The 288,358-nt window shown below is 40.9% G+C and overlaps 2 protein-coding genes and 2 pseudogenes across 3 annotated transcripts; 1 reads left to right on the top strand and 3 right to left on the bottom strand.

Moving 5' to 3' along the window:
* Positions 1 to 57,226: 57,226 nt before the first annotated feature.
* Positions 57,227 to 169,693, bottom strand: LOC148037580 (pentatricopeptide repeat-containing protein At5g27110-like). Its single transcript, XM_087677121.1, has 7 exons — positions 169,219 to 169,693; positions 168,940 to 169,106; positions 160,460 to 160,621; positions 159,814 to 160,236; positions 97,779 to 98,081; positions 57,506 to 58,186; positions 57,227 to 57,304 (listed from the first exon to the last, which is right to left on the bottom strand). The coding sequence occupies exons 1-7, from the start codon at positions 169,691 to 169,693 to the stop codon at positions 57,227 to 57,229; spliced, it is 2,289 nt and encodes a 762-aa protein (XP_087533247.1).
* Positions 169,694 to 188,667: 18,974 nt separating this feature from the next.
* LOC148037579 (uncharacterized) lies at positions 188,668 to 189,459 on the bottom strand. Of its 2 annotated transcripts, none has more exons than XM_087676533.1 (3): positions 189,216 to 189,459; positions 188,959 to 189,116; positions 188,668 to 188,821 (listed from the first exon to the last, which is right to left on the bottom strand). In XM_087676533.1, exons 1-2 carry the CDS (start codon positions 189,403 to 189,405, stop codon positions 188,980 to 188,982), a joined length of 327 nt encoding a protein of 108 aa, XP_087532659.1. In that variant the 5' UTR covers positions 189,406 to 189,459; the 3' UTR covers positions 188,668 to 188,821; positions 188,959 to 188,979. The 2 variants fall into 2 exon arrangements, with proteins under 2 accessions (XP_087532659.1, XP_087532658.1); XM_087676532.1 differs by having other exon boundaries at positions 188,668 to 188,851; positions 189,216 to 189,457.
* A 69,049-nt stretch (positions 189,460 to 258,508) lies between these two features.
* On the top strand, positions 258,509 to 259,577 carry LOC148037578 (putative methyltransferase PMT26; annotated as a pseudogene).
* Positions 259,578 to 286,187: 26,610 nt separating this feature from the next.
* LOC148037577 (putative methyltransferase PMT24) overlaps positions 286,188 to 288,358 on the bottom strand; it is a 9,308-nt pseudogene continuing 7,137 nt past the window's right edge.

The raw sequence follows: 288,358 nt of genomic DNA, 5'->3' as shown, positions 1-288,358 counted from the left end.
AGAAGATTTAGCCATGGTGTTTGCTGTGAAGAAATTTTGGCATTGTCTATTGGCTATGCCTTTTACTTTCTTTGTTGACCATCAAGCCTTGATCTATCTTGTTAATAAACCTTGTGCTATAGGATGCATTGCTCGATGGTTACTTTTGCTATTAGAATTTGACTTCTCTGTGATTGTGCACAATGAAAAAAAACATTACACAGCTAGCCACATGTCTTGCATACCCATAGGAGAAGCCGTTGGACAGGGTATCACCTACGGTTCTTCCTATTTTAGCCCCAAGCATGTACATAGAGCAATCAAGATGCTCTCTTGATACCCCTTCCACAATGCTTATGCAATGTCAACTTGTATCAAGCATATCAATGTCAAGTAAGACCAATGATTGGTCATGAATCTTCAAGAAGAGAAAGATAAGTGATGTTGCTCTCAATTCTTTGTTTGGGCTGCCTATTTCAGCCCACTTTCATCACATAATCAAGTCAAGAAGGCTTCTTGATACTCCTCTCTTCAAGCTTTTACAATGATAGCCTGAAGTTAGCTTCCAAGTTCAAGATTGAGCCCTTGATGTGTTAATGTAAGAAGATGAGCTTCAACCCTTCAGATTTCAGGTTTTGACAATCAATAGCAACCATCATTCAACTCTTGAGGTACTCAAGAGAGTACATTTGATGCCTCTCTTGACATGGGAGATCAGGCTTAGCATATAAAAGAATACACAGGTCAAGGATAAACCTTATTCAAGAATCCTAAGAGAGCTCTAGTAAGTATGGATTGCTGCCCTTAAATACATAGTTTAGCCCTACTTTACACAGCCAAGAGTGGCCTTCCATTTTCGTAAGTGCATAGGAAGAGTAGCACTTATATGTCAAGTGGAGTCTTCTGTAGTTGATTGTGGTTGCATGGCTTGAGCTTCCCCTTTGTGTGGTGACTTGGACACCTCTCATCCCTTTTCCAACCATGGCGCCCTGTCTAGCCCGCAAAATGCGAAGAGAAAAATGGACTGCTCCTCTTCCACAGTCTTTAATGCTCAAAAGGTTCCAAGTGTCATAAGTCATGGTAAGTCATTTACACAATGTCTTGTGTGTCCTAGGTTGATCAAATCCACTCTGGAGACTTAGAAGAAGCTTAAGAGAGTGATTTTTCCATTCGGCTTAGTGACAAAGAAGCTTATTGGGTAGAGTCAAAGGGTTAGAGATCCAACAACCCAATCTTCCATCATGTATTAGGCTTGGTGATTTACATGACTTATTACAACTTGTGGTGGTCAAAGAAGCAAAGTTGAATGGGTTGTAACTTCAAGGTTGTCTTGACATTGTCTTTATTCAAGGCGGGAACTTTTGACTTAAGGCAGAAAACCAAAGGATGGATTGTAAGAGTGATTGAAGTAGGAAGATCAATTTATTTTGTAAATTCTTTAGAAAGTTCTAGAGTGGTTAAGAAACAACAAAAAGTGTTATTTTTTATCCATGGGCAAACATTCTCATGACATTCACCCCCTCCTAACCTGCACATCCTTCGGCATGTGCCACTTCTTTGGATTTGCAGCGTTAAGAGAGATACTCATTCATCATGTCTTCATATTCATCTTCTAATCCTTCTTCTTCTTCTACGTCTTCATGCTCTTGGATTATATCCAAGTCTTCTAACTCATATGTTGAAATTTCTCTTCGTTTGAAGAGCTTAATTCTTTTTCCAGCTATGGGTATCTTCATGCTTGTCCCATCCAATTCAGCCAATGAATATGTGGCATTGTCATGAACAATCTTAACCACACAGGGACCAAACCAACACTTTACCATCTTCCTAGAAGCAATGTATTGATTGTCTAGGCTGTTGTCATAGACAAGCACCCGGTCATTTTCTTGAATAGCTCATCAAATCTTCTTTTGTTCTTTAGTCTTGCTATTTTTTAGCTTCTCAATAGCTACATTTCAGGCCTTCTTTCTAGCTGCCATACATTAGGGGAGTTTTCAGGTCTCAAAAATGCCTTTTAGGATGTGGAGAGAGAGTGCTCTAGACCAATAAGAGCAAAGCCTCTGTAATGGAACTTCTATTTAAAAAAAATTAAAAAATCATTTTACAAAAATATATAAATATGATAATATTACGAATTTGTATTTTTATTATGTATTTTTAGTTTCTTATATTCGTGATTATGACATCTTTTGCATTAATGGCATAGAGTCTCGGCTACTTTTATTTAATGATGTTTCTAGATTAATGATAATGACTAATGTAATCAAAATTCAAATTGGTGAAAAGCATGGCGCTCAGTTTTTTCCCTCCTTTCTTTTATTCCTCTATTGTTTTTCCCTCCATTATGGTAGCCTAGTCCTCTCTCTCTCTCTCTCTCTCTCTCTCTCTCTCTCTCTCTCTATGTGCATGTATCTCTCTCTTCTACCATGGATACAGAAATTCGACCTTCAACAAGGCGTCCAAGCTCCCAAATCACATCCATATCAGTGTTTAACTCATTCCAAACTGATGGAAGATGGATTCCTACTATCATTAGCAAAGGTACTTGGATCACCATGCAACAAGCAAAATGTGGAAAAAGGCAAAGACATGAGAGCTCGTTTATCTCTGCTTGGAAGGGCAGAATCTGAGATTTTAAGCATCAAAGAGGTACTAGTGCAACATGTCTTCATGCATAGAGAGCTGTGTTTGAAACCTGGATCTTCAAAGCTTCCAATGCATAGACCAAATTGTAAGAATTTGATTCTTAAAGTTTTTCCTTTCTTAAACATGGTTTAGGTTTTTCCATTATAATATTTGTTTGTCTTGTAGATGTCTATCCCTTTAATCTTGAGGAATGACAACCAGTGGAATCTATTATTGATGTTATACATGGTTCAATTGGAGAAGAAATGTATAGAGGCAGAAAGAAGACAGAGCTTGCAGAGAATGGAATATTCTTTTATGACCATTCTTATGTTATTCCTATGCGGCGTTGCCAATGGGGATTAATAAAACTCCTTCCTTTGCTAGATTTTTCAAGCTTTGAGTGGCCTTTGCCAAGTCCAGCTACTAGTGAGAGCTATAGATGTAAGATATTTTCTGAGATCCAGAAAGCACTAAAATCTAATATCTCAAGTAGGCTAAGCAAAGTTACTTTATTTATGCCTATTAATATATTTATTGATTTCTTCTCTAATATGGAGATAAGAATAACAAAAACCATGCTTTCAGTGAAGAGACTAACATATGATCATATCATATAATTTGTTGATAAAGGATGGGATACAAGGACAGAAGGAAAAATTATATGTAAGATAGATCAAGACTCTATAGCTTGTAAATATATGATTGCTATTCAAAATTTTATCCTTAGCTTTTACTATAGTCGATGGCATTTTGTTGGTAGTAGTCTAGTTGCTTTAGACCAGAATCTTAATGATTTAAGTAAGGATCCTATAGTGGATCTTGATATTTGGTTCAACGAGGATATTATTGCAATCTTAAAGATCAGAAAATCATGTACGCTACATCAAGTGAGGATGGATTTACAAAATGAAGACATTGAACTACCATGCTCCTTTGTATTCCAACTTGACAAGAAAAGAATTGAAATATCAAGGAGCCCTTGGATAATATAACTTACAATTTAGCATTTCCATGGCTTCCTTTCATAGAGTTGATTAAAAAGCATTGCGTATCCACAAGGTCTATTGCAATCAAGCTCCAATGAGAACTAAAAGCGATCATATCTCAACAAATTAGTAGGATAAAATCTCAAAAACTCTAATAGAATATTAAATCACTTACTTTTCATTATATGGAATTATAAGGAACTCCAAAGTATCGAAGTTAATCAAATTGAGCCAATGCTCAATAAAACTTGTATCAAGCTCATTCCTCATAAAGAATGAGATAGATGGATCAAGAACCTCAATTTTTTGTTGGATATCCAAAGGAAACTCATGTATTATACACCTAGAAAAGGCATAGAAATAGTGAGTATAAACAAGAAAAATCTTATTGTTAAAAAAAAATCAAAAAGTATAATTATGGATGGACATACCTTAGGCCAACAAGAATAATACTGTCATTTACTTCTCTTCTTTTATCCTTAAGAATCTGAACACATGCAGCATCAAAGGGGATAACCTCAGTTCTTTTGCCTAAGTCACCAGGTAAGAAACAAAACACATTGAATCCTTTTGGATTAGCTGCTTCAAGAAGGGTGGCTAGCTCATTTTCAAAGGACTCTAGTTGCTCTGTTTCCCTTTCTTCAACCCTTTGCCTCCTATACTCTCTCCATTTATCTACTTGTTCCTCTTTAGCTTTCTCCTCTTTTTCATGTTGCCTTGTATCCTTCTCATGGCTGACATCCTCAACCCTGAGACCAAAATCATCTTTCTTTCTCCTAGCTGGGGGCACATTAAGGATATTAAATGTCTTGATATCAGTGAGGGGAATTGGCTCAAGGACCTTTGAAAATCTATATCTTAGCCTCCTAAGAATTACCATGTCCTTGTCCATGAGTGTGAGCCTATGAGCATGAGTAGCACAAATGTAGGCATCTTGAAAAAACTCAACTAAAAAATCCTCTGTGGCTTCTTGTATACAATTAAGAGCTGTTCTTGTCCATCTGAAACTATCCAAACTATATCTGTCACAAATTTCCCTGACAAGCCTATGAAAAGACAACTTTGGAATTGCATTGTCAAGAGCATTTACTGCCTTCCTAATCTCCCTTAGGCACCTGACATTTTGAGAAAACTTTCTCCTTGGCTTTGACTTTCTAGAGAGCTTCTGAGGCTTTGAAGACTGATGAATCTTTGATGCTAAATCCCTAGGATCAATCTTCTCTTTTCTTGCTGTTGCCTTAGTCCTAGCCATCTGCCAAAAAAAGACATGTTACTTCTTCTCCAGCATGTCCAGCGAAACCCGAGTCCCAGACAAAAGGTATCCATGCTGCATGGCGTTTTCGCGTTTCAGCTGAATTTTTCTCGAGGTGTCTAGTGAAACGCGAGTGTCAAGCAAGGCGCCTCCTTGCAGCTGCTTCTTTTCGCGTTTCACCGGACTTGTTGTCCATTGTGTCCAGTGAAACGTGAATTTAAGCCAGGAGACCTGCTTGAAGCACCTTATTTTCGCGTTTCACCGGACAACTCATGAATAGCATAAACATCGACAAAACCAAGAAAAAAGAGCTTTGATCTAAGGAAAGCTTTTAAGATTACATAAAATATCCACAGAATTAGGGAAGAAGTTTGAATATTTTCTTAAATCTCCACAACATTAAGGAATGCTCCCACTGTGGAAAAAATTCTTTTGTAGTAGTCATAAGCTCATAATAACATAAAGGATTAAGGAAAAGTATCAAAAGAATGCATTGAATGGAGCCTGTTATTGAAAAGCAAGATGCAAAAACCATACCTTCTTTTTAGCTTGTTCTTCACAATCTCAGCCTAAAGATGACAATATTCTCGAAGGTTTCCTTTGTTGGGGAAGCAGGGAAATGCTTGGAGATTGGAAGGAACACCAAAGGTAAAGGTGGAGTAGCGATGAAATGCGATGAAAGGCGAAGGCGGTGAATTTGCATGGACTCAACGTTCTTGGCAAAGTGTTAATAACACACGTGTGACGTACTCTCGCTTACCGGATTTTTTTTTAAAACTTGGAAAAGGGTTATGTAACACACATGTGATGTATTTTTGGAAAAAGAGAGTGCGCACGTCTTCTGAGGAGTTTGATACGGTGTGTTAAGTGAGACACGTGTACACGTATTTTTCCATTATTACACAAACTTTTTCATTGGAACTATCACCACATGCTTAACGGTCAATATAAAAGCATTTCAAAGCCATTTCTCCGATATTCTCTTCTTTTCTGCCGAAATTTCGTCTCGACTTCCCTTTAAGGTCCTTGCTTCCTGTGTGGAGAGCAGTTCAACAATCTTTGATAGGTAACAATTTTTTTTTATTACAAGTATTTTAACAAAATAAATTTGATTAATATAGAAAGAATTTTTTATAACACTTGAATAATTACAGATGTTATGTGCTTTGTATCTTTTAAAAGCAGCATAGCTTTTCCAAAAATGATTTTATCATCAATTTCTGTGTTTCCATAGAATTAATTTATAGTTCATGTTTCTCTCCTTGATTTGCATCTTTTGACTAGTGAAACGCGAAACAATGTCCCTGTTAGTGATATTTTGCTAAGTATCGCGTTTCACCGGCAAGATATTGGAATAATTTTTGTCTTCAAGGTAGTGTCCGGTGAAACACGATTTCTTCACAGGCATTTGCCTTGGACACTTGAATTTTCACGTTTCACCGATCAACTTAAAAAATTTCTCATTTTTTGATTTTTTTGTCTTGGAAAATCAATTTTGGGGCCTCTTTCCATGGTTCCATCTTGTTTTATTGGATATTGGTTCTATTCTGCTTTTTTTTCAGGGATAAATATTTTCCTGGTCAAGATGACAAAGAGGAAGCTATCTCTGGAAGGAATGGATGAGGAGGAGATAATTGAGACATCTGATGATAGGCTCTTTGATTTCTTACACACCACTGGAAATTCTTCCAAGTTTGGCTATATCAGGGAAATTTTCAATGTTCCTTTTGATTTGAAGGAGTTATTGGAGGATCTTGAAGATAAACTTAAGGAGTACAGATGTTTTTATGATAGACATGTGCAAGGTTTGGAAGTCAATGGATTTGTTCATTATAGTGATGTCATGGGAGCCACCAATACATCCAGGTCAACTTTGCTAGGCAGTTTCAACCTCATTGAAGAGGAATTCAGAAAGAAAGAAACATGTTGCCCTTTCCACAGGTACCAACACCAATGCCTTCTGATCCACAAGGACATTGGATTTATTGTGTATCTTCAGTACATGGAAAATTCTTCTCCAGATATAAACCAACAGAGAAAGCTAGAGGATATTGCAAGTATGGATAAGGAGGTCGAAGAGAAGGAGGAGATGTTCCAAGAAGATGTTGAGAATCAACTTGTCCAAGGTTTTGATGTAGGTTTATTCAAGAGTGACAATATCACAATGGTGGAAGAAAAGGAGATCGAGCCAAGTGCACAGGTTGATGAAGAAGGTCCTCTTGCCTGTGTTCCAACATTTCCCACTTATCTTATCAACAAGAAGAGATATGTGTTGCTAAATGATATTCAACATCTTTTTGATCTTAGAGAAGATTATTGCTTAGCAATCCTTGCAGGTTGGGGCAAAAATGATATGAATTTTATAGGTTATGAACAAGAACTACTAGCAAGTCTTGATGTTGAGGGAGAAAATTTCCAAGATAGCTCTATAGCCTTACATACATGTATTAATCAGATCATAGAATACGAAAAGGGGAGGCTACCTACAGAAGAAGAGTTCTTGCAGGTCCAGAAGAAACTTCATATTGATGATGTAGGGTATGAAGAGAGATTGAAGTCTCCATCAGATGAGAAGCCCAAGAGTTCAATAAATCTTTATCATGATAGTCTTCTTGAATAAGACGAACACCCTAAGGCATGAAATATAATTCGAAGTTACCCATTGAGTTTATGTTAGACTTTATTATGCATTATAGATAAATATCTTATATCTTGTACTGTTGTGGTTTGTTCTATAGATTGAGATTGAAGATCTGGACAACTTTCTTGGAAGGGCCAAGGGCTCTAGGCCAATGAAGCTTGGAAAAAATCAAAGCCTTGGCCATTGTATTGGAAACTCAAACAATCAAACAAGTGTAATATATCATAGTAGATTGTCAAGCTCTCCAAGTCTACCAATGATGGCTTTGAGAGCTATCTCAAAGGTAATTGGATCTCAAGTTTTCAACAGAGGTTTGGACAAGATCATTTTGGTGGAGAAGGAAGAAGCCATAAGAGTTTTTGGCTTCATGCCTGGATACAGTGGATCTAAAGCTGGATATTTTGGAGTTCTTGGCTCCTATTTGCTCTCTTATGTAGGAGATAGTAAGAATTTGAAGCTTCTTCCAGGCTATCGGAAATAAGAGTTTTTGAAATACAGAGGTCTTATTGAGTGGGATGAAACAAAAGATTCCTCTAGAGGCCCTATCGAGCTACCTGAAACCAAGGACTTCTCTGAAGGCCTTGTTGAGGTGCCTGAAACTAAGGACTCTTCTGCAACACAATCAGACTAGAAGATGCCAAAGATTAAGGGTTTCTTGAAACCCATCTTTTCCCAACTCTTTGTTTGGTTTGTAACCATTCTGTAAATCTTTGCTTTGCGCAAGAATTTAAATATCTATCTTTTCTTCTTTGGGTAACAATTTGTATAGTCCTTGCTAAAGATGATGTATTGTTTGATGTGTTTGTATCTTTAAGCTTGAATTTATGCCAAATTTGTCGATAGAACCATTGAAAGACCTCTAATAAACTGTTGGCTTTGTGTCTTCCACCTCCATGTATTGTGTGTCTGAAATATTTTGTTCTTGCTTGATAATGTGATTTTTCCTACCTTGGGTTGACGAGATAGATAGAGATCCATATTGTTTAATAAAGTATGGAGCATGGTTGTATAGAATATGTTGCATAGTCAACAAATAAAGAAAGTTATTAAAAAACATTATATGAGTTCGACAATGAAGAAACAAACATATACAAACTTCTTACCATATAGTGAGTAAAGTGTTGATCACCCCAATCTTCTGTCATCGCCTTTTTGAAAAGGTTTAATTGGTTTTTAAAGTCTTTGAGATCATCATCATTCCATTCAGTCTTATCACAATAAAAAAACACTTTGTCTAGTGTTTCCCAAACTTTAGCTTTTCTATTTCGAGCTTGTCCATTATCAGTGTGATCCTTAACTGCATTATGTAGGGATTTCCATTGATTAAATTTAATAGTTGAGCCATCATTTCTCGAGTTTATCTTGCCAAGTCTCCCATGAAAGCCTAGAAACATTCTAGCCTTCACTCCACCAATAGATGGTTTTTTTGGGACACAATTACCATCCTTAGACTTTTGAAGATCTAGTTCAATAACAACATTGCCACCATGCAAACCAATTGCAGAGATAAATTTTTCAACCTTTGTTATAGCATCTGTTCTAGTTGATAATGGCTTCAACTTCCATGCAAATCCTATATAGAGATGAACAAGCTTTTCAATTATCCTGCAAAGTGCATGAAGTGTACAAATATGGGCATTCGCTAAAGGAATGTCCAAGACTGGTTTAAACTGTGGATCCTTATTGTGCCTAGAGGCTATTCCAATTGTTTGAGTTTAACTTTGCAGCTGGTGACATGCAGTATAAGCAAGTAGATCTCGAGTTAGCTCCCTTTAATACATTATACATACATTTGAGTGTCTTTAGGTCACCAGCTATGTGCCACTCAATCCTGTAGTTCCCAAATCCTTCAACAAATAGCTCTTCTCCTGCTTGTTGCCTTTGAATAACATTAGGTATTGATGTTTGATGAAAAACCCAATATAGTATATCAAAATTCTCAGTATCTACCTCAAATGCTCCTAGCTACTAGATGTTATATTCAGATTGAACACTAAATGATGTTGAGTGATTTCAATGACCTGACGAAAGTGCTCTATTCATCAAGGTGATAGAGATTCTCTCCAATTTTTTACATTTCAGAATCTCACTTTCATCAAGTTTAATCACAAATCTAGCCACTCCCTGTGCCTCTGCTACTACTGACAAGTCATAAAATTTGATCATTAAGCATTGTAGGGTGGGCAAGTCAAGGAAAATATTGTTAAATTCATTGAATGTAACCTCCTTTTTCTTGCCCTTGAAGCTAGCCTTGATATGAAAAGGCTCACCTAGAATCTCCATCACTTTGTTATTAACTCTCTGTCTGATAGTCCTAACCACAAATGGTTTTGGAAGTATGCAATTGTGTATCTGTCCTTGCTTCATATTTGATTGTAAAAGCTGGAAAAGTTGCATATAAGCATCTCGACTGATACCAATACTATCTAGTGTCTTCTGTACTAACTCAGAATCCAAAGAATGATCTATTACAAATGACTCCAAGCATTGTTTCTTTGCCTTTTTAAATTTCTTCTTCTCCAAAATATCCTTTGAAACTACTGAAGGAAGAAGATGATAATAAAACTGAGCTGCTTTTAAAGAATCTCTTTCACTTGCATTTGGTTGTAGAAGAGATCTAAGCAAAATTAACATCACAAATCAATGGAAGTAGTTTAAATAAAGCCATATTTAAGATTTTTCAAGTGAAAAAAAATATACATTGCTGCTTGGATTCTTTTACCACAACCTCCTCCTCCTCGTTTGAGATTCTCAATATTTTTAAGAGCTCTTTGTCGATTTTGAAGGCCTAATAAAGTTTGCTTTTGTTGATAAGCTTTGATACGCTTTTCCAATGAATGAATTTTTTGTTGACAATCCTCTAGCTTCTGCAACAACTCCATATTGTGTTTCATCAAAAGATGATTCTCTAGTCCAAGGATATCCTTTTCTGCAACAAGATTAAGTGTATAACCTAAAAATCCATTGTAGCCATCACCAATAAACCTCATTAATGACGAGCTATTATAGAAAGGAGGAGTGCTATTTCTGCTAGGATCTTTGGGATATAGCTTTCCATCTAACCAAAGATCAATATTCTTCTTTCCTTCAAACCTCAGTATATGTTTCATAGACTTTGTAACCGTGATAGATTTTGTTCTCTTTCTTATTGGTTCATACTCACTGTCCAACTCAATATGAAGATGATAGAGAGGTCTTTTATGAGAGCTACAGAGATCACTGTCCAACTCAATATGAAGATGATAGAGAGGTCTTTTATGAGAGCTACAGAGATCATTAGATGATTGATCCATAGCTGAGTTACAGAGATCATTGGGTGATTGATCCATAGCTGAGTTACAGAGATCATTGGGTGATTGATCCATAGCTAAGGATATGATTAGAAGCAAGAACGAAAACAAAGAAGAGACTAATAAGGAGGATAAAAAAAGAAGAGAGAAACGATGGAGAAACGATGGAGGGAGGCAATTGAATATCCACCAAAATTCAAATTGAATATTACTTTTCACTTTAATGAGGAGAGGTAAGATCTTTATTATGACAACCTTGCCAACTTTATGGCGACCTAGATTTCTAGGTTTGATGTGACCACGAGAATATCACGACAATGACTTATTAATGAATTTTGATATTTTAACTTACCAAAATATAAACCTTTTAAAAATTCTATAAAATGATTTTATTTCATAAATTGTTTTCTCTCTCTAGGATCTCTTACAGGGCATTTTCGAGACCTCAAAACTCCCCTAATGTGCGCAAAGTCAGAAACTCTTCTCTACTGATGCCTTCCTAGAAGACTCTATGTGAGAATAGATTCTTCAATTGGCATAATTGGTTGTTGTCCATGCATAAGTTCAGCTAGCATATAGCCAGTTACGGTACTGTGAGTAGCTTTGAGAGTAGGTTGATGCCCTCTCTCACTTTTTCCATTGCCTTTAGGATTGTAGGATGATGTCAAAGCCAACATTATTCCCAATTGAGCAAAGAAGTTGCATGCCTCATCGGTATCCAACTCTCCTCTATCTACAGTTATTTTGTCGACACAGCCATATCTGCAAAATACATCTTCAAACAAAAAGCGACAAATAGCTTGAGTGGTCTTGGTTGTTAAAGCTTTACCTTCAACTTGATTGGTTGGATCCTCTCTTGCAAGCACTAAATACCACATATTCCATATCCCTGTAGGTATGGTTACAAGATCAATAACCCATCTATAATGTATAGATAAGGGATAAATCGGTTGTAACCCATCTCGATGCTTAACCATAGAGTACATTTGACACTCATAACAAGTTTCAACAAAATGCTCTCTCTCAATACATATTCTGCCACCAGTATTTTTCTTTGACTTTATTAAAGGTTCCCTATGTGCCTCTATGACTGACCCACAAACTTTTATGAAATTCCTTCATTATTTCTTGTTGTAATCTTTGTTACCTAAAACTCGGACATGCACTCCTTTTTTCTTCTTTGCGTGCTTCCATAGATGCCCATCCTTAAGAAAGAAGCCATAAGATTTCCTCTTAATATGCTTGAACTCCTCATCAGTCCAAGCCTCCTTATTCTTCATTGTGCTCAAATATTGGCCGATCTTCAGCCAATCTTCAGCCAATCTTCTTCAAGGAAATGAACTAGAACTTGAGCAATGCATTGAGCATGCTAGCTTCTAATTGATCACCCTTTTTCCTTAGGAAAATCTTTGAACTTTGTTGCTGTTTGCTGATTTGCAGCAGTAGCTTTTCCTATTCTTGTTGTACTTAATGCTGTATCATTAAAAAGATCAGCTACACTTGCTGTTTTCAGCTTTGGTTTTGTGCAGCAAACAACTGAAAGGGTATTTTTAGCAGTCATGGAATGAAATTCAGCAAGTATAGAATCTTCAACTTCGTCTTCTTCCATCAGCTCCTCTTCATTGTTATATCTTGCACATGACAACATGCCAACAACTGGATTCTCCTTTCCTGCAATATGCTTTAATTTGGGGTTGAGAGATTTAATATATGCAATCTATCTTAGCATAACAATGTTGGGTGTAGAGTAGTTGGAAATCATGCCTAAGAGTGGAAGAAAATCAGTTTCTACCACTACGGAAGTACCTATAAAGTATTCACGATAACACTTTAATGCTGTTACAACTCCCCACAATTCCCTTTTTACTTGTGCATACCTTCTTTGACGTTCATTGAGAACCTTTACTCCAAAATGAATTGCATACATGTTACCTTCAAGATCTTCTTGGCCAACATCCCATCCTATCCCAATGGGACTTGTATCTGAAAGGGAGTGACGGATCGAAGGTTGGACTCGAGAGCTATGGCGGGAGAGCAAGAGCAAGAAAGGGAGAGACTAGAAATAGAAACTCCAATAGTCACAATGTGTGACCGGGCCTTCCTTTATTCAAATTGTCACTAAAAGAATAAAGAATAAAGTGACGGTGGCGAGCGCCCGCTACCTGCAGTGTGCGTGGCGGTGACTGTCAGTGTAGTAATACACAGGCGGCTAGGCAGAGGCGCCTTTATCCCCAACAACCTCCCACTTGAGGAGTGAAAATAAAAAGAAAAAAAGATAGTACAACATGTACACATGTACAACAAGTTGAGGAAAGACGTCATCTCATCCCACGCCCATCTCATCCCATGCCCATCAACCTCTTGAGGAAGGCAAAGTGCTCTGTAGATAGGCTTTTCGTGAGTAGATCTGCAGGATTTTGGTCAGTTGAGATCTTGACAAGATCAACAGACTTGTCCTCAATGACCCCACGTATGAAGTGATATCTCACCTCAATGTGTTTCATCTTCGCATGGAAGACCGAATTCTTGGCTAACTGAATAGCACTCATAGAATTCGAATGCAATGTAGGGATAGCATCAATACCAAGGTCAGCAACTAAACGATCCAACCAAATGGCCTCCTTGCAAGCCTTAGTGGCTGCAACATACTCAGCCTCTGTAGTAGAAAGGGTTGTGGATTTCTACACCCTGGACATCCAAGAAACATCACCTCCAGCATAGGTGAATACATAGCCAGAACTGGACTTCCTACTATTTGCATGTCCTACATAATCAGAGTAAGTGTATCCCATGACTCTTGTATCCTGGCTGCCATAGCATATGCACATATCTGCAGTGCCCTTCAGGTATCTGATGATACCCTTCACGGCATCCCGATGCTTCTTGCCAGGTGTAGCCATATAGCGTGCCACAATACCAATTGCAAAGGCAATATCTGGACGAGTGGCTATCATGGCATACATAAGACTGCCCACTACGGATGCATAGGGAATCTTGGCCATCTCGGCCCTCTGCTCATCTGTCTGTAGATAATCAGCCTGTGATACCTTCACATAAGAAGGCAATGGATAGCCAATAGGCTTTACATCCTGCATGCGGAAGCGCTCAAGGACTTTATGAATGTACTCCCTCTGTGACAAGCAGAGGAGTCCTTGATGCCTGTCGCGTCTAATGCACATACCAAGTATATGAGCGGCCTGTCCCAAATCTTTCATCTCAAAGCTCTTCTTGAGCTGAGCCTTAAGAGCGTCTAGCTCATCATAACCTTTCCCTGAATTAGCATATCATCCACATAGAGTACCAAAATCAATAAAGAACCATCACGGGCTTTCTTCGTGTAAAGACACGAATCCATAGCACTTAGGCTGTAGCCCTGTGACTACATAAAGGCATCAAACTTATGATACAACTCCATAGGTGCCTCTTTCAAGCCATAAAGACTTTTCTTCAATTTTCACACTAGATGCTGACTGCCAGGTTCTGCAAAGCCCTTAGGTTGCTCCATATAAATCTCATCATTCAAGTCCCCATATAAGAAAGCCGTCTTGACATCCATCTAGTATAAGTCCAAGTCAAGCTAAGCAACCAAAGCCAAGACTAAGTGCAGGGTGGTCATCTTAACCATTGGAGAAAAGACCTCGTCAAATTCCACACCATGCTCTTGCTTAAAACCCTTTGCTACCAATCTAGCCTTGTATGCCGACTTGGGGTGTCCATGGGTACTTTTTAGCTTGTACACCCACTTGCATGGCAAAGCCTTCTTGCCAAATCCCAAGTGTCATTCTTATGCAGGGAGTCTATCTCAGACTGCATAGCCCTCTCCCAGGAGTGACTGTCACGCCTGCGCATAGCCTCATCATAGGTGAAAGGTTCTCCTGCGTCTGTAACCAAGACATAATGCATGGAGGGCTGAAATCTATCAGGTGGACGTCTGTCTCTAGTAGACTGCTCTGTTGCCTGCCCAACTACCTGTCCAACAACCTGACCATGAGTATCTGTTGCAGCTGTAGGCTGTCCAACTGGCTGCGCGGAGCTCTTGACTTATCCTGAAATATGACCCTGCGGATCTCAACAACTCTCTCAAGCTGCCTATGCATTTTGTCTTCATGGAAGACTACATCATGACTGTGGATGACGTTTCGCGCTTGCGGATCCCAGAGATGGTAACCCATCTCGTCTGCATTCCCATAACCAAGGAAAATGCATTTGACACTCTTGGGATCCAGCTTACTTCTCTTGTCCCTGGGCACATGGCAAAATGCGTCACATCCAAAGACACGGAGATGCGCATAAGAGGAAGGTTTTCCAGTCCATACCTCCTCTGCAACCTGAAAATCCAAACCACTAGAGGGTGATCTGTTTATGACATGTACAACTGTACTAACCGCCTCAGCCCAAAAGCTCTGTGGTAGGCCTGCATGGCTAAGCATACTGTGTACACACTCCTGGATGGTTCTATTCATCCGCTCAGCCAAACCATTCTGGGGGGGGTGTAGGGGCGGTCAACTGATGCTTAATACCCCTCTTATCACATAACTACTCAAAAGCACGTGAGACATACTCACCCCCATTATCTGTCCTTAGGCATTTTAGCCTATACCCAGACTGGTTCTCAACCAATGCAAGCCATCTCTGAAACACAACCAAGACATCGGATTTCAGCTTAATGGGATAAGCCCAAACTTTCCGTGAAAAATCATCTATGAACATAACAAAATACTTTGCACCACCCATAGACTGACAAGGCATGGGTCCATAGACATCCGAATGTACCAATGCCAAGGGCTCACTCATGCGTGGCCTACCAAACTTCTTATGCATAGACCTAGTCTGCCTGCCATAAAGACAATGCTCACATGAATCAAAACATGCATAATCAAGGGGCAGTAAGTACTGCAAACCAGAAAGTATTTTCATTCTCTTCAAAGACATTTGGCCCAAACGGGCATGCCAAAGAGATACATGTGGGATAGAACCCATAGAAAAAACATGATCAAGGGAAGAAGCTGATACAATCAAGGGGTAGAGATTGCCAGCCTTGGCACCTCTCGCAATCACAAGTCTACCACGAGTGATCTTCCATGCAGAGTCTCCAAAACATACATGATATCTTGCATCATCAAGCTGTAGACAGTGTGTCAAAGCAAGTACATGACGTACATCCTGCATAACAAAACCGTTGCCAGAAGGAAACTGCACAATATCAAGAGAGCTATCATCACCCAAGCGCACAAAACCCGAAACAGTACGGTATGAATGAAACCACTCTCGGCAAGGTGTCACATGAAAGGACGCACCTGAGTCCAAGAGCCAACACTGTGCATACATAGAGTGTATCTTTTTCATCTGCGAAGAACTAGAAGAAGCTGCAAGGATATAATCATCATCATCAACATCCTTAGGCTGCATAACATTGATCTCTTCAATTTTAACACTGGACTTTGTAGGCACTATGCTGCGATCAGAAGACTTATCCTGCACTTTGTCTTTCCCCTTATCTTTGCGCCTTTCATTGCGCAGTTCATGGCATTGTGGCCTAATATGGCCCTTTTTCCCACAATAGTGACAAGTAACATCTGCATTCCTGCCACGGGATTTGCTACGTGACTTACCACGAGACTTGGACTGAGATTTCTGAGAATCCCGTCCACGACTACTGCCACTGCCATGCTTTCCATATCCATCATTTCTGCATCTAACTGTCATAGCATGCGACACATGAGAGGCATCCAAATTCTTATAGTTAACCTCTTCCTGCAGAAGAGCACTCTCAACATCAGATAATTTCAAGGTAGCAGTAGAGGCACATAATGCAGTGCGGAATACATCCCATGACTCATTAAGAGTACCAAGAAAGAAAAGAGAAGTGACATCCTTTGCAAAAGTGATGTCCTGCGAAGTCAACTTCTTGAGTATAGCATGAAACTGGCCCAAGTGAGCACACATAGTCACATTCTCCTTCATGCACAGATCCATAAGAAGCTACTTCAGCCAATACATCTGACTCACTGGACTTTTCTTGTCATAGAGATTCTTGATTTTATCCCACAACTTCCATGCACTTTGTTCTTCCTCAAATACATTGTAGTGAACCTATTCCGTGAGAGATAATACAATAGTGGACTTGCATAACTCATCAAGCTCAAGCTATTTCTCATCTGGCATAGTTGCAGGCGGATGCCCGCTCAACCTCAATTGTTTGATCTGTGATTTCTGCACCAACACCTGCCAAATCTGGCTCTTCCAATAAGAGTAATTCGTACCATCAAGCTTAGTGATGTTGAAAATAGCATGATTAGTGTACGAACTTGCCATAATCCAAGCTAGAAGACTGTAGATAGTTCAAAACTGCTTGCTGTTTACTGCAGAAAATGACAAAAAAATCACCAAAATTGAGAGAAAATGGCAAGAAAAGTGGAACCAAAGCTGCTGCCCACCAAGTACTAGTGAAAGTACATCATTTCAGAATGTTTTAGCATGAAAAATCCATGTCAATCCATACATATATGCTTGCTGTAATAAATTTTAGATTTCAGTAAAAGAGAGCTAACAATGCCAAAATCGGATCCCAAGGCAATCAGATACTACCAAGACCAAAGCCGGCATCATGCGGGCATAGCATAAGCATATGACGGTCGATTAGCATGAATCCAACACCCAAGTATATCATACAAACATCTGCCAGTGAATAGGCACACCCCCCAGGCAATGGGGCAAAGTGTTCCTGTCACTACTAAAACTTGACACAAGTAAGTGTTCCTACTACTACTAAAACTTGACACAAGTTTTAGTAGTGTTCCTGCCACTGCTGAAACTTGACACAAGTAGGTGTCAGTTCACAAATATACGTATCCAAAATTAAGACTTAGCTCATAAGCATACAGTGAACCAAGACATATGATGTATCATCCCAAAAGGTAAGAAGTCCCAAAGTCTCAAGTGTTTGTAACTGCTCAATAGCATGTAACGGCTCAATGCATAAAAGTACCACCTGCTCAATGTCTGATAAGCATTCAAGAATGCTCCCACTGGCACAAAAACTGTATGTACAAGCTCAAGAGCTCAAGCCAAGGCAAGACACAGTGCCAATGACATAAGCCCAAGACAATACATCAATAGTACATCCCGAACATGTAGGCGGTAGAGCATCCGTATGTAGCATCCATAAGCATATAAGACATCAAGCACATTCCAAGATACAACTATGGCAAGCCAATAAATAGCTCAAGTAAGCTTCGAGAATCCAAGGTCAAGCCAAGACCAAGCTCCAGTAGCAATAGGCTCCAAACAATGTAACTAGCATGTAGTAATTACATAGGCTAAGCATATCAAGACCGGTCAGACATAAGCAACATACATGCCATAAGTACATCCAAGACGGAGCATCTAAATGCTTTGCAAAGTGAGATCAAGCTCAACCAACGATCCCGAATCAAAACCAAGCTCTATGTCGAGCCCCAAGTGTCAATACATCACCATATATGTTTGAAACATAGCCCAAAAATCATAGGCATAAGTATACATGAGTAAAATGACTTTAGCCCAACTGTGTACAGCAGTGATTTACTGTTCAAAAATGAGAATTTCAGCACCAAAATCATCTCCAAATAGTTTGCAAACAATAGGCATACATTCCCCTAACATCCGGGCATTAAACGGGACCAACCGAGCATCAAATGGCAATGCCAAACAAGCTGTAGCATCAAATGTCAGTGTAACACTGTCATAAATTGCATGTGGACTGTTATGACAGTCCCAAAACAATGTTAAATCAGTCCAAATGCTATGCCAACACATCAACCATCAAAACCAAGCATCAAAGCATGTTCATATGCCCAAAATGGAGCCTTTCCAAGTGCCAATGGAGGGGGAGAGCTGCTGTTGTGACTGTCAATGCTGAAGACACATATGGGAGGGCTGTGTGATTCTGCCAACTGTAAATGCTGGTCCTAGGGCTGCAAAAAATGGTGGCAAAGATTAGGAGGGGTCCGGTTAAAGCCAAGGAAGGTCTCAAACAAGCTCTAGCAAGTCTTGTTCAAAGGCAAGTCAGATATGAAGCAAGGGAGCTTCAATGGTAGCTGCCCCAATCTTGTTTACAGCCTGTGAGACCTGAGAACTGAAGTAAAACCTAAAGAAAATGATCAAATACCTCTGATCTAATGCCCTAAAGGTGCCCAACAATGTCGGGAAGGTGCTCGGGAAGCCAGGGAGTGATAGGAGCTCGAAGGAGTCGGATATGGTTGCCGGGAAGGAGACCCAATGCAAGTAGGGAGTCGATGGGATACTGAGAATGCCACGAACCAAGCTCAAGAGTTGAAAAGCAAAGTTTTGATACCAATTGAAAGGGAGCGATGGATCGAAGGTTGGACTTGAGAGCTATGGCGGGAGAGCAAGAGCAAGAAAGGGAGAGACTAGAAATGGGAACTCCAACAGTCATAATGTGTGACTGGGCCTTCCTTTATTCAAACTATCATTAAAAGAATAAAGAATAAAGTGATGGTGACGGGTGCCCACCACTTGTAGTGTGCAGGGTGGTGACTGTCAGTGTAGTAATATACGGGCGGCTAGGCAAAGGCGCCTTTACCCCCAACAGTATCTACAGTAAAGATAATGGGTTGTCCATTTGAATAGTCAGCCCTTTTGAGAGTGGGGTCCGAAGTTAATAGCTTCTTTAATTTGCATATAGTGAGAGTATGTTCTTTACCCCAAATGAATCTTTGTCCTTTTCTTAATAATTGATAAAGATTTTCGGCTATATGAGCAAAATGTGGTATCCATATGAGATAGAATACACATACGCCAATAAATCTTCTCACCTCTGAAATATTTGTGCATGTTTCTTGCATTCTGTTGATGGCATCTATCTTGATTGGTGAAGGTTTATGTCTGTAGGGGCCACATAGATGTCCGACCACTAGAAATTCTTCAACTCTAAAAATTGACTTAGCTCTAGAAAGGGTAAGATAAACCTCTTCTAACCTTGTCAAAATCCTATCACAATAATGAATATGGTTAACTACAAATGTCCTGCAGCCATGTTCGTCAAGCTCCTCATTCTTTTCATAGACTTCACATCCCTTGATAGGTACATCATTAAGAAAAGGAAGAGTAAGCTATGGAATAAAGTCCCTTAAGACTTTGTGCATGGCGTTGTCGAAGGGTTTTCGAAAGCCAAGTCGCGACCACTGAGGACTTTGAATAATTCCAGGATAGAAGATTCAACATGTGAATAATCTTAATGATCAATTTTTCACACAGCAACAAGTTCCAGACGGTTTTGTTTTATGGTTGTGAGTGTATTCCTTCAGATTTTATGACAGCATAACAATATGAATGAATTATGGCATCTACACATGGCACTTGTAAGCTTCGTAAAGCTGATTAATGCTAGACATCGCATACTCCAACATACATGTGAATGCAGGAAATAATCAGCCTTCCACAAAGGATCATATTTGCATTCCAACAACTCCTCAAAAGATTTACGTAGTTTTGAGAATTTCAAACCCAATCTTCATGTCCAGAAGAACATTTATATTCAGTCCTTCAAATGTAATAAACATGACATCTCCTTATCCTTCTCTGCAGTCTCCTATTGAAGGTTGTTTGAAGGCTGAAGCCCAGGATGGTAAACACAGCCAAAAGGTTGTTTGTATTGAAAACCAAGTCTTCATCACCACTTCTTCGGACCTCAAATCATCAGCGTCAATTCGGGTTGCAACGAACGTAGTAGTGGATACCATTCTTCAGGACTCCGTAGTCAACACCCACAGGATCTTCAGGAAGCAGGTCTTGAGGGTGGATCTGGAGTAATTTAAGGGATTTGAATCCCTGAGCTGGCTGGGGAGGCAAAAGTTCCATGTTTCTGGCCGTTTATGATTTCAAGCTTCAATTTGCCACCTGTTGCTTTACTCCCAAGAGGACAACCTGAGAAAGCATGTCAGCCTAGTCCACTGAAGCTTAAGTGCTGTCAGAGAGCACTGCAATCAAGGCCCTGAAGGAACAAGCGGAGTGCTGCAATTGAAGCAAAAACCCTGGAATGTCCTCTGGATTGTCCGTCTCCCTTTCAACGTTTTTGCCTTACAAAAGCAATCTGCGTATCTTGTTTTTCTATGGTAATTATTATCGGATATGTTTGGTATCTCAGATACCTTACAGTTGTTCATCACAGTATCCGTAATATCTATGACGCTTATTATCAGGTATTCTTTTGGTATCCTGAGTCCATGGCAGTAGAGCATTTACAAGACAGCAGCTGTGTTCCTTCGTCGTCTTTCCTTCGTATATCCAAAATTCAGCGCTGTTTACTGACTACTCTGTGGTGGAAGACGAAGAGGAAACTTCCCACATCACGGCAAAGCCCAGGCTCTATATCTCCTTAATTCCACTTTTCAATCCACGTTTTATTCCCTCCCCCACTGCTCCAATGCGAGCGTAGATTTTCTTATACAAGGGAGTAAAATTCCCATAATAGGGGTCTGTCTGCCTCATGTTACGCACAGCAAAGCCGTTCCAGTCTTCATAAGCGCCTTCACCATCCTCATCATTTTCTTCAGCGTCTCTCCCTCAGCAATGCCGTCTTCCCGTTTTTTTAAGTAGCAATGGCATTCCCAAAAAAAAAACGTCTCCCTAGTTTTTAAATTTCACTCAGACATTGGAGCTTTCCCTTTCTCCCTGTTCCTTCGTTTTCTGTTCCATCCTCCCAAAACGGCACATCCCTGCGCTTTTACTGCGTCTTCTTCCCTTCCTCAAAATAGCTCCTTTTTTTTCCTAAAGCAAGGCTCCCCTTCACCCTTTCCTCCATCGTCCATCCTCCTTTCTCCCAAATTGGCTCCTTATTTCCCCAAATTCTGCGCCATCATCCCGAATACTCTGTTTTGTTTTCCTCCTTCACCTCCTTTTTCTGTTCCCACCACTCTGTTCTTCCCTCTTTAGTTTTTGAAAAATCCTTTATTAGTCTCCTCCTTTCAAATATGCTTTTTCCCCCCCCTACTCGTACAAACTGGAGAAGTAAGCTGCTGCAGCTTAGCAAGATCTGTTTTCACAGCAAGCACACGGGCACCAATAGACATAGAACCAATATTTAACATCAACATTTCTCCTTTAGCTAGCTTTGAAACCGAAAACCGTGTGATAAGCGCCCATGAAAACATCTCCAAGAATCCATAGAGGCCTTGAAGAAACATCCAAACCCATAAATCCACTAACACATTACATTTAATTACACTCCACAAAATGTTTTTGTGAGCATGGAAGAAGCTTGATCACACTCCACATCACTCTCTCCATTCAGATTCAGAAGACATTCGCACATCTTTCTAGGGTACGCTTTGATAAGCTCTCTAGACTCATCATGATCAATTGGTTTTATGCCCATACTACTGCCATTCATACATAGAACATCCAGTTGTAGATGTTAGAAACATCCTCACGAAACCCATAATCGACATATCTTGAAATAAGTGTAGCCCATGAGATTGCATCTCAAGTTTCCAATCCATCAAAAACCTTCGGCATAGAATGAAAGAGCAAGCATAACAACTAAGTATGTACAAAGTACCAAATCCCATGCACAACTTTTGGGTGGTTTACACACCTCGAATGCGCAGCAATACGACATCCACCCCCTCTAATCCTGCGCATCCTCCGGATGAGCCAACTACCCATGATCATTATCATCAAGATCCACAAACAAATCAATCTCTTCATTATGCATTTCCGGTAGATCAACAAGATTTTCAGCCATATCATCTGTCTCTTCCATTGGAGTTTCTTGTCGTTGCTCTTCTCTCGAAAATTCTTCCACTGCATAATCCTCATCATCTCTTTTCTTGAAAATCTTGATTCTTTTTCCAGCAATAGGCACTCTAAGCACTGTCCCATCCAATTCCGTCAATTCATATGTTGCATTATCAAAGACATGTCTGACTATGTATGGCCCAAACCATCTTTTCACCATCTTCCGAAGTGCAGTATGCTGATTTTCAAGGCTGCTATCAAAGACCAATACCCAATCTCCCTCTTCTATTGCTCTAGGCCGCAAGCGATGCCGGCTATCAAACCTGTCCTTGTTCCTTAGTCTAGCAACTTTCAACCTGTCAATAGCTAGCTGAATATCCTCAGGTCTCCTCTCCAACTGTCGAATCCGAAGAGCTAAGAGCTCCTCTCTCATCAAATTCTCCTGCCAAGGTAAAACTGACCAAGTCAAAGCACAAGTCTCAATCGGCATAACAGGTTTCTGACCATACATCAACTCTGCAGGCATATATCCTGTAGTAACACTATGAGTCGTACGATCAGCCCATAAAGCAAATGGTAGAAGTCTCGGCCATTCTCCAATCCGTCCTCTGCATGCTTTGGCTAATGCTTTCACTATTGGCGGATGCCCTCTTTCACTCTTCCCATTTCCCTCTGGATTGTATGCTGTGGTTAGAGCCAATTTGATTCCTAGCTGAGAGAAAAACTCCCTAGCTTCATCTGCATCCAATTCACCACGATCCGCAGTGATCTTACCCACACAACCATACCTGCAGAAAATTTCCTCCAATAAGAACTTACACACTGCACTAGTGGTCTTCGTTCTCAAAGATCTGCCCTCAACATGATTGGTAAGATCCTCTCTAGCCAAAACAATGTACCTCATCTGCCATAGACCCATAGGCATGGTAACCAAATCAACTACCCACTTATAATGAATGCATAGTGGATAGGTCGGATGAAGCTCATCTCTATGGTGCACTACTGAATGCATCTGGCAGTCTCTGCAAGTCTCAACAAAGTGAGAAACATCTCTATACATGCCTTTCCACCAATATTTCTCCCTGATCTTCTCATAAGTAGCCCATACTCCTCTATGACCAGCCCAAGGACTCTCATGAAACTCCCTCATCACCTGTAACTGTGACTCTCTATCACAGACAACCCGCAAAGGTAATCCGCCTCTTTTCTTCGGATGCTTCCAAAGAAATCCGTCCTTGAGAAAATAACCATAGGCTGTCCTTCTGATCTTCTTGAACTCTTCATCTGTCCATTCATCTCTTTTGCTTAGTGTACTAAGGTACCTGCCAATCTGCAACCAATCTCCAACATAAAGCTCTTCTGTGAAAGCCACAATATCATAAACATGACAAACATGATCAACCATAGTGGCTGAAATTTCTGCATCATCCTCTTCTGCAAGTAGAGTCTCCTCATCATCATACCTGGCTCTAGACAACATATCTGCCACTGGATTATCCTTCCCTGCTATGTGTTTGAATTCCGGATTTAATGACTTGATGTATGCAATCCATCTCAACATGGCTATATCCGGAGTAGAGCAACTCATGATCATACCAATCAATGGCAAGCAATCTGTCTCTACCACAACTGAAGCTCCAATAAAGTACTCCTTGTCACATTTGAGAGCCGTCACAATCCCCAATAACTCCCTCTTGATTTGCGGATATCTCCTCTGTCTCTCGTTTAGGACTTTCGCCCCAAACCGAATAGCATACCTGTTTCCATCTGCATCATCTTGACCCACAGCCCAACCTATGCCAATTGGACTAGTGTCAACTGTCAATACAATAGGCCTATCACAATTATAATCCGCTTTCCTGAGAGTAGGAGCATTCTGTAATAATTTCTTCAATTTCCGCATGGCTCTAGTGTGGCTCTCATCCCAATAAAATTTCTGCCCCTTTCGAAGCAGCTGATACAAACAATCTGCAATGTGTGCAAAATGAGGTATCCAAATCATATAAAACACACAAGCACCAATGAATCTCCGTACCTCAGAAGTGGTGGAACAATACTCAGCAATCTTGCCTATAGCATTCACCTTATCAGGTGAAGGTTTCCTGCCATAATATCCACACATATGCCCAACAATGACAACCTCACTCACTCCAAAAACAGATTTTTGCCCTGAAAGTGTCAAGTTCACTTCTTCTAACCTGGCCAAAATCTTCTCACATGCTGAAATATGATCAGCCACAAAGTACCTGCATCCCTGCTCATTTAGGCTCTCATTCTTCTCTTCTTCTGCACACCCCTTAATGGGCACATCATCCAAGAAAGGCATAGTAAGCTGAGGTATGTAATCACGAAGGACCTTATGCATGGCATTCATCATATGCGCAACAGAATTAGTAGCACCTTGAGGCAAGGTACACATCCTGACAAGCCCAATAGGAGTTCTCATGGTGGTTATATCCCTGCTTTCCAAAGCCAGCTGAAACTGATCATAACCTGAATACAAATCACCCAAAGAATAGATGGCACGTCCAGCAAATGCCTCTGCAAACTCATCCACAACTGGACCAATACCAACATTCCTGATAGTAACCCTGTTCACTGGCTGCATGTCCTGAATAAATCGAAGAGTACCATTCTTCTTTGGAACTGTAAACCACCTGTTTGAGTATGGTGCAGAAGAAGGCTCAAGGATTCCCATCCTGATCTTCTCATTCAATAAATCAATCAGCTTTGGCAAGTGTGCTTTAGGCACTGGAATAGGTCGGAGATTCCATGGAATATGAGGAATAGTAAAAATAACCATAGGAGCAACAATATCAGGATTCACACATCCAATCTCATGTGGGACAAAAGCAAATCCCCTTCCATGACGCTCAAGCATCTCCTGAAAGCATTGCTTCTCCATGGGTAACAAGAAATCACCATTTCCAATTTTCAATTCAGCAAGTGTCTCTGCTGAAAATTTATGACCAATATGCTCCGGATTCCTCAAAATTTGCTGTTTAGCAGCCCTCTCTATTTGCTGATCACTGTCAGGTGGAAGCGGTACAGCAACCGGCTTCACCTTCTTATCCACAGTTTTGTATTTCGTGTCAACCCTGGCTTCATTATGCTCTTCTGCATTACATAAACCTTGCTGTAAATCAGCAATTCTGCACTCCAATGGCTGAATATTCTCAGCCCTCTGCTCTATGGACTGCATAGAAACAGCCCCAAACTCTGAATGCTGAAATATTTCAGCAGTAAACTCTGTTGACTGAAAATTTTCAGCCCTCTGTCTCTCTGAAAGCTGATCATAACCAGCTGGAAACTCTGTTTGCTGAATTTCTTCAGCACTCAATACTCTTTGCTGAGTTACCTCAGCCTCTGACTCAATCTGTGACACAAAATCTGCAATTTCATGAAACATATCTAGGGATTGCACTAATACATTACCATGACAATTCAGCATATCAGTTTTCAGCATATCTCCCATCTCTGTCATCGTATCTGCACAAATCACACTGTCATACATACCATCTATGTGCTCATCATCCTCCAAAATTCCTGCATTTTTCAAATTTTTCTCCTTCCTGCATATATACTGCCTGGCAGCTCTAGACAATCTAGAAGTCCTCTGATAACTCATTGAACTGTTTGCTGAAATCCCAACATAACCGGAGGAGAAAACACCGCTGCCAGGAGGCGAGAACTCCAATCTCCTCTCCTCTGTACCACCGTCGTCTCGCGAAACGGCGGTACCTAATGAAAACCCGAATCCCTCACAGTGGGTAAGGGTGCATCTCTGAGAGTATCTCTGTTTCTAACATGGTTCACACATACAGTCATAAACTGAACTGCTCTCATACCATCTTTACTGCGAATTCGTGCATAAGCAGATCCATCATCCATGACCTTTGTCTCCATGCGCATCTCTGTAATGAATGGCTGACCAAGAATTATAGGATATGAGCATGAATCCTGCACAAAGAAATGAAAATCCTCCTCTACATCACCAATAGAAACCCTGACACTAGGGCAAGCAGCATATAAATCACCTGCAGTGTTATTGGCGGGTCTCATACGCCACCCATGCTCTACATCCATAGGCCATCTGTTACTCTCATAAACTCCACGAACAATGAGATTAATCTCTGAACCATGATCAACCAATGCAACATAAGGCACCTGTTTTTCTCCAACCTTTACCATCGTCTCTGTAGTTGCCCTAGCCCAATGGCTCCGCGAAAAGTGACTACGCGGTATCAAAACAGGCTCATCAATTTCAGCATAATGCATAGGCTGAACCCTCTTCTCTACCTGCGGCAAAACAGAAGCATTATCAACCATAACCTCATCATCATCCTCATCCAACTCTCCAATCAAAACTCCCTGTATATCAGTGGTAGACAATGCATGTCTTTTCCTCTTCAGGACCTCCTGAAACTGATCCTGAAACTCTCTTTTCGAGATGCCCAAAATCTCGGAAATAGTGAAAGTCACCTCACTGCCAAGTATCTTATCATTAAAGATTTTCTTCATGTCTGTAGATGTCTCAATATCGGACATCAATCTGAATCCTGGCTGCTTTCTCTCTCTAGGCTCTTGCCTCTTTTCTCTCTTTTGAGCATCCTCCATCTGTCGATCTGGCCCTGGTCTTGAAGACGGTCCTGCAGTAGGTGGAGTAACAAACTCACCCCCTCTAGTCTTCTTAGCTGCACTTGGATTTTCTTCATCCCTCTTACGCTTCTCCTCAACAAATACATCTGCACCATGAGATTTAGCCAAATAAGCATAAATAGAATACCTGTCAACAGGCGAGTCCCAACCTGTCTCTGATCTGATGCTAGAGCCAGCGCTAGTCAAAACTGTTTGCTGAATTTTCCCCTTGTTTGCAGTCTCCATAGCATAAGTCCATAGTGCGGACTGAGTCTCCGATCCCTTCTCAATCTGTACTCCATATGCAGGAGCATCACCTCTAGCCATCACATAAGAAGTACGCGCAGCCATGTCCTCCACTAACTTCTTCATTCCACCTTTACCAAAGTTGGTAGCAAGTGGAGCTCCTGTCTCAGTCAACCAAATCTTACCATCTTGTCCCCAATATACCAAATTCTGCCTCCTTGCATCCTGGAAAGAGTCACAATCCCTGCAATGCTGATGCTCCGTACTATCACACCAAATACATCTCCGATCTCTCCTAGGAGCACTAGGAGCACTCCTAGGTGCAATAGGAGCACTAGAAGAAGTAGCAGGCACAGTGGAAGCAAACTGCTCCTTCAACTTACCCACCAACTCCGCTTTGACTGACTCAAGTGTCAAATCTGTGATTCCTTTGATTATATCATCAATAGAGGTAGGCACTGATGGAACAGATGGGTTTGGAGCAGAAGGTGTAGGCATCGGTCGTGGAATAGGAGGAATAGGTGGAGTAGAAACAGTAGGCACTGGCATAGGCCAAGAAACTGGCTGAGGAGGAGAAGAAACAATAGGAATAGAAGTAGGCATAGGAGCTGAAGATGATGTAGGTGTCATGGAACCATTCTGTAGACGAGTCTTCCATATCCTCCTCTTGGTCAATGTCGAAACTGCATCCTGAGCATCCTGCCAATCAGTTTTAAGACCCATAGGCTTCGTACGATCTTCAAGAAGCTCACCCAATTCTTCTTGAAGAGCAGGATCTGCAGCTTGCAAGAAAAGTTCAACTTTTTCAACATCCAATGCTCTTTGTTCAATAGCATCAAGCTGACTATACCTTTCTTCGAATTCTCGAATCAACTCCGAAGCAGCAAGACCTTTGTTTGGCATGTAGACCCACTCTCGGAATGACCGTCGAGTAGCCATACCAAAGTCCTCAAGGAAATATTCTTCTTTAAGAGCCTTCTTAAAATCTTGCCAATGTGTATTTTGAATATATAAATCAGTCACCTTTGTCCTCAAAGCAGGTGTGACAAGTCGAAGGAAGTACTTACTCATAAGTCCAGCAGGAACTCCAAAGAACCCCATCTTGATCTCATATGTCTTCAAATATGCTGAAACATTACGCCCGTCAAATAGCTTCTTTTCACTCTCAACTGCTTCAATAGCCTTTGTCGCGCTGTTTGCATTCTCCTGTTCCGAGTAGAGTTGCCTTTGCTGAGACAACTGCTGTTGATGCAATTGTTGTTGCTGCTGCATATACATTTGTGTTTGCTGATTTTGGAGCTGCATATACATGGACATATTCTGCAAAATCTGTTTTAGATCCTCCGTTGACGTACTTGACTTAGCAGTCATAGATGGAGCTGAAGTAGAGGCAGCTGGAATTGTAGAAGAAGCTGAAATAGAGGCTGAAGTGTCTCCCATCCTGAAATTTCTGCGACGCTTTCACGTCGGGTTCACCAAAGATGTCGAAGGGTTTTCGAAAGCCAAGTCGCGACCACTGAGGACTTTGAATAATTCCAGGATAGAAGATTCAACATGTGAATAATCTTAATGATCAATTTTTCACACAGCAACAAGTTCCAGACGGTTTTGTTTTATGGTTGTGAGTGTATTCCTTCAGATTTTATGACAGCATAACAATATGAATGAATTATGGCATCTACACATGGCACTTGTAAGCTTCGTAAAGCTGATTAATGCTAGACATCGCATACTCCAACATACATGTGAATGCAGGAAATAATCAGCCTTCCACAAAGGATCATATTTGCATTCCAACAACTCCTCAAAAGATTTACGTAGTTTTGAGAATTTCAAACCCAATCTTCATGTCCAGAAGAACATTTATATTCAGTCCTTCAAATGTAATAAACATGACATCTCCTTATCCTTCTCTGCAGTCTCCTATTGAAGGTTGTTTGAAGGCTGAAGCCCAGGATGGTAAACACAGCCAAAAGGTTGTTTGTATTGAAAACCAAGTCTTCATCACCACTTCTTCGGACCTCAAATCATCAGCGTCAATTCGGGTTGCAACGAACGTAGTAGTGGATACCATTCTTCAGGACTCCGTAGTCAACACCCACAGGATCTTCAGGAAGCAGGTCTTGAGGGTGGATCTGGAGTAATTTAAGGGATTTGAATCCCTGAGCTGGCTGGGGAGGCAAAAGTTCCATGTTTCTGGCCGTTTATGATTTCAAGCTTCAATTTGCCACCTGTTGCTTTACTCCCAAGAGGACAACCTGAGAAAGCATGTCAGCCTAGTCCACTGAAGCTTAAGTGCTGTCAGAGAGCACTGCAATCAAGGCCCTGAAGGAACAAGCGGAGTGCTGCAATTGAAGCAAAAACCCTGGAATGTCCTCTGGATTGTCCGTCTCCCTTTCAACGTTTTTGCCTTACAAAAGCAATCTGCGTATCTTGTTTTTCTATGGTAATTATTATCGGATATGTTTGGTATCTCAGATACCTTACAGTTGTTCATCACAGTATCCGTAATATCTATGACGCTTATTATCAGGTATTCTTTTGGTATCCTGAGTCCATGGCAGTAGAGCATTTACAAGACAGCAGCTGTGTTCCTTCGTCGTCTTTCCTTCGTATATCCAAAATTCAGCGCTGTTTACTGACTACTCTGTGGTGGAAGACGAAGAGGAAACTTCCCACATCACGGCAAAGCCCAGGCTCTATATCTCCTTAATTCCACTTTTCAATCCACGTTTTATTCCCTCCCCCACTGCTCCAATGCGAGCGTAGATTTTCTTATACAAGGGAGTAAAATTCCCATAATAGGGGTCTGTCTGCCTCATGTTACGCACAGCAAAGCCGTTCCAGTCTTCATAAGCGCCTTCACCATCCTCATCATTTTCTTTAGCGTCTCTCCCTCAGCAATGTCGTCTTCCCGTTTTTTTAAGTAGCAATGGCATTCCCAAAAAAAAAACGTCTCCCTAGTTTTTAAATTTCACTCAGACATTGGAGCTTTCCCTTTCTCCCTGTTCCTTCGTTTTCTGTTCCATCCTCCCAAAACGGCACATCCCTGCGCTTTTACTGCGTCTTCTTCCCTTCCTCAAAATAGCTCCTTTTTTTTCCTAAAGCAAGGCTCCCCTTCACCCTTTCCTCCATCGTCCATCCTCCTTTCTCCCAAATTGGCTCCTTATTTCCCCAAATTCTGCGCCATCATCCCGAATACTCTGTTTTGTTTTCCTCCTTCACCTCCTTTTTCTGTTCCCACCACTCTGTTCTTCCCTCTTTAGTTTTTGAAAAATCCTTTATTAGTCTCCTCCTTTCAAATATGCTTTTTCCCCCCCCTACTCGTACAAACTGGAGAAGTAAGCTGCTGCAGCTTAGCAAGATCTGTTTTCACAGCAAGCACACGGGCACCAATAGACATAGAACCAATATTTAACATCAACATTTCTCCTTTAGCTAGCTTTGAAACCGAAAACCGTGTGATAAGCGCCCATGAAAACATCTCCAAGAATCCATAGAGGCCTTGAAGAAACATCCAAACCCATAAATCCACTAACACATTACATTTAATTACACTCCACAAAATGTTTTTGTGAGCATGGAAGAAGCTTGATCACACTCCACATCACTCTCTCCATTCAGATTCAGAAGACATTCGCACATCTTTCTAGGGTACGCTTTGATAAGCTCTCTAGACTCATCATGATCAATTGGTTTTATGCCCATACTACTGCCATTCATACATAGAACATCCAGTTGTAGATGTTAGAAACATCCTCACGAAACCCATAATCGACATATCTTGAAATAAGTGTAGCCCATGAGATTGCATCTCAAGTTTCCAATCCATCAAAAACCTTCGGCATAGAATGAAAGAGCAAGCATAACAACTAAGTATGTACAAAGTACCAAATCCCATGCACAACTTTTGGGTGGTTTACACACCTCGAATGCGCAGCAATACGACAGCGTTCATCATATGGGCTATGGAATTTGTTGCACCTTGTGGTAGAGTATACATGCAGACCAATCCAAGAGGTGTCTTCATTGTGGTAATGTCACGACTCTCTAATGAAAGCTGAAATTGGTCATATCCTGAATATAGGTCGCCCATTGAATAAATTGCTCTACTTGCAAAAGCTTCAACTAACTCGTCAACAATTGAACCCGAACCAACATTTTGGATTGTGATGCGATTAAGAGGATGTAGATCTTGAATGAATCTTAAAGATCCATTTTTCTTAGGCATAATAAACCATCGATTTGAGTAAGGTGCTGAAGAAGGTTCTAAAATCTTCATTATGATATTTTCAATCAAAAGTTTTAGTAATTTGGGCAAATGCGCCCTTGGAATATGAATAGGCTTGAAGTTCCAAGGCACATGTGGAACCGTAAAGATGACCATAGGAGCTACAATATTTGGATCCACACAACCTATTTCACTTGGCTGAAATGCAAAGGCTTTACCATGTTTCATTAACATTTGCATAAAAGAGTGTTTTTCAACCGATAAAAGGAAAGATTTATCGCCTATTTTGAGCTCTTATATACTTTCAGATTTACTACCCTATTAGCTAGCCCTTCACTTTCAAGAGGTAGTGGGACTGCCATATGCTTGACTTTCTTATCCACCATCTTATTTTTTGTCTCCACTTGCACTTTAGCTTTGTTGAGAGAACCAATGTCTTCCTGTTCAACAAACTCTTGAATTGTTTGATAAAAATCCAATGTACGTACTTCTATAGACTAATTTTCAGCCCGATTTTCTGCATGAACAACTGCATATATTTCAACAAATGTGTCAGTAGTAATTAGCCCAAAAAAGATGTCTGAAATATCTTCATTTTCAGCCATCATGTCCTAAGTTTTTAGCTCTCTTTTTATATGACATAAATATTTTCTTTCAGCTTTAGTCATGGCTGGAAGAGACTTATAATAGCCCATACTATTGGCTGTACAGACATGTAGATTTGCCAAAGATACTGTTTCTGTCGCATGAGGAGGCACAATATTTTTACATGAAGCACTGCCATAGCCTCCTTTTATAGCAGTGTAGCCCAAAAACCCTTGAATTCTTGGGCATTAGGAGACATAGGATAATCTCGCAATTGATCTCTGTTTCGATGATGGTTAACACACACAATAAGAAATTGGATAGCATGTCCATTATCCTTGCTTCGGATTTGAGCATAGGAAGAACCATCATCAAGAGCTTTTGTTTCCAAGCAGGCTTTAGAAATGTAAGGTTTCCCAAGAATGATAGGATAGCTACATAAGCCTTGAACAAAGAAGTGAAAATTATCTTTTATGTCTCCACTAGTTACCTGCACATTAGGACATGCAACATATAACTCTTTAGAAGAATTGTTTGCAAATCTCATTTGCCAGCCTTGATCAACATCTATAAGCCATCCACCGCTTTCATAGAGACTCCTAGCCATGGCGTTTATCTCAGAACCATGGTCTAAGAGTGCAATACATGGTGTTTCTTTTTCTCCAAATTTGACGATTGTCTCTGTTGTTGCTCTTGCCCAATGTGTATGGGAGTAGTGGTTGCTTGGAATAAATCGACGAGCTTCTTCCTCATCATGCATGTGTTATAGATGACCTTCTTTTTGAGAGGCAGGTTGCCCAACTGGTTTGGACCTGGTGCGCAGATCGGTCGCAGATAGCTCACGTAGTGAATCCCTGAAGGTCCCCAAGAACAATGAACTCTACCTTTTTGCACAAAAAACCATGTAAAAGCATGCACGACAAGAGGCAAGAGACAAATTGGGTTCAATCTCCCCCATGCCTTGTGTGAGCGCTTCACAAAGCATGTATTTTATGTATATTTCAATCTTCATGCTCAATAATAGCCCAATTATAAAAATATGACAAGCTTTTAGCTTTTGAGTTTGCTTTCTACAAAAATAGGAAAATAAAGCTAATGGACGGTGCCCATAGAGTCTGGCACGCCCAATCTCAATATCCAAATAGAAATAACATATCCGGGCGCATAGGCGCATACAAAATAATAATCAATAATCGATGTCTCAATAGACATAACAAAATATAGGCGTGGCGCCTATCAAAATATAGTCCAAATGTCGAATACTCGCTAAACTCCAATGCTTTCCTCCGCCACTGCTGCTATCTCTACACATCAACTGAAGCATTCACAATCGTTAGTAAAATAATACAATTAAACCGACAAAAGTGAATACCTAGCAGTCTTCAGCTACATAAATAAATCAACTGGTTAGAAATAAATCCTAACCTTAATTTATTACGAGTGCGCACTCTAAACTCATAAAAGTTTATTAATTTAATATGCATTTTGCGGAATCACCCGCTATGGAATCACCCATGTACACACTAAATTAATGAAACGTCCGAAAAGGACAGGCGTCCCCATCAACTTCTCGCACAAAGAATCCTCTTTGTGTATGAGCCCCGGTCATCTAAGTTTATGGAATCCACCATAAAACCTCACGGAATCCACCGTGGAATATGCCTCCTGGCATCATACCCCCGGGGTGGGATAGCAATTGACCTCAATTGCTATTAGCTCAATGTGGAGCTAACAGAGTGGGGATAGCATTTAAGTCTCTAGCGTGCATCCATTGTGCTTCCTCTACAGGATGGTTCTTAAATTTTACTAAATATCTAGAATACCTTCGGCCAGTTCTAGTGGTCATGTAGTCAGTATCTATGATGGCTTCTGGTTCAAGTATTTCGGTCTCTTCTTCTAATAAAGGTGGGTTTTTATAAACAGGGTGGATAGGTAATTGGCCTCTAAATGGTCTCAATAAACTAATGTGAAATGTATTATGAATTTTCCAATGAGATGGCAATTCTAACTTGAATGCATTATCATTAATCTTATGAATGATTCTAAATGGTCCATAGAATCTAGGAGCTAATTTGACAAGTGGATGTCTATCTGCACTTTGTAGTCTACGCTTTTCTATTCTAAGCCAAACATAATCATCAACTTTGAAATTCATAGCTTGTATTTTCTTGTTAGCTTGTTTGGTATATGATTGTTGGGCTTTAGCAATCATATCCTTAACCTCATAAAAAATACTGTTATGCATAGTAGCAATGTCATCAGCACTCTGAATTCTATTAGACAAAGATGCAACATGTGTAGATAATCTATATCTATAAATGACTTCAAAAGGTGCTTTCTTTGTAGATGTGTGCAGTGTATTGTTATATGCAAACTGTAATAAATGCAAATGAGTATCCCATGTCTGAGGTTTAGAGATAGTATATGCACGTAAAAGATCTAGAATGGTGCTATTTGTGGCTTCTGTTTGTCCATTTGTTTCTGGATGAAATGCAGATGAGAAATCAATCTTTGTGCCTAGATTTGCAAACAGTGTGATCCAAAAATTATTACAAAATCTAGAATCACGATCTGAAATAATCACTTTTGGCAATCCATGGTTAGTAAAAACAGTTTTCAAAAATAACTGTGCTGCTTGTGATGCTGTTAAAGTTTTCTTACATGCAATGAAATATGCTTGCTTACTAAATCTATCTACAATTGTCCAAATCATGTCATGGTTAGATTTAGTATTTGGTAAACCAGTAATGAAATCCATAGATATATATTCCCAAGGTTTAGATGGAATAGACAAAGGCATTAATAATCCATACTGTTTACCATGATGTCTTTTTATTCTTTGACAAATCAAACATTCAGAAACGAAATTAGATACATCTGCATCCATATGCGACCAATAAAAATCTTCAGTTAACATGCGTAATGTAGATATGATACCTCTATGACCTTGATATGGGGGACAATGAATTTCATTCAGAATAAAAGATCGGAATGGAATAGTAACACACAGTCTCTTTTCAAAGAACATGAATCCATCATTATATGACAATGAATCAACAGGAATGAAATTATTTTGAACTAATTTTTGCCAATCAGAATGAAAAGTAATATCCTGGTGATATGTGTCTTTCATAGCAATCAAAGAATCAAAAGATATGATAGAAATATTATGAATTGCAGGTCTTCTACTCAATGCATCAGCAACTACATTTTCTTTTCCAGGTTGGTATTGAATGATAGGATGAAAACTTTGAATGAAGGAAGCCCATTTGATATGACGGTCAGAAATTTGGGGTTGGCTAAGTAGATGTCTAATGCTTTGCTGGTCAGTCTTTATCATGAATTCTGAACCCATTAAATAATGCTTCCATTGTTTTAATGCTTGTACAACTGCTAATAGTTCCTTGTCATAAGTGGAATATTTGAGCTCAGAGGGTTTCAGCTTAGAACTAGAATATGCTATTGGATGGTTGTCTTGCATTAGTACGGCTCCTATTCCTGATCCGCTAGCATCGGTCACAACTAGAAAGAATGGTCTGTTAAAGTCAGGCAATTGTAGAACAGGGACATTGGTTAATGCACGTTTCAGTAAATCAAAGGATTTCTGCTGAGTTTCAGTCCATTGATAGACAATTCCTTTCTTAAGAAGTTTGGTTAGTGGTAAAGCAAGTAATGAAAAATTACGTACAAACTTCCTATAGAAACTAGCAAGACCAAGGAATGAGCGTAATTCATGTACATTTTTAGGAATAGGCCAATGCAATATTGCATCAATTTTCTTAGGATCAACTTTAATTCCTTCTTTTGATACAATATGACCTAGATATTCTATTTCTGTCTTAAAGAATTCACTCTTGTCAGGATTTGCAAACAATTGATTTTCTTTCAGTAATTGAAAAACTAATGATAAATGCTCATAATGCTCTGTTTCACTTTGACTAAACACCAAAATATCATCAAAGAAAAAAATCACACAATATTGATATTTCAGAAAGATACGGTTCATCATTCTACTGAAAGTAGCAGGTGCATTAGTTAATCCGAATGGCATGACTAAGAATTCATAATGGCCAAACTGTGTTCTGAATGCAGTCTTAAATATGTCGGATCTATCTAACCTCACCTGATGATATCCAGACTTAAGGTCAATTTTACTAAATATAGAAGATCCTTGCAGTTTGTCCATAAGGTCATCAACTCTAGGTATAGGATACCTATTCTTTACAGTGATCTTATTTAATGCTCGGTAGTCAATACACATACGATAGGTATTATTCTTTTTCTTGACTAAGAGTACAGGTGCACCGAATGGAGAACTGCTAGGTCGAATTAAGCCTCTATTTAGTAATTCTTCAACTTGACTCTGGATTTTTTTTTGCTCTATTTGATTGTGCCTATATGGTGCTTTGCAAGGTGGTAGTGTGCCAGGAATTAAATCAATCTTATGGTCTTCTGGACGTGAAGGAGGTAAACCTGGTGGTAGGTCTTCTGCAAAACAGTCCTTAAAATATGCAGGAAATTCCTTATGCCTAGGGTGCATATGATTTTCCTTTGCGTGCAATTCATTCACCCAAATAAGATATGATTTAGTATTCTTGTATAGTGCACGTTTTGCTTGAGTATGCGAAAGCAGTGGAAAAATATGAGATGCATGCATACCATATAATGTAATAGATTTTCCTTGAAAATTAATATTCATAGTGTGCGTGGAATAATCTATATTTGGATTATGCTGGTGTCTCCATGGCATTCCTAAAATAATGTCGCTTGACTATAATGGGACAACTAAGAAATTTCTTCTTTCAATATATGCACTAATTTGAATTTCTAAATCTTGTACTTCTTGTGTGCCATTGTACCTAGTGCCTAAAAATGCAGCTTTTATGCGATAATGCGTAGGTACAGTATGCAATTTTAATTCCTTTACCAATTTTGCTGAAATAAAGTCATGAGTACTACCGTCATCATGCAAGATAGTTCTTTCCTTTCCATGCACCATACATTTCATAGTCAACAATGAATGTGGAGTAGGCATACCTGGTAAAGTGTCGGAAGTAGTAGTAGGATCATCCTCATCTTCAGTGAAATCCGGCATATCCTCATGCTCGTCTTCATCCATGGCTCCAAGGTAGTTGATATGTGCTGGTGGCTTCTTTGAATGACAATTTGCTGCGAGATGCCCTGGCTGGTGACACTTGTAGCATACTATTGGCTTGGCTTTGGTTACATTATTTGCAATGGCTGGAAGTCTGGGTACATTTGGATTTGCTTGTGGAATAGGCTTTGGATTTGGATTGATAGTGGATGGTAATGCAGGTGGTTTAGGCCAATTCTTGCGGAAAGATGGTGATGAGAAACGACCTGGATTAAACCTTCTAAAATTGGAATTGAATTGTTTAGATCCATAATTACCGTTGGCTTGGAATTGCTGTGGTCGTCTGTCTCTTCCGCGTAACTTATCTTCAGTGTCGTGAGCTAAGGAGATGGCGTCTTCAAGGGTAGCAGGCTTGAACATGTTCACTTCAGCGTAGTAATGTCCAAGAAGTCCAGACATATACTTCCGCTTATGTGTCGTCTCTGGTACGTCTTCAAGCATGCGTAGCTGTAGGAGTGCATTCCAAAAACGCTCTGTATACTGTGGAATAGGCTCACGATCTCGCTGTTGAAGTAAATCCCATTGCTTGATAGCCTTCTCATGAAATTGTGGTGGAAGGAAATTCTGCATGAACTTCTTCTTGAAATCTTCCCAAGTAACAGGACATTCTATGCTCTTGCGGACTACAGTCCACCAAAGTGATGCTCTGTCTATCAGATGATTAGTAACACACTTGATTTTATCTTTTTCGGGATAAGTTTCCTCATGGAAATAGTCATCAAACTGGCTAATGAATGATAAAACAGTCTTTCCTTCTCGTATGCCATTGAAAGTGCGAAACTTGAAACTTCGTTTACTTATCTTGGATTCCTTGCGAATGGTTTGTGCTTCAAGAGTGGCGTCGATGGTACGGTGAATCAAATCTTCAGCTTGAGGTTCTTCTTTATCAGTGGACGCTCTTTGTAGTTTTGTCAATTGCGCTTGCAATGCTTGCCTAGCCCTTCGCTCTTCTTCCAATTGTAGCATGATTAGATCCAGCTTTTGTTCCATGGTAGACTCAGGTAAGTCGTCTTCAGTCATAGGATCATCCATATGTGGGGTAGTCATCCTGTAAAACTCAATAAACCTTTCTCACTCAAAATCAGGTTAGCGGGATGAGCGTAGCTCAAATTTGGGGTTACAAGGCTATGTATTTTTGGGTATTTCTTTCTCAATTTTCAGAAAATCTGCAATATTTCTGTATCCATTTGCTGAAAGTACTTCAACAAACTTGTAGATAGGTAGAATAGCTTGCTGCGAACAACTTTCCAGTTCAGAGTTTTTGCATAGGAACAAGTCTTCTAGGAGTTTTAAGCACTAGTCAGTTCTGATTTAGTCTGACTTGCAGAGTTACAGACTTAGCAGACTTGCAGAGTTGTTGACTTGCTGAACTTAGGCCGACTTGCAGAACTTACAGAACTTGATTCCAATTGACTTGCTGAACTTGACTTCAGAAGTGCGGAACCAGGAGTTACTGAACTTGTCTGTCCTGTGTGACTTGCAGAGCTTGGCTTAACTTAAGAAAGTTAAGCTTAATAGCTTAATGACAGCAGTCGTGAATTTCGTGAGGGGGGGGGTCCGTTTTTTTCGCCGCGCGAAAAATTCGGACCTCCTCTGAGGCCACGATGAAAAAAATAAGAAGCTTTTAAGCTTCTTAAGCTTCTTCTAAGCTTAGAGCTTTATCTTATGAGAATTAATGGATGAAACTTTTGTTTTCTCACTGTTTGTTGACGACTTGTTGAAGGAGATGGATGCGTGGTCCTCCGCTTGTAGAGCCTGGTCCTTCGCGATCTGACAGTAGAAACAGGGGTTCTTGATCGCCAGAAGTCTGCCTGTATCGACGGTTCGCGACGAGATTGACTGTAGAGCCCGTTTGTTCCTGGAGCTCCACCTTCGCCCGAGATTGGTAGCGATTGGAAGCTCTTGATCTCTGCTCCGCTCTGATACCACTGGTGCGCAGATCGGTCGCAGATAGCTCACGTAGTGAATCCCTGAAGGTCCCCAAGAACAATGAACTCTGCCTTTTTGCACAAAAAACCATGTAAAAGCATGCACGACAAGAGGCAAGAGACAAATTGGGTTCAATCTCCCCCATGCCTTGTGTGAGCGCTTCACAAAGCATGTATTTTATGTATATTTCAATCTTCATGCTCAATAATAGCCCAATTATAAAAATATGACAAGCTTTTAGCTTTTGAGTTTGCTTTCTACAAAAATAGGAAAATAAAGCTAATGGACGGTGCCCATAGAGTCTGGCACGCCCAATCTCAATGTCCAAATAGAAATAACATATCCGGGCGCATAGGCGCATACAAAATAATAATCAATAATCAATGTCTCAATAGACATAACAAAATATAGGCGTGGCGCCTATCAAAATATAGTCCAAATGTCGAATACTCGCTAAACTCCAATGCTTTCCTCCGCCACTGCTGCTATCTCTACACATCAACTGAAGCATTCACAATCGTTAGTAAAATAATACAATTAAACCGACAAAAGTGAATACCTAGCAGTCTTCAGCTACATAAATAAATCAACTGGTTAGAAATAAATCCTAACCTTAATTTATTACGAGTGCGCACTCTAAACTCATAAAAGTTTATTAATTTAATATGCATTTTGCGGAATCACCCGCTATGGAATCACCCATGTACACACTAAATTAATGAAACGCCCGAAAAGGACAGGCGTCCCCATCAACTTCTCGCACAAAGAATCCTCTTTGTGTATGAGCCCCGGTCATCTAAGTTTACGGAATCCACCGTAAAACCTCACGGAATCCACCGTGGAATATGCCTCCTGGCATCAGGACCAGTCGACTATTATATTTTCAACCTTTACTTCTTCAATTTTTGCATCCATGCTTTCTTTATCTTCAATTTCAATTGCTACAATTAATTCTTTAGTTGCTTCTTCAAGCTGAATTGCTTGTGCATTCAACTTCTCTTCATCCTACACAAATACTCGAAGAGCTTGCAAAAAAACATGCATTGTTTCTTCAGCATCATTACCAACATATTGTCTTTTTCTTTTGATTATATTAACAATTACATTATGAAATTCATGTTTGGCAATTCCAAGAATTTAGCCTAAGGTAAACTCAATTTTACTTTCCAAAATTTGTTCTTCTAGGACTCGTTTGAGATTGGTTGTAGTTTCTATGTCAAACTGCAATTTATAGCATGGATGCTTGCCTTTCTTTAATCCTTCAGTCTTCTTTGTTTGTGGTGCATCTTCCATCTCCTGATCTCGGGTTATATTTTTAACAAGCTTTGGTTGTTCAGGTGTTCTTCTAGTTACCCGTTTTGGAGGGCCAGAAGGGGAAGGGCCAGGTTCATATTCTCTTCTTCTCTTTTCTTCAACCAAGACTTCTTTATGATTGACTTCAGCCAAATGTGCAAAGGCGAAAAAAGAACCTACCAATTCTTTCCAACCAGTTATTCCTTGAATGGACTGACTTGCATTAGTCAAATCATCTTTGGCTGCTTTGCTACGCTCCATTTGAGCTAATGCTTGCATCCATACTTTAGCTTTACATGCTTTCAAATTAGATTTAGTTGGTTCAATTTGTAGCCCATAGGTAGCTGCATCAATTACTGCGTAGGCATTCTTTATAGCTAAATCTTCTAATCTTTTCTTCATTCCACTATTGCCAAAATTTGGTTCTAGTGGAAGACCAGTTTAAGCTATATGAAATTTTTCATCTTTCCAAAAGAGGAGTTTCTATGCTTCAGTCTCATGGAAGGTAGTACATTCCCTCTTGTCATGTTGTTGGCTGTCACACCAAATACAACGCCGCTTATAGCTTTCTCTCATGGGTCTTTGAGTTGATGATCGTCCTCGCTCTTCAACTTTGACATCCAGCTTCTCTACTTTGGAGCTAATTTTTGTAAGATTCAGATGAAGGTCTCACATGCTTTTAATGAGTTCCTCCATGCCATCATTTTTAGAAGGAACAGAAGAAGAAAGAGTTGGTTGATTAGTCCAAGGGATAGGGGTTTTTGAAGGTGGAACATGATGTATCAATGGAGTTGTTGAAGTTGAAGTAGAGTCCAATCTTATTCGCATCCGCTACCTTTGAGCAATCATGTTAACTGCATCAGTAATATCTGTCCATGCAATTTTGACTCTTGTTTCGGAGGTAGCATTCTCTAGGCGATCAAAAAGCTTATCTTGCAGAATGGGATCTGTAGCCTTAAGGAATAATTCAATCTTTTGACCTTCCATAATTTGCTGGTCTTCAGCATCAAGTTATCCAAATTTACTTTTAAATTCATGGTATAGAGCTGTTGTAGCCAAACCTTTGTTGGATTTCTCAACCCATTCAATGAAACTTTTCTTCGTCATAAGGCCAGAGTCTTCTAAGAAGAATTCTTTGCATAGGGCTTTCTTGAATGTAGCTAGATCGGCATCTCGCTGAAAAAGACCATGGATTCTCTCTTGAAGACCATGCTTGGCTAGTTTGGCAAAATAGCGACTCCATGCATGTTGTGGTACACCAAAGAAGAGCATTTTCTCAATATACAAGCGAATGAAAACATATACATTTTGACCATTAAATTGTTTTAATTCTTCTAGGGCATTAATAGCTGTGGAATCAATCTTCTCTTCATCTTGCCTTTGTTGTTGTTGTTGTAACATTTGGATTTGTTGTTGCTGAGTCTGCTGCAGTATGCGCACCAATTATTGTAAAGTATCTCCCAAAGAATCCCCCATCTTGGGGTTTTCTTACAATCGACCTTCACGTCAGGTTCACCAATGTCGCAACGTGTAGGATTGAAGGTCACCACAAGGGTTTGGCAAGAAAATTGGACAAGGTAGATGGAGATGTATCTTCATGAGATAAGCAGATTACAATGAATGCTTAAAGGTTCAAGAGGTACTTCACGGTCAATCACAGGGGTTTGAGAGAGAAGAATGTATGGGGTTTCAAGAGCTTAAACTCTGGAGATAGTAGAGATAAGAGGAGGGTTGAAAGTTTCAAGCCAAGTCCTTGAAGATGTTAATAGAGCTTCCAACTGCATGTTCTTAGCAAAGATCACAAGAGTATTACCTCATAAGATCTATCTTAAATCAAGCTTGTTTTCTTGACTGTAATCATAAGTTATGTATTCTAGTACAATATGCTGTCATGTATCATAAACAACTCAACATCCCATCATTCATACATGATGCCATAGCACGAATCAACTTTGCATGATTACATTCAATGTAGACTGCTAGGAACAAAGCTTATGAGTCAATTACAAGGCTTGTAGGGCAAAGGTGACTTGATTCAAGAAAGCTTCAAATAGAGTTCTTGATAAAGATAAGTTATTATAGCCAAGAAATAAAGAGAAAAATCTCCTCCTAATTTAACTCAAAGCATCTACGAGTGTTCTACAAACATTGCCCTGCTATAGGGACATATAATACTTGCATACTTTGTCAAGATGTATTACGTAGAGCAAGAAATGAATCAAAAGAACAATGCTGTAGCTAATTCTCTAAATATGGATAAAGATGTCAGCCCAAAATCAACCCAAATATCTTCCAGAATTCACCTTTGATGATAGCATAAACTTCCCCTATCACGGAGTGCATAGATCATCCAAATACAAGTGTCTATCATACCATATGAAGTAATAGAGAAGAATAAGGACTTGTTGTTCACAAAATCATTATGTGGGTTACCTATTTCAGCCCATATACATGGCATCAACCTTCCAAGAATATGCTTTGATGAAGTACAAAAGCAACCCCTATATTCAGGAGCATGTAACAATCAATAGGTAGCTTGCAATAAGCATGTAGAAGTAGGAAAGAAGAAGGAAATCTTGCTGCCCTTGTCTTCCTTGTTATTGGCTTCCTATTTTAGCCCCAAGCATGTACATAGAGCAATCAAGATGCTCTCTTGATACCCCTTCCACAATGCTTATGCAATGTCAACTTGCATCAAGCATATCAATGTCAAGTAAGACTAATGATTGGTCATGAATCTTCAAGAAGAGAAAGATAAGTGCTGTTGCTCTCAATTCTTTGTTTGGGATGCCTATTTCAGCCCACTTTCATCATATAATCAAGTCAAGAAGACTTCTTGATACTCTTCTCTTCAAGCTTTTATAATGGTAGCTTGAAGTTAGCTTCCAAGTTCAAGATTGAGCCCTTGATGTGTTAATGCAAGAAGATGAGCTTCAACCCTTCATATTTCAGGTTTTGACAATCAATAACAACCCTTATTCAACTCTTGAGGTACTCAAGAGAGTACATTTGCTGCCTCTCTTGACATGGGAGATCTGGCTTAGCATATAGAAGAATACACAAATAAAGGATAAACCTTATTCAAGAATCCTAAGAGAGCTCTAGTAAGTATAGGTTGCTGCCCTTAAATACATAGTTTAGCCCCGCTTTACACAGCCAAGAGTGGCCTTCCATTTTTGTTAGTGCATGGGAAGAGTAGCACTTACATGTCAAGTGGAGTCTTTTGTAGTTGATTGTGGTTGCATGGCTTGAGCTTCCCCTTTGTATGGTGACTTGGACACCTCTCATCCCTTCTCCAACTATGGCATCGTGTTCAGCCTGCTATCATGATGCTACGGTTATATCAGTACAAACCTAAAGGCAGAAATTTTTGCCAAGATTTTGGACTCTTTAATCAGCATCATTATGAGTTTATTTTCCATTGTGTCTTTCTTTTGTGTTTGCATTTGCATGACTCACGAGCACATGTAGTTAGGCTAGGCACAATTTCTTCAATGCATTCATAATTTTTTGTGTGGGAGCATCGCTCGATTGATTGCATAGCATGGATTCTAATTGCAAACTGCATGAGTGTTTGGGCACAAAGTTTCGTTACATAGCATAAACTTGCTAGGACAAATTGCATGAAAAATAGGTTCATACAAAGAGAATGCATGTTTTGAAGACTCCAAGGGTATGTACTTCATAATGGAGTTTATGAAAGAAGGAATATGGAGAATTATGAATAAGTGGGGATATACAAGGGATGGCTTAATCCAATGTGATGGGAATTCTTGTATGAGATATGGATGTTGTTTAAAGCACTCTCACTAAGATGAGAAGAGATATTCTACAATGCTCTACTTGGATTGCTATAAGTTGCAACGATGACACACATCGGGTGTGGTTGAATGATTCTTTCAATTCCATCTACGTGTCCTTGACGAAGCTAAAAGATTTTTGTCAAGGAAGAGAAAGAGGGAAAAACCTTGATGGGAGGAGGTTGAAAGACTTGATAGCTACCTTATCTCTTTGTGGACTGAGAAGACCACCACAAAAGAGGTGTCGGACGATGAAGATGAAGAAGAGAATGGATAACTATTGGATTAGAAAGAACACTTTCAGTTTATGGAGATGGCTTTGAGTTTCAACTTTAAGTTTGCCGGTTACCATTTCAATAGTTGCTTCAATAGGATGATTTGAATGGAATTTAAACAATTCACGTTTCTAGCATGGACCAAATGAAAGGCCTTTGTGTCTTTTCTTTTGAAAAAGCAAAGCATAAATTGTCAGCATTCATCTGATGCATTAACACAAAGAAAGAGAGAGAAATCAACATCTAAGGTTTTATTCATCATTTACTTGTGGATGAAGGGAGGCAAAACTATGGGGGTGCTGGTGGCATACGTAGTCAATGGTATTGTGCAGGCAAAATGGCATTTACATTAAAACAATTCCGTCAAGTAATGGCGTCTTGATGAAGATGAGTGCTGAATTGCAGTTCAATAATAAGTGATGATATAGGAAATCGCTAAAAAGGACACGAAACTTGACAGGAAGTTCCTTTACGATTGACAACGGAATGTGAAATAATGGCAATGATTGTGGGCAATGAGAGGTGGTATTTTGTTAATCACGAGGGCAGGTGGTGTAAATGGCACTTTCCTGGATCGTAGGTAGGATGACGCAGGCCTGTACTTTAAAGCACACCATCAATGATCAAAAGAAGCTTTTGTTGTTATGAAAAGAAGAGGGAAGACATCATTCATGAGGTGGCATTCTTGATGCAAGCATTGACAGCCAGGTTTGCCACATAGAAGAATAGAAAAAGCGTATTCTTAAGCTTTTTGAGGAAAAAGCTCCAGCCTGGCTCAACAAGAAATTACGTTCCTTCTCATGGGGAGCCGCAGAACTTTATCTATTAAAGCACAAGAGGCTTTGATCACAGAAGGGGGGGGGGGGAAAGAAGCAACAACAAGCCGAAGTTAACGAGACGGAAGATGAATCGGAAGAAGCATTTATTTTGTTGATGAAGACAAGTAGACAGCTTTGGCGAGCTCAGAAAAGATGCCAAGGAGGAGATAATTAGCAAGCTCCTGTGAGAACAAAGTGCCGGTGACGAGACCTGCAGAAGACCTCAAAGATAACGAAGAAGGTGGTAAGGAGACGAGAGCTAATAGAAGAAGGACCGGCAAAGAAAGCAACAAAGACAATGAAGGCCAAGTGTAAGGGCGAGAATGAAGACTACTAGGGACGTTTGAAGGAGGTGTATTCGATGTAGTCAAAGGGAGAAAGTTGACGAAGGAGGGAGCGATGACAAGAAGTCGAAGAAGACTAAGCGGAAGAAGACGAAGCTATTGGGGATGAAACGACTGCCCCTGTGAAAACATCTCCTTCGAAGCGGCCTCGACTCTTGGCATCAATCCCTGTTCCAACGGGAAAGCAAAACCTTGTCTTTTCCCATTCTCTTCACCAACTGGACGAACCTTCCGCATGGCGACAACTAATAAGTTCAGCAAGGTTATCAAAGACTTCCACAATAGCCGACAAGGAACTCAGAGCTGTGTTCTATGGTGCAAGCCATCTTCATCAGATAGTATAAGATGATCAAATATTAAATGTGCCAAACTTGTGGAGGATTGAATTCAGAGAGAGGTGTAGAAGAAGACGGTGAATTGCATGGCCATGGAGTATACCTTCAAGATGAAAGTTAAGCTTCCTCGCTTGTGATAAAGCTTAAATGTTTTTTCCTAAGACTCCTTATCCAACGTTAAGTCTTTGACTCCAAGTGCCCTCAAATGTAATCATTTACTTGGAAGTGCCCTATCTACACTAATAAAAATATTTTCATGATAAATTATGCTCTCAAACTTTGAAGTGAAATTTATGTTTCCACTTCTCCTTATCATGTCAACATATCAAATTGATGGAATGACAATCTTACCCATTCTTTTACTCCATGTATCTATCTTGATTTAAGTATTTATTATTCCCATCTCGCTTAGCATCCCTATGAGTGACATTCATGAACTCTCTGCACAAATTTCCGTGCGACACCTGGTATGTCTTCTCCTACCTCGACTTCTCCTAGTTATCCTGTTGCTCCTTCCACTTCTTCTCCTATTTCTCATCCCATGTCTATGCCTATGCCTATTCCTGTAGCGATTGTCAGGCCATTTTCCAAACCGACTGTTGAAGACATGGTGGAGGAAATCTCAAAGAACTTGAAAGATCTTCAAATTAAGATGACTAGAAGAGAACAACAACCACTTAACCCAGCTCCAACTTCTATGCCATCCTCTTCCACTCCTATGAATTTTTCTAGAAATGATCGTGTTCATCGTTGCATATGGTGGGATAGTCCAGACCATGAGTGGAAGGACTGTCAAGACTTTGAAGAGGCAAAAAGATTGAAGTTAGTGGTTTGGAAGGACGGGATGATATGTTTCGGAGATACAGAGCAACCGCTAAAAACAAAATTCGGCAAAGGAGGTATGAAGAAATTATTGGAGGAATCTCTCTTACGTTCTTATGTGAAGCAAGAGGCAGCAAGAGAAGATGCTGCCTATGGTCTTCAATTGGAGCACTTGCCAAAAGATAAGTCTCCTTTATGGTCCTATGCACTGCATGCAAAAAAGAAAGGTAAAGCTTCATCATCTGAACTTTCATTCATAGGAGATGCAATTAGAAAAGGGACTGGATGGAATGATTGTGTAGACATCTTCTCTATCTATGCTTATATTGCAAAATCTCAAGGCTTTGAAGCACTTATTGAAGAAAAGCGCAAAAAAGATAATGATCAACCTGAAGAATCGAAGATGGCAACTAGGAGGGGTGAACCGGTTCTTCAGCCTTCTTCTTTAGGATCGGAGCAGAGTACGACTAACGTATAGAAGCCAAAAGTACAAGCCCAAAAATAAAGGATTTGAAGCTGAAAAAACAACTTGGATTCAAATTGCAATCCGACATCGAGACATCCATAGACTTGAAAAAGGTACTTGAGGATCAAATTCTTAATTACAAAATTGAATTTACACTTGGAGAAGTCTTGGGGATTGCCAAAAGAGAGTTTCGTGATGTTACTATTGACATCATAAAAAGAAAGCGGCAAATTATTGATGTGCCAATGCAGGATATGATCCATTGAGAGGCTTTAGCTATTGCTGAAGCTATTCTCTATGGGTTGCAGATTGAGGAGATTGATTCTAAAAAGGAGACTATTGAGGAGTCTACAAATGGAGCTCTATATATGCAGTCCAAGAAGTCTCTTCATCCTTTATTTCAGCCCGTATAGTATGATGAGAGTGAAGATACGCCTAGATTGGTGCCTTGTAGCCATTTTTCTTGCAGTCACTGGGCTCGTGTGACTACAGAAGCTGTCGTCAAGATTGGTGAGACCGAGATTCCTTGTGTTGCTCTTTTGGATCATGGTTCCGAGATTAATGTAATTGTGCGAGGTTTATAAAATACTGGTAGATGGGCAGTTGATGTGGATCATGGTTGGTGCATGCATGTGGCCAACAACACTGCAGGAGATTTATATGCTGCTTGTCCAAATCTGAAGACTTCTATTGGAGATGTGAGTGAGTCTTATCATTTCTTTGTACAAAACTCTTGTTCTTATCCTATTATTTTGGGGTAGCCATTTATTGCTGAGTCTCGGAAGGAGACTAAGGATCTGGATGATGGGTCTACCTATGCACGGATTCGAAGCAAGGATGGGAAGAGAGCTGTCCAATTCATGACTGTTTGCATTAATCATCAGAGAAATAAGGATTCTTTAAGGGATTCCCCTTAGCAAGAGACCTGAATTTTTGCTAGGTACCACTATCTTGCGAGACGATGGTGGTATGAGTTAGGAAAAGCTCTTGCCCCCTTGCAGCGACAATTTTTTCTCATGTATTTATGGAGTATCCACTGAAAGTACTTTGTGTTTTCAACATATTTCTGATATGCCTAGGGTTGCTAGGCAGTATGTGAAAAGAAAAGAAAAAGAATTGATGATTGCAGGTGTTTTGCAGGAAGAAGACTGGATAGATGGCCTCTATGATGGCCTTTCACGTTCAGATACCATGGAAGAACTTTTGGTATTGCTAAATGCTAAAGATCAAGAGTTGTCACATGTCTTATAGGTCCATTCTCTAGCGATGTATTGTGAGATTGCTGATTTCATGCTTCAAAAGAAATTGGGTGCTGAGGATTCTCAGCAAAAAGTATTCCTTGCTGACATATTTTAGCAAAAAGATTTAGGTGATATTGTTTATACATAGAAAATTTGTGTTTACTAGGGTATTTTCATCAAGGAGTGAAATTTGGAAGTTGTAGCAATGAAGCCAGAGTTCAAAAAAAAAAAGGTAGTTGAGAAGAAGGTTAGACCAGTTGCAGGAAAGCTACCTTTGGACAGTAATGAGATGATTAGGAGAGCTGTTGTGCAACCTCCTTTGCAAGATCCTATAGGTATTGGACGTAAGTTTTTTGCTGAGACATTAAAAGAGATTAAGATTGGGACTGAAGATTTTCTGTTTCCCAAAGAGGAAAGATGTTTTGAAGAGATGTTATGCAGACATGAAAAAACTTTTGCTTTTTTTCCACATGAGATTGGATGCGTTGATCCTAAGATTGTGACACCTATGTTTATTTTTACCATTCCGCATGTCCCTTGGAATCTACGGCCTATTCCTATACCGAGGGCTCACTTGCCCAAATTGATAGAGCTTTTGAAATTGTAGATCAGGATGGGAATTCTAGAGCCATCTTTAGCTCCATATTCCAATAGATGGTTCACAGTTCCTAAGAAGAATGGGACACTTAGATTCATACAGGACCTATAGCCAGTAAACAAGGTCACTATTCGAAATGTTGGTGCTGGACCTATTGTGGATGAGTTTTCCAAAGCTTTTGTTGGACATGCTATCTATTCACTTGCCGATCTTTATTCCAGATATGATCAGTTCTAGCTTTCCCTTGAAAGTAGATATTTGACTATGATGAAGGCACCTCTAGGCCTTGTCCAAATGTGTACACTTTTGCAAGAAGCTACTAATTCGGTTGCTCATATGATGAATGGGATGAACAAGGTTTTACGAGATTTTATTCCTGAGCGTACTATACCTTTCATTGATGATTTACTTATCAAGGGTTGCTTGGAAGAAGGAAAAGATGATTCTTTAGATGACCATGGATGTAGATTATTTGTGGCTTCACATATTAGAGATGTTGAGAGGATTCTTTGTAGACTGGAGGAAATGAATTTGAGATTGTGAGGATTGAAGTCTATTTTTGGAGCTAGAGAAGTTTTGATTGTTGGACATATGTATGGATATTATGGCAGGATGCCTTCTCCTGCGAAGGTTGATGCCATAGAGAAGATTGTAGAGACTTGGTCTTCTACTTCGGAGGTTCGCAGGTTTCTTGGGGCTTGTGTGTTTTATTTTATTTGGATTCCTCATTTTGCTCATATTGCAGATGATCTCTACCAGCTCTTGAGAAAAGGACAACGATTTTCTTGGGAGATAAAATACACTAAAGCCATGTATAAATTGAAGAAATTATTGAGAGCTACTCTGACTCTTCAAAATGCAAATCATAAGTGTAGGAGACCTATTGTTCTTACTGTTGATACTAGACCTATTGGCATTGGATGGGATGTTGGCCAAGATGATGCAAATGGGAATAGGTATACTATTCAGTTTGGGGCGAAAGTCCGAAACGAGCGACAATGAAGGTATCCACAAGTTAAAGGAGAGCTCTTGGGAGTTGTCACGGCTCTCAAGAATCATAGAGAGTACTTCATTGGAGCTCTTGTGGTGGTCAAGAATTGTCTGCCTCTTAGATATGATCACGAGTTGTTCTACTCTAGTTATTGCCATGCTTAGGTGGATTGGGTACATAAAATCCATGAATCCTGAGTTCAGGGACATAGCAGGTAAAGACAACATAGTAGCTGATATGGTTTCACGAGCAAGGTATGAAGATATGGATTTTTCTTGTATTGATGATGCTGATGATGGGGCTAATCTTTCAACCATGCATGCTGATCATATTTGTCATGTGTTTGCTTTGGAAAGCTTTGATGAGGCTTTGTATACAAGAGAGTATTTGCATGTTGGTCGTTATTTGAGTACTATGTCTAGACAGAATGGATGGATTGATGCAGAATTCAAGAAGATTAAAAGAAAAGCTTATGGTTTCTTCTTGTGAAGTGGGCTACTTTGGAAGCATCCACGAAAGCGAGGAGGACATCCATTGAGAGTTGTTTGTGATAGAGCTTCGTAAGTGCATATCATGAAAGAATTTCATGAAAGTCTTCGGGCTGGGCATCGAGCTATTTGGGCAACCTATGAGAAGATCAAAGAGTGCTATTGGTGGAGAGGCATGTATAGAGATATCTCACAATTTGTTGAAACATGCCCTGATTGTCAGTTGTTCTCTTCACTGAGGCATAGAGATGAGATTCATCCTACCTACTTGCTATGTATTCATTACAAGTGGGTTCTTGGTTTGATTACTATGCCTGTTGGTTTATGGCAGATGTGCTACATTGTCTTGATGTGAGAAGATCTCACAAATCAAGTGGAAGGAAGAGCATTATGAACAAAGTCTACTTCAATGGTGTGTAAGTTTCTTTTGGAGGATGTTATTTGCAGGTATGGATGTATTGGGAAAATTAATGCAGATAGAAGTGAGTTGGATGTTGATGAGACTAGAGAGTTTTTCTCTCGCCTTGGCATTAAACTTGCTTTGACTTCAGCATATAATCTAGAAGGCAATGGAAAGAGCGAAAGAGGCTATCCATCGATTGTGAAAGCCTTGGCCAAAGCATGTGATGGATGGGTCTAGGAGTGCCCTAGGTTGTTGCCTTATGCCTTATGGGCTGATCGCACTACTCATAGTGTGACTACAGGATATATGGCAGCTGAGTTGATGTATGGGCAAAAGCCAGTCATACCTAAAGAGACTTGCACACTTACTTGGAGTGCTTTATCGTGGCAGTAAGAAGAGATATCCAGAGAAGATCTTTTGGCTCTTCGTATTCATCAGTTGAAAAAAAGACATGAAGAGCCAAAATTTGCAGCAAAGACCACTTTGATAGCAGACACAGATTGAGGCCTAAAGAGATTAAAAAAGGAGATTGGGTGTTGGTCTATGGCAGCAATCTAGAAAACCAATATAGTGCTATCCACAAGGTTTCCAGACGATGTTTTGGACCCTACTTAGTGAAGGATGTCCATGACAATGCTACATATTCCTTAGCAGAGCTTGATGGTACGGCCTTGTGCATTTCGATTGTAGGGAAGAGAATCAAACTCTTCAAGAGAAGAGATGATATAGCCTATGCAGTTGAGGAGTCGGATGATGCGATTTACGATGGACTTGAGCCCGAAGAGGATGAAGATGAAGATGTGGACATTGAAGATGATTTTAGAGAAGATGAAGAGATTGCATTGATTGTTGAGCTTGGCAGTAATGAGGATGGGTAGCTGTGGCCTATCTGAAGGATTTGCAAGTTTGGAGGGGGTAGATGTCATGACGCTGCATGTCTACCACTACAAACCTAAAGGCAGAATTTTTTGCTAAGATTTTGGACTCTTTAATCAGCATCATTATGAGTTTATTTTCCATTGTGTCTTTCTTTTGTGTTTGCATTTGCATGACTCACGAGCACATGTAGTTAGGATAGGCACAATTTCTTCAATGCATTCACAATTTTTTGTGTGGGAGCATCGCTCGATTGATTGCATAGCATGGATTCTAATTGCAAACTGCATGAGTGTTTGGGCACGAAGTTCTATTACATAGCATAATATTGCTAGGACAAATTGCATGAAAAACAGGTTCATACGAAGAGAATGTATGTTTTGAAGGCTCCAAGGGTATGTACTTCATAATGGAGTTTATGAAAGAAGGCGTATGGAGAATTATGAATAAGTGGGGATATACAAGGGATGGCTTAATCCAATGTGATGGCAATTCTTGTATGAGATATGGATATTGTTTAAAGCACTCTCACTGAGATGAGAAGAGATATTCTACAATACTCTACTTGGATTGCTATATATTGAAACAATGACACACATCGGGTGTGGTTGAATGATTCTTTCAATTGCATTTACGTGTCCTTGACAAAGCTAAAAGATTTCTGTCAAAGAAGAAGAAGAGGGAAAAAACCTTGATGAGAGGAGGTTGAAAGACTTGATAGCTACCTTATCTCTTTGTGGACTGAGAAGACTACCACAAAAGAGGTGTCAGACGATGAAGATGAAGAAGAGAATGGATAACTATTGGATCAAAAAGAACACTTTAAGCGTATGGAGATGGCTTTGAGTTTCGGCTTTAAGTTTACTGGTTATCATTTGAATAGTTGCTTTAGTAGGATGACCTCAATGGAATTAAAACAATTCATGATTCTAGCATGGACCAAATAGAAGGCCTTTGTGTCTTTTCTTTTGAACAAGCAAAGCATAATTTGTTAGCATTCATAGGATGCATTAACACAAAGAAAGAGATAGAAATCAACATCTAATGTTTTATTCATCATTTACCTGTGGATGAAGTGAGACAGAACTATGGGGGTGCTGGAGGCATACGTAGTCGACGGTATTGTGTAGGAAAAATGACATTTAAATAAAAACAATTCCGTCCACAAAATGGTGGCTTGATGAAGATGATATTGAATTGCAGTTCAATAAGTGATAATACAAGAAATCGCCAAAAAGGACACGAAACTTGACAGGAAATTCCTTTACAACAGACAGCGGAATGTGAAATAATGAAAATTATTGTGGACAATGATGGGTGGTATTTTGTTAATCACGAGGGAAGGTGGTGTAAATGGCACTTTTCTAGATCGTACACAGGATGATGCAGGCCTGTACTTTAAAGCACACTATTAGCGATCAAAAGAAGCTTTTGTTGTTATGAAAAGAAGAGGGAAGACATCATTCATGAGGTGGCATTCTTGACGCAAGCATTGACAGCCAGGTTTGCCACAGAGAAGAATAGCAAAAGCGTATTCTTAAGCTTTTGAGGAAAAAGCTCCAGCCTGGGCTCGATGAAAAATTACGTTCCTTCTCATGGGGAGCCATAAAATTTTATCTATAAACGCACAAGAGATTTTGATCATGGAAAGGGGGGGGGGGGGGGGAGAAGCAATAACGATTCGAAGTTGACGAGATGGAAGATGAAGCGGAAGAAGCAGTTATTGCTGATGAAGACAAGTAGACGGCTTCGACGAGCTCGAAAAAGATGACAAGGAGAAGATTAGCAAGCTCTTGCGACAGCAAAGTGCTGGTGACGAAACCTGCAGAATACCTCAATGATAACGAAGAAGGTGGTAAGGAGATGACATCTAACAGAATCGACAAAGAAAGCAAGGAAGACGATGAAGACCAAGTGTAAGGGCGAGGAAGGAAGATTGCCGAGGACTGTGAAGGAGAAGGTGTATACGACGTAGTCGAAGGGAGAAAGTTGACGAATGAGAAAGCGATGACAAGAAGCCAAAGAAGACTAAGTGGAAGAAGACAAAGCTGTTTGGGATGAAATGACTGCCCCTATGCAAATGTCTCCTTCGAAGCGGCCTTGACTCCCGGCATCAATCCCTGATCCGACGGGAAAGCAAAACCTTGTCTTTTCCCATCCTCTTCACCAACTGGACGAACCTTCAGCATGGCGATGGCTAATAAGTTCAGCAAGGTTATCAAAGACTTCCACAATAGCCTACAAGGAACTCAGAGCTGTGTTCTATGGTGCAGGCCATCTTCATCAGATAGTGTAAGATGATCAAATATTAAACGTGCCAAAATTGTGGAGGATTGAATTCAGAGAGAGGTGTAGAAGAAGGTGGTGAATTGCATGGCCATGGAGTATACCTTCAAGATGAAAGTTAAGCTTCCTCACTTGTGATAAAGCTTAAATGATTTTTCCTAAGCCTCCTTATCCAACGTTAAGTCTTTGACTCCGAGTGCACTCAAATGTAATGATTTACTTGGAAGTGCCCTATCTACACTAACAAAAACACTTTCATGATAAATTATGCTCTCAAACTTTGAAGTGAAATTTATGTTTCTACTTCTCCTTATCATGTCAACATATCAAATTGATGGAATGACAATCTTACCCATTCTTTTACTCCATGTATCTATCTTGATTTGAGTATTTATTATTCCCATCTCCCTTAGCATCCCTGCGATGAGCGACATTCATGAACTCTCCGCACGAATTTTCATGTGACACCTGACCCAGATGTGAGACGGCTCTAGGATTCTTGTCTCGTGAGTCAATTGCCAGAAGGCGTTGAGCCTCTGCTTACTCAAGATCACAAGCATGAAGGAAGCAAACACTCAAAGAACTCAAAATCATTTGATTCACAAAAGTTATTCACCCAAATTTGAATTCGTTCGGCTACTCAATGCTTGGAAAAAATTCTAAACACAATTCAAAGCTGTGCTTGCACTCCATGATGCTCGCTCCAACTCTTTGACTTCAGCGCACATATCATAGTAGTCCATTGCAATCACACGATTATAGTGCTTCAACTTGATTATAGTGCTTCAACTTGAAGCCTTTTTGATTGCAACAACTCTTGAAGCATTCAAATCTATTCTATTCCCCATAAGTGCCATGATAATGATTGGACTTCCATGTTTCTAAAGTTCCTTGTCCCAAAGATTGTAGGGAAAAAAAAAAACTACTGGCTAGTTGATGCCTATATGATCCAATGAAAGCATGATGTGGAGATCCTCGTTGGGTTTCCCATCTCTAAACGTTCAATTGATCCAATAGAATTTGGCTGCCACATTAGGCAGATGGATGAAAGAAAGTTTGCAGAGTTCTATTAAAAAAAAACATGATGAGAAAATTATCTATTCTGCATATGAGTAGCAGAATCCATAGATGATGCTGTTTTAGAACATGCTCATCAAAAACATAGTCCATAAATCTTGTTTATGGAGGATGTGGATGCATGAGCCTCTTGTTTATTCGAATGAACAGCACACACCTGGTAGAGTATAAGCAAAACTATTGCTACACCACATCTTGCATAGACCTTCTGTCTGCCCAACCAATTTAACTGGTCTGGCTGCCCACTTTTAGTCCCAAGAGATGCATATGTGTATTGGGTTCCAAATCATCATGTTCTTGCATTACAGTATACAATTTAAGGGCCTTTGTGCTCTTCCTGAAATGAACATATGCTGAAATGACCGCATGCCAAGTTCATATTGACTAACCCTTGTGCGTATAGTTTTAACACTCATGATTACTGTGGGCATGATAATATTTGCACTCTCATCCGATTTCTTTCTTGCTGTCTTGCAACCAGAAGGTAACACTCATAATAGATGTCATCAAGCGAGATCACGCTATGTAGCAGTAAACTCTAGACTCTTCATATTGAATGCAAAAATTGTTGATATAACATGCGTTTGATAGGTTTCCCAAAAGAAGAAGACCAATTCTAGATTGTGTAGTGCAGCTTATTCTCAATTGAAGCTTCAAACGATGAATCCTACTAAGAAGATGCTTAGGTGTGTCCAAAACCACGCGTGTACATAATGTCAAAGTGATGTAATGAACAAGCAGAATCCTGTTCAATAAGCCTGTTGTGTCCAAAACCACGCGTGCACATAATGTCAAAGTGATGTAATGAACAAGCAGAATCCTACTAAGAAGATGCTTAGGTGTGTCCAAAACCACGTGTGTACATAATGTCAAAGTGATGTAATGAACAAGCAGAATCCTATTCAATAAGCCTGTTGTTCACAGCCTGAAGAGCTGTTGGATCCAAGCACCACCTGTTCTAGTAATCAAAGGCTAGTTTCTGATCAGTAGTTATTTGACCTTGCACAAGTATGACATACACTATGGTACTGCTTTATTGCTGGGTTCCATGACTTTGCTGAAGGCTAGGTTTGCCTCCAGAAAGCTCTCTGGCACTGTAAAGACATGTAAAAGATGGGCTGCAACAGAGTCGAACCCATTTCTTATTGATAAAAAGTGTTTACGTCTGATAGATCTCACATCTGGAATTTTACCACACAACTCAGAACAGGGAAAAACAAGGATTCACATAGAAGCAAGCAGTGCTTGTCTATGACCAATATCCAAGTCTTGGAGAACATGGTTGCGCTGTTCAGTCGTGCATAAGCTCTGAATATGCGCACTGAAGCCACTTCTTCCAGAGTTCACGTGTCATTTCTGCAAGCACTATGGTAGACAATTCATTGTACTGTATAGACAATGATTTATACCTTCTTCCTCATAAATCTGATTTCCTGCTTGCTCGAATCATCACATGGATTAGATGCTTGAAACACACGTGCTTTAGTGGGATGGAGCTTCTTCGGAGATTTATGCCATCTGGCGACTATGTTGCCCCCCCCCGAAAGCCTTTTTTTTCCACAATCTGCACCCCCGCGGCCTACAACATGCAAGCTCCTCCTTATTGTGTTCTCGAGTCCTCATACGAATCCCATGTGGTATCGGTTCTTGGCTAGCTATTCCCGAAATAAATCTTGTGTCAAGACATGACGACAGATTTTGACCAGAAAGCTCCTTTGGTCCTGTTCGCTGATCCTACTGGCGATGGGTGGAAGGAGCACCCACGATCAATTTTCCCCCTCCTTTTTCATGCGTATCCTTTCCAAAAAGCAGAGTCACCCCTGAATAGCGCTGGCTCCCAGAATATCCATAATGTCAGAACTTCCCAAAAAGAGCCAATCCTTTCGAAGATCCTGACAAAAATAGATTCACAATTCAAGACAAAGAATTTAGGTTATCTCCATGATTACTGTCGGAATGTTCATCTCATTCAAGAGCTACCACATCACTGGCATTGTTGAGCTCCATTTCATGATTACAATCAGAATCTTTGTTTGGGCTATAAATTTGACCAAACCCCAGTTTCTACAAGCACCCAACATAGTGAGCCATACTCTAAGATCAACAAAAAAAGGCATGTCCTTGTTCACTACCAACACCTTGCTTAGATGTCCTGCGCGGGCAAAGAGATCCACCATGCAAGTATAGTGCTCTAAAGTTGCAGAAACACCATAGTTTAACCTCATACCCTCTAAGTACATTTGCCCTTTATCCAACAGACCTATATGAACACATGCATTGAGCACAATGGTAAATGTAATCATATCTGGCTTCAAACCATTTCGATTCATTTTGTCAAACACCTGGAAAACATATTCAACTTTTCCAAGTAGGGCATTCCATGTTACGACATCCTGCCTTGGCAACTCGTCAAACACACCTTGTGATTTTGCAAGCATTCCACACTTTGCATACATGTCTAATAATGCAGTGTCAACAATAACATTTGTTTCCAACAACTCTTTTCTAGCAATCTCAGCATGTATTTCTTTACCTCTTTTGACTGCTACTATGCTACCACACACTTGCAATACACAAACATAGGTGATTGCATTTGGAGAGAGATCCTCATGCTGCATGCTTTCAAAACTCTTTAGTGCTTTGTCACCATACCCATGTTGGACGTATCCTACCATTAGTGCAGTCCATGAAATGCCATTCCAAACTGGACATTCATCAAACACTTTTGCTGAGCTTTTGAAGTAGCCCACATTTGGAGTACATATATTCCAATGCTATGCCAACAACAATATCTTTAGTCAGTAAACCTTCTCTAATGATCTTATCATGTATTTCTTTGCCCTTATTTGGAGTTCCTAGGGTGCCACAAATTTTCAAGATGCAAGCAAAGGTTACAAAATCAGGAGAAGTCCCCTCTAATTGCAATTGCTGAGATAACAATTCAACACTACCTCCTCGAGCCCCTACCCTATATAATGCACAATCAATGCATTCCATATGGCCATATCTTGAAGTGAGGCTAGCAAGCCACACTTCAATAATTCGTCCTTTGTGTAAGTGAGGCTCTTTTTCCATTGCCCTTTTCACTATTTCAGGGTGTGTGAATTCACCTAATTGTGAAGCTCCCATTGTATTGCAAGCTTTCAAGATGAAAACATAGATAAGTGCATCCACAATGACATCTTTCAGCTGCATTTCTTTGAAAACCATGAGCACCTCATAATCAAGACCATGTTCAGTATATCATGTCTAATAATGAGCTTCCCACATAAAGCTTTCTATCAACTCCTGTGCTGGTTATTTTAGCATGTAAAAGATGGCCTATCTCTAAATCTTTTGTAACACCAACAGCTTTTAAGCACAAAAGAAAAGTGACAGAATTAGGAGACTTCAAAGTGACTTCGCAATGGTGAACATGCAACGTCGCGACACTGCAAAATGCGGCAAAAAAAACGGACTGCTCCTCCTCTTCCACAAGCTTTAATGCTCAAAAGGTTCCAAGTGTCATGAGTCATGGTAAGCCATTTACACAATGTCTTGTGTGTACTAGGTTGATAAAATCCACTTTGGAAACTTAGAAGAAGCTTAAGAGAGTAGTTTTTTCCATTCAACTTAGTGACAAAGAAGCTTACTGGGCAGAGTCAAAGGGCTAGAGATCCAACAGTCCAATCTTCCATCATGTATTAGGCTTGGTGATTTACATGACTTATTACAATTTATGGTCAAAGAAGCAAAGTTGAATGGGTTGTAACTTCAAGGCTGTCTTGACATTGTCTTTATTCAAGGTGGGAACTTTTGACTTAAGGCAAACCGACGGAATCGAGCCTTGAGCGCCGCGCACATCAAATCGAGCATAGAAGTAGGGTTTGTAGCCTGAACCGGTGCTCGAGATAGCTAGGAGATTTAGGAGGGTTTAATCCGTGAAACAAGTAAGTATTTGGGTTTGTTGGAAGCATTAGTTTAGGACTACCATTCTGCATATCTGTTTTGCATTTTGGCTGCACTAGATTAAGGTTAGATTAGGTTAAGAAAAGAGAAAACAGAGGTTTTGGCTGCTGCTGGAAACAGGGAAACAGGGGACTAGATTTAAGTTTCCGGGTGAAACAGGGAAAGGGAACTGGCTATAAGGTTTTGCAGTGCTAGGAAAGGACCTTAAGAGGCTTGGGAGGCCAGGACAAACCTCATTTCACTGGTTAGCTTTGTGAGAGAGAGAGAGAGAGAGACAAAGAGCTTCTGGTTGACAAGAAGAGGGAGTGCTATCACAATTTTGGGTGCCATCGATTTGTACTGCTCCAAGTGAGTGTGGTGTTTCTTAGTAGTGCTCTAATTAGATATGGAAAGTCTGTCATGATTATGTGCAGCAGACATCAAGAGGGATCCAAACGCATCGGAATCGCACCCGCCACAGACGCAATCGGACCAGTCGCAGTGGTCCGATTCCCAGAATCGAACCACCCGAGTCTTGGAGTCGGACCGTCCGATTCCCAGAATCGGACCGTCTGACTGAGGGAGTCGGACCAGCCCTGTCCGATTCCCAGAATCGGACAGTCCGATCGGACGTGCCACATGGCACTTAGACTGTCCACTAGAGTCGGATGGACCATCCAACATTCGGATCGGACCAAAAAATTTTAAGACTCGAACCACCCCGTCCGACTGCTAGACTCAGACCACCCCATCCGACTGCTAGACTCAGACCACCCCGTCCAACTGCTAGAGTCGGACCACCTCTGTCCGATTCCTAGAATCGAACATCCTTCCAAAAGGAAAAAATGAGGATCTTTAGTTGACCCTGCCACAGGCCTGACCCCCAGGACACAACCCTGAATACCCCCAAGACCCAGTTTAACCATTAGAACCTCAGAGACCAATCGAACTTAGAGCAGAATAGAAAACGCAGCACATACCTGCAGAAAGACCATAGAATAGCTGGGAACCGAGCTTAGAACTCAAATTAGGCTGGGAATGTGGAGGGAAACAAGGTGGAGTTCACATTAAACGCTTTCTACATCGGCACTTCACTCTTGTGTTCCACTAAGTCTGCAATGCAAGAAAAGAGAAAAGCTTGTTTTCGCACCAATCACCACGAAAGCACCAAGCATGACGTGTGAATAAGGATTGCAGCTGCTTTAAATAACAAGGAACACATCAGGATATCTAATAACGTTAAGAAATCCACTAGTAGGAGAAGACCCCAAGACTTAGACAGGTGCCTGAGCGCCCTACTAGTAGGACCTGGAGAAGACACGGAGACATGGGAAGCAACAATATAGAGGATTGGATGCTGCCGGAGCTGCTTGGATTTATTGACAACCTTGTAGAGCTAGAAGCAGAAACAATGTCGGGAGCAAGAGGCAAACGAGGAGAGGACCAATTAGACTTAGGAGAATTTCCAACCTCAGTCCAGGAACTGATCCACGACTATGATCTACTCACCAGGACCGTGATCCAAGGCAGACCTACAGAGGAAGTGGTAGCTAACCTGGAAGAAGAGAGAAGAGCTATCAAGAGAGCGCTAGAAGGCATAATTGCCTACAACCATGAGCAAAGGGCTAGAAGGCTGCAGTAAGACGTAGATATGTACCAGGCTAGACCTAGCCGGAGCGGCCAAATCCGGACTGAACGTGGAGAGGGAACGGGCAGCAGAGGCTGACATGACATTGAGTGAACTGGTAGCAAAGCGACTCTTGGACAACACGTCCGTTGAACAGAGTGCTACTGCCCTAGCCACTGCGCTACTATCGGGATTGGGAGTCATGCAAGGGGCTAAAGGGCAAGCTAGAATTCCCATCGTAGCAAAACAACTAGCTAGATACGAACCTAGCAGTGACCCGTACAGCTTCATGGAGCAGTTCGAGCAAGTATGTGAGGCAAATGGTCTTACTGACCCTGCACAGCGAGCTCAAGCTTTCGGCCTGTGCTTAGGCGATAAGGGGAGGACCTGGTATTCTAGTCTGGATGATGCAGAACGTACAAACTTTGCTCGCCTTAAGGGCTTGTTCATCAAGAGGTTTTTGGAGGCGGGGTATTCGGATAACCTCATTGTTAGGTTGATGAATATCAGTCAAAGGGAGAAGGAGGACGTTAGGGATTACGTCACTCAGGTGTGCAGCCTCTACAAGAATATCCTTGCCAACGAGTGACCTACCGAGAGGGCAGTGTCAACAGTGTTCATGAATGGGATTCGGAGTGAGGAGCTCTACAAGGCTTTGGCCAATAACTCCACCTTGCAAATGAGACGTACTAGCCAGAGTTTTTGAGGAGGCAATACGCGTAGATGATCAATTCAGGGAACGCAGCATGAGGACTACCAATCGAGAAATTGCAAGCTAGAGGGACCCTGAGAGATCAACTACTTCAGGGGAAAAAGCAACTGCTAGCGTGCAGGATAAGGAAAAAAGTGTAGACCACGACCAGCGGATGGTAGAAATGAGAATGGAGATTTCTCGGTTGCAAGAGCTCGTGATGAAGCCTGCGAGGTCGCATGTACAGTGTATATACTGCGGCGGCAATCACCTCCCAGTTGAGTGCCAAGATCCTAGATCTTGGCCTTGCTCAAATTGCGGTAGATTCGGGCATGATGCAGTGGATTGCACAATGCCGAGGAGATTCCCATATGTGCAGTAGTACAACCCTCCATACTCAGGTAATAGGCCACCTAATTTCTTTGGGAGGGGAGCCCAGTTAGCTCTTCCAGCACCGACTCACTCAAGACCTGCCGTGCCTAGGCTAGAGATGAACCCAACTGGTATACCCAGGCCACCAGGGCCTTTTGTAACCCACCCACCTAGCGATGCTCCTGTTCACTTTGTGGAGGAGCCTAATGAGGAAGAACTATATGTCAACCAGTACATATCCTATGACGAGGAGGGAAACCCAGTCCTGATGGACTATCGGCCAGTGCCGGTGATGGCTTTAGGAAGAGGAAGAGGTAGAGGCTTGGGAGGGCCCAGCCAGGATCCAATCACATGTTGGACTAATCATATGCTGGACTTGCGGCCACCCAGGCCACATTTCATCACACTGCCCAGAACGAGAACAAGCTAACAAGGACAAAGTGGATCTCCGATGCACAGAGTGTGGAATCACACATTTGCTCCCTGACTGTCCTAGGCGGAAGCCATCAACCAACTCTGCCAATATGCCATCGGTGCCTTTGGGGCTCTTTGGAGTGGAAACCTTTGGTAGTGAGGATATGCCCATCCCACTACATGCCATGACGCGAGCTCAAACAAAACAAGCAGGCATCTCCTTGCCAGGGCCAAGTAACCTTGACGCAACCTCAATAGGGAAGAAAAGCCGGAGGAGACGGAAAAAGAGAACTGATGCAAAGATAACCCTTAAAATTGAGGAAATGACTACGTTACTAATGGGAAAGAAGGTCACAGACGCAGAGGTAGAGACCTCGGCTCCTAAGATAGCTGAGCTAGGGAGTGCCAAGGTAGGGGAATATCCCCACCCCAAACGGCAACTTGAGGCTATAGCCAAGGTCAAGGAGTGGGTCAAGGATGCCCAAAAGCACCTCGAGGATGCTGAACCCATATTAGAAGATCCTATGGACGACTTCTCAAGTGTGAGTACACCAGTCTCACCTTCAAAACCACAAGCTATGAGCATATCTGCACCACTGGGAGCGGCTTAGCAGCAAGGCCAGGGGAAAAATTGCCAGGGGAGACAGAACGCATGGCCTAGAAATGCTAGCCTCAGGGAAAGACAAGAGCCCAGTAACCTCCTAACAACCTTGTTGTCTACTCGAGTAACTCTAAGCTTTGAAGATCTGCTTAGGAAAAATCATTCCTTGTGGCAGGAGTTAAAAGACTTGATCGAGGGACACACAGGGCTTGCGGGTGCTGATCCGCAAGATCATGATGCAGTTACCCAGATCCCAAGTCTAACTCTACACTCAAATCCTAAGTCTTTGCACATCAATGCTTTTTGGGAAGGCGCTGAAATGCACGCAGTTTTGCCTGTCCTAGCCTTAGGAGATATGATGCGAAAATGAATTGTAGACACAGGCGCAGGTGTTAGCGTACTAAACCATGCAGTCTTAGAGGCATGGGAAAACCCTCCTGTAGAGATTGCCAGGTTTAACGTCACGTTAGCAAATGGAATGAAGGTAAGACCATTCGGGGTCTTAAAGAATTGGCTAGTAAAGATTGCTGGTGTGTAATTTTCGGTAAACTTCATTGTCATGAAGGGAGTGGATTACGACATACTATTAGGCCGACCTTGGATGAGGAATGCACGTGTCATAGAGGACTGGGGCAATGGGTTGATTTTCTTAGGGAACAGAACTAGTGCAATAAGGATAGAGATGGACACTTGAAAGACAACCCCTATTGATCTAGCTGCCATCTCGGCTATGCTGAAAGGTGATACTCAAACGACCAAACCCTATGGATCACTCGCTAAATATATTCCTTGCCCTGAGGATGAGAGGGATTGGATGCACGTTTTGGCAACCATCGACCTACCATTCTCGGATGAGGAAGAACCATATCGGTAGGCTGCTAAAGCCACAACCATACCAACTGAGGAGCCAGTTGTGCCACTTTGCATGATGGCAGGGAGCTCACTCAACCCGGGAAAACCAGCCTCGTTCCACATCCCCAACAATAAACTAGAGCTTCAGGAAATCATAGAGTATCTGACAATAAATTGGAAGGCAATTTGGCTGCTAACTTAAAACCTCTATGTGATCTTTTAGCTAAGCCAGAATGGAAATGGACCAAGGCCCATGACCTGAATTTGTTATATAACTGGGCTTTAGTTACTGATGACACAGAGATTGGAGAGGAAAGCTTAGGGGATGATGAGAAGTCAGAAGGACAGGACTCGGGTGATGAGGACTATGAGGGCTATTGCTCTACGGGAGAAGAGAGTGAAGAAGAGATAGGCACAATAGAGTACGACACGGAAGGAAAAGCGATAGAACAAATTAGGGCAGACTCGAGGCCTAGGAAAGAAGGGATCAGTTAGAACGAAAAAGGAGTCATGAGGATGGAGTGTGACAGATCCTGGCTAGAACACATATGAGCCATGGACTAGGAGCAAGCCGGAGAGGCACGACCGTGGGTAATCCCAGTGCTGAAGACGGATGCACCCACTGAACTATAACCCCCTGGGGAAACACCTTCCTCAAGTGAGGGGTGTGAGTTCAACTCAGAGTTGAAAGTTAGCACTGAGAGTGATCCCAAGATACCGCAACCCTCTAAGGTCAAACGCACCAAGGGAGACTTGCCAGTCCACCTGAGGCGCAGGAGGCTAAAAGAGGAGGCCAGGAAGCAAGCAAGGGACTTAGAGGCAGAAAGGCAAAAGAAACCGTAGGATCTACCCAAACGGTTTACAAAATTTAAAAAGGGTGATAGAGTGGTGATTCTGCTAGGTGCAAAAAGACAAGACCAAACTAGTGAAATGATCAAGGGACCCGCCAAAGTCAAGGAGGTTAACTTGGCTGGGGAAGGTAAAAAGCCAAGACCAGTGTTCATTGCAGATGACTTGACGGAGGATGAGGAGACCAAACTCGTTGCGCTCTTGCAAGAGTACATTGACATATTTGCTTGGACATTGGACGAGCTTAAGGGAGTCGACCCTAGGGTTGTGACTCATAATATCCCAATGGTCCCTGATGCAGTACCAACGAAACAACGACCTTACCCCATGAATCCCAAATACACCCATGCAGTAAAAGAGGAGATTGATAAACTTATGAGGGCAAGATTCATATATGAGATCGAGCACACAGACTGGGTATCACCTATCGTGATTGTCATGAAGAAAAATGGAAAAATTCGAGTGTGCGTGAACTACAAGAAAGTGAATGCCGCTATGAAGAGGGATAACTATCCTTTACCCTACACCGAGCACATGCTTGAGAGGGTAGCAAGTAAAGAAGCCTACAATTTTCTGGATGGTTTCTCACGCTATAATCAAGTGCAAGTGCACCCCGACAACAGGCACAAGACTGCCTTTGCTACGGAATGGGGTTTCGCCTACATTGTCATGCCTTTTGGGCTAATGAATGCACTTGCAACTTTTCAACACCTAATGTGCACTATCTTTAAGGACATGCTTAGGTGCGAACTGGAAGTGTTTGTAGACGACTTATGCTTACACTCTAGTTGGACCGAACACTTGGAGAAATTGAGAGTTGTCTTTGAAAGGTGTAGGTTGTACCACCTCTCGTTGAACCCCTTAAAGTGCCAGTTCTGGGTGAAACACGGATGCATCTTAGGGCACGTAGTGTCAAGAAACGACATTGCCACTGACTTTTCCAAAGTTAGAGTCATTGTTGACTTACCGCCACTCGATAACTACAAGGGAGTTCAGTGCTTCTTAGGACACACTGGATATTATCGACGCTTTGTACTTAATTACACACTAATTGCTAGACCATTGTACAAGCTGCTGATAGTGTTCGAGTGGACGGAGGAATGCCAGCGCGCATATGAGGAGTTGAAAAAGGCTCTTACGACTGCACCAATCTTACGAGCCCCAGACTGGAACATAACGTTCCATGTACACATAGACACCTCTAAGTTCGTTATTGGGGCCGTGCTATGCCAGCCTGGTGAACATAACTTAGATTACTCGGTGAGTTTTGCCAGCAGGCAGCTCACAGAGACAGAGATGAACTAGTCCATGACAGAAAGGGAGGGGTTGGCCATGGTATTTGCGGTAAAGAAATTTAGGCATTACCTGTTGGCCACTCACTTTGTCTTCTTTGTTGATCATCAAGCCTTGCTGTATCTTGTGAACAAGCCTTGCGCTACGGGACGCATAGCTAGATGGTTAATCCTTCTATTGGAGTTTGACTTCTCTGTGGTTGTACGCAAGGGAAAGCAGCATTACATGGCTGACCACATGTCCCGCATATCCACAGGAGAAGCCGCTGGACAAGGCATTCCTGATGATTTGCCAGATGCTCATCTCTTTAACCTGTCTAGCGAGAGAGAATTATTTAAAGCTGATCTGACGCCGTATTGGGCCGATGACATAGTGCAAGTGCTAGAAAATGGACTACCTGAGCGACCCATTGAGAAGGCCAGGCTGAGAAGACTTATCTTGAAAATTCAGCCATACCACTGATAGCCGGCCAACTCTATAGGTTGGGACAAGACGGTTTATTATGCAGACGTGTGTGCGAGCACGAGATGCACAATGCATTGAACGAAGCACATTGCAGAATTGCTGGAGGACACTTTAGCAGGGACACAATAGCCCGAAAGGTGCTACAATCCCAACTATGGTGGCCCACCCTCTTCCGCGATGCAGCTGAATTCGTAAAACACTGCGATGAGTGCCAACGGACCAAAGTGCCTGTGCGGAAAGACAAGATGGAGTTGACCCCTGTCATAGCCCGACAACCCTTTGAAAAATGGGGCATCGATTTTATTGGACCGATCAGTCTTGCGGCACAATATTCCCAAGCTCGCTACATCATCGTGGCAACTGACTATCTAACGAAGTGGGCAGAGGCACGAGCCACGAGGAAGAATGATGCTAGGACCACCTCAAAGTTCTTGTGGGAGTAGGTCATTTCATGGTTTGGCTATCCAATCGAACTTGTAAGCGACCAAGGCACGCACTTTGTTAATGAGGTGATTGACCACCTGCTCTCTACCTTCCTAATAATACATCGGAAGTCCTCTCCCTATTACCCTCAGGCTAACGGCCAAGCCGAATCCACAAATAAAATCCTAGTCAACGTGCTTACAAAGGCCATGTCTACTTCAAGAAGTGACTGGGACAACAAGCTAATGGCGGCCTTGTGGGCCTATCGCACAGCTTATAAAACGGCGGTAGGACAGACGCCTTTTAGGCTGACGTACGGAATTGAAGCCATTTTGCCCTTAGAATTCTTCATCCCTAGCTTAAGGCTAGCAGTCCAGGAGCGTTGGGAGGGAAGAGAGGCTTGGACCAATCGCTTAGTGGAGCTAGAGCACCTAACGGAGACCCGACTCCTCGCCACTCACTCTCTAATTTGTGAGAAGGCTCGATGAAAGATGTGGTTTGACAAGCATGTCAAACAACGAGACTTTGAACAAGGGGACCTTGTTCTACTATACTCTGTAAAAGGACATAAATAGAAGATGAAGTTTCGGGGGCTAGGGCCTTTCAGAGTACGCATGATTGGTAGAATAGGGAATGTTGAGTTAGATACACTTGAAGGTGAAGGAATAGGCTTTTTTAATGGTAGCCGCATAAAGAAATACTATCCTCCTTCCCATCCATTACATGAGCCACCCATGCTAGAACCCCCAATGAACGTTTGCATGGCTACTATAACCGACCTTACAGATCAGGACGAAGAAGCAGTGGCACAGGCGTATCTATGAATCATAGTCATAGCAGGAGCGACGTATTCTTTCAATACCTTGATTGATGAAGGTGCCGACTACAACATCTTGACGCATGACCATTGGACATGCATTGGTCAATCGAAACTACAGTCCACTAATGCCAAAATCACCCCATTTGGGGGTAATGCTTATTCACTCCTAGGGAAGTGCAAGGTAGTCGTTTCTATCGAGTCTGAAAGTTTACCAGCTTTCTTCCATGTGTTGCTTAACACTAAAGGAGCTGGTAATATGTCACTATTAGGTCGTACTTTCAAGAAGCAAACGAACTGTAACGTGGATTACAACCTAAGCTACATTCATCTTGCTATAGGCAATGTGTGTATAGTGATGAATTTCAGCAAGGGCTATCTTGAATCCTCCACCATTACAAAGCCACCGGTGGAAACCCCTAAGACCACGCTTCAGCCCAAGTCTAAATAGAAGAAAACTACGGCCTCATGCCAGGCTCTCGTCCCCAGGCCCAAACCCACCAAGAGTGCTCACAAGGCCAAGGAGTCCAAGTTTATATGGGTGCCAAAATGGCAAAAACCACGTCCGGATAGACCACCCAAGCGTGATCCTAAATGCCAAAATCATCAACCATCATGGCCTAAGAGGCAGTCTAAATGCTATCGATGTAGATACACAACCACGCCGCGATGGATTCCCAAAGATCTCTTGCAAGCACAAGGATACTATGAGGGCAACCCTTGGATTTGGGTGCCTAAAAATGGCAAGCTAAAAAGCCCATCTACAAGCAATCTCACCCCAGTGAGGGAGACTTGCACACGTGGTGCCCAGAACATAGTCAGCACACCATTGCCAACTGTGGCTAGTAAGCCCCAGCTCATCTATCGACCAAAGCAAACACCACAAGCCTTAAAATTACCTAATCCAGAGAACTTAAAAATCCCTATGACTGCTCACCCAGAACCCAGCACAACTCTCATGCCCCCAGAGCTTCCTACAGCACCTCAAAGTGCTTTGGAGTGCAAAGCCCAACCTAGGACATCGATGATGGAGTCACCACTATCTAGTCCAGTCGCACCATCCCCACCAGCAGGTCTTAAACCTTCCTACACGGTATGACCTTTCCTTTCCTTGGCTAAAGACCTCGCCGCGACTTCTGGGGACGACTTAATAACCTGCATCAAGATGTTGGACAAAACTTTCACTACATTCGCTAGAAGTTATGAGAGGCTAGACCTAGGCCTTCTTGACAAAACACTTGCTTCGGAGGTTCGTGCATTATCATGCACTTGGGAAGAATACGAACTTATGACCACTAAATTCCCCCAAATTGCTACCGAACTGATAGCAAACGACGAAATCTCAAAGGAGCAAGCTGCCCTCAGAAGACTAATCACTTCATATCGTAAGCCTCCTCATTCTATTCCTAAACACAAGTTGCAAGAGCTCACGGAGATGGCAAGCTCACCTTCCACGTTCTTGCAGCAGTGGTTTGCTTTGAGAATCCAATGGGAGAAAAAAGGTTGCCGGATAATGACCAATGCTGAGCAACGTAGGGCAGTTAAAACCATCGCATATGACCCTACTTATGTGGCACCTATCTCGTTTAGGATTTTGGCCATCACCAGCAACCAGCATTTAGATGACCAGGTGCTCGCTCACCCCTACATTGACCAATTCCTCATAGAAGAGGAATTACATGTTGCTAGCCGCCTTAATACTGGAGATCTCTTTCACGATGTCTTGACCTACATCTCCCAAGTCTCCATCCAACCATCTACTCTTGATTGTCATGCCCAACTCAAATACAATCCAAGCTTCTATGATTGGTTATTGGCTAAGTAAGTCAACCCACGAGAAACGACATTTGCCTCATCCTTCCCATGCTAATCCTAGGAAGGATTCGTTGAAAGATCCAAGACGGGGGGGAGCAATGTGAGCAAGAGCAGAGCAAAATGAGAGTTATGCTATCTAGCTAGCAGAATGTTATGATTAATTAAGTTTCAATGGAAGAATACTGCAAGGGAAAACAATAGCAATTGCTGCTGTGGGCTTGTCTCTAAAATTCAAGCCTCTAAGCAAGTATACCAATTTTGGACACATACATTTTTCTCTCAAAATTGAGTTTTGATTAGAAATAAGCCGATTTTTAAGCATTAATGTTGGCATGGTGTGTTGATAGGTAACCACCATGGCAGGACAAGACAAAGGGGGCAAACTCCCATTTTTTGAAGAAGAGATGACCAAGTTTGGCATCAGCGTCGAGACACGAGGATTCAATCAATTCACCTTCAAGCACACGCTGAATCTGGATGAGGCCATCCTGGAGGAACCTGCGATCAAAGACTTGGTGGACAAATACCACCTTCACAAGTATGTGGAAAAGGTTGGGGTAGGCCGTGGATTACGGCATGTATGCGGACTTTCTGAGGAACTTCGACAAGGGAAGGAACTGTGGCACTGTCACAGTGAGGATAGGGAAGTAGAAAAGAAGAATTGAAGTGCCCCTCAATGCAGCTATCGTAGAGAAGGCCTTGGGGCTCATACCTAAGAAAGAGAGGCGGCTGAGAAGGGATGTTTACTCCATGCTGGGGGTAAAGAAAGAAGAGGTGCACACAGTGGATGGAATCAGCTTGGCTAACATCCCAGATCTAGCAGTGAAATTGCAAGCGAAGGTGATCCACACACTTTTCTTAGGCCAAAGGTACAATGCATTGATGAACAGGATCGGTGTCCCACTGTTAGAAAGCATCGCAGTAGGAGTCCCTGAGGAGGTAGACTGGAATGGGTTCATGCAGAAAACCATTCAAAGCTCAGCTGCCCTTCTCACTCCAGCAGAAGCACCAGCAGGAGGAGAATCCCCTGCCTCAACCGCACGCTCCATAAGGAAAAAACCTGTCTCAAAGGCAGCCACAATCAGATATGGTGGTATTTTGACAGCCATCATAGATGAAGCAATAAAGGATGCTGGCATCATGGAAGAGCAAGATGCACATCAAAGCCCACAGCATCAAAGCCCACCTCACCATGAAGGAGGAGAATCAAGGCGAAAGAACGATAAGTGACAAGGGAGAACAGGAGGTGCCGCCTACACGAGCAAGCAAACCCGAAGAACAAAAAAAGGGGGACAAGAGACAGAAGGAAAGGAAAGAGAAATTAAGCAAAGAAGAACAAACTGACATCAAGAGGGCTCAAAGAGAGTCTAGGAGGGCTGAGGAAGAAAGAAGGAGTAAAGAGGAGGAGGAGCTTGCAAGGATAAGAGAAGAGTCAAAGAAGGCAGAAGAGGACATGAAAAGAATGGCGGAAGAAGAAGCTACACGAAGATCTGTGGAAGAGACCCACGGGGGTGGAGAGCTCGAACCCGTGAGCCCCCGTCATAAAGCCGAAGCTAGTGCAAGTGTGGAAGTAGCTCCAGTGGCTATAGGCAAGGGAAAGTCCCTACTACATCCACTTTCTTCCTCATTTGTGCCTACAACGGCTGAAACCACCGCACAACCCACACCTCCCCTCGACATGGCACAGCTCATGAACATGGTGCAAATGCTAGTGAGCAAAGTGGCCGAAATCGTGCGAGAAACCAGATTGAAAAGGCCCACTGCCGCAGATGCAGAGTCACGGCAAGACCCTAAACGACAAAGGCTGGAGGCATCGACCACCACGCCCCATACTCCCATGCCTGCTGACACTGACTATGATGCATATGTGGCCGAGCTATTGACACAACTGGACAAGGCGAAAGAAGAGAAGAAAGTGGCCTTACTGGAGCTAGAGAAAGAAAAAGAAACGTCAGCTACCCTTAGGCTAGAAGTCTCAAGGCAGGGAGCCGACCGACGCGAAGAGAAATAAAGGCCCTATAGGACCAACTATCAGCAAAAACGAAGGAAGCCCAAGACAATGAAAGCCGCCTTAGACAAAGGCTGGAAGATGAGGAGCAAAACTTGGTGGCAGAACAAAGGAGTCTAAAGCTACTAATGCAGCAATACAATGATCTACAGCAAAGGGTCTCTCAAGTGGAAATGCTCAACTAGGAGGTTCAGGAAGGCGAAGCCAGTATACCACAAGAACATACCACGGAGCCCCGGTCGTGGCAAGAGCTAGAAGAATAAAACATGTTAATAAGCGAAATCGAGTTCCTGAAGAGTGAAGGGCCAGGAGTCTCAGCAGAGCTGAAGCAAAACGGCTACAAGATGAAGTGCAAAGATTACAAGATGCATTGGAGACCTCCCAGGAAGATGTAGAGGCCCTCATGGCCATGGCTTTCAATCAAAAAAGGCTATTCCTCGCACTGAAATCCAAAGCCAAGAGCAGCTGGTGCAAGAAAAATCAGAAGTACTGGCCGAGATGCACCAAAGGCTCAGCATTGTAGATCAAGACAAAGGGATTGCTGAAGAGCAGCTGGCTCAGAAGTTAAGAGAAAGGAACCAGTTATGGTTTTTAACAAATGAGCAGCAACAGGTAGTAACCACCCTGGTGAGCCAACTAGAGGAAGAAAGGAAAAGGATGGAGGAAAGAGCTATGGAATGGGAAATGAAAAATTTTGACAGGGTGAGGGACTTGACTGAACGCCTGGCAGTGGGCAGAATGCGAAAGAATGCTTGCAGAAGCTAGGGTTGAGGCTGTCGAAATAACTACTAAAACACGGTGCTCCACATCACACAAGCTGAGGGCGATGATCTAGTGGAAAAGGTGAAAAGAAAGTTGGAGCTAACACTCGAGCTCTAAGATATGGTCTCGAAGAGCGGGAGCTCCGAACGAGTATAGGGATCACTAAAGAGCAACAATTCCGCTACCTACACTATACGGGCCTTTCCACTGCTGAGCTCAAGGAGCTAGGTTTTCAGGAGCATGAACAGCCACCACCACCATTGCCAGTCATCCCATCTGTGGTTGAGCGACATGTCGAAGAGGGTCCGGATTTCAAGCAAGCTGATGAAGAAGAGCAATAAAGAATGCCGAGTCTGCCTCAACTCCATATCCCACAAGAAGAGCCTGCAGATGCCCATCTACCTGAGCACATAGTTGCAGCAAGGAGAAAAAGACAAGAATTAGCTGAGGAGGCCCAACGCCGAGCATGCACACTTCCAAGACAACTTCTTGAGGAGCCCATGCCACTAAGAAATGATACACATCCTCTAGACTGGCCCCAGGAGTTGGACATCTAGCGTCAGCAGAGCGGGAGTTCCATAAGAGGCCGTTTGAGCTTTCGTTTGCTTTCCCATGCTCTCTGGACCGGGTCCTACCTCTAGGAGTCATAGCCAAGATCAAGGATCTGGCTAATGAACTTGCAAACAGGTGGATAGAAGAGAGGAGCATGATGATGACTATGTGACGACAAGAGCCACAGGAGTACTGGGAAGATAATGTCAATCTAGTTCCCAAAACCGTCCAAGGCTAGAGGCACAGCGGAAATGGCGGAGGAGGATTTGGGACACCAATTTTGATGCATGGACCGCCTTTTGTAGTTCACTCCTCGAAGAGCGCAATGATCCTATCTACATGCCCTACCCCATAGGCATGGAGTGGACTATGATAGAGACTTGCATGGGGATTATGACTTCTCGAAAATATATAATGTAAATGCTAGGAGCCCTGAGGAATGCTTAGTGTTTAGGTTAGAGGATATACTTCCTTCTATCAACCGTTTTCTTGTAGACTTCTCTTCCTGCCCAGATCCAACGTTTTTGACCACTTGTAATTACCTCCGACTTATCAAATTCCTGCTACTCCAAAAACCCGCAGCAGAAGAAGCCCATCTCCCCCCACTCTTCTTTGATATCAACCTAGGAATAGATAGTAGAGCTATGACTAGTTTAATGATGCGGGCTACTCTCCTTCCTTCCTTCTGTCTAGAGCTATTAGAAAATATGAGTGACACCCGCTTTGCAAGGTGTAATCACCCTTTCTTGTCAACCACCCCTTTGAGAGCTAAAGCCGATATTAAAGAATACCTACAAAGTCGTGCATTCTTATCACAATGCCTGCGACTGCCCCGTTGATTAAATGGGTGTGATATACCTTGCCAATTGTACTCCCTCTCTCATTCTTATTAAAAAAAAAAAGAGAAAGAAAAAAAAAAGAAAATAAGAAAAGAAAAGAAAAGAAAAAAGAAACAAAGACAAGGTGATTGGAGAACACGACAAGAGCAAAAATAGCAAAGCTGAAAGATGAATCTACTACTAAGCAGGTTAACAAGGAGGACACTTCACATGTGCTTGCAGTCTCCCTTCACTGTTATTGTGCACCACACTCACTGCATCTAGGATTCTCTCTAGCCCCTCCCCCACTTTACACTTAGGGCACATCAAGGGCAGGACTTTCAGACCTGTCACCCTAAGTTTTGCACTGCACCTCCAACGACGCATGAACTGGGTCCTCAAGTGTGGGACATTACCAAGGGCTTGCCCAAGGTTAGACCCATCTCCCAGTTCCACTGGCACGGGCACCATGCACTACACAGTGAGACAGACACACCCCCTAGGAAGTGCACAACTTTTCTTGTAGGTTATGTTCGTGTTTCAAGAACTGGCTGCTTGGCTGAAGAAGATCATCCACTACATCCTCCAATGACAAGAAATTTTTCCATGAGTCAGACATGACTCCATTTCCGCAACTTTAGGAGCTTCGCTGCGAAGGTCTAAAGGGCTCAACAGACTTCATGTTGCCAAACATCTGTCTACTGATGGCTGCCATGACTGAACCAAATCAAGCAGAAGGAAAGCCCAGTGATGGATCTGCCATTGGCATAGATCTTGGAACCTCATTGTCCAATGATCCATGCCCAACGCCTCAAGATCTACGGATCGCTTATTGATTCCACAAGCCTGAAGACCTTCAACTCAAAATTGAAGACATTCTACTCAAAGACAAGGATCTTCAACCATAGCCATGGATTTTCAAGGCAAACAACGTTCGGGGGGTTTCTCCAGAATAAATCCCTCCAATACCATCCTCCTAAGGGATTGCTTATTGCTTTAAGCGTTTCAGATACTCAAAGGACAATGGCTACCTAAAGGGGTGCCACAACAGTGTGAAAGATGCAGAGTATCTTCATGGAGCCTAAAGCACGTCGGAACCTCTCCTGGTCATTGTCATCAAACTCCATCACTTATCATTCACAAGCATCAATATCATCTACCCACCAATTCCACCTCGCAATAGCATCATCTATCCCACTACCTCCCACCATAGTGCCATGGGACTGGCACTTGGCTAGGAGGGGGGTAATGTTTACCTCAGCATAGAGGAGCGGGAAATGGAAAAAAGGAAATAGCAAAAGGCGCGGAACAAAAAGAAGAAAAAGGCGCCTTAAGCGGTAACCAGACCCTAGAAAAAATTAAAAGCATAGGCACGACCCTCAAAAAGTCTTAGAGTTGCCCAAGGAGATTAAAAGAGTAAAAAGCGCACCATTAAGTGTGAAAATGCTCCCAAATCCTTGTAAGAGAGCGGCAGGCTCACTCCTATGCAAATTGTATGCATTAGTTTGGAATAGGATAGACTAGAACGGTGGGAAATGAGAAATGGGCCTAGGCTAATGGCCGGCCGTGTAAAAAAGGGGATGACCGCCCATGAAAAGTAGGGCATGTATATAAAGTTGAAAAGTGAATGAGAAGTGTAAAATATTACACGGCGCAGCGAACAGAATCTGAGAAAGAGATAGAGAGTACACAACAGATAAGAGGAGAATCAGTAAATTCTTTAACTCCAAACAACTGATACAAAGATGGCTCTGTCCACCCGTGCGCTTCCACTGTGTGAAGCTTAGATGGCGATCTAGACAGAAGATAGGTGAAGAGTTTAAGGCTAGCTGGAACAACAACTCTAACTGGGTGAAAGATGAGTGAGTGATGGCTGCGAAGGGGTTTAGCTTTTATAGCCCGCGAAGGTCGTTAGGTCGGCCTGCTGACCGACCTACCATATGAGCCTCCACTAGTCGGCCAGGGAATATTCCCTTTACCATCGGGCCGGGGGCGCTGCCCCCGGACCCCCGCCAGGGGGGCCGCTGGCCCCCCTGGGACCCCCCAGCCAGGGGCCGCTTCCGCGGCCCCCGGATCCCACAATAGGGGCCCCTTTTAACTCCCTTACCACGCAACTCAATGCAATGTGCCTCGAGTTGCTACCAGCTTAACCACTTCGTCTAACCCAAAGATTAGACCCACAACAGTCACCTTTTTGCCATCCGGTCACATAGACCTCATCTGATATACAAGTCAGGACTCAACCAATGTCCGGGCTCACATTTGGCTTCTCCTCATAATGGGGGCCTTACAACTTTGAGCACCATGGATCATTGGTAGCACCTAATGAGGGTGGGGCATTGATCATATCTAACACCCCCCCTCAATGTCCACCCATAGGTGAACTATCTCCTTGGCCCAATGCCGAGTCTCTGAAGATGAACTTGAAGCAGATTCTTCGTAAGTGGTTTGGTGAAGATATCTGCTCCATTCTCCTCTGTTGGATAGTAGACCAATTCCACTATCCCATCCTCCATCAAATCACGCACATAGTGATACTGGATCTCTATATGTTTGGTGCGTGCATGAAACACTGGATTTTTGGCAATGGCGATGCAACTCTGATTGTCACATCTCAGCACTGTTGGTTCTTCATCCTGCACTCCCATATGCCATAGAATCCTTCTCAACCATACGGCCTCACATGCAGCAAAACAAGCTGCCTTGTACTCTGCTTCGGTAGAAGACAATGCCACTGTTGGTTGCTTCTTACTAATCCAAGAGAAAATTCCTGAACCCAAAGAGAAACAATAACCAGAAACTGACTTCCTGGAATCAATGTCTCCCGCCCAATCTGAGTCACAGTTTCCCACAAGAGAAGTCCCGAAACTGTATGTGATACCATAGTCAAGAGTTTTCTTCAAGTATCTGAGCGCCCGCATCCCAGCCTTCCAATGACTCTCATGAGGTTTGTTTGAGAACCTGCTCAAAACACCAACAACAAAACTGATATCTGGTCTGGTGTTACACAAGTAGATCAGACTGCCGACCAACCTCCTATACCTCCCAATGTCTGCTAATACTGATGTATCCTCGACGGATAACTTTGCATTCACCTCCATAGGTGTAGCTATCTCCTTGCACTTGGTCATGCCAAATGCCTTCAAGATCTCCCATGCATACTTCTTCTGAGAGATGAAGATCTTTCCTGGCTCTTGCCAGACTTCAATCCCCAAACAATAGTGCAGCAAGCCCAAGTCTGTCATTTCAAACTCAGAACTCAAAGCCTTTCGAGTTTGGTTGATCATATCTTCATAGTCACCTGTAATAAGAAGGTCATCCACAAATAGGACAATCACTACAGACTTTTTACCATCCCTGTAAACATACAAGTTAGCATCTGAGACACATCTTTTGAAGTTTAGGTTTAAAAAGAACCTATCTATCCGCTGGTACCATGCTCTGGGGGCTTGTTTCAGCCCATACAATGCCTTCTTCAGTTTACACACTTTGTTCTCAGAATGGGGGGCCTCAAACCCTGGTGGCTGAGCCACGTACACCTCCTCCTTGAGGTCACCATTTAAGAACGCTGACTTAACATCCATTTGGTACACTGGCCACTTCTTGTGGGCAGCCACTGCAAGTACTGTGCGAATAGTAGTCATTCTGGCAGTTGGGGCAAATGACTCTTGAAAATCAAACCCTTCAACTTGTGAAAATCCTTGGGCAACCAGTCTAGCTTTGTACTTTTCTAAGTTACCATCAGCCTTATACTTTACCTTCCAGATCCACTTGGTGCCAATAACCTTCCGCTTTGCTGGTCGATCCACTAGCTCCCAAGTGTCATTCTTCATTATGCTGTCATACTCCGCCTGGATAGCATCCTTCCATGATGGATCTGCAAGTGCTTCTTCTAAGTCAGTTGGCTCCTTTACTTCTCTCATAATCTCAACCATCAAGGCCATATTGACTATGTGAGCAGAAGTCCTCCTTTGCTCCTCTATTCTCTGAGACCTCCTTGGTCCGTCTGCCTTCTCCTCAACAGATGCAGGCATAGGATTATTGTGGTCATAGAGCTGCTTCACCCAGTGCGGCAATGGCTTTTCCGGTGGGGTGATGTCAGGTTGGTGAACTTTTTCCTCATCGTCTGAAGATGATGCTTCCTCCTCCTTAAGGATAGGGATAGCTCTCGAGACAGGTTCATAATGGACTACTTCTTCGCTTGATGATAAAGTGGAAGAACTTGCCTTCTCCTCCTCCACTGTATGCGGCTCCTCCTTGAACACCACATCACGACTCGTGATGATCTTCTTTGCCTCTTGGTCATATAACTTGTAAGCCTTCTGATCATCACTATAACCCAAGAAGATACATTTTCTGCTTTTTGGTTGTAACTTGTTTCTCTTCTCATCTGGAACATGTGCATAACATTCACATCCAAAAATTCTGAAATGTGAAACAGATGGTTTCTTACCAGTGTAAGCCTCATGAGGTGTTTTTCCCTTGAGAGCCTTTGTATAGCTCCGATTTAGAATGTAGACTGCAGTATTAACAGCTTCAGCCCAAAAATGGTTAGGCAATCCCTTGCCCTTTAGCATGCATCTTGCCATCTCCACAATGGTGCGATTCCTGCGTTCCACAACACCGTTCTGCTGAGGTGTGTGAGGCGTCGTCAATTGACGCTTGATCCCTTTGCTCTTGCAAAAGCCTTCAAACTCCTTTGAGTTGAAGTCACCACCACCATCTATTCTAAATTTCTTCACACTTTTCCCTGTTTCATTCTCAACAAGTATTAGCCATTCTTTAAACTTACCAAAAGCTTGAGCCTTATCACGAAGGAAGTACACCCACATCTTCCTACTGTAGTCGTCGACAATCAACATAAAATAAGAAGATCCCCCCAAGGCCTGTGTAGGCATCTTACCACACAAGTCAGCATGCACCAACTCTAGAGAAGCCTGTGCTCTATTCTTGCTTTCTTGTGGAAATGCCTTTCTTTGTTGCTTGCCCATCATACAAGCTTCACATGGTTCCTTCAATTCAGTTATTGTAGGTAGGTGAGCAACCATACCTTGCTTTTGCATCTCCTTCAATACTGCAAATCCGATGTGTCCAAACCTTTCATGCCAAAGCTTACTTGTGCCCACTCCAGCGGTGGCTGTAAGAGCACTTAGCTCATACAAGTTGTTCCTTCTTTCTCCTTTGCCAACAATTGTGCCAGACTATCAATAATTTCTGCACCTGTCTTCTTGAACCTCACTTCATGACCAAGATCAATTATGGCAGCAACTGATAAGAGATTTCTCCTGATTTCGGGAACATACAACACATTTGAAAGCTTTTTGACTTCACCATTTGCAGCAACAAAAGAAATAGTACCTGTGCCCGCAGCAGGGCATTTAGCATCATTTCCAACCGTCACAGTGATGGATTCTTGTAGAGGCTGCATAGAATTGTATAGACCTTTCTTGTTGGTCATGTGACGGGAGGCCCCACTATCCAACACCCAAGAGTCAGTGGTAGATTCTTCTTGCGCCGAGGAGCACACTTCCTCAATGGTCGCCATGAATAATTCCAACTCTGCTTCAGCCATATTGGCTGTCTCTTTCCCTTTACTTTTAAGGGTACCATTCTTTTCATCTGCCTTCTTGACACGACAATCTGCAATTGCATGTCCTTTTTTCTTACAGTAGAAGCACTCTCCTTGAAACTTCTTCTTGCCGCCCTTCTTCTTTTTGTCACCATCATTTTTGGTGGAGGAAACACCTTTGCCTTTTGCATTGGCAGAGAATGCAGCATCTCCATTGTTGCTTCCTTCTCGGGCTTTCAGCCTCAACTCCTCCTCCATTAATAATGCACAAAACTCCTCAAAAGTCAAAGCTTGAGGTCTCACCTGAGTATTAAGGGCAGTTACTAGTCCATCAAACTTTTGTGGACAAATCCGAAGACACCTCCGAGCTAGCTCTTCTCTAGTCTTTTGTATCCCAGCGCCAGCCATCTAGTCGCGCAGATTCTTAATCCGAGTGATGAATGCTTCAACCGTCTCTCCTTCAGCAAACTTCTCCGCTGCTAGTTGATTCTCCAAGTTTTGAATCCTTGTTTGGTTTCGTGTTTCATACTGACTCCTTAGTACATTCCAAGCCTCTGACGCTTTGGTTGTATGCTGAATCAGAGTCAAAACACTGTCAGGACAGCTTGTAACTAAGGCACACAATGCATCTGCATTCCTTCGTTTCCAAGCTCGTAGAAGATCTGCATTCGGAGGAATCATCACACTAGGATTTGATGGGTCGGGGGTAGGCTGTGGTTCTGTGTCAGTCCCTAGCACAGTCTCCAGAAGCTCATAAGAATCAAGGATAGTTGTAATTTTGAACTTCCACAAGGTGTAGTTTGTACCATCTAACTTGCCTTCGCTGAAGGTTGGTGGACAAATCCTCAGTGTTTGAATAGCCGGTATAGCAGCACCACCTCCTGCACCGCTTCCTGATGCGCCAGAACTGCTTCCCGGAGTCGACATAGTTTCTCTTTGCTGTTGAAGCCTTTGCCTCTTGCACGCTCTCCGATCTCTAGAGCCCCCTGGGCTTTGATACCATGTAAAATATTACACGGTGCAGCGAACAGAATCTGAGAAAGAGATAGAGCGTACACAACAGATAAGAGGAGAATCAGTAAATTCTTTAACTCCAAACAACTGATACAAAGATGGCTCTGTCCACCCGTGCGCTTCCACTGTGTGAAGCTTAGATGGCGATCTAGACAGAAGATAGGTGAAGAGTTTAAGGCTAGCTGGAACAACAACTCTGACTGGGTGAAAGATGAGTGAGTGATGGCTACGAAGGGGTTTAGCTTTTATAGCCCGCGAAGGTCGTTAGGTCGGCCTGCTGACCGACCTACCATATGAGCCTCCACTAGTCGGCCAGGGAATATTCCAGGGAATATTCCCTTTACCATCGGGCCGGGGGTGCTGCCCCCGGACCCCCGCCAGGGGGGCCGCTGGCCCCCCTGGGACCCCCCTGGGACCCCCCAGCCAGGGGCCGCTTCTGCGGCCCTCGGACCCCACAATAGGGGCCCCTTTTAACTCCCTTACCACGCAACTCAATGCAATGTGCCTTGAGTTGCTACCAGCTTAACCACTCCGTCTAACCCAAAGATTAGACCCACAACAATCACCTTTTTGCCATCCGGTCACATAGACCTCATCTGATATACAAGTCAGGACTCAACCAATGTCCGGGCTCACATTTGGCTTCTCCTCATAATGGGGGCCTTACAACTTTGAGCACCATGGATCATTGGTAGCACCTAATGAGAGTGGGGCATTGATCATATCTAATAGAAGCTCATTCTTGTGTGTGGCCAAAGCTTCTTCTTCTTCTTCTTATTCTTCTCTTGTTTCTTGCCTCCTTGCTTGAGCTTGAGAGAGGGATTGAGAGAGTGTGAGGGAGTGAGGCAGTGATTGTGTGAGAGTGAGGGATCTTGGAGAAGAAGCTCTCCATCTTCTCTCTTCATCTTTCCTTCCTCTCTTCTCTTCTCTTGTCTCGCGCGTGGCTATGGAGGATGAAGCTCGTGGGAGAGGGATTGAGGTTGCTTGAGCTTGCCTCAAGGATCGTGGTGCTACCGGTGTGCAAGAAAGAGGAGGGCACTCGATCGAGCATCAAGGTAAGCTCATTACACCTGTAAGGTAGGCATTGCATGTCGGCTATGTGAGAGGTAGCCATGGCTGCTCGGTTCAAAACACTTGAGCAATAAGTGGTCCGTAGGTCTCGGGGTAGAGCTTGAAGCTCCCATCCAATGCTGCTGCCCAATCCAAATGCATATCCACTAGTTGACCTCCTGTCATAGGCACAACCAACCTAGTTAGCGTTAGTGTACCCTGCAAATCAAGGGGTTTTCTATATGCATAAAACATCCTATAATCTCTCGTACCCTTTACATATCTCATGATCCTCCTGACTGCATCCAAATGCAGTTTGTGAGGCTTTTGCATGAATTGATTGATCAGCCCCACAACATAGCTCAAATCAGGTCCAGGTAGATCAAGCTTCCCACCATCTGTCTATACATGGTAACATTCTCTATCTTAGTCCCAACATCAATCTACAGCTTGACATTTTGGTCTAGGGGTGTATCCATAGCCTTACATTCAGCCATACCATACTTCTGTAACATGTCATAAGCATACTGCTTTTGCAATAACCATATGCCTTGAGGCCTAGAAACTACCTCAATTCCCAAAAAATATTTCAGCTCACCAAGATCTTTAACTTTGAATTTAGCTTACAACAATGACTTTATTTTAGTAGTCTTGCTCTCATAATCTCTAGTAATGATTAAATAATTGATGTAGACAACCGGAAACACATAGCCATGATTTGTCTTCTTCACAAATAAATTGTGATCTGCATCACCCAGTCTAAATCCATGTTGCTGTAAATAACTGCTAATTCGAGCATTCCAAGCTCTGTTTGCCTGTTTCAGCCCATATAATACATTTTTCAGCTTGCATACATGTGTCAAAAAATCCGGATGCACATATCCTTCAGACCGCTCCATGTAAACTTCTTCCTGTAAGTCACCATTCAGAAATACATTTTTTACATCCATTTGCCATAACTTCCAGCCTTTAGCTACTGCCAATGCAATGATTGTTCTGACTTTTTCCATTTTAGCTACAAGGCTGAAAGTCTCCTCATAGTCAAGGCCATATTGTTGTGCATACCCTTTTGCGACCAGCTTGGCCTTATAGCATTCCAATGACCCATCCGACTTGCATTTAACCTTGTACACCCATTTGTAGCCAATGGGGACTTTGCCTTCAAGCAATTGAACCAAATCCCATGTTCTATTTTCAGCCAAAGCTGAATACTCTTCATCCATGGCAGCATACCAGTTCTCATCTGCAACTACCTCATCAAACTTAGTGGGTTCTTTAAAACCTGTCACCTTAGTCATATAGGCGTAGTGACAGGTTAAATAGCTAGTGTATGTAAACCTTTTAAGTGGTCTTCTGACCCTCTTAGATCTCCTCAACTGTGGCTTACTCTGAGCTTGCCTCTCATGAGGCGGCACATAGTGATTTTGCCTTTGCACCAGGCATCATAACAGAAGGAATCCCCAGGTGAGCCTTGGTACCTCTTGTGGATGACTTTGACTCCCTAGTGTATGTCAACCAAAATCTACATCAACCAACTAAATCGGCCAAGTATTTCTAACCCTACCTCTTGCATTCATTTTATATGGATGTAATGTTCTAAGTGTGGGGATGTATGGATATGGGTCGTGAAGTGCTAGGTCCATGTTGATTAGTCAACCTGATCTATTTATGTCTTAAGTGTGGGGATGCATCCCTACGCGTCTTGGTTACATACATTTGTGAGCATCCTATTAATTGATCGTTACACAATTTCCTATTTTTGTTATGCCCTATAGAGGTCCCTTCCTTACCCACCCACCTTATTTTAACCCGTTTCTACAGTCGTCTTTAACCCTTTTATCATTTTGCTGATCCTTCATGTAAATGCATCTTACATTCACCACAACTACAATGTGATCTTACAACCCATTTTTTCCCTTCAAATTAGCCATTTTTCCTTTTTAAGGCCATCACTTCTGAGAAATGGTTCATGAGCTATTAATTTTTGAAGAGCTTTACGCGATTAGGAAGTGTTTCCAAGCGAATGCATCTTTTTTACACTGGAACTGTAATTTGATGTGATAGCCCTTATATTTTCCTTTTCTCGGTCACTTTTTCTTTTTACAACCCTTCTTTTTGATGCACGGATTGGTCGTTATTTATTTTTACATGTTTGCGGGTTTATTTTTATGTGATATTTTTTATTTTTTCCCTGAGCCACCGAGCTGCTTGGACGTCACTGCCAAAACGGATGGCCTACAAATCCCCCCTCCCCCCCCCCCCCACCCCATTTTAAATCTCCTTTAGCCCCCCTTCCTTTGCGGCATCTTGAAATCTCCCCCCATTTTAAAACCCCCCTTAGGCCCTTCCTGTGCCTCTTGAAATCCCCCTCCCCTTAAAATTCCTTTTAAGGCTTCCTTAGGGCCTTTCCCCCCCTCAAAAAGCTTGACCTTAAGGGTCCTTTTCCTCCCTGTGATTATAAATCTTCCTAAGGGCTTCCTTTGGGAGGGCCTCCTTCCTATAACCTTTTGGACTAACCCTTTTTCTTCCTCCCCCCGGAAACTTCCCTTTAGGCCTCTATAAGTTTTTCCCCCCAAATTCTCCTTGGAGGGGCCTTTAAGAGGTCTTAGGCCCTTTTCCCCCAAAATTTTTTCCCTTAAAAGGCCTTATTTTTCCCCCCCGTACCTCAAATTCCCCCTAAGGGCCCCCTTAGCCCTTTTCTTTCCCCATGCAAAAATACCCCTTGGAACTCTCCCGTACCTTGTTTTTTTTTCCACATGTAAAAGAAAGAAGAACTTTGAGGGTCGTTGACACCTTCCTTTCCCACTCAAAAGCCTCATAAGGGATTCCACACCTTTTATTCCCCGTTCGTGCGAGTCTTTACAAAGGCCATTAAGCCTTCCCCATGGCTTTAATGGGTCTTAGTCGTGAAAGATTTTGAAACACCCCTTTCGAATTTCCTACTTCAAGGAGGAAGCCTTCTAAAACTGCTTTCGATGGACGGTGCAAGTTATTGCAAAAGGGAGCCACGTTGGAATTTCAAAAAGAAGTTGTAAAGCTGCTTCCACGGCGGAAATGCCTCCTAAGAAAGTCAAGTTAAACACGGGGGTTAAGGTGGAGAAGACTTTTCAAGCCTTAATTCTTTGGGTGGATTCCATCCAAGGGAAGGGCTTAAGGGAGAAAGGCCTTAAGGCTTATAAAGCACGGAGGGGGGTTTAGTGGTATTTGAGGCTAAGGGGAGTGGGGGCTAAGGTGGCTTAAACACGGGGTGGGGGTTTAGTGGCTCCACGGGAAGGGGTTAAGGGTTTAAAAACCCGAGGGGGGGGGATGAAAGGGTAAAAGGGGATAAAACCGGGAGGGGGAAAATTTGAAGGCTAACACAAGGGAGTAGAAGGCTTTAAGGGCCTCCACAAGAAGGGGTTAAATTTCAACGAGGAAGGGGTGTAAGGCAAGCTTGGAAAGGGCTTAACTCCAAGGGCTATATAAAAACCCACAGGAAGGGGGCTTTGGGAGGAGGCCCTTAAAAGCTTCAAGAAGCTTCTTGAAGCTTCTAAAGAAAAACACGTGGTGGAACCACGTTGATGAGAGGGGGGGAACTAAATTGGAAGGGCGACGTCTTCCCTCTACCGGCGGCTCATGACACAGTCCTTCGTGCTCAGGCGGCGACTTCACAGCATTAGGCGATCATTCTCCTCCCTTCACAACTACCATATGGCCCTCCTTCAACAGCAGCAAGCGTAGTATGTCGTTGTCTTCAGCTCTACCTTTCTCATGGTCTGTGGCAACTGTAGCGTGATCCCTCTCTCTCACACGGCGAAATCCGATTATCACAGCCTCCCTCTTTTCTTCCCAGTCCCCATAGTCCTGGTTTTATAGGGAGAGGGAGAGGTACCTCCCCTCCCCCACGCGGCGTGATGCATGAGCATCAACCTTTGGCGAGCTCCACCGAGGAGCTTAATCATTAGCACCTCTCTCCCTATTCTCCAGCACGATCATCGGTTGGGGGAAGAGGAGATAATTTTTTGTTTTCCATATATACAACAATTTATCCTCATGACCTCCTCCCAAGAGGAGGTTCATATGAGGATATGCGGTTCCTTTGTTTAAGCCAATGAAATCACACCATCTGTTTATACAATGCCGGCATTCCTTTGTGGTTTAGATATATTTTCAACAGAAATATTACGTTCTCTCCCCCTAGGAGGAATCAAGATGTCCTCATCTCGAGATAAACTGGGGATATTGATGGTTGAGAGTACCTTCTTCTACCCAAGTGGCATCCTCTTCGGGATAATATTTCCACTGAATGAGGCATTCTCTCAAGGTTCTGGATCTTAATTGTCTCTCCCTAACATCGAAGATCCTATCGGGCCTTAGCTCAAGGACTCCTTGACTAGGCATTACAACTTGTTGGTCGTCAACCACGTGATTAGGATTAGGTACATACTTTTTCAATAGACTGATATGGAATACATTATGAACTTTTAGGTTCTCAGGGAGTTGCAATCTATAAGCACTGGGTCCTAGGCATTTGAGGATTTTGTACGGCCCACAATACCTTGGACTTAGCTTCTTGCAATCTCCTAGGGATAGAGAACTCTTTTTAGGGCGTACGCGAATGAAGGCCATGTCTCCTTCTTCGAAGACTCTTTCTTGATGCTTCAAATCCGCGTATGCCTTCTGTCTATCCTTGTCCGCTTGTATGTCTTGACTTATTGTCTTTATTTGATCATCCATCTCTTCCAACATCTACCTTGACGCTTCAACCCTTAGGGTTGGATCGGAAAAATTTAGGGGACTTCGACAGTCATGACCATACAATGCTTGGAAAGGAGTCATTTGAATGCTCTACTGATAAGAAGCATTGTATGCAAATTCTACCAAAGGCAAGTATTGAATCCACCTCTTCGGCTCTCGACAGCAGTATGCCCTAAGCATATCCTCGATGACTTGATTTACTCGCTCTGTTTGGCCATCCGTTTGGGGATGGTAGGTGGTGCTAAAACAGAGTTGAGTCCCAATAGATTCAAAGATAGTTATCCAGAAGTGTGATGTGAAGAGAGAATCTCGGTCACTAATGATTCTTCTGGGTAACCCATGTAGCTTGAATATCTCTTTGATAAACAATCTTGCAATGTCGGAGGCTTTATAGTTTGTCTTTACTGGAATAAGGTGTGCAACCTTGGTAAGCATGTCAACCACAACCATGATGGAGTTGTATCCTCCCTAGACTTGGGGTAAGCCTACAACAAAATCCATACTGATGAATTCCCATTTGATTTGGGGGATGTCAAGCGGTTGCAGTTTCCCTGGCATCATGACATGTTCGGCTTTGATATGTTGGCAAGACAAACACTCAGTGACATATTTGAGAATGTCACCTTTGAGCCTCTCCCAATGGTAGCTCTTCCTAACTGCATTAAGAGTCTTAGCATAGCCAGGATGTCCTGCGAAAGGGGAATCATGAGCTTCCCACATTATCTTCTGCTTAAGTGACTGGCTTGTTGGTATATACAGCCTTGTTCTGTAGTAGACAAGTCCATTATCACTGGAAAGTTCCTGATACTTATCTTGCAACTTTTGATTCTACTCCTTGGTAGAGATCTCCTTTAGCATTGTTTGGTAGGCCAAATCATGGCATGCTTCCTCTCTAGCTAACTCAAGTATAGGGTTGTTTGGCATAGATACTTTTGTAGCTAGAGATCTGGCCGTTGATGGATTCTGTAAGATTAGGGAATTTAGGAATGCCTTGCGACTAAGTGCATCAGCAACTACATTCTCTTTCCCTAGTCGGTACTTGATTTCAAAGTCATATTCCTCCAACACTTCAATCCACCGACGTTGCCTCATGTTGAGCTTGTTCTGGGTAAAGATCCATTTGAGGATCTTATGGTCGGTTACTAGAGTAAACTTGTTACCCAACAGATAGTGTCTCCAAAGCTTTAGAGCATGGATGATAGTTAGTAATTCCAGATCATGCGTAGCATAATTCTTTTCATGGTTCTTCAGTTTTCTTGAAGAGTATGCTACTGGATGACCTTCCTGCATAAGTACACACCCCAAGGCAAGAATGCTAGCATCAGTTACTACCTCGAACTCCTTATTGAGGTCTGGAAGTTTTAGAATAGGTGCTGATACCAAATTTTGCTTTAATCTATCGAAGCTATTTTGTTCGGGAGTTGACCATGTAATGGAAGTCTGCTTCTTTAGTAAATCCATCAGAGGTGCTGCAATCAAAGCATAGTTTTTGATGAAGACCCTATACCATCCTGTCAATCCAAGAAAGTTGCGTATTTCTTTGACAGATATTGGTGTTGGCCATTCAAGCACATCTCTGACCTTGGCTGGGTCCACTGATATTCCTTCTGATGATACTATGAATCCTAGATATTCAATCTGACGCTTGAAGAATGCACACTTCTTCATTTTAGCATACAGCTTATGCGACCTCATTGTCTCAAGGACAATCCGAAGTTGAGGTTCATGATCTTCTTCCTGTTTAGAATAGACTAAAGTGTCATCGAAGAAGACAAGCACAAAATCATCAAGATATGGCCTAAAGATATTCTGCATTAATCTATTGAAGGTGGCAGGTGCATTCGTAAGCCTGAATGACATAACTAGGAACTCAAAGTACCCATATCTTGTGTTGAAGGCCGTCTTTGGGATATCTTCTTCCTTGATCCTTATCTGATAGTAATCTGACCTGAGATCAATCTTGGAGAAGATCTTTGCACCTTGAAGACGATCAAGAAGCTCATCTATTCTAGGAATAGGATACTTGTTCTTGAGACTGTTGATTGATTCAATCCTCGGTAATCAATACATAGTCGAAGTGTCCCATCTTTCTTTTTCTAGAATAGTACTGGAGCTCCCCACGGTGAACTGCTAGGCCGAATGTAGCCCTAATCTAACAATTGCTTGAGTTGTTCCTTCAGCTCAATTGCTTTTGGTATGGGCATTCTATAAGGTCTCTTTGCAATTGGCGCAGCTCCAGGTACTAACCTAATCTCATGATCTACTTCTCTTTGAGGCGGAAGTTCGGTCAACTCTTCAGGGAATATGTCTGCGTATTCCTTTAGCCAAGAAGGTCCTTCATGAGACTCTTGCTTTTGATCTAACTTGTTGAGTTTGATCAAGTAAACGGGTAATCCTTTTCTGACTCCTTTTATGATCCGAGATACTTTGGCCAATTGGATTCTTGGTACTCCTGCCTCACCTTGAGTTGTGACTAATTCCCTTTCAGAGTTTTGAAAGGAAACTTGACCCTTTCCACAGTGAATGTGGGCGTCGTTAGGTTTAAGCCAATCCATTCCGAGTAGACACTCATGGATACCTAAATTCATGACTCTGAATTTAACCAAAGTCTTCTTTCCTCCCAGAAAGAATTCCACCTTAGCAGTTTGCCTGGTACAAGTTACCTCACGACCATTTGCCAATTCCACAAGCAGGTAGGTGCTTCTACTGTGGCTATTCCTAATATTTTTGCACATGCAGGTGAGATAAAGGAATGTGTACTGCCACAATCAATCAATGTCTTGAAACCTTTACCTTGATATTCCGACGGTGTCTGAATCACCAAGAATTGGAAATTCGGCCCTTTCTTGTGTAAAGCGGCATGGACTGTCGCTCTTTCGAATTCTGCTTCCATGGTTGGATCTTCTTCTTCCCCTCCTTCGCACATTTGCCTATTGGCAATGCAGGCGGTTCTTCCTCTTCCTTGAGTAGCGGCTCCTTGACCCCGGCCTGTTCCTTGGAAAGGCATTTGTGGTGATGTCCTCCACCAAGCTTGGGACATTGCCTCTTGAACCGGGTTCGTTGCAGTGGAAACAACAGAGGTTTCGGCCATTACTTTGAGTAGGAACAAAGTTGTTGACGATATTCGTCCTTGCTTTCTTTCTTTGTCCCTGATTATGACCTTGAATTCTCTTCATTTGAGGTTTGAATGCTCCTATGTTCGGGTCATTATAAGACCAAGTTTTGTTACCCCTTGGTCTAGCTTGTACCTCCTGAATTGTAGGCGCCACTTGAATGAGTGCATCCTGAAGATCTGATGGACGCATAGATTCGAGATGGGTATTTACTGGTGGATTTAAACCCGCACAAAACTTGGACACCTGCTGTGCCATGTCCATCTGTGGCGCATACTTTAAAAGTGAGACGAATTTAGGGTAGTATGCGTCAAGAGCGAGTCCTAGCTGTTTTAGTTCGTAGAATTCGTTCATTTTCTGCGTGCGATATGCAGGTGGTAAGTATCTACCCTGCACGGCTTTCTTCAGCTTCTCCCAGGTAAGGGATCCCTCTACGATCCCTTGATCCTTGCACCATTGCTTCCACCAAAGTCTGGCTTCGTTGGTGAGTTTTAACTTGGCGAGCATAGCTTCATTGGCAGGTGCAATACCGGCTACTTCGAAGTAATCCTCCATGGATTCAATCCAAATTTAAACCCGCACAAAACTTGGACACGTGCTATGTCATGTCCATCTGTGGCACATACTTTAAAAGTGAGACGAATTTAGGGTAGTATGCGTCAAGAGTGAGTCCTAGCTGTTTTAGTTCGTAGAATTCGTTCATTTTCTGCGTGCGATATGCAGGTGGTAAGTATCTACCCTGCACGGCTTTCTTCAGCTTCTCCTAGGTAACGGATCCCTCTACGATCCCTTGATCCTTGCACCATTGCTTCCACCAAAGTCTGGCTTCGTCGGTGAGTTTTAACTTGGCGAGCATAGCTTCATTGGCGGGTGCAATACCGGCTACTTCGAAGTAATCCTCCATGGATTCAATCCAAATTTCAGCATCAGCTTGAACGAATTTGCCTCTCCCGTCAACTCGGGTGGCTTAATCTGCTTGAGAAGGAACTTCTTCTCCTGGATCACAGCAGTACTTGATGTAGGAGGCGAATTAGGAACTTGTACTTAGGGTTGTGCCTGAATAAAGGTTTTCTTAACATTATTATATGATAATTGACGTTAGCTTATATTACATCTTTAATTCAGCTATCTCGTAAACAATATAGCTACTTAACTTTTTATCAACTCTTATGCACATCCAACCATTGATAAAAGAAGTCTTTATTTGTATTTATATGGGCATAGCCCTTTCGTGTCATGTGATGATAAGCCAATTGTTACATTTAGTTTGGGGAGAACAACGTTGTATTGCATTTATCTACATGAACTGTGTAATAGTAAGGTTTTGGGTCATGGATCTTCAGGAATCGGTAAGTCATTGGAAGTTCAGGATATCCTTTCCATTGGAATCCATACTTCTCATGGCGGCCCAACACTTTAATCCTGTCGGCGGGGATTACATGAGTTACTTCCTCATATACATATGAGTTCATCTCAACCCTCCGACCTCGAATATGTAGAGTCGAATTTACGTGAGCTTCCACAAAAACGAACAGCTTCACGACTTTCAGGTCTTCCAACCACTTGATCCTCTTTAGGTTGGTCTGTAGATAAGCAAATCGGTGGGCGGCTATATAGTAGATTCCTGAAGCACCCGCCCATCTTCGTTCCATGTACAAAGGTGATGGATTATAAATCTGCTCTAGGATGTTCATCATCTCAACCCTTTGTCGATAAAGCGGAGAATGCATTGCAGTCATAAACATGACTCGAAATACTAGAAACTTGTTCCACGCTTCGTAATTCTGCAAGACAGCATTGAAGGTAAGGAAATGTTTGGACAGCAACAACTGCTTTACTTCATTTCTTTGAGATTTCATAAAAACAATTCCGTTATTGGTCGGCTCTGATACCAACTGTAACGTGTCCACTAGTATCATCCAGGACACGTCTTAGCAGTCCATCGGAAAGGATGTCTAGAAAGCTCCACCCGGCACTCCCATGGAATATTACGGGATTTGCGATCTAGGGCTTCCCGCGTCTACCATGTAGCGGAAGTATTCTGTCCGTTCCCACTTCGGATCGACCGGAATTAGGGTTTTCCTGATTGGTCATTACTTAACAGCAACTAGCGTCAGACCTAAGCGAACTACTTTACGCAGAAACGCCAGGTCCAAAGCGGATTCACGCTGCACTTGGTTCAAGGAGAATGGGAAACGAGAGGGATGCAAAGCTCAACCTCTCTGCCATAAGGCCTAGTCCCATTCCGTTCCCCTAAAACAACGTAAATCGGGTAAGACATAACCCTAGGTCATCGCTTTCGTTGTTCGTGTCCTTTGACGATCATCCCGCTGTTCTTCGAGATTTGAGAAAAGTTCCCGGCCAACCGGGACCACCCAACCGTAGGATGGACCCATGGCCCATCTTCCACACTTTTCTCGATTTGTTTTAGTTAGGTAATTATCTAACACGTTAGTTGGACATGTAACAATCAGCTTCTTTAATTAAACCGTTAAGCACTGGTTCCTTCACGTAATCTTATCACGTGACATAGAAAAACAATACTAAACAAGTTCTTTATTAACATGTCATCATATTTATCTTTGAAATACAAGGAGATCCACCCGTAGGCTTGTCCATAATCTGCCCGAAGGCTATCCAGTAATCCACGGGGATCACTATTCCAAGCTTCCGCCCGTAGACTAGTATGCGGGCCTTGAGATCCAATTCCGAGTCACGTTAGCCTCTTGTGCAAGACCCAAAAATGCGAGGGATTTACGGCCAGAGCCCCCTGGCACTCAAGCGTCCTCCTGCTCCAAGTAGAGCTCAATGGAGAGACCTCTTGCGGCGGGTTCGATCCACGTTCCCGGCACGGTCAACAACCCCCTTGGTTAGGGTCAGGCAAGCAGTCGGGGGTAACTGAAACTGCCTCTCCCTTCAGGCCTTCAACATGAAGTATAGATATTCATTTAATTTGTAATTCATAAATCAAACAGTGCTCTAAAATCTCTAGCAAGCACAAACATTTCCATTAATTGATCTTGTTGTTGGCAAACTACTATGGAAGGAATCTTTCCTTTTGAATGCATCTAGCACTCGATCCGGGGTACCTTGCAACTTGGCAAGATCCTTTATATTCTGGGTTAGGGCGTACCCTATTAACCCAACTTGATCAACCCTAAAGTTCATTGGATACTTTAGTTTCCGGTTTTGTAACCTTCCTTACTTAGAATGATATCAAAGAATACATCCTTTTGCAAGATAACTTGCGTAAGGATCCACCATCCTTGTTGAGGGTATTTCACTTTTCTTCTTGTGAATCAATCACAAGACCATATGACTTCATACTTGCTGCGCAAGTCCTACATCGTAATATACGATGAAACAATCCGTTTCAGTTTCTTTAAGCTGACGTTTGTCAGACCTAGGGTCTCCTTTTATTATTTTCTTTAAGAACCTCAGGGACAAACCCTAGTTCTTTTACATTTACGATTTATTGACCCTACAATTAGGGAAGGTGGGCAAGTATTTAAGGTATAAACGTTTCTTGGATTTTAAATCATTCCCAATGCATATTTTGCAGCATAAGTATTTCTAAGTTTATATTAATTGGGCTAACTTTTAGAGGCTAATATCGAGATCACCTCGGCATGATTTGTTATCTATGTGACAATTGATTTTTCAGTCCTAAACTTTATTGCTTTGACGTTAGGTAAATTCAATTAGTCTTCCTTTTTCCTTGCGAACAAAACTCATGCCAAATAAACAATCTTTTCCTTCCTAAGATATGCAGTTAGCAATGATAACTTCCTAGAGTTTAAGCAACGTAAGAAACCTTTCATGAATTTCACCTTCTATGATGATTCGTTGTAAAAAGAATAGGGGTTAATGGTGCAAGATGCAGTTTTTTTATACCTTCAAGATTTAGCCGAAATATACTACTTTAGTGGGTAAATAATCTTGCTCGTAATTCGTTTCAATGCATAATGCTATTTGAAGGAAAACTATGTTTTATACATTATCCATTTTGCATGTTCAATTAAACTAAATTCCTTTATCGTAAATAACTAGGACAAAATATATCTTGTCCCTAATAATTCATCTTGCATGATTGTATTTAAAACCGATATAAAACCAAGAAGAAAAAACCTGGTTTTGGGGTGAGATATCCACATGGATACCGGGAGATGACCCTCCCGCAACTACTCCTTGGACTTTCTTAGGCGGCATCGTAGTTGTAATCCTTCGAACATGAAGGCAGCTTTACACTCCTTTTCGGAATTCCACCGCCGCTTCAATACTCTTCTTCTCTCTTTCGAGGCAAGGAGCCGTTAAGGGATTGACCACGAGAAGGGGGTAATAAGACCTTTAAGGTCTTAGCTTCTTCAGGAGAGAAAGGTTTACAAAGCCTAAAAAAGCCCTATGGGGTATATACACGGTAAAAAGGGTGTGTGTGAGTGTGGTTTCGCAAACATATCAAGGGCCTTGAAAGGGTATATAAAAAAAAAAGGGGATCTTGATGGGATTTCTGGACACACGGGGGTAAGTTCCAAACCAAGGGGAGAGGTGAAGGGTGAAAGGGGGTAAAAAGCACAAGAAGGGGTAATAAGTTAAACACGGGGGTTAAGGTGGATAAGACTTTTCAAGCCTTAATTCTTTGGGGGGGTTCCATCCAAGGGAAGGGCATAAGGGAGAAAGGCCTTAAGGCTTATAAAGCATGGAGGGGGGTTTAGTGGTTTTTGAGGCTAAGGGGAGTGGGGGCTACGGTGGCTCAAACACGGGGTGGGGGTTTGGTGGCTCCACGGGAAGGGGTTAAGGGTTTAAAAACTGGGGGGGGGGGGTGAAAGGGTAAAAGGGGATAAAACCGGGAGGCGAAAAATTTGAAGGCTAACACAAGGGAGTAGAAGGCTTTAAGGGCCTCCACAAGAAGGGGTTAAATTTCAATGAGGAAGGGGTGTAAGGCAAGCTTGGAAAGGGCTTAACTCCAAGGGTTATATAAAAATCCACAGGAAGGGGGCTTTGGGAGGAGGCCCTTAGAAGCTTCAAGAAGCTTCTAAAGAAAAACACGTGGTGGAACCACGTTGATGAGAGGGGGGCAACTAAATTGGCAGGGCGACGTCTTCCCTCTGCCGGCGGCTCATGACCCAGTCCTTCGTGCTCAGGCGGCGACTTCACACCATCAGCATCAGGCGATCATTCTCCTCCCTTCATAACTACCATACGGCCCTCCTTCAACAGTAGCAAGCGTAGTATGTCGTTGTCTTCAACTCTACCTCTCTCACAGTCTGTGGCAACTGCAGCGTGATCCCTCTCTCTCACACGGCGAAATCCGATTATCACAGCCTCCCTCTTTTCTTCCCAGTCCCCATAGCCCTGGTTTTATAGGGAGAGAGAGAGGTACCTCCCCTCCCCCACGCGGCGTGATGCATGAGCATCAACCTTTGGCGAGCTCCACCGAGGAGCTTAATCATTAGCACCTCTCTCCCTCTTCTCCAGCACGATCGTTGGTTGGGGGAAGAGGATATAAATTTTTTTTTGCCATAAATACAACAATTTATCCTCATGACCTCCTCCCAAGAGGAGGTTCATATGAGGATATGCGGTTCCTTTGTTTAAGCCAATGAAATCACACCATCTGTTTATACAATGCCGGCATTCCCTTGCGGTTTAGATATATTTTCAACGGAAATATTACACGTGCACTTCCTCCTCTTTTTCCCAAATGGCGGTAGCGGCGATGAGAAGCTCTCATTCTCTCTCTTTCTCTCTTTCTCTCCTTCTTTCTTCTAAACCCACGATCTATTTCGCTCTCTCTTTCGCTCTTTGCAGCAAAATGTCGTGCTCAGGTTTTAGCTCGTTTTTTTTGTTTGAGTACCGTCGCTAATAGCGACACTGCTAATTTGCGTCGAAACTGTCCGTCACTATTCCAATATATCCTTGTAGTGTATGGAATTATATTTATTAGAATACTGTATTGGAATTTTTTATGAAATTATTGAGTTTGTTGAAGAAAAAGGGAAAATAACTTTGTATTAAACCTTTTTTCAACCTTTGCACCTTGGAAATCACCTTGCCAAGCTTTAGTTGAGTAATGAGTATGTAAAGCTTTTGTCCATTGATTATTCTAGTGATACTTGGTGTGAATAAGGATGTAGTTGCCAAAATGGATGCATGACTCTCTTATTGATGTTGACTCACATACTAATCACCTTGCTTTGATACCAATGTTGAGGACCTTCACCATAGAACACATACTTATTAATCAAGATTGAAATAAACCAAATTTGAATAAGAGAATAGAAAATAAAGAAAGCATGCAGGACACAATATTGGCTACAATCTTCCCCATGCATGGGTGAGCACCTCCCCCATGCATGTATTTGAATTAAGCTTTTGTGATCAAAATGCAAGAGTTCTTTTTGTGTTTCTTACTTTTCCTCACTTTGCATGACTTGCTTTTGTGCAAATAAATGAAAATACACTCTCTTTACAAAAATATTATTTTGTCATAATAAATACATCAAAAGTAAATCTATTGCTCATATGCACATGCAAAGTCCTTACGCTATTAGGTGCATACAAAATATAAAGCTTTCGACAATATTTTTCCATGCTATAAAGTACATAAATTCCAAGTATTAAATTGTGCACTACTCCAAAATAATTATTCCGCTTACTCAATCTAATAATCTGCTCACCATAGCACAATACACAATAGTATCCTTTGATCTATCTACTAGGCACAATGCGACCAATACCATATACACATGTTCATAGGATAAGACACGAATCATGTGGCAAACAAACACAATCCACAATTTTATAATAAATTCCAGTCAAAGAGTGAAAAATATAATTGAAGAACAACTTTCACCCTGATTACGATCATCAAATAGATAAAGGTGAACATTATCTTGATTGATCCATCACCTTGACTAATCTATCAAGGTAAAATCACATCCACTCCACTCAAGGTCATCCTTGACCTTGACTATATCCAATTAGACTAGGCATTACACTAACTACATTAATCCACCTCCACTGTTTTTAAAAGACCACTCAATGTGGTCATTACCTTGTCCAATCTACTCTACTTAGGGTAATCATCACCTTGAATGACTTTCATGTCGATTGCCATCATCAACTTGATCAAGGTGAACATTACCTTGATTGACCCACCACCTTGACTATCAAGTAAAAATTACTCAAGACCACTCAAGGTGTTTGTCACTTTGATTGGGACTCATCATCTACACTATATCTCACCACATTAACTGCATTTTAATTAATCAATTCTATCAACTTAATTGGAAACCCAATTATCTCAATCAAGCGTGATCTTGATTGATTTTAAGTCATCTAAGATGATCCACATTTAGCTTACATTTGACATATAGACCAAAAAATCCCACTCAAGGTGATTCTTCCCCTTGATTAACATCCATTACCTTGATTAGATAATCTTGATCAAGGTAAAGATAAGCCATTTTCACTCAAGGTGATCATTGCCTTGATCAAGATGATCACCAACTGTAGTGCATTCTCACAAGTATCTAGAAGGTAATTGCTTTCATATGAAAGATGGAAACTCATCTCCAACTATGATAAACAACTCAGACCTACTCAAGTTGACTCTCGTCTTGAGTAACTTTTATCACAATTGCTAAAGGAGATATACTTAAGGTGATTACACCATTAGCTTCGCTCGAACCACCTCCTCATCATCTTGTGTAAAAATCAACCTTCATTGGACTTTCTCACTTAAGGTAATGAATGTATACTTTATTTGCATGACCTCCAATGCATTTAGATATTTCATTCACAAATTCAACACATTTTGAATTCCATCCTATCAAGATGTGCAAACCATTGAGGTTTTCCTAGGTGATACAAAGATATTTCAAAAGGTAAAAAGTCACTTTGACTAGCATAGAGCACTTATAAGGGTGGACCTTGAGACAAATTTATCACCTTTAGTGCATGTAAATTTGAATAAAAGATAATAGAGAAAAAGCATAGACCAACATTGTCACACAAGCGGCGATCGAGGATAAGCTCTTCACACAACCCAAAGACATGAGAGAAAAGGAATGCTAGGAAATTGAATTACTTTGTCAAAGAATAAAGCTCAATAAGATAACATTACCAAACATAAGCAAAATGACAACACCAATGCTTCTTGGAGCCACAAAACACAAACAAATATAGAAAGCACCCTATAGTGTTTTTTCTCTCTGTCAAACACGACTAAGAGTTTGTTAAAAGCTTTTTTTTCTTTTAACGTTTTAAGCTTAATTAAAGCCTAAAGGCTTTTTATATTTTTTTATAAAGCGCCTTCCGTCAATCAGGCCGCCACGTCGCTGCTTTCCTCCATGGCCACCCTACTATGCTGGCTGCTCATCTCGAGATTCCTTCGCTATCTCATGAGTAAAACATCTATTGGAGAGGCTGTGCTTTCAGCAACGGCAGCCACAATAACTAGTCCAGGCTTATGTCTCTTGACATCGTTCCACCGTCACCAAAGATATTATCATCAGACACAGAAGTCACTAATACAGTACGATTCCCTCTCTACTCACCATCTATCGCCCAATCCACGTCAACCAACAACTCCAGACTTTCTCAGACAGATATAATCCTGGCCTGGCACAAGCACAGCCCTCGGGATCACCAGCACCAACACAGCTACAGCATATCACATCAGCACTCTCAGCAATCTCTCTCTCAGTTTCTCTCTTCAAAGCCTTATATTTCTTCTCATCCGCACTAGGTAGTAATTCACCTTGTTCATCCTTCAGCAGTTGCAACTTGTGAAGTTCACTTTTGTCAGATGTATCCATATGTCTTGCCTGATAATACAGTGTCAAATGCTCAACAGGAGAGCTAACTGCTTCCCAGGACTTTGCACACAGTCTAACAACCTGCTTTGCACCCAATACTACTGGAATTAAACATTCAGGTTCAGTCGCTTGTGTTAACCCATCTATCAGAATCTATCGAAATCTGAAATTGATCAGACAAGAATCATCAGCTGCCACCTCTACAAAACATAGTATCACCAAACACAATAGGGCATCCACCTCATGACTGCCTTAAGGTCTTTTGACCCCAAATATGCCCAATACTAAACCTACCTTTTTATGATAGTGAATTCAAAACTACCCTGTTTTGGACTTTCATTACCAATTTTCATTTAACAACCATCCCCACTAATTGTCAATGAATATACCCTCAATTTATTGGGTTTTAGATCATATCTTTAGTAGTATGGAAGGGTCACCCCTCTTTTATCACGCTACCTTCTCTAGCATCCATCTCTTTTCTCAAAAGAAATATGAACATGGAAAGTACACACTACAAGGGAATGGGGCAATAGTGGTGGTGATTTACGACGAAAAATAGCAATGTTACTATATGCGTTGCTATTAGCTTCGCAAATTTGTCTATGAGATGTTAATACCAATACTTTTAGCGATGCTTTTAGTGATACTGTTAGTGATACTTAGTGATGTTGATAGTGATGCTGCTCTGAGGAAAAAAGCATCGAACACTTGAGCACAACATTTACTGAAAACATTTGTTAGAGACAACGAAAGAGAGAGTGAGAGAGATCATCGTTTTGAGAGAGAGAGAGAGAGAGAGAGAGAGAGAGAGAGTGTGTGTGTGTGTGTGCGTGTGTGTGTGTGTTTGTGTGTGTATGCATGTGTGTGTGGGAGGGATCATTACCTCCGTTGTCAAAGAGTTTACTGTTCATAATATAAATCATGGGATTCTTATGAACACAGAAGAGCTTCACTGGAAGTTATATGAGGAAATTGCATACAAAATTCAGACATTACTATCCAATAACCAACTTAGTTACACAAGTTCTCTTGTATCTAACATATAATTTTCAGTTATACCATGTATATTTATGAAAAATAAGTCTATGGGAACCTATAACTTGGTCAACTAGAAGTAATTGACAGTCTGCAGGATAAATCACATTGATTCAGGTGCAAAAATATGGTCAGAACCCAAGAAAAATACCAAAAGTTGCTAGAAGTCCACTAGGTCTACATGGGACTTGAAGTAATAGACTTAAGTGACCAACAAGTGACCTGGGTAGGAGTGACCAGGGGCTGAGCAAGGAGTAGCCCGAATTTTCGGTGGAAAATGCGGGCTGCATAGTCTGAAGCAAATACTGAAGATGTAAACATGGTGAGAGCTCCACTTCTCTACCCATTTGGTCTGACGAAAATGCATGCTGAAACAGTCTATAAAAGAGGAAAATCTGAGAGAAAAGAAGGCAGCCTGCTCTTATGCACCACTTCTCTCATTTTGTCTACCTTATTCTTGGTCCAATGAAGCCCGACTTGTACCCAAGTACTGGAGTGACTTTGGGGCAAGCAAAGAGTGAGGATATTGAAGGTATATGGGCTGTTATGGGCTGAAATAACCAGTTATAAATAGGGCATCCCATTGTTATGGTCCATTTTTATGAGCAAACATAGGATTTATGTGGTTGTAATGGAAGGAAATGACCTCTTTTCATCAGGACATTGTTCATTAATGATTAGAAGTGCTTCTTCTTGAGTTTATGGACTCATTTTGAGTTTGATTATGGGCTGGAATTTTCTGTTTTAAAATAGGACTGAAGCTAAAATTATGTTTCTTCAATTCATTTCATGTATCTTTGGCCCAAATCTTGATTGCATTTGAATCTATCAACAAAATACTTGTTCCAAAGGGTTGAAATCCATCTATGTACTTGAAATAAATGCCATTATTTCTTGCATTTGATATTCATAAATGAATTGAGAATCTGAAAATATCCTTTACGATATGATGTATGTATCCAGAGGCATTTGACGTAATCAAGATAGACTTATTTCTTCCGTGCATGTATGCTAAGTACATAGTGAAAAATCTTGAATTCTTTTTCCGTACCTAAATCATTTCTAAATCCCGGATCTTATTAAACCCCAATCTATTTCCCCTTCCTGAACCTTGAATCCTAAACTCCTCTTCTGCACTAAAGCCCCGGCGGTAGACCTTCAACCCTTAACGCGACGACAGTAGTGAACCAGACGTGAAGGTCTGCTGAGGAAGAAGAAGTCCAATGGGAGAATCATCGAGTTCAAGAGGAGATGCCTTGCAACAGTTGGTTCGTCTAATGCAAGAAAGCCAACAACAACAGTTGCAATTTCAGCAACAATTGCAATTGCAACAACAATGGAGACAAGAAGAAGAGCGGATTGATACTATTGCCATTAAAGCCTTAGAAGCAGTTGGACAAGAGCTCAAGAAATTTAATGGGCAAAATGTATTCTCTTTTATTCGCTTTTATACTGACAAGATGGTCTTCTTTGGAGTCCCTCAACATGCCTGGAGCCGTTATTTTGCCCACCTGGCTGTGCATGGTCTCCAGGACTGAATTCATAGTCTTTTCCAAAAAGATGCAGGATGGACTGTGTTCAAGAAGGCTCTTCGAGAAGAAATTTTCCTTGAAGATTTTGGCCTTATGACAAAGAAAGTCTTCACCGAATTGGTTGAAAGGCCCAATAAGGGTGGTCTAACCGCTACTACTCTTTATCGAGAATTTGAAAGCAAATTTGCCCAACTAGATCCTGATGACCAACAAGGTATGGAAAGTCAAAAGATTGAATTATTTTTAAAGGCTGCAGATTCTTCTCTTCAGGAGAAATTAACTGACCGACTTGAAGACCCTGACTCTGAGTCGGGATTAAAGACTGCTTGGAGTGATGTCACTGAAGCAGTTAATATGATTGCTAGAAGAGAGCGATTGCGCCTAAGATGGGGATCAACCCCTGCAACAACTGAATCTATGAAGGAGCCTATTCCAGTTTCTCGACCTCCTGCCTCTATGGCCGAGCAACCAAGAAATTCTGCTGTTCCTTCTCCAAAGAAGGATGTCATGGACGAGCTAATTAAAAGCATGCGGGATCTCCATCTTAATTTAAAGAAAATTAATTCTAAAGTAGAAAGGCTTGATGTAAAAGTAGAAGAAAGGGGTCGGTCAACTGTCCAAAGGCCTGCACGATGTCGAAGGGTTTCGAAAACAATGTCGCAACTACAGAAGTTCTTGAGAAATTCCAAGACGGAAGATTAAGCGAAGCAAATAATCAAGACAAATATGATGACAAATAACGATTGTATTACTGCTAAGTTTTTACTGTGAGCATAGAGTGATACCATAATAAATCCACATGTGATCCATGCAATTGACCCATGCCATGTATACAAGCTCTTTTTAGAGTCCAAGCTTATGAGAAGCAAGATTTCAAATACTCACATTGACAACAGTTTCAGCCTGTGTCACTCTGAGTTGCATCCATGCTGCGTACACACATTTCTATTGGGTCTTAATGAATTCTTCTACACCTCTTGGCAGTCTCTTTATAAAGAGGTCTTTAGGGAAGTCTTCAGTGACCTTCTTCACCACTATTTTAAACTTCACAGCCTTAGCTTTAGTGTGCCTTTGCCTGTGAGCATTGTTGTGTCCATACCCTTTGGAGAAGGATATTACTGCACTGTTGTACTGATTTCAATTGTAAGTGGGATACCAAGTCTAACCTCCTCACACAAGATATTATAGATGACAGTGTCATGATCTTTTGTGTATGGCCTTGCAATTACCCCCCCCTCTGCATCTATTGTAATCAACACATGAGCTGATGTAGTCCCTTCATTGTCCTCAGCAGCTGGGCTCTCATCTGCTCTGAACATCAATTTCTCAGTATTCAAGAGTCTCCTTCCTCCTCTGATTGCTGGAAAGGAACCTTGTTTCAAAAGTTCAATTGCGAACTTGGCTGGTATCGAAGCTGGATAAGAGATCTTGACTTCATATGACTTTAGTAGTTCCAGCCCTTCTAACAGATATATACATTGACCCTTCTGTAAAGCTAGCTGCTCGCCAAAAAAGTTCTTCTCCCACTTTCAGCTTTCTAACATCTGATCTTCCAGATTCTTTTCTTGAGCTGTTCCCTCTTTATCCTCTTCTAGTAATCAGCACTGCTGTGATTGTTGACTTTGTGATCCCAAAGAGCCAGAAATGTTTGAAGAAGACATGGAACATGAGTGAATTGCTGACCAGAATATGGAAGCTTCTTGCTCCGATCTCCACACCGGAAACAGTGCTCAGAAAGGCATATAGCTGTTAGACGATATTCATTAGGTAAGGGTGTTGACAGGGCACCACAGATGACAGGACGTGGCTGAAAGCTGTCGTCCCTGAGGTCTTTTCGGCGTTTTCTTATCTACAAATGCAGCATCGGCGGGATGATGAGGTATTGTTGGGGTTTTCCATGCTCTTCTTGGTGCGGTGAGAAAATGATGAGATAGTGGCCCTTGAGTCTCGAGTCTCAATCACCGCCGAAGTGACCTTTCTCCTACGAAGCAGTTGGTTCCTTTCACCCAGAACCTGATGCGGTCTCTCTATAGCAATTACTCGAATTGGATCTGGATAAACCTCACCAAAAACAGCATGAAGTCCCCCAGTTCGTCGTCTTCACGTCTTCATAACTGTGTTTGTTGAAGCCTTCATCCCTCTCGTCCTCAGCTCTTCATCCTTCTCGTCCTCAGCTCTGCAATTTCTTCATCGATATTCATCCTCTCTTGTCGATGCTTCGTCGTTGCAGCCTCTCCTCACCTTCCTTGTCCTTCGTGTCCTTTACATTAAGACGATTGAACTCGAAGCGTATTGTAGTTGGCTTTCTGACTCAGTGCTCACGAATAGCAGACATTATACGTGAAGCATTGATTCTCGAATGAAGGCCTCACACAAAGCAGGTGAAGAAGGACATCACAAGTATGCCTCCCAACAACTTCCATCCGTAATTTTCTTCAGCGTCGTCCCTTTCTCCTTTCGGTCAAAGCTCACTGCTCCTCGAAGTCGCCCAGAAAACCCCATCCCATTGTTGAACTTCAGAACGTTGTATATCGTTCACCGTGATTGAAAAGCTCTGCTCCCTGATTTCCCATTTCTCCCGCAATACTCCCTTCTTTTTTTTTTCCATCTGCGCTTCGAGCTTTTTTCCCCTATTCTGCCATCTCCCAGATTAGCGTCCTCTTCCCATCGCTATTTTTTTCTTCTTCCTTCCCCTGTTTCCAATCCTTCAATCTATTCTCTTCCATACGACTCCTCCGAATTCTCCCTCTATTTCCGATTAGCTTTTCCCCTAAAGCGCAGCTCCTTTTCCCTCCTTCTTTAGCTTTTCAAAATCCCCTCTTTAGCCTCCGTAGCTCTATTTCCCAGTTACAGAGATCCACCCTGTTTGTGATTCCCCTTTTTCAAGTTAAACCACATTCCAAGCTACATGGGAAAGGTCATCATCGTTATTCTGGCAGCAAAGATACGATTCCTGACTCGGAAAATCTATGTCATCGCACGATTCATGCATTCGACATAATGAAGCAAAAGATCACTACAGAATTATAACGTGGCCTTTCAAAAGTTGTGCATATCCTGTGATTAGGACATTCCATGTGCCTAGTTCTCGATAAGAAAACATATCAAACACTGCTTGTGCCTCTGCCAGCCAGCCACATTTAGCATACATATCAATTAATGCAATGCCCACATCCACATTTGTCTTCAATAGCCCTATCCTATCAATCTCAGCATGTATTTCTTGGCCCTTGTTTATAGCTCCAGCCATGCCACAAGCTTTTAAGGTGCAGACAAGTGTGATACTATCCAAAAAGATATCCTCCTCATGCATTTGTTTGAATAATTGTATTGTCTTGTCTCCTTGATCCTGTTCAACATAGACTGAAAGCAACCCTTCATACTTGCTACTATACTCATATGCAGAGAATAAATGTAATCACAACAACTAAGTGTGCATAAAGTATTAAATCGCACACACAACTTTCGGGTGGTTTTCACATCTCGAATGCGCAGCAATATGACAACGAGAAGGCTTCAAAAGATGCTGCATTTGGTGTGATAGCCTTCAGCATGACAAGAGGGAGTGCGGTGCATTCCGTGAAGCTGAAGCACAAAAATTAGTCTTTTGGAAGGATGGTAAAATTCATGTAACCGAAACCGGGCTTCCTCTTGAGCCAAACTTCGGCAACGGTGGCATGAAGAAAAGATTGGAGGATTTGGTAACAAGAACGGCCTATGCAGCTATTGATGCTGCAACTTATGGGCTACAAATTGAGCCAACTAATAAAATTGTTAAAGCATGTAAAATTAATACAAAATCTAAAGTGTGGACGCAGGCCTTGGAACGCATGGAGCAAGGCAAGGAAACTAAAGATGATTTAACCACTGCCAGTCAATATATTTTACGGAGAACCGGTTGGTCCGAGCCTGTAGATTCATTTTCAGCTTTTACTCGGTTAGCTGAAATTAATAATCAAGAAGCCATGATAGAAGAAAAGAGAAAAAGAGAAGAAGATGTTATGGGTCCTTCTTCAGAACCGACTAAATGCATAACAAGAAGTAAACCAGACCAACAGAAGGCTGCTGAAAATCCACTGCCACCAGAATTTGACATGGGAGATGCCCCTCAAGCAAAGAAGACAGAAGGAAAAAGAAAAAGCAAACATTCCAGTTACAAGTTGCAGTCTGACATAGAGACCGCAATGGATCTTAAACGGATCCTAGAAGAAAGTATTCTTGGAAGTAGAATTGAATTTACATTAGGTGAAATTCTCGGTATTGCAAAATGAGGATTTCATGATGTAATAATTGATGTAATTAAACGAAAAAGACAATATGTTGGTGAGGAAACTGAAGAATTTGTACATGCTTTTTTGCAAGTACTTCATGTGTATTTGCAGGATGAAGAGAAGCTGAAAACTCAAGGAATTCGATTGGAGGCAATCAAAGAATTGATTGCAGCCATAGAAGCCAAAGATGAAGACATTTATGAAGCAGAAGCTGAAGAAGCCATAATGGTGGGTACTTCTCAATCTAAAGTGCAGCCCATGTGTAAGAAAGAGACTCTTCTTCACAACATGTAAGAAGAAAGTGAAGCTCACTTTATTCCTAGTAGTCACTATTCCCGTACCCATTGGGCAAGGGCGACTACTGAAATTGTTGTTAAAATCGATGAAAAAGAAACTCCATGCATTGTCCTTATAGACCATGGTTCGGAAATTAATGTTATGTCAAGAAGTCTCTATGAGAATGGTGGATGGCCCATTGATGTGGACCCAGGATGGCGCATGAAGGCAGCCAATAACTCTTCTGGCGATCTTTATGCAGCATGTCCTTATGTACAAGTTACTATTGGTAATGTAAAAGATGAATTACATTTCTTTGTTCAAGATTCCTGCAGTTATCCTATCATTCTTGGAAAACCATTTATTTCCGAGTCTTGTTTAGAGACAAAGGCTCTTGATACGGATAAGAAGCAAGGATAATGATAAAGCTGTTCAATTCCTAACTATCTGTGTTAATCACCACCGGAATAGGGATCGATTGAGAGATCATCCTGTTCCTCCTAATGCCCGAGAATTTAAGGGGTTTCGGGTAGCGCTGCTATAAGTGGAGGCTATGGTAGTGCATAATGTCACAAAAAATTGCCTCCACATATGAAGGAGGCAAGACCAAAAGCTGATTTGCAGGTTTTTTCAGCCAATGGTGTGGGCTGTTATAAATAGTTTTCAACCATGAACAGGGTTCAAAGAAAGTATTTGAGTCATATGGAGCAAGAGCTGAAGCAAATTGATGTTTTACCTAAAGATGAAGAAATTTCACGACTATTTTATGGGCTGAATTATAATGATACAATGGCTGAAATTTATACAGCCATTCATGCAGAAAATCAAGCTGAAAATCAGTCCATACAGGTATGTACATTGGATATGTATGACATAATTCAAGAATTTGCAGATTATGAAGCTTTTGGACAGCCAAACAAGGATGAAGTGAGAGTAGAAACAAATTATAAAATAGTTGATAAGAAGGTCAAGCCGGTAGCTACTCGTCTGGCGCCTGAAAGTGAAGGATTGGCAGAAAGGGTATCCAAACAACCAAGCCTTCGTGATCCTAAAGATATTGGTCACCAATTTACAGCAGAAAGTCTACAAAAGCTGAAAATTGGTGAAGACTCTTTCCTCTTGCCGGCTGAAAAGTAAATCTTCATGCAGATGTTAAAGAACCATGGTAAAGCCTTTTCATTTCAGCCACATGAAATTGGTTGTGTGGATCCAAGCATTGTGGCACCAATGGTAATTTTTACGGTCCCACATGTGCCTTGGAATCTTAAACCAATTCCGGTTCCAAGGGCTCATTTGCCTAAGTTATTGGAACTTTTAAATGAAAAGATAAAAATGCGAATATTGGAGCCATCTTCAGCTCCATATTCCAACCGATGGTTTACCGTATCTAAGAAGAATGGATCTTTATGATTCATTCAAGATTTACAACCCGTCAATAAAGTCACTATTAGAAATGTTGGATCAGGACCAGTTGTGGATGAGTTTGCTGAAGCTTTTGCAGGTAGGGAAATCTATTCCATGGGAGACTTATATTCAGGCTACGACCAATTTCAGCTTGGTTTGGAAAGCCCGTGACGTTACGACAATGAAGATGCCTCTTGGCATAGTTCGCATGTGTACTCTACCTCAAGGGGCTACGAATTCAGTAGCTCACATGATGAATGCTATGCATAAAGTATTGAGGGATTATATTCCTCAATTGAATCTTCCTTTTCTTGATGATGTTCCAATCAAAGGATGTGAAGTTCATGATAAAAATGAAGAACTCAATGAACTTGGATGTCGAAAGTTTGTTTCTGATCATATTAATGATTGTGCTCAAATCTTGTCTAAATTAAAAGAAGTCCATCTTACTCTTTCAGGAGCTAAATCTATTTTTGGAGTCGAAGAAGTCCTTGTGGTCAGACATATGTGTGGTCCATATGGCCGAAAGCCTTCTCCATCCAAAATAGATGCTATCAGCAAAATGCAGGAAGAATGTACAAATGTTTCAGAGGTGAGAAGATTTCTTGGTGCATGTGTCTTCTACCTTATTTGGATACCACATTTTGCCCATTTTGCTGAAAGTCTTTATCAGCTTCTAAGAAAGGGCCAATGGGAAAAAGAACACACTCAAGCTATTTGGAAACTCAAGAAAATGCTGAATTCAGCCCCCACTTTAAAGAGGGCTAACTACTCTAATGGACAGCCCATTATACTCACAGTAGATACAAGTCCTATTGGAATAGGATGGGCAGTTGGTCAAGACGACCTTGAAGGCAACAGATATGTAATCCGCTTTGGAGAAAAGGTTCTTAATGAACGACAAAGAAGGTATGCTCAGATTAAAAGAGAACTTTGGGGAGTAGTAACTGCATTAAAATGTGACAGGGAGTACTTCATGGGCGCACATGTTATAGTAGAGATAGATTGCCTTCCACTCTTAGGCATGATCACCACAACTGTTCCACTCCCGACATAGCCATGCTAAGATGGATAGCCTATATTAAATCCTTAAATCCTGATTTAAAACATATTGCAAGTAGAGATAATCCAGTTTGCTGACATGCTTTCACGTGCCAGATATATGGATAAAGAAGAAATGATGGATGAAGAATAATTAGAGTTTATAAATGATGCTGTTAATGTAGGTACAAATTTGAAAACAACAAGTATAGCTGAATCTAATATTGATTCAGCAGCAGTCAAAAATGCAGACACAACAAAAATTACAGCAAGTACAACAGGTTCCGTTTCTAAAACAAATGTTACATCAGCAATAAGGAAGGATGAAACAACCAAAGGACAATGGACAGCTAGTAAACAGCATATTCAATGTTTTGTTATGGTTTGTTCACACTTTAAAGAAGAATATTATGCAGATGATTGGCTAAAAATTGGCCAATTTTTGAGCACTATGATAAAGAAGGAAGATTGGACTAATGAAGAATTCAAGAGAATTAAGAGGAAAGCTTATGGTTTTTTTCTTAAAGATGGTTACCTTTGGAGGCATTCGAAAAAGAAAGGAAGAGCGCTTGTTCATGTCTTAGGAGACAAAAAGACACAAAGACAGGTCATGCAAGAATTCCATGAAAGCCTATTGGCTGGTCATAGAGCCATATGGGGCACTTTTGCCAAAATAAAAGAGAAATTTTGGTGGAAAAACATGTATAAAGACATTGAGCATTTTGTTGAGTCTTGTCGTGTTTATCAAATGTATTCTATGGTAAAGCATAGAGATGGGCTTCAGCCTACCTATCCTTTATCCATTCACTATAGATGGGTTATTGATTTAGTAACCATGCCTACAGGAATTTGGAACATGAGATATCTAGTACTTGCTAGAGAAGATCTCACAAATCAAGTGGAAGGAAAGGCCTTGACAACAAAGTCCACTCATGCTGTTTGTAGATTTTTACTTGAAGAAGTATTTTGCAGGTATGGATGTGTTGCTAAAGTAACTGCTGATAGAGGGGAATTGAATGCCGACGAGGCTCGCCATTTCTTTGCTCAATTGGGAATCAAGCTATCTCTTACTTCAGCCTACAACCCTGAAGGCAATGGTAAGAGTGAAAGAGGTCATCAACCAATTCTTAAAGCTTTAGCAAAATCATGCAAAGGAAAGTTGAGGGAATGGCCTTAAATGCTACCATTCGCATTATGGGCTGATAGAACTACCCATAGTGCAGTGATATGATATATGCCAGCTGAACTTATATATGGACAGCCACCTGTTATGCCTATTGAGGAATCCATTGTCACATGGAGTAGCTTGCCTTGGGATGAAGGCATGAATAGAGAAGAATTGTTGTCTTTACGCATAAGGCAACTTGAAAGAAGGCCAGAAGATGTCAAAACAACCATTGAAAGGCTAAAAATAGCAAGATTAAAGAATAAGAAGAGGTTTGAAAAGCATCATCGACTCCGTCCAAGAGCTATTCAAGAGAATGATTGGGTTCTTGTCTATGATAGCAGCCTGGACAATCAATATAGTGCTCATAGGAAGTTAGCCAAGCGATGGTTTGGACCATATGTTGTAAAAGTAGTACATAATAATGCTACTTACTCTTTGGCTGAAATGGATGGGACCATGATTAAGATTCCAATAGCTGGGAAACGAATCAAACTCTTCAAATGAAGAGAATTTTCAACTTATGAACTTGATGACTTAGATATGAGCCCTCTACTTGAAGACATGTAGGAAGAAAAAGACTTAGAGAATGAAGATGAAGAAGAAGACCCTCCTTGACCTGTAATCTTATCAAATGGCACATGCCGGAGGATGTGCAGGTTAGGAGGGGGTGAATGTCAAAGAGTTCACTATTCATAATATAAATCATGGGATTCTTATGAACACAGAAGAGCTTCACTGGAAGTTATATGAGGAAATTACATACAAAATTCAGACATTGCTATCCAATAACCAACTTAGTTACACAAGTTCTTTTGTATCTAACATATAATTTTCAGTTATACCATGTATATTTATGAAAAATAAGTCTATGGGAACCTATAACTTGGTCAACTAGAAGTAATCGACAGTCTGTAGGATAAATCACATTGATTCAGGTGCAAAAATATGGTCAAAACCCAAGAAAAATGCCAAAAGTTGCCAGAAGTCCACTAGGTCTACATGGGACTTGAAGTAATAGACTTAAGTGACCAGCAAGTGACCTGGGTAGGTCAAAAAGTGACCAGGGGCTGAGCAAGGAGCAGCCCGCATTTTTCGACGCAAAATGCGGGCTGCATAGTCTGAAGCAAACTGGAGAGAGCTGGAGCTATGGTGCATGATCTGGAGAATGCAAACTGAAGATCAACATGCCCAAATACTGAAGATGTAAACGTGGTGAGAGCTCCACTTCTCTACCCATTTGGTTTGACAAAAATGCATGCTGAAACAGTCTATAAAAGAGGGAAATCTGAGAGAAAAGGAGGCAGCCTGCTCTTATGCACGATTTCTCTCATTTTGTCTACCTTATTCTTGGTCCAATGAAGCCCGACTTGTACCCAAGTACTGGAGTGACTTTGGGGCAAGCAAAGAGTGAGGATATTGAAGGTATATGGGCTGTTATGGGCTGAAATAACAAGTCATAAACAGGGCAGCCCACTGTTATGGTCCATTTTTATGAGCAAACATGGGATTTATGTGGTTCTAATGGAAGGAAATGACCTCTTTTCATCAGGACATTGTTCATTAATGATTAGAAGTGCTTCTTCTTGACTTTATGCACTCATTTTGAGCTTGATTATGGGCTGGGATTTTTTGTTTTAAAATAGGGCTGAAGCTAAAATTATGCTTCTTCAATTCATTTCATGTATCTTTGGCCCAAATCTTGATTGCATTTGAATCTATCAGCAAAATACTTGTTCCAAAGGGTTGAAATCCATCTATGTACTTGAAATAAATGCCATTAGTTCTTGCATTTGATATTCATAAATGAATTGAGAATTTGAAAATATCCTTTATGATATGATGTATGTATCCAGAGGCATTTGATGTAATCAAGATAGACTTATTTCTTCCGTTCATGTATGCTAAGTACATAGTGAAAAATCTTGAATTCTTTTTCCGTACCTAAATCATTTCTAAATCCCGGATCTTATTAAACCCCAATCTATTTCCCCTTCCTGAACCTTGAATCCTAAACTCCTCTTTTGCACTAAAGCCCCGGTGGTAGACCTTCAACCCTTAACGCGACGACATCGTTGTCACTCGGCTACCATCATACACGAAAAAGAGGGAGAAATACACAAGGAAGAAATAAGGGAAGGTGCGAAGAGGAGGCACAAAAGATTTCATCTTTGCGCCTTTAAGGTGAGTACATTGCCTCTTCTTGCTTTGTTTTTGTGTTTTTTTTTTCTTTTTTCATTATAACAAAATGCATTGAAAGAGAGGGAGAGAGGAAAGAAGGGAGGGAGGGAGAAGAAGGAAGGGAGAAAAAGAGAGAAAGAGGGAGAGAATGGGGAGAAAGTAAACAAAGAGGAAGAGGAAGAGAAAAATGAGATATGAAAGGAGGGAGAGAGGAGGATGAGTGAGAGAAACAACAAGGAAGAAAAGGAGGAGAGAAACAAAGAGAGAGGAAACAAAGAAAGGAAATGAGATAAAGAAAGGGGGGGAGAAATAGAGAGGGAGAGAAAAGGAGGAGGTAGAAAAGAATGGTGAGGTAAAGAGAGGAAAAAGAGTGAAAAGAAGAGAGAGAGAAAAAAAAAGATTAAAAGAGAGAGAGAGAGAGAGAGAGAGAGAGAGAGAGAGAGAGAGAGGGAAACAATGAGAGAATGAGAGAGAAGGGAAAGAGAGAAAAATAAAGGGAGCAGTGAAAGTGAGAGATAAAGAGAGGGAGGGATAGAGGGTCTTTCAATATCCTTGTTTTTTAAGTTTTTTATTTTCTATATTTGATTTTGATTGTAAAGGAGATGCATTGAGTGAGAGTGGGGAGGGAAGGAGAGAGAGAAATAGAGATAATAAGGGAGGGAAATGAAGAGAGGGACAAAGAGAAATAAAAAATGGTAGATGAAGGGGGATGTTAAGTGATGAAATGATTATATTTTTAGCTATTTTTGGTTGATATGATGATGTATTGATTGAATTTGGATAACTTTGGAAGTGTTTTGGGATAGTTTATGTTTCAGAGAGTCATGATGGGTTTTGGTTGAGATATGATATTCTGATAGGTTCTCTCATGAGTCTATTTGGTTTTATTGTGATCTTTTTTACCTCTGTTTTGATATGTTTTCTTTCTATTGGTGAGGTTGAGATAGAAAATAAGCCTTTTCAGGATTGATTGAGATTGTGTTGAATGTTTTTGGATGGTTTGAAGTGGTTTTGGTTGAAGCTGTATGGTTTTATGCTTTTTGTTGACCCTCTATGTTGAGCTTCTGTAAAACCTCTGTCTTTGCTCTGTTTTTGTTCTGTTTGCTCTGTGAATGTTCTACGGGATGAATGTTTATCTTGAGAATGTTTTTTAATCTTAAAAGAGGAAGAATTCAAGCTCAAAATAGCTTGAAGAAGTAGAAGAAGTAATTGAAGAAGACTTAAAGTGAAGACTGCAGTGATAGTGACAATAGTGAGCTCTCAAGGGACAATGTAGTGGCTCTGATGACTCTTCATATCAGATATACCTCCTGGGAGGGATATCCATGACAAAGAGAGGATTATTGATTATAACTCCATTATACTATTGAGTGAGGATATGTGTGGGAGAGATGAAGTATGAGACATAGTCATCTCTATGCTTTAAAAACATCGTATCTACATAAGAAACTATGAAGACATTAAAAATGAATGCTATGTGATAACATTCCATTCAAAATGGAGAATCCATTTGTATTTTTTGGTTCTTTGATGGATTCTAAGAATAATATGAAGAATGTGATCAATTTTGTTGAGATAAAACCGTGGGAGATTCTTGTTATGATGCTGCATGAAGATTTATTGTGCTTGATGCAGTTCTTTTTCCTATTGTGGCTACATAAAGAATTAAAAAAATCTTGTTTATGAATAAATGATAGATTTTATTGTAGCAAGTTTCATGTTTTCTTGGTGTTCTCTTGAGAGCTCCGTATTTTTGGTGTGCAACCGGGGAAAGCTACAATTAACAAGCACGAACAGAGGCTGAAAATGAAAGAAGTGGCACTATTGAAAATGAAAAAAATCAATGGAAGATTGGAGAATGCCTACAACTGTTGAAGAATTGGAGATCTTCATTTCCAAAGCCACTTTCTACAAGAAGTGAATCCCTCAATGGCAAAAGCATGTCACTATCTTAATGCAAGCTTTATGTGACAGATTGATTCCACCGTCTTCTAAAGCTACAAAAAGTTGCATCATAATAGCCAAATGTTTCTCATAAAACTTAAAAGTGAAGCCAAAACAAAGGGAATGACCATTCATGGGATATTTGGCCGTCATTGAAGAATTTTCAGACATCCTCAAGTGGGAGATTGTGAAGAAGCTCTAGGAGTTGTGGTCTATTGAAGTGCATAAGAATAAGAAGAAAATAGTAATAGAAATTTATTCATGGATGCTCAATAGCAAGATACGTAGGATGCTTGGTGCACTGACAACCTTTTATTTGTCTAATTGGCAACTCATTGGAAGTTAGTAGACAAAGTGTTCTTCACAACCTATTCTATTGAAACCCTTAGAATTTGGTATTATCAAGACAATGGCACTATGGCAATCCTCACAGAAGAATGAGTTTTGATACCTTCAAAATTGAATAACTTTACCTCTATAGTGGAATGAATGCTGAATCTAGAGACATTAAAAAGAAGAAAGTAGAAGAAATGTTGACAAGCAAGTCTTTCAAAGACTAAAACCCTTTTTATTTTTGTTCTATTGAGTACAGACAAACTGGGTGGAGCTAACTCCCTGATGAATAATGTGATCAAGAGGCAAGTATTAGAAAGATTCTAGAGGTATGTGAGAAGAGAGAATGAAAAAATCAAAGGTGAGAACAAGCTAGCAATAGAAGCCTCCTTTGATACCCTTATGGCACTATTTATAGAAGCCCCCATGGTGACTCAAGACCCCCTTCCTTGTCAGATCTGTCCTGGAAATATTGATGAGAGGCCAGAAAATGTAGTCCCATTGACCATCTTTACGATGAAAACCTTGATCTTCATGTAGCCAAGTTTATGGTAGTGTGTGTGGCTAATAATGTAAGAAACCCTAAGCATTGGTTGGCGGTCTTTCCCAACACATTTAAAGGTACAATATTTTAGTGGTATGAGAGACAAGTAGTAAGACCTTTTGGTACATGGGATAACCTAAGTTGGCCTTCATCCTAGTACAATGCACCGAATCCATAGTGATCCATAGACACAACAATACGTCGAATGATGGTTAAACCACAACAATAGTGGCCTCAAATAGTTCTCCCAATAGCAACTCAACAACAACAATGGAACCCTACCAATTGGAACCAATAATCTCCAGTCTCAAAATAGGAGCTCTAGATCAAAATCAGAACAGAGGACACTCTGGAACAACCAACCCAACCAATCTATATAGTGATTAGGAAGACTTCACACATCCCTACTACGAGTACTCTAGGAGGAGAAATTTTGAAGGACTATTTTTCCAATTCAGTCACATGCATCAAGAAAGAGTTGATGGATGTGATTATAGAATAGCTCCAGAATAGCTACAGACGCTGAAGGTGAATGTTGCCAACATATCCACTCCTACAGGAGGTGGAAGAGATGTGATGAAATCTAATACATTGTGTGAAAAGTGCCGTTAGGCATAGTACATTTACCCATTGAATGTACCCAAAAACCAACTATGCCTAGAGTCTTCTATTCATACTATTTAACAAAGAACCATACAAAAGATATCTGCTCTTTAAAAGGAGATGCATGAAAGAATGTAAAAAAATGAAGAAGCAAGATTCAAATTGTTGAAATCCAAGATGACCATCCATGATATAGGACCAAATCCTAAAGAGTTTGGTTCTAATTTTGGCACAATGAGGTTTTCCTCTGAGAGTTACAAAGAACGATAGTCTGGCAATGTCTAGAGATCAGAAATCAAGTGTTATAGATATGGATAAAAGGGACACATCTTACCAAATTGTAAAAATCATCAAAGATCCATGGACTGCAAACCCTTATGTAACCAATGCAAAGGAGAAGTCCACACCACAAAAGGGTATCCCAATCTGATTCCTGTGAAAGCTACCATTGATAACCAAAAAAAGACCCAAGAACCTACCTCCAACTTGGTGGAATTGGAAGTTTCCACGATAATGTATGCCAAGAAAAGAGAATCCATAGTTTCAAAAAGAGAACGTTCCCTTTGACAAAATGGTGAAGTTCAATCTTCTTCCAAAAGAGAAACATAATAGTACAGAACATAAGGGTATAGTACAAAGTAGTCGAATACCACAAAATAATATAGATATAGAACTAGAAGTCCAATAGATAGAGGATGTAGAAGTACCCTTAGTGATAGAATAAGTGCAGATGTTGCTGCGACTAGAAGAAAAAGGAAAGATAAAGTGTGTGTTTTCCCATTCTCGAGCTGATTAAAGAAGCTAGTGGATCCTATCAAAGAGTATGACTTGGTCAAAGAGCCAGACTTCTTCAAACCAAACCGAACATTCCAAAAAATTTGTTGATGTTATCTCCCAATTGTTGCTAAAAGAAATTTAAAAGCATTAGGAGGAATATAGACTCTCTTTTTTGCACCTTAAGGGGTTTCTTTCACCCCTCTCTCTCTAAAAAGAGATTCTAAAATAATATTAGAATAAGAGATCTTCTACAATCAAGCAAATCTAGTATTTGTATTTTCAATTGATTTCACCTATTATTTTATTCTCAAGTTGTAGGATAAGGTCACTTTTTTTCAAAATCCTCATAACTTAAAAAATACAATTCTATTTTCTCTAAAAATGGAGCCAACAATTAATATACAACTCTTTAATGCTCTTATGACTTTTCAATATGAAAAATATTAGAATCATTCTCATTCTTGCTTCTTAAAAGGGTGGAAGTTAAAAAATAATATAAAATGACGTACACATTATATTTTAAGATTATTTTTTACTTAGAGACACGTTTTTGACTCTAGAGTTTCCTTGTAGATTTTAATTGTTTTTGGACAAGTATATGCCTATTTTTGAGCATTTCTTCATTCCCTCTCAAAGCTCTAGTTTTTGTCCGAAATTTTGTGTACTCTTCTCTTTTCCTCCAGAATATGGTTTCTTGCATATGAATTATTCTAAAGCAACACTCAGTACTATCTACAACACTCTCTATCCTACTACAAGCAATCTCATGAGTGGTTTTGATATCATTTGCTGAAATCAAATAATCTCTATCTACAACACTCTCTACCGTGCTACAAGCAATCTTCCTCTTCAATACTGTGCTATAAGATATTTTCCTCTTCAATACTCTATACTACAAGCAATCAAGTGATAATGGAGGTATCTTTATTTTTTTAATCTATGTGATGTTATTATTCTTCATAGATGTTGTTGAATCCTTAATTGTCAATTCATAGAGAGAGAGAGGGGGGAGAGAGAGAGAGAAAGGAAAAGAGGAAGAAGGAGGGGGGAGGGAGAGGACTGTGTGAGATGAACTAAGAAAATAAGTGATAGAGTGACAGAGAGTAAATTAGGGTAGAAGATTGTAATGAAAGAGACCTAAGTCCTAACTAAAGGAGAGAAGAGAGAGAAGGACAACATGAGAAGAGGGAGAGGAGAGAGAAAGACATGAAGAAGAGAGAGAAAGAGAGGAAAGTGAAGAAGAAGAAGAAGCCATGGAAGCTTGAGAAGGTGAAAAGAGAGTTTCTTGATAATTTCTGTCATGCCTTAAAATACCTTCTTACACCTTATATATCACCAGTGTGATTGGTATGTTTCCATGCCATGTTCCTGTGATCCTTGCTCATTACAAACCATCCCCTCTCATTAAGTTTTTATCCTAAAAAACAAGGGATGTTGTTCTGTCCTGTAAGGGTGTACTGTAGGAAATCAGCCATAACTTTGTGTGAGAAACTCTGAATGGGACAATTGAGGTGTCGTTACGGAGCCCACAAGATGTAGTTTTAGCGCATGTGGGTGGGGTGGGGTTGCAATTAGGTCAAGACTAAAACTATTGCAAAATAGAGGGCTATCCAGGAGTTACTAGTGTGCTGTCCCAGATTGTATGGCTGGAGAAAAACAGCCATAAATTCCTCTAGGAAACTTTGATCGAGGCAAGTGAGGTGTTGGAGCAGAGCCCTCGAGATGTCCTTTTAGCTCATGTATGGGGGATGGGGTTAAAAATGGATCAGGACCAAAACTGGTGGTTGTCTAGACGCAAAATGCAGCCCAAAACATGTGTCATGGTTAAGTTTGAGCAGCCAATACGACCTCCTTAAGGTGTGGAAATTCATCCAAGATAGATGTTGGACGCCAACCAAGAAGCTTCCTCTGTTGGTAGGCCTTGCCATTTGATTAGGTATTCATGGGTGGAACGGGTGCGGAGTTGCTTTTCACGTTGCCCAATGACCGCTTCAGGAATATATTGGATAAGGCCCTTCTCATCTATGGGGGGGTAGCTCCTCTACATGATCTTTGGGAGTGCCAATGAAAGGTTTCAATTGGCTCACATGGAAGACATTACGGATCTTAGTAGTGGGAGGGAGTTGGAGATGGTAAGCCAAGGCCCTGACCTTCTTAATGATTGTATAGGGCCCATAGTAACTTGTTGCAAGAACCATCCTTTAGTGTAGCATAACGGGACTTGGGGATCTTGAGGAGTACCAATTCACCCTATTGAAAGTCAAGGGGTCTTCTTTTTGCATCAGCATGGAGCTTCATGTGCTCTTGAGCCCTTTTGAGGTTTACCTTGCATTGTTGAAGTAAAGCTTGCATGCGGCCACTCTTCTTTTCCAAGGGGGTTGAGCTTTTCATTGAAGATCACGGTAGGAAGGGGCACCCAATAACCATACAATGCTTCGAAGGGAGAGACTCCAATGCTCGAATGAGTAGAGTTTTTGTAAGAAAATTCAGCCAAGTGCAGCCATATATCCCAAGAATTCTGCACATCATGACAAAAATGTCACAAATAAGTTTCAAGCCATTTATTGACTCGCTCGGTCTGCCCATCCGTTTGGGGATGATAGGCTGTAGACGGAGCCAATTTGGTCCCCATGGAGTTGAAAATTGTCTGCCAAAACTGACTCATAAATTTGATGTCCTGGTCATGTACTATGACATGGGGTAAGCCATGCAACTTATAAACATGCTTCATAAACTGAGTGGCAACTTGAGATGTTGTAAACTAAGATTTTGTAGGGATGAAATGGGCTACTTTAGTAAGTCGGTCAACTACCATATAGATGCTATCACAACCCTTCTTGGTCATAGGTAAACTAGTGATGAAATCCATGGTAATGTGGGTCCATTTTCCTTCGGGGATAGGTAAGGGCTGCAACAATCCACCCGGCTTAAGAGTGCTATCTTTATTTTGCTGACAAGGCACACATCTAGACACAAAGTCTTTAACATCCCGCCATAGGCCTTTCGAATGGAAGCTTTTTGAAATGCGGTCATATGTTTTGAAGACCCCTAAGTGGCCAGCAATCGGTGAAGAATGCATCTCTTCAAGGATCCTTTGGGTGAAAGGAGAGGCATGGGGGATCACAATACAGCCATGGATCCAAATGAGGCCGTTGTGGAGCTAATATTGAGAGTTGTCATCCATGACACCTTGTTGTAATTTCTAAAAAAGAGGGTTGAATTCAGTATCAAGTAAGCATGCCTCTTGGAGTTATTCAATCCAATCATGGTGGAGTTTTGTGATGGATGAAACCTTGCATGCCCACATGCAAGAGAGTGCATCAGCCACTACATTGCCCTTGCCGTGGGTGTGGGTAATCTCAAAGTCATATTTTTTTAGGGTGGCCACCCATCTATGTTGTTTGGGAGTGCAGTTGGGCTGAGTCAAGAAGTATTTGAGCACATGGTGGTCACTTCTCACCTTAAATCTACTGCCATACAAGTAGTGATGCCACTTTTTAATAGTATGAATGACTGTCAACATCTCTTGATCATGGATATGCAACTCTCTCTCTTTATCGTCCAATTTTCGGCTCTCAAATGCTATTACCTAGTGTTCTTGCAGCAAGACTGCACCAATACCCCATCCACTAGCATCACGCTGGATGGTAAAATCCTTTGAAAAGTCGGGGCATACAAGGATGGGGGCTGAAGTGAGCAAGTCTTTCAGCTGCTGAAAACTGCGATCAGCCAAATCATCCCATAGGAAAGCCTCTTTTTTCAGTCTGTCGGTTAATGGTGCCCCGACTTTTCAAAGGATTAGTCCCCCATCCTCGTATCGGAGATTAGCCAATCCTTTGAAAAGTCGGGGCATATGAGGATTAGTCTATTTTATCAGAGATTAGCCAATCCTAGACATATTGCACTTTCTTAGGATTAGCTTGGATTCCTTTTTCACTAACAATGTATCCCAAGTAGTCAACCTCTGTTTGCATGAAGACACACTTGATTTCCTTGGCAAATAACCGGTGCTCTCTTAGTACATCAAAAAATTGTCTGACATGCTTCAAATGCTCATGCAGTGACTTGCTGTAAATGAGTATATCATCAAAGAATACCAACACAAACTGGAAAAGCCATGGCTGCAATTTTTTGTTCATTAAGCTCTGAAACATGGCGGGTGCATTAGTGAGCCCAAATGACATGACAAGGAAATGGTACAAGCCATGGTCAGTCCAAAAAGCTGTTTTGACTTCATCACCCACCCTCATTCTGATTTGGTGGTAACCAGATCGCAAATCAATCTTGGTGAAGTAGCGTGCTCCCTTGAGCTCATCAAGAAAGTCATCAATTCAAGGGATGGGCTATCTATTTTTTATGGTGATCTTATTGAGATCACGGTAGTCAATGCACAACCAGAAGGATCCGTCCTTTTTCTTAACCAATAGAACCGGGGAGGCATAAGGGGAAGAGCTAGGCTCTATGAATCCCATTTCAGTGAGCTCCTTGACTTGCTTAGCTGATTCCTCTCTCTCGCATTTAGAGAGTCGATATGGGGTAAGCGCTTTTAGTGCTGCATTTTGTTTCCCCAAGGTGTGCTGGTCATCATTATCCTTATGCAAATGCAAGACAAAGATCTGGGAGCATTTCTTGAATTCCTTTTTGAGTTGTCTTGCTGTTATAAGCTGAAAATCTATAATTTCTTTGATTCCCTCCAAATGTACAAGCTGCCTATGCATTACAAACTCCATATACAGCTGAGAGAAGTCCATAGAGATTTTTTCCAACTGCTAAAGCCAATCACATCCCAAAAAAACATCCACGGGGCCGATATCAAGGGTAATTAATCCACCTTTGCTGTATAATTTTCGACCAGCATAAGAGATACTTGTGTGCATACATAGGAGCTCACTTCCTCATTTCCATTGGCCACTTGAACCCTAAGAGATTGTAATTCAGTAAGAACACATGTCAAATGGCGAAGAGTTGATTTATTCACAAAACTGTGTATGCTACCACTATCTATGAGAATGTATACACTCTTGCCCTCAATGTTACCATGTACTCGTAGGGTGTTCGAGCTCGTAGAGCCGGTCCATGCATCCATGGAGATCGAGCAAGCTGATACAATGGTGAATATGGGGTGCAAAGGGTCATTCCCAAGCATGTCATCAATGGGGTAGCCACCGGCAAAAGGGAACCCATCCGGTGAGTCATAAAACTGATCGGTGTCAAGATCCTCCTCATATTCAGCATTTTCAACAAGTGTCATCATGGGAGAGTTGTTGTGCAAGTCCTCTTCCAACTTGTCACTATCTTCTAGCACATACATGCTATTAAACTTAACAATGGCATTCTTAAAGGGGCATTTGGATGCACGATCATTCGTATACTTATCCCCACATTTAAAGCACAAACCTTTAGCTTGGTGATCCTTGACAACTTCAAGAGGAATGAATTTTTTACCATTATGCAACGTGTCCCCTAGTATCATCCAAGACACGTCTTAGCAGTCCATCGGAAAGGATGTTTAGAAAGCTCCGCTCGGCACTCCCATGGATTGTTACGGGCTCTTCGATCTAGTTCTTCCCACGTCTGCCACGTAGTGGAAGTATCCTGGCTGTTCCCACTTAGGATCGACCGGAATTAGGGTTTTCCTAATGGGTCATTAGCTAACAGCAACTAGCGTCAGACCCGAGGGAACTACTTTATGTAGAAACGCCAGGTCCGAAGCGGATTCACGTTGCACTTGGTTCAAGGAGAATGGGAAACAAGAGGGATGCAAAGCTCAACCTCTCTGCCATAAGGCATAGTCCCATTCCGTTCCCCTAAAATAGCGTAAGTCGGGTAAGACGTAACTCTAGGTCATCGTCCTCATTATTCTTTTTGATAATGATGATCATTCCGCTGTTCTTCGAGATTTTTGAGAAAAGTTCCTGACTAACCGGGACCACCCACCCATGGCCCATCCTCCGCACTTTCCTCGGTTTGTTTTAGTTATGTAATTATCTAACACATTAATTTGACATATAACAATCAGCTTCTTTAGTTAATCTCTTTAAGCACTGGTTCTTTCATGTAATCTTAACACGTGACATAGAAAAACAATATCAAGCAAGTTCTTTTAACATTTCATCATTTTATCTTTGAAATACAAGGAGTTCCGCCCGTAGGCTTGTCCATAATTTGCCCGAAGGCTATCCAGTAATCACCAGGGATCACTATTCCAAGCTTTCGCCCGTCAACTAGTATGCGGGCCTCGAGATCCAATCCCGAGTCACGTTAGCCTCTTGTGCAGGACCCGGAAGGCGAGGGATTTACGACCAGAGCCCCCCCTGGCACCCAAGCGTCCTACTCCAAGTAGAGCTTAACGGAGAGACCTCTCGCGGCGGGTTCAGTCCACGTTCCCGGCGCGGTGAACAACCCCCTTGGTTAGGGTGAGGCAGGCAGTCGGGGGTAACTGAAGCTGCCTCTCCCTTCAGGCCTTTTAACCTGAAGTATAGGTACTCATTTAACTTTTAATTCATAATTCAAATAGAGCCCTAAAATCTCTAGCAAGCACAAACATTTCCATTAATCAACCCAGTTGTATGGCAAACTGCTAAGGAAGTGTTCTTTCCTTTTTGAGTGTATCAGCACTTGTTCCCAAGGTGTCTTGTAAATTGGCAAGATTCTTTTACATTCCGGTGTTAGGGCATACCCAACTTGGTTAACCCTAAAGTACTTTAGATAAGCTAGTTTTCGGTTTACAACTTTTCTTATTTAGAAGCATATCCAAAAATACGTCTTTTTGCAAGATAACTTGTGTAAGGATCTGTCGTCCTTGATGAGGGTTTTTCCCCTTTCTCCTTGTGAATCAATCACAAGACTAAAGGATTTCATACCTGTTGCACAAGTCCTGCGATGGAATAATCTGTTTAGATTTTTTAAAGCTGACGTATGTCAGGCCTAGGGTTTCTTCTTTTAAGAACCTTAGGGACAAACCCTAGTTTCTTATCTTTATGAATTTATTGTCCCTACGGTAAGGAAAGTAGTCAAATGTTTAGGATATGAATGTTTCTATGTTTAGATTGGTTCAGTTATCTTTTGGAAGGTAATATTAATTGTCTTGTCATGGTTTTACTATCCTTGTGACAATTTACTTTCCCAATCAATATAGTTTAATTTGGCATATAGCATAATGCCGAGGTGATACAAAGAGCGACAATACTCCTTGGGACAAAAAAACCTAGCTGTGAAATTGGTGTATATACACTTTATTAGTCCCCAAGTCCTCAAATAGCAAGGGAAAAGTGCTAATAGAGTGTCATCCAGCAATCCCCCATTACATTTTCTTTCCAAATGAGTTCGTATATCTAATTTTTATACTTGTTAATTTCTAACATTTAACTTCCGTTTTCCTTAAAGATGAAATCATGCCAAATAACAACAATTGCCTTGCTAAGATGTGCAACTAGCAAAGATAACTCCCTAGTAATTTGAGCATCGAAAGAAACCTTTCATGAATTTAGCCATTTACCATGATTCGTTGCGAAAGGAATAAGACTAATGGTGCAAGATATAATTTCTACACCTTAGGATTTAACTAAAATATATTACTATAGTAAATGGACAATCTTGCTCGTAATTTATAATGCTTGATGCAATTTGAAGAAAGCTAAGTTCTATACATTGTCATTCATAAGCTAAACTCCTTCGTTACAAATAACTCGAATATCCTATCCTTAACAATTTTTCTTTGAATGATCGACTTAAAACCGAATTAACGCCAAGAAGACCTCCCGCAGCTACACCTTGGACTTTCTTTGGCGGCATCGTAGTTCGAATGTGAGATAGCCTTTTCCTCTTTCTTCTGGAATTCCACCATCTTCTCCTTCCTTCCCTTTCTTTTGTCTTTTTCCCACTCTTCCTCCTTCACTCCTTCTTTTCACTCCCTTTACTTTCCCTCCCTATCTTTTATCTCATGGCTATTTTTCCCTTATGGGATACCATCCGAGCCATGATGATGGTTTGGATTTTTAGGTTTGGAGGGAAAATAATAATGGGGATACGGGGATTAGGAAGAAAGCTTAGGGAGTTGTGGAAAATTGAGAGTTATGAGGGGGGTTTAAAACCGGGGGGAAAATAGAAAAAGGACTTTAGAGTGATTAAACCCGGGGGGGGAAACAAAGGGGGTTTAGGGGGGAATTAAACTCAGAGGGGGGGGGGGAACAAAGGGGGTTTAGGGGGGAATTAAACTTAGGGGGGGGGGGGGGAAGAACAAGGGGGCTTAGGGAGGATTAAACTTGGGGGGGGGGGGGGGGGGAAACAAAGGGGGTTTAAGAAAAAACATAAGGGGGGGGGGGGTAGCAAGGAGAATTTTGATGGGGGAAAAAGGCTTATAGAGCCTTAATGGGGAAACTCCAGGGGTAATCTTAAAGGCCTATAAGGAATTTTATACGGGAGGGGGAAAAAGGTCTAAGGATACCATATGAAGACCCTTTTAGGCAATTTGGGAGAAAAAGGGGGCTTATGGAAAGCTCACAGAAAAGGGGGCTTCCCTAAGGTCCTTGGAAGCTTCCCAGGAAGCTTCTCTTGAGGGGGGTGTCGAGGAGAACCCACGTGGCAATATGTGGCGGCCGTATATGTTGGAAACTGGCAATGTCTTCTTCGACACCAGCGGCTTCACGACCTCTGTATGGCAGAGCTGGAGACGCCTTTCTTTCCCACGCCTGATTGCTTCCTCCAGCGATGGTGTTCTCCACTCTCTCTCTCGACACAACGCAGCAGCAGGACGGCCTCTACGACTCTTCTTCCTCTCTTCCTCACGGCGTTTTTTTCCTAGGATCTATGGCGGCCCCCTCGTTTAAATAATGGAGGGGAGGGGGATCTTCCCTCCTTGCGTGTCGACACGCATGTCCCCCCTGCCTCCATAAGGCTCCACCAAGGAGCTTAAATGGCTCCTTCTATTCCCCTCCCACTCCAGCTCGTCAGTCGGCTGGAGGGATAAGGGGGGGAATAATAATAAGATTTTTTTTTTCATTTCTCCCATTTTATTTCTTACTCGGAATATTACATTCTCTCCCCCTTGGAGGAATCGAGATGTCCTCATCTCGAGATAAACTGGGGATATTGATGGTTGAGAGAGCTTTCATCTATCCAAGTGGCATCCTCTTCGGGATAATCTTTCCACTGGATGAGGCATTCTTTCAAGGTTCTAGATCTTAACTGTCTTTCCCTAACATCTAAGATCCTTTCCGGCCTTAGTTCAAGGACTCCTTGACTAGGCATTACAATTTGTTGGTCATCAAGTACATGATTAGGGTTGGGTACATATTTTTTCAATAGGCTGATATGGAATACATTGTGAACCTTTAGGTTCTCAGGGAGTTGTAATCTATAAGCATTGGGTCCTAGGCTTTAGAGGATTTTGTATGGCCCACAATATCTTGGACTTAGCTTCTTGCATTCTCCTAGAGATAGAGAACTCTTTTTAGGGCGTACACGAATGAAGACCATGTCTCCTTCTTCGAAGACTCTATCTTGACGTTTCAAATCTGCGTATGCCTTTTGCCTATCCTTGGCCGCTTGTAGGTCTTGTCTTATTGACCTTATTTGATCATCCATGTCCTCCAACATTTGTCTTGAAGCTTCAACTCTTAGGGTTGGATCAGAAAAGTTTAGGGGACTTCGACAATCATGACCATACAATGCCTGGAAATGGGTCATTTGAATGCTCTGCTAGTAAGAAGCATTGTAGGCAAATTCAACCAAAGGCAAGTATTGAATCCACCTCTTAGGCTCTCGACAGTAGTATGCCCTAAGCATATCCTCAATGACTTGATTTACTCGCTCTGTTTGGCCATCCGTTTGGGGATGGTAGACAGTGCTAAAACAGAGTTGAGTCCCAATAGCTTCAAAGATAGCTCTCCAGAAGTGTGATGTAAAGAGAGAATCTCAGTCACTAATGATTCTTCTGGGTAAACCATGTAGCTTGAATATCTCCTTGATAAACAATCTTGCAATGTCGGAGGCTTTATAATTTTTCTTTACTGGAATTAGGTGTGCAACCTTGGTAAGCATGTCAACCACAACCATAATGGAATTGTATCCACCTTGGACTTGGGGTAAGCCCACGACAAAATCCATACTGATGAATTTCGATTTCATTTGGGGAATGTCAAGCGGTTGCAGTTTCCCTGGCATCATCACATGTTCGGCTTTGATACGTTGGCAAGACAAACACTCAGTGATATACTTGAGAATGTCACCTCTAAGCCTCTCCCAATGGTAGCTCTTCCTAACTGCATTAAGAGTTTTAGCATAGCCAGGATGTCCTGCGAAAGGAGAATCATGAGCTTCCCATAATATTTTCTGCTTAAGTGACTGGCTTGCTGGTATACACAGCCTTGTTCTGTAGTAGACAAGTCCATTATCAATGGAAAATTCCTGATACTTAGCTTGCCACTTCTGATTCTGCTCCTTGGTAGATATTTCCTTTATCATTGTTTGGTAGGCCAAATCATGGCATGCTTCCTCTCTAGCTAGTTCAAGTATAGGGTTGTTTGGCATAGATACCTTTCTAGCCAGAGATCTGGCCGTTGATGGATTCTGCAAGATTAGGGAATTTAGGAATGCCTTGCGATTGAGTGCATCGGCAAATACATTCTCTTTCCCTGGTCGGTACTTGATTTCAAAATCATATTCCTCCAATACTTCAATCCACCGACGTTGCCTCATGTTGAGCTCGTTCTGGGTAAAAATCCATTTGAGACTCTTATGATCGGTTACTAGAGTGAACTTGTTACCCAACAGGTAGTGTCTCCAAAGCTTTAGAGCATGGATGAGAGCTAGTAATTCCAGATCATGCATGGCATAATTCTTTTCATGACTCTTCAATTTCCTTGAAGAGTATGCTACTGGATGACCTTCCTGCATAAGTACACACCCCAAGGCTAGAATGCTAGCATAAGTTACTACCTCGAACTCCTTATTGAGGTCAGGAAGTTTTAGAATAGGTGCTGATACCAAACTTTGCTTCAGTTTGTCGAAGCTATTTTGTTCTGAAGTTGACCATGTAATGGAAGTCTGCTTCTTTAGTAAGTCTGTAAGAGGTGCTGCAATCAAAGCATAGTTTTTGATGAAGACCCTATACCATCCTGTCAATCCAAGAAAGCTACGTATCTCTTTGATGGATACTGGTATTGGCCATTCAAGCACATCTCTAACCTTGGCTGGGTCTACTGATATTCCTTCTGATGATACTATGAATCCCAGATATTCAATCTGACGCTTGAAGAATGCACACTTCTTCATTTTTACATATAGCTTATGAGACCTCATTGTCTCAAGGACAATCCGAAGTTGAGGTTCATGATCTTCTTCCTGTTTGGAATAGACTAAAGTGTCATCGAAGAAGACAAGCACGAAATCATCAAGATATGGTCTAAAAATATCCTGCATTAATCTGTTGAAGGTGGCAGGTGCATTTGTAAGCCCGAATGACATAACCAGAAACTCAAAGTGCCCATATCTTGTATTGAAGGCCGTCTTTGGAATATCTTCTTCTTATATCCTTATCTGATAGTAACCTAACCTGAGATCAATCTTGGAGAAGATCTTTGCACCTCGAAGACGATCAAGAAGCTCATCTATTCTAGGAATAGGATACTTGTTCTTGACTGTTGATTGATTCAACCCTCGGTAATCAATACATAGTCGAAGTGTCCCATCTTTCTTTTCCTGGAATAATACTGGAGCTCCCCACGGTGAGTTGCTAGGTCGGATGTAACCCTGATCTAACAGCTGCTTGAGTTGTTCCTTCAACTCAATTGCTTCCGGTATGGACATTCTATAAGGTCTCCTTGCAATAGGTGCAGCTCCAGGCACTAGCCTAATCTCATGATCTACTTCTCTTGGAGGCGGAAGTTCAATCAATTCCTCATAGAATACGTCAGCATATTCCTTTAGCCAAGAAGGTCCTTCATGAGACTCTTGCTTTTGATCTAACTTGTTGAGTTTGATAAGGTAAACGGGTAGTCATTTTCTGACTCCTTTAATGATCCAAGATACTTTGGCTAATTGGATTCTTGGCACTCTTGCCTCACCTTGAGTTGTGAAAAATTCCCTTTCAAAGTTTCGAAAGGAAACTTGACCCTTTCCACAGTGGATGTGGGCGTCATTAGGCTTAAGCCAATCCATCTCGAGTAGACACTCATGGATACCTAAATTCATGACTCTGAATTTGACTGAGGTTTTCTTTCCTCCCAGAAAGAATTCCAGCTTAGCAGTCTGCCTAGTACGAGTTACCTCACGACCGTTTGCCAATTCCACAAACAGGGTAGGTGCTTCTACTGTGGCTATTCCTAATCTTTTTGCACATGCTGGTGAGATAAAGGAATGTGTACTGCCACAATCAATCAAGGTTTTGAAACCTTTACCTTGATAGTCCGACAGTGTCTGAATCACCGAGAACTGGCGATTCGGCCCTTTCTTTTGTAAAGCGGCATGAACTGTCGCTCTTTCGAATTCTGCTTCCATAGTCGGATCTTCCTCATCTTCTTCTTCGCATCTTTGCCTATTGGCAATGCAGGCAGTACTTCCTCTTCCACGGGTGGCAGCTCCTTGACCGCGGCCTGCTCCTTGGAAAGATGTTTGGCGATGTCCTCCGCTGAGCTTGGGACATTGCCTTTTAAAGTGACCGGGTTCGTTGCAGTGGAAACAACGGAGGTTTCGGCCATTACTTTGAGTAGGAACAAAGTTGTTGACGTTATTTGTCCTTGCTTTCTTCCTTTGTCCCTGATTGTGACCTTGAACTCTCTTCACTTGAGGTGTGAATGCTCCTCTGTTCGGGTCACTATAGGACCAAGTTTTGTTACCCCTTGGTCTAGCTTGCACCTCTTGAATTATAGGTGCCGCTCGAATGAGTGCATCCTGAAGATCTGATGGATGCATAGATTCGAGACGGGTATTTACGGGTGGATTTAAGCCCGCGCAAAATTTGGACATCTGCTGCATCATGTCCATCTATGGCGCATACTTTAAAAGTGAGACGAATTTAGAGTAGTATGCATCAAGAGTGAGTCCTAGCTGTTTTAGCTCATAGAACTCATTCATTTTCTGTGTATGATATGCAGGTGGCAAATATCTCCCCTGCACGGCTTTCTTTAATTTCTCCCAGGTAACGGACCCCTCTGAAGTCCCTTGATCCCTGCACCATTGTTTCCACCAAAGTCTGGCTTCGCCAGTGAGTTTTAACTTGGCGAGCATGGCCTGATTGGTAGGTGCAATACCAGCTGCTTCAAAGTAATCCTCCATAGATTCAATCCAAATTTCAGCATCAGATTGGACGAATCTGCCTCTCTCGTCAAACTCGGGTGGCTTTATCTGCTTGAGGAGGAACTTCTTCTCCTGGGTCACAACAGTACTTGATGTAAGGGGCGAATTTGGAACCTGTACCTGGGGTTGTGCCTAGATAAAAGTTTTCTTAACGTTATTATATAATAATTGATGATGGCTTATCTTTCATTTTTAGTTCAGCTATCTCGTAAATAATAAAGCTACTTAACTTTTTAACAACTCTTATGCACAGCGAGATATTGATAAAAAGAAGTCTTTATTTGTATTTACATGGGCATAGCCTTATACAACGTTCCATGTGATGATAATCCAATCATTACATTCAGTTTGGGGAGAATAATGTTGTATTGCATTTGTCTACAGGAACTGTGTAATAGTAGGGTTTTGGGTCATGGATCTTTAGGAATCGATAGTTCATTGGAAGTTCTGGATACCCTTTCCGTTGGAATCCATACTTCTCATGGCGGCCCAACACTTTAATCCTGTCGGCTGGGATTACACGGGTTACTTCCTCATATACATATGAGTTCATTTCAACCCTCTGACCTTGAATATGTAAAGTTGAATTTACGTGAGCTTCCATAAAAATGAACAGCTTCACGACTTTCAAGTCTTCCAACCACTTGATCCTCTTTAGGTTGGTCTGTAGATAAGCAAACCGGTGGGTGGCTATATAGTAGATTCCTGAAGACCCCGTCCATCTTCGTTCTATGTATAAAGGTGATGGATTATAAATCTGCTCCAGGATGTTCATCATCCCAATTCTTTGTCTATAAAGGGGAGAATGCATTGCAGTCATAAACATGACCCGAAACACCAAAAACTTGTTCCACGCTTCATAGTTCTGCAAGACAGCATTGAAGATGTGAAAATGTTTGGACAGCAACAATTTCTTTACTTCATTTTATTGAGATCTCATAAAAACAATTCTGTTGTTAGTCAGCTCTGATACCAACTGTAACGTGTCCCCTAGTATCATCCAAGACACGTCTTAGCAGTCCATCAGAAAGGATGTCTAGAAAGCTCCGCCCGGCACTCCCATGGAATGTTATGGGTTCTTCGATCTAGTTCTTCCCGCGTCTGCCACATAGCGGAAGTATCCTGGCCGTTCCCACTTAGGATCGACCGAAATTAGGGTTTTCCTAATGGGTCATTAGCTAACAGCAACTAGCATCAGACCCGAGCGAACTACTTTATGCAGAAACGCCAGGTCCGAAGTAGATTCACGTTGCACTTGGTTCAAGGAGAATGGGAAATGAGAGGGATGCAAAGCTCAACCTCTCTACCATAAGGCATAGTCCCATTCCGTTCCCCTAAAACAGCGTAAGTCGGGTAAGACGTAACTCTAAGTCATCGTCCTCCTTATTCTTTTTGATGATGATGATCATTCCGCTGTTCTTCAAGATTTTTGAGAAAAGTTCTCGGCTAACCAGGACCACCCAACCGTAGGACGGACCCATGGCCCATCCTCCGCACTTTCCTCGGTATGTTTTAGTTATGTAATTATCTAACACATTAATTTGACATATAACAATTAGCTTCTTTAGTTAATCCCTTTAAGCACTGGTTCTTTCACGTAATCTTATCACGTGACATAGAAAAACAATATCAAGCAAGTTCTTTTAACATTTCATCATTTTATCTTTGAAATACAAGGAGTTCCGCCCGTAGGCTTGTCCATAATCTGCCCGAAGGCTATCCAGTAATCACCAGGGATCACTATTCCAAGCTTCCGCCCGTCAACTAGTATGAGGGCCTCAAGATCCAATCTCGAGTCATGTTAGCGTCTTGTGCACGACCCGGAAGGCGAGGGATTTATGGCTAGAGCCCCCCCTGGCACCCAAGCGTCCTCCTACTCCAAGTAGAGCTTAACGGAGAGACCTCTTGCGGCGGGTTCGGTCCACGTTCCCGGTGTGGTCAACAACCCCCTTCGTTAGGGTCAGGCAGGCAGTCGGGGGTAACTGAAGCTGCCTCTTCCTTTAGGCCTTTTAACCTGAAGTATAGGTACTCATTTAACTTGTAATTCATAATTCAAACAGAGCCCTAAAATCTCTAGCAAGCACAAACATTTCCATTAATCAACCCAGTTGTATGGCAAACTGCTAAGGAAGTGTTCTTTCCTTTTTGAGTGTATCAGCACTCGTTCCCAAGGTGTCTTGTAAATTGGCAAGATCCTTTTACATTCCGGTGTTAGGGAATACCCAACTTGGTTAACCCTAAAGTGCTTTAGAGATAAGCTAGTTTCCGGTTTACAACTTTCCTTATTTAGAAGGATATCCAAAAATATGTCTTTTTGCAAGATAACTTGTGTAAGGATCTGCCGTCCTTGATGAGGGTTTTTCTCCTTTCTCCTTGTGAATCAATCACAAGACTAAATGATTTCATACCTGTTGCGCAAGTCCTGCGATGGAATAATCTGTTTAGATTTTTTTAAGCTGACGTATGTCAGGCCTAGGGTTTCTTCTTTTAAGAACCTTAGGGACAAACCCTAGTTTCTTATCTTTATGAATTTATTGTCCCTACGGTAAGGAAAGTAGTCAAATGTTTAGGGTATGAATGTTTCTATGTTTAGATTGGTTCAATTATCTTTTGGAAGGTAATATTAATTGTCTTGTCACGGTTTTACTATCCTTGTGACAATTTACTTTCCCAATCAATACAGTTTAATTTGGCATATAGCATAATGCCGAGGTGATACAAAGAGCGACAATATTCCTTGGGACAAAAAAACCTAGCTGTGAAATTGGTGTATACACACTTTATTAGTCCCCAAGTCCTCAAATAGCAAGGGAAAAGTGCTAATAGAGTGTCATCCAGCAATCCCCCATTACATTTTCTTTCCAAATGAGTTCGTATATCTAATTTTTATACTTGTTAATTCCTAACATTTAACTTCCGTTTTCCTTAAAGATGAACTCATGCCAAATAACAACAATTGCCTTGCTAAGATGTGCAACTAGCAAAGATAACTCCCTAGTAATTTGAGCATCGAAACAAACCTTTCATGAATTTAGCCATTTACCATGATTCGTTGCGAAAGGAATAAGACTAATGGTGCAAGATATAATTTCTACACCTTAGGATTTAACTAAAATATATTACTATAGTAAATGGACAATCTTGCTCGTAATTTATAATGCTTGATGCAATTTGAAGAAAGCTAAGTTCTATACATTGTCATTCATAAGCTAAACTCCTTCGTTACAAATAACTCGAATATCCTATCCTTATCAATTTTTCTTTGAATGATCGACTTAAAACCGAATTAACGCCAAGAAGAAAAAACCTGGCTTTGAGGTGAGATATCCACATGGATACCGGGGGATGACCCTCCCGCAGCTACACCTTGGACTTTCTTCAACGGCATCGTAGTTCGAATGTGAGATAGCCTTTTCCTCTTTCTTCTGCAATTCCACCGTCTTCTCCTTCCTTTCCTTTCTTTTGTCTTTTTCCCACTCTTCCTCCTTCACTCCTTCTTTTCACTCCCTTTACTTTCCCTCCCTATCTTTTATCTCATGGCTATTTTTCCCTTATGGGATACCATCCGAGCCATGATGATGGTTTGGATTTCTAGGTTTGGGGGAAAAATAATAATGGGGATACGGGGATTAGGAAGAAAGCTTAGGGAGTTGTGGAAAATTGAGAGTTATGAGGGGGGTTTAAAACCGGGGGGGAAAATAGAAAAAATACTTTAGAGTGATTAAACCCGTGGGGGGGAAACAAAGGGGGTTTAGGGGGGAATTAAACTCGGGGGGGGGGGGGGGGGGGGGGGGAAACAAAGGGGGTTTAGGGGGGAATTAAACTTGGGGGGGGGGGGGGGGGAATAAAGGGGGTTTAGGGGGGAATTAAACTTGGGGGGGGGGGAGTGGGGGAAGAACAAGGGGGCTTAGGGAGGATTAAACCAGGGGGGGGGGGGGGGGAAACAAAGGGGGTTAAAAAAAAAACATAAGGGGGGGGGGGTAGCAAGGAGAATTTTGATGGGGGAAAAAGGCTTATAGAGCCTTAAGGGGGAAACTCCAGGGGTAATCTTAAAGGCCTATAAGGAATTTTATAGGGGAGGGGGAAAAAGGTCTAAGGATACCATATGAAGACCCTTTTAGGCAATTTGGGAGAAAAAGGGGGCTTATGGAAAGCTCACAGAAAAGGGGGCTTCCCTAAGGTCCTTGGAAGCTTCCCAGGAAGCTTCTTTTGAGGGGGGTGTCGTGGAGAACCCACGTGGCAATATGTGGCGGCCGTATATGTTGGCAACTGGCAATGTCTTCTTCGACCCCAGCGGCTTCACGACCTCTGTATGGCAGAGCTGGAGACGCCTTTCTTTCCCACGCCTGATTGCTTCCTCCAGCGATGGTGTTCTCCACTCTCTCTCTCGACACAACGCAGCAGCGGGACGGCCTCTACGACTCTTCTTCCTCTCTTCCTCACGGCGTTTTTTTTTTTGGGATCTTTGGCGGCCCCCTCGTTTAAATAATGGAGGGGAGGGGGATCTTCCCTCCTTGCGTGTCGACACGCATGTCCCCCCTGCCTCCATAAGGCTCCACCAAGGAGCTTAAATGGCTCCTTCTATTCCCCTCCCACTCCAGCTCGTCAGTCGGCTGGAGGGATAAGGGGGGGAATAATAATAAGATTTTTTTTTTCATTTCTCCCATTTTATTTCTTACGCGGAATATTACACATTAGGACTGAAGCCATTCCATGTCTTATTTTCAGCATACTTTGGGTCACTTTTGGAGGGGGGTGCTGTCCCAAAACTGCCATATTTCCTTTCAACATTAAAAGTGGGGTAAGTGGGGATTTTGGGGCTGCCATTCCCTACATTGTTGCTAGATAATTACTGGCATATAGGGGTTTCCTGATAGGGTATCTTTGCTGTCTTGCAATGGGTTGCATGCCCTCATTACGATGGTATTTCCGACCATAGCGTTCAGCCAAATCTATGGCTGCAAACAGGGTGGCTCACTTTTGAGCCATTACATCAGCTGAGAGATGCGCATCTAGCCCATAAATGTATTTATGCAATTTGGCCTCATCACTGACTGCCTCAACATACATGGATAGGTTCATAAACTGGTTGGTGTACTCCCTCACGGTGAGATTTCATTGATCAAATTGATACCATTGCCTAGCCAAGCGTTCTTTTTCTATCGGGGAGACAAAAACTTGGATCATATGCATCTTGAACTCTTCCCAATCACGAAATTGCTGATTTTCTCTTTGAACAAATCTCCACCATGTGTAGGCAAAACCTTCCAAATGAAGGGAGGCAAAAATAATCTTTGTCTCATCGGTGCAGGGGTAAATGAGAAAATAGGCCTCCAATTTAGAGGTCCATTCCTCTAATTCAGCTGGGGATGAGGACTGCCCATTAAATTTAGTAAACACAATCTTGTCATGCAGTTTATTTGGGCCTTGTTATCCATGAATGCCATGTGCTACGTGCTACCTATACATGCCTTGATGTCCAATCCCTGGCTATCCAAAATTTCCATGGGGGCCATGCTGTCCATGCATTACATGAGGACCAAATTGCACATTAGGACTTTGCTATCCAAAATGGCCATGCTGCCCAAAATTGCCATGTGCATGCTGCCCATTGCCATGTGCATGATGTCCATTGCCATGTGCATGCTGTCGATTGCCATATGCATGCTGCCCATGTACTCCTTGCATTCCATGCTGCCCAAGATTTGCATTAGAGCCATTCCCATGAGTGTGCATACAGCTTCCGTTACGGGAAAGTTGTGGTGCCAAGGATGGGCTTAAAGGATTTGTAATGGGGGAGGAAGGAGGGGTTCATCATGTCGGGTAGAAGGCTCACCCATCTCACAAGTGCTATGGGGAACGCCATGGGTACCACTAAGACCTTGTGGGCTACGCCCGATCTCCAAGGGGGAAGGGCTGTTAGCCTCACAGGGAGGGACATACTCCTTGGGTCGATCCAAGGGGGATGCAATGGAGGGGATGAGGGCGCCCATGCGCTCTATGAGTAAGTCCATCTTGGCCATCATCTCAGAATGACAGTGATCTTGGCGGGTTTCCATCTCCCTATGGCGTTGTTCCATCTCTCGATGTCATTCAGCATGACAGGTCTTATGTTGGCATAGGGTTTGGTTGAGCATAGATAAGCGGTCCATCTCGGGATCACCCTCTTCAAACATGTCTTCACCATCCTCCTGGGCTGATCTAGGATCGTTCATTGAGGCATGGGAGTCCCTTATTTCACGTTGGAAGTCCTCCTGGGCCTTTGCTTTACCCTTGTGGCCTACCATCCCAAGTACAGTCCACCAGACCCCTTGTTACAGAAATGACAATATCTTGAGCTAGGAAGCTTCGATCGCCGAACTTTTTGATTCAAATTAAAGCCCTTAATCCCCTCTACGAGGTTATATAAAAATATATCTAACAATAAATGATCAAGGCTTTTTTGTAATCACTTTTTGTGGGCTGACTATGTAGGACTGTTGCCTATCCCACAGTACCTTTGGGCACAAAATTGAGCTTATCTCCCAAACCGTAGGGCAGAATGGGGAGATTTTTGATTCAAATCGAAGGGGGGATGCCCTCTTTGAATCAAGCTATAGGGCCCATACTCAGTCACCCAAGAAGGCTTTGTTGTAATCAACTTTTGCGGGCTGACTGTGTGGGACTGACTATCTGCAATACCCCGCAAAGACTCCCTCAAGGAGCATACCTTATCCCAATGGTGAGGAGCTTATTCCAAGACATCTAGGGCCTCAATGGTGTTTCTCAATGCCACATAGAGCCATAAATCCTTTGCATCCATAGTTCTATTGCTGAGACCATTTCCATGACTGCATACCCTGCCCTTCTTGCATGCATCCACCATACATTTCCAAGTGATACATGACATTACAAATGCATGTAGAGGGCTGTAGACTCAAATGATCAGGGCTCGGGCTATTCCATCAAATGTACGTGCACCTGCAATAATCTTTGGGCTCTAGATCACCGAGAGGTGAGCACAGTTCCCCCCCCCCGGACTGGGTTGTGCACCCCTTCAGGGTCTTTGATGGCAAGGGGGGGTCACCCCTCTTTTCTCTTGCCACCTCACCTGGGATCGGGATTTTCCTCACCCAGAATATACATGGTAGATATTTATTATTAAGCAACCGACATGATATGCATTTACAAATTGAGGATTGGGCCTTTCATGATATGCATGATCAATAAGGAAATGGAATGGGGAAAGGATTACCTCTGCAATTCAGTGACTCACTGATTGCATGACTTACCCTTCTTACAATTTTGTTTTTTTTCAATAGGAAACAAGAGCACAGTTAAGGATTAGAGTAAAATCTTGATCAATGGGAAAGAAATTGAAGATTATTCAGCTATGCATGCATTCCTAGGGTGTGGGCTGAGGGTGGGAATCCCATTGGCAATCTCAAACCAAGCATTTCCTCCATCTCTCTCATCAAGTGGCTGAGATCAACAATTGGATGTAAAAGAGAGAGGAAGAACTGATTGGCATACCTTATTCAAGCCTGGGGAAGAGTTATTGGCTGCCTCCTTCAAGAGCTTTATGGTTGCCCACCTTCTTGTTGCCCATGGTTGTATGGGGGCCTTCAATGTCGTATATCTTCACTTGTTGAAGCTTGTGGCTACTCCCAAGGCTCCTGGGGTGAGAAAATTGAAGGGGATTTAGTGTGCCATGAGTCGGGCTGAAGGTTCCATGGCTGCCATGGCTACTGGCCATAGTAAGGTGTTGCCAAGAACTGATGGGGGAAGGGGGGTCAATACCCGTGCTCAAGCTTGCCCAGGGGTGTACCAAAGCTGAGAAATGAAGAAATGGAGGGTTGGAGCTGAGCTGGTGCAGAGGGAGTAGGCAAGGAAGACTAGCGCAAAATGCATTGTGTTTTTCAGGCTGCTCCCTGGAGGCTCCAAACAAGGCAAGCAGGGCTCAATGCTGCTCTAGATGCCGAGCAAGATAAAGGGGAAGCACTAGGATAAACCATTCCTACTGAGGAAGAGGAGTGAGCAAGATCTCTGAGGTTCTTGGGCTGAAGGTTCCATGGCAGCTTGAAGGAAGGAGAAGAGAGAAGGTCCTCTTGAAAAGTAACTGAACTTTTGGTCTTCTCTAACTGTGCTACACTCCTTTTTGCCAAAAACCCTCAAGAAACTTACATGAAAATTAGTGACGACTTGTCAAATTTTTCTACCCCCTCCAGATGTGTCCATGGTTCTTGGGAAGAGGGCTGACAGCCTGCCTGAGTACTCCTGTGTACCTGTGAGAAAGATGTAACTAGGATTTTCTAACTGTGGGAAAACTGTGAGAGCCCTAAATCTATAGGAAAAGAAAAGGATCAAGGATAAAGCTCTGATACCACTTGTAATGAAAGCGACCTAACTGTCCTAACTAAGGAAGAGAAGAGAGAGAAGGGCTGCAGGAGAAGAGGGAGAGGAAAGAGAAATATAGGAAGAAGAGAGAGAAAGAGAGGAAATGGAAGAAGAGGAAGAAGAGGCCATGGAAGCTTGAGAAGGTGAAAAGAGAGTTTCCTGATAATTTCTATCATGCCTCAAAATACCCTCTTACACCTTATATACTGTCAGTGTGACTAGTATGTTCCCATGCCATGTTCCCGTGATCCCCACTCATTACAAAGATAAGATGATGTTATTGTTCTCCACTAGCCGAGCTTCTATATAAATGTGTTTAAATATCTTTGATTAATTCTTCTTGAGAGAGAGAGAGAGAGAGAGAGAGAGAGAGAGAGAGAGAGAGAGAGAGAGAGAGTATTTTGGATAGAACATAAGATAAGACACTACAAGGATATACGAGAATAGCGACAGCCATTTTCGATACAAATTAGCAGCATCACTATTTGTATTGCAAATAGTGACAGTACTCAGAGAAAAAAAGCAGGCCGAAACCCAACGCATCATTTTGCACAAAAGTGTGAAAGAGGGAGCGAACTACATCGTACATTTGGGAGGGAGAGGGAGAAGGAGAGAAAGAGAGAAAGAGGGAGAATGAGAGCTTCTCGAATCTCACCACCACCGTTGCCATTCTCAAGAAGAGGAGGAAGTGCACAAAGGGTGAAGAGGAGCCGCTATCACGAAGAGGAGTTGTTGAATCTATCCTCGGGCCTTTATTGTGAGTGAATTGCTCCCTCTTGGTTTTTTTTTGTTTTTCTCATTTTCTTTTGTTTGTTTTTGTTAAAAATGATGTGTACTAAGGGAGAAAGAGAGGAAATGAGAGAGAGAGAGGAAGAGAGAAAAAGAAAGAAAGAACGAGAGAGAGAGGGAATAAACATGAAACATAATAAAGAAAGAGAGAAAGAGAGAGAGGGAGGGAGAGAAGAGAAGGAATGGATAAAAAACAAAGACAGGGCAAGATCTTATTTTTTAATTTCTTCTTTTCTTTTTTGTAATAGTAGTAATAGAGAGAGAGAAAGAGATGTTTTGTTAAAGGTGCACCTAGAGTGTGTTTGATGCTTTAGGAAGACGAGGAGTAGTAGTAGTAGTAGTGGTGGTAGTGGTGATGGTAGTAATAGTAGAGAGAGAGAGAGAGAGAGAGAGAGAGAGAGAGAGAGAGTGGTGATTGTAGTAGTAGTAGATATATATATATTGTTAAGGGTGTACCTTAGGTGTGTTTGACGCTTCGGGAAGGCGCGGAAGGCTTGTGTCTCAAGGCCCGATAAAGGGAAAGAGAGATTGGACTTGGAGGTGAATGGATGGCTTTATTGACGTGCTTTGCACTACCTCCTCATACACTCTACATATCAGGTCGCACACAAAGGAAAAAAGATGGCGAGGTCTGGTGCAATACCACGGGATGGGAAATGCTCCGACATAGGGTAGCTAGTCCCTTGCCCCCATGCATAGCATATTAGACTTTACATATTCTAGGCCCATAGGTGGGTGGAGACTTCACATACGTTAATTTTGTTGAGTTACAAGTGAAGAAATCCCTTCTCAAACAATTTAAGAAAGAAAAAAGAATGATAACAAAAACAATTTTTTTGTCGTTATGTAGACCAAATGGAAAACGATGAAGGCTATGATGTTCAAGATCGCGAGGCGTATCTTAGTCAACATGTCCTATGTCCTTGCTCTCAATGTAAGCTGAAAATTAGAAAAAAACGTCTATTGTTTATAGAATATGTACGATGCTTCGGCGAGTTTCAATCAGAGATCATTGATCAAGCAATCTCAGATTTTGAGCAAATGGTAAGAAAAGTGTATATCAATCATGCATTGTATTCGTAAAATAATTGAATATTATATACAAAAAAATTAGATGTGGCCATAAAATTTATTACAGGAAGGTGACGTCTCATCCCAAGGAGGAGTGCACCCTTTGCGGCCAGTTAGAAGAGTTCATAGGCATGTGATAGATGCAGTGCCTGAGCCAATCCACTAGTTGAAAGGTACTACCCAATCTATACCGTCAATACCAGAGGAGATAGGTAGCCTTCCAAACTTTCCTACAATCTTGGAGCCTCAAATGGAGGCAATGATTGATGCATTGATGCCCATGGATGTCGAGACATCTGATCCGCTTAGAGAGGAAGCATCCATACCATTATATGATGGCTCCTAAGTGTGTAAGAAAAATACAGGTGGAGCGATGCGAGTGTGACCGAGTTGTTCAAGTACCTTCTACATATGCTTTGTTGATTTATTTTTGACACCAGCATTTAAAAAAATTGTGATTTTTCAAGGTGCTTTATGACTTATTTTTAGGTTACTAAAGTATCATATGTTACCACTTGCAAATACCATGCCTGAGTCTTGTGATGACGTGTGACATATTTTACGAAAGCTTGGCATGGACTACAACAACATCCATGCATGTATCAATGATTGCATACTTTTTTGAGGAGAATATGAGACTATGGAGACATTTCCAAAGTGTGGTGCACCATGATATATATAGCTCTTCTTCCCTTAGCTCCAAAATTTCTAGTACATCCTGCATAAGTAAATATTCCATCCCCTTGATGATGATAGCATGGAGAGAAGCAAGGGGTGGCTCATTGCTTATCAGAGTCTCAACACGGTAAGGAGGTGGGTGCACAATGGCTAAGCTTTGTACTGCCTCTATTCTCAGATAGAGTGTGATCTCCTCAGGCTCCCTCTTGAAATACTCTAGTTGTGGCCGAGAGGGTGTGTTGATGCCTTCCTCACTATCCTCAATACACAAAACCTATATGGCAAATGTTACATTGCGCTCGATGAGATCCATCATGGTGTTGTCCTAGGATGAGGTGAGCACAGCTCTAGCGCGGAAATGTTTCCCCACATGCATGAGGGATCAATTTATTACCTTTGCATGGCTTGATCCAGTAGCACGTAAAGTATAAAAGAAATCTATGGGGACCTATCTGAGAGTAGAGTCCGAAATAGAGTAGGTGAAAGGGTTTGTCGTATCACAAAACGATGCCAGTATACTAGAGCTAGGTTCTACAATGGAAAGCGCAAAACCTACGGTATATCTAGTCTCCTATGTGTGCATAGCGTGTAGAGCTAATCCATGCAGTGAAGGCGGGAGTGGTAGCCATGACACACAAAGAGAGAAGGAAGGAGAGCATAAGTGTAGGGAACTAGAGAATGAAAGTGAAAATGAGTTTAGAGTTATAGCTTTTATGTATCTAGGGTTTTAAATAAAGTTTTTTCTTAAAAACCCTAAAGTTTCAAATTAAAACTCTTACCTTGGTTTCTTTATTTCAATACTTTAAAGTAACCATTAAAATTACTCATACAAACAAATGCTTCATTCTAGATTTTTTATCCTCGAATATACTTGGATCACCGAGTATATTCAAGTCCAACTACATAAAATATAGAAAATTTTTAAGAAAAGAAATCTAAAAGACCTTCAAAATCCCTTGGATCCAATTTTATATTTAATTTTAAGGAATAAGTAGAAGAGATAAGCTACAATATATCATTATGCAAATACAATATTGCATAGATTATAGAACTCCAGCATACAATTTAATTATGATTTTAACCAACACGATTGACTAATTACAATATGCATTATCGCACCCTTGGATGATAGTAAACTAAGATTATCTAAATTGAAAGTACTCAAAAGTTTAAAAAAAGTTTATATTCATTCTTTAAAAAAAAATTACAAGGATTCCACTATCTCAAGGATATGTGGAGAAGCACATTGTTTATATGTCATGGATTGCTCACTACGAATCCAGACTTTTCTATTATCTAAATTGAAATAGAAGTTGAAGAGGGGCTCATTAGACATTAATTGGATTTCTTGTCTCAAAAAAGAAATGGGCTTTGCACTGACAACAAAAGTATTATGACTATTCCACAAGATAACCCCATCTATGAGAGCTGTATGTGTCTCATCTCGGGTATCTTGATCTAACCTGATCCACTCTCCTCACAAAAGTCGTCATCTTCTATATCAAAAGAGAATGCACAGAGTTTGTCTAGCAATGAAATACCTATAATAAAAATAAAAATAATGCTAAGTAAATGCAAATAACACAACAAATCACCATATTGGGGAATATAAAAATTTCCCATAAGTTTAGCACACATGGTCAAATCTTTGGATTTGTCATAACTTGAACACTATAACTCCAAATTGACCTAGCTTAATAGATTCCATTTTTCAAGCACTTTCCAATGATAGGTCATGTCATATAGATTTGAGAAACTTATGGGAATGTTATTTAGGTGCCACCTTTTCAGTATTCAAAAAGTGAAAATTGGAAGATCCCCAAACTCACTAATATTGTGTTACAATTCATCTAAGCAAGACCTATGTCAATTAAATCAAGCCATTCAAAGTAGTAAAAAAGATTGACCTGAATGTGAGATCAGATTGGCTGACCCTGTACTCAATCGTCTAATCAAAATATGTTCTTTTGACTTGGCAATACTCATCCAATAGCTGACTCATCCATTCTTCGGATGGACATTTGCATTGATAAGTAATCTTTGTTTTCTTCAGAATATCACATGAACCAAACAAATGTGCAAACAATGAGAATGGAATTAACCAACTAAGATGCACATCTTTGGAGCCTGTGGTCAGTTTCATAGCACTATTGATGTCAGATTTTATCTTGGACTTACATGCTCCTAACAAGTCCAAGCTACTAATCAACCATTCACCACTAGATAGTGGTGGCAATGGGGCATGCTACAATCTCTGGCTTTCTACTACATATAATGAATTATTAAAAAAGATATTTTGAGTTGCAAGTTGACTTGCAAACTTATTATCATAGATCAAAGAACCTATGTCTTCATGCCAAACATGTATGTTGCCACTCAAACATTCCACATTCTACCATTCATGCAAAGTTGATGGATATAGAGCTATCAAACAAGATTGAATTAAACACTGCAAAGATTTTTAAAAACAACCATGATGCAAAAGAATAAACAATGATAAATTTAAAAACTTACCATTTTGTTTATAATTTGCAATGTAGTTCTTGTCATGTACAGAGATTTGTTTGTATGTATAAACATGTTGGATTAGCACTTCTGTTACTCTATGTGTTCCATTAAATACTTTTCTGAACTCTAAAATTCTATCTTTCCAATGTTTGCTAGGGTTTGCAATATCCTTATGCCTGACCTTGAAACTCCCTCGAGTACTTGGGTGCATCAAAATCCAATCCAACTTGTACCTATCACAAATCCAATTACTACAACTATCTTTCCTATTAAAGATCTCCATTGCAAGTATATTACTGATGTTTTTCCTCCGTGAAGACATCTATGATAACCAAATAGAAAACTTACCTATTAGCATGTGTAAAATTTACAAATGTTCTCTCCAAATGAAATGAAATTTAAATGGAGCAGTTTATAAAAACATTGTACTTGTGTTTCTTTTCACAAAAAAGTATTGTTCCTTCACCGACAAATTTCTAAAGTACAAAAATAAAAGAAATATCAAGTCAAAGCATACATATAACTTACATAGGCTTTGTTCAAATGAGTTGAAACTTAAGCATGGAGCAACAAAAAAAAGTGGCAATATACATGTGGCTCTCTTTGCAAAGAAGCCCAAAGATGTTGAAGAAGTTGAGTTTTTAAAAAATCATTGTTCTCCACCCTCAAAGACTCTTGGAGTAAAAAAACAAAGAAAAACTTAGTTAACATATAGCTTGTATACATTTTGTCCAAATGAGATAAAATTTAACTATGGAGCAGCAAAAAAAAAGACAACATACTTGTAACTTTGTTTGCAAAGAAAACGTAAGATGTTGAAGAAGAAGTTGAGTGTTCAAAAGATCATTGTTCTTGATTGTAAGAGACTCCTAGAGTACCAAAACAAAAGAAATTACATGTCAGAGAATGCACATAACTTGCACAGGCTTTTTCCAAACAAGATAAAACTTTACTATAGAACATCCATGGAAGAGAACAATATACCTGTAAAGTTTTGTGGAGAAAATCTAAGGGCATTGGTAGAACAAGATCTGCTCTCATAAAACATGTGAAACTCACTCTGTGTTTGTGTAGAGGAAATGAAATTTCACGGGGTTACAAATAGGGCAAGCAACAATGAGGCTGTAAAATTTCGTTAGAAAAGAAGAAGCGGGGAAAGAGATATGATAAATTTGAGTTCTGCCTAAGAAAGAGAGGGAAATTGAAAAGGGGAGAAATGAAAAGTCAAACATAAAAAATAAGAAAATAAAAATTTGAGTCACAAACTTCCAGGAAGTGTCAGTATTGTATTCTCCACATTTTCCCTTAATTTATTATTGAGGGAAGATTTGGGCCAAGGTATGGCTAGAAGATTCATGTTACATGAATCTGAAATCCCAACTCTCTCATTGGTTAGGCCTATATTTGTTTATTCACTCCTTAAGGGGCAAAAAAGAGAGTCCATATTTCTCCTAATGCATATTGACAAGAAAAAGAGGCTTAAGGATTGCTCCTATAACTACCTCCAAGTGCAATAAAGCCCCAGAGCCTGTGAAAGAAGTGCACATGGCTAATGCCTTCCTAGATCTTAGTACCCCAAAGATTGGCATTTGGATTGAAGGATGTTTTATTATGGATGCATTGATTGATGGAGGTTCATCAATTCACATAATGATGGATGTGACAATGAAGGATCTAGGCTTGTAAGATGTACAACCTACACAATGGCTTATTAGACTCATAGACCAAAGTAGAATTAAGTCTCTAGGTATTCTCCCATATGTGAAGACAACTATCATAGGACAAGACTATTATATGACCTATTTGGTGGTAAAACCAAATTCCTATATGGGACCTCATACCCTCTACTTTTGGGAAGACCATAGATTTTTGAAGCATGAGCACGAATAGATTGGTTCCAAGGAACCCTAACCCTAGGCAGAGGACCCAATAAGGTGGTAGTCAAGTTATATGGTTCACAAAAAGATAATGGATCCACTTCCATCAAAGTCTTAACAGACTCCTCCAACGAAGTAACAGATGGCACATTAGCAAAACGAAGAAGCTATCAAAAAGATATTTCCTAAGAAAGCAAAGGCATAGTCCCTAATAGTAGGCACTATAAGCCAACTCCCAAAAGAAGAATTGATTGTGCTTGTAACAGTTTTAAGAGCACTATTTTGCTTTGTTTGCTCAAAGAATTAAAGGATGAAAAGATATCTAATGCTTTAGGTTGAAGGCCTGAAGGAAGAGGCAGCTTCAATTACCCCCGACTGCCTGCCTGACCCTAACCAAGGGGGTTGTTTAACCACATCGGGAAGGTGGACCAAACCCGCCATGAGAGGTCTCTCTATTGAGCGCTACTTGGAGCAGGAGGACGCTTGGGTGCCAGAGAGGGCTCTGGTCGTAAATCCCTCACCTTCCGAGCCCTACACGAGAGACCAACGTGACTCCGGATTGGATCTCAAGGCCCGTATACTAGTCTACGGGCGGAATCTTGGATTAGTAATCCCTGTGGATTGCCTGATAGCCTTCAGGCGGATTATGGATAAGCCTACAGGCTGGACTTTATGTATTTCAAAGATAAATATGATAACATGTTGAAAAGGAACTTGTTTGACATTGCTTTTCTATGTCAAGTGCTATGATTACGTGAAGAAACCAGTGCCTAATGGACTAATTAGGAAAGCTGTTTGATTCATGTCCAACTAAATGTAGTAGGTAATTTGATAACTAAAAAAACCTGAGGAAAGTGCGGCGGATGTGGCCATGGGTTCGTCCTATGGATGGGTAGTCCCAGTCGGCCGGGAACTTTTCTTTGTCATGATGGACATCGAGGAGATCGTTCAAAGGATACAAACAGAAAAAGGGCGCAGACCTAGAGTCTAAGTTATAAATGATCTCAACTTGCGCTGTTTTAGGGGAACGGAACGGGACTATGCCTTATGGCAGAGAGGTTGAGCTTCGTATCCCTCTCGTTTCCCATTCTCCTTGAACCAAGTGCAGCGTGAATCTGCTTCGGACCTGGCGTTTCTGCGTAAAGTAGTTCGCTCAGGTTCGACGCTAGTTGCCATTAGGAAATGACCCATAAGGGAAAACCCTAATTTAGGTCCATCCTAAGTGGGAATGGCAAGAATACTTCCGTTACATTGCAGACGTGGAAATTCCTAGATCGCAAACCCCGTAACATTCCATGGGAGTGCCGGGCAGAGCTTTCTAGACATTCTTTCCGATGGACTCCTAAGACGTGTCCTAAGATAACAAGTGGACACGTTGTCGTCGCCTTAAGAGTTGAAGGTCTACCATCGGGGCTTTTAGTGTAGAAGAAGAGTTTGGGTTTCAAGATTTAGGAAGGAAAAATGGATTGGGTTTTGATAAGATTTGGGGTTTAGAAAGAATTTAGGTACGGAAGAGGAATTCAAGCCTTCTCACTTTGTACTTAACATACATGAACAGAAGGAATAAGACTAATTTGATAACATCAAATGCTTCAGGATGCATACATCATTTCATAAAGGATATTTTCAGATTTCTAATTCATTTATGAATGTCAAATGCAAGCTCTATTGGCATTTATTTCATGTACATAGATGGATTTCAATCCTTTGGGTCAAGTATATTGATGCTAGAATCAAATACATCCAAGATTTGGACCAAAGATACATGAAATGAATGAGAAAAGAATATTTTTAGCTTCAGCCCTGTTTTAAAACAGAAAATTCCAGACCATAAACAAATTCAAAATGAGTGCATAAACTCAAGAAGAAGCACTTTTGATCATCTATGAACAATGTCCTGAAGAAAAGAGGTCATTTTCCTCTATTACAACCATAAAAAAACCCATGTTTGCTCATAAAAATAGATCAAAATAGTGGGCTACCCTGTTTATGACTGGTTATTTCAGCCCATAATAGTCCATAAGTCTTCAATATCCTCACCCTTTGCTTATCCCAAAGTCACTCAAATACTTGGGCATAAGTTGGGCTTCATTGGACCAAGAATAAGGTAGAGAAGATGAGAGAAGTCGTGCATAAGAGCAGGCTGAATACTCTTCTCTCAGATTTCCCTTCTTAATAGACAGTATCAGCATGCATTTTCGTCAGACTAAAGAGGCAGAGAAGTGAAGCTCTCACCAAGTTTACATCTTCAGTAGTTGGGCATGTTAATCTTTAGTTTGCATGCTCCATTCCATGCATCGCAGCTCCAGCTTTCTTCCAGTTTCCCTCAGACAGAGCAGCCCGCATTTTGCACCGAAAAATGCGGGCTGCTCTTTGCTCTAACCCTGGTCACTTTTTGACCATCCTAGGTCACTTGCTGGTCACCTAAGTCAATTACTTTTGGTCCCATGTGGACCTAGTGGACTTTTGACAGTTTTTGGCAACATTTTTGGATTTTGTCCATATTTTTGTGCCTGAATTAATGTGATTTATCCAGCAGACTGTCAATTACTTCCAGATGTCCAAGTTATAGGTTCCCATAGACTTATTTTTCATAAATGTACATGGTATATCTACAAATTATATGCTAAATACAAAAAGAACTTGTATAACTAAGGTAGATATTGGATAATAATGCCTGAATTTTGTATGCAAATATCTCATACAACTTCCAGTGAAACTCTTTTGTGTTTATAAGAATCCCATGATTTATATCATGGACAGTAAACTCTTTGATATTCACCCCCTCCTAACCTACACATCCTCCGGCATGTGCCATTTCATAAGATTACATGTCAAGGAGGGTCTTCTTCTTCTTCTTCATTCTCTAAGCCTTTTTCTTCTTGTATGTCTTCAAGTAGAGGACTCATTTCTAAGTCATCAAGTTCATAACTTGAAGATTCTCTTCGTTTGAAGAGTTTGATTCGTTTCCCAGCGCTATTGGAATCTTGATCATAGTCCCATCCATTTCAGCCAAAGAGTAAGTAGCATTATTATGTACTACGTTTACAACATATGGTCCAAACCATCACTTGGCTAACTTCCTATGAGCACTATATTGATTATCCAGGCTGCTATCATAAACAAGAACCTAGTCATTCTCTTGAATAGCTCTTGGACGGAGTCGATGGTACTTATCAAACCTCTTCTTATTCTTTAATCTTGCTGTTTTTAGCCTTTCAATGGCTATTTTAACATCCTCTGGCCTTCTTTCAAGTTGCCTTATGCATAAAGATAGTAATTCTTCCCTGTTCATGCCTTTATCCCAAGGCAAGATACTCCATGTGACAATGGATTCCTCAATAGGCATAATAGGTGGTTGTCCATATATGAGTTCAGCTGGCATATATCCTGTCACTGCACTATGGCTTGTTCTATCAACCCATAATGCGAATGGTAGCATTTTAGGCCATTCCCTCAACTTTCCTTTGCATGATTTTGCTAAAGCTTTAAGAATTGGTTGATGATCTCTTTCACTCTTACCATTGCCTTCAAGATTGTAGGCAGAAGTAAGAGATAGCTTAATTCCCAATTGAGCAAAGAAATGGCGAGCTTCATCGGCATCCAATTCTCCTCTATCAGCAGTTACTTTAGCAACACATCCATACCTACAAAATACTTCTTCAAGTAAAAATCTACAAACAGCATGAGTGGACTTTGTTGTCAAGGCCTTTCCTTCCACTTGATTTGTGAGATCTTCTCTAGCAAGTACTAGATATCTCATGTTCCAAATTCCTATAGGCATGGTTACTAAATCAATAACCCATCTATAGTGAATAGATAAAGGATAGGTAGGCTGAAGCCCATCTCTATGCTTTACCATAAAATACATTTGACAAGCATGACAAGACTCAACAAAATGCTCAATGTCTTTATACATGTTTTGCCATCAAAATTTTTCTTTTATTTTTGCAAAAGTATCCCATATGCCTCTATGACCAGCCAATAGGCTTTCATGGAATTCTTGCATGACATGTCTTTTGTCTTTTTGTCACCTAAGACACGAACAGGCGCTCTTCCTTTCTTTTTTGCATGCCTCCAAAGGTAGCCATCTTTAAGAAAAAAACCATAGGCTTTTCTCTTAATTCACTTGAACTCTTCATGATTCCATTCTTCCTTCTTTGTCATAGTGCTAAAAAATTGGCCAATTTTTAGCCAATCATCTGCATAATATTCTTCTTTAAAGTGCGAACAAACCATAACAAAACATAGAATATGCTGTTTACTAGCTGTCCATTGTCCTTCTTTAGTTGATTCATCCATCCTTGCTGATGTAAAAGTTGTATTATCAGCTGAACCTGTTGTTCTTGCTGTAATTTTTGTTGTACCTACATTAATAGCTTCATTTATAAACTTTGATTCTTCTTCATCCATCATTTCTTCTTCATCCATATATCTGGCACGTGAAAGCATGTCAGCAATTGGATTATCTTTACCTGCAATATGTTTTAAATCAAGATTTAAGGATTTAATATAGGCTATTCATCTTAGCATGGCTATGTTAGGAGTGGAATAGTTGGCTATCATGCCCAAGAGTGGAAGGCAATCTGTCTCGCAACTATAACATGTGCGCCCATGAAGTACTCCCTGTCACATTTTAATGCAGTTACTACTCCCCAAAGCTCTCTTTGAATTTGAGCATACCTTATTTATCGTTCATTAAGAACCTTTGCTCCAAAGCGGATCACATATCTGTTGCCTTCAAGGTCGTCTTGACCAACTGCCCATCCTACTCCAATAGGACTTGTGTCCACTGTGAGTATAATGGACTGTCGATTAGAGTAGTTAGCCCTCTTGGGAGTCGAAGTCAGCATTTTCTTGAGTTTCTGAATAGCCTGAGTGTGTTCTTTTGTCCATAGAAACCTTTGGCCCTTTCTTAGGAGCTAATAAAGACTTTCAGCAACATGAGCAAAATGTGGTATCCAAATAAGGTAGAAGACACATGCACCAAGAAATCTTCTCACTTCTGAAACATTTGTACATTCTTCTTGCATTTTCTTGATTGCATTTATTTTAGATGGAGAAGGCTTTTGGCCATATGGTCCACACATATGACCGACCACAAGGACTTCTTCAACTCCAAAAACAGATTTAGCTCCTAAAAGATTAAGATGAACTTCTTCTAATTTAGACAGGATTTGAACACAATCATGAATATGATAAAAAACAAACTTTCGACATCCAAGTTCATTGAGTTCTTCATTTTTCTCATGAACTTTACATCCTTTGATTGGAACATCATCAAGGAAAGGAAGAGTCAATTGAGGAATATAATCCCTCAATACTTTATGCATGGCATTCATCATGTGAGCTACTGAATTTGTAGCCCCTTGAGGTAGAGTACACATGCGGACTAGGCCAAGAGGCGTCTTCATTGTAGTAATGTCACGGCTTTCCAAAGCAAGCTAAAATTGGTCGTAGCCTAAATATAAGTCTCCCATGGAATAGATTTCCCTTCCTGCAAAAGCTTCAGCAAACTCATCCACAATTGGTCCTGATCCAACATTTCTAATAGTGACTTTATTAACAGGTTGCAAATCTTGAATGAATCGTAAAGATCCATTCTTCTTAGGTACGGTAAACCATCGGTTGGAATATGGAGCTGAAGATGGCTCCAATATTCGCATTTTTATCTTTTCATTTAAAAGTTCCAATAACTTAGGCAAATGAGCCCTTGGAACCGGAATTGGTTTAAGATTTCAAGGCACATGTGGGACCATAAAAATTACCATTGGAGCCACAATGCTTGGATCCACACAGCCGATTTCATGCGACTGAAATGAAAAGGCTTTACCATGGTTCTTTAACATCTGCATGAAAATTTGTTTTTCAACAGGCAAGAGAAAAGAGTCTTCACCAATTTTCAATTTTTGTAGACTTTCAGCTGTAAATTGATGGCCAATATCTTTAGGATCACGAAGGCTTGGTTGTTTGGATACCCTTTCTGCCAATCCTTCGCTTTCAGGTGGTAGAGGAGTAGCTACCGGCTTGACCTTCTTATCAACTGTTTTATATTTTGTTTCTACTCTTGCTTCATCCTTGTTTGGCTGTCCAAAGGCTTCATAATCTGTAAATTCTTGAATTATCTCATACATATCCAATGTACATACCTGTATGGACTGATTTTCAGCTTGATTTTCTGCATGAACGGCTATATAAATTTTAGCCATTGTATCATTATAATTCAACCCATAAAATAGACCTGAAATTTCTTCATCTTTAGGTAAAACATCAATTTGCTTCAGTTCTTGCTCCATATGACTCAAATACTTTCTTTCAGCCCTGTTCATGGCTGAAAATTGTTTATAACAGCCCACTCCATTGGTTGAAAAAACCTGCAAATCAGCTTTAGACCTTGCCTCCTTCATATGTGGAGGCAATTTTTTATGACATGATGCACTGCCATAGCCTCCACTTATAGCAGCGCTATCCGAAAACCCTTAAATTCTCGGGCATTAAGAGGAACGGGATGATCTCTCAATCGATCCCTATTCCGATGGTGATTAATGCAGACAGTTAGGAATTGAATAGCCTTATCATTATCCTTGCTTCTTATCCGAGCGTATGATGAACCATCATCAAGAGCCTTTGTCTCTAAATGAGACTCGAAAATAAATGGTTGTCCAAGAATGATTGGATAACTGCAAGAATCTTGAACAAAGAAATGAAATTCATCTTTTACATTACCAATAGTAACTTGTACATAAGGACACGTTGCATAAAGATCACCAGAAGAGTTATTGGCTGCCTTCATGCGCCACCCTGGGTCCACGTCAATGGGCCATCCACCATTCTCATAGAGTCTTCTTGACATAACATTAATTTTTGGACCATGGTCTATAAGGGCAATGCATGGAGTTTCTTTCTCACCAATTTTAACAACAGTTTCAGTAGTCGCCCTTGCCCAATGGGTACGGGAATAGTGACTACTTGGAATAAAGTGAGTTTCACTTTCTTCTTGCATGTTGTGAAGAAAAGTCTCTCTCTTTTGCATGGGCTGCACTTTAGATTGCGAAGTTTCCACCATTATGGCTTCTTCAGCTGTGCTACTTCATAAATGTCTTCATCTTTGGCTTCTATGGCTGCAATCAATTCTTTGATTGCCTCCAATCGAATCCCTTGAGTTTTGAGCTTCTCTTCATCAAGAAAATTTACTTGATGACCAACAAGTTGTAATGCCTAGTTAAGGAATCCTTGAACTACGGCCTGACAAGATCTTAGATGTTAGGGAGAGACAACTAAGATCCAGAACCTTGAGAGAATGCCTCGTCCAGTGGAAAGATTATCCCGAGGAGGATGCCATGTGGATAGAGGAAAGCACTCTTAACCATCAATATCCCTAGTTTATCTCGAGATGAGGACATCTCGATTCCTCCAAGGGGGAGAGAATGTAACAATTCTGATCTTAAAAAAAACTGCACTCCTCACGAGAACCTCGTCTTACTAAAAATCCAAATGGATAATTGTTGAAATTTATGGAATTTTTTTAAAATTCCCTTCTTTCCCCCCTGAGCCGACTGTCATGCTGGGGGAGAGGGAGGGAAAGCAAGATGATTCAACATCCCTGCTGGGTGCCATGGAGGGGCCGAACGCATGCAGGACGTCGCGTGGGGGAGGGAGGATCCCCTCCCCTCACTTATATAAGCTTGGTGTGGCTGATAGCTAGGAGGATTGTGTGTGATGTGGCCCAAGAGTAAAGCCGCCACGCTACCGAGAAGGGGCCGGGAGGTTGCTGACATTGCCGTCGAGAGAGGTCATAAGGATTCTGCAGCTCCATTGCTATTGAAGGGGAGGTGAGAGTCGCAGCTTCCGCAACAGCACCGCCACCACTGGGGATCGCCCTGCCACCATCGAACCGCCTCCTGCCGCCCTTATTCCACTTTTTTCTCCCCTCCACGTGGGTTCTCCACGATTGGAAGAAGCTTCTGGAAGCATCTTGAAGCTTCTGGAAGCATCTTGAAGCTTCTGGAAGCTTCTTGAAGCTTCCAAAGGGGCTTCCTAAGCCCCCTTTCAGATTATATTCCCCCCCCCCGGCGGAATCCAAAGCCCCTATTGTGGTTCTCATACTCCCCTTTCTCCACCAAGTACATCCTAAACTATCCCCTCCCCGGGATTTAAACGCCATTCTCGTGGGTTTCTTCCCCCCTCCACGGAAATATCTTTTTTAAAGGTTTTTTATACCCTTTTACCCCTTTTTCAATCCGCTAAAGTTCAGTTAGTACCCCCTTTCCCGTGGAGTCCTATCCGAGGCCTTTAAAAAGGCTCGTTAAGCTTTTTTTCCCCCTTGGATTTTCCCATAATCTCCCAAAAGCCCGACTGCTAAACCCCTTCCTGTGGGCCTCCCCTATTGCCCTCTCAAGTGGATTCTTGATAACCCCGAATCTTTAAAAAAAATTCCCCTTTGCCTTCACAAGGCAAATTTTTTTTCCTAGAAGTTTAAGGAGAAATCCTATAAAGCCTTTTAAAGCCGACTCCGAAAGATGGTGCAAGCAGTCACAAACGGAGTTCATGTTCGAAGAAGATCGGCCAACATCATAAATGTGCATCCAAGGCGGAAAGGCCGCATTCGCGATGGCTCCTACGAAAGCACAAGGAGCAACCGCAGGAGGATCGTCTCCTAACATCCATGTGGATATTTCACCACAAGTCCAGGTTCTTCTTCAATTTGATTAACGTCATAATGCATGGATCATTTGAGGAATAAGGATGCATGTTTTTTTTAAAAAATACTTGGCTAATAGATCACAATTGAGGGGTTCAGTCATTAGTATTTTTTCAATAAAACAAACAAAATAAAGCAAGCATAAGATTTCTATGCATGTCTAGCAAGTGGGTTTTGTGCATTATTTAGATTAATTAATGCCCATCTTTACAAAACGGAATTATGATAGTACACTTCAGCATGGAAGGAATAAACCGCATATCACATTATTGAACATATTTTCTTCGAAATGATTCGTTATAGAAAGTTGCTAGCAACCGTAGGAAATTGGTAGGACTACATGAAAAAGATTTAACTCTAGGCAAGTGGCCTAAAAATTTAAATCAATGAAAGGGTGTGTAAGTTCAGCATGCGACAAATTCATTCGGAAATGAAAGTAGAAAAAGACTACATGTTTAAACATAAAATCCTAAAGCCTAGTAGCATGAATCTTGTTTTCATGTTATAGGATGATCAATTGGAATTATGCTATAACTTAACCTATACTTTGACCTTAACCTGAAAAGTTAGGGTTTGTAAATCAACTTATACGTAGGTAATGAATCATGTGGTTACGGAAATGATAGCGTAATCATCTTGAAGAATAGACAAGTTAAATTGGTTTAAACCTAAACACCTAAAACCGAGAGGTACTCGTTTAGAAAGGGTTAATTCAATGCAACATATCCCAAAGAGATAACTAGGGTTAGCACATTGAGGACATTACCTAGTCACTCGTATTACCAAGGCTAAAATTCCTATACCCTAAAGACTTGCCCACATTCACGGAATGTAGGGACATTGGAACATACCTGCAATAAGTGATCTAGGGTTTTTCCTAAGAATATCTCGCTAAAAAGATGAAACTCGGAACCCTAGGACCGACAATGTCGGCCTAATGCAATCAAGAACAGATTGTTATATCTAGTCATGATTTCGTGACTCCATTCGATGGGTAAATAGTCCCGTAGTTTGATGTCACACTTGTGCAACAAGATTTAGAGTTGCACGATCTTGTGATTCGATCACAAGGGAATAGCCAATTCCTCGGAATGAGATTGGCAGATTCTTACGCAAGTTATCTTACAAGGGAATGAGTAATTGTCCTGATACAGTACCTTTATTGGGTAAAATGAACAAGATACAGGGATTAGATATTTGCTTGAAGCAAAAGACCAATCAGTGAATTGGAATAATATATTCACTGCTAATAGAACTTAAGATTTTGATTAAGTCGAGATAATAGGGTACGGCCCTAACCCAAGGATATAGGGTTAACAAACAAACCCTTGGGAACCTTGCCAAGTCGCAATTGATCCCGGATCGAGTGCTAGATGCATTCGGAAGGAAGGATTCACTCCTTAGCAGTTGGCAAAAAATAACGACCAATGGAATTGATTGTGCTTGTAACAGTTTTAAGAGCACTGTTTTGCTTTGTTTGCTCAAAGAATTAAAGGATGAAAAGATATATAATGCTTCAGGTTGAAGGCCTAATGGGAGAGGCAGCTTCAGTTACCCCCGACTACCTGCCTGACCCTAACCAAGGGGGTTGTTAACCACGCCGAGAAGGTGGACCGAACCTGCCACGAGAGGTCTCTCCGTTGAGCACTATTTGGAGCAGGAGGACGCTTGGGTGTTGTAAATCGGTTGAGCGTTACTAGGGGGCTCTAGCCGTAAATCCCTCGCCTTCTGGGCCCTGCACAAGAGGCCAACGTGACTCAGGATTGGATCTTGAGGCTCACATACTAGTCTACGGGCAGAATCTTGGATAAGTAATCCCTATGGATTGCTAGATAGCCTTCGGGCGAATTATGGATAAGCCTATGGGCTGGACTTTATGTATTTCAAAGATAAATATGATAACCTATTGAAAAGAAACTTGTTTGACATTGCTTTTCTATGTTAAGTGCTATGATTATGTGAAGGAACCGGTGCCTAATGGACTAATTAGGGAAGCTATTTGCTGCATGTCCAACTAAATGTAGTAGGTAATTAGATAACTAAAACAATCGGAGGAAAGTGCGGTGGATGTGGCCATGGGTCTGTCCTACGGATGGGTGGTCCCGGTCGGCCGGGAACTTTTCTCAATCATGATAGACAGCGAGGAGATCGTTCAAAGGATATGAATAGAAAAAGGGCGTAGACCTAGAGTCTAAGTTATAAATGATCCTGATTTGCGTTGTTTTAGGGGAACGGAATGGGACTATGCCTTATGGCAGAGAGATTGAGCTTCACATCCCTCTCATTTCCCATTCTCCTTGAACCAAGTGCAGCATGAATCTGCTTCGGACCTGGCATTTTTGCGTAAAGTAGTTCACTTGGGTTTGATGCTAGTTGCTGTTAGGAAATGACCAATAAGGGAAAACCCTAATTCAGGTCGGTCCTAAGTGGGAACGGTATGAATACTTCTGCTACGTTGCAGACGTGGAAAGTCCTAGATCGCAAACCACGTAACATTCCATGGGAGTGCCAGATGGAGCTTTCTAGACATCCTTTCCGATGGACTACTAAGACGTGTCTTGAAGATAACAGGTGGACACGTTACAGGTAATTAGGCTTTCGTTCTCATTGGTAATATCTATCATAGCTCGTTCAAGTTTGTATTCACTGGATAGAGGTGTTGGGATAGGTCTTGTTACCTCATGTTATCATGCATGTCCATTGCGTGGGCCATAGTTAGACTCCTGAAGGTCACGAACCATGAAGAAGATGGTATATCAAGGACACGTCACTTTCTTGCTAGAGGGTCATGAACTCATGGAAGGTTTTCTTGGATGACCTCCAATACATATGAATGCCCAAAGCTGGTATGAGCTAAAAATGGTCCACACGGAGCCACATCCAAATGGAATGCGACGGTTCTCAGTTTTCTACGAGTTGCCATATTGGACTCACTTACAGATCAACCACTTGTTAGATCCCATGCATTATTTCAAGAACGTGGACAGCTTGCTATGGGACCACATCAGAGGAAAGAGAGACACTATAGTGGCATGAATGTATTTAAAGGAGATAGGCAAGATGGCTGCGCTTTGGCCGCAGTCAAGTGCTGATAGTCACTTGCAGCTACCTTGCGCTCCTTGTGTTTTATCCATTAAAGAAGAGTGCATTGTGAAGCAAATATTCAAGTCTATCCGCACTCCGACGGGTATGATGCGTGCTCTCATGTCCATGTTTTCTAAAGCTGACCAATTATCAGGGCTAAAATTCCATGATTGGAGTAAGATATGTCAGGTTTGTACTACGAATGGATTGTAAGTGGCCTATATATTTTGCTATTTGGAGTGTAGTCATTTTTTATAATGCTTCCTCGTTTGTGGTATTTTATACTATCGATCACAAATGCAGGATCCCTTACTCCAGAAATACGCGGGGCGATTTATAGGTTGTCAACTTTAGTGCAATGGATCTCACAGAAGGAGATTAAGACATTCTCTATTGAATCCACAAGGCGGGGAGCAGTGGAGGTGGTCTATCTCATTGAGAAATACCTGCCTACCAACATACTCACGATACAAATCCACCTTCTTATGCATCTTGTAGATGAACAAGAGATTATTGGACCTGTCCATACACGATGGATATTCTTCTTGGAGCGCTTCATGAAAACCTTGAAAGGCTTTGTGCGACAATGAGCTCGGTTGCCAGAAGGTAGCATGGCTAAAGGTTGGTTGGTATTTGAGGCATTAGTGCATATTTCATAATGGCTACCAACGGTGGATTCAGACAACAGTAGACTATGGTCATTGAAGGACGATGATAGACTAACCGGAGATGTGGTGGTTGGAAATGGGGTAGAAAAAAGAATGAATGCTGCAATGGAGGAGAAAGTGAATTGCTTTTGCATATTGCACCATGCCTCTATGGAGACGTGGCTCACTAGGTACCAGCAAGCTCAAAAAGATAAAGAGGAAGCACGATCTGAATTTCGGCATAGTACGCGCTATCGACTGATTCGATATCCCGAGAGCATAAAGGAGACGCCGTGGTTTATGTCAACACTATTGTTGCATAGAGCTTTGACTGCAACGTCTCACGAAGGAACATAGGTCTCAATGGAGGAGTGGGAATTCTCGAGGAAATGTAATCCAAAGGTGATGATGTGTTTAGGATTTGTCATATCTATATTTTATATGTGACAACTAATTGAGTGTTTTCATGTACAGTACAAAATATATAGTGCAGCGTGGTCGCGCGGACGGCATTTTCGCATGGAGCGTATTGACAAAATGCGATCCACAACAGATTGTGGTATCATGGCAAGGTTCGAGCAAGAGAGCCTATGACGAGCAACTGATCCAAACACGGTTATAGATGAGATGGAGTATTTTGGGAACTTGCAAAGTATTATCACGGTGGATTATCGTCGCTTCTCCATGATTCTATTCAATGTGCAGTGGTTCAAAGTGGTACTTGAAGGAGCTTGAGCAATAGTTTGACAAGGTCCATCTGGATTTCTCGAAATAGATTCCAAAAAAAAAATGGACGGATTTGCACGACACGTTTGTGTTGTTGGCCCATTGTGAATAGATGCATCAACTCATGTGTTCTTTAATTGTATTACGACATGGTACATGTCACAATAGTTAAATCTATCTTGTACGTGATTGTGAACATGTAATTTTCTATCCAAACTCCCTGATAACCTCGATGGTGATACGTTGTACCTTCAACTCCCCGAAGTGCGAGAGTATATGATCAAAGCGATGTTCCAAGCATAGATGAGGATAATATGCAAATAGAGGGGTCGATATTGCAAGGGGTGGAGGCCACCGAAAGCTTGGAGCATGTAGAGGAGCCAGCATTGAGTAACAATGATCAAAATATAGAATCCAAGAATTCTTTAAGAACGAGGTGGACTCATCCTTTTGTGGTGACATGTCTATCGATCTTCTAGTGTATGTGGAGTTATGTCAGGAGATTGACATGGAACCATAGGGTACTTCATACTTGGAGCATCCACCTACTCAATTCATCGACGAATCGCTTATAAGGGTACATAAAATATGCATTTTAAAGAAGATCATTTTTTAAATATTTATATTATCGTGCTTTGTACGATTTATATTGATTATGCTAACATCAATTTTTGTCTGTGCAGGTGACCTTTGTGGATATTTAGATCATCACGATGAGTTGAGGGATGAGCGACGAGGAGCTATAGGAGATCTTCACACGTATGTCACCAGATCAGATAGCGAGATTCAAAGATATGGCCGACGAGGAGCTGTCTCAGACACTATCAGGTCGTTCTCTTAGATCTACTTCGGTGCGCTCTGATGCTTCAATTTTGAGCTTATGAGGTCAATGCTCCAAACTTGGGCCAGACGAAGGGAGTGTTTTAGGGGAATGCTACATAGACCTCGGTGTAGTGAGCCCGTGGTCGGCTCGAGATACAAGTACTACTCCTTGTTCTCGTGGCGGTTCAAGAGAGCGTGGCTCAAGTGGTTGTTATGGAGGTACCAGCTACACAGTGTCTCCGTCTCGTCATTCTACTGGAGTTGTATCACCCATAGGATTTGTCACACCTGTGGGGACGTCTACTTCAATCACTCAAGCTTTTGCTCAGTCCTCCGCAGGTGACATCCCTATGAGTGCTACTCAGAGAGATACTACCCCCGTAAGTATACCCGATGTACAGGGGTCTCTTGGATATGCCCAAGAGCGTGGTCGAAGGTGGGAGAGGGCACATCTTAGGCATCCCCTAGAGGGGTATGCCTACCTTGTAGAGGATAGGATAAGAGCCATCATGATGAATGCAGAGGGGAGAAGGGTGATGGCTCGTATGAGAGAGTTGTGCCAACAAGTTTTTTAGCACAACGTCTTGGATCATTGGAAGAACATACTGGTGTCAAAGGGTTTTCGAAAGCAAAGTCGCGACCACAAAGGACCTTGACTAACTTTAGGATAGAAGATTCCTCAATTCCAAAGGTCTATCTCAATCTGCATAATTCTCATAACTGAAGACTTTTCACAACTGTCAGAATTGGCATTACAGCTCAAGTAACAGTCAAAGTCACTCAGAAATACAGCAGCTACTTCCTTTTATAGTTTTTGATCCTCAATTTCCATAGATCTTAGTTACTTTGGGTGCATTCCTAAAGAGCACAATGATGTAAAAGAAACTGGAACTCTATCATGATGATATGCCAAAGGTTAGACGATCAGCTGATTCGCATCTTGGCAAATTTACTGAAACCATATAGCTTATCTCTCTCGAAACTAAGATCGTGTCAATTTTCTGTGATCTAACTCAAGTTTTTTAGGATTCAGTCAGAATTCTTGCAGTGGAGGGTTGTGTGGCATTGAGTAGACTGTGTTACTAACATTTTGCCTGTCATAATAAAATTTTCACAGGACAAGGCTTGGTGAGCTCGATACATGGTAGCAAACCAGCTCTATGAACTTTGTGAAGTTGTTTCATTGAGTATCAACATTTTGTAGGCACTATCCCTTCAGTCGTTCTGCCGGAATTTCCTCGTGTGCTAACAGCATTAAGCGGGAGTTTTCTCTATATTAGGTAGGATTTTTGTTAGAATATTTTCCAGTGACAGCATTTAAAAGGCATTTTCCATCGACTGGATACACGTTTTGCCTTCAATCTGAAAAGCTTTTCGTGTATATCAATGAGCCTTCTTCTGAAACAATATCAGGCTATAGTACTTCTCCTAGCATCAAAGGCTAAGAACTTTTATTTGACTATTCTCTCTCTCTCTCATGAGAGGGAAGAAGAAGCAGGAGGATGAATTAGGTCCTGCCCTAGGCTGGGATTCTGGTGCTCCAATTCTAGCATCATATTTTGATCTGACTGCTTTTGCCTGCCATAGGCCATTGTCAACTGCTACAAATTATTCAGAATCCTTCTACTTCTTCCAAGGCTCTCTGTGTCAAAGAGCAGCAGATTTTCAATCTCTTGCGTTTCTCTCCCACCTCATCATTCGATCCTCTTTTCCCTTGAGCTTTTTGGTAGACATTATGTCCAGTTCTTCCTCATGCACCGAATTTTGTGAGAAGCGCCATCAGACTTCAATTTTTATGTGCTTTTTTTTCCTAATTCTTTTGCTATGTCAATTTGATTCCCCTTTTTGCTTTTTCTTCCCCTTCAGCTCTCGTTCGGCAGGTTCCTGCTTTTTTTTAAATTCTGAAAAAATGGCCCTACTTGATGGTCTTCTCAAACTTAAGTACTTTATCAACGGCAAGATCCAGCTCATTTTTGGCTGTCTGATGTACTTTCCGCATTTTATCATCTACAACATCCCTTTTAGTTTTTATGGTTTGTAGATTGCTGCATACCCTGCAGAGATGATGTACTCCCCATTTTGAATCTGGTCAAGGTCCATAGCTGCAACTACATAGTAACAAAACTGACAATTGCCTTCAAAACTCCAAGCTCAAGAACAAAACCCACTATTATCGATACAGCAGTAAAAACACCAATCTGGAACAAGAACTGTGTGTCTAATGCACTTTGAAAGTTGTTAGCAAACTTGATATGTATAACCACAAAGCCTCTTCCCACAATGCGCCACCCACCTCCAGTAAATCCTGTGATAAGTGCATTCCATGAAATCACAGTTCGAACTGGTAGTTTCTCAAACACATCCTGTCCTTCTTCAATTGAATCACATGTGCCATACATATCTAAAAATGTGTTTCCCACATGAGTCTCTGTTTCTAGACCACATTTTGTTATTTCTGTGTGTATTTCCCATCCTGTTTTTAAAGCTCCAATCATGCCACAAGCTCTCAAACTACAAACAAGTGTGTTAGAATCAGGAGATATGCCTTCCAGCTGCATTTGTTGGAAACAGTTAACTGTTTCTCACCACGTCCAGACTCAATGTATCCTGCAATCAATGCAGGCCACACAACTGCATCTCGAACAGGTAGTGCATAAAAAATTTGGCATGCCTCTGCCAGTGATCCACAATTGATGTACATGTTTACCATTGTGCTGCCCATGTACACATCTGTTCCAGATCCCCTAATAATTACTTCTCTAGGTATTTGATAACCTGTTTTTGGAGCTCTTGTGATACTAGATCCTTCAAGATGGAAACGAATGTGATGGGATCAGGGCTGCAACCTTCAAGTTGCATTTGTTGAGAACATTTCAGTGCCTCATCACCAAGGCCATGTTCCATATATGCTGTGAAATGGCCTTCACTTGATTTATACTTTCAGCATATATTTGCATTATTAACAAACTAATTGCAAATGCAATTCACTGATCTACTAGTAAATCTGACCAGATCTATGCCCAAGGCTTTATAAATCCAGGTAATCACTATCTTGTCCGCTCCTCCTGATGATAATCTTTTACCATCCCTTAAATAGGCCACACAATACATGATATCTTTATGCCCCTTAAGACTATGAACAACAACCCCCTGCAAAGTTTGAATGTACAAGCTCAGTCTTTCTTCTTCCTCTTCACCTCCATTGCAAGATCCAAGGTAGATGGTAATCGATATTCTAGTGCTTCTGAAACTGAGCCAAACTTCCCAAACATCTCCACCACTATGCTTCCCACAAATATATTCATTTCCAAACCCCTCTCCACTATACTGACACGCAGAACAAAAATGCAAACACAACAACTAAGTATGTACAAAGTAACAAATGTCACACACACAACTTTTTGGTGGATTCCACACCTCGGATGCGCAGCAGTACGACATTCACCCCCTCTGATCCTGCGCATCCTCTGGATGGGCCAACTATCCATGATCATTGTCGTCAAGATCCACGAATAGATCAATCTCTTCATTGTGTATTTTCGGTATTTCAGCAAGATTATCTATCATATCATCTGTCTCTTCTACTGGAGTTTCTTCTCGTTGCTCTTCTCTTGCAAATTCTTCAAATGCATAATCCTCATCATCTCTTTTCTTGGAAATTTTGATTTTTTTTCCTGCAATAGGCACTCTAAGCACTGTCCCATCCAATTCTGTCAGCTCATACGTTGCATTCTCAAAGACATGTCTGATTATGTATGGCCCAAACCATCTTTTCAGCATCTTCTGAAGTGCAGTATGCTGATTTTCAAGGCTGCTATCAAAGACTAATACCCAGTCTCCCTCTTCTATTGCTCTAGGCCGCAAGCGATGCCTGCTGTCAAACCTGTCCTTATTTCTAGGTCTAGCAACCTTCAACCTGTCAATAGCTAGCTGAATATCCTCTGGTCTTCTCTCCAACTGTCGAATCCGAAGAGCTAAGAGCTCCTCTCTCGTCAAATCCTCCTGCCAAGGAAAAACTGACCAAGTCAAAGCACAAGTCTCAGTCGGCATAACCGGTTTCTGACCATACATTAACTCTGCGGGCATATATCTTGTGGTAACGCTGTGAGTCATACGATCAGCCCACAAAGCAAATGGTAGAAGTCTCGGCCATTCTCCAATCCGTCCTTTGCATGCTTTGGCTAATGCTTTTACTATTGACGGATGCCCTCTTTCACTCTTCCCATTTTCCTCTGGATTGTATGCTGTAGTTAGAGCCAACTTGATTCCTAGTTGAGAGAAAAACCCTCTAGCTTCATCTGCATCCAATTCACCATGATCTGTAGTGATCTTACCCACACAGCCATACCTACAGAAAATTTCTTCCAATAAGAACTTACACACTACACTAGTGGTCTTCATTCTCAAAGGTCTGCCCTCAACATGATTGGTAAGATCCTCTCTAGCCAAAACAATATATCTCATTTGCCATAGACCCATAGGCATAGTAACCAAGTCAACTATCCACTAATAATGAATGCATAGCGGATAGGTCAGATGAAGCTCATCTTGATGATGCACTACGGAATACATTTGACAGTCTCTGCAAGTCTCTACAAAGTGAGAAACATCTTTGTACATGCCTTTCCACCAATATTTCTCCTTGATTTTTTCATAAGTAGCCCACACTCCTCTATGACTAGCACAAGGACTCTCATGAAACTCCCTCATCACCTGTAACCATGTCTCTTTATCGTAGACAACCCGCAAGGGTAATCCACCTCTTTTCTTTGGGTGCTTCCAAAGAAATCCATCCTTGAGAAAATAACCTTAGGCTTTTCTTCTGATCTTCTTGAACTCTTCATCTGTCCATTCATCTCTTTTGCTTAGTGTACTAAGGTACTTGCCAATCTACAACCAATCTCCAACATAGAGTTCTTCTATGAAAGCCACAATATCATAGATGGCAAACATGATCAACCATAGCGGCTGAAATTTTTCATTATCCTCTTCTGCAAGTAGTGTCTTCTCATCATCATATCTAGCTCTAGATAGCATATCCGCCACTGAATTATCCTTCCCTGCTATGTGTTTAAATTCTGGATTTAATGACTTGATCTATGCAATCCATCTCAACATAGCTATATCTGGAGTAGAGCAACTCGCAATCATACCTATCAATGGCAAGCAATCTGTCTCTACCACAACTGAGGCTCCAATAAAATACTCATTGTCACATTTGAGAGCCGTAACAATCCCTAATAACTCCCTCTTGATTTGCGGATACCTTCTCTGTCTCTCATTTAGGACTTTCGCCCCAAACCGAATAGCATACATATTTCCATCTGCATCATCCTGACCCATAGCCCAATCTATGCCAATTGGACTAGTGTCAACTATCAATACAATAGGCCTTCCGCAATTATAATCCGCTTTCCTGAGAGTAGGAGCGATCTGCAATAACTTCTTCAATTTTCGCATGGCTCTAGTGTGACTCTCATCCCAATAAAATTTCTGCCCCTTTCGAAGTAGCTGATATAAACAATCTGCTATGTGTGCAAAATGGGGTATCCAAATCATATAAAACACACAAGCTCCAATGAATCTCGGTGCCTCTGAAGTGGTAGAACAATACTCTGTAATCTTGCATATAGTATCCACCTTCTCAGGTGAGGGTTTCCTACCATAATACCCACACATATGTCCAACAATGACAATCTCATTTACTCCAAAAACGGATTTTTGCCCTGATAGTGTCAAGTTCACTTCTTCTAACCTGGCAAAATTCTTCTCACAAGCTGAAATATGATCAGCCACAAAATATCTGCATCCCTGCTCATTTAGGCTCTCATTCTTCTCTTCTTCTGCGCACCCCTTAATGGGCACATCATCCAAGAAAGGCATGGTAAGCTGAGGTATGTAATCACGAAGGACCTTATGCATGGCATTCATCATATGTGCAACAGAATTAGTGGCACCTTGAGGCAAGGTACACATCCTGACAAGCCCAATAGGAGTTCTCATAATGGTTATGTCCCTGCTTTCCAAAGCTAGCTGAAACTAGTCATATCTCGAATACAAATCACCTAAAGAATAGATGGCACGTCCAGCAAATGCTTCTGCAAACTCATCCACAACTGGACCTATACCAATATTCTTGATAGTAACTCTATTTACTGGCTGCATGTCCTGTATAAATCGGAGAGTACCATTCTTCTTTGGAATCGTAAACCACCTATTTGAGTATGGTGCAGATGAAGGCTCTAGGATTCCCATCTTGATTTTCTCATTCAACAAGTCAATTAACTTTGGCAGGTGTGCCTTAGGCACTGGAATAGGTCGGAGGTTCCATGGAATATGAGGAATAGTAAAGATCACCATAGGAGTAACAATATCTAGATTCACACATCCAATCTCATGCAGGAAAAATGCAAGCCCCTTCCATGTCGCTCAAGCATCTCGTGAAAGCATTGTTTCTCTGTGGGTAGCAAGAAATCACCATTTCCAATTTTTAATTCAGCAAGAGTCTCTGCTGAAACTTTATGGCCTATATGCTTTGGATTCCTCAAAATTGGATATTTGGCAGCCCTCTCTATTTGCTGATCACTGTCAGGTGGAAGCGGTACAGCTACCGGCTTCACCTTCTTATCCACAGTCTTGTATTTCGTGTCAACCGTGGCTTCATTATGATCCTCTGCATTACTCAAATCTTACTGTAAATCAGCAATTCTGCACTCTAGTGGCTGAATATCCTCAGCCCTCTGCTCTATGGACTGCATAGGAATAGCCCTAAACTCTGGATGCTGAAATATTTCAGTAGTAAACTCTGTTGGCTGAAAGTTTTCAGTCCTCTGTGTCTCTGTAGGCTGATCATAATCAGCCAGAAACTCTGTTTGCTGAATTTCTTCAACACTCAATACTTTTTGCTGAGTCACCTCAGTCTTTGACTCTATCAGTGACACAAAATCTGCAATTTCATGAAACATGTCCAGGGATTGCACTGATACATTACTGTGACAACTCTGCATATTAGTTTTCAGCATATTTTCCATCTCTGTCATTGTATATGCACAAACCACACTATCATACATCCCATCTATATGCTCATCATCCTCTAAAATACCTATATTTTTCAAATTTTTCTCCTTCCTGCAATGTACTGCCTGGCAGCTCTAGGCAACTTAGAAGTCTTCTGATAACTCATCGAACTATTTGCTGAAATTCCAACAAAACTGGAGGAGAAAACATTGCTGCCAGGAGGCGAGAACTCCAATCTCCTCTGTTTTGTACCACCGTCGTCTCGCGAAACATCGGTACCTCATGAAAACCCGAATCCCTCACAGTGGGTAAAGGTGCATCTCTAAGATTATCCATGTTTCTAACATGGTTCACACACACAGTCATAAACTGAACTACTCTCATACCATCTTTACTGCGAATCCGTGCATAAGCAGATCCATCATCCATTACTTTTGTTTCCATGCGCATCTCTGTGATGAATGGCTGTCCAGGAATTATGGGATAAGAGTATGAATCTTGCACAAAGAAATGGAAATCCTCCTCTACATCACCAATAGAGACCCTGACACTAGGACATGCAGCATACACATCACCTGCAGTGTTGTTGGCGGCTCTCATACACCACCCATGCTCTATATCCATAGGCCATCTATTACTTTCATAAACTCCACGAACTATGAGATTAATCTCTGAACCATGATCCACCAAAGCAACATAAGGCACCTGTTTCTCTCCAATTTTTACCATCGTTTCTGTAGTTGCCCTAGCCCAATGACTCCGCAAAAAGTGACTACGCGATATCAAGACATGCTCATCAATTTCAGCATAATGCATAGGCTGAACCCTCTTCTCTATCTGTGGAAAAACAGAAGTATTCTCAACCATAACCTCATCCTCATCCTCATCCAACTACCCAATCAAAACTCCCTGTGTATCAGTAGTAGGCAATGCATGTCTTTTCCTCTTCAGGACTTCTTGGAACTGATCTTGAAACTCTCTTTTCGAGATGCCCAAAACCTTAGAAATGGTAAAAGTCACCTCACTGCCAAGTATCTTGTCATTAAAGATTTTCTTCATATCCGTAGATGTCTCAATATCAAACATCAATCTAAACCCTGGCTACTTTCTCTCTCTAGGCTCTTGCCTCTTTTCTTTCTTTTGAGCATCTTCCATCTGTCGTTCTCGCCCTGGCCTCAAAGACGGTCCTGCAGTAGGTGGAGTAACAAACTCACCCCCTCTAGTCTTTTTAGCTGCATTTGGATTTTCTTCATCCCTCTTACGCTTCTCCTCAACAAGTACATCTGCTCCCTGAGACTTAGCCAAGTAGACATAAATAGTGTACCTGTCAATAGGCGAATCCCAACCTGTCTCAGATCTGATGCTAGAACTTGCACTAGTCAAAACAGTCTGTTGAATTTTTCCCTTGTTTGCCGTCTCTATAGCATAAGTCCATAATGCTGACTGATTCTTTGATTCTTTCTCAATTTGGACTCCATATGTAGAAGCATCTCCTCTAGCTGCCACATAAGAAGTAGGCGCAGCCATGTCATCTACTAATTTCTTCATTCTGCCTTTCCCAAAATTGGTGGCAAGCGGAGCTCCTGTTTCAGTCAACCAGATCTTACCATCTTGTCCCCAGAATACCAAATTCTTCCTCCTTGCATCCTGAAAAGATTCACAATCCCTGCAATGTTGATGGTCCGTACTATCACACCAAATACATCTTCGATCTCTCCTAGGTGTACTAGGAATACTCCTAGGTGCAGTAGGAGCACTAGAAGAAATAGTAGGCATAGTTACAGCAAACTACTCTTTCAATTTTTCAACCAATTCTGCTTTAACTGACACCAGTGTCAAATCCGTTATGCCGTTGATTATGTCATCAAGAGAGGAAGGCACCGACGGAGCGGATGGTTTTGGAGCAGAAGGAGCCGGCATCGGTCTTGGAACAAGAGGAGTAGAAACAATAGGTACTGGCATAGGCCAAGAAACTGGCTGAGGAAGAGAAGAAATAACAGGGATAGAAGCAGGCATAGAAGCAGAAGACGGCGTCGGTGTCATAGATCTATTCTGTAGGTGGGTCTTCCATATGCTCCTCTTGGTCAAAGTCGAGACTGCATCCAGCTAGGCATCTTGCCAATCCGTTTTAAGACCCATAGGCTTCGTGCGATCTTCAAGAAGCTCTCCTAATTCTTCCTGAAGAGCAGGATCTGCAGCTTGCAAGAAAAGCTCAACTTTCTCAACATCCAGTGCTCTTTGTTCAATGGCATCAAGCTGATATAGCTCTCTTCAAATTCTCGTATCAACTCTGAAGCAGCTAGACCTTTGTTTGGCATGTAGACCCACTCTCGGAATGACCGCCGTGTAGCCATCCCAAAGTCATCAAGGAAATACTCTTCTTTCAGGGCCTTCTTAAAATCTTGCCAATTCGAATTTTGAAGAAAAAGATCAGTCACTTTTGCCCTCAAGGCGGGTGTGACAAGATGAAGGAAATACTTACTCATAAGTCCTACTGGTACTAAAAAAATCCCATCTTGATCTCATACGTCTTCAAATAAGCTGAAACATTACGGCCATCAAATATCTTCTTTTCATTCTCAACTGCTTCAATCGCCTTAGTCGCGCTGATTGTATTCTCCTGCTCCGAATATAGTTGCCTTTGTTGACACAACTATTGTTGATGCAACTGTTGCTATTGCTGCATATACAATTGTGTCTGCTAATTTTGAAGCTACATATACATAAACATATTCTACAAAATCTCCTTTAAATCATTTTTTGAAGTACTTGAAGCAGCAGTCAATGATGGAGCTGAAGTAGAGGACAAAGCAGGAATTGTAGAAGAGGCTGAAATTGATGCTGAAGTATCTCCCATCCTGAAATTTAAATGCGAGGCTTTCACGTCTTCTCCACCAAAGATGTCAAAGGGTTTTTGAAAGAAAAGACGTGACCACAGAGAACCTTGACTAACTTCAGGATAGAAGATTTCTCAATTCCGAAGGTCTATCTCAATCTGTATAATTCTCATAACTGAAGACTTTTCACAACTGTAAGAATTGGCATTATAGCTCAAGCAACAGTCAAAGGCACTCAGAAATATAGCAGCTGCTTTCTTCTATAGTTTCTGATTCTCAATTTCCATAGATCTTAGTTACTTTGGGTGCATTCCTAAAGAGAACAATGATGTAGAAGAAACTGGAACTCTGTCATGATGATATGCCAAAGGTTAGACGATCAGCTGATTTGCATCTTGGCAAATTTACTGAAACCATATAGCTTATCTCTCTCGAAACTAAGATCGTGTCAAGTTTCTGTGATCTAACTCAAGTTTTTTAGGATTCAGTCAGAATTCTTGCAGTGGAGGGTTGTGTGGCATTGAGCAGACTATGTTACTAACATTTTGCCTGTCATAATAAAATTTTCACAGGACAAGTCTTGATGAGCTCGATACATGGTAGCAAACCAGCTCTATGATCTTTGTGAAGCTGTTTCATTGAGTATCAGCATTTTGCAGGCACTATCCCTCCAGTCGTTCTGCTGGAATTTCCTCGTGTGGTAACAACATTAAGCGGGAGTTTTCTCTATATTAGATAGGATTTTTGTTAGAATATTTTCTAGTGACAGCATTTAACAGGCATTTTCCATCGACTGGATACACGTTTTGCATTCAATCTGAGAAGCTTTTCGTGTATATTAATCAACCTTCTTCTGAAACAATGTCAGGCTATAGTACTTCTCCTAGCATCAAAGGCTACGAACTTTTATCTGACTATTCTCTCTCTCTCTGATGAGAGGGAAGAAGAAGCAAGAGGCTGAATTAGGTCCTGCCTTAGGCTGGGATTCTGGTGCTCCAATTCTAGCATCATGTTTTGATCTGACTGCTTCTGCCTGCCATAGGCCATTGTCAACTGCTACAAATTATTCGGAATCCTTCTACTTCTTCCAAGGCTCTCTGTGTCAAAGAGCAATAGATTTCCAATCTCTTGCGTTTCTCTCCCACCTCATCATTCGATCCTCTTTTCCCTCGAGCTTTTTGGTAGACATTATGTCCAGTTCTTCCTTGTGCACCGAATTCTGTGAGAAGCGCCATCAGAATTCAATTTTTATGTGCTTTTTTTTCCAGATTCTTTTGCTATGTCAATTTGATTCCCCTTTTTGCTTTTTCTTCCCCCTCAGCTCTCGTTCGGCAGGTTCCTGATTTTTTTTTAAATTCTGAAAACATGGCCCCACTGGATGGTCTTCTCAAACTTAAGTACTTTATCAACGGCAAGATCCAGCTCATTTTTGGCTGTCTGATGTACTTTCTGCATTTTATCATCTACAACATCCCTTTTAGTTTTTATGGTTTGCAAATTGCTGTCATACCCTGCAGAGATGATGTACTCCCCATTTTGAATCTGATCAAGGTCCATAGCTGCAGTGCCTTCAAAACTCCAAGCTCAAGAACAAAACCAACTATTATCGGTACAACAGTAAAAACACCAATCTGGAACAAGAACTGTGTGTCTAATGCACTTTGAAAGTTGTCAGCAGACTTGATATGTATAACCACAAAGCCTCTTCCCACAATGCGCCGCCCACCTCCAGTAAATCCTTGATAAGTGCATTCCATGAAATCACAGTTCCAACTGGTAGTTTCTCAAACACATCATGTCCTTCTTCAATTGAACCACATCTGCCATACATATCTAACAATGTGTTTCCCACATGAGTCTCTGTTTCTAGACCACATTTTGTTATTTCTGTGTGTATTTCCCATCCTGTTTTAAAAGCTCCAATCATGCCACAAGCTCTCAAACTACAAACAAGTGTGATAGAATCAGGAGATGTGCCTTCCAACTGCATTTGTTGGAAATAGTTAACTGCTTCTTTACCACGTCCAGACTCAATGTATCCTGCAATCAATGCAGACCACACAACTGCATCTCGAATAGGTAGTGCATAAAAAATTTGGCATGCCTCTACCAGTGATCCACAATTGATGTACATGTTTACCAGTGTGCTGCCCATGTATACATCTGTTCCAAATCCCCTAGTAATTACTTCTCTATGTATTTGATAACCTGTTTCTGGAGCTCCTGTGATACTAGATCCTTCAAGATGGAAACAAATGTGATGGGATCAGGGCTACAACCTTCAAGTTGCATTTGTTGAGAACATTTCGGTGCCTCATCACCAAGGCCATGTTCCATATATATTGTGAAATGGCCTTCACTTGATTTATACTTTCAGCATGTATTTGCATTATTAACAAACTAATTGCAAATGCAATTCACTGATCTACTAGCAAATCTAACCAGATCTATGCCCGAGGCTTTATAAATCCAGGTAATCACTATCTTGTCCGCTCCTCCTGATGCAAATCTTTTACCATCCCTTAAATAGGCCACACAATACATGATATCTTTGTGCCCCTTAAGACTATGAACAACAACCCCCTGCAAAGTTTGAATGTACAGGCTAGACGCGGACGATTGGCACCGAATCATTAGGGAAGAGGCTACATATTCTCCAGGACGTTGGAGACAACAACACGAGGCGGGGAGGACACAACTGGAGGCTGGAGTGGTCCATCATATTGGGAGTGACGACCACAATACATATCTGGAGGACTTTGTAAGTTTTTTTTTGTTTTGCTTGCTTATTTTTTTGCAATATCCTTTGTATTGACAATCATGTTTTTAACAGATGTATTTTGTTTTCTTTGCAGCACTCCATTACAAACCGTGATCCCACTAGCCTAGAGACTCGATATGCAAAGAGACACGGTCTCAGCGCATTGATCGATCGATTGTATGGACGCGGCGGCCCTGTAAGTCACTCATCTTTTTTGTCCGTAATTACTAAGTTTAATTAAAATGCATTATTGTATGGTGGATTGATGTATAGTTGTTTCTTTTTTTTTGCAGAGTCTATTCGATGCTCCTTTGTGGTGGCAGGACGAGGTTTCGGATCGCGAGGATCTATAGCTCGCTCTTGGATCCTTGGAGCTCACATACTCTTCTTTTTTGGTCATGTGATCTGTGTAGACATTTTCTATGTAGTAGTAGTATCTTGCCATGATTGTAGCGGTCACTTTCATTATGCGATCATGTATTTATTTCATGTATCAGTGTTATGATTCAAGTACACTTTGCCTTTATTTACACGAGCATTGTACACATTACTGAAACTATTTTGAATGGCCCAAATAAAGCAATAGTGCTATATGTGGTAGGGCAACTTACTACCCTGCCAAAAATTTTCTTTTTTCCCTTTTACCATCGCTATTAGCGTCGCAAATTTACTATATGCGTCGGTATCACCATCGCATTGACACAAATAGTGACGCTGATAACGACGCTAATATCGATTGTTCTATGGCATCGTCAATAACGATATTTTTTACGATGACGGGGGCAAATTTCTTTATGAATATTTTCGTCACTTTGAACGTTGGTATAAGCCTATATCTTGTAGTGTTTAATGGGATCTGAATTCATGATCAAAATTGACCAACAAAGTATCAAACATCTCCTTAGTTAACCACAAATCTCTGACCGTCATATCAAATGGGCTGCATTTATTCAAAATTTTCATTTATTTATCCAATTCAATCCGAAAAAGAGAATTTTTTTTCGATGCCTTAAGTAGAAGACCAAGTATCTATAATATCTGCATGCTATTTTTTGATTTCCTTACTCCTATGAAAGATATCTATGACCAAGTCCCCAGTTTTCAACCTGATTGGAATAAACTAGTTGCTAATAACAATATTCCAATAGATTCATTATCTTATTTTGATGGATGTATGTTTTATGAGAAAAGATTGTGTGTCACTGTTCCATTTAGATCATTTGTATTACATGAAATTTATTGTTCCCCATATCAAGGCCATAGAGGTATTATTTCTACTTTACGTACATTGGTTAAAGTTTTTTATTGGCCACAGATGGAATCTAATGTTTCTAACTTTGTATTTGAATGTTTAATTTATCAAAGAGTGAAGTGACACCATGGTAAGCAATATGGTTTGTTGATGCCTTTACCAATGCCGGAATGACCATGGAAACATATTTTAATGGATTTAATAATTGTTTTGGCTAACACCGAAGCTAATCATGATATGATTTGGACTATTGTAAATCGATTTAGTAAACAAGCATATTTCATTCCATGTGCAAGAAAACATTAACTCCATCTCAAGCTGCACAATTGTTTTTTAATATTATTTTCACTAACCATGGTTTGCCAAAAGTTATTATTTCTAATCGTGATTCTAGATTTTGCAATAATTTTTGTACTACTTTGTTTGCTAATTTAGTTACAAAGATTGATTTCTCATTTGCATTTCATCTTGAAACTAATGGGAAAATAGAACGTACTAACATTACAATTTTAGATATTTTATGTACATACACAATTTCAAAACCCCAAACATGGAATATACACTTGTATTTACTTCAATTTACATACAATAATATATCACATACAACTACCAAAAAGTTATATTTTAAAATCATTTATGGACATAGATTGCCTACACTTGCTACATCATTATCAAACAAAGTTAAAGCTACTGATGATATTGCCAATATTAAGTTAGCCCCTAGATTTTATGGACCTTTCAAGATCATTCAGAAAATCAATGTCAATGCATTTAAATTCGAACTACCCCAACACTCGAAAATCCACAATACTTTTCATATCAGTTTGTTACGACCTTTTAGAGACTACTTACCTGTTCACCCTGCCTATGAAAACCTTGCTTTGTTAGAAGAAGAAAATGAAATCCTTGAGCCTGAAACTATTCTACACACTGACTTTATGATCAATAGAACCGGCCATAGATACTCTAGATATTTCGTTAAGTTTAAAAATCATCATGTTGAAGAGGCCCAATGGATGCATGCCCGCGACCTAAGTCCTTACCCGTCATTGCTCGCTCCAAATTGAGCTAATAGCAATTGAGGAAAATTGCTATTCCACCTCAGGGGTATAATGCCATGAGGCATATTCCACAGTGGATTCTATGAGACCACAATGGATTCCATGAGTTTTTTTAATTCCAGGGTGGATTCCGTGAGGTTTTGCGATGGATTCCGTAAAACTATATTTATTTGTCAAAGCTTATACATAAGGTGGATTCCTTGTGCGAGAAGTTGACGGGGATGTCTATCCTTTTCGGGCATCATGTTAATTTAATGTGCAGGTGGGTGATTTCATAGTAGATGATTTTACAAAATACATATTTAAATTAATGGATGTTTATGAGTTTAGAGTGCACTCGTATTAAATTGAGGTCAGGACAGAGTTCCAACCTATTTATTTATTTTGTAGCTGAAGATTGCTAGGTATTCACTTTTGTTGGTTTAATTTTATTATTTTCTAACAATTGTGAATGCTTCAATTGATGTGTAGAGCAGGCAACGGTGGCGTTGGACAGCACTAGGCAATAGCATGTATTCAAATTACCTACAAGAAGTTATCATTTTTTTTGGGCGCGCGTCTTATCATTAAAGAGGTGGCTCTAATATTTATTTAAGCACGCTTATTTATTGAAAGGCTTGACAAATATTAATTATTTCATACGTGCATGGATGCACGGTTTAAATATCTCATTATTGGACATTCTATTTGGGCACAACCAGACTTTTGGGCCGCCAATTGCTTTATTATTTATTTTGACAAAGGAAAATACAAAAACCAAAGCATGCTAATTGTAAAATTGGACTATTTTTTAGCTTTGAGATGAATAAATTTATAAATACATGCCTTATGAAGTGCGTACACAAGGCATGGGGGAAGATTGTACCCAATTTGTCTTTTTTTCTCATGTCGTGCAAACTCTCTTCTTGTTTTTTAATGAGTTTTAGAAGAGTGCTTTTGTTCTTGGGTACCTTTCGGCGCTCGCTACGTATGCATCCAACATTCGATTTGCGCACCAGGTGGTGGTGGTGGTGGTGGTAGTAGTAGCAGTAGTAGTAGTAGTAGTAGTAGAGAGAGAGAGAGAGAGAGAGAGAGAGAGAGAGAGAGAGAGAGAGAGAGAGAGGTTTTGTTAAAGGCGCACCTTTGGTGTCTTCGAGAAGGTGAGTACTAGTAGTAGTAGTGGCAGTAGTAGAGAAAGAGAGAGAGGTTTTGTTATGTTAGCTATATATAGTCTGATAAAGCTCTTTTGATGCCTATGAATAGGCTCTTGTAAGTTCAACTTTGTAATTTTATATTTTGAATATTAATATAACGGTAAGCCTAGATAGAGCTATGGGTTTTTCCCTTGAGCCCCCAAGGGTTTTTTTCATCCATAGTAAGGGACCTTTATTTGAGCAGGGGTGTTAGCTATATATAGTCTGTCTATATATATATAGCGCCCCAGGTCCCCTCTATATATTCCTATCATGTGTGCTCAGTTGACACACTTCAAGGGTTTCACTTCCTGTGTCTCATATCTCTCTTCTTTCCTCTCTTCCTTTCGTCTCTTGTCTTCCTTGCAGTAACCAACATGTTAAAGGTGCATCTTCGGTGTGTTCGATGCTTCGAGAAGGCGAGTACTAGTAGTAGTAGTGGTAGTAGTAGTATTAGTAGTAGTAGAGAGAGAGAGAGAGAGGTTTTGTTAAAGGTGCACCTTGGGTGTGTTTGATGCTTCGAGAAGACGAGTAGTAGTGGTGGTGGTGGTGGTGGTGGTGGTGGTAGTAGTAGTAGTAGTAGGAGAGAGAGAGAGAGAGAGAGAGAGAGAGGTGGTGGTAGCACTAGTAGTAGAGAGATATATATATAAATTTATATGCATATATTTTTAAGGGTATACCTTAGGTGTGTCCGACACTTTGAAAAGACGTGAAAGGATTGTGTATCTAGGCCCGGTAAAGAAAAAGAGAGATTGGGCTTGGAGGTGAATGGATGGTTTTATTGACATGCTTTGTTCTACCTTCTCCTACGCTCTACATATCGAATCACACACAAAGGAAAAAGATGGCGAGGTCCGATGCAATACCACATGACGAAAAACACTTTGACATAGAGTAGCTACTCCCTCGTCCCCATATATAGCATATTAGACTTTACATACTGTTGATCCATCCGTACGTGGGTGGAGACTTTACATACGTTAATTTTGTTGAGTTATAAGAGATTAAATCCCTTCTCAAATCATTTAAGAAAGAAAAAAAGAATGATAACAAAAACAAATTGTTTGTCGTAACATAGACCAAATGGAAAATGATGAAGGCTGTGATGTTCAAGATCATGCAGCTTATCTTAATCAGTGTGTCCCATGTCCTTGCTCTCAATGTAAGCTGGTTATTAGACAAAAGCATCGATTGTCTATAGAACACGTACGATGCTTTAGCGAGTTTTAATAAGAGATCATTGATCAGGTGATCTTAGATTTTGAGCGAACGATAAGAAAAGTGTATATCAATCATGCATTGTATTTACAAACTAATTGAATATCATATACAAAAACATTGGATGTGGTCGTATAATTTATTACATGGAAGTGACATCTCACCCCAAGGAGGAGTGCACCCTTTGCAGCCAGTTAGAAGAGTTCGTGTTTGTGTGATGGATGGAGTGCCTGAGCCAATCCACTACTTGGAAGGTACTACCCAAAGTATACATTCATTACGAGAGGAGACAAGTAGCCTTCCAGACTTTCCTATAATCTTGGAGCCTAAGATGGAGGCAATGATTGATGCATTGATGCCCATGGGTGTCAAGGCATCTGATCCGCTTAGAGAGGAAGCATTCATAACATTATATGATAGGTGCCAAGTATCTCGCCTGAAGACACTACTTGCACTCCTAAGTGTGCAAGTAAAACACGGGTGGAGTGTGTGAGTGTGACCGAGTTGTTCAGGTACCTTCTACGTATGCTTTGTTCACTACAACATAAATGAGGCATAGACGTGCATGTTAGATGCGCAAAGTCGGGCGCATCATTGCGTCTATGTGTGCGTGTAAAAAAACATGTTAAAGACACGAATTTTGCATCTATATATCTGCGTAAATAGATGCCAATATAGACGTGCCTCCAGACGCGCAATTATTTAACCACGTGAAATTGGACTTAATATAATTAAAAAACCAGAGTTAATAATTATTTAACCACCTGAAATTGATTCTTGAGTATGCACCTGTGCACATGATAAAAACCATAGAATTAAGAATACACATTGAATCATTGAATTAAAAAACCAGAGTTAATAATTATTTTTACATTGCTCTCTAATGAATGGTAGTTCCTCCTATTGACAAGCCTGATATAAGTAATTAGTGACAAGCGACAGAAACCTTATAATACAATTAGTAGCAAGCATTGCAATATGTATCTCGTAATTTCTCTACTTGAATATGATAAAAAATACTTTCTTTTTATTATGGAAAATTCAATTTAGCTTCAAACTTGACTATTGATTCTTCAGTATGCACATGTGTGCATGATAAAAACCATAGAATTAAGAATACACATTAAATCATTAAGCAAATTAAATATGTTACAGTGAATAATCCATCTTATCTTCAATGAGATCAGCCCTTGCTAAACTATCTATTTCTAGATCTATGTTATCAAGAGGTAACGAAACAAATAAGTCTATCCCACCATCATATGTGTTGCTATATTGCTCAATAACTTCATCAATATCATCGACAATCACATTATTGTCTTCTTCTGTGTTTCCTTGAATATCCTCGCAAGGTTCATATTGTACTATATCATGCATATTATCCATTATGGTGTTATCATGTACATCATCATTAATTGTTGAATTGTCATCTGCTATCTCCATGTTGGTAATATTACCATATATTGGTTTTGAACGATTAGATATAGGGATGACATACCACCATCGGTAATTGTTTATCATTGGATGATACACAACCTGTATTTGAAAAACAAAAGCAAGAAACTTAAATACTTATTATATTGTGTATATGTATCACATGTATACATATTAAAAAAATAGCTTTTGTATATATACCTGCTCGCATTGGTGAGGTAGTACTAATGTGTCATTCTTGTTTTGGTGAAATTTTGTAGAGTCAATGATTATAAAACCACTTGGATGATGTCTGATTGTGCAATACTCACCATGTGTTACCACTTCTTTAAACAACTTCAAATCCAGTACATATATAAAGAATCGTCTGAAGTCAAGCTTCAGAATATCTTGGATCAAGCCACAATAACCTTCCATGGAACCATTGGCATCCTCGAAGTGAGCAAGGATACCACAATCTTGGGTATTTCTATTTTCATCTATACGTTGAGTTCAAAGATGTTTACCCTCACACCAAATAGCATTGAATAATGTGCACTAGTAGTAAAAGATAAAAGATCAAACATGTCAATTATTTATATAAAATATAACTTATAGAGACAAATTAATTGATAGTATGTCTCACCTTTGATAAGCAACCTCATGCGTATTCCCACTCTTCTTGAGATATATTAATTTCCTCCTCTTTTTCCATTCTCTCCATTTCCTCATGTAACCAATCTATATCAATATGACATGGGAGCGCATTTAGCTGATCTGGAAAAATGAGACATTACCTCCATATCTAGTGCGAAATGCTTATCTTTCGCTTTTTCTTCTTGCCCTTGCTTCATTATATAGTGTTACCCATTTGCTCATTACATCACTATTCAACACACAAAAACTATTTAACTTACGAAGTTCTTCTTTTGTTAGCACTTTACTCATTCCTTTTCCTTGAGGTATTATAGAGGTCATCCTCAAGTCTTCATCATCTTTCCATAGTTGTGGTTGAGAGGGGTCCACTTCAACAAGATATTCAGAGATATAAACAAGGGATGATTGCACTAACCAACCCTTAGCCATGCTTCCCTCCAGCCGTGCTTTTTGCGTCACAAAATCTTTCAAGGTTTTCATGAAGCGCTCAAGAAAAAACATCCACCTTGTATGAACTGCCCCACAAAGTGCGATCTCATCAATCAAATGTACGAGTAAATGTAATTGAGTAGTCAAAATGGATCAAGAAAAAGTTTCCTTCACCAAACAAACCACCTAAACACATAATACTCGAGCATCTTGCAATGTGTTTGGATCAACTTCCTTCGAGCTCACGTATCTGTCAGGATGTATTTGAGAATTGTTTATTTTTTTGTAGAAATTCAAAGATATATAATGAAAAAATACAATGTATACACACCTCACAAGCTCTCCCATCTTTTAAATGATATCACATACATCTTTGGATACACAATGGAATATGCTAGTAGGAAGTACGAACTGAATGTAAACAATATTCATAGATCAAATGATTAGCTGAGGAAAAAGTCATCATACCCCAAAGTTTACACATAGTTACTCCACTAATTACTATATTCATGGTTAGAGATACCCTTCCTTGAATCATTTTGTGCCGATCATGGGACTTCAAACCAGATAGTTGCTCCACACCTCTTTTCTTTTTCTTTATGAAGGCTCCCTTGAGACATCTCATACATCCTGTGGGTGTTTGAAAGCTACATATTTGTTCCTTCACTATTGTTTCCTCGTTCTTTGACAACATCCAAGGTGCATGGGGTAGCTCAATCTTTCCCCTGGGTCCAATGCATGGCCAGGCTCGTCTCATGCAACCAATGTTACGTAAATCCTCCTTTACATTGACTGAATCACAAGCCCCTATCAAGTGATCCCATAATGTAGATACAACATTTTTGAATATGTGCATGCAGTCGAACAGATGATTGATCTTGAGTTCAGTCCAGTACGGAAGACGAAAAAATATAGAGAACCTAACAAACAAATAATATATTGTGTAAAAAATTCATCATGCTAAATAACTTAAAGTCAATCGAGAGAAATGCACTTCTTACCGACTCATGCCGAGTGGAGGGTCGCTGTCAGCATTAATCCATCTCTCCTTCCAATCTCGGATGGTTAGAGATTGTGGAGTCATTCCATTAGTAGGGAGAACATATTTGGGATGGTCAATAGGAAGAAATCGATGATGATTGTCGTAGATAACCTTCTTTAAACGTGCCGGCCTAGAGGAAACTAGAGAGGGACCGCAAATAGGACATGCATCATATCCTGATGTGGTTAAACCTAAACAAACAAGTGAATTAATAAAATGCAATTGATTTAAGTCTTGAATTTCAAATATAGAGTTATATACATGTACCTGAACACTCTCCATATCCTGGAAAGTCATGCATGGTCCACAACAACATGGCCTTCAAAGTGAAATCTCTAGACGATGCAGATGCACTTGTATCTTGCACCTCAATACCTTTCCATAAAATTTCTAACTCTTCAATCAAAGGCTCTAAGTAAATGTCCATGTTTTTTACCTTATGCTTTTCAAGAATCAGAAGGGACAACATTACATGTCCCTTTTTAATTATCATGGATGGAGGAATATTATAGTTCACCAATACCATTGGCCATACACTGTATGATGTGCTTTTGATGCTAAATGGATTGATTTCATCCATACCTAAACCAAATCTCAAATTTATTGGCTCTTCTTTGAAAACAGGCCACAAATTATCTATATGTTGCTATGCCGGTGTGTCTGCAGGGATCCTCCATTTTCCATCACTTGAACGATGACTAGCATGCCATGACATGAGCTTTCCAATAGACTCACACTTGAACATAAGTTTTATACGTGAAACAATCTGAAAATGTCGCAAAACCTTACGAGGCACATCCATCGACTTCATCTCTACTTCATATCTTGATTTGCCACAAACAGGACACTCTCGTGCGAACTCATGAATCCCACGAAATAAGACACAATCATTGACACATGCATGGATCTTGACATAATCGAGGCCTCCCAAATATGTCAACTAATGTCTTTCTTGCTCTCTCTTAGTTGGCAATTTGTTTCTTTTTGGAAGCATTTGTGATAATAACCTACATATATTTTTAAAAGTGAGTTAAAAAACCACCAACATATATTTCTATCTGATTTCAAAGTAGAACAATTAATATTATGATTCATAAGCCAAACTGAATTGATATCTACTTCAATAACACATCCAAACTGACATTACTCTATTCATAAATTGTTTGCAAGTTAAGTATCTCGAGGGAGGTACGAAGAACGGAGTACGTACAACCTTCATACAACGGAGTAGATGACGCTACGTATAGTGGATCATCTGGCTTCGTAGAGTAACCTTCTCCCTGAACTGGTTGCGAAAATAGATGGTGTACCATGTTATCCAAAATCTCATCCTCTACGCCTTGATGGGGCATTTCATGAGGGCTACTATCATGGTCGTGAGTCTCCACTCTTCTTGAAGACTCTGCCTCCTCGCGTCGACATTTTGCAGCCTCTTGACACCTGGGAGGGAGCATCTGAGGATGTGGCACCGCATCCTGCTCAACCACGAAAGGGAGTTTCATGTACGTTGATATATATTGAGTAACATAGACTAGCAATCTTAGTGTTAAAAAAAAACAATGAATATCGGTGATTTTTCACAGTCCCATTCTCCATACAAGCTCAGGTGTGACATTGCAACTCGACGTGCTTGAAAAATACACCCTCGACAACGATCACACATACATTTAATTTTACATCATAGCCATGCATCTCAATTATGAAGACGTAATGTTTCATCCTCACTTGAGGATGTGCTCGTTGACTTATCAGCATGCATAGCACTAGAGGTGATGACGACGACATGATTAAATCTAATTCATGATAACATCAAAATATTTATCATTCATATGTTTACATAAAAACTTCAAGCTAGCGTATTAATTGTTCTAAGATCTCAATTTTAAATACACAAAACTCATCATAAATACATTAAAACTTATGATAAGAATTCACTATCAAAACTTATCTTAAAAACAAAAAATTATGATAAAACCTAAATGCGCGTCTATATCTACGTTTACGTACACGTCTAAATTAGCGTCTATTTGTGCGTCTATGTTCGCGTCTATACGTGCGTTTACGTAAACTTAGATGTGCATGTACACGCCAAAATAGGCGCACACGTCACAATTCAAAACATACTTAAATCATTTCTTTTCAAACTGCACCTTACCTTTCCTACGTTTTTTGCGGTTCTGAAGCTCGAGTTTAGCCGACATGCAGTCTCTTCATGCCTCACCTTCTCATGACTCACCTCTTCTTTCATTTCAAACACACAAGAAGGGAAAAAGAAAAGCCAAGGAGAGGAAGAAAGAGAGAACAAGAGAGAGGAGAACAAGAGGAAGAAGAAGCAAAGGGAAGAGACAACAAGCAGCAAGCAAGCATCAAGGGAGAGTAACTTACCAAGGAGAGAAAGAAGGAGAAGGAAGAAGCACCACCACCCGCCACACGAAACACCCAAGGTGAGTTCTCTTTCTCTCTTTCTCTCTCTCTCTCTCTCTCTCTCTCTCTCTCTCTCTCTGTCTGTGTATTAGGATTTCTGATTGCATTATGTATTCCAGTGCGTCTACATTTCAGTGCAGACGCAGGGATAGACGCGAAGAAATGTTTTCTCTCATTGCGTCTGAGGCCGCGTCTCAGAGCGCGTGTATTCTGCGTCGGAGACGCGAGAATACACGCGCTCTGCATAGAGGCTTTGACTTCAGAGTCGTGTCTCCAGGCGCATGTATTCTACAGTCTACACGCGATGATACACGCGCATGCCAGAAGCATTGACCTAGAAATCGTGTCTGACAGAGCGTCTATACTGCATCTCAGATGTGGATATAGATGCGCTCTGGACAGAGGGTTGACTTTAGGGATGCGTCTAAGAGCGCTTCTATCCTGCATTTTAGACGCGGTTATACACGCGCCAGTGCCAGCTCTGATAAAAAACAATTTTCATTGTCTAAACAATATATTTTTGCAATGATGAATGTGACCAATCCCATGTTTGTGTTTATTAGTTTTCTTGTTTATGAGAAGCATTAGCTCTTAAGTTTTATGCTCAATGTCTAAAGAAAGCTAGATTATTAGCACTTTCAAGTGCCATGAGCATCCATGTATTTTTTCTATGGGATTTTTACACCTTTGTTTCACTTAAATGGACCTTAGTAAGTGCTTGTAAAATACACTTGAAGAAAATGAAAATGTGTAAGCATCAAAAGCCTTCCCTTACATAATGATTCTAGGCTCACTGAATGATTTTTCATAATTAATGTTGGATTGGATCAAGGATTATGGCTCTTTGAAAATGTTTAGGTGTGGATGAAGGTAATATATGATTTTTTGTATGCAAACAAATTTGTCTTTTTCCTGTGTTTTTTTTGCAGAGGTCGCATCCTGGTTTATCTAGCAATGACCCGGATTTGAATCGTATGAATGATACATTGGCCTTGTTCGGCAAGGGGGTCAATGCATTTTTTGGAGGTTTTCCTAGTAGGAAAGACTTCATGGGAGAGATGACCAGACACCTTGGCCGCTCTCCCACAGCAGACGAGGTGTTCGGCATCATGTCTGGAATGCCTTTGACATCTTTGCCTGGCATTACTTTCCAAACTCCAATTGCATGTATTCCACATGCAGGTACTCCACGTGCAGCACCTGTACATGCATCGACTGAAGCACAAGCGTTAGCCGATGCACGTGCATCTGCAGAAGCACGTGCATCCAGCGAGGCAGAGAGTAGTCGATAGAGAGGAAGGAGGGAGAGTCGAGGGGGAGGACGAGGCTTGTGTGGGGGTTGCCTAGGAGGTGGCGAGCGATCACCCTCGCCAGTAGATCACATAGAGGAGCCAGTACGTCAGTAATATAGAGTTAAAGATACTGGTGGCATCTTCCATGATGATGAAGAAAGGGATGTAATGGCATACATGAGGAGCATTGTGCATGCGATGTATAAAGATTATTTCGTCTACTTCAAAAATCAGAAAAGCGGCTTGTGGCAGGAGGTCTTGAAGGCAGTCCATAGGAGGTACCCAAATCCTGAGGGTCAGCGATTCACGGATAATTGGGGACGCACAAAAGTGAGGGATTTGCTTCACAACAAAAGATCCCACCTCATGACACACGCTAGAGACTCACTGCGAAGGCAGGAGGAGGGACGTGGAGCCTATAGACAACCACCTATGTTCCACCGCATAGAGTGAAAGAAAGCCAAGAAGAAAGCAGCAGAGAAAGTGAAGAGTTGCCAGCACACAAAGGCGCGACGCATCCAAATGGAAACCATGGGATCGTTGAATTACGGATCAGGCGGCAGAGAGTTGTGGGAGGTAGAGTTTGTAAGTATATTTTGATTTTGATTTTTTACAATTTTATATTTCTTTCAATTCTTTATATAATTTGTTCTAATACATTGTGTCTCATAATTGTTTGTATATATCATGATTGTTTTGCAGACTACTATTGTTGGTAGGATACCTACTCCTAGAGAGGTAGATTACCATCGAGGCCATAACTGCGCAGCCACATGGCTTCACTTCTATGAGGAGGGTCTTATCATTGAGGACCAATATAACCGGGCTATGAGGATTAGACAGCCAGAGGAGGTATGTTTTTCTTACTTTCCTATTAAAAGTATAGCTAATTATAACTTTTTCTCTACCATGTCTACGTAAGCAATCTTGATCTTTTGTGTGTGTAGGCGAACCCGGATGTAGAGCATAGCGAGGAGGGGGATAGCGATGCTAGTAGCAATGATGGTGCTAGTGAAGATGTTTCTTCTTCAGATTCGTAGAGGAGCACCATGCATCCTCTATGGCCTTGTTTTCTTGTATATATATTATCCATCTTTGAGCTTACTACTTGCAGCCACGCTTTAGGTCGCAAGCACTTAAACTCCCCATATAAATGCTTTTGATCTATAATGAATACATGGACTTTTATTTTCAATTCTCGTGCTTTTAGATCCATTGTCTTTTTCCCAAATGCACAATCTGATGTATGGGAGGGGAAAAAACAACCATCTCTCGTTTTTTTTTTTCCAGTTCTGTTTTTCGTGTCTATCCACGTGTCTAAATTACAAAAAACACGTGTTTATAAGCGCGTCTAAAATGCAGAGTACACGAGCTCATACATGTGCTAGATAATTCAATTTTTTTAAAAAAAATAAATATCTTTTTTTCTTAAAAGGAGATTTTTTGTTTTCCATTTGCGTCTATGGGTGCTTGTAAAAGCGCGTCTACGGGCATGTCTATACGCCCATCTAATTTGCCATATAGATGCGCTGGTAGACACATAGAATAAATTAAATAAATAACAATTTTGGTTTTTTTATGCACTTGTATTCACGCGTGTATATGTGCATCTGTTGCACGTCTATTTTTGCGTGTAAATTCCTTTATACATGCGATTATAGACGCGAATCTGTAGATGCACAAATAGATGGGCAGATAGACGCACCCATAAGATTTTCTCTATATTCAAAAATCGCGTCTAAAAGTGCGTCTAAGAGGTCTTTTTGTTGTAATGGTTGATTTCTTTTCGGCACCATCATAAAAAACAATTGTGCTTTTTCAAGGTGTTCTATGATTCTTTTTTAGGTTACTAAAGTATCATATATTACCACTTGCAAATACCATGCCTGACTCTCGTGATGATGCATGACATGTTTTACAAAAGCTTATCATGGACTATAACAGCATCCATGCATGTATCAACGATTGCATACTGTTTCAAGGAGAATACGAGACTATGAAGACTTTTCCAAAGTGTGGTGCTCACAAGTATCGATAGGACTTGCAAGGGTAAACCATCCCTCAAAAAGTTCTTAGACACTTACCACTTATCCCCCGTATACATCACATGTTTCGTATGTCCGGCATAGCGAGCTTGACAACGTGGCATACACAGTACAGATCCACAAATGGAGTCCAACAAATATCATCGGATTCATATGCATGGAGCCACATTGACTCTACCTTTCTAGGCTTTGCCCGAGAGCCAAGGAAGCTTCAGATCGGTCTTACTATGGATGGTGTGAACCCATTCGGTCTGCGCTCCTTGGGTTTTATCCACTATATAAGAGCACATTTTGAAGAAAATCATCAAGTCTATCTGCACTCTGACAGGTATGATGCATTATCTCAGGTCCATGTTTTCTAAAGACGACCAATTATCGGGGCTAAAATCTCATGATTGGCATAAGATATATCAGGTTTGTACTACGAATGGATTGTAAGTGGCCTATGTATTTTGCTATTTGGAGTGTAGTTGTTTTTTGTAATGCTTCTTCATTTATGACAATTTGTACTACCAATCGCGATCGTAAGATGCCTTACTCCAGACATACGCAGAGCAATTTATAGATTGTCAAATTTAGTACAATGGATCTCACAGAAGGAGATCAATACATCCTCTATTGAATCTGCAAGGTGGGAAGCTGTGGAGATGGTCTATCTCTTTGAGAAATACATGCCTATCAGCATGCTCACGATACAAACCCACCTTCTGCTACATCTTATAGATGAAGCAGAGATTGTTGGACCTATCCATATGGGATGGATATTCTTCTTGGATCACTTCATGAAAACCTTCAAAGGCTTTGTGTGACAATGAGCTCAATCAGAAGGTAGCATGGCTGAAGGTTGGTTGGTATCTGAGGCGTTAGTGCATATTTCACAGTGGCTACCAACGATGGATTCAAACAACAATATACTATGGTTACTAAAGGATGATGATAGACTGACCGGAGATGTGGTGGTTGAAAATGGGATAGAAAAAAGAATGGATGCTGCAATGGAGGAGAAAGTGACTCATTTTTGTATGTTGCACCATGCCTTCATGGAGATGTGCCTTGCTAGGTATGAGCAAGCTAAGAAAAATCGGGGAGAAGCGCGCTCTGAATTTCAACATAGTATGCACCATCAACTAATTCGATATCCCGAGGGCATGGAGAAGATGTCGTGGTTTATGTTAATGCAATGGTTGTATGGAGCTTTGATTGCAACATCTTGCGAAGGGGTGGAGGTCTCATCTAAGGAGTGAAAATTCTCAAGGGGATGTAGTCCAAAGGTGAGGACGTGTCTGGGGTTTGTCGTATCTAGATTTTATATATAACAACTAATGGTTGTTTCAATGTATAATACAAAATATATAGTGCGGCATGGTCACATGGATGACATTTCCCTGTGGAGCATATCGCCAAAATGTGCTCCACAATAGATTATGGTATCATGGCAAAATTCGAGCAAGAGAGCCGACGACAAGCAGTGGATCCAAACACCGTTATAGATGAGATGGAGTATTTTGGGAGCTTGCAAAATATTATCACGGTGGATTACCGTAGCTTCTTTGTGATCCTATTCGATGTGCAGTGGTTCAAAGTGGTACTTGAAGGAGTTGGAGCAACAGTTCGACGAGGTCCACCTAGATTTCTTAAAATAGGTTCCGAAAAAAGATTGGATGGATTTGCGTGACATGTTTGTATTTCCATCCCATTGTAAACAAGTGCATGAAATCATGTCTTTTTTAATTTTATTACAACATGGTACATGTCATAAAAGTTAAATCTCTCTTATACGTGATTTTGAACAGGTAATTTCTATCCAAACCCTCCACAATCTTGATGGTGGTATGTTGTACTTTCACTTCCCCAAAAGAGCGAGAGTATATGATCAAAGCAATGTTCCTAGCACAGATAAGAATAATATGCAAATAGAGGGGTCGATATTGCAAGGGGTGGAGGCCGCCAAAATCTTGAAGCATGTAGAGGAGCCAAAATCAGGTAACAATGATGGAAATATAGGAGCCCAAGAATTCTTTGAGAATGAGGTGGACTCACCCTTTTGTGGTGAGATGTCTATCGACCTTCCAGTGTATGCGGAGTTGTATCAGGAGATTGATCTGGGACCACAGGGTACTTCATACTTGGAGTATCCAACTACTCAATTCATTGACAAATCGCTTATAAGGATACATAAGATATGTATTTTAAGTGAGATCATTTTTTTAAAGATTTATATTACCATGATTTGCTTGATTTATATTGATTATGCTAATATCAATTTTTGTCTATGTAAGTGATCTTTGTGAATATTTGGATCTACACGATAAGTCAAGGGATGAGTGACGAGGAGCTATAGGAGATCTTCACACGTATGTCTCTAGATTAGATGACTCAATTTAGAGATATGGCGGACCATGAGCTGTCTTCGACACCATTAGACCATTTTGTTAGATCTACTTCGGTGCGCTCTAATGCTTTAGTTTCTAGTAGACGACGTTAATACTCTAGACTTGGGCCAGACGGAGGGAGTGGTTCTAGGGGATGTTGTGGAGATGTGGATGCAATGAGCCCCCGGTTGGCTCGGGATACATGTGCTACTCCTCGCTCTCATGCAGGTTGGAGAGAGTGTGGCTCGGGTGGTTTTTGTAAAGGTACCAACGTAGTGTCTCCGTCAGTCTTTTGAGGAGGAAATGAATCTATCCTTACATCCTAACTACTGTTGAACAAAATAAAAACCTGTCCAATAGTTAAGCAATTGGTTATATCACAGCTACAGTATAATACTGCTATGGCTAAACGGCCTCATCATTTGCTAGAGTTGCGTCACCTATGGGATTTGTCACACCTGTGGGGACGTCTACTCGAGTCACTCTAGCTTTTGCTTAGTAATCCGCAGGGTGCACCCCTATGGATGCTACTTCGAGAGATACAACCCCTGTAGGTACACCAGATGTACAAGGGTCTCTTGGATATGTCCAAGAGCGTGGTCGCAAGTGGAAGAGGACACATCTTGAGCACACCCCAGAGGGGTATGGATACCTTGTAGATGATAGGACAAGAGCCATCATCATGAATGATCAGGGGAGGAGGGTGATAGCCAACAAATTTTTCAGTATAATTTCTTGGATCATTGGAAGAATATATTGGAGGGGAGCAAGGACTACATAGCAGCATCCTTGCATAAGGAGTTTCCGATATCCGCCATAGCATATAGGTTTTCCAGAGATTGGATAATGGAGTGCATGTATGCATACATGTCACACAGACGATCGGACATATGTAAAGCACTTAAGAGTGGGACCTCAAAGCCTAAGTGGCTAGATGCAAATGGTTGGCGCCGACTCAGGTAGGAGACTACAGGATAGACGTTTCTTTTTATCTAGCAATTATCTCTCATGTTCCAAGGGATTATTATAATGTTCCTCGAGGGATTTTCCATGCTATTAGGACCTTCTTTCTTTATACGCATCATGCTCAAGGCCACAAAGAAGATTCTTTCCACCAATGATATCACAATCCATAAGAATATTTTGTTTCATGCAAGATTGGAAGGTGGTAGCCAAGATATCCAATTCGAGTCTTGGACTATTGTGTTGGAGTAGAATTGAGGTGAAAGGGTGAGAGTCGATGAGTGCTCATCACAAAAGACATTTTTTTAAAACTAGTAAAATTAAACACAAGATTCCAAAGCAATCAGCTTGGATCTTCAAAATCAATAGAAATATAATACTTGAAAATTTCACTAGTACTTTTAAGCCTATTTAAGGGCATAACAAAATTGTAACCTGACTTTTGAAATTCCAGCCGGTATAAAAACTCTAACGTACCGTCTTTTGGTGAACTGAATTTGTTAGCTATGACCATAGACACATCCAAGCATGCCGTGTTTTTGGTAGCACTGAATTTGTAAGCTTTGACCATAGACACACCCAAGCCTTTGCATTGGAATTTGGACCGGCAGGACGTGTCATTTCCCGAAAAATTAAGATAAGAATTATCTTGTTAATCATTCAGACCCCAACAACCAACTTTTGCCGTTTAGAGTATTGCAGTAGACTGTGGGTGGTTTGTGCCTCTCTCACGTGAGGGTTGCGCTAATTAGGGGAGACGACTTCCGCAAAGAGGAAACTATTCTGCACAGCAGCGGACAATGGCGCCAGTGTTGACGGAATTCAGGGCTAATGCTACGCCCGACGGCGCCAATGTGAAGAGGTCTAGCCAATTCTACTAGTATTAGCATCTCCATACGTGCACAGTCCGGTGTTCTTTACTTTTCTCTCTTTGACGTTTAATGTACGCTGTTTAGTTTACGAGAGAGAGAGAGAGAGAGAGAGTGTGTGTGAGAGAGAGAAGCCCATAGGATCACAAGAGCGTGCGCTGATGAAATTATGGCAATTTTATTGATAAGGTACACACAGCTAGCTAGTCCAGATCTTGCAGCACAAGTAGAAGGTGGCGCCAGCTCTATGTTCTCTCTCTCTGCAGCTGCAGTTGCACCATGCCGATTGAAGTAGTACAGCAGCAGCTCCTTCCTTTAAAAGAGAACAAGCGCAGGGTGGGCCCTGGGGTTGCCATAGGTGAGTAATTTTAAAGAAGACGCACGGCTATAATACTCAGCATACGTGCACAATGATCATTGGGACACGTGCAGGTAAAGGGATCCACATACCTCATCATGAGAGATGCCTGATCAAGGGTGGCCGCCGCCACCATGGTGGTATCCACCGCCGCCGTGGTTGTATCCGCCGCCACCGTGGTTGTATCCGCCGCCGCCGTGGTATCCGCCTCCGCCACCGTGGTAGCCGCCCCCATTATGATACCCACCACCTAGCGTTCACGCAAAAACCATTCTATGCTTCGTCAGAATTAATAATAAGGTACTAAAGCTCGGGAGTCGGGTTTTCATGAACATTTAGAAGGTCCTACCTCCTCCGTGATACCAACCACCACCATGGTAGTACTTAGCATCGGTCGCTTCAGCAGTCGACTCTCCCATAAGCTTGCGGCTACCCTGAAGCTCAGCTGCTTCGCCACCCTGCGACTGCAGCATTATCATGAAGGTTGCCACATTGCACATCAAAACCGTTACCACAAGCACACTGAATAGCTTCCCCATTTTGCTCTCTCACGCTCTCTCTCTCTAGCTCTGTGCCTAAGATAGCTTGCCCCGAGCTGCCTCTTATAGACGCTCAAGTGGTGCCACCCGGCGGATCTATCGTCATCCTAATCAGCAGCAAGTCTACTCGAGTCACATCCCACTTGTCATATCTCCTCGGTAAGTGAAGAAAAAATAGTGCTTTTACGTCTCTCCAAAAGCCTGGTGCAGTATCCAGGCCTGCATGGATCGTGATTCCTGCCCCTAGCTAGTACCTGTAGGGGCTACCAGACTTTATGTATTAACTACCTTACGTAGATGTCCAAAAGATATCAGTAGTAGACTCAGAACTGTGTGGTAACATCAGTTAAATTTTTGTGTATACATGTTAATCGCCTTCTAAGTGAGCCCAAGGTCAAGCGTTCCATTGTCACACCCAACGGTAAAGACACTCCACCATGTTAAAAAAGTACGCAATGGTAAAGATACTCCACATGTAAAAAAGTAATTACTGCTTTATTTTATTTGTCACCAAGATGGATATTGTAATGGGACCACATGTTGAGTTAACATTAAGGGTTTGGGCACCCCTTCATTACAAGTCTCCATGTCACCACAACAGAAATGAGGCAGAGACGCGCAAAGTCGGGCGTATCTATTATTGCATAAATAGACGCGAATTTTGCGTCTATATATCCGTGCAAATAGACGCGAATATAGATGCATTTTCAGATGTGTAATTATTTAACCACTTGAAAGTTAACTTTATATAATAAAAAAACCAGAGTTAATAATTATTTTTGCATTGCTCTCTAATGAATGGCAGTTCCTCCAATTGACAAGCTTGATATAAGTAATTAGCGGCAAACGACACAAACATTATTATACAATTAGTAGCAAGTATTGCATGTATCTCGTAATTTCTCTACTTGAAGATAATAAAAAATACTTCCTTTTTATTATGGAAAATTCAATTTAGCTTTAAACCTGACTATTGATTCTTGAGTATGCACATGTGCGCATGATATTTTTCATAGAATTAATCATGTACATCATCATTAATTATTGGATTGTCATCTTCTATCTCTATGTCGGTAATATTACCATATATTGATTTTGAACGATTAGATATAGGAATGACATACCACCATGATCGGTTATTGTTTACCATTGGATGATACACAACTTGTATTTGAAAAACAAAAGCAAGAAACTTAAATACTTATTATATTGTGTATATGTATCACATGTATATATATAAAAAATTAGCTTTTGCATATATACCTGCTCGCATTGTTGAGGTAGTACTAATGTGTCATTCTTGTTTTGGTGAAATTTGTAGAGTCAATGATTACAAAACCACTTGGATGACATCTGATTGTGCAATGCTCACCATGTGTTACCACTTCTTTAAACAAATTCACATCCAGTACATACATAAAGAATCCTCTGAAGTCAAGCTTCAGAATATCTTGGATCAAGCCACAATAACCTTCTATGGTACCATTGGCATCCTCGAAGTGAGTAAGGATACCACAATCTTGGGTATTTCTCTTTTCATCTATACGTTGAGTTCGAAGATGTTTACCCTCACACCAAATAGCATTGAATAATGTGCACTAGTAGTAAAAGATAAAAGATCAAACATGTCAATTATTTATATAAAATATAACTTATAGAGACAAATTAATTGATAGTATGTCTCACCTTTGATAAGCAACCTCGTGCGTATTCCCACTCTTCTTGAGATATATTAATTTCCTCCTCTTTTTCCATTCTCTCCATTTTCTCATGTAACCAATCTATATCAATATGACGTGGGTCGAGCGCATTTAGATGATCTGAAAAAATGAGACATTACGTCCATCTCTGGTGCAAAATGCTTGTCTTTCGCTTTTTCTTCTTGCCCTTGCTTCATTATATAGTGTCACCCATTTGCTCATTACATCACTATTGAGCACACAAAAACTATTTAACTTACGAAGTTCTTCTTTTGTTAGCACTTTACTCATTCCTTTTCCTTGAGGTATTATAGAGGTCATCCTCTAGTCTTCATCATCTTTCCATAGTTGTGGTTGAGAGGGGTCCACTTCAGCAAGATATTCAGAGATATAAACAAGGGATGATTGCACTAACCAACCCTCAACCATGCTTCCCTCAGGCCGTGCTTTTTGCCTCACAAAATCTTTTAAGGTTTTCATGAAGCGCTCAAGAAAAAACATCCATCTTGCATGAACTGCCCCACAAAGTGCGATCTCATCAATCAAATGTATGAATAAATGTAATTGAGTAGTCAAAATGGACCGATGAAAAATTTCCTCCACCAAACAAACCACCTCAACAGATAATACTCAAGCATCTTGCAATGTGTTTGGATCAATTTCCTTCGAGCTCACGTATCTTTCAGGATGTATTTGACAATTGTTTATTTTTACATAGAAATTCAAAGATATATAATGAAAAAATACAATGCATACACACCTCACAAGCTCTCCCATCTTGTAAATGATATCACGTACATCTTTGGATACAAAATGGGATATGCTAGTAGGAAGTACAAACTGAATGTAAACAATATTCATAAATCAAATGATTAGTTGAGGAAAAAGTCATCATACCTCAAAGTTTACACATAGTTACCCCACTAAATACTATATTCATGGTTAGAGATACCCTTCCCTGAATCATTTTGTGCCAATCGTGGGACTTCAAACCTCTTTTCTTTTTCTTTATGAAGGCTTCCTTGAGACATCTCATATATCCTGTGGGTGTTCGAAAGCTACATAGTTGTTCCTTCATTATTTTTTCCTCGTTATTTAACAACATCCAAGGTGCATGGGGTAGCTCAATCTTTCCTCTGGGTCCAATGCGTGGCCAGGCTTGTCTCATACAACCAGTGCTACGTAAATCCTCCCTTACATTGACTGAATCACAGGCCCCTATCAAGTGATCCCATAATGTAGATACAACATTTTTGAATATGTACATGGGGCCCAACAGGTGATTGATCTTGAGTTCAATCCAATACAAAAGACAAAAAATTATAGAGAACCTAACAAACAAACAATATATTATGTAAACAATTCATCATGCTAAATACTTTAAAGTTAATCGAGAGAAATGCACTTCTTACCGACTCATGCCGAGTGGAGGGTGGTTGTCGGCATTAATCCATCTCTCCTTCCAATCTCGAATGGTTAGAGATTGTGGAGTCATTCCATTAGTAGGGAGAACATATTTGGGATGGTCAATAGGAACAAATCGATGATGATTGTCCTAGATAACCTTCTTTAAACATGCCGGCCTAGAGGAAACTAGAGGGGGACCCCAAATAGGACATGCATGATATCATGATGTGGTTAAACCTGAACAAACAAGTGAATTAATAATATACAATTGATTCAAGTCTTGAATTTCAAATATAGAGTTATATACATGTACCTGAACACTCTCCATATCCTGAAAAGTCATGCATGGTCCACAACAACATGGCCTTCAACGTGAAATCTCTAGAGGATGCAGATGTGCTTGTATCTTGCACCTCAATACCTTTCCATAACATTTCTAACTCTTCAATCAAATGCTCTAAGTAAATGTCCATGTTTTTTACCTTGTGCTTTCCAAGAATCAGAAGGGACAACATTACATATCCCTTTTTAATTGCCATGGATGGAGGAATATTATAGTTCACCAATACCACTGGCCATACACTGTATGATGTGCTTTTGATGCCAAATGGATTGATTCCTTCCATACCTAAACAAAATCTCAAATTTCTTGGCTCTTCTTTGAAAATGGGCCACAAATTATCTATATGTTGACATGCTGGTGTGTCTGCAGGGATCCTCCATTTTTCATCACTTGAACGATGACTAGCATGCCATGACATGAGCTTTTCAATAGACTTACACTTGAACATAAGTTGAATACGTGGAACAATCAGAAAACGTTGCAAAACCTTACGAGACACATCCATTGACTTCATCTCCACTTCGTATCTTGATTTGCCACAAATAGGACACTCTCATGCAAACTCATGAATCCCACAAAATAAGACACAATCATTGACACATGCATGGATCTTGATGTAATCAAGGCCCCTCGGAGATGTCAAGTAATGTCTTGCTTGCTTTCTTTTAGTTGGCAATTTGTTTCCTTTCGGAAGCATTTGTGATAATAACCTACTTATATTTTTAAAAGTGAGTTAAAAAACCACCAACATATATTTGTGTCTGATTTCAAAATAGAACAATTAATATTATGATTCATAAGCCAAACTGAATTGATACCTACTTCAATAACGTATTCAAATTGACATTACTCCTTCCATAAATTGTTTGCAAGTTAAGTATCTCGAGGGACTCACGAAGAACGGAGTACGTACAGCCTTCATACAAGGGAGTAGATGATACTACGTATAGTGGGTCATCTGGCTTTGTGAGTGACCTTCTCCCGAACCGGTTGCGAAAATAGATTGTGTACCATGTTGTCCAAAATCTCATCCTCTACAACTTGATGGGGCATTTCATGAGGGCTACTATCATGGTCATCAGTCTCCACTCTTCTTGAAGACTCTTCCTCCTCGCGTCCACGTTTTGCAGCCTCTCGATGCCCGGGAGGGAGCATCTGAGGATGTGATATAGATATCCTGCTCAACCACAAAAGGGAGTTTTATGTACATTGATATATATTGAGTAACATAGACTAGCAATCTTAGTGTTAAAAACAATGAATATCGGTGATTTTTCTCGGTCCCATTCTCCATACATGCTAAGGTATGACATTGCAACTCAACGTGCTCAAAAAATACACCCTCGACAACGATCACACATGCATTTAATTTTTCATCGTAGCCATGCATCTCGATTATGAAGACGTAATGTTTCATCCTCACTTGAGGATGTACTCGTTGACTCATCAGCATGCACCGCACTAGGTGATGACGACGACATGATTAAACCTAATTCATGACAACTTCAAATTTGTTATTCATATGTTTACATAAAAACTTCAAGGCGTATTAATTATTCTAAGATCTCAATTTTAAATACATAAAATTTATCATAAATACATAAAAACTTATGATAAGAACTTACTATCAAAACTTATCTTAAAAATAAAAACTCATAATAAAAGCTAAATGCGCGTCTATACCTGCATTTATTTACGCGTCTAAATCTGCGTCTATTTGCGCGTCTAAGTTCGCGTCTATAAGCATATTTACGTAAACGTACACGTGCATATACACGCGAAAATAGACACAAAAGTCAAAATTCAAAAGATACTTGAATCATTTCTTTTCAAACTCTGCCTTTCCTTTGCTGCGTTTTTTGTGCGTTCTCAAGCTCAATTTCAGTCGACATGCAGTCTACCTCCACTAGTCTCTTGATGCCTCACCTCCTCATGACTCAACTCTTCTTTCACTTCAAAGAGACAAGAGGGGAAAGAAGAAAGCCAAGGAGAGGAAGAAAGAGAGAACAAAAGAGAGGACAAGAGGAAGAAGAAGCAAAGAGAGGAGACAACAAGCAGCAAGCATCAAGGGAGAGTAACTCACCAAGGAGAGGAAGAAGGAGAAGGAAGCAGTACCACTACCCGTCCACACCAAAGACCCAAGGTGAGTCCTCTCTCTCTCTCTCTCTCTCTCTCTCTCTCTCTCTCTCTCTTATAGCAGCCAACTGAGCACAAATAAATCATGGACTTCTTATAGCACAAATAAATCATGGATAGTAGTTGTAGAATTGAAAGTAGCCGACTGAGCGCGTTTGATAGCGTGTGTAGATTTCAGTAGAGACGCAGATATAGACACACAGCTATGTTTGCTGTCATCGTGTCTGTAGTTGCATCTCCGAGCGCGTGTATTTTGCCTCTCAGACGCGAGAATACACGTGCTTTGCCAATAAGCTTTGACTTCAGAGTCGTGTCTCCAGGGGCGTGTATTCTGCATCTCAGACGCGAGAATACATGCGCTCTGTCCAGAAGCTTTGACTTCAGAGTTGCGTCTTGAGGCGTGTGTATTCTACATTCTAGACGTGAGAATACACGTGCTCTGCCCAAAAGCTTTGACTTTAGAATCGTGTCTGAGAGAGCGTATATGCTGCATCTCAGACCTGGATATACACGCGCTCTGACCAGAGGGTTTGACCTCAGGGAAGCGTCTGAGAGTACGTCTATTCTGCATCTCAGACGCGATGATACACGCGCCAGCCAGCTCTGATAAAAAATAAATTTTTATTTCTGGAATTGTACGAATTTATCTTATTCATGTGTTTTGTTTGCGGATGTCGCATCCTGGTTCATCTAGCAATGACCCAGATTTGGATCGCATGAATAATAAATTGGACTTGTTCGGCAGAGGGATCAATGCTTTTTTTGGAGGTTTTCCTAGTAAGGAAGACTTCATGGGAGAGATGACTAGACACCTTGGACGCTCTCCCACAATAGACAATGTGTTCAGCGTCATGTCTGAAATGCCTCTGACGTCTTTGCCTGGCATCGCTCCCTAAACACCAAATGTCCAAACTCCAATTGCAGGTACTCCACGTGCAGCACCTGTACATGCATTGGCTGAAGCACAAGCGTCAGCCGACGCACGTGCATTTACAGAAGCACGTGCATCCAGCGAGGCAGAGGGTAGTCAACAGAGAGGGAGGAGGGAGAGTCGAGGGGGAGGACGAGGCTTGTGTGGGGGTTGCCTAGGAGGTGGCGAGTGATCACCCTCACCAAAAGATCACGTACAGGAGCCTATATGCCAGTACTATAGAGTTACAGATACTCGTGGCATCTTCCATGATGATAAAGGAAGGGATGTAATGGTGTACATGAGGAGCGTCGTGCATGCGACATATAAAGATTGTTTCGTTTACTTCAAGAATCAGAAAAGTGGCTTGTGGCAAGAGGTGTTGAGGGCAGTCCATAGGAGATACCCAAATCCTGAGGGTCAGCGATTCTCGGATGATTGGGGACGCACAAAAGTGAGGGATTTGCTTCACAACAAAAGATCCCACCTCATGACATGTGCCAACGAGTCACTACGGAGATATGAGGAGGGGCGTGGAGCCTATAGCCAACCACCTATGTGCCACCGCATAGAGTGGAAGAAAGCTAAGAAGAAATTAGCAAAGAAAGTGAAGAGTCGTTAGAATGCAGAGGCGCGACGCATCCAAATGGAAACCATGGGATCGTCGCTTTACGGATCGGACGGCAGAGAGTCATGGGAGGCAGAGTTTGTAAGTATATTTTGATTTCTAGTTTTTTAAAATTTATATTTCTTTCAATTCTTTATATAATTTGTTCTAATACGTTGTGTCTCATAATTGTTTGTATATATCATAATTGTTTTGCAGACTACTATCGTTGGCAGGATACTTACTCCTAGAGAGGTAGGTTACCATCGAGGCCATAACTGCACTGCCACATGGCTTCACTTCTATGAGGAGGGTCTCATCACTAAGGAGCAATACAACTGGGCTATGAGGATTCCACAGCCAAAGGAGGTATGTTTTTCTTACTTTCCTATTAAAATTATAGCTAATTATAACTTTTTCTTTGCAATTGTACGTAAGCAACCTTGATCTTTTGTGTGTGTAGCCAAACCTCGATGTGGAGCATAGCGAGGAGGGGGATAGCGACGCTAGTAGCCATGGTGGTGCTAGCGAATATGTTTCTTCTTCAGATTCATAGAGGAGCACCATACCTCCTCTATGGCCTTGTTTTCTTGTATATCTATTATCCATCTTTGAGCCTACTGCTTGCGGCCATGCTTTAGGTCGCAAGCACTTAAACTCCCCATGTAAATGCGTTTTATCTATAATGAATACATGGATTTTTGTTTTCAATTCTCATGCCTTCAAATCCATTGTGTTTTTTCCAAATGCACAATTTGATGTATGGGAGGGGAAAAAAAAACGTGTCTATTTGCGTCTATTTGCATATCTAAATTGTAGAAAATGCGTGTCTATCTGCGTCTATTTGCACGTCTAAATTGTAAAAAATGCGTATCTATACTCGCGTCTAAAATACAGAGTACACGCACTCATACACGCGCTATATAATTCAAATTTTAAAAAAGAAATTAAATATATTTTTTTAAAAAATGAGATTTTTGGTTTTACGTTCGCGTCTACTAGCGCTTGTAAAAGCACGTCTATGAACGTGTCTATATGCACGTCTAATTTTCCATGTAGACGCCCTTCTAAATGCACAAAAGAAATTAAATAAACAATAATTTTAGTTTTTCTCTGTGCTTGTATTCATGCGTGTATATGCACATCTACAGCACGTCTATTGATGCGTGTAAATTTCCTCATACATGCGACTATAGACAGGAAATGGTAGACATGCAAATAGATGGGCTAATAGACGCGCCCGTAAGATTTTCTCTCAATTCAAAAATCGTGTCTAAAAGTGCATCTAAGAGGTCTTTTTGTTGTAGTTTGTAAGCCATGATATTCAATTAATACAAATCATTTTGGATCGAAATAGTCTTCTAAGTTATTAAAGCTTATTTTGTGATTAGATTCTTGTTTTTGCTTATTTCTATTGTGGTAATTGTACGATGAAGATAGCTTCCACATCTACGATGCATGCATGCACGTTAGGAAGATATGGAGGAAAGTTCTCTTATGCCTCAATAGGGCTCAAAAACATGAACACGTAATGTGGAAACAAACTATTTGTTTGGGCCAATAAGGAAAAATGGTGGTCCCTTTGTTTGGGACCTAGTATGAATTGTTGACATTTATACCCAAACATGTCTACTACCAAAAGTAGAATCATCATTGTCTCCTTATCAAAGCTTTTTCCCTATGTTACCCCAAATCAGTGTGGCTATAACAATAGGTTTTGAGACAAGTTTCTTGCACTTACACTTCAATCCATTTTTGTCATTTTCCTTGTTTGCATGGGATCCTTAGGGTTGATAGCCATTCTCGGGGGGGGGGGGGGGGGGGGGGGGCGCGTTCACTCATGAATATATGTATATATAACGTGAGTTCAAAATAAGAGGTTTTTAAAATACCATTTCTATAAATTTTTTACATACAAAAGGGTGTCATATAAAGGGGTTACTTATAGATTGAATAGAAAGAGTTGTTTTTAATTCAAGAAAAATTCAAAGATTCGGATATTTATAAATAGGCCATGAACGCACATGATATAGAGAATATATATATAGTGAACCCCCCGAGCAGCCATTGCACTACAATTAGAAGCACAAATCTTTCCCTGTGAAGTCTCATCCTTATTTGAATTTCCCCCTTCTTCTTTTTAGCATGTTCTCAAATGAAGTGACTATTCTATCTAACCTTGTGGCATGCATATGGGATGGGGCCAAAACAAATCAACACATCTCATGCACACTAAGCCCTCAAGCTCAAGTACCTTTAATATCTCAATATACTAGTCCCATAGGCTTTACACTCTCCTTAAGGGTTAGTGGTGGGATGAGGAACATATAAGACTTTTCCAAGAGTTGAAGCAATAGATTGAACCTTTGCCTCAAAGATAGTATGCAAACTAGGAAACAAAGGCATTCAAAGAGTTGGGCATCATGAGGGGAGAAGGCCATAGACCATGGGAGGCAATGAACAAGGTCACATCTAAAAATTCCTAACCATGAAAAATCCAAAATCTTTTAGCCTCATGATCCATTATAACTTTAAAGACTCATCTTCTAAAAAATGTACTAGAACAAATTTCAAGATTCCCTAAATGGTGTAGCAAATAAATAAGGGAACCCCTCTTTTATAGGAATTTGTCCCAAGAAAGTAGCCATAGATTTGAAGATAGACCTTGCATTTTAGGAACTTCTCTTGACATGTGTAGCATAGGTTGTCATATATTTCATAACATAGTCCTTTTGCCTCTATACATTGATATCATTTTAGGATTTTTGTAACTTGATATCCTTTCACAACCTGGTATTGTGAATCTACCATGCTTTTTGCATGCATGATGGTGGATATAGACTCTCTACATGCATGTTCAAATGTGGCAACAAACATGCAATTTACCACATGGTATATTGTGTATTTTTGGCTTGCCATAAATTTTTTAATAATAAACATGCATTTTTCTTAGTATTATCTCCTCTTGTTTCCCTATCCTTTCAAAATTTAAGGTCAACATTTCTAACTATGGCACAAAGCTCTCTCCCCTTATTAGAGTTTTTCATTAGCCTACCAAAGCATATCATATAAAGTCAATATTGTGAATCTTTTTAGGATTAACTTAGGGAAAAAAAAATGGGAGAACCAATAAGGAAAACCTCAGTAGGCCAAAATCCAAGTAGGGTTGGACCTAAGGAACCTATCAATAATGGCATGTTTGTAAAGAGGTTGCAAATAAGTGGCAAATGAAGTTGAAGAAGGCTAATCTCCAATGATTCCCAAGTGCAATTACTTTTCAATCCAACTTAAGATATTTTCTATAATCGCATGATAACTGCACTGCACACCATGTTGTAGATGCTTTGCTGGATGAGAGTTCTCTAGCCCATGTCCTTTAGAATAGATAGGAAGGGATTGATATTTTCTTATGTCATTGTAATTGTGAGATTCCTAATTGTTCCCGTGTTAAAAGTCTTTGAGGGATTGCAATGCAATGGGTTCAAGTTCCATTCTAAACAAGGGTGATGAACATCTTAGATAGATAATATTAATTGTGGTTATTTATGAATTTTTTGCCAAGAGTATGTCCTTCTCACAAAGCTATGTGATTTATGGAGTAGTCCATTTATTCCAAAAGGAGAGAGTGAAACTTGAGTCTAGCTAAATGCCTCGGTAATTCACTACATGTATACCCTTTTATATCACATGTATTCAAGGCCTATTTATAAATATCCTTATCTATGAATTTTTCCTTAATAAAACATAAACCTTTTCTATTCAATCTATAAGTTACCCCTTTATATGGGACCTTTCTGTATGTAAAAAATGTGTAAATTTGGCATTTTAAAAATCCATTATGTTGAACCCACATGATACATACAAATATTTTTTACTAACCTCCCCAGGGCTAAATTTCCACTTAAAAAAAAAAAAAAAACACACACACACACACACACGTAATGATTGATTGAGCTAGACAATAGACTTTATCCCTTTAGGCCTTCATATTGTTGCATATTTAAAACTAGATAAAATGTAATATTATGACATATATTTTATGTTTTAAATGACTTGATTTTAGTAAATTATGATCTTGATTGATAATAAGCATTTTCAGTAATTAAAGTATTCTTGGAAACATATTTGCATAGAAAGAAACTTAAATTTATAGTTTTTCTAGTACACAAATTTAAGCCCTTATATGAGGATAAACATATAGCTAAATGCCAATGTGGCAAAATGCTACTTATCATGCTTTGTATAATCAAAGTTTGATACATAAAATATATACAACATGATATAGTTTTATTCCACTCATTTTAATAGTTCTTTCATTTTCAAGGCCAGCCATCCTTTTAACAATACTTTTTTACATGCCCATCATCATTTTAATTGTATAGATTAGGTGCATCAAATGTAGAGTTAAAGTAGCCCATATACATCTACATGTCCTCCAATTGAGACAACATCAACTTACATGTGATGAATTGGATTGCATTTATATTTGCTCTGGGTTTGCCTTTCCTGTGCAAGTCTTGGAAGGACATGGAATCTATCAACAAGATGAGAGAGAGAGAGAGAGAGAGAGAGAGAGAGAGAGAGAGAGTGTGTGTGTGTTTGTGTGATCATCTAGTAACTTGAGAAAAATCTCTCGTAAATATGTAAGCCTATCATGTGGATTCAACTGAGGGATTTTAAGAATATATTTTTAACAATTTTGACATATAGAGGGGTATCATTTAGTAGGGATACTCATAAGTTGAGTAGGAAAAGGATTTGTTTTCTTCATGATAAATTTATAGATAAGGGGTTACTAAATTAGGCCTTGAATACATGTGATAGTAAAATGTTTACACATAGTGAACTTGAGTTAAAATCTAGCAATAAGAAAAAAAAGGGAAGATTTGCATCCACATGTTACAAGTTGCCACTATGTGGCATTGATTATTTAAAAGAGAGCATATGTGCATGCAAATTGCAATGTATGAGTGAGCATGAGTGAAGTTGAGTAATCAAAGCTAGGCATCAAATTCAAAGAGTTCCTTAAGTTTTCATTTTAAAGAAGGTCTTATAAGATTCCCCTTTTCCACCTATTGTTTGTGAGTGGAAAGGGCAGAACTCCAACAAAGGTAGATGCCTTGGGGAAGTTACTATGTGTATATCCTCTACATCACATGCGTTTAAGGCCTATTTATAAATATCCTTATATGTGATTTTTTCATAAATAAAGCATAACCCTTTTCTATTTAATTTGTAAATAACCCCTTAATATTACATCTTTTTATATGTAAAAAATGTATATAAATGGTATTTTAAATATACTTTACTTTGAACCCACGTGATGCACACATATATTCATGAGTAACTTATAATTACCTAAGGTAGATGCTAAGGCTATCCGTTTTGGTGATTATGGCAAGCTCCATGAGGCCAAAGAAGCCTTGTGGAATGTTATGTGGGTTACAACTATTAAGTATATCGGGTTAACTTTGATATAAGAACGAACCATCTGGTCCCATAGACTACCAAGATATTTGGAAAGATAGATAAACTTAATTCTTTGAGTAAACCCTTTTGTAAGCTAAAAATTTTGATTGTGTTGAAGGGACTAGGAAGGAAGACTTCTAAGTACAGAGCCTACCACAAGGCCTTGAAGAAATGTAACTAAGCTGCTCAATTAGACTCATCTCTAGTATGGATGATGTAAATACTCTCACATTAATATACATTGAATTATTTATTTATTTTAAAAATTCTCCTTTTCTTCTGAAAGGGATTTGAAGTGCATATAACTATTATTCTAAATGTTCTACACTTCTCTAAATAGTCAAACCCTCCCTAGAAGGGTGTTTGGAACCCTCAAATATTAGGCCCTAAGCTTTGGAGTAAGTGCAACACGCTATTATGAACATAAATTTTAGGGGATAACTTCATCAACTTGTGTGATCACACCTTCTTATGTTAAAGCTGTCAAAGACTGGTGGACTAGTGTATACGGGGCTATTAGGCATGAGTTGGTCTTCTCACAGAGGAGCAGTCCCTACTCCCTAGATGGAGCTAGTTGTATATATATTTTTCATCAACATAAATTATAACTAGGCGCTCTGCGCCTAGACACAGCCCAGCGCTTCGACGCGATTTTTGTCGGCGGGGGCAGGTGCTAGACGTGTGGCACCCACCCCGCGTTCTCTTTTTTTCTTGTGGGGGAGGTGAGGGGCTGCCACGTAGCTCCTACCCCCCGACCTCTCGTTAACTAATAGTAAAGATATATATCATCAAGTGTGCGCATTAAAAGAGAGAAACTTGTGTCAAGCCAAGGGTCTTGGAAATCGGAGCAACATATTCACATCCGTGAATAGATTAAGTAGGAGTGTAAGGACAGTAGCCTGGCATGCCGATGATAATCACAATCACCACCGCATGCAAATAAAACTTTACGTGTGCGTGTCAACGTAACACAGCATTGAACGATTGGATAGGCATACCTTCCGTTTCAACGACGTCTCCTTCCTTCTCGAAGTGGTACGCACATTAGATTATAGCGCGTCAGCCACCCCCAACCCTTTACAAAGTTGCACGTCTCTCTCTCTTTGTCTGTGCGTGCCTCTGTACCCTCTGGCGTCTCCTGCTGCTTCTTGTCTCGTCGATGATATCTTGAGACCTGAGACCATGCAAACCGCGTTCCCCCACCGACCCCATCACGCCATCACGTAAGCCATGACCTCACACGCAGGCACAAAAGGCTCTATACAAAGTCTCTCTGGACTCCAGAGCAGAGCCGCAGATTTTAGCTGTTCTAAGCCTCTGATAAGATTTGTTCCAACCCTCTTCTCCTTTGCATATACGGTTAATCAACTTTACGTCCTTTGGACTCCTCCGTCCAATTTTGCAGGCTTTTTACAAAAGTAAAATGACATAAAGCTACCTCTCTCCACTTAAGGCCTACACCTTTAAAGCTTATGTGCTCCTCCATATTTTGCTTTAAAGGACTTTCCGAACCTACAACCTTTTCCAAACCTCATTTTTAAAATTAAAATCCCCTCTCTTCCCCTTTCTCTCATATGAAATCTCTCTAATCTCATTTTCTCTTCCCCCTCTCTTTTTTAGTTAAACTCCCCTCCTCTCTCTCATTATAGGGCCTAGGGTCTCTCTCTCTCTCTCTCTCTCTCTCTCTCTCTCTCTCAAGTTAAAACTCCCTCCCCTCTCTCACTTGTAATCTCTTTCTTTCATTTCCCCCTCCCCTTTTTATTTAAATTTCTCCCCCCTCCCCTCCTCTCTCTCTCATATATAGGGCCTAGGATTTCTCTCTCTCTCTCTCTCTCTCTCTCGTTAAACTTTTTAATTTAATCTTTCTTCTTAATTAAACATCTTTAAAAGTTTTTTAATTTAAAGAATGACACAGAGAGAGAGAGAGAGAAGAAGAAGAAGGATAAAAGAAGAAGAAGAAAAAGAAAAAGACGGATAGAATAGAAAAAAGAAAGAGAATAGTCTTTTTTAAATTAAACATTTTTCTTTCTCCCCACTCCCCCCCTCTCTCTCATGTGTAGGACCTAGGTTCTCTCTTGCTCGCTCTCTCCTTTAATTAAATCAAACTTCTTTTCAAATCAAAAGTTTCTCTCTCTCTTTCTCTCTTATAGTTAGAGTAAACTTTTTAATTTAAGCTTTTCTTTTAATTAAACATTTGTTGGACATAGTTTTTCACACACTTTGTGATGCGAGGAGACATATTCTACAGTGGATTCCGTGAGGTTTTGCAGTGGATTCCGTAAAATTTTCTTTATTGTCGAGGCTCATATACAAGGTGGATTCCTTGTGCGAAAAGTCGATGGGGACGCCTGTCTTTTTCGAGTGTCTTGTTAATTTAATGTGCAAGTGGGTGATTCCATAGCAAGTGATTTCACAAAATACATATTTAAATTAATAGACATTTATGAGTTTAGAGTACGCACTCGTAATAAATTAAGATTAGAATTGAGTTCTAACCAATTTATTTATTTTGTAGCTAAAGACTGCTAGATATTCACTTTTGTTGGTTTTATTTTATTATTTTTTAACAATTGTGAATGCTTTAGTTGATGTGTAGAGCAGGCAGCAGTGGCGTTGGGAAGCACTGGGCGATAGCGTGTATTCAAGTTATTATCATTTTTTATGGGCGTGCATCTTAGGCATGGCGCCAATATTTATTTTGATGCGCTTATTTATTGAAGCGCTTGACATTTATTTATTATTTTGTATGCGTATGGACGCATGATTTAAATATTTTTATTGGACATTGTATTTAGGCACTGCCCGGCTCCTTGGGCACCCAATAGCTTTAATTCTTCAATGAGACAAAAGCAAACACAAAAGCTAAAGCGTGCTAATTTTAAATTGGGCTATTTTTTGAGTTTGGAGATGAATAGTATATCAAATACATGCTTTGTGGAGAGCTCACACAAGGGCATGGGGGGAGATTGTACCCAACTAATCTCTTGCTTCATGTTGTGTAAGTTTTCTCTCTTGTTTTTGTACAAAAATAGAGTTATTTTGTTATTGGGGACCTTCCGACGCTCACTATGCATGCATACAGCATCCAATCTGTGCACCACTTTAAGAGAGATAGTCTTTCACACATTTTAAGAGAGAAAAATATGGAGAGAGTAAGGGAAAGAAAAAAAAGAATAGTCTATTTTAAATTAAACCTTTTTTATATAGTTTTTGACTTAGAGAGAGAGATAGAGAGGAAATATATAATTTTAAAGAGAGAGAGAGAGAGAGAGAGTATATAGAGAAAAGAGATTGAGAGAAAAAAACTTGAAAGAGACAGGAAAAGAAAAATGTGATAGAGAGAGAGAGAGAGAGAGAGAGAGAGAGAGAGATACAAAGAGGGAAAAATAGAAAGAAAGGGGGAGAGAGGAGGAACAAAGAGAAAGAGAATTATAGAGAGAAAGTGTAAAATTTAAGAGAAAGAGAAAAAGAAAAAAGGAAAAGAGGAGGGAGAAGAAAAGGGGGAGAGAGATAGAGAAAAGAAAGCGGGGAGAGAAGAAAAAGAGAAATAGAAAATAATAAGAATAAGACAGAGAATTTAAACACAGGGAGAGAGAGAGAGAGAGAGAGAGAGAGAGAGAGAGAGAGAGAGAGAGAGAATTTAAACGCAAGGAGAGAGAGAGAGAACTATAGAGAGAGGAAAGGTAAAATTTAAAAGAAAGAGAAAAGAAAAAATTTTAAAGAGAGAGAAGAGAAAAAAAGAAAAAAAAGGAGAGGGAGAGAGAAGGAAAAGAGAGGAGAGAGAGAGAGAGAGAGAGAGAGAGAGAGAGAAGAAGTAATAGAAAGAGAGGAAGAGAGATGGGGAAAGAGGAAAGAGAAAAGTATTTTTTAAATTTAAATATTTTTTGAGAGAGAGGAAAAGGGAAAGGGAGAGAGAGAGAGAATAAGATTTAAAAGGGAGAGGAGAGAAGAAAAAAAAGGAAAATTAGGAGGAAGGGAATGAGAAATAAAGGGGGTAGAGAGAGGGAGAGAGAGAGAGAGAGAGAATAAACGGGGAGAGAGAGAGGAGAAGAAGAGGGAGAATATGAACATAAAGAGAGAGAATTATATAAATGAAAAAGATAAAATTTACATACTTTAAGAGAGATTGAAGAGGGAAAAGAAAGTGAAAGAAGGAGAAGAATAAGAGAGAGAGAGAGAGAGAGAGAGAGAGAGAGAGAGAGAAAGAGAGAGAGAGAGAGAGAGGAAACATAGAGAGCAAATTATAGAGAAAGAAAATATAAAATTTAAAGAGAAAAAGAGAGAAGGAAAATTAGAGGAGTAAGAGAGAAGGAAAAGAGAGGAGAGAGAGCGAGAGAGAAGAAGAAGAAGAAGAAGAAGAGAGAATATAAACAGAGAGAGAGAATTACAGAGAGAGGAAAGATAAGATTTAAAGGAGAGAGAGAGAAATTTTAAAAAGGGAATGAAGAGAGAGAGAGAAGAAGAAGAAGAAAAAGGAAAAAGAGGAGAGGGAGAGAGAAGGAAAAGAGAGGATAGAGCAGGGAGAATAAAAGGGGGGAGAGAGAAAATAAAAAATTAATAAGAGAATGAAAAGAGAGAGAAGAAGAAGAAAGAAAAAGGAAAAAAAGTGCCTAGAATAAGAGAGAGAGAGAGAGAGAGAGAGAGAGAGAGAGAAGAAAAAAATTAAAAAGAGAATGAAGAGAGAGAGAAGATGAAGGAAAAAAAGGAAAAAAGAGGAGAGGGATAGAGAAGGAAAAGAGAGAAGAGAGCAGGGAGAGTAAAAGGAGAGAGAGAAGAGAGAAGAGAGCAGGGATAGAGAAGGAAAAGAGAGAAGAGAGCAGGGAGAGTAAAAGGAGAGAGAGAGAGAGAGAGAGAGAGAGAGAGAGAGGGAGAGAGAGAAAGAGAGGGGGGATAGGGAATTGGAGAGAGAGAGAGGGTGAATTAAAAATTTAGAAAAAGAGAGAGGGAAAAGAGGAGAGAGAAATATGAGAAATGGATTGTGGGCCTAGCATTTTGTGTGCCTAAAGCGCACACAGAATGCTAGTATTATTACCAGATTTTACCCAGACACCATTCCAAATGATGGTAGGTGTCGTAGAGGCCTTCCACAATAGCTACGAGGCAAGGGTGAAGAACACCGAGTCTAGGAATTGCTCCTTGTGGTTCTATCTTTAATGGAGAAAGAAATTGCTATTAGAATCTTCGTAATCTTACAACTCTTATGTGATTTTTGTGTGCTTTCAACTTCTCAACATGTAAATCATAATGCCACATCTTTATGTGATTTTTGTGTGCTTTGGACTACTTGGCAACTAAAATAAGGAGATGTTTACATGTGGATCTTCAACAAGAAATGATCTTCCAAAGAGTTTTCCATTTCCAAAAGCAAATTGAGGACACATATAAAGGGTTTTTTAAAACTCCCCCTCCCCCTCCTCCTCCTTCCCAAATCGGTCCAAAGAAAATATTAAAATACATCATTTTTTCAAAAATATGGAAAGGTGGAGGTGGCCCTAGAAGCATTCTTCAAAAAATGGAAAAGGGTTTCCTTTAGAGAAGCACTTATGGAGGGGTTTCTCAACGGGAAGGGGCTTTTTTCTCAAAAAACCCCCCCATGTGACCTTGGAGGTTTCTATTTTTTGGGAAAAACCTTTCAAAAACCCCTCCAAAACCCCCCCATTAGAACAACTCCTAATAACTCTATGTCCAACTACTTGTGATCCTAATTTATTTGGATAATTATGCGAACTAGTTTGAGAAGCAAACTAAATCTAGACCCCATGAAACACATGCTTTAAATTTCTTAGAAGTGTTTCTAGATATATCTAAGTGATAGACAGCCCATGAAAGAAAATCATTCTTAGATTCTTAATAAATTGAGTATCTTTTTATGCTTTGATTATGTAAGGCTCTTTGGAGTGTTCAAAATGCAAAGTGCTTCTAGTTGCTTGAATAAGGCTATAACTCTATGTACTCACTGACTTTGCATACTAGTCAATAATTTCATGTAATTGATAACTTTCAGAAAAATTATATGCTCATTACAAAGGACTAGGCCCATAAATGTTCATATTGATGTATTTTTTTGAATAGGAAAAGAAAACTTACTAATGCGTTCAATTCCTCTATTAATGAAGTGTCAAAAGATCTTCATCCAAAATAACATTTTTATTATGTCATATAAGTGTAACTTTTTATTCAATTTTAAATGCCCTTTACTAATAAATTCAATGGTACTATAAATGACCCTTTTAATGTGTTTTTGCTTGTAATTTTCACATGATTTCGTACATGACTTTAAATGGGATTTCTATCCACACAAACAAATCCCCAATGAGTTACTAGTTTTACCAACCTATGGCTTCAGTTGCTCCCTAGTCGTCCCCCAAAAAAAAGAAAAAGAAAAAGAAAAAGAAATAAAGAAATAAAGAAATAAAGAAAGAAAAGTCTTGCATGCTTGTTGGGAATTATTTATACCAATAGAACCAACAATTAGATAACTTGACACACGAAAATGTTGAATGGTAATACAAAGAAAAAAACAAGAATGATGAAATAATATTGTTACTTCTAGTACAATCTATGCATTGATTTTACGAAAAGATTTGGAAGCCAAAATTTGGCTTTCATACAATACATATGAACTCAAAGCTATTAAGTATTTGCTCAAATTGTAAATACAAGTTCAACAACCTTAGCTAATATATATCATCTACTATCCCTACTAAAACCATTCGAATTGAGTGGATGTTGCTTCAAAGTTTCCCTCTTCAATGCCTTTTGGCTTACACAAATGAGACAACTTGCATATTAGTAATAAGAAAAATATAATAGAACACTAGAAGCACAAAAGCTCAAATATTTGAACACTATAATTAAAAACTAAATTACAATAGAACTAAGAGTGTTCTTCTATATCTTCAAGTACTATATAAACTATGGCCTTACACTTCAAGAACTTTGCACACTCCATGCTATAGTCCTTAAAACTATAGGTTAGAGATTGCATGGAAAAAACTCCTACAAAGATGTGAACTTTGTACAATCATATGACAAAGCCTACACATCAAAGTCCATAGAGCTCATATGACAAGGTTAGCATATTAAAAATGAATAAAATTAAATGGTCTAAAACATATAATTTGAAAGAGGAAATAACACATACCATGGATATTTTGAGAAGATACTTCTAGTGCTTCCTCATATATAGCAAGACTCAAATGATGCTCATGTTTCGTTATTAAAACATTGTTCAAAGATTCTTTGCTAAAAAAAATGTGGACAATGCCGACCTATAAGAATTAGTGATTTTTCATTATAGCCACCCTTATATAATCTCAAAGTCTTTAAAAACAACACATTGAGATTATTAATAAGGTGACTCTTACAGGTAAGCTCCATGCAAGAAAAACTTAGCAAAATGTCTTTAAATGGAATCTTATCAAAACATAAGAAATGTTGCAGCCTTCATTTAAGACTCAAATCTTCCCTCAAGGTGAAACTTGGAGAGAAACCCAAAATCTAAAAGGTTGAGGAAAAATAAAGAAGCAATTAAGAGACTTTCTCATGATCTTTAATAGTAAACAAGTATGATACAATACTTAATGGGTGGGAAGTCATAGTCTTAAACAAGTATAAGCGTATTAAAAGTAAAGAGTCAGAATAGTCAGAAACTCCTAGGTAGAGGGCTAAACTTGTGATGAATTTGACTGTATACCACCATGGGCTAATTTATAGGCCAAGTAGGTCATTCAATCTAATCCTTTCAATTAGTGTTAGTCTAGGTCATTTCAATTGGGCACAAGATTAGATTGGTCTCACTTTGAGATTGATATGGAGGCTTATTAGTTGGCTCATTTTGAGCTATACTTACTCAAAAAGAGCCACATGTGGTTCATTGGAATATATGCCACTAAGAAACCATAATTCTCAAGGACATCTTTATAGGACACTTCTTCACAAAGGCAAAAAATGGACACACCCTCATTGTAAGGCTAATAAATGCAAAATCACAAGATCCAGAGAACACATGAAATTGCATTGCATTAAAGGTCCATAGCTTCTACAAGAGATCAATTGAAGTTGTAAAAAGTCCAAACATTAAGGCCATCACCAAAGCTTTTTTTAAGGATACACTCAATAAACAGATTTATCAAGCTAAGGCAAGCAACTAACATTGGATAGGTACAATACTAACAATATACTCAACAAAGCAATACAAATTGATGACTGCCATAGGGAGAGAAGTAGAGACAAGAAGGTAATGATGAATTAAGCTCATGGAATAGCTAAAGTAACTAAGATATTATTGACAAAATGTGTAATATTTGTACTGTGTAGATCACCTATCATCAAAATATATGAGATCTACTTAATAGTGTATGAATTGTGAATGCTTAGGTTTGGGATGCCATACTAAAGAGTCCCAAAAAAATCTTCTTACCATCTTCTCTATGCTAATTTTGGATATCAATAATAACACTAACAATAGATATTTACTAATCATCATTAGATATACTCAATGCCCCATCCTCCTAAGATGCCACCAATGATCCATGGTGCTCTAAGCTCTAAGGATCCCATTATGAGGAGAAGCCATGTGTAAGCTTGGGTCCTAACTTGTATGTCAAGTAAGGTCTATCTTACTATCACATGGCAAAATGATGACCTTTGTGGATCTAGACTATGGGTTAGATAGAGTAATTATGTTGCTATCAACTTAAGGCACAATACATCGTGTTGAGGGGTTTTGGAGTTATTAAGGACCCCGACTGAGGAAGACTCATAATATGGTCAGATATGCCAACTAGACTTCCTTTCCATTAGATAAAAGAAAGATCCCTTCAAATCCATCATTAATCTATCGTGAGGGTGCACCTTATAGAACATGTAAGATACCATGTGAGTTCAAAAGAAAGGGTGTTTTATTTAGTAAAATTTACAAGATTATATTAAATATAGAATTGATTTTTAAATTACAATTTGAAAAATATCAACAAGTCTAGTAAAGTAAAATGGGTCATTTTATGGCCTTATAGCAAGTAAAGAAAGGCTATTTATTAATATCCTTTGAGCACATGTTATATATATGATTTCTTATAGGTGCATTCCTCAAGCAATCTATCTTTCATCTAGTTAGAGTTCTTCTAGCTCGTCTTGAGCCCTTTACTTATCATTTATCTAGATCGCCAACTAAACTTCACAATGGAAGCATAGGGGTAGACAGAGCTGTCTTTGTACCAATTCATTTGAAATGAAAGTAATTTTTATTCTTCTCATATTTGTCGTGTACTCTCTACTCCTTACTTAGATTCTATCCACTGTGCTATGTACTTTTTACATGGTATTAGAGCCCATATTGGGGCTTTAAATGCCATATTGGGGAATATGGGAATTTTCCATAAGTTGGGGATACATGGTCAAATCTTTAGATTTGTTATAACTTGAACACTATAACTCCAAATCGAGTGCTCTATAGCTCAATATATTCCATTTTTCAAGTGCTTTCCAATGATATGTCACATCATGTGGTTTTGAGAAACTTATGGCCATGTTATCCCGGTGCTAACTTTTTAGTATTCAAAAAATGGGAATTGGGAGATTCCCAAACTCACTAATATTGTGTGTTTAAGGAGTGAATAGTACATGAGAGATAATGACTTTAATAGTAAAGAGAAGCAATGTCATTTTTGAATCAAGTAGTAGTGTTGTTAAATCAACAATTTAAAATTAAGGATTTATCCACCAACCTTCAACAAAGGAAAGTTAGATGGTATGAACTACACTTTGTGGAAGTTTAAATTTGCAAATATCCTTGATTCTTATGATCTTTTGGAGATGACATTGGGAATGACCTAGAACGATAACTCATCCCTAACTTATCAAATTTGAGTGTTATGATTTCTTCAAATGCATATATTCTGTGGGCTTAGTAATGAAGGAATGCAAATGCCTTGTGTATCTTTGTTAAAATTCTTCTGACAATGTTTTAACCTTGATTCAACATACAATCAATGTATTGGAGGCTTGAAACTTATTGAGGAGTTAGTATGAAATGCGAAATCAAATAAGGATTCAGAAACTAGAGAATCAACCAGCAGTGGAGAAGTTTGTTGAAGGAGAGATAATAGCCAACGTTTTTCTTTTAGGAAAAATTTTAAGGCTAAAAATGTGGTTTCTTGGATAAGTTAGGTGAAAAGTAGGACCATTTTTGAGTCATTGAAATCATAATGGTCACCTAATATTAAAATTTTTGGCACAAAATTTGTGTCTTGATAATCTAAAATGGTTATTTCTATAGAGAAAAAGTATGGATATTCATAGATATCCATACAAAGGTATATAACAACCATGGGGAGACCGTCATAAATATATGTATGTATCACATGGGTTTAACGTAAAAGTTTTTTAAAATACAAATTTTACACATTTTTTACATATAAAAGGATCCCATATAAAAGGGTTACTTACAGATCGAATAGAAAAGGGTTATGTTTTATGAAGGGAAAACTCAGAAATAAGAATATTTATAAATAGGCCTTGAACACTCGTGATATAGTCTAGGGTATACATATAGCTAATTCCCTAGGATAACATGGTATATGGTACCTCTTAAGTTGAGAACCTTGTTACCAAATCATGATCAATTTCTTGAGAAAGGTCTTCGAAAAAAATAGTCATTGATAATAATTGAAGCATTCATCGCTCAAATCAAGAATCTGTGTGATCAAATGGCTGGGGATAGTAGAATACAAAAGATTATTGAGGAGCTAGCTCAAAAGTGTCTTCAAATTTATCCACCAAATTTTGATAGACTTGTAACTTCTCTAAAAACTTTATGAAACTTCAAGATTTGACATTTGAGAATTTTTGTGCACTACTAATGTAAAAGGAGTTGCGGCTTAAAGCGTGAGAATCTAGCAACACTAGAGATGCTACATTCTCGACCAATATGAAAGGCAAGGGTAGTCTCTCTACCAATAGTGATGAAAAAAACAAAGGTAAGATAAAGTTTCAAGGTGAGTGCTTCTATTGCACGAAGAAAGGACATGCATTGCATATTGTCATGTCAAGAAGACCGATGATAAGAATGGTACCCTAAATGCTGAAGGGAGGGAGATGGCAATTATGGCTAAAGCAAAGTTGGAGTTATTCATTGTGACTAAGGAAGAGTGTTCCTGATGAAAAAAGTATATACCACTAACTCATGGATATTGTATAATGGTAACTCCTATCACATGACTAATAAGAAAGGTTGATATAGTTCTATAATACAGTCTTTATAAGAATCCATCATAGTGACAGTTCGGAATGATGCGATGCAAAATGCCATGTTGAGGGTACATGTATTATTTTCTTTATCGATGAAAATGGTGAACTCAAAAAGCTTTCAAATGTGTTGTATGTTCTAGAGATCAAGAGAAATTTATTACTAGTTGCTTCTATAAATTGATCTTGGCCAATGAGGTAAGGTTCACTAAGACAAGTATACCAATTCTCAACAATGCTAACAAAGTTATTGGAAAATGATAAAGAAGGAACATCCTATATGAGCTAAGTGCTCTTACAACCACCATTGATATGGGCATAAGTAAACTTTGGTATGAAAGATTTGGTCACATTTCTTTTGTAGTGTTAATGGAGATGCATAAGCAAGGTGTGATTGCTCACCTACATCCCAAAATGGCTAAAATCTACCTACTTTCTTTTACATGTCATAATATTCTAGAAGTTTTCTACAATTCTTGGATTTTTACAAGAGATAATATCTAAAATATCATAAATTGGCTAAACTTGTCAAAAAATCTAGTATTTTTGAACCATCCACACTACAAACATTAATGTTAATGACTTAAATGGCATTGGCTCTCTAGATCAATAAGAAAGCCACACTCGAGAGTTTTTTCACACTGTGACTACGTAGCGGCATGACATCCACCCCCTCCTAACCTGCAGATTGTAATATTTCCATTTGAATAAAAATATTACTAGACCAACCTCCCGCACACCGTAAATTCGTGAAAAGATTATCTCCATTTTCGGTAGTTGATTTATGACCGTACGCAAAGGAGTAGTCCGCATCGGTCAACCGGGACGAGGATCAAAATCCGCATCACCTACGGGGAAACATCCTCTTGGTAGGAGGCAAAAGGGGTAATGGATGGATATATGGCTTTTTAATTTCTTTATAAAAATTATTAGCCTTCTTTTCCCCCAGCCGAAGGCCGTGTTGGAGGGAAGGGAGTGAGGCGCGGATGACTAAGCTCGCCGCTGGAGCTCATACAAGGGTTGGACCCATGCAGGATGTCGCATGGGGGAGGGGAATCCCCCTCCCCTCACCTATAAAAGCCCTGTGCCATGGGCGTAAGAGAGGAGGGGGAAAGGCTGCCGTGGAGAGCCGCGCCATTTTGCTGGCCGTGAGAGAGGGTGAAGACGGACAAAAAGGAGGGAGTACGGGCCGCCATCGTCGTGAGTAGAGGAAGCGTGAAGAGGCTACGAGAGAAGGAGGAGAGAGGCCGTGTAGCCTGTAGAAGACGTCCTAGAGGAGGGGGAAAGGCTGCCGTGGAGAGCCGCGCCATTTTGCTGGCCATGAGAGAGGGTGAAGACGGACAAAAAGGAGGGAGTACGGGCCGCCATCGTCGTGAGTAGAGGGAGCGTGAAGAGGCTACCAGAGAAGGAGGAGAGAGGCCGTGTAGCCTGTAGAAGACGTCCTAGAGGAGGGGAAGCTGAGTGCTACATGGGAGGAGAAGGAAGTTGAGCCGTCGTGCTGTAGCAGGAGCCACCACCAATTCGTGAAGGGCCGCCACTTGTACCGGAGGCCGCTGCTGCCATCGCCAAGATGCCACCAGCTGCCGGCTGAATTCGCTGACGCCATCCCACTTGACGACTGCCATCAAGGCCTTCCAATCACCGTCATCCACGTAGCCATTATTCTCCCTCTTCCCATGTCTGCACGCTTTAGAAGCTTCATAGAAGCTTCTTTAGGAAGCTTCTAAGGGGACTTCCCTAAGCCCCCTTCCCACCAATCACCCATAAGCCTCCTAGGCTCGGGATTTAAAGCCCCCTTCCCACTACATTTCCCCCATAACCCCATCCCTATCAACCTCTCCCCCCCCCCCGAAGTCTTTGTAGAGAACAAGAGGGTTCCTTAACGCCCTTTCACACAGATCCTCCATAAGTCCATTTTTCCCCTGGCTTTGAAGAGGAAGCCTATAAGGCCCTTTCTACCAAATCTCCCATAAGCCCCCTAGGGCCAGATTTAAAGTCTACACTCCTGCAAGGTCCATCATAAGATCCCTTTCACGAACCCTCTCTTTTTCCGAAAGAAAGAAGGCCCAAGCTCCGAATCCTAAGGCCTTCCATAAGCTCCAAATCCCATATACCCAAATCCCATAGGCCCAAGTCTCACAGGCCGGCCTTTTAAAGATCCGAAGTTCCATGAAGGTATCTCCTGCGTACGAGGGAGAAGGGCAAGATCTTGAGGTTGCATACCAAGGCGCGTAAATTTATAGACCGCGAAGGCAAACCCAAAGCCAAAATCACGCCTACAATGGCCCCTAAAAAGTCACAAGACGCGCCTGTAGGAGGATCTTCTCCTAGTATTTACGTGGATATTTCCCAGAGTCCACAAGTCCAGGTTTTATCTATTTGGATTCCACACAAAAGTATTGAATTAGTCACGATAACTTCATGGATTAGGAAGCACTCATGCATGTTCAAATTCAACTAGTTAAGTTAAATGCAATTGGAAAATGAATTGGCTATTTGAACATTTACTAGAATTAGCTCAAGATATGAAAATTGATCATTGGTACGTTCAATGGAATGAATGAAAAGAACATAAGGTGTCTATGCATTTCTAGTACCTTACCAGTAAGTTTCCTTTTGTGCATTCAAAAGTGACAAGCCTAGGACAAATGTTGCCTCATTACAAGGTTGAAATTATTGAGGCACCTTTTACTAGGCATGGAAAGATTAATGGCATGTCACATTTTTAGATAAATCTTCTTGGTAATGATTCATTAAGGAAGTCGTTATCACCCGTAGGAAATAGCAAAGCATGGAAATAATTCTAAGGGCTACATTAAATAGGTTAACTCTAGCTTCAATTGGCATGAATCTCATTTAACTACGTGTAGTTAGGAAAGGATTGCATGTTGCACATTCATCGTACGTAAGAATTTCATTCATCAAGAGATGTAGTTAGGGAAAGGTTGCATGGTTCATTAAGCATGAAATCTTAAAAAGCTTAGAAAAAGAATTGTGAGCATGATTCGTGAATGCAAGTCCTAGTAGGATCAATGGAAGTTATGCCGAAATTTAACATGCCTTTTTGGCCTTAACAAGAAAAGTTAGGGATTGTGAATCTAGTCGTACGTAGAAGCAATGAATCGTGTGCTTACGTAAATTGTGACAAAATGCAACTAGTTTTCCCCTTTTAGATCAAGTAAACATCTCTAGGAATGGTTCGTCCTTATCGCAAGACAAGTAAACTCGAATACCTAAATCACTTAAACCGCAAAGTATTCGCATAGAATGGTTCAATCGATACAATAAATACTCCAAGTGCTAACTAGGGTTTAGCACGTTAAGGACTTGACCTAGTTTCACACTTGTTGCCAAGTCGAAACCCTCATACCCAAAGGTCGTACCCACATTCACGGAATGTAGGGACAATTGGACGGGCTTGCAAGAAACGATCTAAGGTTTCTACCCTAAGGGTCACTCATTCAAATGATGAAACTCGGATTGAGTTAAAATTCCTAAGACCGTGGTCGGCCTAGTGTAATTAGGAATGGGTTGGGTAAGAAGACACCCTAAACCCTGCTTCTCGTTTGGAGATAATTCCATGACCAAAAAAACATCATTCAATGGGTGAAATGATCCCATGGAATAGATGCGACACTTGTGCAATAAGTTGCAACGTCGCATAGACTTGTGGTTTGTTCACAAGAGAGTTTTGCCATTTCTTGAAATGAGGTTGGCAAATTCTTGCGCAAGTTTAACTTGCAAGAGGATGAGTAGTCATCCTGTTATATCACATTTTTGGGAAAAATTGCCAAGTAAAGGGAAGTTAGGTATTTGCTTGGAAGCAAATGATCAATCAATAAATTAAAGTGACATGGTCGCCAGGATTTACTGTTAATAAAACCTAAGGTATTAGTTAAGTTGGGTTAACAGGGTATGGCCCTAACCCAAGGACAAAAGGGTGAACAAACAAACCCTTGGGGATCTTGCCAAGTCACAATTGATCCCGAATCGAATGCTGGATGCATTCGGAGAGAAGGATTCACTCCTTGACAGTTGGCCAAATAAATGACCACTGGAATTGATTGTGCTTGTAACAGTTTAGAAAGCACTGTTTGCATTGTTTGCTCAAAGAACTAAAGGATGAAATGATATCTAATGCTTCAGGTTGAAGGCCTGAATGGAGAGGCAGCTTCAGTTACCCCCGACTGCCTGCCTGACCCTAACCAAGGGGGTTGTTGACCGCGCCGGGAACGTGGACCGAACCCCTGCGAGAGGTCTTTCCATTGAGCTCTACTTGGAGCAGGAGGACGCTTGGGTGCCAAGGGGGGCTCTGGCCGTAAACCCCTCGCCTTCCGGGTCTTGCACAAGACGCTAACGTGACTCGGGATTGGATCTCGAGGCCCGCATACTAGTTTACGGGCGGAAGCTTGGAATAGTGATCCCTGAGGATTACTAGATAACCTTCAGGCGGATTATGGACAAAGCCTATGGGCGAAACTCCTTGTATTTCAAAGATAAAATGATGAAATGATAATAAAGAATTTGTCTTATATTGTTTTTCTATGTCACGTGATAAGATAACGTGAAGGAACCAGTGCTTAACAGGAGTAATTAAAGAAGCTGATTGTTATATGTCAAATTAATGTGTTAGATAATTACATAACTAAAACAAACTGAGAAAAGTGCAAAGGATGGGCCATGGGTCCGTCCTACGGTTGGGTGGTCCCGGTTAGCCGGGAATTTTTCTCAAAAATCTCGAAGAACAGCGGGATGATCATCATTATCAAAACGAATAATTAGAGCGATGACCTAGAGTTACGTCTTACCCGATTTACGTTGTTTTAGGGGAACGGAATGGGACTATGCCGTATGGCTGAGAGGTTGAGCCTTGCATCCCTCTCATTTCCCATTCTCCTTGAACCAAGTGCATCGTGAATCCGCTTCGAACCTGGCGTTTCTGCGTAAAGTAGTTCTCTTAGGTCTGACGCTAGTTGCTGTTAGCTAATGACCAAATAGGAAAACCCTAATTTCGGTCGATCCTAAGTGGGAAACGGCCAGGATACTTCCGCTACGTGGCAGACGCGGGAAGACCTAGATTGCAAAACCCGTAACATTCCATGGGAGTGCCGGGCGGAGTTTTCTAGACATCCTTTCTGATGGACTGCTAAGACGTGTCCTGGATAATTCTAGTGGACACGTTACAGTTGGTATCAAAGCAAACCAACAAAGGACATGTTTTTAAGAAATTTTAATAAGAAGAAGTAAAGCAAATGTTGCTGTCCCAAACATTTCCTTACTTTCAATGCTGTCTTGCAGAATTATGAAGCATGGAATAGGTTTTTAGTGTTCCGAGTCATGTTTATGACCACGATGCATTCCACGGATTATCGACAAAGGATTGAGATGATGAACATCCTAGACCGCATTTACAATCCATCGCCTGTATACGTGGAATGATGGATGGGTGTTTCAGGGATCTATTACATAGCTGCCCATCGACCTGCATACCTTCAAATTAACTTGAAGAGAATCAAGTGGATGGAGGATTTGAAGATCGTGAAGCTGTTCATCTTTGTTGAGGCTCACGCAAACGCGACCCTACAGGTTGGAGGTCGAAGGGTTAACCAGAATAAGTATGTGTACATGGAAGTGATTCGAAGAATCCCTGCTGACCGAATCAAGGTGTTGGGACATCATGAGAAGAATGGATATCAAAGGAAAAGATACCCTAATCTTCCAATGAACTATCGATTCCTGAAAATGGATGACCCCAATCCGTACTACTACTCAGTTCCTGTAACTGAATGCAACAACATCTTATTCTCCTCAAATTAATGTATCAGCTTGTTCTATCGCCCCAAGAAATAATTGTATCTCGAAAAGGCTATGCTGATATGAATAGAATAAAACTTTAAAAAAAAAAAATAATCAATGATTGTCTTGACTATGAATATTGATAAAGAAGTAAAGTGATTTGATCACTTGGCTAAAGGAATACGCGGACGTAGTTCCTGAAAAGTTAACAGAACTCCCGCTTCAAAGGGAAGTAGATCATGAGATCAAGCTAATAATAGGAGTTGCGCCAATTGCGAAGAGACCCTATAGAATGTCTATACCGGAAGCAATTGAGCTGAAAGGAACAACTCAAGCAACTGCTAGATCAGGGCTACATCCGTCCTAGCAGTTCACCTTGGGAAGCACCAGTACTGTTCCAGAAAAAGAAAGATGGAACACTTCGACTATGTATTGATTACAGTGGGTTGAATCAATCAACAATCAAGAACAAATATCATATTCCTAGAATAGATGAGCTTCTTGATAGTCTTCAGGGTGCCAAGAACTTCTCCAAGATTATCTTAGGTCTGGTTACTATCAGATAAGAATCAAGGAAGAAGATATCCCAAAGACGACCTTCAACAATAGATATGGACATTTTAAGTTCTAGTTATGTCATTAGGGCTTACGAATGTGCCTGCCACCCTCAATAGGATAATGCAGGATATCTTTTAGACCATATCTTGATAACTTCGTGCTCGTCTTCTTTGATGACACTCTAGTCTATTCCAAACAGGAAGGAGATCATGAACCCAACTTTGGATTTTCCTTAAGACAAGGAGGTCACACAAGCTGTATGCTAAGATGACGGAATGTGCATTCCTCAAATATCAGATTGGTTATCTGGGATTCATCATATCAGCAGAAGGAATCTCAGTGGAGCCGGCCTAAGTCAGAAATGTTCTAGGATGGCCAAATACCAACAACTGTCAAAGAAATATGCAGCTTTCTTGGATCGACAAGATGTTATAGGGTCTTCATCAAAAACTATGCTTTGATTGCAGCACCTTTGACAGACTTACTAAAGAAGCAAACATTGCTTGGCCAACAACTGAACAAACTAGCTTTGATAAGATTGAAGCAAAGTTTGGTATCAGCACCGATCCTAAAACTTCTAGACCAGAATAAGGAGTTCGATGTAGTAACTGATACTAGCATGCTTGCCTTAGGATGTGTGCTTATGTAGGAAAGTCATCCTATAGCATAATCTTCAAGAAACTGAAGAGCCATGAGAAGAATTATGCTACCCATGATCTTGAACTTTTAGTTGTCAAGCTTTGGAGACACTACCTACTGGGTAACAAGTTTACACTAGTGACTGATCATAAAAAGTCTCAAGTGAAACTTTACCTAGAACAAGCTCAACATGAGGCAATGTTAGTGGATTGAAGTGCTGGAGGAGTGTGACCTTAAGATCAAGTACCGAACTGGAAAGGAGTATGTAGTTGCTAATGCACTCAGTCGCAAGGCATTCCTTAATTCTCTAATCTTGCAAAATCCATCAATAGCTAGATCTCTAGCCACAAAGGTGTCCATGCCGAACAACCCCATACTTGAGCTAGCTAGAGAGGAAGGATGCCATGATCTAGCCTATCAAAGGATGCTAAGGGAAATCTCCATTACCCCTTTTGCCTCCTACCAAGAGGATGTTTCCCCGTAGGTGATGCGGATTTTGATCCTCGGTCCCGGTTGACCGATGCGGACTACTCCTTTGTATACGGTCATAAATCAACTACCGGAAATGGAGATAATCTTTTCACGAATTTACGGTGTGCGGGAGGTTGGTCTAGTAATATTTTTATTCAAACGGAATTATTGCATTCTCTCCCCCTTGGAGGAATCAAGATGTCCTCATCTCGAGATGAACTGGGGATATTGATGGTCGAGAATGCTTTCATCCACCCAAGTGGCATCCTCGTCGGGATAATCTTACCACTGGACGAGGCATTGCTTCAAGGTTCTGGATCTCAGTTGTCTCTCACTAACATCTAAGATCCTGTCAGAATGTAGCTCAAGGACTCCTTGGCTAGGCATTACAACTTGTTGGTCATCGAGTACATGGTTAGGATTTTGGTACATACTTCTTTAATAGGCTGATATGGAATACATTATGAACCTTTAGGTTCTCAGGGAGTTGCAGTCTATAGGCAATAGGTCCTAGGCACTTGAGGATTTTGTATGGTCCACAATACCTTGGACTTAGCTTCTTGCAATCTCCTAAGGATAGAGAACTCTTTCTTTAGACATACGCAAATGAAGGCCATATCTCCTTCCTCGAAGATTCTATCTTGATGCCTCAAATCCGCGTATGCCTTTTGTCTATCCTTGGCGGTTTGGATGTCCTGTCTTAATGACTTTATTTGATCGTCCATCTCTTCCAACATCTGCCTTGAAGCTTCAACCCTCAAGGTTGGATTTGAGAAGTTTAGTGGACTTCGACAGTCATGACCATACAGTGCTTGGAAAGGGGTCATCTGAATGCTTCGTTGATAAGAAGCATTGTAGGTAAATTCCATCAAAGGTAAGTATTGAATCCACCATTTTGGTTCACGATTGCAGTATGCCCTAAGCATATCCTTGATGACTTGATTGACTCGGTTTGTTTGGCCATCCGTTTGGGGATGGTAAGCTGTGCTAAAATAGAGTTGAGTCTCAATGGCTTCAAAGATAGCTCTCCAGAAGTGTGATGTGAAGAGAGAGTCACGACCACTAATGATTCTTCTGGGTAGCCCATGTAGCTTGAATATCTCCTTGATAAACAACCTTGCAATGTTTGAGGCTTTATAGTTTGTCTTACCAGAATAAGGTATGCAACCTTAGCCAGCATGTCAACCACAACCATGATGGAGTGGTATCCTCCCTGAACTTGGGGTAGGCCAACAACAAAGTCCATACTAATGAATTTCCATTTCATTTGGGGAATGTCAAGTGGTTACAACTTCCCTGGCATTTTGACATGTTTGTCTTTGATACGTTGACAAGACAAACACTCAGTAAAATATTTGAGAATGTCACCATTAAGCCTCTCCCAATGGTAGCTCTTCCTAACTGCATTGAGAGTCTTGGCATAACCAAGATGTCCTGAGAAAGGGGAATCATGAGCTTCCCACAATATCTTCTACTTAAGTGACTGGCTTGCTGGTATACCTAATATGGCTTTTTAATTTCTTTATAAAAATTATTAGCCTTCTTTCCCCCAGCCGAAGGCCGTGTTGGAGGGAAGGGAGTGAGGCGCGGATGACTAAGCTCGCCGCTGGAGCTCGTACAAGGGGTGGACCCATGCAGGATGCCGCATGGGGGAGGGGAATCCCCCTCCCCTCACCTATAAAAGCCATGTGCCATGGGCGTAAGAGAGGAGGGGGAAAGGCTGCCATGGAGAGCCGCGCCATTTTGTTGGCCGTGAGAGAGGGTGAAGACGGACAAAAAGGAGGGAGTACGGGCCGCCATCATCGTGAGTAGAGGAAGCGTGAAGAGGCTACCAGAGAAGGAGGAGAGAGGCCGTGTAGCCTGTAGAAGACGTCCTAGAGGAGGGGGAAAGGCTGCCGTGGAGAGCCGCGCCATTTTGATGGCCGTGAGAGAGGGTGAAGACGGACAAAAAGGAGGGAGTACCGGCTGCCATCGTCGTGAGTAGAGGGAGCGTGAAGAGGCTACCAGAGAAGGAGAAGAGAGGCCGTGTAGCCTGTAGAAGACGTCCTAGAGGAGGGGAAGCTGAGTGCTACGTGGGAGGAGAAGGAAGTTGAGCCGTCGTGCTGTAGAAGGAGCCACCACCAATTCGTGAAGGGCCGCCACTTGTACCGGAGGCCGCTGCTGCCATCGCCGAGACGCCACCAGCTGCCGGCTGAATTCGCTGACGCCATCCCACTTGACGACTGCCATCAAGGCCTTCCAATCACCGTCATCCACGTGGCCATTATTCTCCCTCTTCCCATGTCTGCACACTTTAGAAGCTTCATAGAAGCTTCTTTAGGAAGCTTCTAAGGGGGCTTCCCTAAGCCCCCTTCCCACCAATCACCCATAAGCCTCCTAGGCTCGGGATTTAAAGCCCCCTTCCCACTACATTTCCCCCATAACCCCATCCCTATCAACCTCTCCCCCCCCTGAGGTCTTTGTAGAGAACAAGAGGGTTCCTTAACGCCCTTCCACACAGATCCTCCATAAGTCCATTTTTCCCTTGGCTTTGAAGAGGAAGCCTATAAGGCCCTTTCTACCAAATCTCCCATAAGCCCCCTAGGGCCAGATTTAAAGTCTCCACTCCTACAAGGTCCATCACAAGATCCCTTTCACGAACCCTCTCTTTTTCCGAAAGAAAGAAGGCCCAAGCTCCGAATCCTAAGGCCTTCCATAAGCTCCAAATCCCATATACCCAAATCCCATAGGCCCAAGTCTCACAGGCCGGCCTTTTAAATATCCGAAGTTCCATGAAGGTATCTCCTGCGTACGAGGGAGAAGGGCAAGAACTTGAGGCTGCATACCAAGGCGAGTAAATTTATAGACCGCGAAGGCAAACCGGAAGCCAAAATCATGCCTACAATGGCCCCTAAAAAGTAACAAGACGCGCCTGTAGGAGGATCTTCTCCTAGTATTTACGTGGATATTTCCCAGAGTCCACAAGTCCAGGTTTTATCTATTTGGATTCCACACAAAAGTATTGAATTAGTCACGATAACTTCATGGATTAGGAAGCACTCATGCATGTTCAAATTTAACTAGTCAAGTTAAATGCAATTGGAAAATGAATTGGCTATTTGAACATTTACTAGAATTAGCTCAAGATATGAAAATTGATCATTGGTACGTTCAATGGAATGAATGAAAAGAACATAAGGTGTCTATGCATTTTTAGGACCTTACCAGTAAGTTTCCTTTTGTGCATTCAAAAGTGACAAGCCTAGGACAACTGTTGCCTCATTACAAGGTTGAAATTATTGAGGTACACCTTTTACTAGGCATGGAAAGATTAATGGCATGTCACATTTTTAGATAAATCTTCTTGGTAATGATTCATTAAGGAAGTCGTTATCACCCGTAGGAAATAGCAAAGCATGGAAATAATTCTAAGGGCTACATTAAATAGGTTAACTCTAGCTTCAATTGGCATGAATCTCATTTAACTACGTGTAGTTAGGAAAGGATTGCATGTTGCACATTCATCGTACGTAAGAATTTCATTCATCAAGAGATATAGTTAGGGAAAGGTTGCATGGTTCATTAAGCATGAAATCTTAAAAAGATTAGAAAAAGAATTGTGAGCATGATTCGTGAATGCAAGTCCTAGTAGGATCAATGGAAGTTATGCCGAAATTTAACATGCCTTTTTGGCCTTAACAAGAAAAGTTAGGGATTGTGAATCTAGTCGTACGTAGAAGCAATGAATCGTGTGCTTACGTAAATTGTGACAAAATGCAACTAGTTTTCCCCTTTTAGATCAAGTAAACATCTCTAGGAATGGTTCGTCCTTATCGCAAGACAAGTAAACTCGAATACCTAAATCACTTAAACCGCAAAGTATTCGCATAGGATGGTTCAATCGATACAATAAATACTCCAAGTGCTAACTAGGGTTTAGCACGTTAAGGACTTGACCTAGTTTCACACTTGTTTCCAAGTCGAAACCCTCATACCCAAAGGTCCTACCCACATTCACGGAATGTAGGGACAATTGGACGGGCTTGCAAGAAACGATCTAAGGTTTCTACCCTAAGGGTCACTCGTTCAGATGATGAAACTCGGATTGAGTTGGAATTCCTAGGACCATGGTCGGCCTAGTGTAATTAGGAATGGGTTGGGTAAGAAGACACCCTAAACCGTGCTTCTCATCTGGAGATAATTCTGTGACCAAAAAAACGCCGTTCAATGGGTGAAATGATCCCATGGAATAGATGCGACACTTGTGCAATAAGTTGCAACGTCGCATAGACTTGTGGTTTGTTCACAAGAGAGTTTTGCCATTTCTTGAAATGAGGTTGGCAAGTTCTTGCGCAAGTTTAACTTGCAAGAGGATGAGTAGTCATCCTGTTATATCACATTTCTTGGGAAAAATTGCCAAGTAAAGGGAAGTTAGGTATTTGCTTGGAAGCAAATGATCAATCAATAAATTAAAGTGACATGGTCGCTAGGATTTACTGTTAATAAAACCTAAGGTATTGGTTAAGTTGGGTTAACAGGGTATGGCCCTAACCCAAGGACAAAAGGGTGAACAAACAAACCCTTGGGGATCTTGCCAAGTCGCAATTGATCCCGGATCGAATGCTGGATGCATTCAGAGAGAAGGATTCACTCCTTGACAGTTGGCCAAATAAACGACCACTGGAATTGATTGTGCTTGTAACAGTTTAGAAAGCACTGTTTGCATTGTTTGCTCAAAGAACTAAAGGATGAAATGATATCTAATGCTTTAGCTTGAAGGCCTGAAGGGAGAGGCAGCTTTAGTTACCCCCGACTGCCTGCCTGCCCTAACCAAGGGGGTTGTTGACCGCGCCGGGAACATGGACCGAACCCGCCGCGAGAGGTCTTTCCGTTGAGCTCTACTTGGAGCAGGAGGACGCTTGGGTGCCAGGGGGGCTCTGGCCGTAAATTCCTCGGCCTTCTGGGTCCTGCACAAGAGGCTAACGTGACTCCGGATTGGATCTCGAGGCCCGCATACTAGTTTACGGGCGGAAGCTTGGAATAGTGATCCCTGTGGATTACTGGATAGCCTTCCGACGGATTATGGACAAAGCCTACGGGCGAAACTCCTTGTATTTCAAAGATAAAATGATGAAATGATAATAAAGAATTTGTCTGATATTGTTTTTCTATGTCATGTGATAAGATAACGTGAAGGAACCAGTGCTTAACAGGAGTAATTAAAGAAGCTGATTGTTATATGTCAAATTAATGTGTTAGATAATTACATAACTAAAACAAATTGAGGAAAGTGCAGAGGATGGGCCATGGGTCCGTCCTATGGTTGGGTGGTCCCGGTTAGCCGGGAACTTTTCTTAAAAATCTCGAAGAACAGCGGGATGATCATCATTATCAAAACGAATAATGAGAGCGATGACCTAGAGTTACGTCTTACCCGATTTACGTTGTTTTAGGGGAACGGAATGGGACTATGCCGTATGGCTGAGAGGTTGAGCCTTGCATCCCTCTCATTTCCCATTCTCCTTGAACCAAGTGCAGCGTGAATCCGCTTCGGACCTGGCGTTTCTGCGTAAAGTAGCTCGCTCGGGTCTGACACTAGTTGCTGTTAGCTAATGACCAAACAGGAAAACCCTAATTCCGGTTGATCCTAAGTGGGAAACGGCCAGGATACTTTCGCTATGTGGCAGACGCGGGAAGACCTAGATTGCAAAACCCGTAACATTCCATGGGAGTGCCGGGCGGAGTTTTCTAGACATCCTTTCCGATGGACTACTAAGACGTGTCCTGGATGATTCTAGTGGACACGTTACACACATCCTCTAGCATGTGTAATAAGAAGTATCCTCTACCATGTCAATGTCTTCATCTTCTACCTCTTGTTCTTCCATATTCTCATGTTCATTCTCCGCAAGCACTTGAAAGACTTCATAACCTCTTTTTCTGTCTTGTTTTCAGCATTAATTGCTGCTGAAATTTTAGACACTGTATCAATTGAAAATAGCCCTGAAATACCTTCATTTGCAGCCATTAGACCATATGTCTTTAGCTCTTTTTCAGCCCATCCTACATTAACTTGGCCTTGACCAATGAGAGTCAAGGGGATCCCATGTCAAATGCAAATGGGAGAGGAGGTATCATCCTGAATTTACCTATGTTACTAGTTCCTCCTAGCATGACTATGCCCATGGCTAGTCAGGCGGCCTCACTAAATAGTGGGGGCCAAACAATGAATCCTAATGTTGTCCTAGTAGGTCAACGACCAATCCCTATACCTAGAATAATTGAAACTAAGGAACTATGTAAAGCTTATATGATGGGAAAGTAACAAAGAAATGAACTTTCAAAAGTAAGCAAGAACAAAACAAAGGCTTCTCTAGATTTACTACATGCTGACTTGTGTGATAAAAGGCCTCCACAAATCTTGGGGGATCTTCTTATTTTATTGATCATCTAATGCTATAGTAGAAAGATGTGGGTGTAATTTCTTAGTATTAAGGATCAAGCTTTTGGCAAGTTTAAAGAATGGAAAAGTGTGAAGAAGTTTAGAACATATGGTGGTGGTGAGTTCAACTTAAACGAGTTTTGTAAGAGTAAAGATATTAAGCATGAATTGATTATGCCTCATAAATCACGCTCTTCAAAAATAATAATGAGACTTTATATTTATGAAAAGTACTTACAAAGATGTATTTGATCATACTATGATCTACCAATACATCATCTCATGGATCCTTTCCTCATGAAAAGTATGAGGGTCTATATTCTCATATCTTGGGGGATTCTCATACACATGGCAAACAACATAATGTGGTGGCTCCTAGGGATAACCAAAACATCTAGTACCAAAATAAGGCATTCTTGGCACTACAACAACTCTCTTGAGTGGTACTATTTGTAACACTTTTTGGTATACCCACAAGGATTCAGATACAGGCTCATCCCCAATGTCTAGTACCCATTCAACAAAGGCACTGAACAAAAGATATATCTTAACTATCCTTAGTTGTTCAGCCCATCGAATCATCCATAGTTCATAATGAAGAAGAATGTTATGCTCACAATATATCTCCATATGAGACCCATTCCTTGGCCATAAATCTTTCATGTACCATGAGTTAGGATAAGGTTACAATACAATTGGAGGAATCAAGATCATCTTCATTATCTCAAATATAGCCTCATGGTATGAGAATTTATTTGACCCTAATGCTACTTGATACATGATGGAAAAAATATCCCGCAAACGTATAGCTTTCTCATCACTAAGTTCCTGATGAGCACAATATATATACTAGTGTTAGTGCAAGATATTCAACAACAGTTTTCTTCAAACAAGTGTGGTTATTTGATTAATGTCTTTCATACGTTCACTTCTTAACCTTACACTAAAAGCTCTTTTGAAGCGTAGGCTCTTTTGAAACCTAGGCTCTGATACCACATGTGAGGTTCCTCCTCCAACAGACCTAGAGGAGTCCTCTAGTAGTCGACTGAAATTCATATCCATACACATCATCATCTCGTCTCCCCATGAAAAACCTTGGACTTAGTTGAACATGGGAATCTCATTTCTACTTCACAGGGGAAGCGTGGACAAGTCACCCCTAACTGTAATCTAATGGCACCTAAGAAAGGCCACTTTGTAATCAATCAAAGGTAGGAGTGAGGTTAACACTGCACTTGGTTCAAAGAGAGTGAGAGACGGGGGAGAGTGTAACTCGATCCCCCTATCCATAAGGTAAAATCTTAGCTCCGGCCCCCTCAAATGGTGTTAAACTTGGTAACTAATTCTACCGATATCGGGAGTCGCGATTTAATTAGCTTTATCTAGTGTTGGAAAGTTACCTGACTAATCGGGTCCACCCAGCCCCACAGGCATCCAATTGTCACGATCAAAGCCTCCCACTTTCCTCGATGGATTTGCTTAGTTTTTTAATTAGCAAAGCATACTACCACACTATTTGGACATATAAAATCATCTTCCTTTTATTACTCCATTAGACTACATTCATTAAACTCAACCTTTAGCACATAACAAACAATTTGAAAAATTAGATACTTTATTTCATAATAACATCCAGAGCCATCACTCTGTAGAGTGGTAGAAAATCGTCTTTCCGTAGAAAGGCACTGTCCAGCCTAGGATAGGACCTTCTGATCCCTCGGGATTAAGCAATATATGATCGCACTTCGTCTACGGGGTCAACAGGGAAATTTACTGGCTTAGAGTCCCTCTAAGCTTCCTTGAGTCTCAGGAGCTGTCCTACATAACAAGGGCACTTACCACTCGGCCCCTTGCCCTCTCAGGTGCTCGAGTAATCAAAATCAAAAATACCTACCTCCCTCGAGAGCGTAGGACCCCCACCCGCAGGTGAGTTTTTCCACACTCCACAGAGTATAAGGGAGCATTGGGTTGGGGACCTCAATGTCCTGAACCCCCACAATCTACATCTCATCCGTCTGTGCAAGCACGAAATCATAAGAGCCACAACTCATTATTCACAAATCCAAAAGCAGTAATAACCATAAGTTATTTTTACTAGTTGTCAATGTGATGCATAGAATATATCCCCTTTATCAATTTTAGTATTCCTTCTTAAAAAGAATTTGTTAATATTAACATGCTTTTACGAGTTTAAGTGAGTTCTAACCAATCATGATTATTTTCTTATGTACTGACTTGATTATCATTATTTAACCATCCATCATGCTTACGGTTTATAGCCGTGACCTCAATTTGTTGTGGGATGACTCGTTCTTTAGTTTGAATGGGTTCGGGGTTAACTTCCGCTTGTGCTTCAACATCGTGTTGAGTTTCGTAAGCAATAGCGGGCCACCACTTTCTCGTGTTGGAGCGTGACCTTGCTCAGCATCTCGACATGCCATGGAAGAAGCTTGATAGGTTCGAGCAGTGCTTTCACGTAGGGGTGGAGAGAGAGAGAGAGAGAGAGGGAGAGAGAGAGAGAGAGAGAGAGAGAAAGAGAGGCTCAGCTAATTTACAGCAGAGCTTCATCGTGTCAATAGCAGTAGAGAGACTTTTGCATGGGTCATTGTGTGTCTTTCACATGACGCTCTACCCCTGTTTATATACTAGTGAGAGGGGGGGGAATAAAGAGAGGGCACCTGCTTTTTGGCGTTTTTGATGATATCATTGATAACAAAGATTTTTGTTTATTTCTGCCCTATAACTTGTTTAGATCATAACTTCGTCGTATGACCTCCAAATATAGACGTTCAGGTATTTAAAACGATCGACATCTAGTCGACAAGCTAGCGCGAGAAGAATTGCAAAAATCTATCAAAAATAGGTATAAATAACGGTTTTCGTAAATCGCGTTATTTTTATCAATATTTTGTCTTGGACGACTTATCCCCTTCAAAATAAGTCACAGTATATATTTGAATCCATCTAAAGTGGAAATTAAGTCATCTAAACATGATACTAGAGATTTTAGACTATTCTAGTAAACCAGTCCTGCTTCATGTAAATCCTATAGAGATTTTGTAGTTTTTTCCATGTGTGGATGTGCAACATAAATCAATTTTCTTTGGAATGTATACACACATTTTTCATTAAAATAAACTAAGTAATGGAGACATTACATTCTCCCCTCCTTAGAGAAATCGAGATGTCCTCATTTCGAGAGAAACTAGGCATATTCTTTCATAAGGGTTGCCTTATCAACCCACGTGGCATCTTCTTTAAGATAAACCTTCCATTGTACTAGGTATTCTGTTAGAGTTTTTTTCATTGTATCTAGACTATTCTTGGGCTGCATTTCCAGAATCCCTTGGGTAGACATGACTATTTGTTCATCATTAAGCACATGATCGGGGTTTGGTACATAAGGTTTCAATAGGCTTACCTAAAATACATTGTGAATCTTGATATACGGTAGCAATTTAAGGTTGTAGGCTTGCCTTCCCATTACTTTTATTACTTTATATGGTCCACAGTACCTTGGACTAAGCTTTTTGTATTTCCCCAAGGATAATGAGCTCTTTTCGTGTCTTACCCTTAGAAACACCATGTCATCTTCCTTGAATGTTCTTATGGATCTTTCAAGATCTGCATAGGATTTTTACCGATCTTGAGTAGCTTGGATGTCATATCTGATCAATTTGATTTGTTCGTCCATCTCTTCAAGCATAGCCTTAGAAGCCTCTTCTTTGAGAGTGGGATTATAGAAGTTTAGAGGTGTACGACATTTTTGCCCATACAAGGCTTGGAATGGTGACGTCTTGATTGTTTGTTGAAAGGAAGTGTTATAAGAAGCTCCACCAAAGGTAAATGTTCAATTCACCGTTTCGGTTCTTTACCACAACAAGACCTTAGAATATCTTCAATGGTCTGGTTCACCCTCTCAATTTGGCCATCAATTTAAGGATGATAAGCAGTACTGAAGCATAGCTATGTTCCAATTGCTTGAAATAGGCAAGTCCAAAACTTAGGGGTGAACCTGGAGTCTCGATCACTAACTATGCTCTTTGGCAATCCATGTAATTTAAATACCTCTTTGATAAAGACTCGAGCAATGTGAGATAACTTATAAGTTGTTTTGACTGGGATTAAGTGTGCAACTTTTGTCAATCTATCAACCACTACCATGATGGAGTCATATCCACCAGCAGTACTAGGTAATCCAACAACAAAGTCCATACTTATTGACTCCCATTTCATTTGTGGAATGTCCAAGCGTTGTAACTCTCCAGGCATCTTGATCCTTTCTGCCATGACTCTTTGATAAGTCCATACTTATTGAGTCCCATTTCATTTGTGGAATGTCCAAGGGTTGTAACTCTCTAGGCATCTTGATCCTTTCTGCCATGACTCTTTGACAAGTCAAGCACTAAGCTATATACTTTAATACATCCCTTTTTAATCTTGGGCAATGATACCTCTTATGAATTGCGTTGAGTGTCTTGGCATACCCTGGATGTCCTGCAATGGGGCTGTCATGTGCGTCCCATAGGATCTTGGTCTTTTTGGGAAACAAAGGCGGTCATGGTAATATAGAAAACCATTGCTAGCATGATAATCCTTAATCTTAGATCTTTATTTGTAAGAGCTTCCCCCTTGAAGTACCTTAGCCATGAGTCCTTCATATTCTCTATCCTGAGAAATAACTTGGCATACAATCTCAAGTACAGGGTTATCATGTATGGAATGAAATTTGATTTTAAAATCAAATTCTTGCAGTATCTCTATCCATCTTCTTTAGTTTAGCTTGGGTGAAGATCCACTTAAGACTTTTATGATCTGTCACTAAAGTGGATTCCCTTCCCAATAGATAGTCTCTCCATAGTTTCAAGGCATGAATTACTGCGAGTAACTCATGGTCATGAGTAGCATAGTTGGATTTGTAGGGTTTCAATTTCTGGAAGTATAGGCCACTAGTCTTTCTTCTTGTACTAGCACCCCACTAATTGCGAGTCCACTTGCATCAGTGATCACTTCAAATGGTTGATTGAAGTTGGGGAGTTTTAAGCTTAAAGAAGTTGATTGAAACTTTGATAATCTTAAAGAAGTTGATTGAAGTCAATGCAGAGTCTAAGTGTTCCATCCTTCTTTTTCTAGAAGAAGACAGGTGCTCCCTAAGGTGGGTTACTTGGGTGGATAAATCCTTGCTCTATCAGTTGCCTCAGTTGTTCCTTAAGCTCAATAGCTTCAAGAATAGACATTTTTTATGGTCATTTTGACATTGGATCGGCTCCAGGAGTCAACTTTATTTCATGATCAACCTCACGCTTTGGAGGCAGTTGAGTCAATTCTTCTGGGAAGACATCCTCGAAGTCATTGATCCATGAAGGTAGAGTGCCTTCATTAGTCTTTTCGACCTTATTCAACTGGATCATGTAGATTGGATGACCTTTCTTCAGTCCCTTCCTGAGTCGACTTGCCTTGGCTGGTTAGGACTCTAGTTCTTCCAGCTTTCCCATATGCCTTTACGATTCCCCCTTCCAAGTTTTGAAAGATTATTTCCTCTTCAGCACATAGAATCTGGGCTTTGTTCTTCTTGAGCCAATCCATTCCCAGAATGCAATCGTAGCATCCTACTGGTAGGATTCGAAATTCTGTTTCAATTATATGGCTGTCTAACTCAAATTGAAGTTTCCCTATAGTTTTGGTTGAGACAATTTCCTTCCCACTAGCCAATTCTACTATCATTTTCCTTGTCCCCATGGATTCTAGATGCAATCTTTTAACTGTCTTGGGCACAAGAAAAGGAATGCATGCTACCACAATCAATTAAGATGGTAAAAGATGCACCCTTGTAAGTAGCTAGAGATTGAATCGCTTCTTTCTTTTCCACGACAGCATGAATGGATCCTCTTTCAAATTCTTCACCTAACATGCATTCCTTGGGCTGTCCAATCATGGTATTTACCTGGGCACTAGTTGTTCTTCCACGTCCATGGCCTGGGTTGTTGTTGCCATTCCCTTGGCCTCTTCCACCAATCTAGTTTGGGCTATGATTTTGAGGATGGTTAGGACAATTAGCCCTTAGGTTTCCAGTCCTTCTGCACTGGTAGGATTGCTTGATTCCTATCCCATTCGGTCCTTGGGTGATTGCATTAGCTCTGCCATTTTCTTTACTATTGGTCATGTCGATTCTACAATTTGGATAATCCCTTCCATAGTTGTTTATTGGACGGTTTCTTTGGCCATTTCGAGAGATTTCTTTGGCCATAGGTTTTTCTTGCATAAGAGCATCTTTGAGAGTCGTTGGTCTCATTGATTCAAGGCGAGTGTCCAAAGGTGGATTTAGTCCTTGGAAAAACCTTGCAATCTATTGAGATGTTGTCATTGGGGGTGCATATTTGCGCAGACTCACAAACTTGGAATAGTATCCTTCCAAGGTTAGGCTTAATTGTCATAAGTTGTAGAATTCATTCATCTTGATTGATTCAAAAGATGGGGGAAGATAACATCCTTTCACAGCTTCTTTGATCTCCTCCCAAGTTTGGGAAGCTTCTGTTACTCCTTTATCTCGGCAAAACAGTTTCCACCGAAGCTTAGCTTTGCCAGTAAGACGAAGATGAGTAGTCATGAACTGAGTTGCAGTAGTAGTCTCAACGGCTAAGAAATAGTCGTCCAAAGCCTCAATCCACGCTTCTACATCTTACTCCACCTTGGGTCCTTCACCACTAAACCTAGGTGTTGGTGTTTGCTTGAGAAGAAACTTCTTCTCTTCCTCGTATGTTTCCTCAATTCACACTAGTTTGGTGATTTTGATTATCTTCGTAACTTCTTTGTTACAAAACGAGGTGTCTCTAGGAATCGATAAGACTTTGGGAGATTGGGATACTCTGGAAGCTCATAAATTTTTGACCTTACACTCTTGCGTAAGGGTTATCATATCGGAAGAATTAATCGTTATATATTGGTCATACACCCAACGATGTAGGGGTATTGGCTCTCCATTAATTGTCACAGTCTCATTAACCCTATGCTCTTCAAATAAGAAATATTGAACTAGTTTTAGTTTTTCAAGCCATTTCAACAACTTGAGATTGACTTTCACATCTTCACATAGAGTACAGGTAAGGGTTGTCCCTTCCCCAAATTTGGGCTCCAGTTTTAGCCCTTTCGTAAGCTAAAGCAATTCCATAGACGAGTCTTCTCTAAGATAGCCATTACACTTTCTCTTAATTCTAACATGTTTGACTGGCACACAAGCAGTGGAGTACATGATCTTAAAAATAACTTGCATAAAGCGTACTTCATCATTAACTTGTCAAAACAACTCAATTATCATCATAAGCTCATAAGCTCATAACTCACACTCTTCAAAAATAATAATGTGACTTTATATTTATGAAAAGTACTTACAAAGATGTATTTGATCATACTATGATCTACCAATACATCATCTCATGGATCCTTTCCTCATGAAAAGTATCAGGGTCTATATTCTCATATCTTGGGGGATTCTCATACACATGGAAAACAAAATAATGTGGTGGCTCTTGGGGATAATAAAAAAATCCAGTACCAAAATAAGGCCTTCTTAGCACTACAACAACTCTCTCGGGTGGTAGTATTTGTAACACTTTCCACTATACCCACAAGGATTCAGATACAAGCTCATCCCCAATGTCTAGTAACCTTTCAGCAAAGGCACTGAATAGAAGATATATCTTAACTATCCTTAGTTGTTCAGCCCATTGAATCCTCCATAGTTCATAATCAAGAGGAATGTTATGCTCACAATATATCTCCATATGAGACCCATTCCTTGGCCATAAATATTTCATGTTACACGAGTTAGGATAATGTTGCAATACAATTGGAGGAATAAAGATCATCTCCGTTATCTCAAATATAGCCTCACGGTATGAGAATTTATTTGATCCTAAGGCTACTTGATACATGATGGAAAAAATATCCCACAAACATATAGCTTTCTCATCACTAAGTTCCTGATGAGCACAATATGTATGCTAGTGTTAGTGCAAGATAACAACAATAGTTTTCTTCAAACAAGTGTGGTTATTTTATTAATTCCTTTCATACATTCACTACTTAACCTTACACTAAAAGCTCTTTTGAAGCCTAGGCTCATTTGAAACCTAGGTTCTAATACCACATGTGAGGTTCCTCCTCCAACAAACTCAGAGGATGTAATGAAAGAAGCTAAGGGGAGAGAGAAGGAGAGCTGAGGAGAGAGAAAGAGAACAAGAAGAAAAAGGAAGAAGACTAGAAGAGGAGAGAGAAAGAGAGAAAAGAGCAGAGAAAGGAGAAGGAAGCCATGGAAGTTGGAGATGAAGGTGAAGAGTGTGATCTTGATAATAACTGGTTGCCCTAATCTAGGGCTCTTACACCTTAAATACCCCGGTCAGTGTGGCGGGGTGTCTAAACCCTAGTCGGTGTGCATCCCACTTGTTACAATCCCTTCCCCACTCGAAAGGTTTTGCCCTCAAAAACAAGGAGAAACATAGGGGAGTGATGGGTGGGCTAAGGGAGGGTTGCAGAGTACTACTCAGAGCCCTTGGACAATGAAGAATAGGTGTGGAGAGACTAGGGATAGCATGCAGTCCTGAACTAGTCAATTGAAGTAAACTGGTCATAACTTTTGATAGGCGGCTCCAAATGGGGCGTACTATATGTCAAAACAAAGCTTATGACGAGTACTTTCTTTCAATTTATGTAGAATGAACATGCATGTAATTTGAGTAAGTATAAAATTATTCTAAAACAATGTGCAGTCTGCAGGCGGCAATTTGGGACATGACTGGCTAGTCTTCCAGCCATTGGGGTTCACGAAGGTAGGGAAATTCATCGAGGATGGTTGCTGGGCACCAAGAGGCTTCTTCCAAGGGTAGGCCTTGCCATTTGATGAGGTATTCTTTGATGGATCAGGATCGTAAGTGCTTATCTTGCTGCCCAATGATTGCTTCATGAACATATTGAGTTATACCCTCTTCATCAATGGGGGGAAGTTCTTCCACATAGTCCACTGAGGAGCCTACAAAGGGTTTCAACTGATTGACATGAAACACATTGTGGATTTTGGTGGTAGGGGGGAGTTCTAAGCAGTAGGCCAAGTCGCCAACTCTCTTCAAGATGCGGGATGGGCCATAGAAGCGGTGGGCTAGCTTGTTACTGCTGCCCTCTTTGAGAGTGGAGTAGCGGGACTTAGGCACTTTCAAAAGGACCAATTCCCCTTCTTGGAATTCCAAATGCCTGCATCTTTCATCAGTATAGAGTTTCATGTGTGTTTGGGCCTTTTGAAGATTCATTTTTCATTGCTAAAGTAAAGCTTATGCGATCCAATTCAGCTTGACTCTGAGGATTGATCTTATCAGTAAACAAGAATCTAAGAAGGGGAACCTTATACCCATATAAGTCCTCAAAAGGGGAAACTCCAATGCTAGAGTGTGTGGAGTTATTATATGCAAACTCAGCCAAGTGAAGCCACATATCCCAATTGTGTTGTACATCATGGCAAAAGTGCCTCAAGTATGTCTCAGGCCATTTGTTCACTCTCTCAATTTGGCCATTAGCTTGAGGGTGGTATGCAGTGGATGGAACATGCTTGGTCCCCATGGAGGTGAAAATTGTCTACCAGAAGTTGCTCATAAACTTTGCATCCCGATCATGTACTATGACTTGTGGTAAGCCATGCAACTTGAAGACATTTTCCATAAACTGAGTGGCCACCTGAGAGGCAGTATATTGAACCTTAATGGGGGATAAAGTGGGCAGCTTTGGTGAGGTGATCAACTACCACATAGATATTGTTCCACCCTTTCTTAGTCACGGGAAGGCCGGTGATAAAGTCCATTGTGATGTGAGCCCATTTCCCTTCAGGGATAGGGAGAGGCTACAAGAGGCCATCGGGCCTGAGTATACTATCCTTGTTTAGTTGGCATGGAACACATTTGGTCACAAAGTCCTTGACGTCCCTCCATAAGCCTTTCCAATGAAAGCTCTTGGCAATCCTGTCATATGTTTTGAAAACACCCAAGAGTGACCGGCAGTGGGGCAAGAATGCATTTCTTCCATGATCTTCTGCATGAAGGGGAAGTGTGTGGGATGAAAATCTTGCCACCATGGGACCAAATAAGGCCATGCTTGAGCTAATATTGGGAGTTTTCAGCCATAACCCCATGCTGTAATTTCTGAAATATGTGGCTGAAATGATCATCTAACAAGTAAGCCTCTTGGAGCTCTTCAACCCAATCACTATGCAATTTTGAGATAGATGACACTCTGCATGCCCACATTCGAGAAAGAGAATCATCCACAATATTATCCTTGCCCCGCGTGTGTGAAATGTCAAAGTCATAGTTTTGTAAGGTTGCCACCCATCGGCTTTGCTTAGGAGTCAAAGTAGACTGAGTTAATAAGTATTGGAGGACTCGGTGATCGCTTTTCACTTGGAAGTAGTTGCCATACAAATAGTGGTGCCATTTCTTGATGGCATGGAGGATGGCCAATATCTCTTGGTCGTATACATTCATTTGCATCTCCTTCTCATCAATCTTGTGGCTTTCAAATGCAATCACACCATGCTCTTGCAACAATACTGCACCAATATCCTGGCCACTAGCATCACAATGAATGGTAAAGAGCTTAGAGAAGTCAGGGAAAACAAGGATGGGGGCTGAAGTAAGCACGTCGTTTATAACTGTTTGAAGCTATGATCTAGAGTGGCATCCCAAAAGAATGACTCTTTTTTTAAGCAATTAGTCAAAGGGTGGCATAGTGCTTAGTGAAGCGTCTGCAAAATGAAGAGAGACCAAGGAAGCCACACAAGGAGGTGGTGGTGGAAGGAGTGGGCTAATCCTTAACACATTGCACCTTTTTGGGATCAGCCTGTATACCATTTTTTCTCAAAATGTGTACCAAGTAATCCACAGATGTCTACATGAATATACATTTTCTCTCCTTAGCAAAGAGTCGATGCTCTCTCAATGTATCAAACACCCTCCGAACGTGTGTCAAGTGCTCCATAGATGACCCTGATGTCATCAAAGAAAACAAGCACGAACTTGAACAAAAAGGGCTGTAGGATTTTGTTCATGAGACTTTAAAAGGTGGTAGGGGTGTTAGTCAATCCAAAAGGCATCACAAGAAAATGGTAAAGTCCACGATCAATTATGAAGGCCGTTTTGGCCTCATCTCCTGCCCGCATACGAATCTGATGGTAGCCATAGTGCAAGTCAATCTTAGTGAAAAAGCATGCCCCTTTTAACTCATCTAGCAAATCATCAATCCGTGGGATGGGGTAGCGGTTCTTCACTGTAATTTTGTTCAAATCTCTATAGTCAATACACATGCAAAAGGAGCCATCTTTCTTTTTGACTAAGAGGACAGGGGATGCATAGGGGGAAGAACTCGGTTCAATGAAACCCATCTCAGCAACTCCTTGATTTTCTTTACAACCTCTTCACGCTCACACTTGGAGAGTCTATAGGGGGGTTTGTTCACTGGCTTGGAATGGGGCTCTAGGTCAAGTGGGTGGTCCACTTGTCTCTTGGAAGGGAGGGATATAGGCATCTGAAATAAGTCATTGTATTCCTCAAGTAAGGCCTACAAGGCAGAGTCATATGATACTGTGGAGGGCTGATCAGAATTGTCCTTATTTAATTGTAAAGCAAAGATCTGTGAGCATTTCTTAAACTCCCGTTTGAGGTTGCTTTGCTGTAATGAGTTGAAAATCAACATGATCTTGAACTCCCCCTAGGTGGATACACTATCCATGCATCATAAACTCCATGTAAAGTTGAGAGAAGTCCATAACAATTTTCCCCAAATTTTTCAGCCAATCACAGCCCAAGACAACATCAATGGGGCCCATATCTAGGGCAATCAGATCAACCAGTGCCACTTAATTTTCAGCCAAGCATAAGGGAACAACAGGACATACATGTGTGCTCATTTCTTCTTCTTCGTTTGCTACTTGGAACTTCAAGGGGTGATGTAATGCCATAGGAGTACATTTCAACTGGTCAATGGCTAATTTATTGACAAAACTGTGAGTGCTTCCACTATCCACAAGGATAAAAACATAATTCCAATTGATATTGCCTTGAATGCGAATGGTACTGGGGCTACGCGAACCCGTCCAAGCATCCAAGGAGATCAAGCAAAGGGAAGTGGGAGGTGGGTGGGATGTTAAATCAAGTATTTGTGAGGGTGCACCACCCGAGTTAAAGGGAAACCCATCCTCCAGGTCATAAAATTGCTCATGATCAATATCCTCCGTGGGCTCAGTCTGGTCAATGGCCAGGTCATCCTCCTCATTGTGCCAATCTTCCATGACATACATGCTACAAACTTTGGCCTTAGCTGTCTTATACGGACATTTGAAGGCATGATCAACAGTGTACTTATCTCCATATTTAAAGCATAGGCCCTTTTCTTTCCATTCCTTGACAACATCTGGGGAGATGAACCGTTGACTACTGGATCCATGGGAAGGTGATGCAGTGGACAGATTATTTTCAGCATACCAATTTTCAGCAATAGAGCCCGATGTTGTCCCAAAAGTGCCCATTTTTCTTTTAACATGGAAGGCGGGGTAAGTGGGTACTTTGGGCTGTTATTAGGCATAGAAGAGCCTCGAAAACCACCTTCGTATATGGGGCCGATCGTGAAGGGATGCGGGGAGGTCCAACACCTTGCTGAAAATGCGCATTCTTACAGTACTTTCTTGCATATCTCTCAACCAGCTCGATTGCATCAAACAGTGTATTGGGTTTTTAGGCCATGACATTAGCCAATAGACTCGGTTCCAACCTATAGATTTACTTGTGCAATTTAGCATCATCACTGATGTTTTCCACATACATGGTCAAGTTCATGAATTGATTGGTGTAGTCACGTACAGTGAGGTTACGTTGGTCAACAGTGTACCATCTTCTTGCCAATCGTTCTTTTTCCACATGGGACACAAAAACTTGGACCATATGCATTTTGAATCAATGAACTGTTGATTCTCGCGATTGATATAGCCCCACCAAGTGTGGCCAAAACCTTCCAAGTGGAGAGAAGCAAAAAGTATTTTCTGATCATCATCAGTGCGGGGGTAGATGTTGAAGTAGGACTCCAACTTGGATGTCCATTCTTCCAAGTCCGATGGTGAGGGGGTTTGCCCATTGTACTTTGTGAGGATGACCTTGTCACACAGATCATAGGGGCCATGCTGCCCATGAAATCCTTGCTGTCCATGCATCCTGTGGTGGCCATACATGCCCTGATGTCCATACATCCCTTGTGGTGCATTTAACCCATGTTATGCATTATAACTATGCTGTCCATGATTGCCAGGCTGGCCATTTGTACCATATTGTCCTTGATGGGGCTGATTCATATGTGGTACATGTGGGCTCCTAGGTAGAGTGGGTGAAATTCGACCCAAGGTGGGAGAAGGCCTCAAGTGAATGTTACCGGCATGTGGTGGATAGGGAAAGTCAATAGGGGCTCATCATGCATATGAGAGGGTTCCCCGATCTCATAATTAGAAGGGGAAATTCCCTTAGTGCCAAGTATACCCTGTGGTCCATGCGACAGCTTGATGTGGAGGGCATCTAGGCTCATGTCATTGGTCTTCTCTTGGGATGAAGCAATCGCTAACTAAGCAACAAGAGTAGTGAGCTATTCCAAGGTCTATTGGGTCTTTGAGTTTGAGATAGCCATGTTCTCAATCGCTTCATCAAACCTTAGACATCATCAGGTGGTGGTTGGTGACCATATCATTGTGGCGTTCCATATGACAGAGCTCATGTTGATAGAGGGTGTGATTAAGAAGGGCATACAGGTCCGTTTCAGGCATTTACTCCTGTATGTCACCATGGTAATCTTGCGCTGAGCTTGGTTCCTCATTTATGGAGGTCCGGGAGTCTTTAATCTCCCTTCGGAGTTCCTCTTGGGCCTTGCTTTTGCCTTTCTGGCCAACCATCTGGATGCAGTCCATAAGACCTGCTGTTAGTAAAAAGGGTGTACCTCTTAGTAGGAAACTCCGATTGCTGAGATTTTGGGCTCAAGTTGGAGGGGACAATGGCCTCTTCGAGATGAGCTATTAACATTTATGAAAGAAAATGATCAAAATTTTCTATAGGGGTTTTACAGTGCCTGTCCTAGAGGTCTGCAACCTGTCCATAGTGACCTTAGTGCACAAAAATGGGCATAACTTTCACATTGTAACTCTGATTGGGGAGATTTTTGATTCAAACCAGAGGGAATGAAGTCCTCTTCAAGATGAGCTATAGGGTTTACCCCTAGATTTAGAAAAAAAAAAATTGCAATGGGATCTTTGTGACAGTCCTGCAGGACTGTGACAAAAAACACTAGCTATCCCTTAGTGCCAATGTCTAACATGGATAGAACATAGATCAAGGGGCGTGATCTAACACATCAATAGCATCTTGAGCATACTGAACATAATATCGAGCATCATTGCATACCCATCAACTCTGCCATTCATGCATAAGTACATTCACTGCCATACATTTTCATTGACTGCATGTACCTCAAGTGGCATACATGGGTGCCATTATCATTGCGGGGTATCCAAGAGGGATCATTGGGGCAGGGAAGTGGGGCTTATGGAAGTACCTGTACCTGCAAAAAATTATTGGGCTCTCGATCACCAGGTGGTGGGCAAAGTTCCCCCCATGCCGGGTTGTGCACCCCTTCAGGGTCTTAAGTGGTAAGGGAGGGTCACCTCTCTTTTGTCTTACCACCTCGCCTAGCATCAGCCTTTTTCCTCAGCCGCCGGAGTATACATGGCAAACATTTTTAATTAGCAATTAGCATCATGCGATGCATTGGAAAGAAGACATTGGGCCTTTTCATGAGATTGGTTACCTTGGCAGTCCAGTGACTTACTAGCTGCTACTTACCCAATTTACAATGGCTAATATTCATCCAAGATCATAAGACAAAGTAGGGGTTAATGTCATCCATTACAATGAAACTCAAGAAGAGGTATGATGCTTGTGTGCAATCTTGAATCTCTTCAACAATGGATTAAGCTCAGCAAGTGGCTAAATTGAGAGATTAAGATCAGAGTGGCATACCTCTTTAATGCTTGTGACGACCGTTGAAGCCCGAATCATCATGATGCTGCTTGCTCCATCGATCAAGTCGGATTGTTGGTTGGGCATCCATAGAAGAGTGCTTTAGCATTTGAGTGCTCTTGCTGATGAAGAAGGCTCTCAAGCTTATCCCTGAGCTTGAGCTTCAAGAATGGGAAGCTTCAAGTAAAGCTTTCATGGTTGCCTGCAAAGCTCCCATATATGGTGAGCTCAATGTCTTCATTTGGGCAAGAGAGATCCTTCACGAACTGAAGGGCTTGTGGGGTTGAGCTCTCCGGGTCAGGGAAAGCTTCAGTTAGAAGAATCAATGGTTGTCCCAAACTGTTTCAAACAGTCCCAGCTGCTCTCCACCAAGGAAGATGATTCCCGGGTCAACATGCAAAGGGGGAGAGGAAGGGGTATGATGAATCAATGCCCAAGAGTGCTAGGGAGGTGGCAAAGTAGGAGGAGAAGGTGGGCAAGGGTGCTGGAAGAGGCAGGTAGCTCAGTGCAAAATGTGCTGCATTTTGCGGGATGTTGCCTGCTGTCCCTGATGGGCTGAAGGTAGTCACCAGGGTGCTCGCCATGTAGGAAATGGCCCTGGGGAGCTTGTGGGAGGGCTGAATGTTGAGGTTGAGGGCTAGGTGCAGTAGGAAGAAGGGATTTGGGGCAATCCACCATGGGAGCTTGAGGGAACAACTTGATGGGGAAGAGAGAGAAGTTTGAAATAAAAAGTAACTATGGTTTTTCCCTTTAAACTGTTGAAACCCCAACTTGCGCTGGGACTCCTAAAATTTGCATGAAAAGAAGTGACGAACTACTACTTTAATCGTTTTACCTCCAGATATGTCTGAGTCTCCAGCCATAGCTTCTGCTTGCTCCAAAAAATCTGGAGTTAACTGCAGTCCTTCTTGCTGTACTTGTACCTGTAAGCTGAGTAACTAGGGTTTTTGGGATTTAAAAAGGGAGAAAGGGGAAAGAGGAAAAGGGTCAAAACCTGAAGCTCTGATACCACTTGTAATGAAAGAAGTTGAGGGGAGAGAGAAGGAGAGTTGAGGGGAGAGTGAAGGAGAGCTGAGAAGAGAGAAAGAGAACAAGAAGAAAAAGGAAGAAGACTAGAAGAGGAGAGAGAAAGAGAGAAAAGAGGAGAGAAAGGAGAAGGAAACAATGGAAGCTGGAGATGAAGGTGAAGAGTGTGATCTTGATAATAATTGGTTGCCCTAATCTGGGGCTCTTACACCTTAAATACCCCGGTCAGTGTGACGGGGTGTCTAAACCCTAATCAGTGTGTATCCCGCTTGTTACAGAGGATTCCTCTAGTAGTCGACTGAAATTCATATCCATGCACATCACCATCCCATTTCCCCATGGAAAACCTTGGACCTAGTTGAACATGGGAATCTCAGTTCTACTTCACAAGGGAAGCGTGGACAAGTCACCCCTAACAGCAATCTAATGCCCACCTAAGAAAGACCACTTTGTAATCAATCAAAGGTAGGAGTGAGGTTAACACCGCACTTGGTTCAAAGAGAGTGAGAGACAGGGGAGAGTGTAACTTGATCCCGCTACCCATAAGGTAAAATCTTAGCTCCGGTCCCCTAAAACTGTGTTAAACCTGGTAACTAATTTCTAACGGTATTGGGAGAATCATGATTTAATTAGCTCTATCTAGTGTTGGAAAGTTACCCGACTAATCGGATGCACCCATGCATAGGTGTCCAATCATCAGGATCGAAGCCTCCCACTTTCCTCGATGGGTTTTCTAAGTTTTCTAATTAGCAAAACATACTATCACACTGTTTGGAGATATAAAATTAGCTTCATTTTATTACTCTGTTAGACTAGGTTCATTAAACTCAACCTTTAGTACATAACAAAATAAAAAATTTGAAAAATCAGATACTTTATTTCATAATAACATCCAGAGCCATCACTCTGCAGAGTGGTACAAAACCGTCTTTCTGCAAAAAGACACAGTCCACCCTAGGGTAGGACCTTCCAATCCCTCGAGATTGGGCTATATGTGATCGCAGTCTGTCCGCGATCAACATGGAAATTTATTGGCTCAGAGCCCCTCTAAACTTCCCTGAGCCGCAGGAGCTGTCTTACATAATAGGGGCACTTACCACTCGGCCCTTTACCCTCTCAAGTGCTCGAGTGATCAAAATAAAAAACATCTATCTCCCTCGGGAGCATAGGACCCCCACCCGCAGTGAGTTTTTTCACACTCCACAGAGTGTAAGGGAGCATTGGGTTGGGTACGCCAATGTCCTAAACCACCACAATCCACATCTCATCCGTCTGTGCAAGCATGAAATCATAAGAGGCATAACTCATCATTCACAAATCCAAAAGCAATCATAACCATAAGACATTTTTATCAGTTGTCAATGCAATGCATAGAATATATCCCCTTCATCAATTTCAGTATTCTTTCTTAAAAAGCATTTGTTAATATTAACATGGTTTTACAAGTCTAAGTGAGTTCTAACCAATCATGATCATTTTCTTATGTACTAATCTGATTATCTCCGTTTAACCATCCATCGTGCTTACGGTTTATAGCCACGACCTCGATTTGTTGTGGGATGGCTAGTTCTTCAATTTGAATGGGTTCTGGGTTAACTTCCACTTGTGCTTTAGCATCGTGTTGAGTTTCATCAACAACAGCGGCGACCACTTCCTCGTGTTGGGAAGGTCTCTAAGTGTGACCTTGCTTAGCATCTCGACATCTCTTGGGAGCCATGGAAGAAGCTTGATGGGTTCGGGCAACGCTTTCGCGTAGGGGTGGAGAGAGAGAGAGAGAGAGAGAGAGAGAGAGAGAGAGAGAGAGAGAGAGAGAGAGAGAGAGAGAGAGAAAGAGAGGCTCGACTGATTTTCAGTAGAGCTTCATCGTGTCAATAGCAGTAGAGAGACTTCTGCATGGGTCGTTGTGTGTCTTTCACATGACGCTCTATCCCTGTTTATATAGTTGTGAGAGGGGGGGGAGGGGGGGGATAAAGAGAGGGCACGTGCTTTTTGGTGTTTTTGATGACATCATTGATGACAAAGATTCTCGTTTATTTCTGCCTTGCAACTTTTTTGGATCATAACTTTGTCGTATAAACTAAAAATATAAACATTCGGGTACTTAAACAATCGAAACACATCTGGTCAACAAGCCAACACGGGTAGAATTTCAAAAATTCATTAAAAATAGAAAAAAAAAGGTTTTAGCAAAAATCACATATTCTAAGGATGCCTCTAGGAACACCACATAACATAAATCATCTGAGTTTTGCTTTGGCTAAAGGATTGGTGTTTGTTGGCAAGGTGCATCATCATCATTCTTTCTTGAGAAATGTAAATTAGGGTAACAAGAGTCACTACTGAAGGAAGGCTTACTTTGCTTAATCCATTGCTTATGGATATTTTGGCTATGATGCAACACACTTACTAATCCAAAATATACGAAAGTCATTATGTCCAATAGCATGGGATCTTCAACTTTAGCCACTTTTAGTACTTCATCCTCATTATTATTATCCTCTAGTTGTATAGCTTTTTCCATGTCACTTTCATTATCTTCCTCTTGACTTTCATCCTCATCTTCGACAAACTCTATCTCGGTCTCTGTATGATAAAAATAGACTCTTTGTTGTATCCTCTAGCTCTGCTATGGCCATGTAAGGGGGAGAACAATACATCCATATCTCTATCTCACTATTAGACGTTATTTCATAATTCATTTTTGGTTCAGACGCTACAATAGGTATTCACCCACTATCGACAACAAGGACTTTGCTTCTTTTGGGAGTTGGCCTATAGTGCCTATTGTTAGGGACTATCCCTTTGCTTTCTCAACAACTATCTTTTTGATAGCTTCTTCTTTTTGCTGATGTGCCATCTGTTACTTCTTTGGAGGAGTCTATTAAGACTTTGATGGAAGTGGATCCATTACATTTTTGTGAACCATATAACTTGTCTACCACCTTATTGGGTCCTCTAACTAGGGTTAGGGTTCCTTGGAACCAATCTATTCGTGCTCATGCTTCAAAAAGCTATGGTCTTCCCAAAAGTAGAGGGTATGAGGTCCCATATAGGAATTTGGTTTTACCACCAAATAGGTCAGCCAATAGTCTTTTCCTATGACCGTTGTCTTCACATATGGGAGAATACCTAGAGACTTAATTCTACTTTGGTCTATGAGTCTAATAAGCCATTGTGTAGGTTGTACATCATCTTACAAGCCTAGATCTTTCATTGTCACATCCATCATTATGTGCATTGATGAACCTCCATCAATCAATGCATCCATAATAAAACATCCTTCAATCCAAATGCCAATCTTTGGGGTACTAAGATCTAGGAAGGCGTTAGCCACGTGCACTTCTTTCACAGGATCTGGGGCTTTATTGCACTTGGAGGCAGTTGTAGGAGCAATCCTTAAGCCTCTTTTTCTTGTCAATATGCATTAGGAGAAATATGGACTCTCTTTTTTGCCCCTTAAGGAGTGAATAAACAAATATAGGCCTAACCAATGAGAGAATTGGGATTCCAAATTTATGTAACATGAATCTTCTAGCCATACCTTGGCCCAAATCTTCCCTCAGCAATAAAATAAGGGGAAATGTGGAGAATACAACGCTGACACTTCTTGGAAGTTTGTGACTCAAATTTTTATTTTCTTATTTTTTTATGTTTGACTTTTCATTTCTCCCCTTTTCAGTTTTCCCCTCGTTCTTAGGCAGAACTCAAATGTATCATATCTCCTTCCCTGCTTCTTCTTTCCTAATGAAATTTTACAGCCTCATTGTGTCTTGCCCTATCTGTAACCCCGTGAAATTTTATTTTCTCTACACAAACACAGAGTGACATTAGGGAAGTTTTGAGGTCTCAAAAATGCCTTTTAGGATGTGGAAAGAGAGTGCTCTAGACCAATAAGAGCAAAGCCTCCGTAATGGAACTTCTATTTATAAATAAATAAAAAATTATTTTACAAAAATATATAAATATAATAATATTAAAAATTTGGATTTTTATTATCTATTTTTAGTCTCTTATATTCGTGATTATCACATTTTTTGCATTAATGGCATAGAGTCTCAGCTACTTTTATTTAATGATGTTTCTAGATTAATAATAATGACTGATGTAATCGAAATTCAAATTATTAAAAAGCATGGCACTCAGTTTTTTCCCTCCTTTCTTTTATTCCTCTATTGTTTTTCCCTCCGTTATGGTAGCCTAGTTCTCTCTCTCTCTCTCTCTCTCTCTCTGTGTGTGTGCATATCTCTCTCTCTTCTACCATGGATACAGAAATTTGACCTTCAATAAGGCGTCCAAGCTCCCAAATCACATCCATATCAGTGTTTAACTCATTCGAAACTGATGGAAGATGGATTCCTACTATCATTAGCAAAGGTAGTTGGATCACCATGCAACAAGCAAAACGTGGAAAAAGGCAAAGACATGAGAGCTCGTTTATCTGTGCTTGGAAGGGCAGAATCCGAGATTTTAAGCGTGGAGCAAATAAGAATAGCATCAAAGAGGTACTAGTGCAACATTTGTTCATGCATAGAGAGCTGTGTTTGAAACTTGGATCTTCAAAGCTTCCAATGCATAGACCAAATTGTAAGAATTTGATTCTTAAAGTTTTTCCTTTCTTAAACATGGTTTAGGTTTTTCCATTATAATATTTGTTTGTCTTGTAGATGTCTATCCCTCTAATCTTAAGAAATGGCAACCAGTGGAGTCTATTATTGATGTTATTGATGTTATATATGGTTCAATTGGAGAAGAAATGTATAGAGGCAGAAAGAAGACAGAGCTTGCAAAGAATGGAATATTCTTTTATGACCATTCTTATGTTATTCCTATGCGGCGTTGCCAATGGGGATCAATAACCTCCTTCCTTTGCCAGATTTTTCAAGCTTTGAGTGGCCTTTGCCATGTCCAGCTACTAGTGAGGGCTATAGATGTAAGATATTTTCTGAGATCCAGAAAGCACTAAAATCTAATATCTCAAGTAGGCTAAGCAAAGTTACTTTGTTTATGCCTATTAATATATTTATTGATTTCTTCTCTAATATGGAGATAAGAATAACAAAAACCATGCTTTCAAAAGAGACTAACCTATAATCATATCTTACAATTTGTTGATGAAGGATGGGATACAAGGACAGAAGGAAAAATTATATGTAAGATAGATCAAGACTCTATAACTTGTAAATATATGATTGCTACTCAAAATTTTATCCTTAGCTTTTACTATAGTCGATGGCATTTTGTTGGTAGTAGTCTAGTTGCTTTAGACCAGAATCTTAATGATTTCAGCAAAGATCCTATAGTGGATCTTGATATTTGGTTCAACGAGGATATTATTGAAATCTTAAAGTTCAGAAAATCATGTACGCTACATCAAGTGAGGATGGATTTACAAAATGAAGACATTGAACTACCATGCTCCTTTGTATTCCAACTTGACAAGAAACAAGTAAGTTTTCACATCATATTATATCTATTTAGATGTATATCAAGATCTCATTTCCTAACTAACTAACATTTGTAATTTATTTTTTCAGATATAAAAAAGGAGAGAAAATAATATACACTACAAGGACATTCAAGAAAAGATATCTTTACTATCAATATAAAATATATGTACAAATTTTGTAGTAGATGTCTATCTACCATCTCTATGAGATATACAAGGACCGAAGGGCAAATTTCTATATATGAAGGCTTACAAGGCGATATGGCAAAGCTATTTCTTTTTTGGAGAACTATCCTTTCTAGGAGTCCTTTTTTCTTTCTTTGATGTCTTGGGTATAGAAGGTGTGGGTAAAGGTGTTGAAGTTGTGGCTTCACCTTCCGTGGTTATAGGCACCGCATCGCCTTCATGGTGCAAATCCCCACCAATCTCTATTGTTGGTTGTATACAATTGACCATTATATACTTCAAGAGCTTTGCTCTGACGTACCAAACATGCTCAAATGCATAGCAATCCTTCGAAAACTGTCACACATTTATAGAAAAAAGAGTTTTAGTTCATTATTGTTCTTATAATAGACTATATTTTTATCATCAATGGACTATTTGCAATTAATATCTATCTTAAAGTTTAGCATCTTTCATATTACCTTTACATATTTATCATCATTAAGATAAACAAAGTTAACCATTCTTCTAGCATTTGCAATCACCCCCAGGAATGGCTATCATCCTGATGGGGACACTGCAACCACCAACACAAAGTAAAACTATAAAGAGGACGGATGGTAGTTCATAGAATAAACTTATGTTTCAATTATTTTAATCAATAACTTACCGCAACTTGTCTATATTGCATTGTTGCAAGCAAATCAGACGGCATAGGGGGTCTTTTCTCTAGCTCTTCAATTAATCTTTTTGCACCTCTATATATAAAATAAATTGAAATTTAGAGTACTTACAAAAAAAAAAGAATTGAAATATCAAGGAGCCCTTGGATAATATAACTTACAATTTAGCATTTCCATGGCTTTCTTTCATAGAGTTGATTAAAAAACATTGCTTATCCACAAGGTCTATTGCAATCAAGCTCCAATGAGAACTAAAAGCAATCATATCTCAACAAATTAGTAGGATAAAATCTCAAAAACTCTAATAGAATATTGAATCACTTACTTTTCATTATATGGAATTATAAGGAGTTCCAAAGTATCGAAGTCAATCAGATTGAACCACTGCTCAACAAAACTTATATTAAACTCGTTTCTCATAAAGAATGAGACAGATGGATCAAGAACCTCAATTTTTTGTTGCAATCCAAAGGAAACTCATGCATTACACACCTAGAAAAGGCATAGAAATAGTGAGTATAAATAAGAAAAATCCTATTGTTAAAAAAATATCAAAAAGTAGAAGTAATTATAGGTGGATATACATTAGGCCAACAAGAATAATACTGTCATTTACTTATCTTCTTTTATCCTTAAGAATCTGAACACATTCAGCATCAAAGGAGATAATCTCAGTTCTTTTGCCTAAGTTACCAGGTAAGAAACAAAACACATTGAATCCTTTTGGATTAGCTGCTTCAAGAAGGGTCGACAACTCAGTTTCAAAGGACTCTGGTTGCTCTACTTCCCTTTCTTCATCCCTTTGCCTCCTATACTCTCTCCATTTATCTGCATGTTCCTCTTTAGCTTTCTCCTCTTTTTCATGTTGCCTTGTATCCCTCTCATGGGTGACATCCTCAACCTTGGGACCAGAATCATCTTTCTTTCTCCTAGCTGGGGGCACATTAAGGATATTAAATGTCTTCTCATCAGGGAGGGAATTGGCTCAAGGACCTTTGAAAATCTATATCTTAGCCTCCTAAGAATTACCATGTCCTTGTCCATGAGTGTGAGCCTATGAGCATGAGTAGCACAAATATAGGCATCTTGAAAAAACTCAACTAAAAAATCCTCTGTGGCTTCTTGTATACAATTAAGGGCTGTTCTTGTCCATCTGAAACTGTCCAAACTATACTTGTCACAAATTTCCTTGACAAGCCTCTGAAAAGACAACTTTGGAATTGCATTGTCAAGAGCCTTTATTGCCTTCCTAATCTCCCTTAGGCACCTGACATTTTGAGAAAACTTTATCTTTGGCTTTGACTTTCTAGAGAGCTTCTGAGGCTTTGAAGATTGATGAATCTTTAATGTTAAGCCCCTAGGATCAATCTTCTCCTTCCTTGCTGTTGCTTTAGTCCTAGCCATTTGCCAAAAAAAGACATGTTACTTCTTGTCCAGTATGTCCAGCGAATCACGAGTTTCAGAGAAGAGGCATCCGTGTTGCATGTCGTTTTCGCGTTTCAGCTGACTTTTTGTCCAGCGTATCCAATGAAACACGAGTTTCAGGCAAGGGGCCTCCTTGCAGCATGTTTTCGCGTTTCATCGGACTTCTTGTCCAGTGTGTCCAGTGAAATGCGAATTTCAGACACGAGGGCTCCTTGCGGCATGTTGTTTTCACGTTTCACTGAACAACTCATAAATAGCAAAGTAATCAACAAAACGAAGAAAAACAAAGCTTTGATCTAAGGAATGCTTTTAAAATTACCTAAAATATCCACAACATTAAGGAAAAAGTTTGAAGGATTGTCTTAAATCTCCACAACATTAAGGAATGCTCACACTATGGAAAAAATTCGTTTATAGTACTCATAAACTCATAATAATATAAAAAATTAAGGAAAAGTATCAAAAAAATGCATTAAATGGACGCCTGTTCATTGAGAACAAGGATGCAGAAAACCATATCTTCTTTGGAGCTTTGCTAGGAAAAATCCCTTTAGAACCAAATTTGTCAATAGGTCTGGTGAAACGCGAATACGTTCTTCACAACCACAGCATGACCACGAGAATGTGCTCGAAGGCCCTACTACATGACCACGAAAATGTGCTCCATGACCATAAAAATATGAAATGAATTTAGCCGTTGGTTTCCTTTATTGGGGGAGCGGTGAAATGCGTAGAGATTGGAAGGAACACCAAAGGTGAAGGCGGAGTAGGGAATGTTCTCTGCTTGCTGGAAGGAGCACCTTTCTTTTTCTTTTCCAGGAAGTTATCTTAGCCATTTGCATTGGACTCAACGTTCCTTCTTACATGCGTGCCCTCCAGAGGCACAGACAGCCACGAGGGATAGGGATCTATTCGTAGCATATTCAACTAAACAAGTAATTTTTTCATCGATGGTACAAGCATTACTTGGCGAAGTGTTAAGTAAAACACGTGCAACATATTCTCGGAAAAAGGCAGTGCGCACGTCTTCTGAGGAATTTGATACGTTGTGTTAATGAGACACGTGTGCACGTATTCTGAGGTATTTCATGCATGCAAAAATATTGAAAATTTCATCCAAATTTGCGGTTGCATTTATTTTTCCATCATTACGCAAACTTTTTTGTTGGAACTATCACCACATGCTTGACAGTCAATATAAAAGCTTTTCGAAGCCATTCTCTCCGATATTGTCTTCCTTTCTCCCGAAATTTTGTTTGGACTTCCCTTCAAGGTCCTTGCTGCAATTTTGATAGGTAACAAAATTTTGTTATTACAAGTATTTGAAAAAAATCAATTTGATTAATATAGAAAGAATTTTTAATAACACTTGAAAATTTACAAATGTTATGTGCTTTGTATCTTTTAAAAGAAGCATAGCTTTTCTAGAAATGATTTTATCATAAATTTTTGTGTTTCAATAGAATTAATTTATAGTTTATGTTTCTCTTCTTGTTTTGCATCTTTTGACTAGTGAAATGCGAAATAATGTCTCTGTTAGTGGTATTTTGCTAACTATCGCGTTTCACTGGTGAGATATTCAAATAACTTTCGTCTTCAAGTAGTGTCCAGTGAAATGCGATTTCTTCATCGGCATTTGCCTTAAACACCTTGTTTTTGCATTTCATCGGTCAATTAAAAAATTTCTCCTTTTTTTATTTTTTGTCTTGAAAAATGCAAATTTGGGGCCTCTTTCCATGGTTCCATCTTGTTTTATTGGACATTGTTGCCATTCTGCTTTGTTTTCAGGGATAAATCTTTTGTTGGTAAAGATGACAAAGAGAAAGCTATCTCTGGAAGGAATGGATGAGGAGGAGCTAATGGAGACTTCTGATGATAGACTCTTTGATTTCTTACACACCACTGGAAATTCTTCCAAGTTTAGCTATATCAAGGAAATTTTCAATGTTCCTTTTGATTTGAAGGAGTTATTGGAGGATCTTGAAGATAAACTTAAGGAGTACATATGTTTTTACGATAGACATGTGCAAGGTTTGGAAGTCAATTGGTTTGTTCATTATAGTGATGTCATGGGAGCCACCAGTACATCCAGGTCAACTTTGCTAGGCAGGTTTAACCTCATTGATGAGGAATTCAGAAAGAGAGAAACATGTTGCCCTTTCCACAGGTATCAACACCAATGCCTTCTAATCCACAAGGACATTGGATTTATTGTGTATCTTCAGTACGTGGAAAATTCTTCTCCAAATATAGACCAAGAGGGAAAGCTAGAGGATATTGCAATTATGGATAAGGAGGTCGAAGAGAAGGAGGAGATGTTCCAAAAAGATGTTGAGAATCAACTTGTCCAAGGTTTTGATGTAGGTTTGTTCAAGAGTGACAATATCACAATGGTGGAAGAAAAGGAGATCGAGCCAAGTGCACAGGTTGATGAACAAGGTCCTCTTGCATGTGTTCCAACATTTCCCACTTATCTTATCAACAAGAAGAGATATGTGTTGCTAAATGATATTCAACATCTTTTTGATCTTAGAGAAGATTATTGCTTAGCAATCCTTGCAGGTTGGGGCAAAAATGACATGAATTTTATAGATTATGAACAAGAACCACTAGCAAGTCTTGATGTTGAGGGAGAGAATTTCCAAGACAGCTCTATAGCCTTACATACATGTATTAATTAGATCATAGAATATGAAAAGGGGGGGCTATCTACAAAAGAGTTCTTGCAGGTCCAGAAGAAACTTCATATTGATGATGTAGGGTATGAAGAGAGATTGAAGTCTCCATCAGATGAGAAGCCCAAGAGTTCAATAAATCTTTATGATGATAGTCTTCTTGAAGAAGATGAACACCCTAAGGTATGAAATATAATTCGAAGTTACCGATTGAGTTTATGTTAGACTTTATTATGCATTATAGATAAATATCTTATATCTTATACTGTTGTGGTTTGTTGTGTAGATTGAGATTGAAGATCTGGACAACTTTCTTGGAAGGGCCAAGGGCTCTAGGCCAATGAAGCTTGGAAAAAATCAAAGCCTTGGCCATTATATTGGAAACTTAAACAATCAAACAATTATAATATATCATAGTAGATTGTCAAGCTCTCCAAGTCTACCAATGATGGCTTTGAGAGTTATCTCAAAGGTAATTGGATCTCAAGTTTTCAGCAAAGGTTTGGACATGATCATTTTAGTCGAGAAGGAAGAAGCCATAAGAGTTTTTGGCTTCATGCTTGGATACAGTGGATCTAGAGCTGGATATTTTGGAGTTCTTCGCTCCTATTTGCTCTCTTATGTAGGAGATAGTAAGAGTTTGAAGCTTCCTTCAGGCTATCGAAAACAGGAGTTTTTGAAATACAAAAGTCTTATTGAGTGGGATGAAACAAAAGATTCCTCTGGAGGCCCTATCGAGCAACATGAAACCAAGGACTCCTTTGAAGGCCCTGTTGAGGTGCTTGAAACTAAGGACTCCTCTGGAGGCACTGTCAAGGTGCCTGAAACTAAGGACTCTTCTGCAACACAATCAGACTAGGAGATGCTAAAGATTAAGGGTTTCTTGAAACCCATCTTTTCCCAACTCTTTGTTTGGTTTGTAAGCATTCTGTAAATCTTTGTTTTGTGCAAGAATTTAAATATCTATCTTTTCTTATTTGGATAACAATTTGTATAGTCCTTGCTAAAGATGATGTATTGCTTGATGTGGTTGTATCTTTAAGCTTGAATTTATGCCAAATTTGTCGATAGAACCATTGAAAGACCTCTAATAAACTGTTGGCTTTGTGTCTTCCACCTCCATGTCTTGTGTGTCTGAAATATTTTGTTCTTGCTTGATAATGTGATTTTTCCATACCTTGGGTTGACCAGATAGATACAAATCCATATTGTTCAATAAAGTATGGAGCGCGGTTGTATAGAATATGTTGCATAGTCAACAAATAAAGAAAGTTATTAAAAAACATTATATGAGTTCGATAATGAAGAAACAAACATATACAAACTTCTTACCATATAGTGAGTAAAGTGTTGATCACCCCAAGCTTCTGTCATCGCCTTTTTGAAAAGGTTCAATTCGTTTGTAAAGTCTTTGAGATCATCATCATTCCATTCAGTCTTATCACAATAAAAAAACACTTTGTCTAGTGTTTTCCAAACTTTAGCTTTTCTATTCCGAGCTTGTCCATTATCAGTGCGATCTTTAATTGCATTATGTAGGGATTTCCACTGATTAAATTTAATAGTTGAGCCACCATTTCTCGAGTTTATCTTGCCAAGTCTCCCATGAAAGCCTAGAAACCTTCTAGCCTTCACTCCACCAATAGATGGTTTTTTTGGGACACAATTACCATCCTTAGACTTCTGAAGATCTAGTTCAATAACAACATTGCCACCATGCAAACCAATTGCAGTGAGAACTTTTTCAACCTTTGTTATAGCATCTGTTCTAGTTGATTTAATGGCTTCATCTTCCATGCAAATCCTATATAGAGATGAACAAGATTTTCAATTATCCTACAAAGTGCATAAAGTGTACAAATATGGGCATTCGCTAAAGGAATTTCCAAGACTAGTTTAAACTATGGATCCTTATTGTGCCTAGAGGGAGCTCTATTCCAATTGCTTGAGTTTAAGTCTGCAGCTGGTGACATGCAATATAAGCAAGGAGATCTCGATTTGGCTCCCTTTGATACATTATACATACATTTGAGTGTCTTTAGGTCACCAGCTATGTGCCACTCAATCCTGTAGTTCCCAAATCCTTCAACAAATAGCTCTTCTCCTGCTTGTTGCCTTTGAATAACATTAGGTATTGATGTTTGATGAAAAACCCAATATAGTATATCAAAATTCTCAGTATCTACCTCAAATTCTCCTAGCCACCAGATGTTATATTCAGATTGAATACTAAATGATGTTGAGTGATTGCAATGACCTGACAAAATTGCTCTATTCATCAAGGTGATAGAGATTCTCTCCAACTTTTTACATTTTAGAATTTCACTTTCATTAAGTTTAATCACAAATCTAGGCACTCCCTGTGCCTCTGCTACCGACAAGTCATAAAATTTGATCATTAAGCATTGTAGGGTGGGAAAGTCAAGGAAAATATTGTTAAATTCATTGAATGTAACCTCCTTTTTCTTGCCCTTAAAGCTAGCCTTGATATGAAAAGGCTCACCTAGAATTCCCATTACTTTGTTATTAACTCTCTGTCTGATAGTCCTAACACAAATGGCTTCGGAAGTATGCAATTGCGTACCTGTCCTTGCTTCATTTGATTGTAAAAGCTGGAAAAGTTGCATATAAGCATCTCTACTGATACCAATACTATCCAGTGTCTTCTGTACTAACTCAGAATCCAAAGAATGATCCTTTACAAATGACTCCAAGCATTATTTCTTTGCCTTTTTTAAATTTCTTCTTCTCCAAAATATCATTTGAAACTACTGAAGGAAGAAGATGATAATAAAACTCAGCTGCTTTTAAAGAATCTCTTTCACTTGCATTTGGTTGTAGAAGAGATCTAAGCAAAATTAACATCACAAATCAATGCAAGTAATTTAAATGAAGCCATATTTAAGATTTGTCAAGTGAAAAAAAAAATATATTGCTGCTTGGATTCTTTTACCACAGCCTCCTCCTCCTCGTTTGAGATTCTCAATATTTTTAAGAGCTCTTTGTCGATTTTGAAGGCCTAATAAAGTTTGCTTTCGTTGATAAGCTTTGATATGCTTTTCCAATGAGTGAATTTTTTGTTGACAATCCTCTAGCTTCTGCAACAACTCTATATTGTGTTTCATCAAAAGATGATTCTCTAGTCCAAGGATATCCTTTTCTGCAACAAGGTTAAGTGTATAACCTAAAAATCCATTGTGGCCATCACCAATAAACCTCATTAATGATGAGCTATTATAGAAAGGAGGAGTGCTATTTCTGCTAGGATCTTTGGGATATAGCTTTCCATCTAACCAAAGATCAATATTCTTCTTTCCTTCAAACCTTAGTATATGTTTCATAGACTCTGTAACTGTGATAGATTTTGTTCTGTTTCTTATTGGTTCATACTCACTATCCAACTCAATATGAAGATGATAGAGAGGTCTTTTATGAGAGCTATAGAGATCATTGGATGATTGATCTGTAGCTGAGTTACAGAGATCATTGGGTGATTGATCCATAGCTAAGGATATGATTAGAAGCAAGAATGAAAACAAAGAAGAGACTACTAAGGAGGAGAAAAAAAGAAGAGAGAAACGATGGAGGGAGGCAATCGAGTATCCACCAAAATTCAAATTGAATATTACTTTTCACTTTAATGAGGAGAGGTAAGATCTTCATTATGACAACCTTGCCAACTTTATGGCGACCTAGATTTCTAGGTTTGATGTGACCACAAGAATATCACGACAATGACTTATTAACGAATTTTGATATTTTAACTTACCAAAATATAAACCTTTTAAAAATTCTATAAAATAATTTTATTTCTTAAATTTTTTTCTCTCTCTAGGATCTCTTACAGGGCATTTTCGAGACCTCAAAACTCCCCTAATGGTTTCACATGTGTTATGAGAGCAGAGCTTGTCCTACCAATGCCCTTAGATTTTCTCCACAAAACTTTATAGGTATATTGTTCTCTTTCGTGGATGTTCTATGGTAAAGTTTTATCTTGTTTGGAAAAAACCTGTGCAAGTTATGTGCATTCTCTGACATGTAATTTCTTTTGTTTTGGTACTCTAGGAGTCTCTTACAATCAAGAACAATGATCTTTTGAACACTCAACTTCTTCTTCAACATCTTACGGTTTTTTTGTAAGCAAAGTTATAGGTATGTTGTCTTGTTTTTGTGACATTCCCGATCTCTAGGCACGCATTCCTCACATGAACCTCCTCTTAATAAGAGGTCATGAGAATAATAAATTGAAAATAAGGCATATTTTTTTAATTATTTTCCCCTTTTTCCCCCAGCGACTGTCATGCTGGAGGGGAGGGGAATAGCAAGGATGACTAAGCATCCTTGCTGGATGCCTGGGGGGGGGGGGGGTGAACCCATGCAGGATGCCGTGTGGGTGTGAGGGAGGATCCCCTCCCCTCACCTATATAAATCTTGTGGGGGGGGGGGGGGGGAGTGAAGGTGAGAGAGCCACAATGCTCCCGTGGAGGAGGGCCCTGCCGTTGTCGTACTGTTGCGCATCTGAGGTGTGAAATCCACCAAAAAGTTGTGTGTGTCACATTTGTTACTTTGTACATACTTAGACGTTGTGCTTTGCTTTGCTTGAACATTTTGCCTTCAGTTGGTTCATGTTCAATTTCACAGAAGAGACAAGCGCTGTTTGGGATTGAAACTGATATTTGTTACAAACAATTTAGAAGGAGAATGGGTTCTAGATTTGCAATGAGTATGGTTTTCCCGAGCTTCTCAAGTTGTTTGCTTATGCTGAAGATACAAATGGTATCGACAAGGGAGTTCAAGAAGACCAGTGAATTTTCAGTAAAGTTTCTAATTTGGAAACCTCAAGCCTGCTTTTCTTACAAATGCTAACTTTGGATCCATTACTTGCTGTTGGGATGCGGTGTTGCAAGTTTTGGAGGACTCATGTTTGAGAAGGATGTGCTGACCATGTCCTTTGCTCTGAAGGATGAACATGAGGCTCAAGTGCAGCTTGCCCTTGAGCATGGAATCCCTGGCATTTCTGCAGTGATGGGGACTCAAAGGCTTGTGTTTCCTAGTAATGTGTATGATGTCGTCCATTGCACGTGGTACAGAGTACCTTGGCATATTGAAGGTGGTAAGCTAATTTTGGAGCTCAACCGGGTCTTGAGGCCAGGAGGATATTTCGTTTGGTCCGCGACACAAGTTTACTAGAAACTCGAGGAAGACGTCGCTATATGGAAAGAAATGGTGACTTTAACAGCTGCAATATGCTGGGAGCTTGTAGCGAAGGTGATAGATTCATCCACGGGCATTGGTATCGCTGTCTTTCAGAAGCCAACGATGAACTCCTGCTATGAGAACTGGGAAAAGAATTTCCCTCCTATCTGCAATCTAGATGATAAAGCCGCTGCTGCATGGTATGTACCAATGACTGCCTGCATCCACAAGCTACCCTCTGACGAGGATGTGCGTGGTCTTGAATGACCCTGGAGTGGCCGAGCGGCTCAAGATAGCTCCAACATGGTTGGAAGGTCAGAAGGGAGAATATGGCAAAGCGGCACCAGCTCATTTTCAGTATGATTACGAGCATTGGCAACGTGTTATCCAGAAGTCTTACATTACAGGATTGGGAATTGATTGGAAGAAAATCAGGAATGTGATGGACATGAGGGCTGTATATGGGGGATTTCCAACGGCACTAAAACCGCGACCTCTGTGGGTAATGAATGTTGTAGAGTTCGATTCAGCAGTAGATACACTACCGATAATTTTCGACCGTGCTCTATTTCGAATGTACCATGATTGGTGTGAGTCTTTCAGCTCCTATCCCAGAACTTACGATCTCTTTCATGCTGATCACTTGTTCAGCAAGCTGAAAAAGAGGTGCAACATCACCGCTATTGTTGTGAAGATGGACCGTCTGTTGAGGCCAGAGGGGTGGGTGATAATCAGAGATATAGCTGATGTGATTGAGGAAGTCTGAGGTCTGTTGGAGTTGCTCAATTGGGAGATTTGGATGACATTTGCTAAAGGTGGAGGCCACTTTTCGGTATATAAAAGCTGCGTGTGGTATGCTATGAAAAGGAAGAGTGGCTAAAAAGGGGGCTTTTCTGGTTCGGGGAGGGAAGCCAATTTGGGGAAGAACGGAGGAAAAAGCATGGAAGGAGGCTGTGACGAGGGGGGTCGCTCCTGTTTCTGGGGATTTTGGGTACATATAGTAGGTCAACATGGACGTGTGGGGGACAGTTTTCTCGAGACCTTGCGAGACAGTTTAATGGATCCTTACCTTCATCCTGAAGACACAGGGTCCAAAGATTCCCTCTTCTTCATCTTCACAGATTTTTCCTCACAGTGTTGTAAATAGTGATTTGTTTTGGGGATTCCATGCAGGTGGTGCAGAGGCGCCATGATCACAAACACCTATCTGAACTGAAGTCTGTAATTTAGGCATTCACCTACAGTAGCATCACAATTCTAGCGATTCAGTACTCGTTAGAGCTGTAGTCAGAGCTCTGTCTCTGCACAAGCGCAGGCTCAGTTTTTAAACCAGACAAGAAGCTTTACTTCCCATATGAACCAGGAAAACAGGCCACAAGTGCTGTGAAGATCAAAAATGTCAGCCGCTCACCGATTGCTTTCAAATTCCAAACAGCAGCTTCAAAGAGCTATTTTATGCAACCTCCTAGCGATGTTCTTTCACCTGGGAAATCTATCGTTACAACGATTGTAAAATTCATCCAGCATGCTGATTGAGTGCACAGAAAGTAGATCAGAGATAAGTTTAAGAATGTCAGCTTAAAGATGGTTGAAGGAGATGAATTCTCTCCTGAAATTTTTGATGAGCAGAAGGACCTTGTAGTTGTAGAACAAATCTTATGTGTTAGATTCCTCGATCCCGATTATCCTACTTCTGAACTTGAGAAGCAAAAAACTGAAATTTCTGTCTGTGGATGATAATCATTTCTGCTTCCTAAAAGATGCTATCCCGGATAGATCCAAAGTGGAAGTCTTTAGCTAACTGAAGTATGTTTCTCATAGATGGGCAATGATTCTACTCCAGCCTCTTGTATCTTTTCTTGCTGCACTCACGGCAGAAGACTGAACTTGCACAGGCCCTGGACCATTCAGTTTACTTGTTGCTGAACAATTACATTACCTCAGAAGTCAGATTGCAACTGCTGGTGACATGTCTGTGAAGATGAGGTCTTGTTGGGAGTTTGGCGGATCTATTACAACATACAAATCCTCTCATCTTGCTTATATGTATGATTGATCTTCTATCCTGAAATTAGTCAAGGTCCTCTGTGGTTGCGACATTGCTTTCACAAACCCTTCGACATCTTTGGTGAACCCGACGTGAAAGCGTCGCAGAAATTTCAGGATGGGTGATACTTCAGCCTCTTCTACAATTCCAGCTGTGTCTACTTCAGCTCCATCAATGACTGCTGCGTCAAGTACTTCAACAAAGGATCTAAAGCAGATTTTGCAGAATATGTCCATGTATATGCAGCTCCAAAATCAGCAGACACAATTGTATATGCAGCAGCAGCAACAATTGCATCAACAGCAGTTGTCTCAGCAAAGGCAACTTTATTCGGAGCAGGAGAATGCAAACAGCATGACTAAGGCTATTGAAGTAGTTGAGAATGAGAAGAAGCTATTTGATGGCCGTAATGTTTCAGCATATTTGAAGACATATGAGATCAAGATGGGGTTTTTTGGAGTTCCAGCTGGACTTATGAGTAAGTACTTCCTTCGTCTTGTCACACCCGCCTTGAGGGCAAAAGTGACTGATCTTTTTATTCAAAATTCACATTGGCAAGATTTTAAGAAGGCCTTGAAAGAAGAATATTTCCTTGAGGACTTTGGTATGGCTACTCGGCGGTCATTCCGAGAGTGGGTCTACATGCCAAACAAAGATCTAGCTGCTTCAGAGTTGATTTGAGAATTCGAAGAGAGGTATAGTCAGCTTGATGCCATTGAACAAAGAGCATTGGATGTTGAAAAAGTTGAGCTTTTCTTGCAAGCTGGAGATCCTGCTCTTCAGGAAGAGTTGGGTGAGCTTCTTGAGGATCGCACGAAGCCTATGGGTCTTAAAACGGATTGGCAGGATGCTCAGGATGCCGTCTCGACTTTGACCAAGAGGAGGATATGGAAGACTCGCCTACAGAATGGTTCCATGACACCTACACCATCATCAGCTCCTATTCCTGCTTCTATCCCTCTTATTTCTTCTCCTCCTCAGCCAGTTTCTTGGCCTATGCCAGTGCCTACTGTTTCCACTCCACCTATTCCTCCTGTTCCATGACCGATGCCTACACCTTCTGCTCCAAAACCATCCGCTCCATCGGTGCCTACCTCTCTTGATAACATAATCAAAGACATAATAGATTTGACACTGGAATCAATTAAAGCAGAGTTGGTGGGAAAATTGAAAGAGCAGTTTGCTTCGGCTGCGCCTACTACTTCTTCTAGTGCTCCTACTGCACCTAGGAGTGCTCCTAGTGCACCTAGGAGAGATCGGAGATGTATTTGGTGCGATAGTACGGACTATCAGCATTGCAGGGATTGTGAATCTTTTCAGGATGCAAGGAGGAAGAATTTGGTATATTGAGGGCAAGATGGTAAGATTTGGTTGACTGAGACAGGAGCTCCACTTGCTACCAACTTTGGTAAAGGTGGAATGAAGAAGTTAATGGATGACGTGGCTGCGCGTACTTCTTATGTGACAGCTAGAGGTGATGCTTCTGCATATGAAGTCCAGATTAAAAAGGGATCAGAGACTCAGTCAGCACTATGGACTTATGCTATGGAGACTGCAAACAAGGGGAAAATTCAACAAACTGTTTTGACTAGTGCAGGCTCTAGCATCAGATCAGAGACAGGTTGGGATTCGCCTGTTGACAGGTACTCTATTTATGCTTATTTGGCTAAGTCTCAGGGAGCAGATGTACTTGTTGAGGAGAAGAGTAAGAGGGATGAAGAAAATCCAAGTGCAGCTAAGAAGATTAGAGGGGGTGAGTTTGTTACTCCACCTACTGCAGGACCGTCTTCAAGACCAGGGCCAGATCGACAGATGGAAGATGCTCAAAAGAGAGAAAAGAGGCAAGAGCCTAGAGAGAGAAAGCAGCCAGGGTTTAGATTGATGTCCGATATTGAGACATCTACATACATGAAGAAAATCTTTAATGACAAGATACTTGGCAGTGAGGTGACTTTCACTATTTCTGAGATTTTGGGCATCTCGAAAAGAGAGTTTCAGGATCAGTTTCAGGAGGTTTTGAAGAGGAAAAGACATGCATTGTCTACCACTGATACACAGGGAGTTTTGATTGGGGAGTTGGATGAGGATGAGGATAAGGTTGTGGTTGAAAATGCTTCTGTTTTTCCGCAGGTAGAGAAGAGGGTTTAGCCTATGCATTATGCTGAAATTGATGAGCCTGTCTTGATACCGCGTAGTCACTTTTCGCGAAGCCATTAGGCTAGGGCAACTACAGAGACGATGGTAAAGATTGGAGAGAAACAGGTGCCTTATGTTGCATTGGTGGATCATGGTTCAGAGATTAATCTCATAGTTCATGGAGTTTATGAGAGTAATAGATGGCCTATGGATGTAGAGCATGGGTGGCGTATGAGAGCTGCCAAGAACACTGCAGGTGATTTGTATGCTGCTTGTCCTAGTGTCAGGGTTTTTATTGGTGATGTAGAGGAGGATTTTCATTTCTTTGTGCAGGATTCATGCTCTTATCCTATAATTCTTGGACAGCCATTCATCAAAGAGATGCGCATGGAAACAAAGGTCATGGATGATGGATCTGCTTATGCACGGATTCGCAGTAAAGATGGTATGAGAGCAGTTCAGTTTATGACTGTGTGTGTGAACCATGTTAGAAACAGGGATACTCTCAGAGATGCACCTTTGCCCACTGTGAGGGATTCGGATTTTCATTAGGTACCGCCGTTTCACGAGACGACGGTGGTACAAAGCAGAGGAGATTGGAGTTCTCGCCTCTTGGCAGCGGTGTTTTCTCCTCCGGTTTTGTTGGGATTTCAGCAAACAGTTAGATGAGCTATCAGAAGACTTCTAGGTTGCCTAGAGCTGCCAGGCAGTACATATGCACGAAGGAGAAAAAGTTAAAAAATGCAGGAATTTTGGAGTATGATGAGCACATAGATGGGATGTATGACAGTATGATTTGTGCAGATACAATGGAAGAGATGAAAGATATGCTGAAAACTGATATGTAGAGTTGTCACAGTAATGTATTAGTGCAGTCCCTGGACATGTTTCATGAAATTGCAGATTTTGTGTCACAGATTGAGTCAGAGGCTGAGGTAACTCGGCAAAGAGTGTTGAGTGCTGAAGAAATTCAGCAAACAGAGTTTCCAGCTGGTTATGATCAGCTTTCAGAGACACAGAGGGCTGAAAACTTTCAGCCAACAGAGTTTACTGCTGAAATATTTCAGCATCCAGAGTTTAGGGATGTTTCTATGTAGTCCATAGAGCAGAGGGCTGAAGATATTCAGCCATTGGAGTGCAGAATTGCTGATTTACAACAAGATTTGAGTAATGCAGAAGAGCATAATGAAGCCAGGGTTGACACGAAATACAAAACTGTGGATAAGAAGGTGAAACCGGTTGCTGTACCGCTTCCACCTGACAGTGATCAGCAAATAGAGAGGGCTACTAAACAGCCAATTTTGAGGAATCCGGAGCATATTGGTCATAAATTTTCAGCAGAGACTCTTGCTGAATTGAAAATTGGAAATGGTGATTTCTTGCTACCCATAGAGAAGCAATGCTTTCAGGAGATGCTTGAGCGACATGGAAGGGGATTTGCTTTTTTTCCGCATGAGATTGGATGTGTGAATCCTGATATTATTGCTCCTATGGTCATTTTTACTATTCCTCATATTCCATGGAATCTCCGACCTATTCCAGTGCCTAAGGCACACCTGCCAAAGCTGATTGATTTATTGAATGAGAAAATTAGGATGGGAATCCTTGAGCCTTCATCTGCACCATACTCAAACAGGTGGTTTACAGTTCCAAAGAAGAATGGTACTCTCCGATTTATTCAGGACATGCAGCCAGTGAACAGAGTTACTATCAGGAATGTTGGTATAGGTCCAGTTGTGGATGAGTTTGCAGAAGCATTTGTTGGACATGCCATCTATTCTTTAGGTGATTTGTATTCAGGATATGATCAGTCTCAGCTGGCTTTGGAAAGCAGGAACATAACCACCATGAGAACTCCTATTGGGCTTGTCAGGATGTGTACCTTGCCTCAAGGTGCCACTAATTCTGTTGCGCATATGATGAATGCTATGCATAAGGTCCTTCGTGATTATATACCTCAGCTTACCATGCCTTTCTTGGATGATGTGCCCATTAAGGGGTGTGCAGAAGAAGAGAAAAATGAGAGTCTAAATGATCAGGGATGCAGATACTTTGTGGCTGATCATATTTCAGCATGTGAGAAGATTTTGGCCAGGTTAGAAGAAGTGAACTTGACACTTTCAGGGCAAAAATCTGTTTTTGGAGTGAATGAGGTTGTCATTGTTGGACATATGTGTGGGTATTATGGCAGGAAACCCTCACCTGATAAGGTGAATGCTATAGGCAAGATTGCGGAGTATTGTTCTACCACTTCAGAGGTACGGAGATTCATTGGAGCTTGTGTGTTTTATATGATTTGGATACCTCATTTTGCACACATAGCAGATTGTTTATATCAGCTGCTTCGAAAGGGGCATAAATTCTATTAGGATGAGAGCCACACTAGAGCCATGTGGAAATTGAAGAAGTTATTGCAGAATGCTCCTACTCTCAAGAAAACGGATTATAATTGTGGAAAGCCTATTGTATTGACAGTTGACACTAGTCCAATTGGCATAGGTTGGGATGTGGGTCAAGATGATGCAGATGGAAATAGGTATGCTATTCGGTTTGGGACGAAAGTCCTAAAAGAGAGACAGAGGAGATATCCGCAAATCAAGAGGGAGCTACTGGGGATTGTCATGGCTCTCAAATGTGACAAGGAGTACTTTATTGGAGCTTCAGTTGTGGTAGAGACAGATTGCTTGCCATTGATTGGTATGATCACAAGTTGCTCTACTCCGGATATAGCCATGTTGAGATGGATTGCATACATCAAGTCATTAAATCCAGAATTTAAACACATAGCAGGGAAGGATAATCTAGTGGCAGATATGTTGTCTAGAGCCAGATATGATGATGAGGAGACTCTACTTGCGGAAGAGGATGATGCAGAAATTCTAGCCACTATGGTTGATCATGTTTGTCATGTCTATGATATTGTGGCTTTCATAGAAGAACTCTATGTTGGAGATTGGTTCACTACAAGGGAATGGGGCAATAGCGACGCCAATTAGCGACGGCAGATATCGGCGTCGCTATAGGCGTCGCTATATGCGTCGCAATTAGCGTCGCTATTTGCGTCGCAAATAGCGACGCATATAGCGACGCCGCAGGGAAAAAAAGCGCGGCCGAAACCAGAGCGCCGTTTTCATTTTGTTTTCTTCGCCTTTTGAGAGCGAGAGCGAGGGAGAGAGCGAGGGAGAGAGCCAAGGCTTTGTGGGAGAAGAGGAGGAAGAGACTTACCGCCGCTGCCGCCGCCGCCGCCGCCACCGTCGTTGTTCGTGAAGGAGAGGAGGAGCCCTCGTTGCAAAGAGAAGCCGCCCACGCTCGCCATATCTCATTGGTGAGTCTCCCTCTCTCTTTCTTTTACTTGTTGAAGGTTTAAATCGTTCTTTTTTGTTTGTTTAGGAGAGGAAATGAAAGAGAAGGACAGGGAGAGGAAGAGAGAGTGAGAGAAAGAGAGGGAGAGGGAGAGAAAGAGAGGGAGAGTGCATTCTCTCTCTCTCCCTTTTGCTTGTTTAATGTTTAAATTACTTTCTTCTTTGCTTGTTTAGGAGAGGAAACGAGAGAGTAAGAGAGAGGGAGAGGGAGAGGGAAAGAAAGAGAAAGAGAAATAGAGGGAGAGGGAGAGGGAGGGGGAGGAAATAGGAGAGGGAGAGAAAGAGAAAGAGAGGGAGAAGGAGGGAGAATGCATTCTCTCTCTCCCTCCCTCTCCCTTTTGCTTGTTTAATGTTTGAATCACCTTATTTTTTACTTGTTTAGGAGAGGAAATGAGAGAGAAAGAGAGTGAGAGGGAGAGGAAGGGAAAGGAAATGAGAGAGGGATAGAAAGAGAAAGAGAGGGAGAGTGCATTGTATCTCTTCTCTCCCTTTTGCTTGGAGGATGTTTAAATCACTTTATTTTTTGCTTGTTTAGGAAATGAGAGAGAAAGAGAGATAGAGAGGGAGAGGGAAAAAAAGAGAAAGAGAGGGAGAGGGAGAGGGAGAGGGAGAGAGAAGGGGAGGGAGGAAATGAGAGAGGGAGAGAAAGAGAACGAGAGGGAGAGGGTGAGGGTGAGGGTGAGAGAAAGAGAGGAAGAGAGGGAGAGGGAGAGAAAGAGAATATTTTTTGCTTGTTTAGGAAATGAGAGAGAAAGAGAGATAGAGAGGGAGAGGGAAAAAAAGAGAAAGAGAGGGAGAGGGAGAGGAAGAGGGAGAGGGAGGGGGAGGGGAAGGAAATGAGGGAGAGAGAGGGAGAGGGAGAGGGAGAGGGAGAGGGAGAGGGAGAAAGAGGGAGGGAGAGGGAGAGGGAGGGGGAGGGAGGAAATGAGAGAGGGAGAGAAAGAGAACGAGAGGGAGAGGGAGAGGGTGAGGGTGAGAGAAAGAGAGGAAGAGAGAAAGAGAGGGAGAGGGAAATGAGAGAGGGAGAGGGAGAGGGAGAGGGAGAGGGAGAGGGAGAGGGAGAGGGAGAGAAAGAGAAAGATAAGAGAGAAAGAGAGGGAGAGGGAGAGGGAGAGGAAGAGAGGGTGAGAGAAAGAGAGGGAGAGGGAAATGAGAGAGGGAGAGGGAGAGGGAGAGAAAGAGAGGGAGAGGGAGAGAAAGAGAGGGAGAGGGAAGGGAAGAAAATTTAAGATAATATACGTATTGATAATGGTATGCAATGTGCTTTGCATACGGCCACGTACTTCATCAAAATGAATCCAAAATTATTGTTATAGAAAAAGAAACCCTTAAATTGAGTATAGGATAATTTCTCTCAGGTCTTATGACTATGAGTAGAATTGATTGAAATAAATTTTATTACTATAGTTATAAAATTTCATAGATGGCACACATTAATTTTAAAATGGATTACTTATACTCAAAGCCGAGATATAACAAAAAATTATCTACCGGGACAAACAAATCGTTGAGCATGATACAAGGCCGAGATATAACATCGGATAATCTCTCGACTACTATATACAATGCAAGGTTTATGGTCAACTTGCAACTTGACGTACATCTCCATAAAGCTATCCATTTAAGCCTTGTTTGCTGTAATGTAGATAAGATGGCAAACGAAGAAGGTCCTATTGTTCAAGACCGCGAGTCGTATCTTAATCAGCGTGTCCCATGTCCTTGCTCTCAATGCAAGTTGGCAATTAGACGAAAACGCCGATTGTCTATAGAACACGTACGACGATTTGGCGAGTTTCAATCTGAGATCATTGATCAGGCGATTGCAGACTTTCAGCAAACGGTACGGTAATTTGAAGTTAGCATTTTTCATGCATTGTACTCTCAAGCTAATTGAAAACCATACACAATAAGATTGGGTCTTGTTGGTAAATTTTGTATCCAGGGGGGTGATGTCTCGACCCAAGGGGGAGTGCACCCTTTGCGGCCAATTAGAAGAGTTCGTGGACGTGCGATGGATGGATTGCAGGAGCCAATCGACCACTCACAAGACCCATCTATACCGTCAATGCCAGAGGAGACAGACAATCTTCCCGACTTGCCTACAATCTTGGAGCCTGAGATGGAGGCAATGATCGATGCATTGATTCCCATGGATGTTGAGACATCTGACCCGCTCAGAGAGGAAGCATCCATACCATTATATGATGGGTGCCGAGTATCTCGGTTGAAGACATTGCTTGCACTCTTAAGTGTGCAAGCAAAATACGGTTGGAGCGATACGAGTGTGACTGAGTTATTCAGGTACCTTGCACACAGACTTCATTGTTTTTTTTTTTAACAGTATTATTGCAAACATGGATAGATTTTTCAAGGTGTTTTATGATTTTTTCAGGTTATTGAAATATCATATATTGCCACCTGCAAACACCATGCCTGAGTCTCGTGATGATGCGCGACATGTTTTACGGAAGCTTGGCATGGACTACAATAACATCCATGCATGTATCAACGACTGCATATTGTTTCGAGATGAATACGAGAGTATGGAGACATGCCCAAAGTGTGGTGCTCACAGGTATCGACAGGACTTGCAAGGGCAAACCATCCCTCAAAAAGTCCTCAGACACTTTCCGCTCATCCCCCGCATAAACCACATGTTTCGCACGTCTGCCATGGCAAGCTTGACAACGTGGCATGTGCAGAATAGGTCCACGGATGGAGTTCAACGAATATCAGCAGATTCGCGCGCATGGAGCCACATTGACTCTACCTTCCCAGGCTTTGCGCGAGAGCCAAGGAATCTTCGGCTCGGTCTCGCCATGGATGGTGTGAACCCATTCGGTCTGCGCTCGACTTCTTACAGTGTGTGGCCTATAGTGCTTGTCAACTACAACATTCCTCCATGGCTTTCTACGAAGAAAGGACATCTCATCCTTAGCTTGCTCGTCTCGGGCCGTTACAAAGTAAAAAATATGGACGTGTATCTTCGTCCATTAGTCAATGAGCTTAAGATTTTGTGGGAGGAGGGGGTCACGGTGCAAGATATGAGCAGGCGTCATGGTCGGCGGTCAGCCAACATTCGAGCCATTCTCATGTGGATGATGCATGACTTTCCGGGATTGGGAGAGTGCTCAGGTGAGCAGACCTTTGTTCTCGCCGGTAATATCTATATTTTATTTCATTCAATCAAGTATTCACTAGGTCGTGGATCGCCTTGCAGGTCTCGTTACCTCAGGTTATCATGCATGTCCATTGTGTGGACCACAGTTAGACTCCCGAAGGTCACGAACCATAGAATACTTCATTCTTGGAGAATTGTATTACTCAATTCGTTGTTTAGATCTTCCATAAAGGTAAATAAGATATGCATTTTAAGAGGGATTTTTCAAAAATGATTTTATTAATGTGCTTTGTATAGTTTAAATTGATTATTCTAACATTATTTTTTATCTGTGCAGGTATCGACATTTTCAGGATGAGTCGAGGGATGAGCGATGAGGAGTTTCAGGAGATGATGGCACGTATGTCTCCAGATTAGCTCGCGAGATTCAGAGAGATAGCAGATCAGGAGCTGTCTTGTTCTTCGTCAGGACGCTCTGCTAGATCAGCTTCGGCGCGATCAGATGCTTCAGTTTCGAGTAGACGATCTCGACGCTCACGACTTGGGCCAGAGGGAGGGACTGCGACTGCAGGAGGATCAGGGGGTGCTATTGTGGAGACACGGACGCGGTGTCTCTGTCTCGTCGTTCAACTGGAGCTCGGTCACCGCCAGGATTTGTCACACCTGTGGGGACGTCCACTCCAGTTACTCCGGCTTTTGCGCAGCCGTCGGCAGATGTCACGCCTTTTGGTGGCACCCCTTTGTGTGGCACTCCGGGAGAGGGTACCCCCGTCGGTACACCGGATGTTCAGGGATCTCCTGGATATGCCCAGGAGCGTGGACGGAGATGGGAGAGGGCCCATACACGGCACACTCCTAGGGATTATGGATACCTAGTGGATGGCAGGTCAGGAGCCATCATCATGAATGATGAGGGGAGGAGGGTGATGGCTCGCATGAGGGAGTTGTGCCAACAAGTTTTTCGGCACAACGTCCTGGATCATTGGAGGAACATACCGGAGGGGAGCAAGGAGTACATAGTAGCATCCTTGCACGAGGAGTTCCCGGTGCCAGCCGCAGTGGATAGATTCTCTACGGGCTGGATGATGGATTGCATGCGTGCATACATGTCACATAGACTATCCGACGCACGCAAGGCAATCAAGCCAACCACACTGTCCATGGAAGGAAAACTTGGCCTCATCAAATTAATCAAGTTAATTTACTTATACATTTCATAGATAAGAGATTTGTAGTTGGCTTGTTGGTATTAGTCACCAATAAGTGGACACACTGGCTAAAGATGATGAAAAGAGGACATGTGCACATTGGTTACATGTGGTCCACCTTATCTAAAAATATATGTGAGCTATAAGTGCATCTTGACATGATAGGAATAGCTTGCATATGCACAAGCCAACTGATTTACATCAATCTACTCATGCTATGAATTGGCATGCATGGCTAGGTTAAGTGCACAACATTAAATGAGACATGTGAGTGTATTGATCAGTTCTCTCTCTCTCTCTCTCTCTATATATATATATATATATTGCAAATGCACACGTCAACCTTTGATTTATATATACATCCAATCATCATGCCCTATCCAATCACATTTGTATAGGGCATGATTGGATGTATATAGGGCATGAAATCACATACATGTAATTATCTTTGGAATGATTGGATATATATTTGTAATACTCAGAAAGAAGTAAAGTTGGTAATGTATATCATATCCTATGCATGTATATGCCCTATACATGTATTTCATGTCGTATATACATGTATATCATGTCCATATGATCCTATACATGTATATCATGTCCTAGCGTATGATCCAGGTGTAATTATGTCGTATATACATCCAATCATGCCCTATCCAATCATGCCCTATTCAAAAAAATACTAGTTGTTAAGAGGTTTGGTCATATTCAGGAACTTTATGAGAAATGAAAAATATGTGCGTTTATTTTCGCATCTATAAGCGCGTTTATCAGTGCGGATATATAGACACGTTTTTTATACTGGCGTGAATAGACGTGCTGATACACGTGCTTATAAGCACGCCCGCTTTTTCGCGTGTACAGTGCGCATCTATAGGGCCTTTCTCTTGTAGTGTCCAAGATTGTAGGAAAGTCTGGAAGGCTACTCGTCTCCTCTGGTAATGAATGTATAGTTTGGGTAGTACCTTCCAAGTGGTGGATTGGCTCAAGCACTCCATCCATCACACACCCACGAACTCTTCTAACTGGCTACAAAGGGTACACTCCTCCTTGGGGTGAGATGTCATCTCCATGTAATAAATTATACGACCACATCCAATGTTTTTGTATATGATATTCAATTAGTTTGTGAATACAATGCATGATTGATATACACTTTTCTTATCGTTCGCTCAAAATCTGAGATCACTTGATCAATGATCTCTTATTAAAACTTGCCAAAGCATCGTACGTGTTCTATAGATAATCGATGTTTTTGTCTAATAACCAGCTTACATTGAGAGCAAGGACATGGGACACACTGATTAAGATAAGCCTCATGATCTTGAACATGACCGCCTTCATCGTTTTCCATTTGGTCTATGTTACGACAAATAATTTTTTTTAATTATCATTCTTTTTTTCTTTCTTAAATTGTTTGAGAATGGATTTTTTCTCTTGTAACTCAACAAAATTAACGTATGTAAAGTCTCCAACCACCTACGGACGGGTCAACAGTATGTAAAGTCTAATATGATATACATGGGGATGAGGGAGTAGCTACTCTATGTCGAAGTGTTTTTTGTCACATGGTATTGCACCGGACCTCGCCATCTTTTTCCTTTGTGTGCAACTCGATATGTAGAGCATAGGAGAAGGTAGCACAAAGCATGTCAATAAAACCATCCATTCACCTCCAAGTCCAATCTCTCTTTCGCTTTACCGGGCCTAGATACACAAGCCTTTCACGTCTTTTCAAAGTGTCAAACACACCTAAGGTACACCCTTAAAAATATATGCATATATATTTATATATATCTCTCTCTACTACTAGTGCTACCACCACCTCTCTCTCTCTCTACTACTACTACTACTACTACTACTACCACCACCACCACCACCACCACCACCACCACCACCACCACCACCACCACCACCACCACCACCACCACTAATCGTCTTCTCGAAGCATCAAACACACCCAAGGTGCACCTTTAACAAAACCTCTCTCTCTCTCTCTTTCTCTCTCTCTCTCTCTCTCTCCTACTACTACTACTACCACCACCACTACTACTAGTACTCGCCTTCTCGAAGCGTCGAACACACCAAAGATGCACCTTTAGCAAAACCTCTCTCTCTCTCTCTACTACTGCCACTACTACTACTTGTACTCGCCTTCTCGAAGACACCAAAGGTGCACCTTTAACAAGAGCGAGAAACCTCTCGCTCTCTCTGTCTCTCTCTGTCTCTCCCTCTCCCTCTCTCTCTCTCTCTCTCTCTCTCTCTCTCTACTACTACTACTACTACTACTACTACGACTACTACTACGACTACTACTACCACTACCACTACCACTACCACCACCACGACCACTACCACCACCACCACCACCACCACCACCACCACCACCACCACCACCACCACCACCACCACTACCACTACCACCACGACTACTACTACCACCATGACTACTACTACCACCACTACCACCACCACTACTACCACCACCACCACCACCACCACCACCACCTGGTGCGCAAATCGAATGTTGGATGCGTACGTAGCGAGTGCTGAAAAGTATCCAAGAACAAAAGCACTCTACTAAAACTCCTTAAAAAACAAGAAGAGAGTTTGCACGAAATGAGAAAAAAAGATAAATTGGGTACAATCTTCCCCCATGCCTTGTGTGAGCACTTCATAAGGCATGTATTTATAAATTTATTCATCTCAAAGCTAAAAAATAGTCAAATTTTACAATTAGCATGCTTTGGCTTTTGTATTTCCTTTTGTCGAAATAAAAAATAAAGTAGTTGGCGGCCCAAAAGTCCGGTTGTGCCCAAATAGAATGTCCAATAATGAGATATTTAAACCGAGCATCCATGCACATATAAAGTAATAAATATTTGTCAAGCCCTTCAATAAATAAGCGTCCCCAAAATAAATATTAGCGCCACATCTTTAATGATAAGACGCACACCCATAAAAAATGATAACTTCTTCTAGGTAATTTGAATACACGATATCGCCTAGTGCTGTCCAACGCCACCGCTGCCTGCTCTACACATCAACTGAAGCATTCACAATTGTTAGAAAATAATAAAATTAAACCAACAAAAGTGAATACCTAGCAGTATTTAGCTACAAAATAAATAAATAGGTTGAAACTCTGTCCTGACCTCAATTTAATACAAGTGCACTCTAAACTCATAAACGTCCATTAATTTAAATATATATTTTGCAGAATCTACTATGAAATCACCCACGTGCACATTAAATTAACATGATGTCCGAAAAGGACAGACGTCCCTGTCAACTTCTCGCACAAGGAATCCACCTTATATATAAGCTCCGACAAATAAATATAGTCTTACGGAATCCATCGAAAACCTCAGGAATCCACCGTTGTCGTACTATTGCGCATCCGAGGTGTGAAATCCACCAAAAAGTTGTGTGTGTGACATTTGTTACTTTGTACATACTTAGTCGTTGTGTTTGCATTTTGTTATGCGTGGGCAGTATAGTAGAGAGAGGGGTGTTCTACTGCCTTTCCTTTCAGCTGGGGTTGCACATGATAGATCCTCCTTCAACAATGGTGGGCATGCAATGTTTTCGATGGATTTTCTTGGCTTCCAATTCTTGGGCGAAATTCAAATGCATGGAGTGCCTCATCAGGTCAGCCATATGAAAGGCTGTGTGCTGCTTCTTTCTACTAGGCCTAGTGCCAGCTATTCTAGGTGGAATGAGGAAGATCTGAAGATAAAGACGGAGACTTCAAAAAATAGGAAGTGGCAAAGGGTATTGAAGATGGAGAGAAAAAACGTTGATGCTTTTCTAATCGATGTAGATACGTGACAGAAAAGAAGCCTGTAGAGGATGTGTCAAAAGGAGCCCATTGAATCTTGGAGATACAGGGTCTGGGAAAGGAAGAACAGCAGCGATTGGATGAGGAAGGCGCTGCACTTGCAGAGGCAATATCTCTTTACGTATTACTAGAGGAAGAACCCAAAAGGATTGGTGAAATCAACAGTGGGTTCAATGGTTTCAGAATTGTATCAGGACATGCAGATGCAAATCAAGCTCAATGTATTGATATGTGTGGATCTCTTTTGCAAGAGTTCCCATCTAGTCTCAGATGTCATGGTAGTTTTTCTTAAAGACTTGTTGGTGACACCAATAGAAGTGCTTTCTGTATGGAAGAAAAATAGCTACTTTAGCGGCAATTCGTTCTAAGCTTGAGAAAAAGAAGCAACGGAAATAGGAGGGTCTGGGAATTGAAGAAAAGTAAAAATGCCATGTACGATTTGCAGCACAAGAGGGCCTGGTGTGCATTACACTGATGACAAACTGTTGCAGACCAGGATATTCTCATAGGCAGATACTCAACAGCAAAAAGCTTTTGTCTTCGGAGCTGTCGTGGTCATGACGATGGGTTTCCTGTATCTGTCCTGACAGGTCATACAAGTGCAGTGATAGCAATTACTTTTAGTCCACGTCTGGGTTGTGAGCATCATCTTGTCTCAACTTCTGATGATGGCACTTGTCGCATTTGGGATGCACGTGATTCATCGGTAAATGCACGGATTTATGCACTAAAGTCAGAGGGTCAAGAAACTGAATCAAAGGTTTCCACTTTTGGCCCACAAAATTCTCAATCAGGAACTCAAATCCTCTGCTGTGCTTTTAATGCTAGTGGTACTTGTTTGTTACTGGGAGTGCAGACAAACTTTCAAGAATTTGGGATGCTTGCAAATGGACAGATGAACACCATGGGCTCCTAATCATGAACTTGGGCTACTATTTGTCAAGGTTGCTGGCAGAGTGAACTGCACGGGTGGGAAAATCCTCTCATTTTGAGCACTGCATATATGGCTGGTTTTATTCTTGAACCAAAATTGTTATAGCTAGTTATTCTAAACATGCTTCTTTTGCCTTGCTGTAGAGATACAATGCATGCCCAAACAAGCAAGCTTTGCAAGAGGCTACTTGTTTTAAGATGAAATTTTCCATGGGCACGAGTACTCCAATCTACACTGGAATCTGTTCCACTGTTATTATAATATTATACTAAACAACCAACATTTTCCTCTGCTATCCAATACCCATTTGGTATCATGTTGTTTGTCTCATCAGTCTTCTGAAGAGTTGTTGGAATGTAAGCATGAACCAATTTGCAACAAGAGAGAGAAATCAATTCTAAGTAAGAATAGGTCCTCTTCAAAGAAGTCAAGGCTTCGCAATTCTTTTGGGAAAAATTCTGATGCAGGATTAGTCCAAATCAGCAGAAATCATGAAACTGGTAGTGGAGAACATGTTGTGAAGGTTGCCATTGCAAGCTAATTTGGCTTTCTATTTGTCTTCAGTTATTGGCAGAAATAAAAGCAGACTTGACATCATTTTCTCATCTTGCCTATTCGCTTGATTAATCTTCTATCTTGGAATTTCTCAAGGACCTCAGTGGTTGCGACTTTGCTTTCGACAACCCTTCGACATCTTTGGTGAGCCCGACGTGAAAGCGTTGCATTTAAATTTCAGGATGGGAGATACTTCAGCATCAGTTTCAGCCTCTTCTACGATTCCTGCTTTTCCCTCTACTTCAGCTTCATCATCGACTTCTGCTTCAAGTACTTCTACGGATGATTGAAAGCAGATTTTACAGAATATGTCTATATATATGCAGCTTCAAAATCAGTTGACACAATTGTACAGGACTTATGAGTAAATATTTTCTTCGCCTTGCCACACCCGCATTGAGGGTAAAAGTGACTGATATTTTCATTCAAAATTCGCATTAGCAAGATTTTAAGAAGGCCCTGAAAGAGGAGTATTTTCTTGAGGACTTTGGGATGGCTACATGGTAGTCATTTCGAGAGTGGGTCTACATGCCAAACAAAGGCTTAGCTGCTTCAGAATTGATATGAGAATTTGAAGAGAGGTATAGTCAGCTTGATGCCATTGAACAAAGAGCACTAGATGTCAAGAAAGTTGAGCTTTTCTTGCAAGCTACAGATCCTGCTCTTCAGGAAGAATTAGGAGAGCTTCTTGAGGATCGCACGAACCCTATGGATCTTAAAACAGATTGGCAAGATGCCCAGGATGTGGTTTCGACTTTGACTAAGAGGCAGATATGGAAGACCCACCTACAGAATGGATCTATGACACCGACGTCGTCTTCTGCTCCTATGTCTGCTTCTACCCCTATCATTTCTTCTCTTTCTCAGCTAGTTTCTTGGCCTATGCCAGTGCCTACTATTTCTAATCCTCCTGTTCCTCTTGTTCCAAGACCGATACCAGTTCCTTCTGCTCCAAAACCATCCGCTCTGTCGGTTCCTTTCTCTCTTGATGACATAATCAAAGGCATAACGGATTTGACATTGGAGTCAGTTCAAGCAGAATTGGTGGGAAAATTGAAAGAGCAGTTTTCTTTGACCGCACCTACTATTTCTTCTAGTGCTCCTACTGCACCTAGGAGTGCTCCTAGTGCACCTAGGAGAGATCGAATATGTATTTGGTGTAATAGTACGTACCATCAGCATTGCAGGGATTGCGAACATTTACAAGATGCAAGGAGGAAGAATTTGGTATTTTGGGGACAAGATGGTAAGATCTGGTTGACTGAAACACGAGCTCCGCTTGCTACCAATTTTGGGAAAGGTAGAATGAAGAAATTAGTAGATGATATGGTTGTGCGTACTTCTTATGTGGCAGCTAGAGGAGATGCTTCTGCATATGGAGTCCAGATTGAGAAAGGTTCAGAGAGTCAGTCAGCATTATGGACCTATGCTATGGAGACGGCAAACAAGGGAAAAATTCAGCAAACTATTTTGACTGATACAGGTTCTAGCATCAGATTTGAGACAAGTTGGAATTCGCCTGTTGACAGGTAAACTATTTATGCCTACTTGGCTAAGTCTCAGGGAGCAGATGTACTTGTTGAGGAGAAGCGTAAGAGAGATAAAGAGAATCCAAATGCAGCTAAAAAGACTAGAGGGGGTGAGTTTGTTACTCCACCTACTGCAAGGGCCGTCTTTAAGACCAGGATCAGAACGACAAATGGAGGATGCTCAAAAGAAAGAAAAGATGCAGGAACCTAGATAGAGAAAGCAGCCAAGGTTTAGATTGATGTCCGATATTGAGACATCTACAGACATGAAGAAAATCTTTAATGATAAGATACTTGGCAGTGAGGTGACTTTTACTATTTCTGAGGTTTTGGGCATCTCGAAAAGAGAGTTTCAAGATCAGTTCCAAGAAGTCCTGAAGAGAAAAAGACATACATTGCTCACTACTGATACACATGGAGTTTTGATTGGGGAGTTGGATGAGGATGAGGATGAGGTTATGGTCGAGAATGCTTCTGTTTTTCCGCAGACAGAGAAGAGAGTTCAGCCTATGCATGATGCTGAAACTGATGAGCCTATCTTGGTACCTCATAGTCATTTTTCGTGGAGCCATTGGGCTAGGGCAACTACAAAAACAATGGTAAAAATTGGAGAGAAACATGTACCTTATGTTGCTTTGGTGGATCATGGTTCAAAGATAAATCTCATAGTTCGTGGAGTTTATGAAAGTAATAGATGGCCTATGGATGCAGAGCATGGGTGGCATATGAGAGCAGCCAATAACACTGCAGGTGATTTGTATACTGCCTGTCCCAGTGTCAGGATTTCTATTGGAGATGTAGAGGAGGATTTCCATTTCTTTGTGTAGGATTCATGCTCTTACCCCATAATCCTAGGACAGCCATTCATCACAGAGATACGCATGGAGACGAAAGTAATGGATGATGAATCTGCTTATGCACGGATTCATAGTAAAGATGGTATGAGAGCAGTCTAGTTTATGATTGTGTGTGTAAATCATGCTAGAAACAGGGATACTCTTCGAGATGCACCTTTGCCCACTGTGAGGGATTCGGGTTTTCATTAGGTATCGTTGTTCCGCGAGACGACGGTGTATAGAACATAGGAGTTTGGAGTTCTCACCTCTTGGCAGCAGTGTTTTCTCCTCCAATTTTGTTGGAATTTCAGCAAATAATTTGATGAGTTATCAGAAGATTTCTAAGTTTCCTAGAGCTGCCAGGCAGTACATATGCAGGAAGGAGAAAGATTTGAAAAATGCAGGTATTTTAGAGGATGATGAGCATAGAGATGGAATGTATGATAGTATGGTTTGTGCAAATACAATGATAAAGATGGAAAATATGCTAAAAACTGATATGCAGAGTTATCAGAGTAATGTATCAGTGCAGTCCCTGGACATGTTTCATGAAATCTCAGATTTTGTGTCACAGATAGAGTCAGAGGTTGAGGTGACTCAGCAAAAAGTATTGAGTGCTGAAGAAATTCAGCAAATAGAGTTTCCGATTGATTATGATCAGCTTAAAGAGACACAGAGTGCTAAAACTTTCAGCCAATAGAGTTTACTGCTGAAATATTTCAGCATCCAGAGTTTAGGGCTATTTCTATGCAGTCCGTAGAGCAGAGGGCTGAGGATATTCAGCCACCAGAGTGCAGAATTGCTGATTTACAGCAAGATTTGAGTAATGCAGAGGATCATAATGAAGTAGGGTTGACATGAAATACAAGACTGTGGATAAGAAGGTGAAGCCGATAGCTGGATCGCTTCCACTTGACAGTGATCAACAAATAGAGAGGGCTACCAAGCAGCCAATTTTAAGGAATCCAAAGCATATAGACCATAAATTTTCAGCAGAGACTCTTACTGAATTAAAAATTGGAAATGGTGATTTCTTGCTATCCTCAGAGAACCAATGCTTTCCAAACTTTGCTTCAATTTGCCGAAGCTATTTTGTTCGAAAGTTGACCATGTAATGGAAGTTTGCTTCTTTAGTAAGTCTGTAAGAGGTGCTGCAATCAAAGCATAGTTTTTTATGAAGACCCTATACCATCCTGTCAATCCAAGAAAGCTACATATCTCTTTGACGGATACTGGTATTGGCCATTCAAGCACATCTCTGACCTTGGCTAGGTCTACTAATATTCCTTTTGATGATACTATGAATCCTAGATATTCAATCTGACGCTTGAAGAATGAACACTTCTTCATTTTTGCATACAGTTTATGAGACCTCATTGTCTCAAAGACAATCCGAAGTTGAGGTTTATGATCTTCTTCCTGTTTAGAATAGACTAAAGTGTTATCGAAGAAGACGAGCATGAAGTTATCAAGATATGGTCTAAAGATATCCTGCATTAACCTATTGAAGTTGGCAGGCGCATTCGTAAGCCCTAATGACATAACTAAAACTCAAAGTGTCCATATCTAGTGTTGAAGGTCGTCTTTGGGATATCTTCTTCCTTGATTCTTATCTGATAGTAACCAGACCTAAGATAATCTTGGAGAAGATCTTGGCACCCTGAAGACTATCAAGAAGCTCATCTATTCTAGGAATATGATATTTGTTCTTGACTGTTGATTGATTCAACCCTCTGTAATCAATACATAGTCGAAGTGTTTCATCTTTCTTTTTCTGGAACAGTACTGGTGCTTCCCATGGTGAACTGCTAGGACGGATGTAGCCCTGATTTAGTAGTTGCTTGAGTTGTTCCTTCAGTTCAATTGCTTCCGGTATAGACATTCTATAGGGTCTCTTCTCAATTGGCGCAGCTCCTATTACTAGCTTGATCTCATGATCTACTTCTCTTTGAAGCGGGAGTTCTGTTAACTCTTCAGGAACTACGTCCGCGTATTCCTTTAGCCAAGTGACCAAATCACTTTACTTCTTTATCAATATTCATAGTCAAGACAATCGTTGATTTTAAAAAAAGTTTTATTCCATTCATATCAGCATAGCCCTTTCGAGGTACAATTATTTCTTGGGGCGATGGAACAAGTTGATACATTAATTCGAGGAGAATAAGATGTTGTTGCACTCAACTACAGTAACTGAGTAGTAGTACGGATTGGGGTCATCGATTTTTAGGAATCGATAGTTCATGGAAGATTAGGATATCTTTTCCTTTGATATCCATTCTTCTCGTGACATCCCAAAACCTTGATTCGGTCGGTAGGGATTCTTCGAATCACTTACTCGTACACATACTTATTCTGGTTAATCCTTCGACCTCCGACCTGTAGGGTCACGTTTGCGTGAGCCTCAACAAAGACAAATAGCTTCACGATCTTCAAATCCTCCATCCACTTGATTCTCTTCAAGTTAATTTGAAGGTACGCAGGTCGAAGGCCAGCTATGTAATAGATCCCTGAAACACCCATCCATCTCCGTTCCACGTACCCAGGCGATGGATTGTAAATGGGGTCTAGGATGTTCATCATCTCAACCCTTTGTCGATAATCCGTGGAATGCATCGCGGTCATAAACATGACTTGAAACACTAAGAACTTGTTCCATGCTTCATAATTCTGCAAGACAGCATTGAAAGTAAGGAAATGTTTGGGACAATAACATTTGCTTTACTTCTTCTTATTAAAATTTCTTAAAAACAATTCTTTTGTTCGTTCGCTCTGATACCAACTGTAACGTGTCCACTAGAATCATCCAAGACACGTCTTAGCAGTCCATCGGAAAGGATGTCTAGAAAACTCCGCCCGGCATTCCCATGGAATGTTACGAGACTTGCGATCTAGGTCTTCCCGCATCTGCCACGTAGCGGAAGTATCCTGGCCGTTCCCACTTAGGATCGACCTGAATTAGGGTTTTCCTGATTTGGTCATTAGCTAACAGCAACTAGCGTCAGACCCGAGCGAACTACTTTATGCAGAAACGCCAGGTCCGAAGCAGATTTACGCTGCACTTGGTTCAAGGAGAATGGGAAATGAGAGGGATGCAAGGCTCAACCTCTCTGCCATAAGGCATAGTCCCATTCCCTTCCCCTAAAACGGCGTAAATAGGGTAAGACGTAACTCTAGGTCATCGCTCTCGTTATTCGTTTTGATGATGATGATTATCCCGCTGTTCTTCAAGATTTTTGAGAAAAGTTCCCGGCTAACCGGGACCACCCAACCGTAGGACGGACCCATGGTCCATCCTCTGCACTTTCCTCGGTTTGTTTTAGCTATGTAATTATCTAACACGCTAATTTGACATATAACAATCAGCTTCTTTAATTAATCTTGTTAAGCACTGGTTCCTTCACGTAATCTTATCACGTGACATAGAAGAACAATATCAGACAAATTCTTTATTATCATTTCATCATTTTATCTTTGAAATACAAGGAGTTCCGCCCGTAGGCTTGTCCATAATCCGCCCGAAGGCTATCCAGTAATCCGCCAGGGATCACTATTCCAAGCTTCCGCCCGTAGACTAGTATGTGGGCCTCAAGATCCAATCCCGAGTCACGTTAGCCTCTTGTGCAGGACCCGGAAAGCGAGGGATTTACGGCCAGAGCCCCCCCTCGCACCCAAGCGTCCTCCTGCTCCAAGCAGAGCTCAACGGAGAGACCTCTCATGGCGGGTTCGGTCCACGTTCCCGGCGCGGTCAACAACCCCCTTGGTTAGGGTCAGGCAGGCAGTCGGGGGTAACTGAAGCTGCCTCTCCCTTCAGGCCTTCAACCTGAAGCTTTAGATATCTTTTCATCCTTTAGTTCCTTGAGCAAACAATGCAAACAACGCTTCCTAAACTATTACAACCACAATCAATTCCAGTGGTCGTTTATTTGGCCAATTTCTAAGGAGTGAATCCTTCTCTCCGAATGCATCCAACACTCGATCCAGGGTCAATTGCGACTTGGCAAGATCCCCAAGGGTTTGTTTTGTTAACCCTATATCCTTGGGTTAGGGCCATACCCTACTAACCCAACTTAACCAATACCTTAAGTTCAATTAGCAGTAGATATGTTATTCCAATTTACTAATTGGTATTTTGCTTCCAAGCAAATATCTAATCCTCGTATCTTGGTTACTTTACCCAAGAAAGGTACTATATTACAATAATTATTTCTCCTCTTGCAAGATAAACTTGCGTAAGAATATGCCAATCTCATTCCGATGAATTTACCATTCTCTTGTGATCAAACCACAAGTTCATGTGACGTTGTAACTTGTTGCACAAGTTTTGCATCCAATTTATGGGACTATTTCACCCATCGCATGATGTCTTCTAATCACAGAATCTTGATTAGATAGGAAACAGGGTTTAGGGTGTCTTTATATCCAATCCATTCCCGATTGCACTAGGCCGACATCGTCGGTCCTAGGGTTCCAACTCAATCCGAGTTTCATCTTTTTAACGAGCGATCCTTAGGATAGAAACCCTAGATCGTTTCTTGCAGGTATGTCTTATTGTCCCTACATTCCGTGAATGTGGGCAGGACTTTTAGGGTATGAAAGTTTCGACTTGGCAATAAGTGCGACTAGGTCAAGTCCTTAACGTGCTAAACCCTAGTTAGCACTTGGAGTATATTGTATCAATTTTATCATTTCTAAGCGAATCCTTTGTGGTTTAGGTGTCTTGGGTAATCCAATTTACTTGTCTTATGATAATGATGAACTATTCCTAAAGATATTGTCTTGATCGAAGAGGGGAAAAACTAGTAGTAATACATCATAATTCATGTAAACATGAGATTCATATTCTCTAGATTCGTAATCCCTAACTTTTCTTATTAAGACCAAGCACATGTTAAAATTCGCATAACTTCCATTGATCCTACTAGGATATGCATTCGCAACTTATGCTTCTAAGCTTTTAAGGTTTTATGTTAAACAAACCATGCAACCTTTTCCTAACTTCATTTCTGAATGAAATATTTGTATGTTGATTGAGAATTACGCAATCTTTCCTAACCACTACGTAGTTGAATGAGATTTATGCCAATTGACTAGAGTTAATTTATGCAACCTAGAATCATTTCCATGCCTTGCAATTTCCTACAATTGTTAACAACTTTCTTAATGAATCATTATGAAGAAGGAATTGTCTAATAATGTGACATGCAATGTTTTAATCTTTCCATGCCCAATCGAAGGTGTACAACAATAATCTCGACTTTGTAATGATAGTCATTAGTTATTCTAAATTCGTTACTTTGTAATATACAAAAGCAACTTGCTAAAAATGCATGGACATATTTCGTTCATTTCGTTGGAAAATTACAAATGACCAATCTTTAATCGTGAGTTATTTCTTTTTGAAATAGCCAATGTAATTCTTTCTCATCAAACTAGGTGGATTTGACAAGCATAAGTGTATCCTAATTCCATGAATTAACCATGCGTGATTGTAATACTTCAACGTAAATCAAGAAATAGGAAGAAAACCTGGACTTGTGGGCTCGGTGAGATATCCATACGCGGAGATCCCCTTGGAAGTACGGATCCTTGACAGAAGTACCGACTTGCGAAATTTGGCTTATGGAAGGCCTTAGGGTTTTAGGCTTGGGCCTTCTTTATTTCGAAAAAGAGGAGGTTCGGAAAAGGGTTCTGGTGGATAGGCCTTGCGAAAATGGAGGCTTGAGAGTTCTTCTTCTCTTTTCCAAAAATCCTAGGGCCGGCCTTGTGGGTGATTGGTGGGAAGGGCTTGTAGGCTTCCCCTTCTTCTCTTCAAAGACCGGGCTAGGGGAGCTTGTGGGTGATTGGTGGGAAGGGCTTGTAGGCTTCCCCTTCTTCATCTCCTCTCTTCCTTCTCCTTCTCCTCTCTTCCTTCTCTTCTCCTCATCTTCTCTCTCTTCTCTTCCCCTTAATTCTCTTATTTCTCCTCCTTCACGTGGATCACGTGGGGGGGAAGCCACTGCCTTCACGCAGATCACGGGGGGAACCATTACCTTCACGTGGATTACGGGGGGAACCATTACCTTCATGTGGATCACTGAGGGGAAGGGACCACTGTTATTGCTAGCAGTAGGGGGGTCATTGTGGTTTGACGATAAAGGGGAGGGGGAGCTCTCTACTACGTCCATTGGAGGGGGGGCCTGTTCTGTCGTAAACGCAGAGGGGGGGAGGGGTCTGACTGCACACCAGCACGGAGGGGGGGAGAGATTCCTCTTGCAGCGACAGGGGGGGAAAGGACACTATTATGCCAGTTGGAGGAGGCCGAGGGCTTCTTCCTTCACCATGCCTGATCACTCCCTCACGACCCTCAGCCTCACGAATCTCAGGTCCTTCCCTCACACAATTTCGATAGCCTGTGGCGGTTGTTATTCGTGACTTTTCTCACGTCTTGGCGGCGATATGGCCATCTCCACGGTGTCGAAGGGTTTGTGAAAGCAATGTCGCAACCACAAAGGACCTTGACTAATTTCATGATAGAAGATCAATCATACATATAAGCAAGATGAGAGGATTTGTATGTTGTAATAGATCCGCCAAACTCCCAACAAGACCTCATCTTCACAGACATGTCACCAGCAGTTGCAATCTGACTTCTGAGGTAATGTAACTGTTCAGCAACAAGTAAACTGAATGGTCCAGGGCCTGTGCAAGTTCAGTCTTCTGGCGTGAGTGCAGCAAGGGAAGATACAAGAGGCTGGAGTGGAATCATTGCCCATCTATGAGAAACATACTTCAGTTAGCCAAAGACTTCCACTTTGGATCTATCCGGGATAGCATCTTTCATGAAGCAAAAATGATTATCATCCACAGATAGAAATTTCAGTTTTTAGCTTCTCAAGTTCAGAAGTAGGATAATCGGGATCGAGGAATCTAACACATAAGATTTGTTCTACAACTACAAGGTCCTTCTGCTCATCAAAAATTTTAGGAGACAATTCATCTCCTTCAACCATCTTTAAGCTGACAATCTTAAACTTATCTCTGATCTGCTTTCTGTGCACTCAATCAGCATGCTGGATGAATTTTACAATCGTTGTAACGATAGATTTCCCAGGTGAAAGAACATCGCTAGGAGGTCGCATAAAACAGCTCTTTGAAGCTGTTGTTTGGAATTTGAAAGCAATCGGTGAGCGGCTGACATTTTTGATCTTCACAGTACTTGTGGCCTGTTTTCCTGGTTCATATGGGAAGTAAAGCTTCTTGTCTGGTTTAAAAACTGAGCCTGTGCTTGTGCAGAGACAGAGCTCTGACTACAGCTCTAACGAGTACTGAATCGCTAGAATTGTCATGCTGCTGTAGGTGAATGCCTGAATTACAGACTTCAGTTCAGATAGGTGTTTGTGATCATGGCCTCTCTGCCCCACCTACATGGAATCCCCAAAACAAACCACTATTTACAACACTGTGAGGAAAAATCTGTGAAGATGAAGAAGAGGGAATCTCTGGACCCTGCGTCTTCAGGATGAAGGAAAGGATCCATTAAACTATCTCACAAGGTCTCGAGAAAATTGTCCCCCGCACGTCCATGTTGACCTACTATATGTACCCAAAATCCCCAGAAACAGGAGCAACCCCCCTCGTCACAGCCTCCTTCCACACTTTTTCCTCCGTTCTTCCCCAAATTGGCTTCCCTCCCCGAACCAGAAAAGCCCCCTTTTTAGCCACTCTTCCTTTTCATAGCATACCACACGCAGCTTTTACATACCGAAAAGTGGCCTCCACCTTTAGAAAATGTCATCCAAATCTCCCAATTGAGCAACTCCAACAGACCTCAGACTTCCTCAATCACATCAGCCGTATCTCTGATTATCACCCACCCCTCTGGCCTCAACAGACGGTCCATCTTCACAACAATAGCGGTGATGTTGCACCTCTTTTTCAGCCTGCTGAACAAGTGATCAGCATGAAGGAGATCATAAGTTTTGGGATAGGAGCTGAAAGACTCACACCAATCATGGTACATTCCAAATAGACCACGGTCGAAAATTATCGGCAGTGTATTTGCTGCTGAATCGAACTCTACAACATTCATCACCCACAGAGGTCGCGGTTTTAGTGCCGTTGCAAATCCCCCATATACAGCCCTCATGTCCATCACATTCCTGATTTTCTTCCAATCAATTCCCAATCCTGTAATGTAAGACTTCTGGATAACACTTTGCCAATGCTCATAATCAGACTGAAAATGAGCTGGTGCCGCTTTGCCATATACTCCCTTCTGACCTTCCAACCATGTTGGAGCTATCTTGAGCCGCTCGGCCACTCCACGGTCATTCAAGACCGTGCACATCCTCGTCAGAGGGTAGCTTGTGGATGCAGGCAGTCATTGGTACATACCATGCAGCATCGGCTTTATCATCTAGATTGCAGATAGGAGGGAAATTCTTTTCCCAGTTCTCATAGCAGGAGTTCAACGTTGGCTTCTGAAAGACAGCGATACCAATGCTCGTAGATGAATCTATCGCTTTCGCTACAAGCTCCCAGCATATTGCAGCTGTTAAAGTCACCATTTCTTTCCATTTAGCGATGTCTTCCTCGAGTTTCTAGTAAACTGGTGTCGTGGACCAAACGAAATATCCTCTTGGCCTCAAGACCCGGTTGAGCTCCAAAAGTAGCTTACCACCTTCAATATGCCAAGGTACTCTGTACCACGTGCAATGGATGACATCATACACATTACTAGGAAACACAAGCCTTTGAGTCCCCATCACTGTAGAAATGGCAGGGATTCCATGCTCAAGGGCAAGCTGCACTTGAGCCTCATGTTCATCCTTTAGAGCAAAGGACATGGTCAACACATCCTTCTCAAACATGAGTCCTCCAAAACTTGCAACACCGCATCCCAACAACAAGTAATGGATCCAAAGTTGGCATTTGTAAGAAAAGCAGGCTTGAGGTTTCCAAATTAGAAACTTTACTGAAAATTCACTGGTCTTCTTGAACTCCCTTGTTGATACCATTTGTATCTTCAGCATAAGCAAACAACTTGAGAAGCTCGGGAAAACCATACTCATTGCAGATCTAGAACCCATTCTCCTTCTAAATTGTTTATAACAAATATCAGTTTCAATCCCAAACAGCGCTTATCTCTTCTGTGAAATTGAACATGAACCAACTGAAGGCAAAATGTTCAAGCAAAGCAAAGCACAACGTCTAAGTATGTACAAAGTAACAAGTGTCACACACACAACTTTTTGGTGGATTTCACACCTCAGATGCGCAACAGTACGACATCCACCCCCTCTAATCCTGTGCATCCTCCGGATGGGCCAACTACCCATGATCGTTATCATCGAGATCCACAAACAGATCAATCTCTTCATTATGCATTTTCGGTATATCAACAAGATTATCTGTCATATCATCTGTCTCTCCATTGGAGTTTCTTCTCATTGTTCTTCTCTTGCAAATTCTTCCAATGCATAATCTTCATCATCTCTTTTCTTGAGAATCTTGATTCTTTTTCCAGCAATAGGCACTCTAAGCACTGTCCCATCCAATTCTGTCAATTTATATGTTGCATTATCAAAAACATGTCTGACTATGTACGGCCCAAACCATCTTTTCACCATCTTCCGAAGTGCAGTATGCTGATTTTCAAGGCTGCTATCAAAGACTAATACCCAATCTCCCTCTTCTATTGCTCTAGGCCGCAAGCGATGCCTGCTGTAAAACCTATCCTTATTTCTTAGTCTAGCAACCTTCAACCTGTCAATAACTAGCTGAATATCCTCTGGTCTCCTCTCCAACTATCGAATCCGAAGAGCTAAGAGCTCCTCTCTCGTCAAATCCTCCTGCCAAGGTAAAACTGACCAAGTCAAAGCACAAGTCTCAGTCGGCATAACAGGTTTCTGACCATACATCAACTCTGCAGGCATATATCTTGTGATAACACTGTGAGTCGTACGATTAGCCCACAAAGCAAATGGTAGAAGTCTCGGC

The sequence above is a fragment of the Lygodium microphyllum genome, chromosome 4 (genome assembly GCF_053477565.2).
Source record: "Lygodium microphyllum isolate KBCC chromosome 4, Lygodium_microphyllum_v1.1.10, whole genome shotgun sequence".
NCBI lineage: Eukaryota > Viridiplantae > Streptophyta > Polypodiopsida > Schizaeales > Lygodiaceae > Lygodium > Lygodium microphyllum.
Note: the sequence above shows the minus strand (reverse complement) of the source record. Positions and strands in the feature narration are given on the sequence as shown.

Excerpts from the sequence above, each read along its gene's own strand:
- LOC148037580 (XM_087677121.1), bottom strand. The coding sequence starts at position 169,693 with ATGGGCAGCACACTGGTAAACATGTACATCAATTGTGGATCACTGGTA. Across the intron at positions 169,107-169,218 it reads TTTGTGGTTATACATATCAA|GCACTGCAGCTATGGACCTT; the intron begins GTCTGCTGACAA and ends GGAGTTTTGAAG. Across the intron at positions 160,237-160,459 it reads CACAAGAGCTCCAAAAACAG|CTGGAAGGCATATCTCCTGA; the intron begins GTTATCAAATAC and ends CAACAAATGCAG.
- LOC148037579 (XM_087676533.1), bottom strand. The coding sequence starts at position 189,405 with ATGGGGAAGCTATTCAGTGTGCTTGTGGTAACGGTTTTGATGTGCAAT. Across the intron at positions 189,117-189,215 it reads TGGTTGGTATCACGGAGGAG|GTGGTGGGTATCATAATGGG; the intron begins GTAGGACCTTCT and ends CGTGAACGCTAG.